At 36.3% G+C, this 288,358-nt stretch overlaps 2 protein-coding genes and 1 non-coding gene across 4 annotated transcripts; 1 reads left to right on the forward strand and 2 right to left on the reverse strand.

Annotated features, from left to right (window-relative positions):
* Positions 1-72,981: 72,981 nt before the first annotated feature.
* METTL15 (methyltransferase 15, mitochondrial 12S rRNA N4-cytidine) lies at positions 72,982-142,706 on the reverse strand. Of its 2 annotated transcripts, none has more exons than XM_026706173.2 (6): positions 142,510-142,706; positions 140,234-140,554; positions 104,649-104,785; positions 90,212-90,403; positions 82,448-82,626; positions 72,982-73,485 (listed from the first exon to the last, which is right to left on the reverse strand). In XM_026706173.2, exons 2-6 carry the CDS (start codon positions 140,486-140,488, stop codon positions 73,046-73,048), a joined length of 1,203 nt encoding a protein of 400 aa, XP_026561958.1. In that variant the 5' UTR covers positions 140,489-140,554; positions 142,510-142,706; the 3' UTR covers positions 72,982-73,045. The 2 variants fall into 2 exon arrangements, with proteins under 2 accessions (XP_026561958.1, XP_087777355.1); XM_087921229.1 differs by having other exon boundaries at positions 142,540-142,621.
* A 2,064-nt stretch (positions 142,707-144,770) lies between these two features.
* Positions 144,771-195,187, forward strand: KIF18A (kinesin family member 18A). Its single transcript, XM_026704461.2, has 17 exons — positions 144,771-144,865; positions 148,600-148,974; positions 149,514-149,671; positions 150,498-150,602; positions 153,206-153,316; positions 154,463-154,660; positions 158,030-158,206; positions 158,904-158,978; positions 159,219-159,328; positions 162,129-162,297; positions 165,914-166,078; positions 171,705-171,826; positions 173,649-173,884; positions 185,439-185,913; positions 186,681-186,782; positions 189,978-190,072; positions 194,207-195,187. The coding sequence occupies exons 2-17, from the start codon at positions 148,647-148,649 to the stop codon at positions 194,317-194,319; spliced, it is 2,739 nt and encodes a 912-aa protein (XP_026560246.1). The 5' UTR covers positions 144,771-144,865; positions 148,600-148,646; the 3' UTR covers positions 194,320-195,187.
* Positions 195,188-206,477: 11,290 nt separating this feature from the next.
* On the reverse strand, positions 206,478-206,583 carry LOC113444689 (U6 spliceosomal RNA). The gene has a single exon (XR_003375278.1). It is a non-coding gene; the product is annotated as a U6 spliceosomal RNA (small nuclear RNA).
* Positions 206,584-288,358: the final 81,775 nt, after the last annotated feature.

A 288,358-nucleotide genomic window follows, 5' to 3' on the forward strand; every position in this document is an offset into this window, starting at 1 on the left:
TTGTGCTCAGATCTGAGGATTCATAAGACTCAATCAATGTCAGTATTCTTTCACCTCCGTCGCCTCCCTTTTCTCAAGTAAAGTCAAAAAGAAAGGTCCAAATATCAGATGAAGCCCCTCACCAATTCCGGACCTCCGATGGTTTTAGCAATCTCCCTCTTTCCCCAGAGCTTCCCTTTCACGGGGTAAATCTGTGCTTTCACTTTTGTGCTTAGGCTTTTCCGCTCTCCATTATAATCCTTTCATTTTCCCAACTGCTTTTCTGGCCGCTTTCCGCCCGACTTCTGAAAGGTGCTAATCACAACCAGGAGAGAAGAATTTATGCTATCATTCTTCTGTCATTCTGCTCTCTTCAGTCTTCAAAGGTTCCAAGTTATAAACCGTTTCTCTGTTCCTGTTACTCTCGGCCTCGCAGGCTGTCACTGCTTTGCTTATTCACTCAAGTGGCAGACCGGACTTGAAGCCGCCATAGAATGACAGCTTACTCTTTTGCGCCGGGCTCAGGAGCTTCCCTCTTCGCTGTCGGGGGGTTGCCTTCCCCACTCTGCAGCTCGAGGTTCTCCACATTGACACGAACCTCTCCGGGGTTCATGTATCCCTGGGGGATCGCTCCTGGCGCCAGAAAAGGTGTTCAAAGACTGCAACAGTCTTCTTCTTCACCTCCGTTCACCCTGTCCTGCCACTGGAAGCCGACTCGCCATAATCATCTCAATTATGACACATCACAACTTGAACTATCTTGCTTTGCATGTAACAAGTCTATCTCATATATTAGGTTCACCTTTTCAGTTGCATTACTGAAATAAATGAACTTTTGCACCATATTCTTATCTTTCAAGTTTCACCTGTACAGTGAGAATGGTCCCTTACTATATTAATGGAACCATTTATCATAAATGGAAAATTAGGAAGGGATCTCATATATTGAAATTATCAGTAGCATAGCCAAACTGTATCTGCTTTAGCAGTTGGGTGTTTTTGAAAATGCTAGAAAGTCAGAAGACTTTAAGAGTAAAGATTCACATTAACTTTGATGGAACCAGTTGAGAAATTAATGTAATACTGTTATTCAAGTAACAGCTTCATGAAAGGCTTAGGAATCACAAAATAATATGTTTGATGTCAGTTGCATAATATATTAGAAGCTATTTTAAGAAGTGGAAGACATCTGGAACAGGATGTCTGAATGAATTGAACTCCTTTAATTTGAAGAAATAAAAACAAACAGAAAAGAAACAAGGTTTTATATAGGTGTATAAAATAAGAAGAACATACAAAACAATTTCAATGTAATTTGAATTTTCAGCTTTGATTTGGATTATTGATTTGACCTAAGTGGATTCAATTTGTTAATTTGGACAAATAGGTTTATTCCACTTGACATTTCAAAGTGAATCATTTAACCATGTCAAATTGAACACCTGATTCAAATCTAATAGGATTGATTAAAGTCGTCCAACTAAAAGTTGTTTTACAATCCATTGCTCGGGGGGGTCAAGTAGGGGGGAGGCCTCTTAAGAACTTAGGTTACAGTCAAGATCCTTTTTTTCAGAAATTACTGGATAATAAGTATATTTTTTGAACAGCAATAAATGTTGTTTTAGATCTATTGCTTGGTCTTTGTTGGCAACTAACAAAATTAATTTGGAGTTGTACATTTTAAGATACTTCTGGAAAAATTATTAGATGCATTGTAATACCAACCAGAAAGTAGGTGTTTTCCCCCTGTAGTTGTGTGCTGACCTTTTTCTGACTTGGAAAACATTTTAACATAGCCGATATTAATTATTAGCAGTGCTGGTGGTTAAAACAACAGTTAGGAGTACATTCCATCCTTAACAATGCTGTTGGTAGGTAGGAATTAAATGCTGGTTTAAAATTGCCTAAGGGTGAGAAACAATCTTAGTTCTGTTCATTTTGGCATTTCATTTGACCAAACATTGACCTTCCATAATTATTTGTTCAAAATAGCAGCAAAGGTGAATAAGTTATTGAGCCTATTAGCTGCTTTTTCACAAGGAACACATGTAAACACAGCATAGTCATCTCAATTTGTTGTTACAGGGTAGCTGAAATTTGTCCTCCAGTCAATGTCTACTCCTTTTATATTAGCTTAGGCCAACCTTTCCTGACCTGGTAGCTAGCTTGGGTTCTAATTCCCAGTGTTGCCAGTAGACACAGAGAGGAAACATGTTAACTGGAAAATTATCATCATGACCCCAATATATCTAGAAGTTACTTGGTCAGGAAAGCTTAGATTTTATTTAGGAATATTTTATATAGATTATATATTTTATATAGATATTTTATATAGGAAATTATGGGAAGGCCATAGCCTTGTTCAGTAGTTCATAAAGTCCTACTCCTTATTCATTGAAATAACTCCTACTCCTTATTCACTGAAATAACTTTTTTTCTACAGTCATATGCTCAATTCAATAATCTGTAGGGAGACTCCACATGTGCAAATGTGTGCTTATTAGCAATAGCGCTTACACTTATATACCTCTTTACAGTGCTTTACAGCCCTCTCCAAGCAGTTTACAGAGTCAGGATAATGCCCCAATAATTTGGATCCTCATTTTACTCACCTTGGAAGGATGGAAGGCTGGAAGGCTGAGTCAATCTTAGACCCTGGTGAGATTTGAACTGCCAAGTTGCAGGCAACTGGCAGTCAGCAAAAGTAGCATTGTAACCATTGCGCCACTGTGGCTTATTAGCTTTCAGTAGAACCCTGCAAGCATCTCCAGAGTCAGAATCCAATAAGGTTAAAGATTTCCTTTTTGCAGACTACCATGCTGAATATGTAACAGCCGACAAGGGTAAATGTCATTTCAGTGATGGCAGGAGCTATTGTTTAGATGGATTCTTATCTGGCAAGCATTCTGGTCTTTTGCACCATTTGTTAGAAATATTTATTAGACCAAAATTGCATAATCTGCCACTATGAGCATCTTTGTGGGACAGAGGGCATAGAATCTATCAATATCTTTCAGCCTTTTGAGGTAGCCCAGACTAAGAAATCAAATGTATGAATTCTAATACTACTTTTATCATAAGGTTACAGTACCAGAATCTTGCAAATCTGAATGTGCTTCCTTGCTCCCTTTGTCCTTATGATAATTAGGGATGATCAAATCTAAAACACTTTCTCAAATTGCATTTCCTCTCCACACTCAGATTTCTCATATCTTACCATTGTTCGGGTTGCAGTTCTTCTTCCTGTTTCTCGAAGTTACTCCTATTTCCCGTTACAGTATCACTCATTATGACAGAAAAAAATCAAATAAAAAGCTTATATTTGGGAAGAAGTATAGTGTTGGCTAAGAGACTGAGAGGAGGCAGTGGTTAGGCTCTACATCAGGCAAAACACAAATGTATAAAAATAATCTGCATCCTCCCATATAATTGTGTCCCACTCCACTAACACTGTAGGAGAAAACACCTCCTCTATACTGGCACCTGCTAGTATTGTGCACTTTTCAAATGCTGCTCTGACATTTGATATAAAATGCATTATATGCAAACTCCATTTGCTATTTTTCCCCTTCCTGTTCCTGGGCATTAGCAAGGAGGCACCTTTCCACATCCTTACCCTGTTGTGACTCATGCAACTTTAGAAGTTCAAGTAATAACCCATTTAGAATCAGTGGCATTGCTTGTATTGAAGGTGGGGAAAGGTTCTCACATTTCTTTTTGTTTTTCCTGCCCAACTAAGTGTAAGACTAATTATAATAAGTTTACTTTAAAAGCAAGAGCTGAAAGTTAGCTTTAATATTAAATACCAAGTGCCTCTGTGTATTAGTGTTCAAGACAGGCGTTTAACACTATGAAATCAAAACTCTCTAGAAAGATGAAGTTTCTGAATTGTGTCTCACATTCTCAGAAGTTGTTGCAATAATTGCTGACTACATGAAGTGGGCCATTATTGGGAGACTGGGAAGGTAAATCTTGTCCCTGTAATGGCACTTTGCTCTCCAAGGACTGGACACAATACAACATAGCAAATCTATGCACAATACTTATTGCACAGACATCTTCCTCAACAACAGACATTCTAGTAACCTTCTAGGCAGATCCTTCTAGGCAGATTGCTAAATCAGAAACTGGACTCATGGTCCAAGCTTCTCAGTTTTAGATTCAATAACACTATACCAGAAAAGAAAATTCCACACTTTAGGAGCATTTCATCATTCACAGCTATTAGTAGAATCAAGGTGGTAGCTGTGGGAAGGTACACTTTCACTTAATTATGCCTGATGTGCCAGCTATATTCCTTCTTGAATTGATATGATTTGCATATGATTATCGACCCCTCTGGGCACATTCTTTTGTGATTATTGTATTGTTTTCTATATGAGCCACAGTGGCACAGTTGTTAGAGTGTAGTACTGCAGGCTACTTCTGCTGATTGCTGGCTGCCTGCAATTTGGCAATTGAAATCTCACCAGGCTCAAGGTTGACTCAGCCTTCCATCCTTCCGAGGTGGGTAAAGTGAGGATCCAAATTGTTGGGGACAATATGCTGACTCTGTAAACTGCTGAGAGAGAGCTGTAAAGCACTGTAAAATGGTATATAAGTCTAAGTGCTATTGCTACTACTATATAGGACTACTCTTAAAAGTGTGACAAATATATTGCTATTCGGTGGATGATAAAGGGAACATACTTATGGAAGGATCTGCACTGGAAAAATTTGCTTATAAAAAAATTAAGATAAAATAGTAAAATAAAATAATAAGTTGTTGATACTAGCCTTAATTCTTCCATTATGAATCTGCCTGGCTTTTAAGATCTATAGCAGAAGTCATTTCAAAGATGCCTCTTTGGTTAGAGGTCCATATTTCTGGCACAAGAGACAAGGCCTTTTCCTGCATTGCTGCCAAGCTATATAATGCATTCCCTCAAGTTATATAATGGTCCGCATGTTGATATTTTTCAGTGTTGAAAATTTAGAATATTTTTCAAAGTTTGTATTCAGAATGTTTATGAAGACATAATTTTTTCACACACCTTTTAGTTTTAATTTATATTTCTACTTCTTTGCAGTTTTTGTTTGCTCGCTTGCTTGTTTTTATATTTTGTTAGCTACCTTGAGTATCTGGAAAAGAGTGGCAGATCCAAAGTAAATAAAAACAAATCAATGATTAAAATCAGTAATGCTATGCATGATTACATATCTCTGTTCCATTTGAGTACCAAGTAAGGTGTTACTATCAAGGGCTGTATGAAAGAGCACATGAAATCTCAAAAGATCTAGCCAAAGAACTTTATACTTTTTCTAATAGAAGAAGTATAACTTCCTACACATATATAGGGTGCATTTATATATCCTAAGCCTGAGTGAATCAGCCCTGATTTAATTCAGATAGGAAATTCAGGATACAAAGAGGCCATGATTCAATTCAAGTTTGCACTTGAACAGTTCATGGCAAACTGATTTAATTTTATCCATTTCAAGATTTGATTCAGAAATAATGGGGAAGCATCAAAACAACTTCTTCATTTTTATTTATATATTGGTAAATTGGATGAACATAGCCTGGATGGTAGAAGTTTTAGAGAACATTAACTCTGCCAGGTTTTTGCTGATCTCTTCAAGAGTTTTACTATCATATTTTTTAATTATTCCCATTCTATTTCTTTTTAGGCATAAATAATAGAAAAGTATTTATTATTATCTATGGTTTTCTGGAGTTGCATGGACTGTATGATATTTTTTAAGGACACAAGAGTTTGGCATAATAAAATGACAATTTGCCCTTCCTGGAAAAGACCCATCATCACTCTATTATTGTGGCACCAGGCTAGGTATAGTATGGATTGGTCTTTTAAAAGTAAAACTTTGGTTGTGGCAAGAGCTGCCTTATTCACAATATGCTATGTTAATTAAGGCCACAGTGAAATTAAGCGGAGATCAAAAAAGGGGCTGGCACTGAAAAAGTGGCAGTTGTAACCTTTCCAGTTTTTTCCAAGAAAATCAAGGATTGAGCAGCATCTGTGTTAGCCTGGCTCCTGTTCATTCATAGTTGAGAGAATTAAACTTGGCATGGTGATATAGACTTTAAAAAATAAAGTTCAGAGAAAAATGTGGACTGGACTGATCAACTGTGAGCCCCTATTCAGAGCTCTAAGGACAGAGTTGAATTCCTACTTGTGTTACAGGGACAAGCACGGAACTGTAACATTTGATTAGTACCAGAAAGAGTAAAGACAACCAGCCATACTGAACAGGCTGAAAGTGAATGCAGGTCTAAATCATACCATTCCAAAAATATGGAACAGGCAGAAAGTAATTATGAGGTGATAACATTCATTGGTTAGCTACTGATGCCATGTCATATTTCATTCCATTGCCTTTTTACTCCAATCCAAAGACACTCCACTCACTTTTTAACAGCAACATGGTCTCATAGAGCTTCCATCTTATAGCCTGCCTGCTGCTGAGATAGGAGGAAGCCAACCCAAGGCTTGAAAGTAGTGTTTTTCTTAGGAAAACAGAAGAAAATGTCCATGTGAACTCTCTAGGAGGAGTTTCTACAGATCAGCAACTTGTGGGTTCACATTGGCTTACTTCAGGACTATCCTATTTCATCTTATATTTGCTTGATAAAAATTTTTTTTATCAAGGAGTAATAATGACCAGACTGAGATCTAGAGAGAGTTTTGTGTTTGGAAGCAATGATAGGAATGGTTGCTGGAATGCACTAAAGTAGGCTCTGAGGAGACCATTGTCTGTACCAACATGCTTTCTCTCTGACTCAAGATATGAGGGAAGCACACAGGATAGCTATGTGAATGAGTTCTCAGAAAACTCATCAGAAAACACAACTTCCACAGAGTTGTCTACTCTAGACCAGCAGTCTCCAACCAGTGGGCTACGGCCCACTGGTAGGCTGTGAGAAAATTTTGGTGGGCTGAAAAGAAATCTCACCCCTAGAGCACCTCCCCAAAAGCAATTAATCCAGGCTGCACAGAAACACAAGGCTGCGCTGCCCACATGGCCCATGGGAACCCTCCCTGCCCACTGACTCCTTACCCGGTAAACTTGCCTGCTAAATTGCTATTTTTCCTTTTTCCGACCATCAGCTTTTCTACTGTGCCGGGAAATTTAAATTAGCTAGGAAGCAGGAAATGGTTGGATTTCTTGCTTTCTAGCTAGTCTTTAGATCTTCGGCTCAGCACAGCTGAACCTCCCCTAGGACTGAAGGTTTGCTTGCAAGCAAATTCAGTGCAGGCTCACGGCAAGCACATTTGAGAGACTGAGCTAGCCAATGGCAGATAGATAGATCATTGAATGATTCTGTGAGCAACTCAATCTGCCAGCTTTGACTGATTTGGGGTAAAAGTTGCTCTTTTTTATAAAAAATTCAATATTTACATACTCGATGTGTTGTGAGTTAATTTTTGTGAGTTTGCTTGCAAGCAAATTTTATGTGACAGACTGAGCTAGTCGATGGCAGGTAGATAGATCTCTGAATGAATCTGTGATTCTGTGAGCAACTCAATCTGCCTGTTTTGCCTGATTTGGGGTAAAAGTTGCTCTTTTTTATAAAAAATTCAATATTTATATAAATATTTATAATATGTACATACAAGCCATGCCCAGCCAGTCACATGACCACCAAGCCATACCCACAAATTAGGCCACACCCACAGAACTGGTTAGTGGTCCCTGGGATCTAAAATTATGAGTTTGGTGGTCCCTGAGGTCCAAACGGTTGGCGACCCCTGCTCTAGACCATTGTATATTTTCTGTAACAATTTCAAAAGCAGCTGCACAACTCAGTTGAATCTGCAGTATTTTTTAAAACTATGAGGAAATTTGAAATCATTTAATTTAATTTGCTGTTTTGAAATTGGTCTTGGCACCCTGATTCAGAAATACTTTTTATGGAATGATTTGACTGAAAATCAAACTGACTCTTCAATGTTTTGTCCAAACCTAATGTACTGTATATAGTATAAGGATAATGTGTAGACCTCAATTAACAGCAGTAATTGGGACCAGGAATTCCATCAATAAGTGATGTGATTGTAAAGTGTAACATCAGTTCACTTCCTTCTGTCCAGGAGACAGCATATATGTGATGCTTGACCAGAGTCCACAGTATTGCCTGGAATGCTACACATCCTCTCCATTGCTGGTTTTCTTTGTTACCTTCTGGAAGGAGGCTTTGTGTTATCCAATGCTGCAACTATTATTATGAGATTCTGTAATAGCTTTGTACCACTATATCAGCTTTTTACCAGTAAAAACCAATCTTGTTAACTCTCAATATTCTTTTTTCCACTAGGTATTCCAAATGGACCATGATTATTATTATAAACTTTTATTCATTAAACATGAATCTCAATCAGCGGAACATTTAAAAACGTATCACAAATATCATTGACTGGCTCATTATGGTTGATACGGGTTGCTGCCAGCATTCTAGGTATCAACCAAGTATCTTATTATTATTATTATAAACTTTTATTCACTAAACATGAACTCATGTTTTTATTATGATTGTGATTATTATCAATGTGTGTTTGTGTGTGTGTACTTTCTTTGGAAAGCAAGCTTCAGAATTTCATTTTTTTAATGTGTCCCAGTTTGTTCACAGAAAAAAGTGACAATAAAGGCTAGCTTAGTTTAGCTAGCTTAGCTTAGCTTATCTCACAGACTTACAATGGCAGACCCAGGAATTTGGGTTGCAGTCATTAGACAAATTACACACAGTTGTTAAGTGTGACATCATGTGATTACCATGCCAGCTTCCCATTGATTTTGTTTGTTGGAAGCTGCCAGTGACCATTGCAAATGGTAACAAAAAGATGCTGCAACTCTTGTAATTATGAGCAAGTTGCCAAGTGCCCATTGTAAGTCACTTTATTCAGCATTGGTAGCATCGATCAGATAGTTAGATAATTGATAGATGATAATTAGATGATAGATGATAAATAGATGATAGACAGACAAGTACATAAATTGAACTCCATCCAACCTGGGATCGGACAGATGTGTTCAGCTACAACTCCCATTACACCAGCCACAGTAACTGTATGCAAGTTTATTTGTAGGAATTTTTGTGAAGGTATCAGGTAATTATGAAGTAAAGGTATATTTCTTTTGCAATGGCCATCAATGCCACTGAAATCTAGAAGAAAGATCACATTGTAACAAAGTTTAATTTGTAATTTGATCCACTGAATAAATAAAAATCCACCTCCCATATGAATATTAATGATTGCATTGATTCATCAAATCTCAACAGAGGAGAAGAGGAATGATGGGAGAAAAATCTAAACTTAACTTTGATTGTAAATTTAAATATTTCCTAATTTTCATGTGTAGCAGTTAAAATAATATGTGTCAGGAAACAAAAAGTGTGCCCTCCAGCCAAAAAAAAATTAAACTGAAAATATTACAATTAAGAAGCAATTGTTTGTTTCCTGGTATCACTCTTACAAAGTCATGAATATCGTTATAGGTATAATTGCACATTTATGCCATTAAGTCTCTGATTGTAAATAAGCGTAGAAGTGATAGAGGGAGAAGGGAGGGAGGGTGACTTACTGACTAATTGATAGAATAGCAAACTTGCTATTTGGAGTCTATAGCAGAGCCTTCTTACTCAATAGAAGCAGCCCAGATATCCTAGTCAAGATAGCCAAAAATATGTGGTATTATAACACCCAGAAAATTCAGTTTGCATTTCCCATGCATTGTTGCTAATCTATGCCAGAGAGATCAACCTTTTACTTTCTCAATAACCATTTCTGCATGATTGATCCATCAATTTGCAGTAATCAATAAAAGAGTGCATGACCTAAGGGACTAAGAATTTCAAATTCCATTCAGGACCAGTCAACAAGAAGAACAGAGAGATATAAAGCTTCAGTTTAGAAAAAGGTGAAGGCCAACAGGTAATACCCAAAGCTATGAGGGATATTGGAAAGGTGAGATAATTGTCATAAATATTTTTTCCCAAAAACTTTGAGGGAAGGAAGAAGAATACGTATATTAGCTATCCCTCATCTAATGCCCAGTTGTTATTTAATCAATTCCCCTACTTTTCAACCAGCATAACTTCCTTCTTCCTACTACAGTTTTCTATCATCTGTCCTCTCCTATCCTGCCGCCTAAATAGTCTGTTATTGGAAAATAATAAAAACAACAAAGAGTTGAAAATCTAAAGTAACCCCACATTTTTTGATTGCAATAACTCTCATCAGCTGAAATATAGAAGAAAGAAAATCTAGATTAGAATGTTGGACTACCATGAACTCAAGTTCAAGTAGTCACTAGAGACATGATTTGCCACCTGTCATAACTGCTCTGTTTCAAGTTCTCCACATGGTCATAACAGTGGTGAAATAACTGTGTATAACTTTATAGTAGAATCTTCTCTCAATGCAATTTCTAAAGATCCCATTAAGTTGCCAGTAAACTAATTCTTTCTACCTCTAGTAAGGTGAACAACTTTTCTGAAATGATATAGCAAGATTGGACCTAGCTGGAGGCTTTCATTCTCTGAATCTCAGATGAGCAGCAAATGTTATGGGAGAGGAAAAAAAGTAATAAAGTAATCTGCTCTTCCTCCCCAGGTTGGAGAATGAAATCTTCCTGAATGCAAGAACGAATATCCATGCAGTCTTCTTGGTGCAATGAGTAACTACAATGTGGCTATATGGTTTCATTTTAATCTGCATGTGTTCAAAGAAAACCTGGTGTCCTTCAAAGGCAGAGTCTCTGAGCCATAACTGTTATCTTAGATAGGGCTATTTTTTGTTACTTCATCTTTTGAAGCCTTATTCTTTTGTTTAAATCTTCAATCATCCATGTCTTTTTCTGTTGTTGTGTGTCCTAAATCATCCTTAAAGTAGTATTTTAATTTTTTTTGTAGCAATTTGTGTGTGTGGGGGGGGGAGTATAAGCAGCCTGTGTCTATCAAGATTGGTTGAGATGCCTGTATGTTTAACAGTTGAAGAATTTTCATATTCTCCTTTAATACAACAGAGAGGATAACTAGGTTGCAGCCAATACCAGTTGTAGGCAGTTACCACTTTGAAGAAAGTACTATAAGGAAGTAACTAAACATATTGACATACAAGTCATATAAGGAAGCTAGCCAAACTCACTTATGTACTGATACATACCACCTGTAACTTATCCCAACTCCTGACCACCTAGCAATTCAAAAGCATGCAAAAGGAAGTAGATTAATAGCATGTACCACTAAGCGTGAAGGTAACAGTGTTCTGTGTGCCTTTGGTGTTATAGCTGTGCTAGCCACATGGCCATGGAAAATGTCTTTGGGCAAATGCTGGCTCCCTTGGCCAAGAAATGGAGATGAGCACCAGACATGACTGACAATGAAATCTTTACCTTTTACTATGGTCATAAAGCTGTGATTTGAAATGAGATCCCACCATTAAGAATGCCCTGATTATGAACATCCTATCCCAGCTATGGCTATCTCTTTTTCTTTGGGTCTTTTGTTAATCAGCGCAATGGTATATTATAATTGATTGAATACTGTTTTTTTTAATGTATGCAAAGTCTGCAAACATAACAAGAAAATATGCTATCTGTCCCCAAACATTGCTTGGAATGATATATTTCTAATCTGTAAAGAGATCCTTGAAGTAGCTTTGGTCATTGACAAAAAAAACTCCCCCCCAAATTACAGAGATTAATGCATGAAGTCACCTGGAATTAATTCAAATGAGACTTTCAGCATCCTATGTAACTTCTAATGCATCTGATTTGGAGGAGAGCATGTTTATGGAAACTGTGCAGTTTATAACTTTAAAAAAAACATAATTTGTGTGACTTTAATACAAGCATGATTTAAAAGTGCTCACCTACAAAAGAGTCTGTACTGATATTGGCAATGATAATGATTGTGAAACTAGCATTTGAGGCTTCAAATCTAATATCCAAATGATTTCAAATGGAAAACAACCCCTTTTTGAATGTTTTGTGAACAGCCTTACTCTGAAGATCCATGGCTGAGACTACATTATTCATTAAGGCAATATAGTAACAGTTAAAATTAGTCACACCGATTTAAGCCACACTGATGAAAAGAGAATAGAACATCTGGATTATTTTGTTTGATCAAGATAGAAAGATTCTTCTTTGAAACAAAAAGCTTTCACCTTTGTTTATCATGTACGTGATTTTCTAGTTATGATCATCCATTTGTCCTTCAAATATCACTTTTTTCCATGGCAACGGAACTTCTATGTTGTATTCTATAAGACATGTAAGAATAAGATCCACAACAAATTGATGTTAATGTTGGAAAAAAAAACATAGCTTTTTTTTTACATTTATAGAATACAAAACCTATTTTATTAACAACAAAGAAAAGAAACATAAAAGAGTTACAACAAGCAAAACCATACATTAAGATTTATAAGCCTTTTTTATACCAATCATGATTGGAAATTGCTGGAGTCTGCCTGAGAAGGCCCATCAAATCACTCTCAATGCTAGAATGTCACTAAGCAACATTTATCTGTTATCTGTTATAGATTGATTGCTTGCAGCAAGACTGATGACTCTATAGTGAAATATTGTCAAAATAAGGCTAATGGTACTAAACTGGACAGTGGATTTAGAGAGTGTATAGCATCTCATACTTCCCTTATACTTTGTCATGGGAAGCCCTTCAATTATTTTGGATTTCAGCTCCTGGTTCAATTCTCCCCAGGCAGAGTAGCCTTCCTTCCTTCCTTCCTTCCTTCCTTCCTTCCTTCCTTCCTTCCTTCCTTCCTTCCTTCCTTCCTTCCTTCCTTCCTTCTTCTTTCATATGTAAGAACCTTCTGTACCCCTTGCCTCCAAGCATTTTGAGCAAGAAATCTTATGTTTGGCAGACTATATATATCACATGAGCTTTTATAAAATGGGTGTGTCATGGTTCCGAGTAATGTGCCCAATCAATTCAGGACTCTGAGGCTGTGGTTTTTCTCAAAGATCCATTTTATTGGGTACGTCATATCAGCACATTCAAATGTGAAACCATCTCTGAATAATTCCTACACTTTGGTATAATTAAAGAATAGATAGTGGCCAAGCTCCTTGTGTCGCAGAACAGGTTAGCCAACCAAGCAGGTGATGAACTTCTCAGTCAGCATTTCCTCCTGCCATTGCTAGGGCACATTGAACTGGTCTTGGATCTCAGGAGCCTTATTGTTGTTATGTCTGGCACATTAGAAGAAAACAAGAACAAAGGGAGTAAATACAGATAAATGGGGAGAGTAAGACAGGGACAGTAGGCACGCTGGTGCGCTTATGCATGCCCCCGTTAAGGACCTCTTAGGAATGGGGTGAGGTCTATGGTAGACAGTTTGAGATTGAAATTGTGAGGGGTTGAGGCTGTAACAATGGAGTTGGTTGGGGTGTTCCAGGCATTGATCACTTTGTTGCTGAAGTCGTATTTTCTGCAATCAAGTCTGGAGCAGTTTACCTTGTGTTTGTATTGGCTGTTTGCCCATGTATTATAGAATAGAATAGAATAGAATAGAATAGAATAGAATAGAATACAATACAATACAATACAATACAATACAATACAATACAATACAATACAATACAATACAATACAATACAATACAATTGAATTCTTTATTGGCCAAGTGTGACTGGACACACAAGGAATTTGTCTTGGTGCAAATGCTCCCAGTGTACATAAAAGAAAAGATACACTCGTCAAGAATCATAAGGTACAACACTTAATGATAGTCATAGGGTACAATAAGCAATCAAATCATACTAGGAAACAATCAATATAAATCATAAGGATACAGGCAACAAAGTTACAGTCATACAGTCACAAGTGGGAAGGGATGGGTGATAAGGAGTGATGAGAAGATTAATAGTAAGTGCAGACTGTAAATAGTGGGCAGTGTTGAGGGAATTATTTGTTTAGCAGAGTGATGGCGTTCGGGGAAAAATGTCCTTGTGTCTATTGTTCTGATGTGCAGTGCTCTATAGTGTCATTCTGAGAGTAGGAGTTATTGTGACTGAGGCTGAATCTTTCAAGAGTTGACAGTGTAGATACATGTTTGAGAGAATGAGACCTGCAACACAATAAAAGGAGTTGTAGGCAAAAATTGCTGGAAAATTTTATAGTTTCATCTATGGTGCTAAGAAATCTCTTATAGTGCTCAGGATGTCCCAAATGCCACAGAGCTCAAGGGACAAAATCTTACCTACAAAGGGTTTTTAATTTACATAAACTGAATAAGTTTCCTGTATAGATGACTGATTTTGGTAAGTATAAACAACTCTACTGTTAGAAAGATGAATATAAATTTAGTATTATTACTAATGGATGTAGATAAAGAGAGTTTGATTAACTTTTAGTACAAGATCAAAATCTTTGCCTACCAATAAATCCAAATGTATGAAGGTCTATTTCAAGAGTGCAACATTTTTTTTCTCTTCTCTTATTGGTATATCTTATACAAAGACAGATATTGTAAAAGTAAGACACAGATCTCACTGTCTTACAATCTGTGATCAACAGTAGAGATGAAGGCATTGTAAAAATGTTTTCTGGGAATGGAAAAAACAGTACCAGTTTTTCTGCTAAGATAATGTATTTCTATTCCAGATTTAGAGCCCTTGGTCACTCTTGGTGATTTCCTGAAACTTCCTAAGACTATTAGAATCAGATTTTTTTTAATCACTGAAGTTCATTTTCCTTTATTTATATTAATGCTCACAAGTATCACTTAGGTTCAACATCAGCTTTTGGATATTTAAAACATTAGCTGAAAGCAGAGGTGGTATTCAGCAGGTTCTGAGCAGTTCTGGAGAACTGGTAGCAGAAATTTTGAGTAGTTCGGAGAACCAGCAAATATCACCTCTGACTGGATACTTTACAGTATCCTTCCCCTAATGCCCACCAAACCACGCCCACAGAACAGATAGTTAAAAACTTTGAATCCTACCACTGGCTGGAAGGCTCAGCTCCTTGTGCTTCTAACAATGTACTAAAGGAGATAGAACTGAAACATGCTAGTAGCAGCAACCATAGAGAGCTATTTTCTTTTTACTGCAGCATTTGGCAGTAGTGACAATTCCCCCTGACACTGAAGCAATCATCCATTATTCACAGAAGACATGGAGTGATATATTGTTTTAAAGCGACATAGTGTTCAATTATGCTAGAAATGTAATCTTGGGAATCCTACAAATTTTTTTATACAGGATTGAGTTAAGGAGGGGAAAAAAACACGAAAGGCATCAGAAAGAAGAAGGAAAAGCTTGAACAGCTAAGTTTAAAAGAACATTCTTCAGTATAAGGGAACTAACTTCCAAAGGGGCTCATTGATTTATAGTTATTTATGTCTTACAATTGTTTATGTTCTATTTTTAGGATACAAATACAAAGACTTCCTTTACCACAGATACACCATAAATGCACAGGTATGTATTTTAAGTATCTAAATAAGGATTTTTTTAAATAGATTGTTGTCCATAATATCAGCAAGAATTACTAATAAAGTTGTAAGCAGAAATGACAATGACAGAGTTTTATCTTTTGTCCCTGGGATCAGAGGTGGTATTCAGCAGGTTCTGAGCAATTCTGGAGAACCAGTAGCGGAAATTTTGAGTAGTTTGAACAACCAGCAAATGGAGATCTCTGACTGGAGATTTTACAGTATCCTTCCCCTGCCACGCCCACCAAGCCACACCCACAGAACCAGTAGTAAAAAACCCACCACTGCCTGGGATCAAGTGGTCTTCCCACTAGAGCTATTGGTGATAATTAAGTATAACAGTCTCTGGGTGTGTTTGTTTGTTTGTTTGTTTGTTTGCCTGCCTCCATTGGGTTAGGGTCAGCTGTTAAGATGCTGGGCTCATCAGGTGGAAAGCCAATAGCCCAGATTCAAACCTGAGCACTGTGTGATGGGATGTGCTCCAATCCTCACCCCAGCTCTTCCAACCTTGCCGTTCAAAAGCATGCAAATGTGAGTAGATAAATAGGTATCACTTTGATGAGAAGGTAACAGAACTTCGTGATGTCATGCTGGCCACATGATTAAGGAAACATCTTCAGACAATGCTGGCTCAGTGGCCTCGAAATGGAGATGAGTACCACCTCCTATAGTCAGCAATGATTAGCAAAGTAAAATCCAAAGGCACTCTTTTATCATTGAGTTAGCAAAAAAAAAATTATGTAGGGATTGTGGAAGTAAAAATGAGATTACTGATTATCTAATGATCCAGATGAGGGTCAACAAACTGAAGCTAAACCCATATAAGCAGATATGCTATAAATCTTCTATATATATATAAAAGCAAAATACCACTCATGCATCATCACAAAATCTCCAGAACCATAAAGCCTACAAACTTGAAATTTGGCATGTATGTTACTCTTGTGTTCTAGGTGCTCACTAAGAAAGGATTTTTTGAAATGACCACCAGAGCATTAGTATTCCATATATTATTATTAACATGCTCTGAGGGTAAGGAGTTCTACTCCTCCTTCCTACCTGAAAAGAAATCTGTTCCAAATGCAAAATATAAGCAAAGGGGATGCGTTTCAGTTTTAATTTCATAGCACCAAGCAGCTTTAGTACAGAACAGTTGAACTAAGCCACGCCCAGGCTCCTTGCTATCTCCTTGCTCACACAGCAAATACTGTTTCAGTTTCCAAACAGCCCTCAACTCTTTCACACACTAACAGGATGCTAGCCAGATGAATATCGATGAATGCTGGTAGGCAGAGGCAGATTTTTTTCTTATTTTCCTCCACAAAACTAAGCCCTACTACATAGTTTCATAGCAAAGCATGGGTATCCCAAGTCCAGACATTAGGCAAGCGATCTATTCTATATAGAGTACTTCCTACAAAGAAGCAGTTATACAGTTTAAGTTTTTTCTTTATTCCAATCTGTCTGTAAAAAACACAGAAGGTCTTGATATCAATTAGGGCCAATGCTCAGTGTTGACTATGGCCCTATCTGAGCCAGGAAAGTCTAGTCTCAGTGTTACGCCTGAATAATCTCTAAATTGGATTGCTGCCATACACCCCAGATGGAGGTACTGTATTCTTGAAGATAGTCTGGAAAATGCAACTAGTGTAAAACAGAGGCGCCTGATTGTAAAGTTTGCAGTTGAATTGGACCACACAACACAGTCATTTACACAAATGTTGAACTAATTCCTAGTGAGCTACTGAGTTCAAGATATTAACTTTATCTGTAAAGCTATAAACTGCAGCAGAGAGTATTTAATAAATTACTTTCAATTTATTCCTTAAGAGCAGATAGTTGAACCAACTGAGTGGCTTCTCTAACAGATGGTGGCCAATAGAGCCTTTTTTATTAAAAACTAATACTAATCATGATACTGTCTCCCAGCGGATATTTGGAAAAACTGCTATTTTCATTCACAAAATAACTGATCCAGTATTTGTAGAAAAAAAAGCCACATTCAAATTGTCTTATTTTTGCTTTGTTCTTTTAAAGAAAGCATTGTTTACTTTTTATATATATTTGTTGTTGTTCTTAATACTGTAAATCACTCTGGGAGGAAGAATGGCAAACAAATTAATAACAGCTATCAGTATTGCTTTTACGGACTTTGTGTAAATAAATGTTTAATATTGTTGGTATATTTTGGCTGGAAAGAATTTTGAATGTTAAGAACTTGCATAATGAAACAATAAATGAATTGTATGCACTTAATATTCTTCTCCTGAAATATCTTCCTTCAATGGAACAAGGAGTGAGATTTTCTTTCCCCTTCAACCTCTTGCACTCTTATATTTTATACTGGTGGACTACCTGGAAGATTTTATTATTTCAGAAGTGAGGAAGTGGAGGTAAAGTCTCATTACATGAGAAGCAATGTTGTATTTGGACTCACATTTTAGTAAAGAAGAAATTTCAGAAACAAACTTGAATACATGAATTCCTTCAGTTTTGCATTATAACTCTGATCATCCGTGATCAACCATTACTAAGGATTGACAATATACCTCATCATTGTGTACAGCAACTTCCATTTTCTGTAATATAATTAATGATATGCAAAATAAATTTTGAAAAAGTGGGACTGATGGCACATATATTTTATCTCATCACAATCATTGATTTTTTGCGGATAATTTATTTATTTCTTGGGTAGGTTTTGTCAAGCATTAACATAATCCAACATATAACATTAGAATTCTGAATTCAAAGTTTGTACTATAGATGGCAGTAACACATACAACTAGTTCTTACAGTATAGTTGACAAATGAAAACTCTCATGCCACAGATATTTACACGGTAGATAGATGTGTACTTTTTTTAAAAAAAAGTGTCTTCTAGACAGAAACTTATTAATAATTTAAGAACTAAGGTAAAAGAGAGGTTTTGCTGGATATCAGAATCTAGGTCTAATTTGGAGAGATCTCATCTACTCAAGGATGTTATTTAATGATAGCCATCATGACAAAAATTGTGATGTTACTATACTTTGACTTGTGATCTTACAATTTTTGTATCTTTAATTATGTACTTTTGCTAATTTAAACAAGGTACTTACATACAAAGCAGGAGAACCATTTGGTTTAAAAATAAACCTGAAAAAGAGCCAGGTCATGTTTAATAAATTCACCAAAGAAATAAAAAAGTTTATATCTGGAGAAGAACTAGAGATAGTAGACCACTACATATATCTTGGCCAACGGATCTCAATGGAAGGTGATACAGGAAATTGAGTGGCATGTTAAATATGGTTGGCAGGCATTTGATAAGCTAAGCATAATTTTCAAGAACAACCTCCCCCTATGCCTGAAGAGAAAAGTTTTTGATCAGTGTGTTACCTGCTCTAACGTATGCCAGTGAAACAAGGACACTAACCTCACAATCTATACAAAAGCTCTGAGTGCCACGAAGAGCCACAGAAAGATACATGCTTTGCATTACAAGATAAGATATAAAATCTACACATAGATTAGAGAACAAACAAAAGTTTACAATATCCTCAGAAGAGTAAAAGAATTGATATGGAAATAGGCTGGTCACATAGCAAGAAGAACTGATGGCAGGTGGATCAAGGCAGTCATAGAATGGATCACACTTGATAAAAAGCATCCATGAAAGAGACCTAAAACAAAATGGATCGACATGAGCAAGTACTGCAGGCCCAATTGGCAAAAGAAAGCTCAGAACTGTATTGGTTGGAAACATGCAGAAGGGGCCTTTATTCTGCAGTGGATAGACAATAGCGAAGAAGAAGAAGAAGAAGAAGAAGAAGAAGAAGAAGAAGAAGAAGAAGAAGAAGAAGAAGAAGAAGAAGAAGAAGAAGAAGAAGAAGAAGAAGAAGAAGAAGAAGAAGAAGAAGAAGAAGAAGAAGAAGAAGAAGAAGAAGAAGAAGAAGAAGAAGAAGAAGAAGAAGAAGAAGAAGAATTATTTAAAATGATTTGAAAATCATGCAAATTAATACAATAATGAAAGGCTGCATTCAAAAATCTTGAATTAAAAGATCTGTTTCCTAGTTCTTCGAATATGCTAGCAATCTCCACATTCCAGGAGTGAATTCATGCCAAATCTTAGATGTGGCAACTGAAAAGATTATTGCTAAGCTATTGTTAGTTATGGTGGCTGCAGTATTCTTGTTCTGACCTGAATAAGCAATGCGATCATGTAGAAAAAGACAATTCTTTTGACAAATCACATCTGAAAATCTAGTAAAAGGTACAAGAGCATTCCAGTCTATGAACCTGATATTCAAGAGATGGGCAACCAACTGAACAGACTGAATTTCATATTCAAAACTATACTTTCTATGAATCATTAGAAGCATCTGGTTTCTTCATGTTCACCATGGTCCACAACATTATTAATCCTAGGAAATCTTCAGGACAGTAACAAGAAGAGCAAAGGAATAAAGTTTTATCAATATTTTAGTCCAAAGACTTCAATGGACTTTTGTGGCAGTTTTGTATTAATATTAAATGTACTTGGCTTTGAGATAATACCATATGGGAAATCAGAGTCCAGAGATTATAATGTGAACCAAAGCATCTCCTAGATACAAATAATAATAATTCCACAATTCAATTCAGTGGCTTCAAAACTCACTTCCATCATCTAGTCCTAAACAATACCATGATCAAGAGTGACCAAAAAACTCCAGGGGAACTTCTACAGCTGCCTTTTGCTATCCTAGTTCCTATTCTCAATTGCCCATCAAAGTTACTCAAGCATTGACAGAGGTTCTCAAAGACAATTTAAGAGCCTTTCCAATTGTATGATTTTGTCTTTTCCAAATTGAATAGTAGGTTCAGATCTGCTTTTTATAAAGTGAGCTTTATTTTAAATTAGCATTCTAAAAAGACTAATGAAAAAGAGAAGCTTCTAAACTGTGATCTGGATTTTGTTTATTTATTATTTATTACAAATGTTTGTATAACACCCACTCAGAAATCCTAGACAGCTTACAATACACAGTCTATTACAACCATAAATATTGTCTCACAATTTGATATTTATCAGACCCAACCATAGAATAATGTGTTATTAAATTATTCATGTTCACCTTCCATGTATGTCTTGGCAGAAATCCATCTGAGATATTTCTATAGTTTAAAATAAGATGTATACAGGTTGTCCTGTGGTTTCAACATTTGTTGCATCCCTAGTCAGCCAGCATTATACATCTGAAATATAAGAAACCAAAGCAAGACACATCATACAATAGCTACACTGCACAGTGATGTTGTAACTGCTTCACCAAAACCCTGCAAAGAACCATAAGCTGTGTACAAAAATATCTGTCTAATCTTCCTCCATGGCAATAAGAGGAAAATTATATGTTATGCCTGAAAGTTGTACTTTAGCACAGTAGGTAACTCTTATGTTGTGACAAGATAATGTGCATGTAAAGCAATCCTATAATTTAGCTGTCACATCCACCCAGCTCCTTGACTCTGTCTGCGTTGAGCAATTTAGCTCTAAGTGGGTAAAATACACTCAGCCCTTTTTCAGTTCTTTGCAGTGAAACTGACTCAGCTTCATCGGAGCTATTTCCCCCAGTCATCTCAGTGTTTTCCAATTGCACAGAGCTGAAGAGACAAGTCGCATTTGCAGCTTTTGATTTTAATCTGATGTCCCCATAAGTATACAATAAATCTGAGATATGTTTTTTTTTAATATTTGGAAGGAGTTCTTTTCAGCCCTAAGAAAACCATGATTGGCTGATTAAATATTGTATAAAGTGTTCTCTCTCTCTCTCTCTCTTTCTCTCTGTGTGTGTGTGTGTGTGTGTGTGTGTGATATGATTGTTGTGTTTCCTTCACTTTCTCATGAGAAAGTATAGAAAGGATATATTGATTCAGTGCTAATAGGAAAGTATTAGGTTCATAACCTTGTCTCTTACTGTTGTCTGGTACAAGGATGAATGCTGTCAAGACTTCATTCTAGACTTGGCTAGAAAACTCTCTCTCAGCTCCACATTCCCAAGCAGAAGGTTGGGTAAATAATTTTACTGCACTGAATTAGGGAGCTCAGTATACAGAGAGGTGCCATACAGATAAATCCTTGACTTACAACAATTCATTTAGTGACTGTTCAAAGTTACAAGATACTAAAAAAAGTGACTTAGGACCATTTTTTTTCACTTTGCGGCATCATGAGATTTACATTTGGATGCTTTACTCACATTTATGACATTTGCAGTGTCCCAGACTCACATGATCTTCTTTTGCAACCTTCTGACAAGCAAAGGCAATGCAGAAACCAGATTCATTTAACAACCATGTTACTAATATAAGAACTACAATGACACACTTAACAAATGTGGCTAAAAAAGTTGTAAAATCAGGCAAGACTCACTTAACAACGTAAATGTTGGTCTCAGTTGTGGTTATAAATTGAAGACTACCTGTACATTGCAGCTCATAGGATACCTGTTGTATTATATTTCAATATCTGTTTGTATAGTTGTATAATTTGTTATAACTGCTCCCAAGGATTCTCTTCCTCCCCACTTTTCAAATCAACAGACTTTGGGCAACTTTACTGTCACCCTTGATGTTATCTGCCTTGAATTCTTATCTATAAGAGACTGAGACTCGGAGGCTGTCACTTCACCAGCTTTTATCTTTACTCAACCTCCCTCTCTATGTTCATCACTCTTTCTTCCTTTGTAATGGGATATGCTAGGAGAGATCCCTCTACCTTTAATCATTAGAAAATGGAATCATTTCATTTCTATTGCTTCATAGCTTAAGCTGACCAAGCCTTCCTCTTTAATCCTTGTAACCCTTTTGTTCTCTTAATTATTGGAAGAATATCCATTTCTCCCTTGGTTAGAGTTACAGAAGATTCCCTCACCATTTCTTCTCAGGTACTTCCCTTATGGAACTATTGTCCACCCTACCCAGCCAATGCCAACAGAGGAGATCTGTAATGTCTCCCACTTTATCCCCAATCATCCTTAGAATCACAATAACTGAGAAGTGCCAAATCCAAAACATATCACCAAATGGCTTTGGCTTATGAAGGTACCACAAATGCAACTGCTAAAAATGGTGAGCAGTAAGTATTCTGCAGCTTCCTATATTTCGATGGCTGATAGCCTTTCTGGACAATTAAATTCATTCTACATTAAGTTTTCCCAAATGTATTCCATCTCAAATTATTCCTATTTCCCCATTGAGAAAGGGAGGCAGTATTCACTTCCAGTGATGAGATATGGGCAAATGGAGGTGCTGAAGCTCGCCCTGGGTTTCACACTATCTCCTCTTGCTGTTGGAGTGACCCTTAGGGGGTTGATCTTGTAGAGAAGCATACCAGTGTGGGGAGACTCAAGTCGCAGTGTGGAAAAGGAGATTCTCATTGCAACATAGAGAAACCCTGTGGAGACTGACAACAAGAGACTGTCAGCAATGGCGGTCCTAAAGCCTTGATCGTTGCATACAAGAGGAAGCGAGTGAGTGACAGACTGTGGTGAACTAAGAATGCGATTGAAAGAATTTGCTATTCTGACTGAGCGTTGAATATTGGAGTATCTTAGTCGGAGTGAAGCCCGAAAACAGCAGCCAAAGCAGATACGAGCGGCGGCGAAAGTGAAAGGGCTCATGAGACAGAAGAGGGTAAGGACGCGAGCAATCAGACAGAGAAGATAAGAGAAATGGAGGGATCTGAGAGACTGATAATAATTGGGGGAGAAAGAAAAAAAGAAGAAGAAAGAATAACAATTTAATTTAAGGGAACTTTGAAGGATTTGAATTGTGGAGTTTGGGGAAAATTGGAAGGATGAACTTGAGATGGGGGGAGACTTGAAGTAAGGAATTAAATTACAACTTTAAATATTCCACGAATGAAACTGAATAATTTACTGGTCTCCTTTTGGATTATTGGATTATAGCTGTAGTAAGTAGAGAAGATTTATTAAAGAAAGAGACTATTTGAATCTAAAAATTGACTTGTAAAACTTTTAAACAAAAGGAGAAATGACTACAGTGGAAAGTATGGGGAGATAGTGAAATCAGAGACATTACTCAGGAACTCTGTGCTTCTGGTGCACTCGGTGGAGGAATCTTGAAGAACTGAACAATTATATTAAGACACTTTAAGCTTCTAAATTTGTGGATTGCAACAATTATTTCTTGACATCAACTTAACTGATTTTTGAATGTGGTAAATGTAATTTATATATATTTAATTGATACAATTGATACATCAATAATATTGTTGTTTATATTTAGTTATAACAAACACAAAAAAGAAGGAAAGTTTGAAATATTATATACAAAATTTCTAGAGAAGAAACAATTACATACAAAGGAAAAGAAATCTTGGTGCTTAAACAAATCCCAAGAAGAGTGAGAGAGCAGAGGCGAGATTATAAATTCTTGGCGAACCAATTAAACCAAAAAGGTATCATATTTAGATGGCTAATCCCAGAGGGAATGCTAATCACTTGAGAAGAAAGAAAAATTAAAGTAGACTCCGTGGAAAAAGCCCAAGAATTCTACGAACGATTGATAGGCCATGAAGAATCGAGTAGTAGAGACGAGTTGGAAATGAATTCGCAAGATGACCAAGACTACCCAAAAAATAGAAATGAGAATTGTAGGAATTCGAAAAATAAACAACATCAAGAGAGAGAAGAACTGAAGACGCACAATCAGCCACAAAGAGAGACAGGAGTAACTACAAGACAAAGAGCAAGAGTCAGTTAGGTGATGGATGAAGAAAAGAAAATACTATCAATTAACATAAATGGCCTAAACTCTAGGGTAAAAAGGAAAAGAATATTAACCAAATTAAGTAAACAAAATGCAGATATAATATGTTTACAGGAAACTCATATAAGGAAGGAAAAAGAAAAATATCTAGAATGCCCCAAGCTAGGGAATTTGTATACGTTGCCAGCAGATTTTAGGAAAAAGAAAGGGATAGCAGTATATGTGAAAGACGATATGAAAGCAGAGCCAATTTTGATAGACCCCAATGGAAGAATTCTGGTGTTACAAATTTAAATTAAATCAATTCCAATTCTACTCTCTGTGCCCCTAACGATAACCAAAAATAATTTTTTAAACAATTACATTGGAAATTAGTGGAATTAGATAAAAGGAATATTTGCATCTTGGGGGATTTCAATGCTATTGTGGACCACCAGAAAGATCATGGGAGGGGTGGGGGGGGAGAAGAAAAAAAGAGAACTACCAAAAACATGTGAAGAAATGATGATTGAACTAAATTTGATAGACATGTGGAGGAAATTAAACCCTGAGAAAAAGCAATTTACATTTTACTCCAACCCTCACCAATCATGGACACGAATCGATATGGTGTGGATGAATGGTGAATTATTAAATGAATTAAAAGAGATTGAAATTTTACTAAACGAATGGGCAGATCACAACCCGACTCAGATAGTGTGGAAAGGCAGGAAGAAACCAAGGAAAAGGTGGACCTTAAATACACAGTTAATTAAAGAGAAAGAATTTATGAATAAACTTGACGAGGAATTAGACTATTTTTTAAAAAGAAAATAATAATGAGGCAACTATGAAACAGAATATTTGGGATACAATGAAGGCAATAATAAGAGGCACAATGATATCATACACTGCTAAAAGAAATAAAGAAAAATATGCACAACAAAACAAATTAGAACAAAGAATCAAAGAATTAGAAATTCAGCTGCAAAACACCCCAAAAGATTGCAAATTGAAAAAACAGATGATAATAACTAAAAATAAATTGAATTTAATCAAACAAGAAGGAATGGTTTCAAAGTTAAATACAGCCAGACAGATATTTTTTGAACAGGCCAATAAACCAGGAAGGTGGTTGGCCTATAAACTTAAAAAAGAAAAACAAAAAAGACTGATCTACCAATTAATAGATGAGAATGGGGATGCCCAACAAGGGATAGAACAGAAAAAAGAAATTGCATGTAATTTTTTTGAAGATCTTTATGAAAAGGAAGAGGTAAATGAGGATATGATAAGAAATTATTTGGTAAAATAATCAAGGAGGAGATGAAGGAAATGTTAATTAGAGATATTACGTGGCCCGAGTTAAAAGCAGCAATAGAAATCCAAAAGAACAATAAAACCCCAGGACCCAGTGGGATACCAGGGGAACTTTATAAGAAAATAGGAGAACAAATAAGACCTCTCACGGTGGAAGTATATAATGAGGTCCTATTAGCAGCAAGAATGACTGATTCATGGAAGGAGACACTGATATCGTTGATTCTGAAAGATTCAGATTTATGACATATACAAAATTATAGACCAATTTCCCTGTTAAACACAGATTATAAAATATTTACCACAATTATAGCAAATAGATTGAAAAAAATATTGAATGAATATATACATAAAGATCAAAACAGATTTCTTCCTAATAGACAATTAGGAACAGTTTAAGAATAGTATTAAAGGTTTTGGAATACTACAAAGCCCATCCAGAAAAACAAATAGCCCTTGTATTCTTGGATGCACAGAAGGCCTTTGACAATCTAAATTGGCAATTCCTAATTCAACAATTTACAGTATGAATCTAGGCACTAAATTTGAAAACATCGTGACTACAATTTATGATTCACAAAAGGAGAATATTATAATTAATGGAGAGTACACGCACTCAATAAAAATAGAGAAAGGAGTCAGGCAGGGATGTCCATTATCCCCCCTGCTCTTCATATTATCTTTGGAAACATTGCTTACACGAATTAGACAGAACCCAGGAATAAAAGGACTAAAAATTAAAAAAGAAGAATATAAACTCCAGTCATTTGCGGATGATATGGTATTTTTCATAGAGGAACCAATTGAAACAGGTCAAGAATTACTGAAAGAATTAGATCAATTTGGGGAAGTTGCAGGAGTTAAAATTAATAGGGAAAAATGAAATTAATAACTAAAAATTTAACAGAAAAACAAAAACTAAAATTGGAAAGTTTAATGGGATTACAAATAGTAAAAAAAGTTAAATACTTAGGAATTTGGTTGATGGCTCAATGCAAAACTCTAATGGAAAATAATTATAATAAATTATTACAGCAAGTCAAAAAAGATTTAGAGATATGGGTTAAATTGCAAATCTCCTTATTAGGGAGGATTGCCACTATAAAAATGAATATTCTGCCCAAATTTATTTACTTATTCCAAACAACACCAATAAAAATACATAAAAATTACTTCATGGAACTTAATAAGATAATTACCAAATTTGTCTGGCAAGGGAAAAAACCAAGGATAAACCTAAAGGCAATGCAAGATATGAAAAGCAGGGGAGGTATGGCACTCCCAAATTGGGAATTATACTATAGTGTAGTCTCCTTACTCTGGTTGAAAGAGTGAGTAAATCTGTCGAATAAAAGGATCTTATTTTTAGAAGGCCATGATTTACAGAGGGGATGGCATGCATTTTTATAGGACACTGGGACAATTAAGCAGAAGTATTTCCACAGACATATAATTAGAGATTCCTTATTGGCTAATTGGAATAAAATAAAATAAAAACATTATTCAAAAATCCCAATATGGATCTCAATGATGGAGGTGATGATACATCCAAATAATCTAGATCTTAATAAAATGATAAAATACAAAGACCTTCTTGATGCACAAGGAACTTTAAAATCATAGCAAGATCTCCAAGATCAAGGGCTACAAGTAGACTGGTGGGCTTACTTGCAAATTCAAAATAGATATAGCCAGGACAAGAAAAATTTTGGAATTTATACTAAGGCACAACAATTAGATAAAATTCTATTAGGTCCAGATAAAAAATATATAACTAAATTTTATAATTATTTATTAGAGATGGAATTAGAAGAGGAAGTAGTCAAAGGCAACATGATAGCTTGGAGCAGAAACATAGGATGTAGCATTACATTATTAGAATGGGAAAAGGTTTGGACAAGGAATAATAAAATTACAAAATCAGCAGCATATAAAGAAAATGCCTATAAAATGTTTTATAGATGGCATCTCTCACCCTCGAGAATAGCGAAAATGTCTCCTAACATGAATCCAAATTGCTGGAAATGTAAAAAGAAACAGGGAACATTCTTTCATATGTGGTGGTCCTGCACTGAAGCCCAAAGATACTGGCATAGAATAAAAAAAATGGTTAGAGGAAATAACGGCGGCACAAATTGAATTAAAACCAGAATTCTTCCTGTTGGGGATATTTAATAGACAAGTTTCTAAAAATGTCAAATATATAATACTGCATATTCTTACTGCAGCCAGAATAACCTTTGCACAGTGTTGGAAACAAGCAGATATTCCAACAGAGGAAATAGTTATTCAGAAGATAACAATCTGTACAGAGATGGACAAGTTAACCTTAGCACTTAAGGAAAAAGAAACATCAGAATATTATAGAAGCTGGGAATGCTGGTATGACTGGATAGAACAAAAATAGAAAATATATTAGCAATCAACATAAAATGTAAAAGAGGTAGTAATTATATATTCGCAATAAGATGTATTTGCAAATTATCACCAATATTGATAACAAACAAGGAACCACAGACTGTCGATAGTAGAATTGTTAGTTTTTAATCATTTTCTTTTTTCCTATTTCTTTTTTCTACTTCTGTGTGTTGTGTATGTGTTTGTTTGATATTTTAGTTTTATAATCAATAAAGTTTGTTTATTAAAAAAAAGAGAGAAAGGGAGGCAGTATTATAAAGGAGGATTTTCAATGACTAGGAGAGAATGGTACAAAATGAAGCGGAGAAAACAGATAGAAAGGCAACTTGTATAATATAACGGTTAAGGAATTGGGTTGGGTCCAGAAAATCCCTAGTTCAAATCCACCCTGATCCATGTTAGGGCCCTTGGTGAGTGTGGGCCAATCGTTCACAGTCAACCAAATCTTCCACATAGGATTCTTATTGTGGGGGAAATAATGAGGGAATTTTATAGAATACAGAATGACAGAAAGGGAAGGCAAGTTTTCTAATCCAATCCCCTGCTCAAGCATTTCAGACAAATGGTTGTCCAAGCTCTTCTTAAAACCCGTGAGAGCACCCACAACTTCTGGAGACAGTTCAGTCATGAAATTTCTCCTAATTTCTAGGTTAGGTCTCTTCTTTATTAGTTCCCATCAATTGCTTCTTGTTTGCCTTACTATTATGCCCACAGCATTTTGCTGGTCCACTAATTTTGTCACAGAAAATGCAATTAGATTGTTTGGCCTAATCAGTTTTTGACAAACCCATATTGGCTTCTGGTATGCTTCCCTAAATTCAGTGTGAGAATATAAACCAAATAAATAATAAATAAAAGGATGCATTTTCAGTGTGAGGGGAAGCTACATAGAAGAAAGAACAGAATAGGATGGATTTCTAAATGGTTTAATGAACTTGGGGCATGGTTGTGTAGCTGGAAGAAAGTTTATAGAAAGTGAGATGGGATCTCCAACAGTAATAACTGATCAATAAGATACTGAATAGCCCCCCAAAAGAGGCCATTCTCTCTAATTGGGGAAAACCCTTGAGTCTTCTGTTGTAATGATGAGGCAGTCGAGTTGTTTGATCATGAACAACTGAATTATGATGATGATCTTTATTGGAGTATAGTCTTGCATTTATATACATTTTTAGTTATCTTCCATCATTGGTTAACTTTGGTTACTGCTTAACTTTAGTACAGTAATCCATACAATTAATTATCTCTAGTTAAAGTCTAACATATGTTTACTTCCCCTCTCTAATCCTCCTTTATCCATAGATTAGTGACTTTGTTTGCCTGAGTTGTATTTGCTTGGAAACATTCTTTATCTGAGGTTTGCCATCCGAGATTGGAAAATTCCTGCAATTACAACTCTACAGTCTTGCCCTTTGAGTTTATTTATTTTTTGTTTCTTTATATTTTATTTAATTTATTCATTTATATTTTATTAAATTTTAATTTTTGTCAGATGATGGACATGTGTTTATCCGAAGCAGTTAAGTAAAAACAAAATAGGTTTGTTGATTTGCTAGTACTTAACATAGCAATAAAGGAATTACTCCAAGATGCCCTTTGTCTGTTGTCAAATAAATGTGAAAAATGAACAGAGGACAGATAGAATTTTACATTCATTAGGTCAAATGGAACTTTCAAAAACAGTGCCATAAATTATGCACTTTTATCTTATATAAGATCACTAGTCAAGCCAATGTTCCAGAAAACCTGTTAAACAGCTGAATATTTTAAAGAGCACAGAGTAGGCCAAGATAGGAAATAAATTGAGCTTGATTAGAAAAAATGTCAATTACCACTTGAATGGCATCTTGATCCTTGTCATATGGTAAATCATTAATAAAACACAAGGAGACTCTCCAAAAGTGTCAATTCTTCTTGTAGACACTTTGAACGGAAAATATTAATCCAAAGAGAGAGACACACAGTGCTTTGAGAGAGATAAAGAAAGAATAGGAAGACAGGGGAGGGGAGGGGGGAGTCTACATTTTTCAATTCAACAGTGAACATCCAAATTTACAAATTATTATTTTAGACTTATCAATGGGGAAGAGATACACATAGTGGCTTTGAACAACTGTTAAATTGCTCTGAATCATTTATTTTAATAAAATCAATCATGTTCTCTTTCATGTCAGTCAGGGGAAATAGATTCTATTTCATTGTCTGCCATTATGGAGCTATTAAGATCTTATAGCAGAGATGAAAAAAAGAAAAATGTTCAAAAAAAATTCTTTCAGCCCTTAAGCCATTTAGAATGATTGTGGTGATATTCACAGCCTTTTGGGGGGCAGAGGGGAGGAGGGTTTTTTTAAAAAAAATATTGTGTTGAAAATTCTATGAGGGAAAAAGAAAAATGGCTTGCCTAATCTTAATTCATCCATTCTGTCCTTTTAAGAAAGAGTAAAATAGACTAAATCAGGCTGAGGAAAGATGCTAAGTCCTGTTCTTTTTTTTAAATTTTTTTATTGGTTTTTAAAAACAGACATAAACAAACAAAACATAAAAACATCAAGCTATCTTCCATAGGTGTACATACAGTGTGCCGGTTGGTTTACAAATTGTTTTGTGCTTCCATTTCTTAGTCTTCAATTACAATTACGTTACATATAATCTCATATTGTCAATCAAAAATTAAATACCTTAGTATCATTATTAATCAATCATTTGACTATACTTTTATTCATTCATGTTTTACAAGATAACCATATTTTACTTAATTTATTTTATAACAGTTCATATTATCACCCCAAATCTATCCTAAAATCATTTTGTAGTTATAATAAGAAAGGAGTACATCTTTATATATTTATTATTTTCTAAAAATCTACATATTTCATTACTGTACTTCGTTATCTAAACATTGATAGAAAAGATCCCAAATTTTATAAAATCCTCTTGTTCTCTAATTTCAAATGTCAATCTACTCATTTCAGCACATTCCAATATTTTCTTAATGATTTCCTTCTGTGATGGTATTTTCTCATTTTGCCAGTTTTTAGCAAATACAATCCTAGCCGCTGTTAATACATTTACAATCAGGTATTTCAAGTCTTTACTATATATTTCAGGTAAAATTCCCAATAAAAATATCTCTGGTTTCAAGTCTATATGTTTTTTTGTCAACCACATGTGGATTTTAGTCCAGTATTTTTTAGCATCCACACAAGTCCACCATATATAGTAATATGAGCCAGGTGTCTGATGACATTTCCAACATTTTTCAGATTTATTCTTGAACATTCTTGCTATTCTTGTGGGAGGAAAATGCCACCTGTAAAACATCTTATACAAATTTTCTTTATATGCTGTTGACATTGTCATTTTATAATTTTGAGACTACAATTTTTGCCATTTCTCTAAATCAATCCCATATCCAAAATTCTTCCCACAAGCAATCATAGTTTCTTTAACTTGTTCTTCTTCTAGTTTACTTTCTAATAGATATCCATACAATTTTTAATCACTTTTTATCAGTACCTGTCAAAATCTTATCTAAGTCAGTCAGTTTATCATAGAAACCTTCTGTTTTAGAATCTTTATCATACCTTGAATGTATTTGCGCACATGAAAACCAATTCATCTTTATACCTTGTTCCTCTAGTTTTTGCATAGATTTAAGTTCACCCTTTTCATTCAGTATTTCATCATATCTAACTGTTTGTTCCTTTTTGTATATTATAGGATACGAGAATGCTTCAATAGTCAATAACCAGACTGGAATTTTCAAATAACATTGTCTTAAAATCTTCTCCCAGTTTAACCACAGAGACTCCCGTATATAATGTCTTCTAAAATACCCCTGTGTTTTAGTTCCTTTGTACCATAAAAATGTATGCCACCCCAACAACAGATCATGTCCTTCTAATGTCAACAATCTAGTATTTCTTAATGTTATCCATTCCTTAACCCACATCAGATTTGTAGCTTGGTAGTACAATTCCCAATTAGGCAAACCAAATCCTCCTCTAATTCTAGCATCTTGCAAAAGTTTTATTCTCGTTTTCTTATCTTGCCATATATATTTCAACACAATTTTATTTAAATCATCAAAATAGACTTTTCCAAGCCTAATTGGGATTGTTTGAAACAAATATAAAATTCTGGGTAATATATTCATCTTGATTGTTGAGATTCTCCCTATTAGTGAGAGTTGTAAGTTTTCCCATTTCGCCAAATCTAGCGCTATCTGCTGTTTAAGTTTAATATAATTATTCTCTTTTAATGTACTACAACAATTCTTTTAATGTTTTATAAAATTCTCCCGGAAGTCCATCTGGGCCTGGTGCCTTTCCATTATTTTGCTTCTTGAGTGTTTCAGTTAACTCCATCATCGTTATGTTGCTTTCTAACATTTTTTCAATCTCTTTAGGTATCTGAGGTAAATTAGCATTCTGTAAGTACTGCTTAACTCTTTCTTCATCAATATTCTCTTGCATATATAATTTCCCAGAGAAGTCTCGAATGATTTCCTTCTTCTCTTTGCTAAGTCCTGTTCTTGAGATGGTGAAACTGGGCAGGTAAATCATGAGATAAACGTGAAAAAATAGCGGAAGGCTTCAAATGTATATCAAGAAGTCAGAGTGGTAAGGATGGTGGGTTGCCAGAAGAATTGAGAAATAAATTAGGGGAAACCATAAGCGAATAAGAAAAATCTAAAGAGAAAAGCTGAAAATGCTATTCTACTTTGCCTCATATTAAACAATCCTCTTCTATCTATAGATCGTGATGTCTGTAAATATACCCTCAGTTTCTGGCTGAAGTATTCCACCATCTTTCACACTTGTTTGCTGTTTTTGCCTCACGAGCATGTGGCAGCTAAGCTCCCACCTCCTTGTATTTTAAGTGCTAATGGAAAGCATTTAAAAGCATTATTTTGGTGGTATTTCTAGCATCCTGTATTAAAGAGCTGTCTTGGAAATCTTTCTCAAGTTAACTTAGTCTGAAATAGCTGCATTTGGAGTACATACCCATGAGGTGCAGAAAAGAAGAGGTTGCCAGTTTTATCCAGAGGTTTTGCATAGAATTGTCTGATATTTGCTTCTGCATTTAGTTGTAAGCTAAATTTTATACAGAAGAAAAAGAGCGAGCAAAGCCAGAATGTGAGTAGGCAGCAACTTAAAACAGATTTGTCTTCAAATTACAAAAAAGAATAAAGCTCAAATGCTGTGTCTAATAAGGATAATGGCTTTCCAAACCACATGCTATATATTCAAGAACCAAAAGGTAGTAAATAAAGGTTTAAAGTTGCCCATTTAGACAAACATATGGGTAGAAAATATGTTCTTTGTGGTGATGCAGAAGAAACACAATCTTCTTTGGGTGTTGGTGTGGAAAACTGGCTAAGCATATGTTTTTTTTGTGGTTACCACAATAATTTGCATTTGTTATTATGTGTGGGGAGATTTCCTTTGAGACCCAATGCCATAAAAAAGATAATAGACACAAAATGTGGGCTTAAAAAAATTATACATTGAATGTTACAAGAAGAGCATTTGAAGTCAACAAATCCAATTTTCAGAGCCTTCCAAGCAGGGAGTTAAGAACATCTCATTATGTAGTTCCTTGTTGAGAAGCTGTTCTTCATCCACAGTCATTCATATAAGTTTTGAAGGAAGAAGAGTAACAAAATAAATAGAAAAAAACATCTCAGCAACCAAAATGCCCTGAATGTGGCATGAGTTTGTCCCATTACTTATGAAGCTGGAACAGCTGGTTAGGGTTTATTTACTTTCCAAATATGTCTGGAGGCTAAAGAAAGGGATATTTCACTGTGCACTAGATTGTAAACTATGTTTAGTTGCAAACAAGAGTGGGACTCAAATTTCTTAACAACTGTTTGTGCAGCATTTCAAACTCCTCTTCTTTCCTGCTTTTTCAACCTCAGCTGTGCAGCACAAAGCAGCTGAGGTTGAAAAAGCAGGAAATAAAGGACAGCCAAGAGCCCAGGTGGGTGGCTGGGCCAAACAGAGCATCAGACACTGAACCGGTTTGGTGTCTGTTGCTCTTCAGAGCTACCGGTTCTATAGCATCCCACCCCTGGTTGCATTATAATCAGAGAATAGTTCCAACTCATGATCATCGTCGTTGTCAGTCATTAAGCCACTCTTTGGATAAGCACTCTCCATGCCCCTCTGTCTCACACTGCCTCCTTGAAGTCTGTCATGGTTATCCTGGTGTCATCCTTTATAGTATCCAGCAGCTGGTACTAGGGCAACCCCTTCTTTCTCCATTGATCACTCCTAGCAAGATTGACTTTTTGAATGAGTCACTCTCATAACATGACCAAAGTATGACAGCCTCTGTTTGGTGATCTTGGTTTCAAGTGATACTTTTGGTAAGGTTCTGTCTAAGACTTCGTTTGTTATTTTTGCAGTCCATGGGATGTGCAGTAGTCACCTCCAGCATCATAGTTCAAAGGTATCCACCCTTATCCATTTGTCTTTTTCAGAGTCCAAGTTCTACAAAGTAACTATTGGAGAAATTATTGAATTAACTAATTTGCGTTTAGTTGTGAGGCTGATGTCTTTACTCTTCTAGATGTTGTTTATGCCAGACATTGCTGATCTTCCAAGAACCATATCCTTCCTGATCTGATGGTTGCAGTCACCACTTTGGTCAATTTTGGAGCCCAGGAAGATGAATTCCTTTACTGTTTCAATGGTCTCATTGTCGATCTGCACTCTGACATGTGTTTTCTATGGTTGTCATAATCTTTATTTTCTTAATGTTAAGGTTGCAGTCCATTTTTTTTTTCATTTTCATCTTTGAACTGACAGGATTAGCCACTCCAGATCCTCCTTGCTTTCCACAAGCAATGTTGTATCATCTGCATCTCGGATATTGTTGATATTCCTATCGTTGACTTTAATCCCAATGGCAGATCCCTTCAAACATGCATTTCTCATAACTATTATTAATTAGTATAGGTGACAGGATGCAACCTTGTCAAGTACCTTTTTCAATTGTGGACCAATTTTTGTCTCCATATTCTGTTCTCAAAGTGCCTGCTTGATTAGAATACAATGACTGAATGAGCTGGATGTGGTGTGGTGATATTCCCAATTCTTTGAGGCAGTTCCAGAGATTGTCATGGTCAACACAGTCAAAGGTTGTGTGGCCAATAAAGCACATGTAGAGATCTTTTTGGTTTGCTTTTTCCAACATCCAATGTCGATTGGCAATATGATCATACATTCCTTTTCCTTTCTGAAATCCTTCTTGTACTTCAGGCAGTTCTCTGTTGGTGATGTCTGCTGCTTAATTATGAAGATACTAAGGAGCACAGTGGCTCATAGGATTAAGACATTGAGTTGACAATTTGCAAACCCACATTTGAAGCCTGAGTCCTGCTGTGTGACAAGTGCCTGTTAGTTGCCCCAGGCCATGCCAACTTAGCAGTTTGAAAGAGTGCAAACACAAGTAGACAAATAGATACCACTTCAGTAGGCTCCTTATTGAAAGGAGTCCCCAACTGGATGTCCCTTGGGCAACCAACTGGATGTCCCTTGGGCTCCTTAATGAAAGGAGTCCCCAACTGGATGTCCCTTGGGCAACAGTGATATCACTGGTTAATAGTTTAATCACGGAAGTGCTTTGATGCTTCAACATGGAAGTATAGTATAGTATGAAGATACTTCATAATTGAAACTTGGGAATATAAGAGTATCCAGAACAAGATTGCAGGAAAATAATGGTACGATATGCTTCTGGAATGGGACTTCCCAGGCTCTTTGGGCTATGGAGGAAAATCCAGTTTGTAATATCACCCCTAGATAAGTCCTAAGAGACCATGCAATTTTATTATAAACAAAGTTGAATTTGAGTAGCAATTTTGGTCAATGTTCTGACCAAGACTTCCCGAGACTGCAATTAAGCACGCGCTTAGTTAAAGCAAATCTTGTTTTATTTCAACACTGGGAATTCTTTTCATTCCCAGCTGGTAATGAGTCCCAACCAGTCCTTTCAAGATAAGAACTCACCTTTCTGTCCTTTCAATTGCTGCCAACAGCTAGAGTGACAAATGGATTATAAAAAAAACAACAAATGAAGTACAAAGTCCACACAGAGCTTCAAGGATTAATCTGAACAGAATGAATGTCTTTGCTTCCTGCAAAGGTTTCATCACCTTTGCCTGTCCTTTATACCTTATGGGAGGGGCAATCCCTTCCAGCCTTACTCCTGATTCACCCCTTTTGTTTCAGCTGCTCTCGCCTTCTGGCAGCTCTGCGCACATGTGCACTGGGAACAGGCTCCCCTGGGTCCTCTGTGTCACTGCTGCCAGGCTCCGGAGGCTCCAGAGGTAACACCCCACTCCCAGATGGTCCTGGCCCTATCTCTGCATCGGACACAGGACCCTCGTTCTAATCCTCTCCAGACTCCCGGACTGGTCCCTGTTCTTCCCCACTGTCCAATTCCACTGCTGTCTGCACAGGCTGTCACCAAACCACAACAGTCAATTTATGTATGTGTGATGTGTCCAGACATGAAATAAATAACAGTATTTCTGCAAGGTAATTCCTGGGTATTATGCATCACTTTTTTTTGAAGATATCAGGCTAAGAAAAAGCTATTGTACAAACATATGTTTTCAAAACCAGCTTCAAGAGATAATCGGAAAAGATGTTCAGATCATTGTATTTTCCAATACTGCAATTGACAAATGACCTCTTTTCTCACAAAAAGACTGAAACACAATATTTATTTTAACTTTTCACACCCAACTGTCATCAAAGCCTTTAATAAAATATTATAGACAGGATTTGATGGAAACAGAAAATTCAGGATATCCCATTTTTGCTACTTTCCTTATGTCACATATCTCCTCAAATTCCCACCTGCAGAACTACATCTGAACATTGAAGACTTCTGCAAATACAGTATATCATGATGATGGTAGACAAGAAAATTCAGGGGTGAGGATGTAAATCTGCTAAGTGAAAGCCTAAAATTGAAATTCAAATACTGATATTGAATGCTTTTCTTATGAACAGCCCTGTTTGGGGGATATGATAACAAGTGAACCAAAGACTTGATCCAGCTAATATCATTATCTATCAACTATCTATCAACTAGGGGATGCAGTGGCTCAGTGGCTAAGAAGCTGAACTTGTCGATTCCGTGTTCTGTGCTCCGTGTTCCGGAACAGCATTTTGTGTACCTTCAGTATTTAGTCATGCCAGCCACATGACCATAGAGATGTCTTTGGACAGCGCTGGCTCTTCTGCTTTGTAACAGAGATAAGCACTGCCCCCTAAAGCCAGAAACGACTAGCACGTATGTGCGAGAGGAGCCTTTACTTTTACCTTTATCTATCAATTATCTGTATTTATCTGTCTATATCTATCTATATTTATCTGTCTATAGCTAGTTAGCTATACTTATGCAATATAGCTGATACATAGCGAGCTGGTTAGCTATCATCTATGTATCACCTGTATTGCATAAGTACAATGCAATACAGATAATCCCCCAAAGGGTGAGGCATGAATTAACTACTTTTCATTCATAACTGAAAATTGCTTGGATTAAACAAATGAATTAAGCCAAAGGCACATTCAGTTCTACATTCTGTTCAGGTGTTTGTAGGAAGTTCATAAACAAGACTTATGTTTGTGCAGTCTTCTCAAACTCCAGAAATAAGTTCTGAGAGGCACCCTTCCCTAATCTTGGAAATAATGTAGCTGCCATGACTAAGAACCAAGAACGTTGTTCTAGTTGGGTTTATCTAATATGTATTTAAGTTAAGAAATTTGGTGAGTATCACTACATCATGCAATATGTGGTCCATATTTTCACTAAACATTGCATAAAGCCAAAATTATGCTGGTGGTCAATATTATGAAAAGTGGCTAAAATATATAGCAGAAATATGAAAACCACATCTATTAAATGTTTACACCAGAAGTGCTACAGAAAATGATGGAATACTGGCAGCATAGGATCAAACGTAAAAAATGATGCTACAAAGTAATTTTTATTTAACATCTTTAAAATATTTAATAGCAGAGGTCAAGTAGGGTGTAAAAGTAACTCAGCAGTTCTCCATGTTGCTTAGTAACCAGGTAAGAGGAAAGAATTGTGCATCCTATTGTTATTTTAAAATGAGCCTCCCCTATTAAATGTTTTGGGAATTCCAGGTAAAGATATAGTAGTGGAAAATTTACTTCATTGCTTTGGTTTATGTGTGGTTTTTATTTCTAAAGCCATGTGAAAATTAAATAAATTTTTGCCAAGTTATTTTATTCAATAATTACTTAATTAAGAAAATAAGCTAGCATCTAACTCTGTGCTTAATTCTAGCTCCTGTTCTTCGGGACAGATCTGAACGTACTTCTTTAAAAATGAAATTTTCAAGAGATACGCTGTTGCTACTTTTCTGAAATTCTCCTAAATGTAAACTCAGCACGTATCTACAGAATTATTCATGTAGCTGCCAGAAATTGAACTAAAGAGAGCTGTTATTTATAGTATTTCAGTTATATAGACTCTATGAATAAACATGGACGGTTGGATTAGCAGGGATTTTTGATGGTAAAAATGTAGATAATATAATATATGCTGTGAATTTAATGGTATTTTTCCAAATTTACTTTAAATTTACTGAAGTAATCAAAACCTTTCTTTGATTGAATTGTATCTTGTTCCTTCCATTCAAGCAGCAATCACTAAAAGATCGAAAAAAGTGTTTTTTGGCCCATGGTAATTCTGTTTACCGCTAATATACATACACAAATGCTATGCAAAAAGATCAGTTTCCAAAATGTAAAAGTGTTGCTTCTCCTCTTATGGATAATGATGTACCCATGACAGTTCCAGCATTTTTCTTCAGATAGTACCTATTTACTCAGCTAAATTTTAATTCAGCTTTTTTATTCTCGTTTGCATTGGTGCTATAAATGTATAATAACATTCTTTGTCAAAACAAAGGCTTACAGGGTTTGGAATATATTAAAAATGTAACTGGAGAGAAATATGTTATAAAAAACTGATTAAATCTTTTCTTAGATAATATTATTATTTGCTAAATTTATTTGCCACCTATCCAGAAATGGGTATGTTCTAGGCAGCTTTCAACAATAAAACAGGAAACATGAAAAGAGTATTAAAAGACCAGAAGTAAAATAATAGAATAGAATAAACAATGAAAAAAACACAACGGGAATACATCAATGCGATAACAAAACAAAACAAAAAAAAGACTGGGGAGAATAGAGAGCAAGAGGAAGGGGAGGGAGAGTCTGCCAGGAATCCAGCAGCCACATTTGCCATGGAACTCCCCAATCTGGTTCCCAGGGTCACCAGCAGAGAAAGGTCTTCAGGCTCTTGTGGAAGGATAGGAGGATGGGGGCAGATCATACCCTAGAAGATAAGATATTCCAAAGAGAAAATGCTGCTGGGCATAAAGATTAGAACCAGCTGCTAAAAATAGCAAGTATAAATTCAATAGGCATATACTCAGTGTTCTATAGTATAATTAATATGCAGCCTTGGCATGACGATTATGAATAAGCTGAACTAAAGAAGCTTCTTCTACAAGAAGTGAAACATCTTCAAAGAAAAACAAAGCCCCAACAACCATGATCTGGATGGCTGAGAATCTTCATGGACATTTAGTCTTGGCATAACCTTACTTATTACAGCAACATAAATAATAATTTAATCAATTATTATGCAAATAATTGAAAATCATAAGAAGCTCTTATTAGACATAGGCTATTTCCTGAAAACATTTATTAACTTAAGTTCTTCACTTACTTGTTGTCTTAGTTTAAATTGCTTTACTCCCTGGTGTGACTGGGCTTAGAAAGATAATATTTTTACATTTTTATTGTGTTTCTGTGGCTAGCAGGCAAACCAGTTGGATTCCTTTTCTCTCTAAACATTGTCATCTCTTCAAACAGTTTCGATCTGGCTTTATTGAGCTCAACCCTGCATCATTCAGGGAAAAAAAATAATTCATACAGCTATCATGTCAATGTGGCACTGACAAATCTTATTTTTCCTGTCACATAAAGGATGAAAACAGATAATTGATTAGCATAGCATCTAGACAGTTTTTAACTATGTATTATGGATGCATTTTACCTTTAACATAGAGCTTTTGAGCATTACAGTTGGAAATCCTTTTTCTTTCAGATAATATTATGCACTATGTAGTATTTGGAACAATAAATCAATAACAGGAAAAAAAGATTTAAAACAAACACAAACCTAAGTGTAAGTTTCAATTAGAAATATAAGGTTACAAAACTTACGCAGCAATAGTTCAAATTTAACATATTATTAAATTACTAAATTTCACTTTAATGCATATTGTTTGAGTAAAGATCTAACCTATCTCAAAATATACAAACAACAATCAACAACTTATCCATGAGCTAAACTAATAAAGGCGGACAAGTATTCCAATGAGCTTCTTTTTTTATTTATAATTAAAGGCATAAAACATCTACTAGCAAAAAAATAGTAATACCTATAGTAATAGGAATTACTAATCAACTTGCTAATATATTTAAATTGATATTCTTACAATATTAAATTTAGAAAGTCTTTAATTGAATGAAAAGAGATTTATGCTAAGTGTTCCCTCTCAGAAAAGCCCTTAGGCCCTCTTTAACAGAAATAATATAGGTGAAGGGGATAATTTTTAAAATGAGAAATGCAGAACAAATTGTACAAAATTATCATATTAAGGATCTGGAATTTGGTCTACTTGGAAGTAAACTTCATATACGCAGTAGGATTTATTTCTTGATTGACATGCAGGGCAGGGGTGGGATTCAAATTTTTTAACAACCGGTTCTGTGGACATGGCTTAATTGGTGGGCATGGCTTGGTGGTCATGTGACTGGCTGGGCATGGTCAACTCAATATCACTCACATCGAGGCATGCATCTCTTCACCTGGCCTCTCATGACGGAGGATGCTGCAATAGTCGTAAGTGTGAAAAACGGTCATAAGTCACTTTTTTCAATGCCATTGTAACTTTGAATAGTCACTCCGTACAAGCAAAGTACCAGCAAAGGAGGAAAAAAAACTCCAGAGAAGTTCCAGAGACAGGAAGTCTAGTCCTGCCAAGAATGTAATAAGAGTTGATGGAGAGGCAGTTTCTGTAAGCAACAACAGAATGTTTCCTTCCTGCCTTCGTTACAGGATTAGGCCAGTAATTTCTTCTAACAACTGGTTCTCTGAACTGCTTAGAATGTTAACAACCGGTTCTAGAGAATAGATGCGAACCTGTAGAATCCCACCCTTGGTTCAGGAGGATACAGTAACATCAGAAATACCATTTAAGAAAGTCAATTTCTTTTTTGAAAATATTTTGATAAAAATAACTTTCAAACTATCTTCCTTCCACTCTTCCCTGTGTATGCTAGTAGAAAAAGAATTAAAAATAAAATAACAATTTACAATCCAGATAGGAATTCAAAATCCCATCTCCAGGATTCTGTACTGTGGATGGAAAAAAAATAAGTCATAAGTAGAAACTATTTGAGGCAGAAAGGATTAATCCTGAAGCAAAAGACATAAGGATTTTCTTAATTTATAGCAGTGTTTCTCAATCTCAATAACATTAAGATGTATGGATTTCAACTTCCAGAAAGCATGATGGTTTACAAATTCTGGGATTTTACATCTCAAAGTTGCTGAGGATGAGATTTCCAAGGGAAGTTAAATCTAATGACATTTAAGTTCAGATATTGCAGTGGATTTTTAATTTGCCAATACTTCTTTCTCTAATCAAAATTTCAAAAATGGAAGTTGATGATTATTTTTTTCCATGCTTCATTATTATTTCTCATTTTATAAATCTTCCTTATCAAAAGTGACAACTGTTTTAAGAAACAGTTGCTTTTTTTTTAAGTAAAAGGATTTGGTCAACCAGATGGATCCAGAGGAGAAAACACTCCTTGCCTGGGACTTTGGCTTTTTTTTCTGCTTAACAACCTGTGCATCCCTGGGATTACAATAGCAACTGGGAGTACCACAATTACCATTGCTAAGAGATGTGGTCATTTGAAGTCACTCTTTATAACTACATCACTTGGAATTGTAAATTCCAGTTCTTATTGCCATTGTAACCCAAGGGCTACATGTAAATGCTGGAATCTAATTGTGGATGCAGGAATGTAGAGAAGGAATAGCAAAAGATTTGCATTCTATCTCTATAATGGGTGACAATGTGCCTATGGATATCAAACTTGGAGCTCTGATTTAATTATAAGATGGTTTGACTCTCCTTTATGGACTCCTTAGCCTAACAGATATTAATAAACTAGTATTCAGAAAGTTCAAATAAATGCACAAACACTTTGGTCTATAGAAGCTTGAGCTGCAAAAATTGCAATAATACTCTGATTTAAGAATAACTATTAAAAAAACAACTCTTTGAAAAGTATTATAATAAATCCAGTAAACAAATAGGTTTTCATGGTCAAAGATCTGGTTTTTTGTGCACACTGAGGAATTGTTTGGAAATATATCCAGAGTGGAAGGATTGTTTCCGACAAGTTTATTGTGTACTATATTCTTGATACTTTTATCAAGGTGACAATTATGCTAATGAGAGCCTCTAATCTCCCAGTAATTCAGGCCAAATAAAAATAGAAACAATGAATCACCTTTCATTGGTAGAAAACTGAATCTACTTTAAAATTGGAGTCACAGCTTCATAGCTTGCTTCATGCAGGCAGCTCATAAAATTGATCAAACTCTTTTCTTCTGTTTGCGGCTTCTTGTTTGCCAGGATAAAATTCGGGATCCTGTTAAAATGTCATTAGAATTGAAATGGAAGCGAAGAAGAAGGAAAATCGAAGGAGAATTATGGCTAGGGTTAAAAGATTGAGATTTTTATCAATAGAAAGTGAGGAAAATGACATAGAATCATTACCATAAGAAGCCTAGCAGATGCAGTCATTTTGAACATATCTATTTCAAACAAACTATAAATCTACAGAAAATCAGACAAATAGTTCATCAGTCTTTTGGACATCTGCAGAATTATTTAACAGGAGAGACAGTGACAAGTTCCATGCATGGCACAACAGAAAAATGATGACTGCTATTATGCATATAGGCTAAACATGTCACAGAAGCATAGTGGTTAGAGCCACAGTAATGCAGTGGTTAGAATGCAGTATTGCAGACTACCTCTGCTGACCAGCAACAGACTGTAATTTGGCAGATTGGATCTCACCAGGCTCAAGGTTGACCAGCCCTTCCATCCTTCCAAGGTTGGTAAAATGAGGACCCAAATTGTTGGGGGCAATATGCTGACTCTGTAAGCAGCTTAGAAAGGTCTGTAAAAGCACTGTGAAGTGGTATATAAGTCTAAGTGCTTGTCAAGCCCCAAATTGACATAAGTGTAGCCATTTTAGTTTGTCTTAGTATATATTCTTTTTCTTATTCTCTCTATGGCAGTAATGAGGGGAAGGGTTTCGGGCTTGACACATTCCTAAGGGGAGAGGAGTGGACATAAAGAGACTGTTATGACTAGGTGATCTTCTTTCCCGTGGGAAATGAGCTGTCCGGGCTTTGGGCCTTTGGAGGTGGAGATTTATGACATCAAGCAATTTTGAATTACTTCTATTGGAGAATGTGACTTTTGGGGTTGTTTCTAACTTCTAATATTGTGGGTTGGGTCAGATCCGGATTTACCATTCGGACTTTGACAATTTGATGCTTTCCTAATAAAAGAAATCTTTTTGAAGATGGACTGGGTTATTTTTCTTTTAAAATGGATTTCATTACTTGGAAAGCTGACAGTGCTATTGCTATGCCAACTGCCACCTCAGTAGATGCAAAAGTAGACTGGCTGCCATTTTTTCTTACTTACTTTGGGTGGGTAGGAGATTTACATCATACAGCCATGTGAATCTTCACATTCGTCTTGTAATTCTTTTCTTTTGGGGAAGAAATCAGTAAAGTCCTTATATAGTTTTGTGATTAGTGCTATCTTTGTACTATGAATGGGTAAGCTGCAGTTTCAGGGCCATGTGTGACCCTTGAGATTCCTGTTGAATGCCTTTCATGCATCCACTACATGATTGCTGAAAACTGATGGCACAGTTTACTGCCATTTTGAGGTAGAAAGCCTAAAAAAAACTTTAGTATAAATAAATAAATAAACAAACAAACAAACAAACAAATAAATAAATAAATAACATTCCCTAAGTCCTGCAGATACCCAATCCCACCCTCTTTGCTCAGTCCCACTAAACATGTTGTACATGTTCATACCCACTAAAAAGTTGGTCATTCCTGCACTAAACTTTAAATACTCTGTCCCCTCATGATTTAAAAAAACTTCAGCCTCATCTGTATGCTAGGGATGTGGGTTTTGTTTCACAGTTTTGCTGCTCAATCCTTTAAACATAGCAAAAATGAAGAGCATATGGAAGAGCATTTGTTGCTCTTATATTCTTTAAAAAAAACATAGTAATGTGTAGTTAATAGATACTCAACTTGAAGCAGAGGTTTTCTGCCTGATGGATGTGATTAGCAGAATAGAAATATATTATAGAGGGAGCCCAACTTGCATACTCCATATTCTCATGGTTCAATTTACAATTTATCTGGATACTGACAAATGCAAAGAGCAGAATTCTATTACCTCATCTGGTTAAACTGTTTTAATCAACTGTTGACATGTTATACAAGCAATAGCACAACATTTAGGCACTTTCGGAGATTGTTTGGTTCCGAACAGATAGGAAAATGGATACATAACATTAATCAAGCTGCCTGGCATCTACATTTTTAAAAAGGCAATATTGAATACCTCTATAGAGGCAGTGCATCTTACCCTAATCCATTCTGCATGGACAGATAATTCCTGCAAATAGAGTACTACAGAATTTTCCCTCAAAGGGAGCTAGTAGCAAAACAATGAACTGTATCAATATAAATGACTTCTATTGTGTAGGAACTATCAGATTAGAGAGATTGCTTGCAGCTGGAACATTTTCTTAGTTTTTCCCAGGACTAAGATAATTAGAAGCAACAAACTAAACAAGCATCTCATTTCACTTCTGTAAAATACAAAAGACACTAAAAATCAAAAGAACAAGTATTAGGGCTAAAGTTGGCCAATCCAAGAATGGGTATAATTCATGAAAAACATAAAGTTGTAGAAAGATTTTCCTGGCCACAGGTGCCACCTTTTCATTGACCAAATAGCCATTTCCAAAATGAATTTCTTTCAAAAACAATGTGAGGTGTTTGTAGTTGATGGTCTCTTCACCAATTTAGCTGTGATGTTTTGCACTGGTTGTAACCTCTCACCAATTTTAAGGGTAACGCTCCATAGAGTACGTTGGAATATTCCAACCTTGAACTAGGGCCTAACATACTCTAGTCAAGGTATTCTGGTCCAGGAAAGTTTGTAGTTGGTTTTAAAAAAAAGTCAGACATGAGAAAAAGGCTTATCCAAGCTACAGAAACTGTTTGAATATTCAATAGACTTGCTCCATGAAAGGGAGTGCATCCTATCCCAGGGCAATCTCTCTAATTCCCAAGCGGGAAAACCATATTGCCATAGTGCCACCATTTTGTTAGGGGTTTACCACAGTTTATCATTAGTCATCCAGTTCACTCTGCATTCAGGCCTGGCTTGCTTGCATAACCTCTCCTAGTATATTAAGAGATACAAACTTTACCTTAATTTGGGAAGCAGAGTTATTTGTTTCAAAGACTGGAACAAAAAATGCATAGCAGAAGAGCCATGTCAGACAAAGAATATGTGAGATCGTTTCAGCTAATCTTAGCACTACCTTTTCTGATCCTGAAATCAGTCAGCTCCTAACCTAAAGAATATTCTGGGAGGCAATTAACCCCCTCCCCCCACTATATTAGCCAGTGGATGGAGTGGCTGCTGTAAAAGAACACCGCAGTTGTGACTCACACACCAGAATTAGTAATTCTTAACTTTGCACAACTATATTTCCTCTGCATTTGTTTCAGTCTGAGGATGATCTCCACGCTCATTTCCTTTTCTTATATTATTAATTTAATGGGAATGGAGGAGAAGAAAAGGGAAAAAAGAGTTTTTAATCTCTAAGTCATGTCCTTGGTTTATAGTTTATTGACAACAAATACGTAATAGTTTGATTTATGCCCTCATGATCATGTTTGCTTCTAGAAGTTTACAATATCAAATAGCATGAAAGATAATCATTTAACATGACTAGCAGTATCTTATAAAATAATAGAAATTAAATTGTTGTAAGAAACAATGTCCAAAAGAGCCATCATACATAATACAAACAGATAAAGTTTTATGATTTAAGAATGTTTCTTTTTATTAAAAATAGTTTTTCATCTTTCCCTTAAAGCCAGCCAAAGGTTAGAGTTTGCATCTGCATCTAGAGGAATACAGATTGTCCAAATGATGAAAACAGCATACATCATTGTTGTGGCTCCGAGTCCTGAGCCTGCATTCTTAGAGGAAGAGGATTCGGAAGATGAGGAGGAATTGGGAATGCCTTCCTCCCCAGGACCTTCCTCTTCGGCAATGCCTTCCTCCCTGATTGTGCCTCAGGTGTCAGCAGATAACCTAGAGGAACAGCCTGAGTCTAATCAGGAGAAGGAGGAGAGCATATTGGAGCAACCTTTGACAGGGGATCAAGCAGACGAATGCTGGCTTGATGCGAGGCAGTGTCGCAGGCAAAAGTGTAGGCTGCAGCGCAGGAGGCATGGACAAATGAGAGAGTGAGCTGAATTAGTGACACGCCCCACAGGGAATAAAAGGGGAATAAAAGTGGTGTTTGCTCTGGGAACTTCGTTCGGGACAACGTGTGATTTATTCAGAGGAGCTCCGGTGTATTCTGTGTTGTGACAGCTTGTGTGATTTATATTCCTATTATCTTGTCGGACTTGGCAGACAGCGTGAGTGAGACTGCCAAGAACATTATCGGCTCAAGGAATTAACTCTATAATTACTGGATTTGCTTGCCTGTTTGTATTCAGTTTGGAGTTTGGACTTCTCACCTCCTTTGTAAAGGTGAGACATAACACATCATTGTGCCACAAGCCCTACCCCTTCCGTGCATAATGAAATGTCATAATTTATATCAAAAAGGGAGGGATGGTGCTTATAATGGCATATGCCGCTTTTGATATAAATTCCCTCTCAACAGCAAATTCCAAGTATTTGTGCTGCCACTGAAAAAACCCTGCCTCTAGTTGTTTTTCTAGCTGGACTTTCTTTTTTAGTACCACTCATAATAATTCCATAGAGAACAATGGAGCTCCTGTTTCTTTACATAACGGGATACAGGACTCAAGCTGTAATTTATATATTAAGCACTATGAATCTGGTTCAAAAACTACAGTGGGGAGCCAGGACAACTGAGCAGTGAGACATGCCAGACAGAAGTCCAACCACTGCATTCTGGATCTAATGCAGTTTCTGAGTTTTTTTCAAAGGCACCTAATAATTGGTTTGGAAAATAACCAGTATGTGGATCATAGATCCAGGTCAATGTTCTCCAGGAAGGGATGAAGTCAGTAAATCAAGTGCAAATGGAAGAAAGCACCCCTTGCTACCACACTTAACTTTATCACTGAAGGACAGCACAGGATTATAAAGTACTCCAGACTGCAAATCTGTTATTTCTTGAGGAGTACAACTTCATCCAGTGCTTAGAATTATTGCTAACTCCCAAATCCTCAGACTTTTTTCATATATGTTTTAGTCCTTTATGTTTCATTTAGACCCAAATTTGGTCCAAAGATGGAACTGACACACTTGAAGAAGGTAGAAACAAAAACATATATAGAATTGTGTATCATTCATCTAAAGATGGCATCCAGCATCATACACCCTAATGATCATTTCTAATGGCTTCATTAAGTAGTTTGATGGTTTAATTTCCACCCCACAATTACTCATAGTTTAACTATGGTTTATTCAATCAGTCCATTTTCTGTTTCATATGGCACACTAATTTCTAAGTAGACACACAAGCCCTGGATTTGGGTAGGCTTCCTTCTGATTCAGAAGCTTTTGCAAGCCCAAATGGGCTCCATAACATACTTTTTCTTTGCACATCTGTATCTGTTGTTCCATACTGTAATATAACCATTCCAGAACTGTACGATTTGTTCACTATTTTTGAAATGGTAGGAACTATTATTTATGAGATCATAAGATCCATAGCAAAAGTGGCATGTATTCTTTTTTTTTTCCCCATCAAACGAAAAACATTGCTATCAGGAGTAGTTCAGCCCAAACCAAACCTGCTTTGGCTTTGTTAACTAGATAATCCCTAATTATTAGATTGCCACTGATCATAGACATGAATATGTATTTAGTTTTTCTTTCATTTTTTTCTCTGTAAATCACCCAGAGTCAGAGTGATAGAGGAGTCATGTGGTCTCAATATTGGATAAAATAAAAATTATTTAATTAAAAGTTTATATTTCAGCATTTTATAGTATGTGTGTTGAGAAAACAAAGAAACTTTGTGAATCTGTTCCTAGAAAACAAAGGCTAAAATATCAGCAGGCAGCAGTCTTTTGCAACTTTTTTGACATGAAAATACATGTGAGCATAACTTTGTCAAGACTATTACACATCCAGAACAATCGTATTCTGTGTATATGGGCATCAATAATAATCAATTACTATACTACTACATCTATACTAACAATTACTATACTACTACTACAATTACTATACTACTACTACTAAAAGTGAAACACATATTCACTTTTATTACATTTAAAGAATTTACATGCCACCTACCTCATATAGTGATCCCAATTGGTAAAACAAGAATAAAAAGAAAGGAGAATATTTGTAGCTGAGGACTGAAATGAGGGGTCAATGGTGCTCTCTGAGCTTGATTGCTTTCTTGCAGATGTTTTATTACCCAAACGTTTGTTTGGGTAATGAAGTGTCTGAAAGAAAACAACCAAGCTGAAAGAGTAAGGACCCCTCAAGACCAAGGATTCAAAATTTTTTACTACCAGTTCTGTGGGCATGGCTTGGTGGGCGTGGTGTGGCTTGGTGGGCATGGCAGGGGAAGGACACTGTAAAATCTACAGTCAGAGGTGGTATTTGCCGGTTCTCTGAACTACTCAAAATTTCTGCTACCAGTTCTCCAGAACTGGTCAGAACCTGCTGAATACCACCTCTGCTCAAGATCCCTCAAGAATAAAACAAAACTATCTTTTCCCACAGGCACTGGACCAGCCAGACTATTAGTCTCCTGACTCAATACCACATTCTAGTTCAATGCTATATAATATTCCAGGAATGATTAAAAAGATCAACAAGATTAATTGGTGAAAAGAAGACTGAAGCGTCGCCAATTTCTCAACAACCTTTGTCCACCTCTAAGCTCCCATTCTCTCCTACCAATACCTACTAACCTGTTGGCTGAAGGATCTATTTGTCACATGGTAGAGTTCTCAGTACAAAAAAAAAAACCACCCCATCTACATGTCTGGGATTGCATTGAAAATGTAATTTGTTTTGAGCATAAGAAATTTGAGTAGGAATAAAGTTATGAGGCAGGCATGCAAGTCTGTGGTTTTGCAATGTTCCATAAACACAAAGAAACAGATATCCACAACATTCCACCTTTGGGAAAGGGCCATGAGTTATGATGCATGAGAACACAAGTGCAAAAAGCTTGAATTCCAGCTTTTGATATTTTCTTTCCATGCTTCATTGTACATTTTATATTTTCAGTTAGGGAACATTTTTGCAGCTGTCTTATTAACACTTAATATTTGTAAACTGAGAAGTCCTTCCAGGAAACAAAGCACTTGTGGCTCGGCAGCAGTGTTCTCAGTGTTCTGCTTTTGGACACTGCCAGGAATAATGTCTTAAGATGTGGGTATGGATGCTGGCATAGTAATTCACTGCTCACAATAAAATGCAACAAAGGGCTTCATTGGATGTATTTTTTGTGGTATTTAAAACTGGGATAAGTTCTTGTGACTATTAAACCCTCCTCAAAGAAATAAGAGATCCTAAGATCATGCAAGGCCTATAAAAGTCCTAAGGGAGTTTTTTTTTAACTTTTTTTTATCCTATCTTTTTATTTTTGTAAATAACTCAAAGAGGTGAACATGCCTAGTACTTCTTCCTCTTCGTATTTCCCCCACAACAAACTGCTGGGTTGGGCTGAGAGTGTGACCAGCCTAAAGTCACCTAGACAGCTTTCATTACTAAGGCAGGACTAGAACTCAGAGTTTCCTGGTTTCTAGCCTAGTGCTTTAATCACTAGTCCAAACTGGCCTCAAACCTTTATTATGTACATTTTTTCTTTTCACTGGAAATAAACAATAAACAACTTCACTTATATTTGGATGGCAATTATAAATTCTAATTATCAACAGTACTTCAAACTGCATAGTGGAACTAAACTGTATTGAAGAATCAGACAGATTGAGATTGAGATAAGTGTGAACGTAAATCCAATTAAGAAAGGATGCAACCAAAGGTTAAAAAAAAATGAAAACAGGCTTTAAAACATTCTTCTTTGACACATACATGTTAACTAACATCAAGATAAGTGGGAAGCAGCACCAGATAAACAAGACAAATAAAAAAATTCCCCAAAGCAATAAAAGAAAAATACTCCAATCAAGTCTAGTAAAATAACTCAACGCATATAAAAGGCAAACAAACTGCACTCCTTCCTGAACTGATGATGTTACCTAGCTTGGTGATAAAAGAACTGCAGAAAGAAAACCTTGCTCAGAAAACACCAAGAACTCTACTACAACTCAATCCTGTACTACATGTATGTTCCAATATTAAAATAAATGATTGAAGAAGAGCTTTTTAATCTAAATAGTTTATTAGAGCAGTGAAACAATCTACAAATTACCATAATTAGAAATACCAAAGTGGTTACTATGGAGAATCTGGACAGCAAAGGCTGTGGCAAACCTATTCTGCTTCTACAATTGTGTAGAATTGGTACTAGACAAGCAAGTGAAGGTATGGCTGTCTTGTCTTAGTGTTTGAAGGTCTTGTCTCAGTGTTTGAAGGCTGGGAGAATTTGGATTTTGTAAACCTGTGGATTTTGTGGGCCATGACTAGCTTCCAAAACAAGACAATTGCATTTTTTGAAATCTTCCCCATTTAAACCTAGAGGACAATTTGGAAATCCTGCCAGATTCAGGGATCCTCTTCAATAAAAAGGTGGTAGCTGTGATCAGGAATATCTTTCTACAACTTTATGTTCTGTAATAATTACATCTGTTCCTAGATTGGTAAGCCTTGCTTCCTGTCACTCATGCCATTGTCACCTTTTGACTAACACTACTACTTTGTAAGCAGCAATGGCTCTAAATAAATCCCCACAGGCAATTCAAAGTGCTTGTTGTCACCTATAAAGCCCTATTTGGCACTTGAGCTGTGCAATATATGGGATCAACTGTCTTCAATGACATCTACCCATCCCACATACTATAATGGATTAGAGAGGTTTTGGAATCCTTCTTTGAACATGTACATTTTGGAAATAAAGTATTTCTGTCAGTGTATGTAGGTTGCAAAAATCCACAGAAACATTAGATGGCAGCTGAAGTATTATTTTGCTGTCACCTAGCAATTTTCAGGGTTATTTTCAGCCCAGATATGATATGCCTGTAAAAGATGAAAGGTGATCATATTTATATGACCCCTAACCCTGGAGAAGGTCAAATCAATAATAAACGAGAGATCAGGAACATTAATTGTCAGAAGGCTATCACCAGTGCCTCTGATTTCTATTGCAAAATGTTAGTGCTCAAAAAAGCACTCTGCTGTAGGGTATCTATACAATCTAATCCTAAGCATTGGGCCATTTTCAGAGCCTGTGTATTGGTGTTCTCCTAAAATCTGCGCTGGTGGGAATATTTCATGATACTACTTATTTGCAGAGACTTTGCTCTTTTGGATTTAGGGGGATTAAAACACTTGCTCATATTTCATATGGTGCCCTCTCTATGAAATCCAAAGTCATGCTCTGATCTTCCCAATGATCATCACAAAATTTTCAGACAGATAGGTAGCTGCTTCTGGGTAGGAGAGGGAGCAAAAGGACCTGCAGGTGACCAGGGACACACAGAAGAAGCATGGCAGAGCTTGAAGTGGCGACTGCTAGGTGGGAAGAGGGGAAGGGAGGATGTGCCGATAGAAAGGAAGTGCAGCAAAGGTGTGTGGGTGGCTGGCATGATGTTACTACAGAACAGCTGGGGGAGGGTGGATGGTTGAGGAAGACTTATCTGAGCAGTTTGTAACCTTCCCTGCTTCAAGGAAGCAGTCGCAAACCATGATCATATGACTGTGGGGATCCAGGGATGCCCAAAACTTCAAGGACCAATCATAGCCACCACTCTTTCAGCACCATCCTAACTTTGAACAGTTGCTAAATAAAATGAAATGAAATGTTGTTAAATGAGGACTACCTGTAACAAAATATCATGCTAGACACCTGAAGTGCCTGTTCTAGCAAAATACTTTCTTTATAGATTTGAGGGTGCCTTATAGTAATTGAAACATTGTCATAAATTGAATCCATGCACTAAATTGAATAAATAAAATTCCCCAACCTTCCCTACAGCATAAGAACCAAATTAAATTAAAAATCTCTAGTTCTGTGTACAGGTAAAAGTATGTGATCAAGTATACATAAAAAGACTTATGCAAGGAATATGACTTCACTGGGTAATGAAAGTAAAATTTGCCATCAAACATGTGCTGTTGATTTTTCAGCTTTGCTCCTCCTATCTCCTCATAATAGCATCTGTAGTCACTATTTCATCCAAACAAGGAAATGATAGTTAGGAGCATCAGAAAAAGCCGAGATTTTCCATTTCCAAGTATGGTTGAATAATTCGGATTTCCCTGAAGCTGATAAGCTTTATTTCCCTCTTTAAAGGTGATTATATTCTTAATAATCTGAACTCTGATGTCTGAACATAGCCCAAAGAACCGGATCTAGCTCCTTAAAGTGATGGGTAGAAGATCTCCTTTTTCTCCTCATAAAGCATTTCTGTAGAATATGTAGTATGGTCTTGCAAATCCAATAACTCTCCATCTACACTATGTGCATTCTATTATAATAAGCAATTCCAAGTCTTAAAAAATGTCTTCCATCTAAGAACATAATAGTTGAACAAAACTGATATGCTCTTATTGGTGAGTCTCCCAACAGAGTTATTTGTTTTGTCAAAGTCTATAAATATGCGCCCTTGGGGTCTGGACTAAATTTAATACCGAGTTGTTACTAATGCATTCAAAAATTAAATTATAAAACATTTGTGATGGTGTCATCTATCTGAAAGGGAAACTCTTGTTATTGTCTCCACTTTGTAATTCCCTTGGTACTTAGTTCATAACTGAAGCATCATCTCACTCAGTCACTCTCTCTCACATACACACACATATACACACTATGGATAGAGCAATTTACATTTTTTCCCCTGGATGCTTCTCTTGCAAATTTGCATCTTTTTTTTTCTCAGTCATTGCTTTATACTATCAAAATATATTGCTATACATTGAGAAAAAGGAAAAGGCAATCTAGTCATTATATTTTGGCATTATTGGTCAAAACTTTTAAATCCTCGCCAAATAAATCTGTGGACTACCTCTCCAAACACTGATTAAAACTGAAGATTTCACAAGATAATCAATATATCAAGGAAGATTTTTTTAAAAAAAAATTAAATATAAAACCAGATTCATTTTAATCATCTCTGTGGGGAAAAATGGCCACAAACAGCATAATCATTTCTCAAGATATATTCTTGTGGCATCAAATAAATATTTCCCTATCTTAAAACAAATGATACTTTGACTTCTCATAAATGAATACAGCCCCCTCACCCACTCATTTCTATCCCAGATGGGGAATTATGCACAAGTGGACATGCAGTGATCACATATTTAGGATATGCAACAAAACATGAAATATTAAATCAGTAGAAGAATGTATTATGATGATGTTATCATGGGCTGATGATGTTATCTAGTCAGGTAATGAAATGTCTGCAAGCAAACAACCATGCTCGGAGAGCACCTAAAATTCCACTATTAAACCAGCCCACACATTCCAATCTAAACAATTGAGGGGCACTAATTACAATTTTCAGCTGGAACTCTATCTCTATAAATCAGACGGGCCAATATAAACTTAGATCACAATGCAACCTAGATAGAGGTCCTGCTAAACCACAATTCCCATCATCAATTTCTAGAATTGATATGACATGCCGGAGGAATTATGACAGTAGTAATGTCTCTTTGTTTTCTAAAACATTTGTCTCCATTCTTATTTCACTGCACTGCATACAGGTAAATAAGTTGGAGGATATTTGAGCAGAATTGGTGGGACAGGAACATGGTTTTCTTTCTTATGCCAGACATAGATTCAAGTTTGGAACAAGATTTGGGGAGGGGGCTAAAGGGTCACCTGTGTCTGAAACAAAGTTTTCAATTCCTTTCTAAACCAGGATTGAACCAACTTTCGTCTCTACTACCTTTTTGGGAGGGGGGAGGTCAAGTAAATATATATTAAGTTCAACCTTAGAATCAGGTCCAAATTAATATTTTGATATTGTTTCTAATTCTGGCTTCAGCTATGAACTACATTGTCCAATTATTTTTTAAAGATTAACAGTGCTGTTGTGCCATAGACCATCACAAATTGGATTGTCCTCCTGGGGATTTAGTATGTAAATGCACTTATTACATATCATTTATGTGACTTAATCTCATTTAAGATTAAGTGTAAATTCTAGAATTAATCTCTTCAGAGGAAAGACTGATAAAAAAAGAGGAATGCAAACATAAATTGTCCAGAATAACAATGTATCTGGCTACTGATAATGTAGTTTATTAATGTTATCGGATTGGGAACAGTAGTTCTAAATTGTTAATTGGTGGTTTTACTGATATTGTAGCAAAATGTATTAATTAATATTCCTATAACAGTAATCGTTAAATCTATTTTGGAAATGAGGATTCATACTTTTTTTTTTCTGGGGTTGATGGAGATATGGATGAAAACTGCACTGAATGATGAGGTTTGCATGTCAATCCCTGACAGCTAATAAACATATGCAGTAACATTGCAGTGTAATATGCCACTGTTTGCTAAATTCTATCAAAATAAGATGTCAGCCTTATTAGAGCAAATGTCATATATGGAAGAACAGCATTTGGAATGCAATCACACAGCTCAAATCAGTAGATAATGTTAGAGGGGGGAAAGGTAAAATAACAACTCTGCATTAGAATATGGATGGGCCCACAAATTGTTTTAGTAGCACTTACATATAAATATAAATACTAGTAACATATAATTAGCTAATATGGATCCGTAGGGCTGGTCTTTAAATAAGGATTTATTTTTTATGCAAATGTCTATTGTTGGACTGGAGGGGGGCGGAATATGTTTTCTAATTGCATACCTGATTATTTTAACGCATTGTATAATATATAGGTCCTGAATCACTTTCAAAATATGGTAATAGGCACTTTGATGAGTCTGAACAATTTGATTATCTTTGATTTTTGATGATTCAGAACTGGGTTATTTTATTTATTTATTTTTGTAATCCCTAAGGTCTTCTGTTCCAAATAAAATAGGAGCTATGTCCTCCACAAGGAAACAGACTTACTTGCATAATGGGATTTCCTTTTTCTGACTTTCCAAATTTTCTTGGAAGGATTCCCCAACCTCCACAGCAGATTTTGGGCAGCAGAGGGGAAAAGGAAATCTATTCTCTTAGTAATCTTGTTTTGACTGGTGGGTAGAAACACTTGGATACAATTCAATTTTCCCTCATTAATGGTTAAAACAGAGGCAAAATCAGTCAAGATGAATGTTCATGAATACAATTATTCTTTATTTGATTTGGCACTGATGAGTTTCCAAGATAAGGTTACAGTGATTTAAATACCTCTAATCCAGAAGAATCTAGCAACATATCTTTATTAAATGTATGTTTAATTTTCAAATAAAAATGAGCAGTATAAATTTATCCAGCATTATTAACCTTTGGAGTATTCAGAAACAGAATACATTTTCTTGTGGTTATTTTAAGTAGAGAGCATCCAGTGGAATAAAAAAATCCAATAATAGTTTCCTGAGCCACAGAAAAATCAACAGAAAAAACACAGAATTCTTGCCATATTTCCTCAGCCTTATCCAGTATTGGTTTTAAGTTGATATTTTTATGACTTGCTATTGTTGAGATTTCATTCAATATCCTGTATGTGTGACCCAGTCTAATTTCATTTAGGTTGGCACACATTCAGGTTGCAGAAAATGAGTATTAACCAAATCTGCTTACTATGTCCACCTATGGATCTGGCTCTGCTCTATATTAATTTGACTCCAATTTTCCTTTTCTTAGATCCCAAAGTGCTCTTCTTGTCTCAAGGATTTTTGGTGCAAAAGCTCTTAATAAATAGTTATATTTAATTTGACTTAAGGGGAAAATTGTTAGCTACATGAGTACAGATTAATGACCAAGATATTTCATACGGATAGCTTTAAATGTAATTAAAATAAATTTGAATTTATTTTAATGCTCAGCATACCAAATTTAACATTTACTGCGAATCATTCATATTCTAACCGAGCAACATAGCTTCACTGACATTCAAAAATACATCCCTAGCCCAGTAATGGGATCCTACCTGGGCCACTACCAGTTCAGTGGGTGACCCATCACACGCACGCACACACGCCCCTAATGCAACCCTCCCACCCACTCATGCACTTTTCTTTTCTTTTATCCTCTCAGCTTTTTTCCCTCCTCTCAGCTGATTGGAGGCTTTTTTCTCTCCTCTCAGCTGATCAGAGGCTTTTTTTACTACCGGTTTGGGCCAAACCGGACTGAACCTGTAACATACTACCACTGCCCTAGCCTATATATGTCTAACATCATCAGAAGCATTTTATATATTCCTCATAAATGTAGCAATTAACTTATAAACCATCCAAAACTTAATCCTTTTCCATTTGTCATAGACTTTATCTAAAATATCTAAAATAGCATATGTCCCATAAATATTATTTCACATACTAATTTTTTCTCAAGCCTCAGAAGCAGATTTGATGAAGACAAAAATATTACCCGTTTTTTAACATCATTGGCTATGCCCAGTCCATTCACAATCTTGTTTTACAAACAGTACATGAAAAGGCAATATAGAAGATCAAAGATAAAAACACCACCCAGAGGTGTTGAAAGTGTATTTTGGAGAAGGGGGGGGGGGGAGCCAAACAGAAATTTTGAGAAAGGTTTAAATATATGCACTCCTTTTTATGTTGAGAGTCAGTTTGGTCTAGTGGTTAAGACATCATGCTAGAAACCAGACAACCATGAGTTCTATTCTCATTTTAAGCATGAAAGCTGGATTGAAAAACTTTGGACCAATCACTATCTCTTAGCCAAGAGTGCAAGACATGAATGACAAGCTGGTTTGTTGATTCCAGTTGCCAATGGATTACTCAATTGGTCTGAAAAAACAGTAGACCCTGGTTGACCCAAAGATCAGCAAGTCGAGACCCAAGTACCATGTGAAAGGGTGCACTCCTATTCCTGCCCCAGTTCCTGCCAATCTAGTAGTCTGAAACAGGGGTCGCCAACCTTTTGGACCTCAGGGACTACAAAAGTCATAATTTTAAATCCCAGGGACCAGTAACTAGTTCTGTGGGTGTGGTCTAATTTGTGGATGTGGCTTGGTGGTCATGTGACTGGCTGGGCATGGCTTGTATGTAAATATTATAAATATTTATATAAATATTGATTTTTTTATTAAAAAGAGCAACTTTTACCCAAAATCAGGCAAAGCAGGCAGGCGATTGAGTTGCTCACAAAATCACAGATTCATTCAGAGATCTATCTATCTGCCACCGGCTAGCTCAGCCTGTCACATAAAATTTGCTTGAAAGCAAACTCACAAAATTAACTCACGACACACCATGTATGTAAACATTGAATTTTTTATTTAAAAAAGAACAATTTTTACTCAATATCAGGCAAAGCAGGCAGGCAGATTAAGTTGCTCACAGAATAATTCAGTGATCTATCTATCTGCCATTGGCTAGCTCAGTCTGTCACATAAAATTTGCTTGCTGTGAGTCTGCACTGAATAATAGAACCTTCAGTCCTAAGGAAGTTTCGGCTGTGCTTAAAAGCAGAGTCAAAGGTCTAAAGACTAGCTAGAAAGCAAGAAATCCAACCATTTCCTGCTTCCTAGTTAATCTAAATCTCCCAACATAGCAGAACAGCTGATGGTCGGAAAAATAGCAATTTAGCAGGCAAGTTTGCAGGGTAAGGAGTGAGTGGGCGGGAAGGGTTCCTGCGGGCCATGTGGGCGGCACAGCCTTGTGTTTCTGTGCAGCCTGGATTAATTGCTTTGGGGGGGTGCTCTGGGAGTGAGATTTCTCTGTAGCCCACCAAAATTTTCTTGTGGCCCATCAGTGGTGACCGCTTGTCTGAAAGCATGCACAGGTAAATAAATAGGTGCCGCTTCAGTGAAAAGCTAACAGCATTCTGTGTACCTTGGTATATTGTCATGCTTGCAACATGACAAGTTTCTTCGGACAATGCCAACTCCAGAGAGAAGCTTCCTAGAGTCAGATACAATGAGACAGGGAAAACCTTTCCCTTTGCATTTTCAGGAAAACACTAGGAAGGCAAAAAAACAACAACCCATTTACAAATATAAATAAATTGATATTGCTGCCAAAATTTATCATGTAGTGAAACCTGGAGAGAAATAGGGTCAAATTCATCAAACTGTAAATCAAAAATCAACAATAAAAAGTAAGTCCATGAACAAATAATGATCCTGTCCTTTATTCATTTGTCATACTCTGCCTTTCAGGTAAAGAAATGCATCTTTTTCTTGCACCTGGAAGTTGCATTATATTGTTTGCTGTTATGCTTATTTTCAGAAGATAATCAGAGACAAGGAACAGCCTTACATAAATCCTTACAAGCTTTTTCATGTTTTTTCCCTATTTTCCCCTGTCCTTTTATATCTCTATGTTAGACGTCAATCATTACAGCAGCTGCAATAATACTTCTGTATCTAGGAAGTTTTCTACACTGGAAGAAACAGTGAAGGAACTATGTATGCCAATATCTCTCAGGTAGATGACCATCTTGTAGATACACAATAAGTTTAGAAAATATTCTTCATATATAGGAATTTTCAAGCTGGATCTCTACCACAGCTATGTGAATCATAACATAATTGATATATGCCTGTTTTAGGTTTTCCAACAAGAAATTTTCTAGGAACCACTGACTCAAAAATCCAATGTCCCCTCCCTGTTCCACTGAATGAAGAAATTCTATCTGGAAAAAAATTCAACTGGATTTCATCCTTTATTTTCCTGGGCAATATTTTTTCTGTATTACGCTGATAATAAATGACCCTATAAATGCTCTCCAAAAGATACACTGCAAAAAGAGGGCAGTGTAGCAAGACTCAGCATAAATCTTGATGTACTAAGAGATCATGGAAGGCAGCACCTTGCCAGAGGTGAAAACTGGCTGCCACATATGAATAATACTATGGAGCCCTGAAGACATTCTGTGACTAAGATGCATGGGGTGGGCAGTGAAAAGGATTGCAAACAAATCACACCTAAATCAAGAGGAATAAGGGAGAGAGAAACAATAAGATCTATTTTACAAGATAATCATGGGTTCTAAACAGGGCTGTGGGATTCAACCGATGTTACTACTGGTTCGGTGATTACGTTTAGCTATTGCTAAATCATTACAAAGTTTTGATACATGTATTTACCTCACTAGACTTGTTTCAATCTTATAGCATAGTATTGCATAGTATTTTAAGTGCAGCACCACAAGTAAAACCACTGATGCTTCTCGCTATTTCTCCTTCTCTCTGTCAAATGTAGACAACACAATGATTAACCTTAGACTAAAGATCTCCAAGATAATATCCTTAAATCATCAGTGATACTACAAAGCCTTCCCTGGTGACCACCAGCCCTGTCTCATTCTACCAGTTACAATTTCTGGGTTTCAAAAATCCAGACCATTACATGACAGGAAAAAGAGACAGAAAAATCAGTTTGCTGCCAAATAATACCTGCAGATTCATAATAGGTGAGCCACCCAACTTGTTCACAACTATGTCTTCCAGTAAAAAAAAGTATAAAAATAAGCTGACAATTAATAGGAGTTTAGCACAGAGCAAACAAACTCATTTGTTTTCCTTCGAATTGTATCACTGGCGTTATTTGTAAGCTTCTTCACAAGGCAGCCATTTTTCTTAAGTGCCCATAGACAGTTTGAAGGCCTGTGCCCTGGATAATGCTGATTTTGAGAACAAAAACTGTACTTTTTTCCTTCAGGATATTACAACAACTGAACCATTCATAATTGATGGATGGTGTAATTTCAACAACACATAGCCGATGACAGAATTAATTAGGCATTGGTACTATCACAGTTACATTAGTTCAAGATAATTTACATCTTCTAAACATAGTCTTTAAGCTTTACTCAGCTAATCTGGTAGCAGCAAAACATGCATATGTCCTGGGGCAAGACTTCAGAATGAATGAAAACATGTTTGGATTTTGTTCTCTGTCAACATGACAGAGAGAACAATGGCTTGCGTATGAAGACTGGCATAACCAGCCAAATTTCAAAGAAGGAAACTTCTTAGCAGGCAATAAAAGAAAATTATGGTCCGGTCTTAATATTTGAATGAACCACAAAGGTTTTTTTATGCTAAAATGTAAAAAGAACACATGCAATACTTCAGAGAGAAGAAAACTTCATGTTTCCAGAGAAGTGCATGCTATATATGCATAAATATGAGTTCCGCCACTAAAAATAGTATGCTTTTTTTTGCTTTCTTTTTTTTTGTCACAAGGTTCTTTTTAATAGCTGCTCATTTGGCTTCACTCTCATTCGCTGTGCAGATTTAAAAAGAAAAGGTTCTGCTCCAATTAAAACATATAACTTGGAAAGTCTTCATTTAAATTGTAACATACAAGTATTTTCAGTTGTTCAGGAAACGGTAAATTGTTTATTATAAGAAAAACAAATCTATGCCTGTCCAGATGTTTTTGCTTAGTGAGTGTTATGCTTCCCCAGCTAATACATCTACATAAAGGTCACAAAAAAACCCTACCACCTGGGAAGCACCTTTACCTGACCTATTCATATTTATTTATGTAGCATAACCTGCTTCTTGTCACTCAAGCTTTCAAACTACATTAATAAAAGCTGAATCCCAATTGCCTGCCAGAGTCCTTCATGCTTTTAGCAAAGAGTTTGTGGGGAGAGACTCAGAAAATCATGTACAAAGGAAAGGGGACCTTCTTATTTAGCTATTTAATAAAAACAAAACAAAACAAAACAAAACTCAAGGACAAATAAAATTTCTGTCAGCACAATTAGTTTTTAGGCCCTGTGGGTGGACCTGGAGACTTTTAATGCTGAAAAAACAAGAAAGGGAGAATATAAATGGAAATACTTTCCAACAAATTATATAAAAGTCTAATTGGGATGGCATGAAGTTACATTATCTGGTTTTATCATAGCTTTGTATATTCCAGTCAAACCGTTAGCTAGAAATTGTCATAAGAAACTAGTTAGCAAAGCTAAATTTAATCTGTTGGAGACAGTTCTCAATCTGAAGAGACTTGTAGAAGCCTGCCTTCATGGACATTCATTCAGAATAGAGTAGAATAGAATAGAATAGAATAGAATAGAGTAGAGTAGAGTAGAGTAGAGTAGAGTAGAGTAGAGTAGAGTAGAGTAGAGTAGAGTAGAAGAGAAAGGAAGAGAAGAGAAAATTCTTTATTGGCCAAGTCATGGACATTCATTCAGAATAGAATAGAGTAGAATAGAGTAGAGTAGAATAGAGTAGAGTAGAGTAGAAGAGAAAGGAAGAGAAGAGAAAATTCTTTATTGGCTAAGTCTGATTGGACACACAAGGAATTTGTCTTGGTGCAAATGCCCTCAGTATACATAAAAGAAATGATACATTCATCAAGAGTCAAGAATCATAAGGTACAACACTTAATAATAGTCATAGGGTACAATAAGCAATCAAATCATACTAGGAAGCAGTCAATATAGGAAACAAGTGACAAATTTACAGTCATACAGTCACAAGTGGGAAGGAATGGGTGATAAGGAGTGATGAAAAGGTTAATAGTAATAGTAATGAAGACTTTGTAAATAGTCGGACAGTGTTGAGAGATTTATTTGTTTAGCAGAGTGATGGTGTTCGGGAAAAACTATCCTTGTGTCTAGTTGTTCTGGTGTGCAGTGTTCTATAGCGTCGTTTTGAGGGTAGGAGTTGAAACAGTTTATGTCCAGGATATGAGGAGTCTGTAAATATTTTCACAGCCCTCTTTTTGACTCGTGCAGTATACAGGTCCTCAACTGAAGGCAGGTTGGTAGTAATTGTTTTTTCTGCAGTCCTAATTATTCTCTGAAGTCTGTGTCTGTCCTGTTGCAGAACAAAACCAGACAGTTATAGAGGTGCAGATGATAGACTCAATAATTCCTCCGTAGAACTGTCAGCAGCTCCTTTGGCAGTTTGAGCTTTCTGAGCTGGCACAGAAAGAACATTCTTTGCTGTGCTTTTTGATGACGTTTTGTATGTTAGGTGTCATTCATTCATTCATCAAATTTTAAAGCTATCCATCTTCCTCAAAGAGGCACTCTGAGCTACATACAGATAATATCGTTGTATAAAGATAAGGAATGAGGAAACATTACAAGGATATAGACACATGCATTCAACAGTTCATATAAGCATGATCTATATGATATTCAGCAAGCAATAACCCTTGATATGTGGAAAAGAGTTTGGGAGACAGGGTGAAGAGATGTTGCCTAGGGAATTGTCAAATAAAGGAGAGCATAGCCTGTAGCTTGATAAGAAGGAATGGTAAGAAGCTCAGGAGGAACCCTCCCTAAGTTCTCAGGCTGTAAAAATGACGGTGGAAGATGTGTATTTTCTGATTTGCAAGATTCTGTTAATATAGCTTTACAATAAAGTAGAATTAGCTATTTTGGTTGTTTCCTGTCTGGTAAAGTACCTGGTAAAGCTGACTCCCATTAGTCTGATTATTGTAAATTTCAGATTAAAGGATATATCTTGTTACATCCTTCAGTTGTTGGAACATCAGATTATCATCATAGAGGCAGGAAACTGTTCAACTGAATGCTGATTTGGTGTTAGGGTTGTATGGTAGTCTACACAGGAAGTACTACCAGGAGAACTAGCTCTATATTTATTGTAATGTTATATTAACAGAATCTGCAAGTGTGAAAAAGCCATCACTTCCTTCATTTTTAATCTCATCTAAACTGGAGAAGGTACCTTCTGAAATGCTTTCATCATTACTCCTCCTTTGGACTTAAATAATCTTCATCAGTCATCTAAGTTGTGACTCTTCCTCCCATCTCTCTTCTGCATACCATTATACTTGGTACAAACTTTTTTACTTTCTGCTGTAACAAAAGCAGAGATTGTGCAGTTGTCTGAATAGGATGCTTCAATTTGGATGCCCGCCTGTAACTCATCAGATATTGGTTTTGCTAGCCTAAATCAGTGGTCCCCAACCTTTTTGGACTCCAGGGATCGGTTTCAGACAATTTTCACATGGGGAAAATGGTTTCACATCCTATCAAGATCCCTCACATGCAGGATGAAGCTTTGGTTATTTGTGTGGCCTAGTTCTTAACTGGTCAATGGACCAGGACCAATCCGGGGCCTGGGGGTTGGGACCCCTGGCCTAAATGGCTCTTCCCAGTTATATGATCTTAACATTATTATATGGCATAATTGTGTTGTGTTTAATTGTGTTAAAGAAGAATGACACTATAATGTACATCCATGCTTTGATATGGAGTGGGATAAAATCTGTGACAATGCAGAGGAATTAGACTGAATTTGGCTGTAATTTCGTGCCTGAGCTATGGATAACAAGCCAGTTTTTGACAGAATAATTGTTGTTACAGGTAATCCTTGTTCACTGACACCAGAAACTTGATCATTAACTGAAGCGTTGCTACATGACACTGAAATCATGCTTATTAGCTTACTTTAACTTTCCTTTGCTTTAACAGATCTGCAAAGGTTGTAAATGTGAAGATTCATTATAAAGTTACTTCTTATCCTAGAAAAATATGAACAGTTGCTAAACAAGAGAATCACAAAACAAAGAATACTTGTAAACCATTTAATATCTATCGTTAACAACTATGAACAACAAAGCTATTTCTAGCAGTGAATGAAAGCAGTATTAAATTACTTCATCTATAAATCCTCCATGATTTTTTTCATTCATGTGGGGAAAAAAGTGCCTACCATGCCATCCAAGTTAAAGTTCCTCTCTTTTCAACACAACTAACTTGCTCAGAGGAGCAGCAACAACCATACAGAAGATAGCTAGTTCTGTTTCAGATTGTTGTGAATTCACACTCAGTTGCCTATCAGCACAAGGAATCTGGCCAAATCTGGAAATTTCTTTAAGAACTGACATAAGCCACATTCTTTCGTTATTGACTACTTTTCGTTATTGACTGCTAATAGTTGTTTTGCATTTAAATTAACCCAAAGGGTAACTTAAATAATTTACAAACTATATTGGTACTGATTTATTCTTTTGGTTTGCAGGCACAGCAGGATTTTGCATTTCTCCATTGCATTTTGAAAGGTAAAATGCCAATTTCTGCACTAAAAAAGATCTACCATCACCACCAATCAAATAAAATAATGTTTTAGATGAACTCAGCCTTTTTTTCCCAATCAAAGGTGCATTTCTCTTCATGTCAGTCTGTTTCTATGAATCATTGCTTTGTTAAATGCCAATAAAAGCATTTCCAACATAAGAAAGTTTGATCACATGTGCAAATTTAGCCTAGAATTTCCCTAATTATGTGAGTTGTTGATAGCAATTGAACTTAAAAGGGTAATTAATATGTTTCTTCTAGAAAGCTAAACAGCAAGAGTAAAAATGCTAATGTTAAAACACAGCTTTTAATATTATGCATTCAAATCTTGATCTAACATTGATTCAATTCAATTGCTCAGGGACTTTTTAAAAAATGTATCTGATTACATCAAGATATGGTGCATATGAACTATGGAAGGAGATAAAATGGGATTTAAATAGATGGCAAAAATTAGATTTGTCCTTAATAGGAAGAATTTCAGTAATTAAAATTAATGTACTACTTAGAATGTTATTTTTATTCAGACTATGCTGATATTGATTAGGAATTTCACTTTCAAACAATGGCAGAATGATATATCTAAATTTATTTGGCAAAATGAAAAACCAAAAATTAAATATAAGTTGCTACAAGATCCTAAAGATAGAGTAAGTCTGGGTTTGCCATATCTTAGATAATATTATGATGCTTGTGGGATAGTTAAAAGATTGGATAACTTTAAAAAATTCAAGGCTGCTTGAAGGTTTTGATTTGAGATTTGGTGGCATGCCTATCTGTGATATGATAAAGTAAAAGTTAATCCTGGCTTTAAGATTCATGCCATTAGACAATCAATTGCACATGTATGGTGGAAGTATAAAAGAAGATTAGCTGATAAAGTGCCAATTTGGTTATCACGTTGTGAAGCACTACATAGAACCAGGGGTGGGATTCTCCCGGTTCGGACCAGTTTGAGTGAATCCCTAGCTGCGATGATCAGCTGGCTCTGAACTGGTTTGATCCGATGATCGTGTGGGCCTGCCTGCCCACTCCCGTGCTGTACTCACCTATAGCTGCTCAGCTGATTCACACGGCAGAGCGGATTGCCGCACCTCAGCTGTGTTACTTCCCTGAAGTAACATTGAAGGTAAATAATCGCGATAGCTGTGCATGCGTGCACAATTAGCGAACCGGTTGTTATACTGGGAGAATCCCACCCCTGCACAGAACACAGATGATTTTGGAATGTAAATGGATGACATATAGAAACTTATTGATATTTGAAAAGGGGATTTCAGATAAAGGCAACAGAACAACTAGTAAGTGAAAGATTTGCTTGTGATTTGTTTAATTATTACAAAAATTCTGAAAGATTTAAACTTGATAAAAATTGTTTTCACAGGAACTAAATCTGAATTGGATGTTAATTTATGTTCTGGAGATGACCACTTGATTTCTAAAGTATATAAAATGCTATTCAAGATAAATCTAGAAGATGAATAAGTTAAAGAGTGTGTGGTAGAATGGGCAAAAAATGGGTATAATACTAGATAAATGGGAGAATGTATGGACGAAGGGACTAAAATTTACATTAAATTATAGTTTGAAAGAAAACTTTTGTAAAATGATATATTGTTGGTACTTGACCCCAGATAAACTAGTGAAAATATATAAAGGGATTTCTTTCTTTTTTTTGTAAATCTTATTTGAGTTTTCATAAAAAGAAAAGAAACACAATTAAAACATCTTTTCTGAAAGCAGCATAATCCCGGGTTACATTTCTTCACGCAGACACAATTTCAGGTTTATGCTCATTTTTATATTCTATTCCATATCTTATTACAATTTTACATTTTCTACATAGCTTCTCCCCTCTTTTAATTTCCTCAATTTTATTGTATTTATTTCATCTCAATTCAAATCATTATATTTATATTTTTTGTCTGTCCTGTTTCAATTGTCTATCATCTTTTCTCATTAAACAATATTTCTCCTGTAGTTACTGATTGAAGTATGACGCCTTTATATCTTTCCCCTAAAGTTATAACACTCAGTATAATACATAGCTTCCATTCGGATTCTGTTTGGTACATTCTTAAACTACAGAAAAATTATAAATGTATATAATTAAAACAACATTCCATTCCAATTCAATTCTATCATTAATATTAATATTCATTAAGGTCTTAAGATTTTTCACATTACTTTTCAATTAAGTATCATACCTCTATGGGAACAATTATTAGCTTTCCATAATTAGTTCCCCCCCTCTTCACTTATATTTTATAAAACATTGACTAATTAAAGTGTTCCCATTCCTTCCTAATTCAATTTTCTCATTTATTTTATTTCATTTACTTTATTCACAAACATTTCACGAAGTTACACTAACCATTCTATCCCTCATTCTAATCGTATGTTGTGTCCAATTTTCTAAAGTTATTTCTATTTCAAATATAACAACACAATCTCATGTACCTTTACAGAATCCCCCTTTCAGTTAAATTTTCACCCATTATCTCTAAATAGGTCCTGTTTCTTTATATCTTGCTCCAGACCTTTGTAACTTCTTTTCCTTTCCTTCTTCCCTCTCTTCTTCTCCCTTCCCTTTTTTAACCCTTTGTCTCTCTACCTCTACTTCCCTCTTCTGTATTCCCCTTTTCTGTTGTTTTCCAGTATTATACTTATTTTTTGAATTATTTTTCTTTTCTTTGATTGTTTTTTTAAGTCTTAAATTCTCCATTCTCTTTCACCCCTTTCCTTTTTCTTCTCCACATAGAGTTACTTGTTCATTAAAGATGGCTTCTTCTTTGTCCCAGTCTTCTTGTTTTGCAGTCTTTTCTTGTTGTTTCCCATAGTTCCAAATCTCCATTTCTAAAAATTGAAAAATGAAGCCAAAGGAACCCTTCCCTTCTTGTGCCTCTTCTTTGTACTTTTTAAGTTCCATTTTCAATTCATCAAAAAGTGATGCCATTGTAAAAAAATTTAAACAACCACCCAATTGATTTTAGTCATTCAAATATAATAGCCAGATTTACTGTGGATTTTTAAATGTGTTTATGACATAGATGCTAACAAGATTTCATTGGATTGTGGCAAGATAAAATGGACACAGTGAATGAAAGAATGTTCTTTATTAGAAAATCCCAGATCCTATAAATATTCAAATTAAAATGGGAAAAAAAAGATACGGTGAAGATTGGGATGATTTCAAGTGCAAGTGGTTTTCTACATGGGGAAGCATCACTGGGTTTGCTATTGCTTTCTTTTTAGCATCACATTCAGAAATTCTGGTGGTAACATCCATTGCTGTCACTACAAATTCAGTAGAAAGAGACATTGAATATTAGTCAAACCATCAAGTTCATCCCTTATATTTTACTGCACTTCCTGATTTTTTTTCTGTATTGAAGAATTCTAATACTCCTTATTAACAACATTCTCTGCTTTGCATGACCCTGTTGGATATTTGGCAAGGAAGTTATACAAAATTAGGGCTACAATCTCAGCAATATTATTAGTTCCTTCCCAAATTAGCAAACTTTTTTATATAAATTAAAGCTTTCTTAAAACAAAGCTTTCCTAATGGGAATAGAATAGAAATCCTAAATTAAACAGAATTAAATAGTAGAAATCTTAAATTACACTGAAAAGAACTCTATTCATGGAAAAGAAACTAGCAGTGAAGAAAAGCTTTTTAATCCAGATGTAATAGGTCTCTATGAATACCCACAAAGATGTTATTTAACCTGAAGTGGTATTGTCTAAGGAAGGCCTTCTTTTATGCCTTTTTTTCAATAAGACTGAGTCAGCTCTGAATCATATCTCAGACCTAGAATGGAGATATGTAACACCTAGAATATTTTAAAATTACTGTCATAGGCCAAATTAATTTAGATTCACTGAATAAGTTTGAGTAAAGATACTGTGAATCATATTAGTTCTTGCACTTTGAAAAATGGATTAGTAGCAGCCAAATTAATATATTTTAAAGGGTTGTGATATTTAATAACCTCTCTGACAGAAATGTTTCTTATATATTAGTAGGGCAAATGCTAACTTACTTAAATGAGTAAATGATAGCCATAATCAAAAGGTCCATCAAGATAAAATATATTATTACTACTTTCTTTAATACTGAATGATTTATTATGCCATGACACTGAATCAATTGCTTGTTTCTCTCATAATTCAATATAGCAAACATTATTTAGTTGGTCTTCTGAAGTTCAGTAATACAATTGTCATTTTCAGCTTAAATTCATGTTAACCATTTGTTATAAAAGTGCTCTTAGTAAAGGGGAATAACTGGCACACATGTATGCTAGTCCTAATACCTACTAGATGTGATGAACTTGAGCCGTTTTGGTCTACTGTTTAGGCTAGAAACTAAGACAGTGAGTTGTAGTCCTGCTTCAGGCATGAAAGCTGGCTGAGTGGCTTTGGGCCAGTCACACATTTTCAGTCCAACTCACCTCAACTTGCTGTAGAAAAAATGGAAGGGAGTCTTAGGTATGTTTGTCACCTTGAGTTATTTATAAAAATACTGGGGTGTAAATAAATAAACAAACTATTATTCTTATCATATGAAATCAGTCATAAACAGCTTACAAAAGGTGTCCTTATATTCACAGGTCCATGACACCCTTGTGTACAAACCATCCCCTTTCCATTTTGAGTGAGAGAGCTAATTTTATCAGTAAGGAGGTACTTTTGCCAGTGGGTACAGACTCGCCATAGCCTTGATATCTATGGAGATTCTCAGTCATCCAGGTCATGCTTATCCCAAGCATGCTTTTTTCAGAGCTGAAGAAGCTTCTTGGAAGAGAAGTGAAATGTCTTCAAAGAAAAAAACAGAAAGTCTAGTTGCCTCTTGAAAAAGGGGACATAACCTTGATATTTATGAGTTCACCTGCAGTCTAACTAGGAACAGTGGACAATATACAGTGTGAGCAAAAGATGTTATAGAAGATTGAAGCTTCTGCAGTCTTTAATAGGGGGGTTAGGAATGGTAGGAGTGGCAATGCTTACTAGTAATAAAGGAGCAACCCTGTTATCTCTGGCTTATCAGAAACAACAGAAGCAAAGTGAAGATCCCAAAATCTCTTAGCATGTATTTGCTTAAGTTTCATGATGGCATTATTGTTTCAGTTGTACTGTGCCTATTTTAACTGTTACACTTTATCCTCTGTAAGCCACAGAGCTGTCAAGTAGTGGTGGAGAATAAGTTGAATAGATAAATGAACGATAGGATTGTAAACATAGATCCACATCAGTTATGCCCGAGTATGGATACACCTTTGTCAATAACACACCATTACAGAATAGTGCATCTGACTAATGTGTACGCAGGGGCCCGTGATGGATTGTGTAGGAATTATGTAAGGAACAATATGTTTAGGAATTAACATATGATATGTTGACACTCTGACTCAATTTCATTATTCGTGGCCAATCAATACCACCCTAATATCCTATAATAAACAATGATTGGGGTAGACATGTATTTTTGATGCAACACCTATGAAGCAACACCTTCATCATTTCTGAATTGTCAGAACAGTAGATCCTCAATTGTTTCCACACTTTAGCTTGTGTAATGTAATGCTATGTATGAAGTAAATCATAATTGAATTTAAACAATGTCCAACATGTCAGAAAGCCACGGATGCAGGGGTGGGATTCTAACTGTTCGAACCAATTATATAGAACCGGTTGTTACAATTCTACACAGTTCGAAGAACCGGCATATTGCGCCATTGACTCAGGCAGCAGATTGCAGGAAGGTAGATCTGTGAGTGACTCTGTGATTTTGCAAGCAACTCAATCTGCCTGCCTGCTTTGCCTGATTTTGGTTAAAAGTTGCTCTTTTTAAAAAAAAAAATAATCAATATTTACATATTGACAATATTGACACGCCCACCCAGTCACATGATCATCAACTCACACCCACAAATTAGGACATGCCCACAGAACTGGTTATTAAGAAATATGAATCCCACCCCTGCACGGATATGTTTTCTTATATGGGGGAGGAGAGGGGAGGTTAATACTTTAGCATATAGGACCACCCAAATATTTCTCCTGTTGAAGATAAATCAATCTGGTTCTTAAAATCTTCTCTATCACACCACCTGCACTCTGGAACAACTCTCTGGATACTTATACAGTTCTCCCTGATTGTTGAACATATTTTTTTGGAAACCTGGCTTTGCTCCTAGGCCTGGGATTAGATTGGTTGTTGGGCTTCTGTTCTATATGGATATTTTGGGATAGGTTTTTTTTTCTGGACATGTGTCTTTCCATCTTCATTTTATAGTTTCTTATTTTTGAGATGTAATCTACCCAGGTCATTTGGGAGCTAAATGGCCTCTAAATATATTCAAATAAATAGTCTTCAAGAGCTGTTAAATCTAAATGCCCATAGGGAAAAACATAGTTGTTTTACCTTTTTAAAAATTATTTGCAATGTAAGACTTAAAAAAAATATATGAATGTGGTAGCAAGGATGGGGAATTGCCTCCATTCTCCAATTATGGTAAAATTACAACTGTATTATGGCCAATTAACCTCACTGTTTGAAAGTGCTGAGAGCTGGAGTCTGCACGTATCTAGAACAGTGTTTCTCAACTTTGGCAATTTCCAGAATCCCCCAATGAGCTTGCTGAGCATTGAAGTCCACATCTCTTGAAGGTACCAAGATTGAAAAATGCTGATCTAGAGGACCAGAGTTCCCTACCATTGCTTGAAACAGCAAATACAATAATCAAAATCTTATATACCAAAATCATAATGAACTGTAGAAGGGCTTATATACCTTGTATCATAAGTTATCATAATTCTGATAACTGCCAGCAGTTTGTTCCTCATCGGCTCATGGTTGACTCAGCCTTCTATCCTTCCAAGGTCAGTAAAATGAGGATCCAGATTATTGGGGGCAATATGCTGACTCTGTAAAACACTTAGAGAGGTTTGTAAACACTATGAAGCGGCATATGTCTAAGTGTTATTGTTATTTTCTATTTCCATGACACATTCTTGGTAGAGCTAGCAAAATCATTTATGAGTAGATGTCAAACTTGGACAATCCCACTAATTTTTTTCTACTTTATGGAACAGGTGTTTGAGAGTCTAAATTGAACAACTGATTTTATTTTTATTTATTTGTACCCAATTTATGTTATTTTTATAGGGCAGCCATATCCAATATACTTTACTCCTCTACAACAACCCTGTGAAGTAAGTTAGGCTGTGACAGTGACTGGCTCAAGAACACCCAGATAGCTTTCATGGCTAAAGTGGCACTAGAACTCATGGTTTCTAATTTTATAGCCTGGTGCCTTAACCAGTAGACCAAATGCTGCGTTTTGGATTTTTATCAAGCAAAATTATCTAGACGTATGTAAGAACTGGGAACATGTCCTGCCTTCATTATATCACAATAGTAGAAGTAAGAAGATATTACTTGGTGATAATAAAGAACAGAATGGAAGATAAGGTTGAAATGTGAACTCTATAAACATGTACATGTTATATCTGGACCTTCCCTTCTTCCTTTCAGAGTTATAATTGTTGGAATACCATGGAAGGCTAAAGTATAGGATATAACACAACAATGATATAGGCCTCCAAGTTTGAATAAAAATTGTTGAGTCAGGATTCTAAGTAAAACATCTACTAAAAAGCAATTTTTAAAACACTTCTTCCCAAACTGCAGCCAAGTCATTGGGATCCTGCTGTCCCTTCGCAACAGGATTTTGTGCCTGTTTTTATCAAACTTGTGTCAAATTTTTATCCTCAAGATTTGTCTTGATTTTTACTAATGTGTGTTGTGGTTAGACATGTATATATATATATATATATATATATTTTCTTTTTAAAAAATAAGAATGATACAAAATATTTTGCATAGGAATAAAGGTATTGTTTTAATCCAAATTTTTGATTTTTACTATCAATCTATTTTTATATTGTTCATACTACCTAGTATACTATATTAGTACAGGTAATCCTCGATTTGCCACCATTGTTTTATAGTGACTGGCTGAAGTTACAATGCCATTAAAAGAAGTGTCTTCTGAGCATTTTTCACACTTATGACCTTTATAGCTTCCTCACAGTCATGTGATTAAAATGTGGAGCCAGCTTTGTTCTCTTCAAGAAAACTAAAAATATTTACTTCCTGAATCTGCACGTGAACCCTAATTTCTGGCAGCGATATAAAACCCGTTTAATTTCATCCTTATGTTCATAGATTTGAGTTGGTTTCTTCTTTATCTTTCCTCTTTAGTTAGAAATAATTTGTGCTATGCAAGAGCAACAAACGGCAAAGCAGACATTTTGTGTTCTCATCTTTAATGTGAAGGATTATTTTTTCATACATTGTACGAAAGAAGATAATATCATAGTTTGATAGCTCCTCTTAGTTTTGCCGAGCGTCCTCTGGGATTGTTTTCAATTTCTGTATCCTGGGGAGTGAGCACTTTCTTTTCTATAAGTTTCCATTTTGAACTATAAGCTTCACCAAGCGATTCGTCCTCCCCTTCTAATAAGTCCATTCTTGCTCTCCTGATCTTCTGCCTTACACTAAGGTTGAACCTTTCTGAAATATCTATCCCATGCAGAAATCTCTTGACAATACGATCTTCTAAAGAATGGAAAGAAATTGCTACAAGTCTTCCACCAGGTTTTAGAAAATGTTCGGCTGCTTTCAAACCTTCATAGAGTTCATGTAGCTCATTGTTGACAAATATGCGCAAGGCTTGAAAAGTTTTGGTAGCTATATGTGCTGGTCTTGAAAGTTTGTCTTTTCGAGCATACAAAATGGTTTCTGGAAAAGCACCTATTTAAAAAAAAGAAAAAAATGAAAAAGAGAATATTTTGGCATTTGAATACTTGAATATTTGAATATTTGGATAAATTTACAATCATTTTAACAGTTAACCATAGTAAATATCTTGAAATTGATGCCATTTTAATATTGCCTTTTGAAATTTTTAACAAGCTAGTGATAGTGTCTCTGAATCTCTAGGTTTTTCAAAACTCAATCTCATTTCTGGTAAGTGTTGACATTATGCTAGTTCAAGTTGGCAAATTGTAAAGAAATATTTTATATTATTTGAATTCATAATCAGCCAACACAACTTGTTTCAATAAACTGTAGCATCCAACTTCATATATTTTATATACACCTGAAATAAAAATAATATATTTTTACTTCTTCTGGAAGTCTGCAATCATTTACATTATTCACCTGTTTTATTTGGCACCATGAAATATAATGAACATTAACTGCTGCTGTTTTTCAACAACCGGCTTAAAAATGTAGTTATTTTATTTCATTTTGTTTACAATCTGACTATTTCTCCTATCAATCTGATTCTGACTTGATGCCAGAGTTTCTTATTAAAAGACTTATCACAAACATTCCATCCTATTGCTTAAAATGCATTATTAAATAATGGAAATGAGAACTAATTTTGATTGTCTGTTGAAAGGTTACAGTTGGGTATATGCCTCCTTTCCATTTCACCATATGCAGAATTTACAAGTTACATTTAGATGCAGAAAATGTTTGGTGTCCACAGCAAGTCATAGCTTTTAAATATTTTTCATTTTAGATTTATAATTTAAAGCATCATATATATTTCATGTATAGATGAAATTTTCCTTTGACTGGAGCTTCTTGGGGGCAATTAAAATCCTTATACAACACACATGAAATTCATATTTAGTTAGGCCATATAATGTAATTTCTATAAGCATGAATAGACAAAAAAATATCAGCAGATGAACTCATGACTCATAACTAAGGAAACTTCATTTATCACAGTATCTATTTATTTGCCTTAACTCGCACTTGCAGAAACTGGGAGTAATTTGCAAGTCCTTGATAAACTGTTTAGATTATATATCAAAATAATGTATCATTACCATATAAATCCAGACATTCAAATAGAGCAACTTTCTTAAACCATAATTATGTTTTAATTTAATATACTATCAAAATCTAGGGTTAACTGGAGAATCATACAGTGTACCTAGCTCTAACATTAAAAATGGTAGCATTGTGGCATTACAACTCCAACGGAAAATAGAATAGAGTATAATTCTTGACTGGCCAAACATGATTGGACACACAAGGAATTTGTCTTGATGCAAATGCTTTCAGTGTACATTCAGATACATTTGTCAAGAGTCAAGAATAATAAGGTACAACACTTAGTAATAGTCAAAGGGTACAATAAGCAATCAAATCATACTAGGAAACAGTCAATATATATCGTAAGGATTCAAGTGACAAAGTTACAGTCATACAATCACAAGTGGAAGGGGATGAGTGATAAGGAGTGGTGAGAAGGTTAATAGTAATAGTAGTGCAGACTTTGTAAATAGTTGGACAGTGCTGAGGGAATTATTTGTTTAGCAGAGTGATGGCGTTCAGGAAAAACTATCCTTGTGTCTAGTTGTTCTGGTGTGCAGTGCTCTATAGTGTCATTTTGAGGGTAGGAGTTGAAACAGTTTATGTCCAGGATATGAGGAGTCTGTAAATATTTTCACAGCCCTCTTTTTGACTCATGCAGTATACAGGTCCTCGATGGAAGGCAGGTTGGTAGTAATTGTTCTTTCTGCAGTCCTAATTATTCTCTGAAGTCTGTGTCTGTCTTGTTGGGTTGCAGAACCAAACCAGACAGTTATAGAGGTGTAGATGATAGACTCAATAATTCCTCTGTAGAACTGTATCAGCAGCTGCAACTAAAAATGCAGGCCTAAACACTTGTGTACAATGTGATCAATAATTTTATTTTGACATAGCCATATTTTTTGCAGATGTTTCCAAACTAGAAAATCAAATACTCCAAGACATATGTTCATTTAAAACCAAGGTGCAAAAAATGAAACCCACAAGTATTTCTGTTGTGGCACCTACACTACCCTGAGACTTGGTTCAAATTTCAGCTTCCTTCCAAATTTAGTCTTTTCTTTGCACTTTTTTTTTCTAAATTGGGATAAGGGGTAAAAAACAGCTGTTACCATTTCATGTTTCAACTCCCCCACCACCAATCTCTTCTTAGAATGGATTAGCACTGTCCATTTTTGAAGTATAGACCTTGAGATAGCTTCCGAGTCTGATAAAGCCCTTCCACTGGTGGGAATTATGTCTCTCACTTCCAAAAGTCTACTGGAAAATTATATCTGGGTTTATTGTAGCAGAAGGGTTTGTAAAATATATATGTATTTTATGCGTTGAGGATCTGATAAAAATATGAAGTATTGAAGGCCAAAAATATGAAGTATTGAAGGCAATTTCAGATGCTTGGCAAGGCCTCAATTATACCAACCTGAAACGGAAAGAAAACTATAGCTAGAATAATAAATAGGACAATGTTGTATGAGGATATTTTGAGTGTCAGAGAGGAATACCCGTTATATTATTAAATACATCTCTACTCAGGAAGATAGGCGTGCCTTTAAGTGGAATTAGAGCAGGGATGGCCAAATACAGCATGCCATTTTTAAAATTCCGAAGTTCTCCAAATTCAACAATTGTTTTGATGTTTCTGGTGCTTTTTCATAAAGACCCTATTCGGCAAAAATCTGCTTTTCAGATTCCCACCTTCTCAAAAAACCTTAAAGTCTTTTAGTTGGACTTTTCTGCAATTTCCAATTTTATTGACAGTTTTTGGGATATCTGTTAGAGGCTCATTTTGAGGATATAGCCCTTATATGCTATGCCTATGAAATGATTGAAGAATTTAATTTAGTTTGAGGCAAGATAGGATTTCTAATTTTAATTTAATTTAATTTTAAGAATTTGCATGACATATGTGTAGATAATGCTCAGTCTTCTTTCCTCTCTTTATGTCAATGTCTAAGCTTAAATTTAACCCTAAAACTCACTGGGGTTCTGAGTAACTGAATGACTATGGATTAAGTGAGAAGATCAGCTATATAGTGGTAAAACAAATGAACAGAATTGATAATTCATAACTAAATAAGAATTTGATCTGTGTTGAACAGATTCTTATTCACTTTAAAAAATTTGGACTCTTGAATCACATATATCAGCTGTGAACAGGAACACTTTCTCTACCTTAATTTTCTAAACCAGATAACTTCAGTCCTTGAAAGAGAAATGATAATTAGTTTTGCTACCATTTCAATTTTCAATATTCACTATAAATAAAACATTAATGAATCATACACTAATTACCTATATAGAGTAATATATTAATTATATATTTGCAACTTAATATATAAATTAATTATTTTGGCTTATATGCTGCTGTTATTTTGTCTTGTACATTATAAATATAGGTAGTCCTCAACTTATGACTATTTGATTGGTGACTAGTTGAAGTTATGAAAAAGCTGGAAAAAATTACTTATGACTGTTGCAATGTATCCTGGTCACATGATCAAAAATCAGGCATTCAGCAACCATCTAAAAAGTTATCCCAGTTACAGCATCCTGTGGTCATGTGATGTGATGACCCTGGGTGTGGCACAAAGGCAACACAGTCAGATAAGCAATAAGAGTCCCTTTATTATCTCCAACTTTGCCCCAAATGTCCAGGTTACCTTCGGGCTGGAGAAAAACTCTCCCAGGAACAGCCTTTGACTGTAGAAAATTCAGTCCAAAACAAGGTACACACAAACTGTAACTTAAAATCCAAACAATCCAAACTGAAGTCGTTTGGCAGGGCAGGAATTTCAAACTTGAAAGCATGGCAAAACTCACACAGTTGGAAAGATGCCAAGGGCACAGATAAGCCACAACGATACAAGATAAAGTCATGTTTGCTCCCAACAGCCTGCTGCACACAGCTTGCCTTTTTTATACATTGTGTTCCCAGCTGCAACTGATGAAGGGAATAAGGGCCCTTTCCTTACTTAAGCCACGCAACCCACATTGCTCTCTTCTTCATTCCTTCCTGCATGCCCTAGGATGAAGAGCGGGTGGGCCTGGATCTTTCTCTGAATTCCCTCTCCCTTGTTCTACCTCTCTCCTGTTCTGCCCAGCTGGACTTTGCCCTTCCCCAGTTTCTTCCACAGCCAACAGAGCCACACTCCCACTCCCTGTCAACTGTTTGGCTTCCTCCTCCGAGTCAGATTCCGATAGGGGCATGTGATTACCATTTGCAATCTTCTCAGAGGGCTTCCAACAAGCAAATCAATGGGGGAGGTCATATTCGTTTAATGACTGCATGATTTGCTTAATGCAGGTGTGGGGTTCAACCAGTGTTACTACCGGTTCAGTAAGAGTGCAAGAGTGCGATTTGCATGTGTACAGCAATTTGCGTGTGTACAGAGATATGTACGGGTGCACAGCGTTTCAAAATCCTCTTCTTTCCTGCTTTTTCAACCTCAACTGTGCCACACAAAGCAGCTGAGGTTGAAAAAGCAGGAAATAAAGGACAGCCAAGAGCCCGGGCGGGAAGGCAAGCCAAGCAGATGAGCAAAAGGTCAAAGCAGCGAACCAGTTCGGTGTCTGTTGCTCTTCAGAGTTACCGGTTCCATAAAACTGGGTCGAACCGGTAGCATCCCACCCCTGGTTTAATGACCACAGGAAAAAAAAGTGCAGTCACAAGGAAGTAAACATTGGAAACCAGCAAAAGCTGCCAAAAACCACAGTTGCAAAAACCTGCAACAGTCATAAATGTGAGCCAGTTGTCAAGCTCCCAAAATGTGATCAATGTGATCTGTGTGTTTTTTGTGTCTGTGCCCAGCTGGAAACTTGGGAACTGGGTTGTAAGTAGTTCTGGGGAGATCCATTGTAATTTCAAACAGTCAATAAGTAACTGAACATTAAACAAGGACTACCTCTAATAGCAAAAACCCTACAAACATTGATAAATATATACCTTAGTATTTGAGTTATACTATCTATTGCCCATAGTTGGCTGTCTTTTAAGAATCCTTTATGAATTTCAACAGATTAGACTATGACATCTAGGCTATTAACTGAAAAGATAAATTTGGTCCTGGAGTGAATTGATGTACCCATTTCCAATTTGTTTCTAAGTAGACATCAAAGTACTGATAATTTCTCTTTAAGTGTTTCATATTTAGACTAGAATATCTGAAGAACATAGTTTTTTATTTAATGCTGCACTGTTCGATAAACAGAAAAATATTTTCATATTTTAATAGTGATACTGTTCTTTGCTTCTGACTACTTTTCAAAGAAATTAAGATGGATATAAAGGTTGAAAAATAAAGAAGCAAAAGAGCACGAGGAAGCCAGAGAAAAAGCAAAAGAAATAATTTGGTTATGTTTTCCCTCCTAATCTCAATTTAAACAGAATTAGTCCAGTCAAGAAAATGAAAATAGATAGACAGAAAGATTTCATTCTTTACTACTGGTGGCTCAGAAAAAATAAAATAAATCTAATCTTGCTTACACCTTTGCAAAAAAAAAAAAAAATGCTGGCAGTGGAAGAAAAATCTGCTTGGTAACAAGCTTTACTAGAGATAATAATAGAACAGAACAGATTTCATTCATAAAAATACCATGCTCCTGGCATGATAAATGATTTAAAATCCCAAGGAGAAAAAAAAGTATCTGTTGTTTAGTTTAGTTTGAGGATATTCTGATATTGAATAATGATTAAAAACCTAATAGATGCGCATGTTTAAAATGCACTAAATTCTAAGCTTCTGAATTAAATTCACAGACATTGTGCTTGCCAGCATGCAAGACTTCTTTGTGTGAGAGAGTGTTATAAAAGACTTTAAAAATTAATTCTTGTTAGAAGAATTTCCTGGTGAATCTTAATCATATTTAATAAGTTTCAATGATTCAGCTTATATCCTTTCATCTAGGAAGTGGTAACAAATGTTAATATCCAACTGAAACTCTAGAAAATTTCAAATTCTTAATTAAAATACTGTGAATTTGGACAAACCTGAATAAAATTTATTTAGCCAGTATGACTGTTTAAAGATATAAATTAGCTTATATGTTTCAATTTCTTAACAAGTTAAATTCTTTTAACTCAATAAAATAAAGACAAAGAAAACTAAATTTTATTTTTATTTTTTGATCAGAAAGAACAAATAGGTATGTTGAGAAGCTGATTTTGTTTTTCATCATTACAACGGCTCCTTGATGAACTATTACTTTAGGTTTCATGATTGAACAAAGAGTTGGATTCAGTGCCAAAAATTGCCCTTTTAACTCTAATTCTTTCTGTGAATAAACACAGTGTGTTATTCTAACAGTTTAGTATAGATTGTCAAATGTTATATATTATATGACAAATATATTTACTGATATGAGTCACGTGAGACCCAGTTTGGTATAGTAGATAATGGCACTAGGTTGGAGACTGTGAGTTCTAGCATTGCCTTAGGCACAACGCCAACTAGGTGATTTTGGGGGCAGTCACTCTTTTTCAGCCTTAGGAAGAAAGCAAGAGCAAAGCACTTCTAAAAAATGTTGCCAAAAAACCTGCTTAGACTTCTTCAGGCAGTAGCACACCAATACATATACCCCCATCACTAGAAAATCTGCCTTATTGTGATTTTGGCAATATCAATTTTCCACTTGATCATGAAAAAAATAAATTGATTAAAATTCAGTTATTGCTATTGCTTATCTAATATTGTAAGCACCTACCACCTGTTAATTGAAAAATTAGAAATTATAACATACAAATATTTTCAGTAATCCACAAAGAGAAATAAAGGATATTAGGAATATTTCTTTCATATAGAAACCAAGAGCTAAGTTAAATAGGTTTAAATAGTTTAAGGGACAAATATCACCTCTTATCCTGGGATATTTATTTGCCAGTAGATGGCAATGTCCATTCTCCAGTAGTTTTGAATGTCAGAGTACCTATGCATGTTCAGCATCCTGAAGCTAGCAAAACATTTTCATTAACTGCATAATCCTTGAACAACAATATTAAAAGAATCCATTTTGACAGGAGCACTAGTGGAGAAAGTAGAATCACCAAATAAAAGGAAAAAGAGGTATTTTGGGATATAATTATGAGCTTTCTAAACACTTTCACAGTTTTCAAGTTTTCTGCAAGTTTTGTCCCTAGCAAAAGGCTGAGGATATATGTTACTTATTTGATTATAACTGTTACTGTATAGTTCTCAAAAAGGCTGTGTCACCTGCCTCCTTCCTGACATTAACATGGTACTGAAAGAAAAATGTTATGTCTAAATTCAGAATTTTATACATTTTACTGAAGGTGTATGGTCATTATTTAAATTATAATCTTTGAATCTCTACTTAATGAAACAGTCATCACCACTTCCTAAGCCACTGGAACTCTGGAAAGAAGTTAAGTCAGATTGAATCATGCTAATGAGAGGTGGTATTCAGCAGGTACTGACCAATTCTGGAGAACCGGTAGCGGAAATTTTGAGTAGTTCGGATAACCAGCAAATACCACCTCTGAGTGGAGATTTTACAGTAGCCTTTCCCTGCCACGCCCATCAAGCCACACCCACAGAACCAGTAGTTAAAAAAAATTGAATCCCACCACTGATGTTATTCTTTATGAATCAATCATCAGTCTCTGCAAATTCAGGTTGATATTTGTTTTCTCAAATTTATATAGCCACTCATCTCGTGTGAAGTGATTCTGAGCTTGTACAATGAAACCTACTATTAAAGTATACTACAAAACCACTTAAAAACTATTAAAACTATAAAATAGATAAAAATGCTAGACAACAAATAACAGAGAGAACAAGGTGAATTAATTTGAAAAAAATATAGTATTTGTAAAATTATAAGCTTTGGAAAACTGCCATAATTACGATCACTATACAAAATGCATACTCCATGTTTTTGCTGAGCAGCTTTAAGATCTATTGATTTTTAATAGGACTTAAATCACACATCTAGAAGTCTTATAAGACCACAGATGACGGCTTCCTATAGGAAATTGTGAAATTGTGATCCATCAATTATTTAATGATTAAAAACCTGCTGTACAGCAAAATTAGCCTCTTTTTTTCCAAGTTCTATATACTCATGGGTCTTTAAATATGTGTTGGTACTTATCTGAAGTACCCAAAATAGGGTTTTTTAAAGACAACAATAGCAGCAACTATACGATTATACTCAATGACAACAATTAAAGATTAAAAGTCTGGGAGAGGGAATGTTTGGATGTATGATCCCTCCCCTGCATAAGCCAGTTTTCTTTTCAACTAGCTTTTGTAAAAAAAAGGATCATATTCAATGAAGTTTCCTGAGAAGGGACTTCAAAAGGAAAATCTCAGAATTCAAAGGACTCTATATCTGTTTACCAAATTCATTTAAGACTGGACAGACAGATTTATAGAGGGGTGGGATTGTCACAAAGTGTTAAGCATTTCTCCAAACATGTAGTCATGTTTTATTAAGTCCTCTTAATTTTATTAGTGTCAGTGATTGAAATATCTTACTAATCAGCCTGTTTTTACAGCCAATAGATAGCACAATGTATTATAAATAACCAATCTATCTTATGACAAAATAAGATTGTGGAAATTAAGACAAATGAATGGTTTCATTCTGATAGGTAAAAGCTTCTTGCCTGACATTCCTTCTGTTCTTATCTCAGATTTCACCTTGATAGGCAAAATTATAAATGTCATCATGTAAAATCTATTATTAAACTAATCATCGTTCGACAATATAAAAAGACAGAGCATACGGGGGAAAAAATAGCTGACATCAGAGCAGGATAGACAGGATTAGATCCCGCACGATTTCAAGTACAAATAGATCCCTCTGGGACTTGTGGATTAATATTTTTTCCCTTTTGGACACTGCACAGAATTAATGAGGATACCTGCAATAATGCTGGCAAGCTGCCGCGTTCTGGTGATGGGATAGATGCTGCGTGCCTGAACAATTGTTGAAGCTATTTTTTTGGCATGCTTCTCCTCCCCATATGTTTTCAGGATGGACGCAAGTGCCTGTTGATCTAAAGCATTCACAACATCAGCAGCAGTGGGCGTGTCAGGATACCTACGCACAAGAACAGCCAATTAGTTCACTGACGTCAGCCTCCATTGACAAGGCGTGAAGCTTCACAGCATTAAGTCAAAGTCGAACACACACTTGCTGCATACAAGTACAGAGATTTTACAATAAGAAAACAGAAACAGCTTCTATCTTTAAAGTATCTTCTTAAACATACATAGAGAGGTTTATTCCCATCATAAACTTTAATATTATAAAGTTGCCAAGCATAGCCATAATTCAAACATAATTCAGAAAGACAAAATATTGCATAAAACTAGAAGGTAAATTCATTTCAGAAGCAGACTTTTTTTTTTAAAAAAAGATGTCGCATTGCTTTTTCTGTTCCCTGATCAAAAAAAGAAAACCTTAATCTCTCTGACCTTTTTCCTCAAATCTAAAGTTATGAAAAATAATCTAACATGAAAAATGTGACCTATTTAATGATCACTTAAAGGTCTCACCATTCAGAAATGGTATTAAAAACAAAAAAGAATTGAAATCAATCAAGTTCAGTAACATTCCTAAAATACCAGGGGGAGGAGGCAGGAAAGCATTATTTTAATTTGCCTTTTAAAACTGAATACAAATACATATATGTACATACATACTTTTGATTTAGAATGTTTTATGAAAGATATCTCATAAAACATTGGGCATATCTGATTACAATGAATAGAAGCAGGGCAACTGAATACAGATGAACTAAGAAGAAAAAGTATAGCTATTCCAATTTCTTTGAAAAAAATTGGTCTGAGAATCTGGTTTGCATCAATCTACCAGTTTCAATAGTATTCAAAACAATGAAAAACAAATTCTTCAATAAGTTCTTTCAGCTGGAAACGTTGAAGGAAACAACTCCTTCAAAATTACTTGTACTGCTTTTATTTTCAAGTTACTTCAGTCAATTTCAACTGGATGGAAGTTTTTTTTTAAACAGAAAAACAGATTATATTTTGAGAAATGTTATTATCCACAAGACTGCTCCGGAGCAATCTTCTCAACATAACCACTAAAGGCTTGGAAATTTTTAATTCTAGATAACATCAGACCAAGAGGACAAAAAGTAAATTAGAAGAATTTAGGTATTTCTCCTTTCTTTCTGAACCTTTCCTCAAATTACAGATTGACATAATATGTTATATAGTTTGACTGTTTCCACAATTGTCTAAATTTACCTTTAATTTGTAATCACAGCAGGTAGCCAAGAGAATTTGGGATTTAGACAACTAAAAGCTGCTTCAAATCTTTCCCATGTTAACCTTAATCATGCTTTCATTTCAGTTATAACTCTCTTCATTCAAGTTGATACAGTATAGAATTGTTACAAGATTCTTACAGTGGTCTCTCTTTTGTTTAGTAATTTTATCTCTTCTGAAAGTCTGTGCATTAGTAAATGACATTTTAAAATTCTGCTAGCATTATATACTAGTTCACTATCAGCACTATCACTGTCATTATCAGCAAAAACTTCCATTATCCAGGGTCTGGTATGAGCTGCTAAGAGTCAGATGGCAAATTATTACTGTATTACAATTGATCACACATTCAGCCATACATTTAGACTGAGTTTGGCATTTTTATTCATCTATTGTATCCTTCTCAAGGATCTGGGATAGCTATCAAAGATATTGTTGCAGGATGTAAGTTCTACGTAAAGCTGCCTTTTGCAATTAAATGATAGTATTTTTTTTCAATGCCAATGGTGTTCAAGTGATGTTCCAGTTGTTTTGGCTTTGAACTCAAGAAGCCTATCACTATTGATACTCTCTTTGCTTTCTGCTACCACAGTTGTTCTACTTCTAATTACTGTATTATTATGATTCATTGCAAAGGCAACTAGATGTTTTGGAGTGTATTTCACATTTTTACCTATATAATAAGTCTTCAAAGATCTTGGATACACAGATGTTGCTTGATGGTATTAAAGTTCTATGATATTAAATTGCAGAATGTAAGCTGTTTCAGGTAAAACTACCTTTTGAAATTAACTTACAGTGATTTTTTTCAATGCCAATTATGTTTAGATTGTACACCAGATATTTTGGGACGGCACCTAAGGTGCCACTTTTGATACTATATTTGCTTTCTTTTGCTACAATTGTTCTACTTCTATTTACAGATCTTTGTACTTTGTGATGTTTTCCAGTTCTTTCTGTTTTATTTTGCTGTCTTCAGAAATTGCCTCATCCACTATCCTGACTTCTTTGTCTTTGTTAGTGACAATTGTTAAGTCTAGGGTGTTATGTGCCAGATGTTTGAATGCTTGAATTGAAGTTCCACATTAGTTTCTTTATTTTCTTTTACTTCTCTATTTTATTCTCCAACCAGTTCTCGCTTGCAGGCAAATGGTATTTCTTGCAGATTTTCCAATGTACTATTGTTGCTACTTTGTCATACTTTATTATAGTTGCTCTGTGCAATCTTTTTGTAGTGCCTAATTAGGTGGTAACTGTTTCTCTAGCTTCATTGCAAAGATGACATTTGCTGTCTATTGCTGTCTTCTCAGTTCTGGCTTATATGCATTTGTTCTTAAGCCTTGTGCTGTCAGAACTGTCCAGTCTTCTTTCCTCCTCTTAACCATTGCCAGATCTTGTTATCTGCTTTGCCTGCTAAATCTGTCTGTCTGTCTGTGTAATGGCCAAGTAGTATTTTGCTTTGCCATGTCTCTTTTCTGTTCTTCCTTTGGTCCTTCTTTAGGCCAGTTTGGTCTTTTTCGTATTGAATAAGTTTTTATAATGTATTAGCTTCAGTGCATCTTCTTCATTGTCCTTCAGATATTCTTCCAATGCCTTTTTTCCTTGTTACTGTCTGCCACATTCCATACTCACCTATGCCCTTTGACAAATAAGAGTCTGTCAATATCTTTGCATGGATGAAGGGCATAATTCACTGTCATTAATTTCCTCCTCTTCCTGTCAAGGGCTGCTTGAGTCTAGTCCACTATTCAACCTGGGTATCTAATGACTGTAATTGCTAAGAAGTTTACTGCCTTAATGGTAAATCCTCCACTGAGTTTGGACTTCTTCACTCTCATGATGTATTTCACATTAACCTTCCTCTTAACTGGGTGCTTGATATTATCAGTTTGAAGAATGCCAAGGTATCATATGTCTTTTAATTTTTGATTGGGATATGCCCAGATCGATCGATCGATCGATCTATCTATCTATCTATCTATCTATCTATCTATCTATCTATCTATCTATCTATCTATCTATCTATCTATCCATCCATCCATTTATTTAATCTTCTTCACCCAGACTCTTGATGTTATTTCCTTAGGGCATCTTGATTTATTCAGGATAGTAAGGGTGGCACATTTGTCTAATCCAAACATCATTGCAATGTCATGACTCATGTCATGTCATACAGACAAGGTTGAGTAGTGATTCTATTTCAGATGTATTTTTGAGGTTTGATATTCATGACCTAATGTGTTCAGTGTTGTTGGCAGAGGAATTAATGCAATGACATACAGTAGTGATGACAGTGAATCTCCTTGAAAGATTCCTCTCCTGATGTTTAACTTCTCCCAGTCTATCACTATTGACCAACAACTGTGTCTTCTACTGTGCTATTGATCTTTCTGATGTTTCTAATGACACCTGTTATTTCTAGGTCCATTACTGGCAGGGAGTCAAATACCTTCTTGTAATCAATCCAAGCTACATTCAAATTGGTCTTCCTTCTGCAATAAAAAAAACATTTTGTCAATTAGGAACTGATCTTTTGTCCCTCTGCTATTTGGGCAGTTTCCTTTCTGACTGGATGGGAAGAGCTTGTTTTCGATTCCATGCAATCAGCTACAACATTTATTAGCAATCTGAAAGTAGTTGGTAAGCAGATAATTAGCCTGTAGTTGCTTGGTTTTGTCCCTTTTGTTGAATCTCTGATTATCAGGTGCCAGATAATCTTCAATTTCACCTTCTTGCAGCATATTGTTAAACTGCTTGGCAAAGAGTGGGTGTAGAACAATCAAATGTTTTAACTAAAACCCTTGTAGTTTATTTACACCTGACAACACTTGATTTTCCTTGTCTTTTTCTCCCCCACTTTTGCTGTTATTAGATGTTCTTTCATTTCAGCTGTTTTAAATTTATTCTTCCTTTATCCAAGTTGCATTCTTGTTGCATTTCTTTGGGTTGTCCTGTGGCACTGTTTCTTTTTGTTGAGTGTGGGATGATTCACTGCAGTCTCTCCATTGATGGATTAGTAAAAACATTTCTGATTGGACTAAAGTTGAAGGTTCTACATTCAAATTCTAGTTTGTATCTGCTGATTATCTTGGCTATAGCTTTTATTTTGTGCTTTATTTCCAATGCATTTTTAATCTTCCTTGTTTCTAGGAAGGTTCCTGGTCAGCTTGTTTACATCAGCTGTCAATTCTTTAGCTTTAGATGGCCTTCATATACACTGCTCAAAAAAATAAAGGGAACACTTAAACAACACAATGTAACTCCAAGTCAATCACACTTCTGTGAAATCAAACTGTCCCACTTAAGTCGCAACACTGATTGGCAATCAATTTCACATGCTGTTGTGCAAATGGAATAGATAACAGGTGTTGTGGCTCCGGGCTTGGATTCAGCTCCTGTGATTGATATGAGTTCAAGTGAAGAGGTTATGTCAGAACAATTTGAACCAGCCTGGCTTACTGATTGGACTGATAACCAGGATGAGGAGATGGACGTGACAAAGGACGACAGACCTGATGTATTAGAATTGTCAGGACCTTTGATCTCCTCTGGTTCTTTATCTGATCAACAGCCGGGAATGGCTGACAGGGAAGTTTTGAGAGAGTCTTCTAGTGGAGATGAGAACTTGGAAAATTTGTGGTTAAATGTAAAAAATAGAAGACGGTTGAAAAGGCAAAATCAGCTGGAGCAAATGAGAAGAGCAAGTCAGTAAATTAGCACGTTGCCTTAATGAGTATAAAAGGACACAGCTGGGCTGGTGCATTTCGCCAGGAACAAAATGACTATTTGAGTGACGTTACAGCAAAGAGCTCTGAGGCTGTGGATTTATTGCCAGGACTGGTTTGCTGGACAGAGTAAGATTTATGCTGTGGTTTCTGCCAGCCGTTATCTAATAAGACTTCTTTCCATTTGATTTAATTGTGAAACGGCTGCTTTCTGTTTTGTTCGTTTGAATTTCGAAGGGGAGTCATAACAACAGGTGGAAAGCATAGGCAGTTAGCAAGACATCCCCAAGACATCCTCTGCAGGTGGTGACCACAGACCACTTCTCAGTTCCTATGCTTTCTGGCTGATGGTTTGGTCACTTTTGAATGCTGGCGGTACTTTCACTCTACTGGTAGCATGAGACGGAGTCTACAACCCACACAAATGGCTCAGGTAGTGCAGCTCAGCCAGGATGGCACATCAATGCGAGCTGTGGCAAGAAGGTTTGCTGTGCCTGTCAGTGTAGTGTCCAGAGCATGGAGGCGCTACCAGGAGACAGGCCAGTACATCAGGAGACGTGGAGGAGGTTGTAGGAGGGCAACAACCCAGCATCAGGACCGCTACCTCCACCTTTGTACAAGGAGGGACAGGAGGAGCACTGCCAGAACCCTGCAAAATGACTTCCAGCGGGCCACAAATGTGCATGTGGCTGCTCAAATGGTCAGAAACAGACTCTATGAGGGTGGTATGAGGGCCCGATGTCCACAGGTGGGGGTTGTGCTTACAGGCCAATACCATGCAGGACGTTTGGCATTTGCCAGAGAACACCAAGATTGGCATATTCGCCACTGGCGCCCTGTGCTCTTCAAAGATGAAAGCAGGTTCTCACTGAGCATGTGACAGATGTGACAGGGTCTGGAGATGCCATGGAGAACGTTCTGCTGCCTGCAACATCCTCCAGCATGACCGGTTTGGCAGTGGGTCAGTAATGGTGTGGGGTGGCATTTCTTTAGGGCCGCACAGCCCTCCATGTGCTCGCCAGAGGGAGCCTGACTGCCATTAGGTACTGAGATGAGATCCTCAGACCCCTTGTGAGACCATATGCTGGTGCGGTTGGCCCTGGGTTCCTCCTAATGCAAGACAATGCTAGACCTCATGTGGCTGGAGTGTGTCAGCAGTTTCTGCAAGATGAATGCATTGATGCTATGGACTAGCCCGCCCATTTCCCAGACCTGAATCCAATTGAGCACATCTGGGACATCATGTCTCCATCCATCCACCAATGCCACATTGCACCACAGATTGTCCAGGAGTTGGAGGATGCTTTAGTCCAGGTGTGGGAGGAGATCCCTCAGGAGAACATCCACCACCTCATCAGGAGCATGCCCAGGCGTTGTAGGGAGGTCATATAGGCACGTGGAGGCCACACACACTACTGAGCCTCATTTTGACTTGTTTTAAGGACACTACATCAAACTTGGATCAACATGTAGTGTTTTTTTCCACTTTAAGTGTAACTCCAAATCCAGACCTCCATGGGTTGCTAAATTTGATTTCCATTGATAATTTTTGTGTGATTTTGTTGTCAGCACATTCAACTATGTAATGAACAAAGTATTTAATAAGAATATTTCATTCATTCAGATCTAGGAAGTCTTATTTTTGTTTTCCCTTTATTTTTTTGAGCAGTGTACATCAAGACTTCCAAGACCTTACAATGTCATAATGTATTGGTGTAGTATAGAGGTCTCCAAACTTGGCAACTTTAAGACTTGTGGACTTCAACTTCTGGGAATTGAAGTCCACAAGTCTTAAAGGTGCCAAGTTTGGGGACCCCTGGTGTAGTATATGTATAAATTGAAGCAGTGTGGCCTTTGTAATTGATGGGTGGAAAAGTTCTCAATGCCAGATTTTTGGTCTGCTGTAGCCACGGGGATCACCATGGCCAGTTTAATTATTATTTATTTATATTTATATTGTTTGCATAATTTATTATATCGTTGTCTCTAGGACTATTTTTAACAATGGATATCTGTTTATTATTGCATATACTTTGCAGATTCTATTCAAATATCATATACACCCACACACATACAAACACACATATGTACGTGATTACATAAATGTAGTTTTACAGTGAGCTACATAAATCCAAAGAAATTAAAATATTTGTCACATTGATACTGATAGACAGCAGTTATTCAGATTGAGCAATTTTAAAATAGATAATACCATCAATAATTGAACAAACCTAATACAGGTTTATTGTAATTCCTTTAAAACAGCCTGGAATAAAATCTTCATTGTCTAATTTGATGGATCAGCAAGATGTGCATAAGGGAATGGCTTCCCCCATTTAATTCTATTGTATCTATTATAATCATTCAGGACTTGGTCAGGACTTGTTTCAATTTTAAAAGACAGATTTAGAACCAATATCTTTCTTAACATTTATAACAATTTAACTGCTGGGGAAAGGGATAGTAGGGGGAAGTAGAAGAGATTTTAAAAAACCTGGCACTAAATCCCGAAAATACAGCATAAAACATTATTTTTTCAAAGGAAATAAAAACTGATGTATTATATACTGTATTATGCAGAGAGATACAGCAGGGCACTCTGAAAGGGAAATTAAATCCAGCCTGCTGTTGAGAAATTGATTACTTAAAAAAATTATCAATAGATACCTGTCACCATCCATCCTCATGTTCAACGGGCCATCCTTTTTTAGGGAAAAACCTCTTTCTGGTGTATCTAACTGCAAAGAAGAGCAACCGGCATCCAAAAGAACACCATCTAAACTTGCTGGCTGTACTCCAGAAGATGTTAATAAGGCTTCTGCTTGACTAAACGATCCTAGAAGAGGCTGTACTTGTTTCCTATAAGAGCACAAAGGAAAAGATAAATATATACATTTGTTATTAGTAAAACTACATTTAACAATATTCTCCATATTTTATAGGCACATAGGTGTGTTTTATTGTTGTCCTGTTTTCTTTTTATGTTTTTAACCCTTGCTAGCTGCTTGGTTGAGTGGAAGGTTGTATAAATTGAACAAATAATTAAACAGATAATAATTGACAAGTTATTTATAAAACAACAAAACCTATGGCAAATACCACTGTGTTGTTTCCAATGTTAAAATTTTTGCTATCCTGGGAAAATTTTGTTTCTGAATGACATATTGATGTGTCACCTTTCAAAAACAGAATTTTTCCAGGTTCAGCAAGGTTAGATATCCATATGCATATATAGCACAACTGATTTTTTCTTTTTTTTTTACAAAACCAACTTTTGGGAAGTAAACATGAAGAAACAGAATGGCCAAAAGTGAGATTACAGTGTTTTTATACTTTTTTCTCATAGCCAGCAAACCCAAAATAAATTTAAAAAGCCAACTCTATTATAATTACATTTTTTCAATGGATGTCTTAATTATACTACCATATGCTATACGTTTTTAAGTAAGCAATAGCATGTTGAATCCTATGAACTGTTGCAGGGAAGATTAGTTAACTGAAAATCATTGGGGGAAAAGTAGAGGTTTGAAATTATGATAATTTTTGCCAAATTATTTTTATAACTATTCAAGACGAATTCATAACTTATACCAATTAAATGTTTATTTTACAGCAGATTAAATAAAATGAGGCATAATATTGGCTCTATACTATAAAAATGAATATTGTCTGAGGAAGATTTATTATGCATGTTCCAAAACTCATAGAAACATGGATTTTTAAAGTATTCTTGGCAAGTAAAATAAATTTAAAGTGCTATTAGATCTTTGAAGTCCTCTCTGTTACTTGATTGAAAACATAGTCTATACATCTGCCCAGTTATTCTAACATCAAAAGAAACAATGTGTGTGTCCCAAATGAGTAACAGTTCTTTGAACTAATGCAGGCGTTTTTCAAGATCATCGAGGTAAATAAAATAATCTTCAGAAGCTGACATAGCGTTAACTATCAACAGGCAACTCATAAATGACTAGTCTTGACATTATTGTCAGATCAATTCCTGAATGAGACTACACAGAGACATTTCTCAACTACTTATCTGAGAAAGGCAAAGGTGAGAGGGAAGGGAGGCAAGAGAAAGGAAGGTGAGTAATTTAGGAAAAGGTTAGAACTAAGAATGAACAGGCAAACAAATTGAATTCTTTATTGTAATTGTACGTATATACACAGTATATATACAACGAAATTCACATAACATCCAGAGACCAGACCTAACAATAATCCTGCAAAGATAATATATATTAGAAATCCCCAATAACTTTCATCCACAATGTGTTTGATTATCACTTATTATCTGAAGTATTTCTAGAGGCAATTCCAGAATTTTATAGCTCACTTGGTTCTATCTGTGAAATTCTAGAATAGTAGTTCTACGGTGGCACAGTGGTTAGAGTGCAGTACTACAGGCCACTTCTGCTGACTATCAGTTGCCTTGCAATTTGGCAGTTCAAATCTCACCAGGCTCAAGGTTGACTCAGACTTCCATCCTTCCAAGGTGGGCAAAATGAGGACCAAAATTGTTGGGGACAATATGCTGAATCTGTAAACTGCTTAGAGAGGGCTGTAAAGCACTGTAAAGCAGTATAGAAGTCTAAGTGCTATTGCTATTGCTATCTTCCAGACTAGGGAAAACTGAAATATTGTACCAAAGTGTCCAGTGTTACTTTTGCTTCAAAATACATTGCCGTATAAAAGGGAGCAAGCATAATAAATCATACAAGTAAAAATAAGGAACCGAAAAAAAGAGTTAACAACTTTTTCTCACTTTCCAGTTACCATTTGACAGTTCACTGCAGCAATAGGTAATTCCAAAACCAGAACATTCTATCAATGTAATTTAAAGATTAATATTAGCAATTTAGTGCTGCCTGCCAACACTCAGAACTTCCTGCAAATAATGTACAGAAGATGTTAGATTAACAGAATCTTTTTAACAAATTTCAAAAAGACAGGTATACAGACAGTTCAATTCTTTCTCCAAGTGGAAATTCATGTGGACATTCATGAACAAGACTTAAACAGCTAATTTATATACATTACTTCCAGTAATTTAGGATGGGTTCAAACAATGTTAAAACTTAGAATTCAATTTCTGACAGGCCAACTGCAATTAGTACTTTATTCAATAGGATCAAGACCCTGGAAATATATTTAATTAGATAGTTACCCTGAAAAAGGCAGACAACATCAGACAAGTTTCCAATTAGGAATGATATTTATATAATTTAGAAAGATCGGACTTCTCTTTGAAGGGTGAGGGTATGAACAATGTTTATGAACACATTTGTTTTCTAGAGGGAGAAGATATTGACATACAGTATATCTTTCTTTCTCCTAGTCTTTTTCAGCTTAAGAGGAAGTTCTGTAAAAATATCTTTGCAATATTTCCCTTCTTCCTAGTGCTGTTCATTTTTGACTCCATTAACTTAGCTTGAAAAGCTAAGTAAACCCAAGGGATAAGCATAGTCCCCATTGAATCATGCCTACAAAATGAATATTTTGTAACTTCACTTACTTGTCCTTTTCCTTGGTATAGACATAGTTTGTCATTGCCTGCTCCCAGAATATTTTTAAACTTTCCAGTGTACTCTATAGCCCTGGTATATCCCCAAGGTCTCCCTTGATATCACTAACCAGCTCTTATCAGCTTCAGAGCCCAGACAAAGGCAGCAAGACACATCAATACTTTCTATACTAGGTTGGCACACAAACCTGGCAATAATCCATTAATAATGATGATACCAGCCATCACCAAACATATATATTAGGCAGGTTTTTCCTAGCTGTATGCAATAGGAGGAAAGGCAGGAAATGGGGAAAGGGCATAAGCTTTCCTTATTCCATATTTCTTCATGTTTTTCAGGCCCGTGTTTTGAATTGTATGGAACAAAGGAAAAAGAGAAGGGTTAGGGGTTTGGGTTAGGGACAGAGAGAGAAGCCTTATTTATGCATTAAATTTTAACTTTTTATTTTTTATTGCTTTAATATTTTTACAATTATTTTAACCATTTTAAATTTTTAGAATTTTAACCTACCTAGTCACTTGGCTCAGTTTGATGGCTATAAAAATTGAATCCATAAATGAATGAATCAATGAATGAATAAGCCCTTTTAAAGCAGTGGTGGGATTCAAATAATTTAACAACCGGTTATCTGCCCTAACGATTTCTTCCAACAACCAGTTCACCAAACTGCTCAGAAGTTAACAACTGGTTCTGTTGAACCGGTGCAAACTGGATGAGTCCTACCACTGCTTTAAAGCCAGTTAATCATCAAATGCCAGTATTTACTTATACCTCTGCTCATTTCTACTTCTATTATCAGTAAGCATAAAACAACTATATCAATTTTCTGTTAATTACTTGAAAAATAGTGTTAGTAAAAGTGAGCTGTTTACGAATTAATTTTATGTGTTTTCTTGGTTGCAATAATGTTCATATTTGAAAATTATGAATGATAAATGACTTTCCCACAAGACTTTAAATAAAGCACAAATCTCTGTTCCTTTTCTACCATTTTAGCAGTTGGCAATTGCTCTTAGTTCTGAATGGAGATTAGACTTTCCTTAAAGTTCCAAGTTAGAATCTGTTCAAACAGTTGAACAATTGAAGCATCATATTTTATTTTCAACACAATTCTCATGTTAGAAGTTGAAACAAAACAAAGGAGATTTTGTTTGTTTGTGCTGATTCAGAATTTTAAAACACTATAGTGGGTATTAGCAAAATGTAGACAAAAGGAGATCAGGAGATTTGTCCTGTCGATTATGAGCGCTTATAGCTCTCCTACCTAAATAAAAATGGGGGGGAGGGGTTTCCTCATTTTTATTTTGTCATGTTGCAAATTTTAAAAAAAACATTTGTCCTTATTTTGCAATATACACATGATCAGTATAAATTCAGAAATAAGAGTGTGCTTAATAAACTATTATGAAGAAGAAACAAGCACAGAAGGAATTAAATAAATTTTGTAACAATTTGGTATTTACATCAATTTTATTGCTGAGATGTAACATTTCTGAAACTATGTAGAAGCCAGTTTTCCTCCTTTCTGTATTGAGTGGGAACTCTAATTGGCCAGAAACAGTCATAAAAATTTAACTGGATTTTTGAAAACACAATTGCCAAGGGGTAATGCATCCAGTGGAATAAATAGCAGTTCTGACGTCAAAAACTTTGTTATACTCCCATAACCTTCTCACCTGGGGTTTCAGGTACAGAAAGTTATATGTCAATTTTAGATAAAGATCTAAAAATAGAATGCATGGCAAATCACACTGTCATTATTCTGACAATATAATTTGTGCTCCATAAACGTTTGGAAGTATAGAAATAACAGTGTTTGCTGCAGGAAGACACTCTCCTATCCCCCTTTATAGTGTATTTTGAACTTTTAAATTAACCCCCCTTCCTACAAAATGCTTCCCATTGCATTTTATATTCTCATGTGAATATAGCAAAACAAAAACAAGAAGCAGATGCTGGAAATATATGCAAATGACATACAATTGTGCTTCAACTTCCCAGGCTGAAAATTAATCATGCCTCTACTAACCTTGTTAGTGTGTCAAAAAGAAGCCTCAATACTTTATGCTACACAAAACTGATAGGCTAGTGAGAAAAATGGCTGCACATTCTCTTCTTTAGGAAGAAAGAGTTTAGGGCTGCCAAAAATCTCTGTTCCAATATCCAAAAATACTTTTAAAATGTTCTGGATTTCTCTGCAATATTTTTTGGAGAGTACTGTATTCAGGAGGGCAGGTAGAAGAAGATAACCTTAGTGTAAGCTGAAGCCCATCTGTTCCATGCTTTGTCCTTCAGAACCTTTCTCATATAACTTCAAAGCACTTGATCAGTTCCACTGAATTCAACAGTGGAAAAAAATCAAGTCATGATTACAGGCTCTTTTCAGAATTATTTCCCCAATTATCCAATGCATATATTTACAAGTCCAAGTACCTTTAGTTTTACTGAAATTTCTTTCAAGCATTGGTTGTAGGTTAATTTGTGACTGATTATTTGCCATAAGGTTGGTGCTGACTCTTACTGACCATATTAAGATTAGAGAAACTGTGTCCAACCTAGTCCTTCATGACTTCTAGTAATGCACCCATGGCTGGGCTCTTGTCTTTCTTTCCACCTTTACCAGCATTATAGACTTCTCTAGAGAGCTAAGTCTTCACATGTGACTGAACTATGATAATTTGAGAGTGATAATTTGTGCCTCAAATGAAAATTTGTGTTTGATTTGCTTGATTTTCCATTTGCTTGTTTTGGTGGCTATTCATGATCTTCCCAGACAAAACCGAAGTTCATTCATTTCGTCTTCATATTTAACCTTAGTCTCATTTTTTTCTTTTTTAAAAGGTATCTTTTAGTATCTGTATTTTTTTATTTTCATTATTAGACTTTACATATTATCTGCATCTTCCACTTATAAATTGCAGTTATATTTTCCTAATCACTGATTAAAAACAACCACCACCTGGAGTCATTCTAAAATGCCATATAATTTGATTTTATATGATAATTTGATATTACCATATTTGTTTATATCATAGGAGGTTAATTATAATTTTACAGACTTCACACTGGGGGTATTTTGTGAACCTAATTTATTCAGCATTTCAGTGGCCATAATGTACTTCATTATCTAACTACTTTTTAACATTACAAATTATAAATTCATAATAGCATCTGTGCTTGTGTGAAACAATTCTACCCAAAGTTAATAATTTAAGTATTTTAAATACACTTTTAGCAGCTTGATATGAACTACCTGAATTTCTACCTTAACCAATGAAATTAGCATAAGCAGGTTAAAGGCACTTAAAAATAATGTAGAATTAACCTGAATGTTTGAGTTATTATAATTATTTTTATAATGATGCTACTTGACTATTGCTATAGGAATAAATGCATATTTGAAATTATTAAACTAAGTCAGAATATTCTATAAATTTCTGAAAGGTACTGGTAGAAATGATACAATGATGATATTTGATATTGCAAGATATGTGTGTGATATATGTATGTATGTATGTATGTATGTATGTATGTATGTATATGAATTTGTTGCACACACATACACACACAGAGAGACACACAAAACCATTCAGCAAATACTGCAACTAAGTAAATAATAAATCTTTTTTTATTTGCTGTTTTAAGTTCTGGTTTTTCTAAATATCACTATCAATTGAACCACAGGCTCCCTTTGGTTATTTTCATGATCGATTTCAAGCCCTTAGGTGACTTGTTAGCAAATTATTTGGAAAGGAAAAGTGACGCAAAAGATCTGTAAAAGCCTTATTAATCATTAACTAACTTCTACCTTCAAGCCACCTGCTGTAGCCTTTAAGTTGATTATGGAGCAAAAAGACGTCAGAAGCTTGAGAATGTTGTTTTTATATCGGATGTATCATGCCTTTTACTCCAAGATACTATTCAACTGTTATTCAGACTTAAAATGTTTACATGCTCTGATATTAGAACTTAAGATGTGCATCAGGCCTGCAAAAAGACTGGAAAATAAAGGGTCATACTGTATATAGATAGAGTGGAGAAATACTAAAACCAAAGAAAAGCAGAAGTTTGAATTTTTTTAAACATCAAACTACAATCTGCATGAATTTTAAAGACATAGAAAAACATTAAAAATATTAATTTGTACATTTAAAATTTTTCCCAATCTATTTTTTTAAAAAACCAATGTTTAAATAAAGTGTCATATGTATGGGTGGGGAGCTAGTGAATTTCCCTAGGACCCTGGGAAAATTCATTTTGCATAATGATATCCACATGCATGCATGAAGCTTAATGGGATATTTCTAGACAGGTGATTTTAGGATTTCTGTCAATGATCAGAATAAGTTTGGATGTGTGCCCCCATATGTATATAAACATCTGTAATGCTGGCATCAGACAATGCAAAAATCAAAACTTTAAGAGCACAACTGACTCATGAACATCTTTATCTATGCATGCAACTAATTTTTTGCTATTTAAATTGTGACAAATGATGGCATTCGAGATTTGGATAACACATAACCTCATGTCAGACTGAAAAAAATAAGTCATTTCAAATCACATTTTAATTTATTGTGGAATACACTTCTTCCCATCTCCATATGCAGCTAGAAAGCTGTCCTGAACAAATTGTTTGCACTGAATAGACTATAATTTCTGGGATTCTACACAGTGAGTTATGCTATGGAAATATAGTTTTTTAAAAAGTTCCAGATAAAGAAAATATGGGCTATTATTCTACATTAAATTATCCACTAGCAACTAAAGATGATAGCAATAGATATAAATTAAATTTGTAAAGACTTTTACTAATTTATATGCTTTGCAGCTAATATTTCAAAATATCACCTGAAATATTCAAAAAAAAGGAAATGGTTTATGGAAGCCAATTATATAAACAGTATCAAAAATTTTCTAAAAGTTCTTCAAACATTTATAAATCAGTACATTTTATTCCCACAATGGGTGCCTAAAGTAATCGACAAATTCTGTATTATTAAGCAAGAGAAAAATCCAGCTGACACGTTTGAATGCCACATCTTCCTAATATTTTCCTGATGGAAAGAAAAAAAATCGTGAATGAGACATGAACAAAATATTAATAGATTTTTTGCACAGGTTCTATATAATGAGTATGTAGCCTTACCTGCCAGTATTAGGTAAAAATTTGTCATACTGGAAGAAACTATGCACGTAAATAGGAATACATAAAAGCTATTTTTTCTTTAGGCTATTCCTTTTTTCCCCCTCAAAAGGGTAATTCTGCATATCATTTTTCAAAATTTGATTTCTGGTACTTGAAATTGTTAAGAGGGAGTTTAAGGAGATAAATCATCTGGTGCAGATTACTGCTTGTAATCAATTCACCTGAAATGAACGCATGGTTACTGAAAACCTATGTATGTGCTTCACATAAGTGGCTAACCTTATATTTTAATTTTATGAACATACCCACCATCTATTATTGTACAAAAGAGGATATATTTTGTTTCATTCATTTTATTTTAGCTTGACCCAAAGACTTATATTTTCAGAAAAACAATTAACACATTTAGTTAGTCCTGTTCTTGACATATACATGCCATACAATGAAGTACTTTTATAACAGCTTAACCATATCATGTAGCTTCCCATTCTTTTACACTTATGATTCTAGCTTAGTGCAAATATACCAGTAAACACACAGCATCATCTTTAAAATAATATAACAAAACATATTATATTTACTGTATATATGTTGTTATATTGTTTTTATTCTACTTTAAATAGTGTTTATTTCTTTATGTAATTTATGTAGCTGCCAATTTAATATAGTGACTCATATTAATCCACCAGTCATATAATTGAGATGGGTAGCCATATAAAATAATTTTTAAAATGATTATTATATGCAGTTTAGCATTTTAAATCATCTATTGAATCCTTCCCAAAACCTAGGATAAGGCAGATGTTTTTTGATGGTGTTAAAAGTATCTTTGCAAGAAGAAAGCTGTTCCAAGTAAATCCAAGTTGCCTTTTGCAACTAACTGATGGTGATTTTGTCGAGGCCAATAGTGTTCAACTGGTGCTCCAGATGTTTCAGGGTTATACCCTAGATGCCTGTTGCTATTAGTACCACTTTTGCTTTCTTTGCCACAGTTGTTCTACTTCTATTTACCATCCTTCGTATTTTGTGATTTTCTCTAATTCCTTCTCTTCTGCTGTTTCCAGGTTCTGAAACAGCCAGACTATTTAACGTTTCTTATTGATGTTTGTTAAGTCTGGAGTCTTAGGTGGCAGCTGCTTGTCTGCTTGAATTCTGAAGTACCAGAAAATTTAGTGTCTTCCATTTCTATTTCTTTGTTGATGTTATTTCTCCCACCAATTTTTGCTTGCAGATCTTCAATGCACACTGTTGTTACTTTGCTATGCCATTTTGTTATACCATTTCTGTGTGATCTTCTGGCAGCAGGTCTAATTAAATTAAACTCAGGATGACATGTTGTTGTCATGTGATGTATCAAAACTTTTTACCCCTTTGCTAAAATGGGGGTGCGCGTGGCCAGCGTGTGATGCATCCGGCCCATGGGCCGTGAGTTTGACACCCCAAATTAGGCAGTCCGCTGATTCTTCAGCTTCTTTACAGAGGCATTTGGCATTTGTTACTATTGTTATTATCTATTCACAACAATGTGAAGTCACAACTGCCAATCATTTAGCTGGTGTTAGACTTCATATGCACAAATTCTTCCCTAGAGCCTAGAATGCCTTAATGTATTGGTTTATTGTATGTGTGGGTCCAAGCAGTGTGGCCTTTTGCAATTGAGAGATAAAATTTTTTTTCAATGTGCCAGTTTGCTTAGTATCAACCAAGATATTTTGGTATGGCACACCATGTTCTTATAATCACTGGGATCACCACAGCTAGTTTATGCTATTACCTTTTAATTTTGATTTTCAAATATTGATATTATTAAGATTATATATTTATAATAAATTGACAGTATTAAATATTAAATACTATAAATAAATTAACATATTATGATTACAATTAATTAAATGTGTTATAGTTGCCTAAATCTAAAGCACTCTGGGCACATATAGAAGGGGAAAAAAATCATAAAAACACATAAAAAACTGGGACTTCACATATATACATCTGTCTTTATCTGCAAGAATGGTTTGGCATCCTGTAAGAACCCCACAGGTTGTTGTTTTTTACAAAGGTCAGTGCTTTGACCTTTCAATTGCCTGGAGTGATCAAAATCAGCAGGGATTATCAGAAATATCCTGCAGATAAAAATCTACAGGTACGATAGTAGCCGTCAGCATTCCAGTAAACTGATGCTCTGTAAGCTGTTATTTATTGATTGGGTTCACTGCATTCATACACATTGCCTTTTATCCATGAGCTCAAGATATAAAAATAAGGAGCAATTTCCAACTATTCTAACACAATTCTGAAATAAGTTGGACCAAGAAAAAAATAACTTATTCAAAAGTATCCACTCAGCATTAAGGTTGAATAAGAATTTCAAAGCCATAACTGCATAGTATATGATTTTGAATGGAGAATCACCCCCAAGCACCATTTTTCACGAGGAACTACAACTTTCCAAAATTCAAATTAGGCCCATCAGCCCAAAACTTAGTCTTGATTTTAGGTAGTTTGTGATCTATGTATGGTGGCCTTATTGTGTTCACCAAGGTGCTATCTACTGAACTGCCACAATATTTCTATACAGTTTTGTTGGGTTCACAATGTGGTCAAAGTTTGGTTTTCACACTTATTAATGTTTTACTTAAATGTATAATTATTTTAGAAATTTAAACTCACTGTTTCTAAATAAGAAACTTTCACAAAGAGTCATATACTTCAGCTAAGCCACCTGTCATGCCCGTGTCGGAATCTAATTTGGAGTGAGAGGCCAAGCAGCTGACAGGGAGTGGGAGTGTGGCTTCGTTGGTTGTGGAAGAAATTGGGGAAGGGCAAAGTCCGGCTAGGCAGAGCAGGGAAGAGGTAGAGCAAGTGAGAGGGAATTCAGAGGAAGACCCAGGCCCACCCCCTCTTCAACCTAGGGCACTGAGGGAGGAATGGAGAAGGGAGCAACATGAGTTGTGTGGCTTACGAGGGAGGAAAGGGCCCTGATTCTCTTCATTAGATGCAGCTGGGAACACCGTGTTTAAAAAAGGAAGCTGCGCACAGCAAATTGTTGGGAGCAAATCGTGAATTATCTGGTATTGTAGAGGCTTATCTGTGTCCCTGGCGTTTTCCCAACTTTGTATGTTTTGCTGTGCTTTCAAGTCTGCAATTCCTTCTCCTGCCCTGTCAAGTTAATTACTGCAGCATGGTTTGTTTGGATTTTTAGTTACAGTTTGTATGTACTTTGTTTTCTGACTGAATTTCTTCCATTTAAAGACTGTTCCTGGAAGAATTTTCTCCAGCCTAAGGTAACGTGGACATTGGGAGCAAAGTTGGAGATAATAAAGGGACTCTTCTTGCTTATTTGACTGTGTTGCCTTTGTGCCACGCCCCGGGTCATCATACCACCACAAAATTAAGCATAACAAAACTTTATGGACAGACATAGAAACACGTGAAGAATGAATGAAAATTAAAACACATTTTTTCCTCAGTGAAATTACTAGGAAATATTTGCAATGTGGAAATTAGAAATCTCTCATAACAATCCTAAACAGAAAACTAGCTATTTTCATCAGATTTTCACTAAACAATTTACAGCAGTTGTATACTTAAAAGGCAACTTACATAAACATCAGCTTCAATAACACAATAAATGTGTGTGTGTCACCATGTTTGCATGTGTATTTGCATATGTGTATGGGTGTGTACCTGTGTGGGCTTGTAGGTTACACACAAACAACATACATAATAATCAAGAAAAGACAACTGAGAAATGAAAAAGTTGTCTATTGATGCAGTAAAGTTTAATACCAGATTGCAACTGTTAAAATAATAAAAATTAAAATTGGCACTGGATACCTTAGAAATAAATTTATTTAAAAATGTACCAATGGTGATAAAAGTTGCAATTAAAATTAATACAAAATTAAAAATGATGGATTTCAATCCCAAGAATTCCCAAACTAACTTTAAATCACAAAGTTGGAACAGTGCCAAAGTTGAGAAATACTGTTCCAAAAGGCCATTCCTGATGAAATCAGTCCTACTGTTGGATGCCTGATTTTGAGGTGGAGACAGACTGGATTGGAAAGAGGAAGGCAGGAAATTGTACAACTGAGAGACTGAAACCACTTCACATGAAGATGAAGAAGAGAATCCTGAAATGGGAGATCGGTTGAAAAAAAAATTAAGGACATGGAAATCCAGAGTCTTCCTGATAGGTTTGTTGTTGGGTTTGAGGAGTAGAAGTAGCAGAAATTGAAGTTAGAAATCGATATATTTAATCCTTCAAAGCAAAAGGGAGGAACATCTAAGGAAACAATAATCGCCAGCTGACAAAATAGAAGGAAAGAGGGAGAAATACAGGTCATCCTAGTTTTATTTGATTAAGAAGAGTGAAGAGAACTTTGTTGCATCTCCAAACTTTTAAGATAAAGGGAAATTGAAGAGGCAAAGTGATGTTATGGTTGATACCATCAAGATTAGAGGTAACACCTTTGAGATTAGACAAGTATATTATCAAAACTAGTCCCTTCAACAACCAAGGCTGAGAAACAGATGGAAAATAAGAAAGAACAAGAAACAGCAATAGAGCTTAAAGTCCAGAATTGATATATGGTATTAATTTGTGTACACTTATAGATTCCAAAGGAGCTGATGATCATAATAGGTTTTCTATCACATCTGTAAAACAAATAACAACATAAAGGCTTGTCCTTGAATATTCTGCTGTTAGGTTCATGAGCGTACTGTATAGTTGTGTTGCTAGAGAAATGTATTGATAGGTCCAGGGTGAAATTCTGAGACACTCCAATTTACATTCTTGTTTTGGTTGCCTTTCATTTTCAAGAAATAAAGCAAATGGCCTTGTCTACGTAGGTTACATACCAAAACAATACAGGAGAAGAATTGAAACCCTGGTTGATTCTACATAGTGCCTAAATAAAAGCCACCACTTTCACCATTATCAAACCAAAATAAAGAAAATAGAGTATATATGAGTGTGCACGTGTATACAACAGATTTTAATAATTTAGATTTAATTTATCACTGGCCCCACCACCAATAGATCAATTATAAAGCATTGATTCTATTTTTTTCTTCTGTGTTAAAGTTCAAACTACAACCAGATCTCTAAAATCAATAGAATAATCTTTTAAAAAAACTAACATGGAAAGAGGGAGGGACATCATCTGCTGTGCGTCATCCAGAGTAGCTTTTGGTAAGATGGACAGCTATATAAATTTGTTTCATACATACATGCATACATTATATACATACATACATACATACATTTATTTTATAGTGAATTCCCAAATTCCCACTTCTGAAGTCAATCGATTTCCAATCCTGAAATCAACAAAGGTCATAGCCATGCTTTGTAGAGATCACAGAAATTTGTTGGGTTAAGTGTGTATTTCTGCTGGCTTTATTTTACTAGTGCAACATTTCAATTAGGCTTTATTTCACTAGAGCAAATTTTCCTATATCATTCATTTTTTTATTTTAAGTGTGAATATGAATGCATTAAATGTAAAATTAACATATTTGTGAGCTTCAAGCATCATTATACCACTAGAAAATAAACTATACATAACATTCATATAAATTCATACACACACACACACACACACACACACACACACACACACACACTGTATCAGTGCTGATATGTAAATACTTCTCATACATACATCATATGAAAGTAGCTCTTTTGACACTAATAATAGCCAAAAATGGGAAGGAACTGCAGCCTCTTGTTAATAAAATAATGGAGCATAGTGAAAAAATTGGACTAAAATTAAAAAGATTAAACTAATGAAAATAGAAACAATAAACTCCAGCTTTAGAATTGACAGTAGAGCTACTAAAGTGGTGGATAGCTTCTGCTTTTTACGTTCATCATTGACAGTAAAGGAACAAGTAATCAAAAAAATTATCATAGATCAGCACTTCGTAGAATCGCTAAGACGATCCTGAAAATGTTCAGATGTTATTGACATAATTTAAGCAGTGGTATTGTGACGCTCCATGGAAATGAAAGTTGGACTGAAGAAGGAGGATAGAAAATGCACTAACACTTGAAAATTTGGTGCTGGAGAAGACTCCTGAGAATACCATGGACAGCCAAGAAAACAAACAAATATATTATCACACATGTCATCCCAGAATTCTCACTCAAGGTACAATCAGGCTTTATTTATCTTACTTTCAAAGTATTATGAAAAGAGGCAACCCTCTGGAGAAGGATCTAATGACAGGGAAAACTGCAAGGAAAGAGAAAGGAACAACCAGCAATGAACTCAATTAAAGTACTAATAGGTGTAACATTGCAAGATTTGATGGATCAAGTGAGGGACAGATCATCATAAAAAAATGTTTCTGTTAGTCATGAGGAGTCAGCACAATAATGGTACATAAGCCCAAACAAAAAAATAAAAACTATACTCACGGATAAGATTCAGAAAGTTGTTGAGCTAATTCATAAGCTGTGGGGTCTCTGTCGAGTGCGTATATTTTAATATCCTTTGCCTTTTGTAAAATTGCCTTTGTGTGACCTCCTGCTCCAAATGTCATATCAAGAATATGCTGATAAGAAAAAAAAAGTCTTGTTACTGATGAATAAAAACATAAATATTGACATCCACTTCAGTTACTTGTATATTTATTCTATTTAACAAGCAAAAAATTTTATCTTTCAGTTGCAGTCAACTCTTCCATTGATCCCTATAGGCAAACTTCATTACTCAATAAAATTTGCAATTAAACATAGCTTCAAGTTTTGTATTAGCTTCCAAACCATTTGAAAGACATTTTATAAGAAATAAAAAATGGATATATAAAAGAGTTTCAAGGAGTTCCCTAGATGACATCTTCAGAAAATTTAAAATTTCGCAGCAACATAAATGAACTCAAAATTTCATATGATTGCCAATAGTTATTCACACATTTGGTATAATTAAATTTGAGCTGGCCTGGTGAAACAATCATGTAATCAAATCATTCAGAAGGCTAGAATGTAGAAGTTTGTGTTACATGTTGCATGATGTATGCTGCATTTTTAAAGCTTTAATAAGTAACAGTAATACAACAGGATAGAATATCATCATAGAATACTATGATGATTTCAAAGGTTTAATAAGATAATTGGCAGAAAAAAATAAAAATCTACTAACTCTGTATAACAAGCATGGCATTTAAACTAAAAGATGCTGCAAGTTAGACCTAATCTCTTAACACTTAAGAAGACTTAAAAAGTTTACTCATTGACCTGTGGCAAAATGCTATCAGTATAATAATGATACTATCAGTATAATAATAATCAATCTCTTAATTCTACATCCAACACGTAAAAGTGATGAAGTCTGTCAGTAACAATGTATGAAGGCCTACAATGAGACTGAACCATGATAAGTTTGGGGTGCTACTAAAGAATAGTTCTTGGATCTATCTGTTGAGAAGACATCCAGAATAGTATTGGGTTGAACTGATACTGTAGCAGTAAGCATTTAAGATGAACAGTGGGTACATGAGAAACAGATTTTTCATTGAATGTCTAGCAGTGCTACTTTCAATTCAGTTGGTATACCAGCTGTGAACTTTCCTGGACCACACAATGATTCATACCATAGCTCTCATTCTTTTAGGATTATTGAAAAGACTCTACACTGAACCGTCTTAAAAATACTTCTAATACTCCAGCCTATTGTATTTTAAATTCTAAACCAAGATGACTTCATTTTAACCACTGGCTGCCCATTAATTGGCACAGTATTCCAATCTATTAATTATGACCTATAGGTCTCTAAATTTGGAGCTTGAAATTTGGAACTTCAGCAAATATGAATCTTTTGTTTTTTACCATATGTGCAAACTGGTGATTGCGGAATTCTTACCTGACTGAGGACTATTTCAGTGGCAGAATCTCTGCAGTGAAATTCTCTACTGTAGAAGTTCAACAATCACATATAATTGTTCTTCTTGGAAAAGATTCTTGGAAAAATTCCTCAATGTGTACTGATTCAGTAGGCTTGTAACCCCATGGCATATTTGCTTTTGACTGCTGTAAATAGCTCAATCATTTTAATTGTTTTAATTGTTTGCCATATTTAGGTTAATGTATAAATCAATAAACTTAAATATAGGACTTGTCAAATGATGAAAATGAAGAAGGGAATTATGCAAGCAAATTATGCAAACAATTTTTGCTTTTTTTTTCTAAAAAAAGTTGGTCACTAAAATATTGAAGCAAAACAAAGGTAGAATATTCTTCAAAAGCAGGAAAAAACTACAGATCTGTCAGCTTATTATTGATGCTCCTCAAGCCCTGAAAGGCTAACAAAGTTAAGAAACAAGATTCATTTTTTAGAACGTTCTTTATTTTTAGTAGGGTAATGTAACCAGTATGGTAACGTATAAATTGTCGGCCAGTGAAATAGACTGTCATGTGACATTGCAAATTGTCTGTTGTCAGAGGTCTTCAATCAGAAAACTGAATATTTATGTGTCAACGAGGCTCCGGTGTATCTAAACTGGCAGGGTTTGGAGCTAAAAGAATTGAATGAAAATTGTCTTGACTCCATAACATTAGTTTTAAATGAGGTTATTTTAATAAATTAAATGGAAAAAATCCATGAAATGAGCTCTATTGTTAGCTGCATTTTTTTTAATCATCATTTGCCACATACTTCTCCCATTGATGGACAAGCTTCTTAAAATCAACAGAAAAGACCATCACATTGTGTCTCTTCAAACAGTTCCTGATCATCCTTTCCAACTGTTTGATTCAAACGGATGCCCACAAAGTTGTTCTTTCAATTTTGGGAAAATCAGAAGTTGCATGGCTGGACTAATATTATGAATGGGGTAAAGATGGCAACAGCTAGCTTAACAACTGTTTCTTGAAAGGCTCATGAAGGGTGAGCATTGTTGCAGCAAAAAAATTTCTTGTGCTTCCAAACTTCCTTAATCGTTTTTTTTTACAATGTAATCCTATGAGATAATAATGGTGACAGGTTTCAAGGAAATCCAAGCAAGTAATACCACCTACATCCCCCCAACCCATAACTATGTGTTTTCCTGGGAAAGCCTAGATTTTGTTTTGATTTTTTTCAGGTGGAAACAAAACTGATTGAGCCCATATTTCATTGACTGTCATCATGTTGTGAAGAAATTCTTCACCTTCATTTTCATAGTATGACAACTGCTAGCAAATTTCAGCTCTTGAAACTTTCATCTCTGTTGTCAGTGTGCAAAGAACCTATCTTGCACAAGCCTTCTGATATTGAAGAATATCAATAATATGACCCACATGCTCCTGTGAAATAGCAAGCTTGACAGCAATTTCCTTTGGAGTGATCTGCCAATAGTCTTTAATTCATTCATCAACCTTTCTCATGTGAAACTCATCAGTTGCTGTCAGAGGTTGCTCATTCATTCTTGATCACACAAATCAGCTCTTCCTAGTTCACCATCTTTACATTTTTTTTTAGTCCAGAGATTAACATCATTCTTGTCAACATACTTATCATCTTATGCATATGCTTTTAGGGGTGAATTTTAACTGAAGAGACTTCTTCAGTAGTCAAACATTCAAACACGGTGCATGGTTTAAATCATGCCAACATGTAGTCACTGCAGGCTTCTGTTTTTTAAACAGTGCCACAAATTCTTTTCTCACTGCAACTTCCTATCAATTTAAGTGGAAGAGCAGATGCTAAAGGACATATCAGAGGTTCTACTGCTTCAACGCTGCCTTCTTTTGGTGGCACTAGATGCATTACTTTTCATTCAACTTTCAGAAATTACCTCTGGCAATTGAATGATTTTATGAAATTAGTTGTTGCACACAACATTCATTCACTAGATGTATAGGAAAAGAGAATGTATGCTGTACTTTCATGGATAATATTAGCATGATCAATGAAAGTTAACTTCAGCATAAATGATATATATACTGAGATGTTTAGGAATTTAAGTCAGGAATCCTATACTCAGTCTCCTGGTAGGAAAGAAGCACTACATTCAGTTAAAATTAACGGAATATATGTAGAACTGTATGCCAACCCTAGTTTAAGTATGGTACTGTACCTCTGCATAATGTATTAATTACAAGTCATATTCAACACAAAAATACGCTATCAACAATTTATTTATTTTATTCCCACTGTACTTAAGAGTTTATTTTTCCTCCTTTTAAAGCCTGTACAACAACATGACATTTTATTCCCATGGTCCCATAAATTTTAGAACAGATTATTATACGAACATTTCCTGCAATGAGTCACAGTTCTATAGTTATGATATCCTCTCATCTTCTCAAAGGAATGTTATAATTAATATGTGACTGTACATTTTAGTTTTTCATTATCTCTATAGAAAAATAAATAATACTTTGCAATCACTTATTCCTCTAATTTAGGATAGGCCTATGGATTTTTGTCTTAATTATCCAGCTTCAAGAAATATAGCTACAGTATTGATAGTAGATGGTAGCAGTTAATCCACTTATATTGGTTTCAAAAAGCTAAATAGGATTGGACTTGGGCTGGATATCTTTAGAAAGGTGAAGTCTAGATGAGAAGCTCCCCTTGTTTCCAAATAATTGAAGGCCATTCTTATAGTGTATAGACCAGGGGTCGCCAACCTTTTGGACCACAGGGACCACCAAACTCATAATTTTAGATCCCAGGGACCACTAACTGGTTCTGTGGGCATGACCTAATTTGTGGGTGTGGCTTGGTGGTCATGTGACTGGCTGAGCATGGCTTGCATGTAAATATTATAAATATTTATATAAATATTGAATTTTTTTATAAAAAAGAGCAACTTTTACCCAAAATCAGACAAAGCAGGCAGGCAGATTGAGTTGCTCACAGAATCATTCAGAAATCTATCTATCTGCCATTGGCTAGCACAGTCTGTCACATAAAATTTGCTTGCAAGCAAACTCACAAAATTAACTCACAACATACCATGTATGTAAATATTGATTTTTTTTATTTTAAAAAAGCAACTTTTATCCAAAATCAGGCAAAGCAGGCAGATTGAGTTGCTCACAGAATCATTCAGTGATCTATCTATCTGCCATCGCTAGCTCAGTCTCTCAAATTTGCTTGCCGTGAGTCTGCGCTGAATTTGCTTGCAAGCAAACCTTCAGTCCTAAGGGAGGTTAGGCTGTGCTTAGCTAGAAAGTAAGAAATCCAACCATTTCCTGCTTCCTAGATAATCTAAATCTCCTGGCACAGCAGAAGAGATGATGGTCGGAAAAAGGAAAAATAGCGACTTAGCAGACAAGTTTTCCGGGTAAGGAGTGAGTGGGCGGGCAGGGTTCCCGCTGGCCATGTGGGCTGAGCAGTCTTGTGTTTCTGCGCAGCCTGGATTAATTGCTTTGGGGGGGGGGTGCTCTGGGAGTGAGATTTCTCTGCGGCGCACCAAAATTTTCTCATGGCCCACCACCGGTGATTGCTGGTATAGACAACATGGCATTTCCATGAAATTGTCAAATCATTAATTTGAAAGAAACTTTTCATCACGACACTTCTGAAGAGCACTTCATTTTATAGAAATACACTGTATTTTAAAATGTATGATTTTTAAATAACTTCTGCATTTTTAAACTATTTTTTCCATCTCTGATGAAAATTTGTCTCCCAGAAGATTTGTTTGATGGTACTTCTAATATAAATTCATACTAGATAATTTTTTCATTTTTATTTCAAATTTGTAATTCAAAACTGCTTTTCAAATAAGTTTATCTTTGAATATACCTGCAACAAGGACTTAGCTACCTTTCATCTGTCAAGCTTTAGGAAAAAACAAGGTAGCCTTAGGTTTTCTAAAGAGGTGATAAAAGGTACAATTATGCCTTGGCCACTTTTTCAGTGCTGGCTGTTCTCTTTGCTCAACTGGCTTTTTAAAAATGATATAACATTCTTGCGGCCTTACAATACATGCTTTATCACTTGACATTCCTCCCATTCCCCAAGATGCTTATGGAAGTATCTTCAAGTTCAGGGCTACAGAATATGATGGCTTGCATATTAATCAGTTCGCCTGGTAGTAAATGTGTATTTCATGAGCAATTCCCCTCATTATCAAGACAGCTATTTTGTGAGGCAATTTTGTAATTGGTCTAGGGAGTCTACATCTATTAACTTTCCAGGAATTTGTTTATCCAACTAACAAAATGTAAGGCATTTGGTTACACATTTTTACAAACATGTCTGTAAGTTATTAAACACAGATATAACTCAAATAATGTAGGCCAAATTGTTCTGACATTTAATATTCTACCTGTGAGGTTCATGGAATAAGGGCCTGGTTAAGCTTTTAATGTTAGTTTGTATTTTATGCAATACTCTCACTGTGAATATGGATGAACTCTCTTTGGTAAGTATCATGAAAGCAAGCCAAAGCAATACTGTTTTAGGAGGCATTTGGCCCTTGGAAGGACTAAACGTTGCCTTTGAAGTATATTTTTTTAGTACCTTGGTTTATTCCACCTTGTCCAGAATTCTTTGAATTGGGACAAGTTATAAATATTACAAAATAGATAAAGGTTTGCATTTCTAATCCTGAACTTTTACTACACTGTGGTCAGAATTATATTTTAATTTTAATATCCTATGTTTTGCCTTCAAAAGCAGACCTTATGGCATCATTCCATCCACAAAATTAATTACAGTAGTACTTAAAACGTAAGTATTTTCCATGGAAATTGAGATGCAATCTTACATTACAAACAGCAGGAACTACCTTCGGTTTTTAGATACAATCCCAGATGGTGGTTACTGCATATAAAATCCTTGAGAGTTCAGGCCCTGGCTATTTGCAGGATCACCTGTGTCTAATTACTTTTGGCCATTTGTTAAGATCTGATTGAGTGGATATATTCCAAATCCTGTCATTTAAACAAAGCCATGTGTGACACCTAAGAGACATCATTGTTGTTGCAACTGTACTATGTAACACTATCCCTCCTCCTCCATCACCACACCACCACCACAACAATCACCACTACCACTACCCTGACCAATATTTGGATGCCACTATCTCTTCCTATTGTTTGGAAAAATCTAGAGATTTGGTTTTCCCTCCTGCAGGCATTTGAGTATCAGAAGGATAGGCGAGCCCAGAAGTCTTATTAATATTAATCATACAATATCATATGTAACAAATGTTATCTATTCCAGGATCTTATTGAATCTTTTCTTGAATTTTATCTGGACTGTCCTATTGCTTGTTTACTCTGACTTTATCTTTTACATCTAACAGATCAGAAAATGCCAAGGTCAATAGTAAGATAAGCCAATAAAAAAAATGCAGAACCATCAACATGGTCCATATTCCTGCATACAGGGAAGCAGAATGAACAAGTATTATACTGACAGACAGTGTTAATTAGTTCTCTATAAAGAACTCATTCTTCTTATATATACCTATTCCAGTTTTATGTAATGACAGAAACCCTAGGAAGAGAAAGACTATAAACATAAATCTACTAAATACATTGCTAATATTTCATTTTCTCTCCATTTTATAAAGAGCATTGATGTTACAAGAATGAGCCATTCTGTATCAACTCTGCAAATACTTTGTCTGTTATTGACTTTCACTGTTTAAAAATCTGTCCTTCAGAATCAAAATTTTCTTTTGTTGGAAAAAAAAACCCTTTATTTTAAAAAACATATACAAAAACTAACAGATAAAAAATCACAAACATAATTACATATAAGTTGGTGTGCAATTTTTACATATGCTGTCACTATATGTACATCTATATCTATCAATACTCTGTGTATATATATAAAATTTAAGACCAATACAGATAGTAGTGGCTTAACCATTTTTACGGTCGGTATTTTTATGGTTGGCCCCTCAACCAGCATTTTCTAATACATTCAACAATCGAATCCCCAGACTCCAATCCTATTTTTGGGGAAAATTTATGGGAACGCTCCTGTGTGATTTCAGCTTTTCTCAGCTGAGAACTCTGTAATACAATAGCCAGGGGAAGTGATTGGAGGTACGTATGACTTGGATCTATCAAAATAACATTCCTTAATGATATTAAGGAATTATTATTAAGGAATTATTATTATTATTATTATTATTATTATTATTATTATTATTATTATTATTATTATTATTATTATTTCTTTATCAATGAAAAAGCAGCTCTTACTTACTTGGAGTAACTTAGGACTAAAGATAATGTATCAGACATTCTGCTGCCTAACAGTTTCTGAGCTATGGAAATGATCTGGGGAATCCCCAAGCTAATGATATTAATATCTAGTTTGGCATTTGCTTGCAAAAAAAAGGGGCTAGGGTTAGGGTTAGGGAGAATAATCTTGAGGAACCGGAAGAACAGCTGAAATCAAGAAAATAAGCAGGTAAGAGAAGTCTGAGAATGTAGTTTGAGAAAACATCTAAGTTTTATTATCTTTTCCTAAAGATAGGGAAGGACAGGCATTTTCAGATTTGCACGATTATCATATAATAAACCTTATAATAAAAGTAGTCTTAGCTTTCATAGCTGTGATTTGTTGATTTAGACTACCTTAGGGGGTTGACAGTTCATGTGCGATGGACCTCTCCCACGGTTGCAGGTCCAATAAATAATGCAGAATATACATTTGATTTGATCCATTATTCTGATCTAGGAGATATTACTGAAGTTTTAATATCTGGAAAATATTCTCTAAGTATGAACATCTCTAAACTGTAATGGCGAAACTGCAGTCTAAATTGGGATGATGCTATGAATGGATTTATACCCAAAGTACAAGTACTGTTAGGAGGGTTCTATTTGAGGACGCTACAAATGGATTCCAAGAAGGTGTAAAAGGAATAAATGGTGAATTTATCAATACTTAAGGCAGAATAGGTAATTTATTAGCACAACTGATGTAACTGTTCTTAGTGACCTCTGTAGTATTCTTTTAAAGGTATCTATATCATATATGAAACATATACAAGCTATGTCAACTAAATGACAAAGCATAACATTAACGTTCAGGTGAAAGAAAACACAAATTGAATATGCTAATAAAGAACATAAACCCTATCTGAGGTTTTATGCTGCAGCAATACTGCAGCAATTTCTTCTAGAATGAGAATAGCATTGGAAAGGATCTTGGAGGACTTCTAGCCCAAGCCCCTGCTCAAGTAGGAGACCCTATACCATTTCAGACAGGTGGTTTTTTCTTAAACCCTATACCACTTGAGACAGTCTTTTCTTAGAAAAACATTGCAGATAGATGGCTGTCAAGTTTTTTCTTAAAAACCTCCAGTGATGAAGCACCCACAACTTCTGAAAGTAAGCTGTTCCAATGGTTAATTGTCCTCACTGTTTAGAAGTTTCTCCTAAATTCCAGGTTGCTTCTCTCCTTGAGTAGTTTCCATCCATTGCTTCTTGCCTTGCCTTCTGATGCTTTAGAAAATAAGCTGTCCCCTTCTTCGTGGCAGCCCTTCAAATACTGGAATATTGCTATCATGTCACCCTTAGTCCATATGCTGCCTATCCCACATTTTTCTTGTTTGCCAGAAAGTAGGTTGTGGTCTACTTTGTCAATGCTTTGCTAAGTCTAAGTTCACTACGTCCACAGCATTTGCTGGTCTACTAATTTAGCCACTTTGTCAAAGAATAAAATTAGTTTGGCTACTAGTTATAACTTTGTTTGTAGATATTGACAGATCTGTTCCCCCACTTCCCCCCAATATCTTATCAGGTATTGATATTATGCTGATTGATCTGTAGTTTCCTGTATTTTTTTTTCCTTTTTTGAAGATGGGAACCACATCAGCTCTTTTCTAATCCTCTGGTACTTCCCCAGTTCTCTATGATTTTTTTTAAAGATTCTGAGATAATATTTGCCAGCTCCTTCAGAACTCTGGAGTATAATCAATCAGGTCCCGGTGATTTACAATATATTCATCAAGATCAGACAGGTATTCTCTTACCACTTCCTTGCATATTTTAATTTTTATTTCTAGTCTGTCTTTTACAGTTATGTTTCTGTTAGTTTTGGCTTTGGTTTTTTTTGCATTTTTTCTTATTTTTTGTTGTTCTTGTTTCTACACATAATATATTTGTGTATATTTTATAATATACTATAACTGTATTATAATATATTAATAATATGTAATAATATATTCGAAGCTCGTGGACTACTGAATTATTTTAGATTGTAAAAGAGATGACTCTAGTCTAGATTGTGAAGGGGATGACTCATATTCTGTGTTCTCTCAAACTTTGATTACAAAATTCAGTCTTCCGTATCTGTCAAGTCTTTAATGAATTTAAAAAAAAACTGAAAAAAATCAAGATGTCACCATTGATAGAGTTAAATATATGAATATTTAATAACACTTGCACAATTCCAAGGATAAATTTCACATTATGACACACCCATAGACTTGGATGAACTCTTGTGAATGATGTGTACCACGTGTTCTCTTCATTTCTGCCTATCTTGCTTTGCAACTTTTAGCCAGGAAATTATTAGGAAATTCTTAGTTCATAACGTAAACAGTTGGACAGGGTGACTGAGAAGATAGTTTTTTCTTCTTCAGGCAATCCTAGAAGATGCAAATTTTATTTACATATTTGAAACTGGCTTGAAATTATGCTAGACATCTGACTTCAGATTTGATTAAAGGGTTGACTGTCTAAGTAGAAGTTAAAAATTTTTGAATCCTTTTGAATTTTCAGTATTTCTGCATAAATATGATCTAAAATATGATATTTTCCACATGTTCTAACACTAGACAAAGAGAACTTAAACAAATGAGTCAAAATATTATATTTCTCCATTTACCTTTTTCAGGAAAATGATTTGTAGTCATATGAGTGTGTGGCAAAAGCATGTGAACCTCTGGTTAAGTATCTTACACTGTTCTGAGCAGAATTGTTTGAAGTGTGGAATGGTCTGGCTCAGAAATGTGCCTTTTTTTCTCAGAACACCATGTCTGGAAAACTAAACTCAAAACATCTATGGCAGTAATGGCTAACCTTTTCCTTGTCACGTGTTGAAAGTGTGTGAGTGAGAGCATGCACGCATGCCTCCACCAATAATGCAATGAATGAGTGAACTCCTGCCCCCCTGCACATGCGCACGTGACCTGTGCATGCACTGCATGCCTCTGCACATGTGCATGCAACCCCCGTGTGCCTCTGAGCATGCACACATGGGTCCCCAAGCACCCCCTGCCCCCTGCGCATGCATGCATATCTCCCATGTGCACATCTCCCCCCACGCAGGCACAGCAGATACCCGACAATCAGATGGCTGGGGGGGCACACGCGAGCATGCGCATGGGGCTGTTCCAGGTGACCCCTCACATCCTAACAGAAATAGCTCTGTGTGCCACTTCCAGCATGCGTGCCAGAGGTTCGCCATCATGGATCTATGGTTTGGAGGATTTACTTCTTAAAGCAAATAGAAATTTACCTCTTGCTCTGTGATTATTACATAGCTCTCATTTTTCTATAATCTATTCTAGTATCAAAACCATAAATTGTAAATTGATTTTTTAAAGTTTCACACAAAAAGTGTGTAAGGAATTTTCAGTCAACAACAAATATGGATATTGCCTTCTTCCTAGCTCAGTGATGATATTGATAGTGGAACAGCTGTGAAAAACTAAATTTAAAAATATAACAATTAATACTGTAGTATCCTTACATAGCTTTTTGGTAATTCTGCATCTGAAATACTGCATATAGCTCTGGTAGCCATATTTGAAAAACTAACAGCTTTAGAGTCGTATGAAAAGGTGAGTACATTGAAATTTTTAATTTTTCTATATTTGATCTTGATTTCCATAAAATTGATAAAAGGGATATGTAATTTAAATAAATACAAATGCAAATTTTGCATGATGAAAAAGTAATTATACCCTACATGTATCAGCTCAACTATCTAAAATTAAAATCAGGTGCAAATGATTGAAATTTCAGTATGGGAGGAAACAAAATGGGAGGAATTTGTCTTAAACTTTAGATGTTTCATTTGATTTCCTCTTTGTTGTTGAAGTATGTGGCAATTCATTGCCTAGATTGAAAGAGCTCTCTGAGGCCTATAATACATGCTTGTGGGAAGGATTTAGAAAGCTCACCGAACAATCAGGCATCAATCGATTCACCATCCAGAAGATCACCAGAGTTTTCATACAACTGCCAATTTGCCCAGGCCAGTTCATCCCAATAAGTTCAGCTTAGGAACAAAATGTATGATACAGAAAGAAGTGATTGAACCCCAAAATTTCATCAAGTGACCTACAGGTAGCTCTTGCCATTACTGATGTGGAAGTGCATGAGTCTAACATTAGAAGAAACCCCAAAATTGCATCTAAATGGGCTGGGTAGTAAATATGGCAAGAGGAACTTTTGCTTTCCATAAAAATAATTAGGGCAAAATTAAACGTGTGGTCATGAACACTTAGATAAAGATCAGGCGTTCTGGAACAATGTGCTCAGGACAGGCAAAGCAAAAATAGTTATTTGCCCATAGTACTAGAAAACATGTTTGACTAGAAAACTAAGGACATCATTTCATCAGAAGGACCTAACACTAACTATAAAGCAGAATGGTAAAAATGTTATGATATGTGGCTGCTTTTCTGCATCAGAGCCTAGGGCATTCACTATGATAGAATCTAGTATGAATTTTTCATAACGTTAGAGGATGGTTGAGATAATCTGTCAGAAGATTGAAGCCAGAAAATAGCTACATGAGAATGGCCCTACACATTCCAGTAAATCTACCAAGGAAATGGCTGCGGGGAAAAATAAATTAAGGGTGCTGGAATGGTCAAGTCAAATTCTGGATCTAAATCTCATCAAAATGCACTGGGGTGATTTGAAATGGGCTCTGCATGGAAAAACAAAAGATCAAAATTTACATAGCTGAAAAAAATTAATGTATGGACAAATGGGGAAAAATTATCCGATTCGATATCAGAGACTGGTACGCAGTTATAAGAAATACTCAATTGAGGTTGTTTCTGCCAAAGGTTGCAATGACAAGTAATAGTGCCAAAGATGCATTTTATTTATCTGCTGAAGAAAATAACATATCTGTTGATTTGTGTTAAAGTCATGTTTTCATAATTTTAGTTCAATTATATCACCTTTATCTTTATATATTACATGGATGACAATAAAAGATTGCTATGTCCACTTACGTTAAAAAAAAACTTTATGTACAGTGTACTTATTCTTTACATGACTTTAGCTGTTATGAGAAAGTAGAGGGGCTGTTTTATCTCATTGTCCAATGTTGCTTTTTTGTGTATCAGTTAGAACTTTATCAAAGAAACCCTCAGAAATCCTTCTTAATTAGCTCAGGATATATCTGGATTGCTCATTAAGAGCAAGGAAAAGAAAGTACTGCAACCGTTAATCCATAAAAAGCCTGCCTTTCTAATCCCAAATTCCTTTTAATAGACACAAATCTGTTTCAAAAGTATTCCACTTTTTACCTGCAAAGCTAGGCTTCAGGACAGCATTTGATAACTGTCATTTTAAAATAAATTATAATCACGTTTAAAACCATACCACTTGGAGGAAAGTTTCCAATCATCTTCCAGCTCAGGAATCATTTTGTTCCTCTTTGTGTATCCTGCCAACAGCCAAACATATTCCTCTTCTCCCCCCCATTCCTTATTCTGCTTGAATTGGCTTGTGTAGAAGCAAAATTATATGGTAGAAAGAGCAGAGTAAACAGTAATTCATATCTCTCGTGCCTATGAATTCCTGTGTTGTGCCTATTCATAATTGCATGCAGGCTCAGGGGGCTAACAGAAGTGGCAGCTGGTACAAGGATCCTCCTGCAGGTGCTCTTATAAGAACTGACACTCTTAATATCCCCAGAGTGTGTTGCAAGGACAACAGGGAGATGGATAATGGAGCGATGGCATACCCTTGTTCAGATTGTTTTCCCATAAGCTTTTGCTCCTTGGGCATGCTACTACTAAAATAATGAAATGAGCATATTTACAAAGTGCAGCTTAAGCAAGAGATAGATATCAATTCTTCTCTGGTGCTGGCCAAATCTTAAACAAGCTATTTCATTAAAAGACTTAATCTTCATTCCATCTCCAGTAACTATACTGGAAAAGTATGTCAAATGCAAAAACAAAACAGCAACAATGAGCATTAGCAAAAAATATATCCAGATGATACCAAAGACAAAGACCACTGACAAAGAGACACAAGCTGAGTTAACTAAATTTTACTTTGAAAGTCACAATTATAGAGCTTTTTTAACTAGGACTTATGGACACTCAATTAGAAAAGAGTCATGATACTTGGTTTTTATATATGGTAATTGTAGAAAACTAGTATATGCACAGAGATGGAAAAATACAGAATATTGACAATGAAGAGGATTACGAAGATGACAGAACTTGCTGAAATGGCCAAACTGACTTGTCTCATATGGGAAGAAACAATAGCTACTTTTACAAAAGACTGGAGACTGTTTATAGATCTTTTATTGAACATGAAAAAAATGAACTAATGAATTTGGGATTTATTGATTGAAACGGGTTGTTTTAGAACAGGGATCTCCAAACTTGGCAACTTTGAGACTTGTGGACTGTTAGCTGGGGAATTCTGGGAGTTGAAGTCCACAAGTTTCAAAGTTGCCAAGTTTGGAGACCTCTCTGTTTTAGAAGGAGGGAGCAATGATACAAAATTTGGGATATTGGAATAATTATGTTTCAAATTGCTGTAAAGAAAATTGGAAATCACTTTCATCCTGCTCTAAAAACAAATCCAAAAAGGTTTGGATTAAGTGTTCTCCTCCAGAAGCAATTAAAATTATCAATTAGAAAACTAAGCAATTTCATGGGGCATTCCACTGCTATCAGATTAACTGGAAAACAAAAATTCATAATATCCAGTTTTACTTCAGTGGTTATATAACATGCAAACTTTTTCTTTCAAACAATACCTTTACAAGGGAGATAGGGACTTAACATTAATTATTAATTAATGAATTAAGAATAAAGATGTAAAAATAAATGTAAACAAGACATCAAAGGGAATATTACATTGATTGTTTTTTAATATGTTTCATCTTAAAATCTCAAAATATATTTTTAAAGTTGATTGTTTTCTCATATATTTGACTTAAAATCCTAAATTTTTATATGGTCAATGAACACGTTTTTTAAAAAGTAGATAAAAGTCTATTTAACAACATGGTACCCTGACTTCAATGGGTAGAAAGTAAGAGGAAATAGGTACTGTAACCTCATTATCTGTGTTGGTTGAATAACATATTAATAGCTCCCCACTACTTAATGAAATAATTAATACACATATGGTTTACTTCTTCTCATAGCACCTTCCTATCTCTTCAAAAATCCAAAACTCATTATCAAATCTATTCAAATCTTGGCAAAATAACTATAAAAGACACTTCCAGAATTTTATAAAAATACTTTATTTTAATCCTGATCAAACAAATCAACTTTATATTCCTTTTTCTTTTGCTTCTGACAATCTTAATCTTTAATTTCAAGTTGCTGTTGTAGGATTGGATTTTCATTCAAAATTTCTCCCATATTAAGATTACTTCAAGATTTTTTTGTATATCCAAAAGTCAGTCTTTGCCCATGACATCTATTTTAATCTCTTGGTTTATTATTTGTAAAAAAAAATTGTATTTTTTGTATATATGTATTTTAACACTGTCATCTGTTTTATATTCTTCAATTTCTTTATTTTCCAATATTTCTCATCTAGGAGAAGGATACAAGTCAACTGGGATTTGTATCCTCTCTTAATCCGATCTATCCATTAATGGTCCATATTGTTGCCTGTCATTTCTTCTTTATAATCTTTTTTTAAAAAAAACACATTTATATATACAGAGATTATTGGTGTCAAATTAGTTCTAACTTTTTATCCCAGTTTTTCAAAAAATCTTTTGAAATGTCTCAAGAAAAATACCTTTACTGACATTTTGAAAATTTCACATTTCTTTCTTCTGCCTGGAACTTTATTTCCCTCTAGTGGCTCATTTCTATATTCATGAACACTTGGGATTCTTTTGTTACTTTATTTCAGCTTTTAGCGATGATAAACAATTTGTGTCCCATGGAAATATTGTTTTGTTTATTCATTTTTCAGCAATCTTAGCAAAACTCATAATGTTCCAAATTTGTCTGGTCTCATGATCAGTTTACAACTTTCTTAAATTCTTACTTAGCTTTTTTGCCATTTATTTTACATTTTTTAAGCTGCTAATTAACTTTTATTCTATTTTGGGATGAAGTTTTACTCACTAAGTGGTTTTTCAAAATTGTTGGTTGGAAGACTTCTTTTAGCTGTACAATAATTGTAAATCCAAAGGAGTGATGGCTGAACCTTGTGTCTTTAAAGACTGTGATGCAGTTTAGAGTTAATGGCTTCCTTTGTTTCCCAGTACTCAAACCCATAGGATAACTGCTATTCTGAAATCTTGTGAGAAGTGGCTGTCCTAAGTTGAAGTGGGCAAACTCTCTTACCCACTGTTTATCAACAATCTGTTGGTCGTCACTGTGTTGTCTATCCTATTTTGGAAATTTTTGTTTTGCTATTTTTCCTCACGCGGAAGTCCCATTTTAAAAGTACCTTAAAAGCGCATTAAATGACAGTATAGAATATGAATCAGTACTTGTTCGATTAAATACTTATTTCTTTTTTGGTAGCTTAATATAGATTTCATCTTCCAAAATATTTAAACATTAGTCTATTTCAGGGGTGGGATTCTACCGGTTCAAACCGATTTGGACAAACTAGACATTAAATTTACATCTGGTTCACTCAACTGTAGTTGAACCAAATGGCTGGCCCTGCTCACCCTGCCACTCCCAGGAGTCTCCATGCGGCCCATTTTGGATTCAGGTAACGGAAGGGTCAGTGCGAAGGCTCTGGGAGGGCAAAAAATGGGCCAAACTGGAAGTTCCTGAAATAGACCTGTTTCCAGCTTCCAGAGGTTCTCCAGAGCCCAGGGGAAGCCGTTTCCGCCCCTCCAGAGGCTCGAGGGAAGCCTCTGGACTTTGGGGAAGGCGAAAAATGGCCAAACTGGAAGTTCCACTTGGCCATGCCCACGCCCACCCAGCAACCGAGCAGAGACCCAGTTGCTGGGATTTTTGAATCCCACCCCTGGTGTATTTCTATATTATTATATTACACTTAATGATCAAATAAATTCAAATAGATCTGTTAATAAAGCAAAAAGAATCTGAGTTCAGAATATTGAAATTATTCCTTGATTTTTTCTTCACAACATGATACAAATTACACTCCTACTTTGAGTTCAGAATTTTTTATCCAACATATGAGAACTGAATCTTCCATACTTATGACCTAGCTAAGTTTTATAAGGCCTTTTTCATGGTTTTTTATTTTATTGTATTGTATGTGCAAATCAATCAATAAATATTGCAATTTAGACTATGTATGCAGAAGAAGGTAAGCTGTTACTGCTATTGAGGAACAATTTAGGAGTCAGAAATCCTTGCTTACTCAAAATCAACAGGCATATTCAGATTTGTTCATCTTGCCGCTTAACAAGCAGCACTATGACACTATAGTGGACAATCAGCAGAATTGTGGAAGGAATCAGTTACAATGGCAATGGGTGCACCATAGGAAGACCTGAAGGATCAGAGAGAAAATTCATGTGGTTGCTAATATTGACTAGATAGAACACAATCAATCAATCAATCAACAAATTAATGTCTGTAGTCTAATTAATATGTGAAAAGACAATATGAGGGGACACAAATGTAAGAATCTCCAACATTAAAAAAAATGCTTTGAAAATGTCATGTAAGTAGTATGATTTGTAACCAAGACAATGTTGTAGGATGAGGCATATAAGCTAATCTTTCAAAAGAACTGCTTCTCAGAATGATTATCAGTTCAAAAGCAGGTAGGCTAAATATATCTATATTGATATAAAGAATTGCCAATCTATTTTCAAAGCTAAAATGGAAGGGGAAAAGAGAACAATAATTTTGAGTTGAATCATCAGCACTTCATTAAGGTCAATACTATATTCAATTATTGAAGGGCTGTAATGGTCAAGATAACTTTCTTGCAGAAATAAACTAACATTCTCAGGGACACCCTTCAAATGGTGCAGGAATATGAACATATTTCCAGATAAAAATTGCAGACTACAGGATTCAGGTAACCCTGAGGGCACAGCCTCCAAGTGGCCTCTTCAATTCTCAGAAAGACCACATGACTACAAGGAATATAAATCCTTCAATTCTCCACCTCCAGAACTGAAGAAGCTTTTTCCCTTTTGAAAGAAAGCACCTTTGGGACAATCATGACTTGGAAGACTGAAAATCTCCATAGACATTTAACATTCACAACACTATTCACAAAGTAATCTGTATAAATAAGCATCTATTTACATAAAATATACGTTGGTCACTAAAATACAGACCACAAATTCATTAAAAAGAGAATCAATTGCAAAGAGATCATTTTCGTAAGGGTACATATGACTATAAAGATGCAACATAAGAGAAAGAACAGGATGATGGAAAACAATAGGAAAATCAGATAAGTTCTTAAGTTTAATGAAGAATGTGTTCATAAGTATCGCACACTTGATAGAAAACCATAAAAAGTTTAAAATAGCAAGATGTCACTATTCATTGATTCATTCATTCTTATTGCCACTTGTTTTCCAAGGTATTAGAAAAATAGCTACATATTTAAAAATAAGCAATCATGGCAGTAGAGCAAACAAAGCTGCAATAAACTGAACAGTACACGTATAGTACATTTTTTCAGTTGTTAGAAATATAATGCTTCCAAACAACACCAAAAAAAAAAAAGATTTAATGATCTCCAGTACACTGTAATTCAAGATGCTCATATTCTCATCTTGGATGCGGATACAATACACTGATACATAATTAAAGAGCACAACTTATTGTGATTTATATTTATGTTAGTAAAGCTGTACAAAAAGAACAGTATTCCAAACTTCTAAGAAAAAATAAGATTTTAATTTTTTTGCCACAGATTATTGTATATCTATGGAAGTTAAACTTCCTTTGTCGGTATATGGTAACTTAATAATAACAAGGTATCTAATGAAAATATTGAAATCCTAAAAGAACAATGAAAAATGAGGCAATGCAGGTTTTACAATACAGAAGGGAAAAATATTAGAGATGCTATGCTATAAAATATACATATTTTCTAACACATAAACTGGATTTAAAAAAACATTCCCAAATGAGGTTTCTAAGGTAAAACATGCAGACAAAAAGAATACACCACATAATTCTTTTGGTGACAGTTACTACAGAAACTCTTAAAAGACATATTAAGGAATCAGCTTTGCTTGGAAGCTAACTGCCTTAGATTTATCATCAAAATGCAACTATATTTATTTTTAACAAGGCAGCTTTATTTCAAACATAGCTGTCTATGTAAATAGCAACAATTGCACATTTAATTTCCTTTATGAAAAAAAATGTGTGTAAAGTGTATATGACAATCTTTTTATGTGGTATAAATATGCTGTCCTACTAGAGAACAAGAGGGAACTTACCTAGTTTTCAATTTTATGAGATAAGTTCTACTTCTAATATCTTATTTCACACAGAAGAGATCATTTTACATTTCTTTGTTAGGACTTTCTGGTTTGGATTAAAGGCTACAATAACTAAGGTTGATTTAATTAAGCAAATTAAATATTCAACTACTACACAGTAATCATTGTTCAGTGTTTAGCCTATATATAGAGTATTACACTATTTATATATTAATAAATTCTTCTCTATGATAAACATAAGCTCAACTGCTTCAATGCTTTATAAAATACAAATGGAGAGAGAATTTCTGAAAGCTTTAATTGTAAACATTTAAATAGACTGTTCTTTATCTCAAAGAAAATAAACATACAGAGCATTAAAAATATATCATATATGTTTCAAGTCCAAATTAAAAGTGAGACTGGTCATAAAGTTTATCAACATGGTGTATACCAGAAAGATGCATACAATCACTAGTTTTGTAGTATCATTTCTAATTTATTCCATGCAGTCTTTTTCACACACTATGTTGAGGCAAAACTAAATAAAACGTAGTATGTCAGGACTAGCTGCTAACGATCTTGCTGCATTCAAGTTATTGCTACAGCTGGCTTGCATATAAACCCAATCAATACATTTTAAATCTAAGGTATGCAATCCTTTATATTTTATATATGCTGGACAAAAATAGGTAAGTCATAGAACCATAGAACCATAAAAAATTCTTGCAAAAACATCAATGCAAACAACTTCTGTAAAAATAACATAATGGTTTTGGTTTTAAATATTTTTTTTATCAAGCTCCTTATTTATGTGATTATATAAAAATTTAGAAATAAGACCAGTTTCCCTCACTACCACCATAGAAAAATCATATTCCTCTATTATACCACTGATTCAATTAGAAATACTTTAAATGTGAAACACTATGTTAAAAATTCAATTTAAACTTTTAAAATATTTTAAAAGTATTTCCCAAAATGAAATGCAAATTTCTACCATACTGCTATTATGAATAGGATTTAGGTATAAATTCATCACATACTAAGATTGCTTATTAATTGCTGCTTACGCCAGTGAATAGTTATCTAATAAACTATTCGTATATAACATGCTCATTTTCCCTTAGATATTATTTAATTGCAATTTGCAACTTTCTGCTGGCTTCCCAAAAGTCAATGGGGCTGGCTGGAAATTGCAAATTCAGGCCTGTAAATTGCAAACCTAACACATTTTGGTCTAAAGTCCCGTTACTTTTAGATTATATAAGAGCACAATTCACCATCTTATACAGAAAAAAACAACAACCCTCTGATAGACCTGCAGAAAATGTGAAGTCATAGCTACAACTTCTCACAGCATTAACTAAATTAATTTATCAATAATAGAAATGAGAGGCTGCATTCATAGGGCTGTGCTAATCCTCGGAAAGAGATATTCGAGAATGAAAATAGTTCATATTTCTGTCAGCCAAGCAAAACTTGGATACATACACAAAGACCAGTCAAAAGTCATGGCTGCTTTAACAATGCAAAAAGAGGTGCTTCATATAAATGCTAGCATGTTATAAAGGACGTATTTCACAGGACTTACATTACAGTTTTTCACTATTTTAAAATCAATGTAAACTTAAAGAAAATTTCCTGTAATCTTGATACATCTAAACAGATTGATTTTATCTTTTTTCATTTAACAAGCCATTTAAAGTATTTCCAGTTTTCTTCCTAAATAAAATTATGTTTGTATTTCTGTGTAACTTCACTGAATCCCTAAGTTTAGAGAAAGCTAGGAAGGCTATCTTAACTAAACCAAAGATAAGCGATGACAGCTTGCCAAGATAAGAAGTACCTCAAGAATTTGTGAATGAAAAATTGCTTAATTCTGAATTATTTTGGTGTCCAAGGTCATAAGAATTTAAAGAGGCAAGAAAAAAGTAAATGGCATACAAATATTATTTAACTCTGTAACCTTTAGGAGATCATTATTATAGCCCTGATAGGGTTTGGGTTTTTTGTTTTTGAACAATTGTTGCTTGATCTGAATTGATATTGTAATATAAACAAATAAAATCATATTTTGAGACAAAGATGAGGTGAAATGAGATGAGATATGATAAGATAACCTTTATTGACATTTTTTTTACTATGAGCACACTGGCACACATTAAAAATGAAATTCTGTTACCTGTTCTCAAAAGAGAGTATATATTTACCCATAAACATATATAACACATATATATCTACATCCATTCATATTTATATATACATACATAAATATTAATTAACTGTCAATTTTGAATACATAGAGGACAGAAGAATCTTGAGAGTTCATAAGATTGATATTATATGTGACTGAAGCTAGATATTCTGCTTCTGATATATGAAGCCTCCACTCAGAAGGTAACAAGGAAAACAGGCCATGAAAAGGATGTGTAGCATCCCAGAGAATACTGCGGACCCTGCTTGAGCATCAAATATATGCTATGTCCTGGATAGAAGGCAGTGAACTAGCAATAATATTTTCTGCCATCCTCACCACTCTCTGCACAGCCTTCCTGTCTGAAGCAGTAATACTTCCAAACCACACAGTAATACCATATGACAGGATGTTCTTGATCGTTCCTCTATAGAAAGTAGTAAGGATAGGAGAAGGAAAATGTACTTTTCTCATGCAATGGAGAAAATGCAGGCGCTGTTGTGCCCACTTCACCAGTGTCTCATTGTTGACTGACCAAGCTAGCCTACTTGTTAGTTGAACACCCAGAAATTTGATGCAAACTACCTCCACAGGTGAATCTTTAATACACAGAGGTATGTGGTTATGCCTGCCTTTTCTGAAATTGACAATGATCTCTTTAGTTTTCCAAACATTTAAGACAAGGCTGTTTTTATTATACCAGTTCACCAAACCCTCTACCTCCTTGTGATAAGCACCCTCACTGTTATCCTGAATAAGGTCCACAACTGTTGTATCATCCGCATACTTCACAATATGGTTGGTGGTGAACCTTGCAGAACTGTCATAGATCAACAGGGTAAACAACAATGGACTTAGGACGACTTCCAGTTTGCAAGGCTTCGGCGGCGGCAGGAATCCGCGATTGTGCACAGTTCCTGCTGCGCTCGCCGCTGGAGTGCCCCCGATCCAGCTGGATTTGGGGGCTAATAGTTACCTCGTAGAGGTAACCGAAGATAGGGGAGGCCCAGCAGGGGTCTGGGAGAATCGCAACCCCCTCCTCAGCTGGCTCAATTCCCTTTTCCAAAAGCAGTGGAGGGGCAGTCAGCAATGGCCGCCACAAAGAAGCTTTCATCCGGACAAGAATGTGCAGGAGGAAGCTGAGAAACTGAAAGTTTTTGGCTGAACCGGGATAACAAGTAACATTTAAATACCCTGGAATTTTAATTTTACTAAAGATACTTTGTTCCCAATGAAGACTGGGAAAAGCGGCGGATGGAAGTTTAAAAGGGAAAGTTTGGGTTTTTTTTCACTCTCCTTCCTTACGGTGATAGCAGATGGAAATCGGAAAAACCCATTTTGGCACTAGCAGGTAACTAAATTTGAAAATTAACGCCAAGGGGACATTAAAGATTTCTGAACATTGGAATTAAAAAAAAAACTTTTTTTTGCTATAAGTGGGAAGGGAGAGGAAAAGAACTAATATTAAGATTTTGCTGGAGGAGGCTGCTTGGAACTTATAAGATCAGAACTAAATTGTAACAAGACTTCTAGAAGATATTCTTTGGAACTTTGCAATTGAACTGTACCCCAGGAAGAGAAAGTGTTGTGATTGGAAGGATTGGTCCTGTTGGGAGTTTTGAATCTGATGACTGTTAGATCGTGGATTGACGTCAGAACCAGGAAACGTTAATCTGAAGGACAAGCCAGTTAATTAGCACGTTGCCTTAATGGGTATAAAAGGACACAGCTGAGCTGGTGCCTTTCGCCAGGAACAAAATGACTATTTTGAATGAGGACGTTACTGCAAAGAGCTCTCTGTTTGTTTGAATTTTGAAGGGGAGTCCTAACAGTTTCTGCCAGCTGTTATCTTGTTATTTCCTTCAGTTTGATTTGATTGTGAAACGGCTGCTTTGTGTTTGTTCGTTTGAATTTCCAAGAGGAGACATAACAAGAAAGTATAAAAAGGAGAAAGTGCTAAATGAAACAGTTTGTGTCTATTTGGATTGCTTGGTGACTTTGGGACCTTTGGAAATTATTATTTGAAAGACTAAAAACATTTGGGTTGTTTAAAAAAATTTTCACAATGGCATTACTTGTTGATGAACTGAAAATGGAATTCAAAAAGCTAAAAGAAGAGGAACAAGAAGGGAAGGGCTCTTCTGGATCTGTTTTTCATTTTTTAGAAATGGTAATTTCTACCTATCAGAAACTACAAGAACAAGAAGATTGGGATGAAAAAGAAGAAGCCATCTTTAATGAACAAACAATTTTAGCTGGGGAAGAAAAAGGAAAGAGGGGAAAGAGAATGGAGAATTTAAGACTTAAAAAAACAATCAAAAAAGAGAAAAATAAGGTGAAAAATTGATACAATGTCAGAAAGCAACAGAAAAGAGGAATACAGGAGAGGATGGAGATTAAGAGGGTGGAGATCAAGAGATGGGGGGTAAAAAGGCCAGATTCGAGAAGAAAGGAAGGGAAAAAGGGAAGAGAAGTTACAAAGGTTTGAAACAAGATGTAAAGAAACAGGATTTATTCAGAGACAATGGGTAAAAATATCATTAAAAAAAGAGATTCTGCAAAAGTACATAAGACTATTGTTGTATTTGTATTTGAAATAAAGTTAGAAAACTAGAACATTATATGATTATAACAATGGGATAAAATATTAAAAGGAATGTGTAAAATGCTTAAGAATTAATGATAGAGTTTAATTTGCTATGGATTATTGTTTTAATTATATTATAAACTTATTATTTTCCTATTTTAAAATATAGTACGTAGCTTTAGAATGTACTAAGCAGAATCAGAATGAAAATTATATATTACTTTAAATGTTAAATTTAGGGGAAAGATATAAAGGCATCATACTTCAATCAGTGATTACAGGAGAAATTTTGTGTTAATGAGAAAAGATAATAGATAATTGAAATAGAACAGACAAAAGATACAAGCATAATGATCTAAATTGAGATAAAACAAATAAAATAGAATTAAGAGAGTGAAAAGAGGGGAGAAGCTATATAGAAAATGTAGAATGGTAAATAAGATATGAAATGGTATATAAAGTGAGCATGAATTTGTTTTATGTCTGTACAAAAAGATGTTACCCGGGACTAAGCCGCTTTCCAAAAAGAAGTTTTATGTTTTCATGTTTTGTGTTTTGTTTGTGTATATTTGTTTATTGAAAATTAATAAAAAACATTTTTTTAAAAAAACAATGGACTTAGGACACAGCCCTGAGGAGAACTTGTGCTCAAAAAAATGTTGTTAGAAATATTAGTCCCAACTCACACATACTGGGGTCTATCAATAAAACAATCAATAATCTAGTTGTGCAAAGGAGTATTAAAGCCTAAAAGTCAGTTTGTATACTAGATGCCGAGGAACGATTATATTAAACGCTGAACTGAAATCGACAAAGAAGCATTTGCACATGAATATTTCTTTCCTCTAAGTGTGCTAAGCTTAGATGGAGAACAGAAGAAATAGCGTTCTCTGTAGAGTGATTTGGACAATAAGCAAACTGAACCAAGTCAAATGCTAGAGGGAGGCTGGATACAATAATGTCCTTTATCAGCCTCTCAAAACATTTCATAATGATGGATGTAAGAGCAACCTGACAGTAATCATTAGGGCCCATAACTGTAGACTTTTTTGGCATTGACTAAATAATGCCAGTCTTAAAAAATGATGGGACCACTGCCTGCTACAATGAAAGATTGAAAATGTCTGTACGAACACAAGCCAACTTGTCTGCACGTCCTAAGAACATGCCCAGGGATATTATCTGGGTCTGCTGCTTTCCGAATGTTAACTTTCCGCAATGTCCTCCAGAAAGAGCTAACACCAAAGCTAAGCACTTGCTCGTCAGGATGGGGCACAGCTTTCTTCACAAGTGTGTTATCTGATGCCTTGAATCTTCCAAAAAATATGTTCAGCTCATTTAAAAAATCTGTGTTGCCCTTACAAACAATGGAGCCACCTTATTGTTTGTAATAGCCTGGATGCCTTGCCACATATGCCTGGTGTTCAACAGGTCCTGAAATAAGTTCAATGGGCTTGCTTTGCTCTTTCTATGGCACTTTTCAAATTGGCTCTAGCTGTCCTAAGTGCCAGCATATCAATGGATTTAAAAGTCACATTCCGTGCTTTCAACATCTTGAGAACCTCATGTCGTCTATGTTTTTTTCATTATCCCTCACAACAATGGTTTTAAGGACACAGACATCTTCAGAGTCATTTTTATTCATTTATTTACAATGTTTGTCTCAGTCACAAAACTCTGGGTGGTATACAATAAAGAGGCAACAGAAATAATATAATATAAAAGCTAAGTTTAGGTAACTGAAAATATTTCCAAAGTATATACAATGCATTAATGAGCTACCAAGTTTCATTTTGAACAAGTTCAAGTATCATCAATAAGCAAATTTCTTTATAAAAATTATTGTCAAAGTGAAGTATTTACTTTTTAGTAACAACAGTCATATTTCTGCAATTATTCTGACCAAAAAAATATGTGAATTAAGTGGGGAGAGAAAGTCATTGCACATTTCTGATAATTGAAATTTAGTGGAGAGGTCTGGGAAAGGAGGTCAGTGAACCTACTTTTCTTTTGATCTTTTATCCTTGTGGGTGCCTGGATATTTCTTTGGTAAGAAAAGTTTTGCTGAATGAGTCAGCACACTGAGTCATAGGCAGTTTGAAGCCTGTAGTGCTATAGACTAATTGGTAACAGTCTCAAATTTAATTAAAATATAGTTGTCAGTTCAGATTACTGATTGACAATCCCATGGAAGTATTTCTTTAGATATTTTGTTTTAATTGTTCTGTTATATTAATGGTGCTGTTTTCAGATCCAAACCTTGTTAAGTAAGAAAAAAGTTGCAGTACTTTTCCTATTTTATGCATTACTTCCAATTTATTTCCTAACATTCTCCAGTGCTACAAGAACCACAATCCTTTTAACCATGATTGGATTTGTAGCATTGCCTTATGGTCTCTTAACTTTTTGTCTCTTAACTCTTTGGCGTTGCCTCAACATGAGTACTGAATTTTTATGGATTCAGGGATGAAAAAACATGGTCTTATCCATTCTAGACAATACTATGTTAATGTTTTATTGTATATCTATCATCCCCTTTTAAAAAGACAATATAGGATCAATCATTACATTTAAAGAATTAGAGTTAAGTTAGTGTGATGGGCATTGATAAGCAAAATAGGAAAATAGACTGAAAATGTTAGTCCCATACATTCCAGAGAAGTGAGAATTTGAAGCCCCTTCAAAAATTTTAAGGTGCAAACAAATGTAAGCATGTTTGTATGTAAAGTATTTGTGCATTTATGTATTAGAAAGAAAAAATTTGAAAGTATGCAGAACATGTATTTTCCGTCATAACATGGTGTGGGGAGACAACATAATAGCAATATTTTCATGCTGATCTTTCTCCCAGAACCTAGCATTCAAATATCATAATACTGAGTCTGGAAATTACATATAATCATAAGAATCAATAGACTTTGCTGGGCATATTTTGCTAAAATTTGCCTACTTCTGTTCGATTTCATCATAAGATATCCAGGCCATGTTGAGTATCCCATGTATGAATTGGTTATAAAAGAATAGAAGAAAAAAATACATCTGAACCCAATAGAACTAGGCAGTATCAGGACCTTGGAGAGTTCACCAAAGGCTATTTACAGCAGTGGCCCCCAACCTTTTTTGTGCCACGGCCCGGTACCGGCATCACAAAATGATCCGCAGCCCGGTACCGGCATCAGCACGCATGACAAGGCAAGGTGAGCCGAGTGACCGGCCAGCCAGCCGTCTCCTGCTTCTCCCCGCCACCTTCAACTCCTCCTTTGTACCTTTGTGGATGGGCTTCGGGACGGTCGCTCGGCTCGCCTTGCCTTGGGTGCTGAAAGAATCCTTCCGCCTTAGTTTCGATGAAACTAAGGCGCGAGGATTCCTTCAGGACCCAAACGCCGCTTTCCAACCAGAAAAGTTCACCCAGAAGCACTTTCTCATCGAAACAAGATGGCAGCGCCCAGCAAACCGGCGGCCCGGTAGAAAATGTTCCACAGTCCGGTACCGGTCCGGGGCCCGGTGGTTGGGGACCCCTGATTTACAGGATGGATTAATTTGCAGCAAAACAATTCACATAGAATCCATGTGTAGTCAATTAAACCTTTAAAAAGGATGCGAAAAGACAAACAATTCTCTTTATCATCATAACCCCTCCCATCTCCACACTACTGCCTTAAAACAGCCAATAAAGGCGAAAACATCCCTTAGATGGGTGGGCATGGCTAGGTAGTCATGCGACTGGGTGGGCATGGCCAATTTAGAAGTCCAATTTTGCAGTCCATTAAACAATATTCACACATTAAACTTTCATTAGTTTTGCTCCTGGGGGTGTTTTATTTGCTTTTGTTTGCATGTTGCTCTTTTGGTTGACTTTTCTTTTTACTAGATCATTTTTCAAGTTGTTTAGTGGTCCAATTTAGGAAACTCAGTTTTGCAGCAATTATTCTCAGGACCAAGGAGCTTACAAGCAACTATCCATCCATCCATCCATCCATCCATCCATCCATCCATCCATCCATCATCTATCTCTGTGTCTTTCTCTTTCCACATCTCTCTCTCTCTCCTTGGGCACCTTCAATCCTGGCATTGCCTTGGGATACCTCGTTGAATTCCATTCCATTCCATCTCTATCCTATTGCTATTGCTATTGTTATTGCTACTGCTATTCCATCCCATCCCATCCCATTCCTAGTCCATTCCATTCTATTTCCATTCCATTCCATTCTGTTCACATTGTGGTTGTCTCAATCCGCTTTTGGAATCTTGCTGGCTGTCCTGGAGCTTTCTCCACACATGCCGAACACATGCAACAGGCTTGAGCACGGGCTCAGCGCATCTAGCAGGCAGGATCAGATGAGGCAGCATTGCTCGGAGCAGATCCTGTGAGGAAGCCCCAAGGCAGGAGCTCAGCGGCCACCGAGACATGAGAGGCTAGGAGGCAGGCAGCCACCACCCCTTGGCTGTCCTTCCTGCCTACCTCTCCAGAAACAGAGACAGCCATCTTCCTTCAGGGGAAGGTAGCTTCACTGGCCACCACCCTGGAACTGCTGAGCGCCAAGCTGGAGGAGGGGCAGCCAAGCAGCAGTGGGGGGGGAGAAGGCAGCGGGATGGGGAGGTGGTGGTGTGGCTATTGAGGCACCTGGTCCCTAGCTCACTTGCATCTCGCCAGCTCCACTTCTCCAACAGGTGCCCGCTGGCTTGCAGGAGTCTCTTTCAGGTGGGGTCAGGAGGTTCAGGGCCACCGTGGCTGCTTGCTGGCTTGGAGCATACCTATTGATCCCCACCCTGAGCCTGGGGATGGAGGAAGCCCTGAGCCTGGGGATGGAGCTAAGAAGCGCAGGTGGAGGGATACCACAGCCACCCAATGCACAAGTCCCAGGGCAGCTGCCATTGGACCTGGATGAGGTGGGTTGCCAGAAGCTGAGTGTGGCGTTGCATGACTGCTCAGTCCTTCTACCGTGCCGCTGTCAGAGGGAAGGGAAGAGAAGGAAAGAAGCTCATTTGGAGCGGCTGATGCTATTGTGCCCGGGAGCAAAAGGAGGCAGGCTGCTAAGCTTTCCTTGCAAGTGAAGGGCTGTGGCTTTCAGAGCCCGAGGAAAGAGCTCAAAGTTTTGCCACTGTCACTCCACTGGGGGGGAGCCAAAGGGAGATGCTGCGCATGCTGCATAATTAAGCATCGCTTCCCAGTGTTGCGCTTAGTGCCAGGATGGTGCTCTCTCCACAGAGGACCACCCATTCACCCTTCCCCCCACTTCGGACCCCACATCCAGCCCACGACCATGGGATTCGCTGCTTCTGGGCTAGTCCGGCCGGCATGGGAGAGCTCCACACTGGAGTGTGGCATGCTCTCAGGCCTCCCATCCTCTGCTTCTACTCTGCTTTGCCCAGAATGAATGGAAAGAGCACAGGTACCTGGCACTAAATGCAACACTTGGAAGTGATGCATAATTATGCAGCAGGTGCAGCCTCTCCCAGTTTTTCCACCCCAGTGGAGCGATGATGGACTGAAGTCCCTGGCAAATCTTTATGTTTTTTTCCTTGGCTGGCAAAAGGCATGGCCCATTTTTGCCTTCCCCTGTTCCCAGGAGCACTCCGCTGGGCAAAAACAGGGCACAGGGATGCCTCCGCCTGCCCATTTTTGGCCTCCCCTGCCCCAGAAGCACTCTGCTTGCCAAAAACGTTGGCCTTACCTTCCAGTTCTAACCTGCACACAAAGGTAAGTCCTGCATGCAGCCAAAGGTTGGACATCCCACCCAAAGTCCTTTTCTGAATTTGCTAAATTCAGGTTTATATGGTATGCTGAGTCACTATCACATTTAATAGAAAATACAATCTGCCATGAATATCTTACTCATTTCATTCCCAAGTTCTATTTTGTTACCAAAAATAGCCACAGAGGCTCAAAAAACAAAAACCAACCCCAACCCTTCTGCATCTTTATCATATGAGACCAGAAAACATGAAGATTTTGAAAAATGTGTATTTCTGTGTGTGTATAAATACATATATATGTTCACATACACACACACCCCTTCACAGAGAGAGAGAGCTCTCTATGAAAACCGTGCCAATGACCTCAGAAAAGATTAAGGAACTAATGGGTAGGCTGGTTCCTTAGAACCTCTCCATATAAGAACAGCTGTTCCTTGCAAGAATGAAAGACAGAAATTTTCCATGAATTTGAGAACTGGGAGACTATGGGTTCACTCATCTTGCAACTGGGGCAGAGACTTTTAAAGAATATTAAGTTTGCAAACTTCACTTCAGAAATGGCTTTATTAACTATATTAAAACTATCAGAAACTTTGGGTTAGGGTTAGGGTTAGGGTTAGGTTTTAAAAGTCTTTATCATGTAAGTTTATTTGCAATTCTGAGCAATAGAAAAATTAACTATATAAACATCAAAAAGCTTTTTAGAAAGTCTGATCTAAGAAAGTTATAAAGAGATCAAGGGTCCAAATTGGTCCATTGACTTTTACTATAAGATTTTAGAATTAACTATAAAAATAACTAATGTTTTGTAAGAACCTTGGCTATGGTCAGTCATAACAAAGAACGCTTACTTTATGGTTTAGAACCGATACTAAGCAAAAATAAAATAAAATGCAAACCTGACCTTAACTAAAATGCAAACCTGACCTTGACTTACAAAATGACACAAAATGTTGTAACACTGTAAACATTACAGATTTTTAAAGAATGGAATTATAAATTAGTTTTAAAATATCAACAACATATGTAATAATGTTTAATTCCAAGGATAGAGTATGTCTAAAAGATGTTTATCAAGAAGTGGCAGATGTGGAACAAATTTTATTTGACAATATAGAGAAAGAATATGAAGTTGAATTACTAATGACAGGCCAAGAAATAATTTGGGAAAGGATACCTCATTAGATATACAAAAGAAACACAATGAAGTTTTAAAAATTGAAAAGAAAATACAAATAATAAACCGAGAGAATGACTTGGAAAATTGTTTTCTTATTGGATCTACAAAAGAGATTTGTTATGTATTGAAGAAGTCTGTGTGATGGGATAAATAAAATTGAAATCAAATCCCATGACAATATCTGACTGAATATAAAGACCATTGCAAGCAGATCAAGATTAAAGTAAGATTTCTTTTTTCAACGTTCCGGCAATCTTTATGGACTTCTCCTGAAACCAGGACTGAAAAATTAATGTTTGTAGCATTTGTTCACACCACTATATTTTGAGAATTGCTGAATGAAGTGAGGACTTCAAAAGCATATAGCACTGATGACGAATTATGGTATTTAATACTGAGGCTGAATAGCTGCATCAACCTCTAATGCTGTGAGTGATGTAGGATCCTGTAATAGTGCTACAAAAATAATGGGAAAACAGAATAGATTTCTGGATCTGCTTCAAAAAAATGTATATGTGAAAGTGTATTGTTATTGTTTCAACAAATGTTTTAGGTGGACTAGATGTTTATAAGCAGCTTCAGGCTTGTAAAACTACCAGTAAGCTAGTTATATGTAATATCATTGGTCATATATGCTTTTATTTGTAAGTGATAAATCATTTACAGCTTTCTTTTCTATGTCTTTTTTATATTCTTATTTACCAATTTGGTCTTTATTGATCAATTTAAATTTCATAGTTTATAAAATTACAACCTATAAAACTCAAAATTTAAATTAAAATATCTGGCACTCTTAGGCGTCTCCTAGGTTGCCCCATCAACCATCAATAGGTTCCCTTCACTCTATCCTGGAGATAAAAGATAAAGCTAAAAGATAAGGGTCTGCCACACTACTGGGGGAAAGTGCTCCACAGGATAGGGGCACTTAACAAAAGGACACATAACCCATTTTACTCTGGAAGCCCAAGGCTATATGCACTACTACCATCTTCAATTTGCCCCACAACAATAAGTCTGAGCAGTACATTGAGCTAAAAGACAGAGATTGACTCAAGACCATCACTGAGTTTAACTGATAATAGACCTGATTGAGATCTCCTGGTCTTAGTTTAATTCAGCCACTACACCATTTGGCAAGGGAACACAGCTTTCACATTGTTGCTGAGAAAACAATATGGACTGGAATTTAAGAAGGACTGAACTCAAGCTAGATTTCACCCTACTTTCAGTCCACTAAGAAAACAGTATTAACAACTTTACAGCATTAAATTACCAAGTTTCAAAGAAACAGAAGACAAGTGGTATCTCAGTTACTTTCACTTAACTAATGTTTTTGTTTTAATTGGTGTAGCAGGAAATTGAAAATCTAAATCACACTGTATAAACCAATGTTCAAATTTTTATAAAGTTGGTCAATACCAGGAAGAGTATATAACTATTTATATCTATCACTACTTCTGGGACCACTGTTTCATTCAAATGTGTTAAGATTATTTTCTTGTGACTACTTTTGCCCCCCAAAATTGCAAAGACTAATGCTTTACCACAAAAAGAAAGTGTACACAAAGTCATTTACAAGCTGAGTCATCCTAAAGCATTGCATATTAAAATATAGGATTATAAAGAAGCTCTTGAAATATTATAATTTGTTATGTGATACAATGTAATACCAGCAAACTAATTTAGTATCACAAAAAAGAGACTTGGTCCTTAGAGTAAATGCTTTACAATACTTCTTTTGATAAAAGCTACAATATACAACATAAGCTATGGGACATTAAAAAAATTGAGGGAATGAGAAAGATGCCATGAAGAAAAATGTCTGTTGAAATTGAGCTACAGAAATTACTATAAATCATAACAATTTAGAATAGGGAGGTAGTTGTTCAAATATCTTATATATTGACTCTTTACACTCAGTGCTGTAGAAGGAAACAAGATAGAGATTCAACATTTTTACTTTCCTCCCACTTTTCCTCTAGTCTTCCAAAATCTGGATATTTTGTCAGTTGATTTAGTCTGGAGTTTCTAATCTTCACAAAAATATTAAAACCAATTTTTAGTTTGATACCAGATAAACTAAACATTCCATTAATATCAATATTGAAACTGAAATAAAAGTTATATGATTTCAGTACAAGTATCTCCTTTTATAGGCTCTACATGTTAAAATCAGCATTGCCAGTCCCTTTTAAGCACCAACATGTCTACACATCATTTCCTGCATTTATTTATTTCTCCCATCAAGAAAGAAGGTATTTTCTTCCATCAAGAAAAAGACATCTCCCTCCATCCCCATGATATGAGGGATATGAGGGAGAGATATAATTATAGGTACAATATAGACACAAAACATTTACACAACTACAGCACCTTATATTGACAAAGGTTATAGATACAGTAGTATGGAATTTTTTTTAATGAACTAAGAAACTTTAAAATGCTAACAAAAGAATCCTTAGATATCATGGCATATTTGTGCTGTTTTCAGAAATTAAATTTCTGCAAATTTACTGTAACAGGAACTTCACTGAAAATAAAAACAATCAACGTGACTCATTTTTATAACACATTTCAAAGAATACCACACAGAAGGAAATGGAAAGTGGAAAATATTCTAAAGTAATGGAAAAATACATAAGAGCTAACTGGAAATTTGCGTATGTTAATAGATAGTTTTCCTACACGTAAAATCAAGAAACATTGGATACAATTCAAAATATTTCATAGACAGATACTCTTTATCCAAGCAATCCAGTAAGATTTCAGATTATTTTTTGAAAAAGAAACAATAAATCCACTGTCAAATCCGTTCACAATTATTCAAAAGTTATTCTGAAATTATTTTAACAATTATATGGGAGCTAAAATTCCTGCCATTCTCTTCTTCATTTTTATCCTGCTGTTGATCTTTCAGGTTCAAATTCCTGAACATCATTAAGAATTTACACAAACTGTTCCTGAAAGGCTCTATCTCCTCCATCAATGCACACAAAGCTTCACCAAAGGTTGATTTATTTAATAATTCCATAGCATTTACAAAACTACTACAGCCATCTGTGGCTTTGAAATGTATGCTTATGTGGCTTTCTACAATACTATTTGCTATTTCATCCTGTGCATGTTAATGCTACATGAATATTGCTGAAGGTACCATTTCATCACTACTTTATCAAATTATGGTTCCTATTTTCATTTGTTTCCTTGCGATATCATACTGGTACATCACCATACTGTTCATACTTCTTCAGTTTTTCATTTACGGTCGGAACATCTAATATAGTTTACTTGTCAAACCATGTCCTTGACATATTTCTATTACCATGTTTCTGACAAACATGCAATAGGCACTTTAATTTTTCAAACAAATCTAAGGTTTTATGCTCAATGTTACACTTTTTGTACTTATCTTTAACCACATAGAACTGTAAATTAAGGTACAAAAATGGTATTCAATGTTTTGAAGCAATAATGTCCCTAATCAGAAGACTGAACACATATCAAAAATAATTTTTCATATAAGGAATTTTAACTTAAACAGATGATTTTTATCTTGGAATTCAAATTAAAAAGATTATTTCCCATTTCTTTTCAATCAGAAACATTACCTGAATATACATTTGCATTTGTTTTCGCTGGACACTAACTTTTTAATCTGCTAAGAAGCTTGAAGACATGGACTGGACTACCATTTCAGTAAATTCAATCAATTATTTAAGTGATTACTTAATTAAAATAATGCAAATACAAAAGTTTATTACAGCACACAACTTTCCAAATCCACCATAAAATGCAAACAATTATCAGTCCAAAGATAAGTGAATCAGATAAAACAAAAGCCAACTCACTAAAGGCAAAAACATAATCATAAGGAAAAATAATGAAATAATGGTAAAAATAGTAAAAAAGCTTAGAAAAACTATTTGGAGTCCCATTAGGTTGCAGTGGTAGTAACAAAGCTATTTTACACCCAATATCAACTGCTGTAATCATAGTAGATTCTGAGCAGCATGTATTCATATTAACAGCAACTAAACCAAAACAATACATAAAAATATGAACCAAAATAGTTTTCTGAATAAAGTTAATTTGAATTTCACTCTAAAAAATCATGGAAATGATTCCTTCAAATAAAATGTTATGAGATACATTCTATAAGGTTTAAATACTTACCTTTGTTAAAAATGTTGCTTTTGTTGACAAGGCAGATCTTAGCAGAAACTATCCCAGATAATCAGTATTTCTCTCCTAGTAGGATATGCTTATTGATATGCTCATTTACTTTTTCATTATAATTAGACAATACAGGGCTAGGCCAGTTTTAGAACTATAATTCATTTTCTCTTTGGGAAGAAGGTGTTCAGTGTGTTACAACCAAGTAACTTCTTAAAGATTAGATGTACATTTTTCTTTGTTTTTTATCATATTTTTTCCAACTTGGACACTGGACAAAAGTTATTTTGACAGATTTGATTCATCTGTTTTGAGATTCTCTACAAAGGTGATCTTCCTGGGCATTTTGACAAGTCTTCATATCTAACGTTGTAGCTAAACTTTACATTTCTTATCAGTTACTAGATACTGCTCAAAATTCAGAATACGATTGTCTCCTCTCAAGATTGTTTCAATAAAAAATGGCATATATACAACTATGCATTACACTTATAGCAAAAAGTTACACAAATAATATAAAAGACAACCTAGTACAAAAATCTAAAATGTCAGGTTAGAAAATAGAATGTCTGCATTATATTTTGTCATTTATATTTTCAAAAATGTTTCTCTGCTTTGAAAATAAATTCCAACTTACCTGTCCTTTTTGAGGTACTAAAAATTCAATAACTTCTTCCACCATAACTGATTTATGTAATTGTTGACTATCTTCGCTGTATATTTCATCCTGCAGGTTTTCACTAATACTGAAATGTAATGATTTCTTTTCAACTTCACATGTACTTGTTAACGAAGAATGTATGCATTTTACTGACATACCTAAGCAATTTGGAATGAAAGTATGCAAAGTAAATGGATTGCAGATTTTTTGTAAACAAGGAAGCCAATGCATGTTGGAGACAAAGTTGCTTGAAGGACAGGGTGCAAATACTAGTAACAAATTAGTACATATATCAATCTGTAAAAAAGCACCGGAAATCAAAATTAGTTTATACAATAGTCAATAAAAAAGAATCATAATTAAGTTACCAAGAGGGCTTTTAGTGTTAGCATTACATGGGACTATTTACTGCTACTGTTAAACCTTCTATTTAAGTTTACGTTCATTAAAAAACAGCATATTGAAATAATTTATTAGAATCAAATAATTACAGATATAATTTTAAAGATAGATAAGAACACTGAAATATAGTACATCATTTAATTATGGACACTTTTTATTTATAGGAATTCTGCAGCTGTAGCATTTTCTCCTTGGAGATTTCTAGATGTCATACACTTTTGAAAACCTCTTTATTCCACAAGGTATTCTACTAGCAATGTTTGTGTTCTTATATATGCACTGATATTCTTCTCTCAGCTTGGTTTTTTTTAGATTGATCATTTTTACATGTATTTTGTTTATTATCATTTATTACCCACTTCCTATCCATAAGACACTCAAAATGGTTAATAATAAGTTCCATAAAAGCAGTCCAAATCATTATTAAAGTTGCCCCACCCAAAGTCATGAGTTCTTGCCTAAAAATGAAAAAAAAACCATTGAGTACTGAGTACTACTTGATTTGTTTTTTTAAAAAATGCTATTACAAGCCATGAGTGAAAGGCAATTAGGAGGTCCACATAATATATTATTGATTAAGCAGCAGTATAGTCCTGGCCACTTATTAGTAGATGAAGAGGACCAACAATTATCTAGTCAATATATGATATTAAGCAGCTTTACTGTCCTGGTCAAATAGAACAAGATCACAATGGCAGCCTCTACCCCCTACCTTGCAACATATAATCATAAGAATTATTAATAGTGAGGTTATTTATTAATGTAATAGTCACCAATAAAAAATGAAGGAAAAAGTAAAAATAAATTGTAGAATAAAAAAAAGTAATAGTTACCTCTATCACTTTCTGAAAAAAAAAATCCACTTTATATCTTACTTTTTAAATCTACCTGGAATTTCCTTCAACAAGCTTCAGTGGATGAGCCAAGAAAAGCTTATTTTCCTAAACTATACATAATGTAATACAATCATTTTCAAGCTTCCTCTCGCTTTGCCTTAAATGCACTTAAGAAATGGTTTGTAAAATCAGTATGAAATTGATTTTATTTATTCCCAGGGAAAAGAAAGAGCATGAAAAAATTGCAAGAGTAGACATAGTCAAGGCCAATTCCAGCTTCCATAGAAATTTTAAACCAATAGAGTATTTGCAATAGAGCAAATACTCATAATTTGTCTCATCCAAAATTCAAGAAAAGAACAGGAATAATGAAATAGACTTGTAAGAGACCAATAAACAGTCCTCTTGCTTTTCACAAATTCATTTTAAATGTCATCTTGTTATGTGGTCGTGAAATGTATTCTAAGTGAAAGGATGCTGAAAAGATATTTGGAAAGAGTCACTTGTTGATAGAGGGAGAAGAGGGGAAAAAACTGCTTTTTGACTGAATGAAGTCATTTGAAGATGAGGTTTATTATCTGTTAAAAGCAGTTGACACAACAGTTGTAACCCATAAAACACGCAAGTCTCATCATCATTCAAGTCCAGAGTGACTGCCAAATCGCTTCATTTGGCCCATAATTAAGAAATGTGTTTGATACTTTTATTAGCGGGGGAAGGAAATCCTTTGTTTGGACTTAAGACCCTTTGGGGAATTATCATTTACTAATCTATACATCCATTATTTTTGCAAGGAGCTTTTAATTTAGCAAGTGCTTTTAAAAAGCTCAACAAAAACAACGCTTTCTCGTAAGAGAGAGAGAGAGAATGACGTTATTCACTGGAGACCAGGGAAGGAAGAGGTGGGAGAATACTGTATCTGATCATCTCAATTTCCTTTGCAATTAGGACTCCTAAGGGAAGGATATTTTATTGTATGATTGGAAATGTATGCATCTGAAGAACCCCACGAACCTTTTCTCCCCAAGCGATTGCCTGTCTCACCCGTCCTGTTTTAGGAAGACATCATTCTAAGGCAGTCCTGGCGGCGTTAGACAAGGCTTCCGCCTCTTAGCTTCTTCGTTGCAGCTGGCTGACGCAGGTGGGCTGCCAAAAGGCTTCCCCCTTGCAACAAAGCCGCGCCCACTTTCAGTTCCGCTTTCCCAAAGGTCAATAAACCAAATCGAATATTGTGCATGTATTCATTCAGTGGAAAGAAACTGATGGGGGCGGGGCATTATTCGTTTCTGGCCCCTCTCTCCACGCGTTTGAAAAGTGGTAGGTCCAGGCAAACATACAAAGGCACCTGCTTGGATTTCGCACCGGTTGTAAATTACAATTAGCCACGCGCTCTTCTATTGAGAAAAAATTCCCATCAATACGGCAGGACTGGCGTCCGAAATATCAAGTATACAGTAGTGTACCTATGTTCAGCGTCTGCTAGGTTTTTCTGCTCTCTTCATGGCATTACCTCCTTTAATTCTTTTGCGTAAGCGTCCCTTTTTATCTTGGATATTAGCCATTCCAAATTAATGTGGAAGAGTTATGATCAGCAGATAGTACATTCTATTAGTCTTTAAGATCCCTGAAATACTATAATAATTTTTGATGTGAATTCTGGGCGGAGGGGCTGATGAAGAAAATTATTCGATATTCACGACTGCTTGTAAATAAGTATTTTTCTCAAGGATAAAAACAAAAGGCACCAAACCTCCCCTTCTCTTTAGTTTAGTTTATTGTCATGGCACATCGTACAACGAAATTAACTATCATCTGCATAGTATACTATACAGAATTAAATTGCCTGACCATTCATAAGCTGCAACGATGTCCTGTTAGAGGCCCTCGCGGACAGTCATGGACAACAACAGTTCTAATGGGACACTCATTAACAGTCAACCTATAGATACGCTCATCAAGCCTCAATTTCACGAATTTACAATCAAATGCTATCCAAACCTTATATGCCCCAATACTTCTGGAGATTACCAGCTAAAGAATTGTATGTAATGATGGACTGTGTGTTTAATGTTTAGTATACAAAACTCATTGTAAACCCATTCAACAAATGCCTCCACCCCTCCCCCAGTTATTTACAAATAGCTATTATTCTCCCCTATCGCGCTACTCTACTACACATAATCATATTCTCTCCCACTTCCTATTAACTGCTTAAAAGCGACAATCGTAATTCGAGTAATCGGAAGTGTGGTGTGTATATACATACATTACGCTTGTGTTAGGCGAATACCCCGCCCATAGTAAACTAAATGCGAGGAAGGGAATTGGTTAGGGGCTGAAAAGCAGTGAGTAAAGAGTTAATGCATACAGCACAGTCACAGGGCTCCTCTGTTGCTTTCCTTCCTTTTGGTAATAAGTATACCCTTCAATTTGAGCACGTGTCTGTCACACAACACATACTCTAGATTCCGATGCTTTTGCAGAAGACTTTTAGACTCATAACTTCAAGGGTATCGGCTTTCATATGAAAACGCACGTAATCCATCGGCAAGCCTATGGGTGCTTCAGTTTAGAAACTTGTAGTAGACGCCCCGCCTTTCAGCACGCTAGCGGGCAAACCAATTCAGTCCGCAGAGAAACCCCTTAAAGTCATCTACATTTAAAGAGACACGCAGAGTAAAAAGAATTCAGTGAGGGTTGGGCTAGAACCGCATTAGGAAGAATTCCCATGAAAAGCAAGCAGTACTGTTGAGTTACTATAAGTAGGATACTGGGGTCAACTATGCTGCTTGAACACATTAAACAAGATTGCTCTTTGCTTTTTGTACGCTCAAGTCCGTATTCTATGTGATCTGGCCATCGAATGAAAAGATAGAATGACTGCATTGAAATGACAGCAACCCAAACTTTTTTCATTCAATTTTTTTCGTTTGGTCTGTTTCCCCCGGCCCACCCGCACCTTCTTTATTAATCCTTCTTAAAGTGATCTTTGTCCTCCCCCTGATTCCTTGAGCAAAAACGAGGAAAAAATCTAAAGCGACTCATCCCCGTTTTTAAAAACATCTCTTCTCTCTTCTTCCTTGCAGCTTCCCATCCATAGAAGACAAGAAGCCTAGTTTTTGTCTTTCCTCGAAAGACGGCTCGAGGCTGTTTTGGGTGCTGTGAAAAGACGGGTCCTGGTTTAGGCCGAAATTCATTCCCCGTCCTATCAGCAGCGCAACTGTGACGTTTCTCGGTCCTAAACCAATCAGAAGCGACAGATGGGCAAGCCGCTTGTATTTGAATTTGGTGGCTTGCTGAATAAAGGAAGCGGGATGGCGGCGACACTTTAGCAAGCTGGTGCTCGATAGAAAGGGCGTTCGAGGTTTGGGTGAGTAATTGTATATACTATATATACTATGTATATATCAGGAATTCCTAGTAAAAGGAAAAAACTGTCTACTTACGAGGATTATTAACTCTGAAGCTTTACGCTTGCTTAACCTGAGACTTAGAACCGTTCGTCTTCTAAATATGCAGGCATGAAATCTCGGATGTAATGAGACGTTTGTCTTTAGCGTACATGCAAAGGCTAGACAAATAGCAGAATGTTTTGGTATCTTGTGGCAAGGAAGCCTGCCTTACTACTTTCGAGATTTAACACGTAAGGACTTTGTAGACTGTCGCCAGGAGACAACCTGAAGTCCCCCTTCATTGTGATGCTTTAAAATGTTGTGCTGTTCCTGGAAACTGCTGCTTTGTCCTGTAAATAAGTTTGACAAGCAAACTAGAATCTGAAAAGTGCCCTCAAAAATTATTCCATGGAATATTTTATTCCCTTGATTGCTAGTGTGAGTGAAACCATATGTCAACCTAAAACTTACCTGAGAAAAAGTTATATTGAATTCAAGTTCAATAGAACTGCACCATAATTTGTTGAATGCCACACACTTCCTTATAGTTCTGGTACTTTATAAAATATAATTATAAAACACAAATTAAGGAATGTGAATTAAGGAATAGTATATTTTCTTAGTGTTTTGTTAAACTATTAAAGCTACAGGTTAAACTCAAAAAAATTAGAATATCATGCAAAAGTTCATTTATTTCAGTAATTCAACTTAAAAGGTGAACCTAATATATGAGATAGACTCATTACATGCAAAGCAAGATAGTTCAAGCCGTGATCTGTCATAATTGTGATGATTATGGCTTACAACTCATGAAAACCCCAAATCCACAAACTCAGAAAATTAGAATATTGTGAAAAGGGTCAATATTCTAGGCTCATAGTGTCCCACTCCAATCAGCTAATTAAGCCATAACACCTGCAAAGGGTTTCTGAGCCTTTAAATGGTCTCTCAGTCTGGTCCAGTAGGAATCCCAATTATGGGAAAGACTGCTGATGTGACAGTTGTGCAGAAAACCATCATTGACACCTTCCATAAGGAGAGAAAGCCTCAAAAGGGAATTGCAAACAAAGTTGGATATTCCCAAAGTGCTGTATTAAAGCACATTAATAGAAAGTTATGTGGAAGGGAAAAGTGTAGAAGAAAAAGGTGCACAAGCAGCAGGGATGACCACAGCCTGGAGAGGATTGTCAGGAAAAGGCCATTCAAAAGTGTTGGGGACTTTCACAAGGAGTGGACTGAGGCTGGAGTCAGTGCATCAAGAGCTACCACACACAGACGGATTCTGGACATGGGCTTCAAATGTCGTATTCCTCTTGTCAAGCCATTCCTGAACAACAAACAATGTCAGAAGCATCTTACCTAGGCTAAAAAAAACAGAACTGGTCTGTTGCTCAGTGGTCCAAAGTCTTCTTTTCTGATGAGAGCAACTTTTGCATCTCATTTGGAAACCAAGGACCCAGAGTCTGGAGGAAAAATGGAGAGGCACACACTGCAAGATGTTTGAAGTCCAGTGTGAAGTTTCCATAGTCTGTGTTGATTTGAGGAGCCATGTCATCTGCTGGTGTTGGTCCACTGTGCTTCATTAAGTCCAGGGTCAATGCAGCCATCTACCAGGAGATTTTGGAGCACTTCATGCTTCCTTCCGCAGATGAGCTTTATGGGGATGCTGACTTCATTTTCCAGCAGGACTTGGCACCTGCCCACACTGCCAAAAGCATCAAAACCTAGTTCAATGACCGTGGGATTACTGTACTTGATTGGCCAGCAAACTCGCATGACCTGAACCCCTAGATAATCTATGGGGCATTGCCAAGAGAAAGATGAGAGTCATGAGACCGAACAATGCAGAAGAGCTGAAGGCTGCTATTGAAGCATCCTGGTCTTCCATAACTTCTCAGCAGTGCCACAGGCTGATAGCTTCAATGCCACGCCGCATTGAGGCAGTAATTGCTGCAAAAGGGGCCCAAACCAAGTACTGGGTACATCTGCATGCTTATACTTTTCAGAGGTCCGATATTATTCTCTATACAATCCTTGTTTTATTGATTGCATGTAATATTCTAATTTTCTGAGATTGTGGATTTTGGGTTTTCATGAACTGTAAGCCATAATCATCACAATTATAACAAATCACGGCTTGAACTATCTTGCTTTGCATGTAATGAATCTATCTCATATATTAGTTTCACCTTTTAAGTTGCATTACTAAAATAAATGAACATTTGCACGATATTCTAATTTTTTGAGTTTCACTTGTATGGTAGGTAATAAGATGCTATATCCACTTGCATTAATTATATTTTTGTGGTTGAAAAGTGTGTCTATAAAGACATTACAGAAATAATGATGTGTTAAGTATATCTGCTAATATTATTTCAAAGTCTAGCCCCCAAAATAATAGAATTCCAATGTTAGATTAATATGTTAATACAGTTTACACATCCTACTCTTTATTTTGTTTATTTTCAAGACTAATAAGTGAGATAACCTGACGTAATTCTGTTCTCACCTTGGATTAAGGCACATTGATGTCAAGAATATCTATTTTTGAGAGATATATAGGGCACTGGATTTTATTTAGAAATGGCTGCTCACTAATTCTTAAAATTATTGCATTGGTTACTCTTGGCTCCCAGTTTAAAATACTGTATGTCCATTAACTTCAAAGCCTAACCCAGAGCAGCCCCAGAATATTAAAGCATCTTGTAAGTATATAAAACACTGAAACAAAAACCTGACAGCAGAAAAAGACCCAGTGGTCCATCGAGTCTGCCTTTTAAGTTTTAAGTTTTTTATTTGTTTTGGGTTTTTTTTAAAAAAAATTTTTTAAATATTTTATTTATTGGCTTTTATTCATTTTTTAATTTTTATCAAATGTTAGACATGTTTTTCCCAACCATGTTTAATTTCAATTACAGATCATTGACCTATTACCTCAGAAGTTTGTTCCAAGTTTCCACTATTCTTCCTGTGAAGTAATGCTTTATAACATTACATTTTAATTTCCCTCTTCTCAGGGAATAATACTCAAGTTATTCAAATTATATGCAGAGCAAGAAACTTTTTTTGTGTGTGATAATCCCACTGGAACTTTCTCCCTGCTGGAAGAATTTGTGTTTCCAACCATCTTATTTTTGTCAAACAAAGGAAATTGTGCATCATACCTTTTGCTCAGTTGACTGTTTGCGCTATCATAGGAAATGGATACAAAGCCATACTAGTTTGTGTGCATTTCGTTTGCCCGTCACTATTTTGTTATGAACTACCAGAGTCTATGAAACACTTACCTTTGATATTTTTTTCCAGCCATTGAACCAAGTCCTAGTATTTTAAACAACTCATAGAACAGCTGTGATCAGATAGACATGGAGTAGGGAAAAAGGAAAAATAACGAATATAAGCTGTTATAATAATTGACTTGGAAAATGAATAAAAGGGTTTGGTTCACAATTTATCATGGATAGATGGTGCTCCTTAATATGAAATTGGGCAACTTAAATGGCATAATATTAAGTAGAAGCAAAAATTTAAGCAAAACATTTCTGCCACAATAACACCAGTGTCAAAATTGCATTGAATGTTGAGTATGTAACAAAACGCATGCATTTTGAGAGTTTTGTTCCAATTAATATACCATTTTGTTTCAATCATGTTTTATAAAAATCCAATCAAATTTGAATATTTAATAAAACTCTTTTTTTCTTATTAACAGAAGAATTTACTTGGTATACACCCGAGGCAACATAGCTGCATTTTATAATGTCTGCTACAGATGAAGAAAATGTCTGCAATCATATAAAAGTAGTAATCCGTGTTCGTCCTGAGAATCCGAAAGAGAGAAATGGCAACTTTCAAAAAGTGGTTCAGGTTGTTGATAAACATATATTGGTGTTTGATCCCAAGGTGGAAGAAGTCAGTTTTTTTCATGGAAAAAAATTACCAAACCGCGATATCACTAAAAGGCAAAATAAGGATCTAAAATTTGTATTTGATGCCATATTTGATGAACATTCTACACAGCGGGAAATCTTTGAAGACACCACCAAAACATTTCTAGATGGTTTTTTAAATGGCTATAATTGCACAGGTAACTTCCCTCAGTAGTCATTTGTTATCAGTGTGCATAATAATTCCACATGAGTAATCCTAGTACATTGAAAGAAAAAATCTTTTTTTTGTTTCCTACACTGACATTTTCAGAAATCTAACAAAATTTACATCTTCCACACTTTCATTTTTCCTGCTTTTCAAGATTTTTGGGAATAAGGCAAACACAAAGTATTTTGTTATGTTTAATATTACCTCTTCTTTAAAATTAAGTTGGGAACTTTATGTATCTCTTTTCTAAATGCCTAGATATTGGCAAAAGTAATAGCAATAAACATGTGGTTCTTTTTTGGCTTTTCTGAAAAGAGAAGCCATTATAAAGTTTTGCTTAAAATACCTGTTTCATTAAAGACGTGCGCTACTCCATTTTTTGCATAAAATTACGGTTGGCTGCCATATTTCTTCAAGCACATCTTTGTAAGTGGGCAAAAAATTCATTGGGTTGCTTATATTTTGCTTCAAAAGTCAGGGTCATGAGTCAGTCAATTCAAAAGTTCCCTGTCCTTTTTCACAATGTAGTACTTGCTTACGGTGCAACTGGAGCTGGGAAGACTCATACGATGCTGGGTTCCCCTGAAGACCCCGGAGTAATGTACCTGAGTATGGTGGAGCTTTACAATTCTATTGATCGAATTAAAGAAGAGAAGCATTGCGCTATTGCAGTTTCATATCTTGAGGTAAGAAGTTAAGAAACTCAGTGCAATATTTTTTTTCCAATAAAATAGAATCTTCTAGAAAGAGCATTCCTCTTTTAATCATTTAATTTTCATGCTGTATTCATATAAGCCTTATTACTTTTGATCAATTGCCTCACGTCTATGAGGTGATCATGCCTTATTTAAGATTAGTTTCTAGAATTCACTTCCAGTCCAGTTCAAGGAATTAGCCCATGTCCAGGAACCTTGTCAATATCCTACATTGCTATTTTTAATTCCTTTTATGTGACTTACTCTGTCCGTACTGTTGCCTTCAGTTTTTGGTGGTGTCTCTTAGGAATTATGTGACATATACCCATAACGTTAGCTAAAAGTCAAATGCTAACTACAAGTAAAGTAGATGGAATTAACAGTATGGGATTTCACTAGGCAGAGGATTCTTCTGAACTACAAATGAGTCTTCTGTACTACAAATGTATTTAAATGTATTACTTAGACACAATTTCTCACATTTTCCAATATTGCTAGCAGGCAAGGATGGAAGGATTAACAGAAATAATGGAACTGATGAACCATTTCAGTATTACACAATGACCTGAATATTTTCAAAGAGCTTAATAATAACTTGATTTGTGAAGCTGAAGTCTTGACAATTGAAAACAGCCCAAAGCAATGGTTTCCAATTATGGTTTGTAGTTAGTTCCTGACTTGGCTGCAGAAATAAAAGTCCCCTCTAACCTCATGAGGTCACTAACTTTGCTATACAATGTTTATGCATTTCGCAAATTTTAAAATGCAAATTTAGTGGTAGAGCTATCCAAACCAAATTAAAGACATTTTTCCCTAGGTCTACAATGAGCAGATACGTGACCTATTAGTAAATTCAGGACCATTAGCTGTTCGAGAAGATCCTCAAAAAGGAGTTTTCGTTCATGGGCTAACCTTGCATCAGGTATGGACATTCTATATATGTTCCATTTTGTTATTTAATTTTTTTCTATTAAAGAAGCATTAAACCTAGCTAGCAATGTTTTTTAAAAAAATTTGAATACAACCAACATTTGAAGTGCAATGATTGATTGATAGATAGATAGATAGATAGATAGATAGATAGATAGATGATAAATATTTTTTAAAAAATCAGTTGAACAGGATTAAAACTAGTTAGACAGTAAACCAAACTAATTCAGAAAAGCTAGCCTTCATCTTAAATTAAAGGCACTGTAGTTAAATAAAATTTGGTTGGGATAGGGGTTCCACAAAATGGGAACAGATATTAAAGGTCATACTTTAGATCAGTGCTTCTTAAACCTTTTTGCTCTCAGGACCCCTTCTCATTTTTAAAAATATTAAAAACTAAAGTGGATGCATTTGTAGAATATGAGCCATGGTGGCACAGTGGTTAGAATGCAGTACTCCAAGCTACTTTGCTCACTGCCGGCTGACTAGTTTGGCAGTTCGATTCTTACCTCTTCATGGTTGCCTCATCTTTCATTCTTATGAGGTCAGTGAAATGAGGACCCATATTGTTGGGCCAATATGCTGACTCTGTAAAATGCTTAGAGAAGGCTGTAAAGCACTGTGAAGTGGTATATAAGACTAAATGCTGTTGATGTCGTGTACAAATAACAATATTAAGCCCATTAGACATTGGCATAAGCAAAATTGTTTTCATGAAAAATCCTATTTCTTTAAAGTAATACTGAATCTTTTAAATCTTTACAAATATCTTCAATATTTGCAAATAATTTTGATTTTGAAACACCAGAGATTTTGGGGACACCCCCTCCACAAGTCCTTGGAACATATCTTAAAAAACCCTGCTTTAGATTCACCCATAATATTATCTGGAATTAATGTATTGTGTAACACATGGATTGTCAACCACACTTTATTGTTTAGTTTTTGTATGATGGGAACATTGGAGCTTACTCAATAAAGCATATCTAAATAAGCTACTGCTTAATGGATCATGAAATGTATATTTGATATAAAACTTGTTTTGTGGAGGTGGGGAAGGATCAAAAAAGAAGAGGATGTTTATTGATTTATTTTTGCAATCTTTCATTTTTATAATTCTTGCATAAAATGAATATTTGGTTTATTTGTGATTATGTGCAATGAATGTCTTAAGGGGCCAGGGTTGATTAAAATAAACACAATGATGAAATTTGGAGATCAAATTGTCCCTGACTATGCCTGGACTCCCAAACAAAGCAGCGCTCGGCTCTATTAGTACTTTCTGGAAATATAGGGAATTTGAAAAGGCTTTGCTATAAGAATATTGTGACAAGCTACTTCTATCTTGCAATCTAATAAAATTACATATATCTTCCCATAAAATCTGAAACACATTCAGCTTGAAGGAGACTTCACATTTAAGTATGTCCTGAGTCAAATTGTACATATGTGTAATTTATTTCAAAAATCACAAGTTACATGAATAGTAATCAATGCATTTGGAGGAGGAAATATGGTGTAAACAATTACCACACTACCTTGTAACAACACTTGAAAGACTAATGGCCTGTAAACAAAATGGTTGCTATAAAGCAATTATTTAGAGCTGACAAAGGAAAAAAGTTTAGCTTTTATAATCAAATTAATTGCAAAACTTGGTTGTTAAACGTTTAAGTAATCAAGAACACCTTTAAATTGTAGTGATGTTCTTATATTTCTTTTATACTTGTGATCTGCCTTCTCATTTCTTTTCCACTCCTGTGCTACTTCTGTTTCTGTTACTTTGTGCTATTGGCATCCTATTGTGCCTCTTAATTTCTACAATCAGAGCTCTGGAGAAAATTGGCAATGGATTTACAATAGAGAAATATGTCTTCCGAGTATTTTTATCTACTACTGGGGCAATTGAATATCAATCAAATTCCCAAAGGTCTACCACTTTAATAGGTCTACCACTTTATTGGTAATTTTTATGGCAACAGCGCTCAAGTGATGAATTGGTATGGCATGCAAAAAAATTGAGGATGGGTTATACAATTCTAATGTTTAATCATATTGAATTCTTAAAAGTATACATCCTTAACTTGCTGTTATCCTTGCTATGAATTGACATAATTATTTTTTATGATTTATTGTGCATGTTTTTGTCCCATGTATATGTTTAATTCTGGAACTCTGTTCTTATCCATCTGCTTTAATCTAACCACTTAGCTAGTCAGAATGAGTTACTGGTTTTAAACTGACGTTACAAGAATAGAACTATATTAATCTGTGATAGCCAAAAGTCAGAAAAAGTCTGATAATGGAAGAAGCTATGTTTTTTATTCTGTCTGTTCCCTCGGAATATTATGCAGATTATTTTTCACACCATCTTTGGGAAGATATTGATGCTTGTGGTACACTAAAAGAAGCTGATTTGATAAGAGATATCATCTTACTTCCTTTGTATTATTCATCCCCTGAGATAAGATGGCAAGTGGAGACTAAATTATAAAGTTTAAATTATTATTGAAACTTGTGATAACAAAATCCCGTGATTGAAATAATGTAAAGATTTACCAATTTCATTGAATTTTTTTCCTCAATCCTTGGTAGCCCAAATCTGCAGACGAGATCTTGCAAATGTTGGATTATGGAAACAAAAACAGAACACAACATCCTACTGATGTGAATGCCTCCTCATCTCGGTCCCATGCTGTCTTTCAGGTAAGATGAAACGGTAGATAAAGTGTCTGGGAATCTTAGATAACCTTTGATGCTTTGTGCAAAAGATAGAACTGTCAGGTTGTGGTATGCCACTCATAATAGCTTTGTATTGGGAAGAAAGTTCCAGCTTGCAGACATACAGTCCCTGCTTTAAATCCTTTATACTAAATACCCTTCAAGAGAAGAACTCTCTAGTTTATTGAAGCGTTAGAGCTGCTTGTGAAAATAAATGTCTCATGAACTGACATTAGAGTAACATGATTTTGCAAACTTCTTTTTCCCTGTTCGTTACTTTTAATAAGTGTGGTTTGAGTTAAAAGCAGCTGGATCTTATACATATTTATTCTTGTAAAATTCCCATTGATTTCTGTCAGTCTCAATGCTTGGGAATCCTAGTCCACAGGATTGGTGCCAAAAGGCTTTCCAAGAAATGTGCTGTCCAACTTTAACTCGTGATTTTATAGTACAGTATGCTGCATTTAATTGTATTGGGCAGTCGAGTGGCACAGAAGACAAAAATGAAAGAAAATTTAATAAAGTTCATTTTCCAAAAAGTGATTTAATCTCAGGAATATCATCTAACATGAATTTTAATTTTTTTAAACACAAATCTCTCAAATCTTTGAATGATTATACAACCCCCACCCCCAACTCTCAGATCAAGAAAAGCTTCAGTCTGTGTAATCAGTAACTTCTGCCTCTTCATTAGTATATATATGGGGATGCTATTACAGGTAGTCCTCTACTTACAACCACAATAGAGCCCAAAATTTCTGTTGCTAAATGAGACATTCGTTAAGTCAGTTTTGCCCCATTTTGAGACCTTTTTTGCCATAGTTGTTAAGTGAACCACTGTAGTGGTTAAGTTACTAACATGACTGTTAAGAGAATCTGGGTTCCCCATTCATTTTGATTCTCAGAAAGTTGTCACATGACATGAACATGAGTCAGTTGCCAAGCTTCTGAATTTTGATCATATGACCAAGGGGATGTTGCAATAGTCATAAGTGTGGAAAAGAGCCATAAGTCACCTTTTTCCGAGCTTTGTAACTTTGAATGGTCACTAAATGAGCTGTTGTAAGTCGAGGACTACCTGTATTTGGAGTCTTACTAAATTGCTTTTTCTTCTGTTTTTTTTTTTTTTAGATTTATTTAAGGCAACAGGATAAAACTGCAAGTATCAGCCAAAATGTCCGTGTTGCCAAAATGTGTCTAATTGACCTGGCAGGATCCGAACGTGCCAGTGCCACAAAGTCCAAAGGAACTATTTTGAGGGAAGGCGCTAATATTAATCGGTCATTGCTTGCCCTTGGCAATGTTATTAATGCCCTCGCAGACCCAAAGGTCAGTAATAACTTACAATCGGCAGCAACGTTTCTACTTGATTTCACATTGGTCAGTATGTAATTAGCTGCACAATCCTATGTATCTTATTCATTGGGGTTGTAGTTGCATGCTGCATAGTTGAGAAGGTCTATGTTCTGACCCAGCTCCCCAAACACGACACCCTCTGACGTGAACTCAAAATATTCCTTTATTAGGAATGCCGTCAAAAAGTTTCTCTCATAGGCCGGAAGATGAATAGTTGTCTGCCACACCTATTTATCTCTGCCCCCTGCCTTTTATCCCCAGGGATAGGTGGAGCCTTGCTAGCAGCAGTGGCTCTTCCTTCCCCAGGGTCAGCCCACGGCTTTCCACGCCTCTCCTCTTCTCTGCCTTCTTCGCAGCCACACATCAGGCACTGGACCCAGCTGTTTCTCCTCTTCTTTATCAACCACCGCCAGACCAGGGGGCTGTTGACTCTTCATCTGAGGGCTGACAGATGGCACAGGCTCTGCCTTCTCTCTCTCTGCCAGCTCTATTCCCTCTTCCCCCTCAGAGCTCCCAGGTTGCCCTGATGCTGACCCTGACTCCTATGCCTCCTCTTCCTCCTCTGATTCAGCTGCTGGAGAGGCCGGCAGCTGACAGGCCACAACAGTCTAGGCATAAGTCCTACTTTTGACAGTGGAGTTTCCTTATGCCTATTAAAAGAACTAATGACATATCTACCATTTTTGTATCTGGAAATGTGCTCTTTTTTTTTTATTTAATTGAGAAGGCTGAACTGAAATAACTAGCTAGAATGACAACTAAAAGGACATTCTCCCATGTCCTGGAAGGAACTCCCCAAATTAGTTCCAAACTGCACACAATTTTTACCAGACATACATCTTGATGGGCACGTATTTGTAAAGAGAAGGAAAATTGATTATATGCTTGCATTGGGAATCTGGGTCAGAGGTTTTCTTTATGCCAACACATACAGACACAGGACGCCTCCAGCAGCATAATCTAGCATTCAGGGATTCAGTCACATTGCCTCTCTCACAGTGAATCTTGTTGCAATTTTATTTATAATGCTAATTTTTCTATTACTGGTAACGCACATTTTTGAGGCAAGACAAACCTGGATATATCCTTTTTGCAAGCAATGTTTTGCAACAACCAGGAAAGGGGTGGAAGAAACATCCTTTTGAATTGTTAAAGCAACCCCCTCTTCCCAGGCACACGGTTGCTTTTAAATTGTTCCTGACTGTACACACCCTTTGCTGAGAAACACAATAAAGTAATAGGCAGCATTATAAAAATGTGGCTCTTTTAATGATAAAATTCTTTAAAAATAAAATAAAAGTGATAAGAGCAGCCTCTGGAGAGAGATCTAAAATGATGTAAATATTGTGCTAAGGCACTGCTAATTAAGAATGTATCTAAGCAAGTCTGGAATTTTTTTTTAGAATAAGTTTTAAGTCACTTTTTCGAATGAATTAGTGGAGGCGTAGGCAGGCAGATCTTAACACACCTAAAAAACAGGCCACCCAAGGGAAGTCTGCAGAAAAGTAAACCAGGAGTTGTATGTAGCAAATTTATCAAGTCAGGTCAAATTGGTCAGGAAACAGAAGGTGACTAGTAATCAGAGTCCAAGTTAATCAAATAAGTCTGGATGTTAAACCACAGAATGGCAAGACAGGTAGGTAGGTACATGATTTCCAATAATTTGATCAGAACATTTTATACATACACACACACACACACACACACACACTTGAAGGGCCAAGTTCCTCTAAGCTTGACCTGCGCCCATTACTTCAGTGAAGTTGGGCCATATAGCCCTGCATTTTAGGGGTATTTTTCTTGCTTGGCTTCCACATGATGGCACTGTCACTCTCTAAAATTTATGTCTTGCAGTTCTGGTTGGCATGCTGCCTTGGTTGTTGGAAAGGGATCTGGTTTAGGTTGTATACCAAGATTTAGTTCTCTGCCTCTGGGCACTAAGCTTCCACTCCCCCCCCCGCCCGAAATCTGAGCTGGACATCCATGATTTCAGTTTCCAACATCTAGGTTTGGCTGTTGGGAGATGTAGTCCAACACAGCTGGAGTACCATATGTCTAAAATATTTGTTAACACTAAAAATGTTTATTAATGAAATCACGCTATTAAAGCAATTCAGAGAAAAAATGCTGCAATTTGAAATTATAACCAAGAATAAAAGCTAATATACTGTAGGCTGTCAGATATAATTTGCCTTAATTTACGGGATTATTGTAAGATAATGTATTGTCATTTAACAACCTTTAAATCAAGATACTTTATGGGAAATACAGTTGTTCATGTTGAAGGAGTGCCTGAAACCAGTTAATTACCAACATGACAAAAATTCTAAATGTTGTGGAAATAAAGACAGAGAATTATAAGTTTAATGTTTAATCCCAAAAATATGCCATTAGAATTTAATGAATCTAGTGGCAGATTCATGAAACATACATTAGTGCTGTTTAATTTATATGGCTGTTCTTTTCATATACAGAATGAATTGACAAAATTGAGGAAGCAGAACTATTAACAATTAGGGAGATAAAAAAAAAGTTGCCAACAGTAGAATAAAATTCTTGAGTTAATATAAATTATTAATGAAAATGCACAATTGTAATAGAAAAATCTAACATATGTCATGATTTAAATAATTTCACTATTATTATTATTATAGACTGTTTAATAATTGCATTTGAAGAAGCTTTGGGCATCCCACGTGATAGAATCACTGATGTGACTATTGAAGTGCAGTTGTCTGCAGCGCAGGACTTTTGTTTACGCACAGATTTCCATGGAAACTAGAATTTGTTTTTAAAATGTATACATCTTTCAGTCAACTTTGAGTGGATTCCAATGAATACTGATAGTGCCAGGTTGCTGTTCACATGGAAATGTTTATGTGTAAATCACATCAGTTGCCCTGCACCGTGGACATCTAGCAGTTTAGTGACATCACAGCTAAAGGATGTTCACCATTCCTCACATATTCAGGTCTACTTGGAAATATATCAGAACTATCGTGGAAACTCAAATTATGGCTTTGTAGCTGATGTGTCCAGCAATTGTTACAAAGACTCAGGAAGGGAAGGACTTACTAGTTCCATCCTAACATTGTTCATTTTAAGAATTTAGGAATACAACTTAGTAACTTTTGATTTAATTAGAAGGGGGGGAAATCTAGTACAGAATCGTGAGGATCAGCCAGGTGTTGTAAACAAGCAAAAATTTTCAAGATTTTATCACCTACTGCAAAATGTGCAATATGGAACAGCTGTTCAACGTAGGTCTTGGTCTGAAGCTTTTGTAATCTTAGCAAGCTATTAAAAACTTCATGTCTTGTGCTGGGTTTTTTTTTTTCCCAGAGAAAGAATCAACATATTCCCTATCGGAATAGTAAGCTTACTCGTTTACTGAAAGACTCTCTTGGAGGAAATTGTCGCACTATCATTATAGCTGCTATTAGTCCTTCCTCCTTGTTCTTTGATGACACATACAACACTCTTAAATATGCCAACCGAGCCAAAGACATCAAATCCTCAGTAAGTAAATACTTTTCCAAAAATCTTATTTATAATAGCAACTTATGTACAATTTTATGCACACAGATGAGTATATCTTTTTTACTGCTTACTTTAAAATAGCACAGCGGTCAGCCTCTAACGTTTATTTGCTGGAACTTATATGCCACTCTATTCCCAAAGGACATGCAGATGTGAGAAGATTCAAAGCAAGTAAAATAATAATGTCTAATTAAATTAGTTAAATAGCCCTGGTAACCAGGAAAAAATTGGGAGAGAAGGCTTCTTAACAAGAAGAGTCCACTCATCATAACAATTTGTCCAATGAATCTCTAGAAAAGCTATGTTGAATAGTTGTTCTTCCATTCCTTTTTCTGGTTATCCATTCTTTCCTTCTGCCATAACATCCAAATAGTTCCTTGACATTCAATATTCCACTTGATTTCCTCACCACCCATTCAATGCAATCCTCTGCCTTTCCAAAGAATTAATTCAATCCCGTGGGCAGTTGGATTTGGCCACATGTATTTTGTGCTTTTTTCCTCACTTTGTTTTTAAGGGTTGGCTGGTTTTAAGATAAGCTTACCAAGAATTCCTTTATTTACTGCTATGTGATGTCTAGGTAATAACTTTTAAGAAGCACTGATAGAAAAGATGAATGTACTAACATCACATAAAGAAAAAAGTGATACTAACTTTTTTATCCATTCCTCCACAGATATCGAGCAATGTTGTAAGTCTGGATAGTCATATAAGTCAATATGTTAAGATCTGTAAACAACAAGAAAAAGAGGTACGTCTGCTGTTATCATTGTTAATAATTGTTAGTATTTTTTAAAAATGTAAGAATAAAGAATTCAGTATTGATGCTAATTATTATGCATTAAAATAAATATTGTACCACAGCATTGAAAAAAATCAGGTGTTAGAAATATAATAATGAAAGCTTTAAAAATTGTTTTACAAATATAAAATTAAAAAAGATAATGTGTGCCAAGTTCCTCCATTTTTATAAAATTATTTGCTGTTTCAGATTTTAATGCTGAAAGAGAAACTGAAAATATACGAAATGGGGAAAATATCTATTCCCAGTAATCAAGATACAGCAATAAGTACAAATCAGCAGCAAGTTGAAAAATCAAGGTAGTGTTTATGATTATTTATTTTTATATGTTCAGAACAACTCATGCTTACATGTTTTCCTGGCATAATGAAGCATATAAATGCATCATTTGTTTCAATCTTTGTTTCTGAACAGTACTGTAATATGCCTGGCTATTCTATACAGCAGAAGCCTCATCTTATACCAGGATATGTGGTATAAGATTGGCTGGCTTCAAATATGGCTGAGACCAATTCATGGAAGTTGTGGGGATCAATGGCTGTTAGCCTTGATGGGTATATGACAGTCTCTGAAGGCCCTATACTAGATGCCTGCTGGGCAGTTTGTGATAACAGACTGATGGACAGGTGTCCAGTCTGTTAGATCACTGTTATTCTTAAGTTAACCCATATTCCTATAGTACTGATTGGTGATCCCATCATTACCCAAGACTACATTTCCCGAGTCTGCAAGAGAAGGGATACCAAGCTGTTACTCATTAAATATGATAAACTAACCTAAACTCTAGATTCCCACCACATAAAGAAGCTGCCGTGTAGTTGGCTATCATGAGTTTAGCATATTGTACAAATTACAACCATTACCACTGTTTTTCTTGATTGCCTTAATAACAAAGTTCATTATAGCCAATGTTCACCTAGTGGTACAGATTGAATCTCAAGACTAACAGGCCCTGTTTGGTAATTTCAGTGGTTTAAACCAATGTGACTTCTTATTTAAACAGTTACATTGGTTTCTGATTTATTTCCAGGATTAATTGAAAGCCATATTTTTAAATATGGGAGTAGCTCTGGGAATAGATGGGATATCTCCTCCTATAGATCCTTCACTGTGTTGCCCTTTTCTATTCTTGGGTTTAGGACTCCTTTTCAAGGATTGTTTTTAATCTTTTTCTATTTATCAATTTTGATCACATTGTTAATACCTTTTTTTTAATATAAAAAAGCTATTGCACTTAATTCTGGTGAAAATAATTTTAATGGTTTATTTGATTAATACATTAGTTTTCTTTTCTTTGTGTATGGATTATAATGTTTCAATATTTAATATGCTTTAATTGCTGCAGCCTGTTTTGAGAAAAAATGTAACCGAAATGTGTTTTTAAAAGACGGTCCTTGAATTTCTAGAAATCGAATGGAAAAATAGTGGCAGAAATGCACAAGAAAAATAAGCTACTAAATTCAGGGCTAGGCATTTTGAGGGATTAAAAATGTGACTACTTTGGATTTGTTTTTATCAGTCAGAATTCAAAATTCTTCTTTTAGCCAGGCATAGAAACATAATTTTGTGTTAACAGCAACATTGTGTGGCTATTTTTTAAAAAATTAGTTATTTCAAAGTGGGAGTTTTTAAAATGCCATAATAGAGATTGTGCATGGGTGATTTTACTATTAAAAGAAATAAAAACTTCTTTTAAAAGGATAAAAATACATTAGAAAATTATGTGGGGTAAAACTGTATATAATGAGGCAACTTGTCACTTTTTTCTGGATAATAAACACATTAAGTAGCAATTTTACTTTGTTATATTTCTGAGATGTTTTAACTAGAGCTGTGGTAATTCCATATATAGAAATAATCCCAAAGGGAGGATCATAGGAACTAATTATTATGTGTGAAACATCTCAGTTTTTACAATAAAACCTTCCCATGGTAACCAACATTTTAATTCTCCAATTAAAGGATCTTTAACCTTTCTGTTAAAAACAGTTAATAAAGACAGAACTGTTAAAACATAATAAATCAAAGTTCTTATATGTTTTGTGTTTTTTTCCCTCAATAGAGGCTGTGAGTTCTTAGAACTTTTACACCCACTACTCCACTTTCTTACAAATGGTCCTGCGCAGTAGTCCCTTCTTTAAATCCATGATTTATCTTTAGGGCAGTCTTATGGCTCTGGGACAATATTCCAAGGATCAGTGCACTGGTTGGATTTCTGCCTCAGAAAGGAAAATTTAGACTTTAAATTACTCATTTAGATTGCCTCCCAGAATTTAAGGCTGGAGTTTACCAATGTCAGAAATCTTAATTTTGGGGAAAAAAAATAAAAACCAAATGAGGTATGATGAGAGAGCAGGCTGGCAAACCTGAAGGTACATTATGTAAATAATTTTTTTTCCATTACACCCTACATGACCTGGCCAAATGTATTTCATTATATGCAATGAGGAGATACTCCCACTCGTCAATAAAAGAAGACTTCCATTAGTTGCAGCCAGCAGAAACAACTTTAGTGTACACTGGAGTAGAAAATTAGATTGCTCTTTAGTTTTAAAAAAAATTGTATAAATATAATCGATTTTTTTCACCTTCAAAAAGTCCAGAAGGAAAAGTGCAATATATAGCCTATTCATCTTCAGTTATATTATTCGGCCCCAAGGAGAATATTTTAAGACTATAATCCTCAAAAACATCATTACTTGAGGATTTTGATTTGCAATTTCATACCTTCCATAATTTGCAACTTTAAAAGGTTGAATGGTCTGCATAGGCTGGGTGGGGTGGTATATGAAAGTCTCAACAGCTGACAATTTCTTAATATTAATCAAGAAAGGTTATGAAAGAAATGGCTTGTTATCCTTGTACAGATGTCAAAAGTGGTAATTAATACTTGATCTTCATTGTATGCCTCCTGAGAAAACAAGAGTCTGCCTGAAACTTGGAGATTTTAGTATATATCACAATGATATTAGAATTAGCCAATGATGTTTTAACTAAAACTTTTTTGAGAAACTGCAGAAGCTGTAATGCAATTTCTTTGTTTCCCCCAATATGTGTTATTTCTATAACCAGTTTCATTGATATAAATGTTTGGGGCAGGTTAAAAGAAACTTTGAAGTGTGTGTTTGCAAATCGAGAAGAAATCAGGAAAGAGTTCCTCAAGCTTGACTTACAACTAAAAGAAAATGTCCTTAAAACACATTATCAGAAACAGTGCCACGAACAAGTTGAAATAGTATGTTCCTGCTCACCAGAGAGATTGGAAAAGGTAAGCAATTTATACAACAGACCTGCTATCTTTCTATGTTTTTGAAATATTACTATATTTAATGTTGGAGAGTTTGGTGTAGTGGTTAAGGTGTCAGGCTGGAAACTGGGATACTGTGAGTTCTAGTTCCACCTTAGGCATAAAGCCACTTGAGTGACCTTGGGCCTTTTACATTCTTTCAGCGATAGGAGTTAGACTTATATACCACTTTACAGCCCTCTCTAATGGGTTTTACAGAGTCAGCATATTGCCCCCAACAACCTGGCTCCTCATTTTGCTGACCTCAGAAGGATGGAAGGCTGAGTCAAACTTGAGCCGGTGTGAATTGAACTGCTGAATTGCTGGCAGCCGGTAATCAGCAGAAGTAGCTTGCACTACTGCATTCTAACCACTGCACCACCACAGCAGGCAATGGGAAGTCCGTTTGAAAGCATTCTTGCTAAGAAAACTTCAGGAAGTTGTCCAGGCAGTTGCCAGGAGTCAACATTGTCTCAAAGGCACCCACCTCCCCTGCAAAAATACCCCTCAGAATGTGTGGCTATTCCAAAAAAACCTAGCAGAAGCTCTTCCATAATGAAGAAAATAATAAACGGAGAAAAATTGTCGTTCCATATGTTGCAGTAATATCGGAAAAGCTCAGGAGGATCTTCAGCCAACACCCTATATGTGCACACTTCAGACCCAAGAATACACTAAGGTTTGTCCACCCCAAGGATAAAATATCTGTGCGTATAAGGAAAGCAAGGCAACGAGAAGCCTCCCAAGTGGAGCCCTTGTAGATGTTGGTGACATATACATACATACAGTCCTCATTTAACAAACACAATTTGGACAGGCAACTTGACTGTTGAGTAAATTGATCACTAAGTAGAACCGCTACTTGGTTTACATAATTACTTCAGCTTTCCTCTTGTTTACAAACCTGCAAAGATATAGAATATATAGATACAGAATTCTTTATTGGCCAAGTGTGATTGGACACACAGGGAATTTGTCTTTGGGTATTTGTAAATATATATTTACAAAGGTTGTAAATGTGAGGATTGGTCACAAAAGTTTCTTTTTCATCGTCAATGGAACTGTAAACTGTCACTAAATAGGACTAGCTGTCGCCACTGAGAAGAGAAGAACATCATCAAGACAGGAATGGAGTGCGGGGGGTTCAGTGTATTTGATAATTTTTTCCCTTTTTGCTGCCCTCACAGAACCTATTTAAGTCTACAGAACCCAGGCTGGAAAAAAAAAACATTCACACACAAACATATATATTCTCTCTCTCTCTCTCTCTCTCTCTCTCTCTCTCTCTCTCTCTCTCTCTCTCCCTCCCTCCCTCCCTCCCTCTCTCTCTCTCTCTCTCACACACACACACACACACACACACTCACACTCTCACACTCACTCTTTTCCCCCCTTATTTAAGCTCTCAGTATCCTTCTCGGTCTGCGGGTCTTTCTTGAAAGGTATCCCCCAAGTCAAACTGCATTTTTATTCTGTGCTATTCTGAAATTCAATCCTCTTAACAATTTGCTGCTCTTATTTAATTTCATACTAAGTCTTCAATAACTGCAAAGAGAGAAAAGTGAGCTCGGGGTCAAGCTGCTGGTTTTTATTGGTTTTTTGTCTCTTTGTTTTTTTAAATTACATTAATATTTTTATTTTAATCTTTAAAGTCTAAAGAGAAAATGTATTATCTGAAAAAGCCCAATAGGGCTGAGCAGGCTAAATGCAGATAAACTTCCATTATATATCAATTAACCGTCAATATCAATCTTTGAATTTCAATTGCAAACAGTGTGTGTGTGTGTGTGTGTGTGTGTGTGTGTGTGTCAGGTTTTCATCTGTTTTCAATTGAGAATGGCAGTAGATCATTCTTTTTATTGCTGCCGTACCTGTAGATGAAGAGAAATGAGCTTTATTCTTTCATTAGTTTTTATTCCAGTGAGATAACTGTGTCTTTAACATGGAAGTAAAAGACCAGTTTGGGACAAACTTTTTGAAAAGTATCTTGAGGCAAGGGAGTATAATGTAATAATAAAATAATCTAAATATGTCTTTTTGAATTTGCGTCAAAGATGTAAATCAATTGCTTTAATCAACCATACTAAAATAGAATAGAATAACATAAGAGTTGGAAGGGACTTTGGAGGTCTTCTAGTCCAATCCCTTGCTCAGGTAGGATACCCTATACCACTTCAGACAAATGATTGTCCAATCTCTTCTTAAAAACTTCCAATGTTGGAGAATTCCCAGCTTCTGGAAGTAAGTTGTTCCTACTAGTGGATTGAAAAACTGGAAACTGAATTAAAGGTAGTTCTTGACCTATGGCCATTTGTTCAAATTCTAACCGTGTTGAATGAACAGTGGTTATGACCATTCTTTGGAATTCCATCCATCTCAGCAACTCTCTTGTGCTATGATCACAATCTGGGTGCTTGGCAACCAGTTCTCACTTTTGATTGTTATCAGCATCAGTTATCGCCATTTGCAACCTGCCCTACTGGCTTTCCCAGAAAATCATTGATGAAGCCAGCAAGGAAGCTTACAAATTGATGAAGTCTTCCCTAGTCATGTACCCTGGCACACACTCACATTGCATCAGCCACTCGCATATCCCCGCACACTCTCCTCAGCCTCGCCATGCCTTATATCCATGCTGCACCCTTGCACACACCCCTTCATACCTTCTCCAACCCACACTGCTATTTGTGCACCTGCCTCAATCCTCTTGCTTACTCTCTCCTGTACCACCTTGCTCCTCCCCAACCTGGCAGGAACCACTTATCTGCCTGCTAGCCTGGGATTTGCAGCTTCCTGCCAGCTTCTCCACTGACTTTGTGGGAACCTGGCAGAAAGTGACCTTGCCTAACGCCTGGGATTCCCATTAATGATGCAACTGGGACTGCAGGAATTGCCATTACTACACAGTGCAGTCCCACTTTATATTTGCTTCACTTAGCAACAGAAATTCCAGTCCTGATCTCTACTGTAAGTCAAGAACTATATATTGATGGTACCAATATTCTATAATGCCCAATATAGCAAAATAACAGTGGTAATAATAGGCAAGTAACAGCATGTAACTTCAGGATATCCCTGTTTTTAAAGTTATAGATGATAGTAAATTAAGTAGCATGGACAAGAGGAAACAGGTTTTTATTCAGTTCTCACTTTCAACCAGGAAACATAAAAAATATTGATTCTCCTTCCCCAACACATCCCCAAATCTATTTCAGGTGGCTAGAGAGACAGGAAAAGAATCTCCTTTTGTACAGGGAATCTCTGTATATGATGTTGAATCTAATCTTTAATCACATTGTATAAGGCAAAATATGGTGTAAGAATCTGGCAGAGCCACCGTGGCACAGTGGTTAGAATGCAGTACTGCAGGCTACTTCTGCTGCCTGCCGGCTGCCCGCAGTTTGGCAGTTCAAATCTCACCAGACTCAAAGTTGACTCAGCCTTCCATCCTTCCGAGATTGGTAAAATGAGGACCCCGATTGTTGGGGGCAATATGCTGATTCTGTAAACCACTTAGAGAGGGCTGTGAAGCACTATGAAGTGTAAGTGCTATTGCTAGTACTCTGTTTGCAATAGTAACCTATTAAATTTCTTATAGGCAACTGGCAAACTTGATCACCGGCTTGCTTTACTTAAAAGTCGACGTTTGCATCTGGAAAAGAAAGAAGAAGAGGTGGCTAAAAGACTTGAGGACAACACAAATTGGTTGCATAGGTTGGAGAATGAAATGCGCCTCCTGGGTCAAGATGGTCATGTTCCTCCAGTAAGCTGCTTCATTCTTTTGGTTGATTGTATCTCAGCAATAAGTTATTTATAAAATGTATATGCTGCCAACTCCATACATAGTGACTTATTAAATATATAACAAAACGGCATCACCAAGATGCTCCTGTAAAGAGCAACTTCATAGCATCAATATTAAATTATAAACAACATTCTTGTACCTATCAAAAATAACAGTATAAAATAACTATTAACAATATTAAGAGCAGGTGACTTAGCTGATCTTTATCCTGCACTGCATATATTTTTCAAGGGGAGAAAATCAACTTCTTATAACCATAGAAAGTAAGCATTTTTCCCCTCATAAATTGGATGTAAACCATTAGCTATAAACAACACAGGCATCCATGACTGACTCTAATCACAGCTGTATTTACTTATCCTAAAGATACTGTCAGAATTTGATGATACTTTTTGGTAATGCTACAGAGTAACCCTCTGCTTACAATACATATGGGTTTCAATAGTAATTCTCTAATAACATCCTGCAAAGGGCAGGAGGTAGGATACAATGACATCTTCCAATTGCATACTGAATTTTTTTTTACTCTTAAGTGATTTTAGTTTCTTTTTTTTAAGTTGAAAAGAGTCTGCTATTATATGAATCACTAATTAGTGAGGGACAAGATAAGTCATAGCATTGGAACAAATCCCATTGATAAGCAGATTGAAGTAATGCTGGTGTTTTGGATAAGGCATTCTTGAACATGGATACTTGACTGTAAAATATGAGCATTTACTATATTTGACATAATGGAATAAGCTTCCAATGGGGTCAAATTGATGAAATAAAATTGCAAACCATCCTGTATTAACCAACGTTTAGCCATTGTGACTTTTTATTTATGTCAGACCAAACCTAATGTCTGTGCCTATATCATATATACAATGCCCACAGACAAACCTACACCACTGTGATTCTTGTATTGAGCTTATCCTTATTTGTAACATCTGAATAGAATCTGAGTGTTTCCTCTTGAAATAGCCATCAAAGAATTCCTGGGTTCCATGATTGGAAAGCAATTATGCACTTTGAAAATAGGAATTCTCTCTGCATTCTTCTCTACATGCCAGTAACTCTTCCATGAAAGTCCAATGCATTTGACTTCTAACAGTGTCTGTTTAGAAATAACAAAATATGCAAACTTGGAGTGGGCTGAAATTTACTGCTTAATTGAAGATAAAATGGTGTTTCTTATATACTGGTCTATTAATTCAAGAGTTTGGTTTTGAAAATAAATCTGAAACAAAACAAATTGGAGAGGAATATAAATTATTGAAAATAAGGGAAGATCTTTTGAGTCAAAATTACTAGAATCTGGATGTCAATAAGGCCCTGAATATTTCACCAGTTATTCAAAACAGTAGCTGTTTTATTCAACTATGACTTATACTTTTGCAGATACTCAGTTTTATGTGTGTGTGTGTGTGTGTGCTTATGATGCAGTAAAAAGAAAATGCTGTGTTACATGATATGTGTGTGTGTGTGTGTTTTCTGAAGTTTTCGCGGGTACTTACATGTATGGTATTCAGCTTTGTTCGGGTATTTTCCCACGTCATTATAGTTGTGCTTTTAAAGTTGTGGCAACGTTTTGGCAGAATCTCCTCTGCCATCATCAGGCTTCTGTATTGTGTTCGTCTGTGAATCAGACTTTCACAGCCATTTCAGTTTTAAATTTGGGGCTAGCCTACTGCTGTAGGCTAAACACATATTAACCAACACATATTTCATATACAAAGGACAAAGATACAAGCAAATTGAAGGAGCCCCTATGGGATCACCACTGTCACCCGTCATTTGCAAACCTGTTCATGGAAGGATTCGAATCCAGAGCCCTAGCTAAAGCCACCCACAAACCCAAACTATGGTTAAGATACATCAATGACACATTTGTGATTTGGCCCTATGGAAAAGAAAAGCTAAACGATTTTCTAGCACACCTAAACAGCACACAACCCAAAATCAAATTCACCATGGAAATGGAAACAAACAACTACCATTCCTAGATATACTAATCTACAAAAAAACAGATGGCACACTAGGACACACCATATACCAGAAGAAAACACACACCAATTGCTACCTCAATGCCCAATCCCACCACCATCCAGCACAGATAAACTCCGTGGCCAAAACACTAATCGCCAGAACCAAACGCCTGGCAGACAAGACACACATAAAGACTGAACTATGCACCCTGACTAAAGTACTGACAGCTAATGGCTTCCACAAAAGCAAAATCACCGGCTTGATCCACAAAAACACACTGAGACATAATGGAGACCTAGAAGATGAACAGACCTATGGAACAGCTGTCCTCCCCTACATAAGAGGTACTACAGATAAAATCAACAGGCATCACATCAAGACTGCCTTCAAAACAGACAGAAAAATAGCAGCCACCCTAAGATACCCCAAAAATAAAATTGACCTGGAAAACCAAGGCATATATGAAGTCCCCTGTGCATCATGCCCTGCCACATATATTGGACAGACCAATAGAAGAATAAGTACCCGCCTGGATGAACACAAAAATGCAGTAAAAAAGCTGGAACATACTTCCTCACTCGTCCAACACATGAAAGCAACAGGTCATAGCATCGACTTCAACGGCACCCAAACCCTAGCCACTATAGAAAACCCCAGCCACAGAATTATCAGAGAAGCCATAGAGATTGAAAAAAGACCTGAAAGCATGAATAGAAGAGATGATTCCACCAGACTCAATTATTTGGAAGCCTGCACTCACAAACAAAAAAATCTCCACACCACAAGCCAGGCAAACCCCTGAGCACAAACAGATCCCCCCAATACCTCCAGCTCAAACACACCCCAACCAGGCACCCAGATGAAACCTAGCTTCCGAATAAATGATAGCCGTCCATTTACTCAGAGCCAAGCTGCACTAAAAGCCTCCAATACAGGAACACAATGTTGCCAGCCAATCAAGGCAAAAAAAGCCACAAAACAGACAGAAGATATTAGAAACACCAATCAAGCAGAACACAGCAAACTCCAAGACGAATAAACACAGACCAAGACTCCCAACCAATCAGGATTAAGAAAAAACCATTCTGGCACAGCAGTAGGCTACATATATACATATACATATATACATATATACATACATACATACATACATACATACATACATACATACATATTATATTTGTTTTCTTAAGTTCTTAAAGATATATATATATATATATATATTCAATAAAATGCTGTTTGTTTAGCTATTTGAAAGGTTTGCATTAGGATAGTTTTGAATTGATTGATTGATTGAATAACAGTTAACTATGGGCTAATTTGCACTAAAACAAAATGTAGCCACTATTGATGACTGGCTTTCGGGAATGAAATAGTCTTTCTTTTAGGGCTTAGCAGTTTGGAATACAAAGGTGAAAATGGCAATAATAAACCTTGCAAAAGTTAAAGGTTTCTGTTTGCTTCTTTAATCTGCCTCTCCCACCCTTGCCCAAAAGTACTAACTGTTATAGTGGGGAAAAAGTGCCTTTCCTGCTGAATATTAGCATGGGAGTGGTTTGGCAGACTACAGGTTAGTGTATTGGACAGTAGGAATGACCTTAAGAACCAGGGGAAAGCCTGCAATTAAGAGAACGGTTAGGTAAAAGAAATGTGAGTCAGTGGCAGAAATGTAATTTGAAAAAGCATCTCAGACTTGTCTCTCCCTAGTCCTCACAAAGATAATGGAAGTGAGGGAGAGGACGCATTGAGATTTGCAAGACTGATGTCCTCCAAGGTAGACCAGAGTAGGAAACCAATGTCATGAATATTCTGTTTTTATTTTAAGATTAAGTAATAGAATCTTACAAATACGAATGTGCCTCCCCACCCAACCCTTTATGTTTGTGAGAACTAGGAAGAATCAAGTTGTGGTTGCAGTTCTTCCTGTTCTTCAAGTTAACTAAATTACAATTAGAAGTCAGATGTGGCCCACGAGTCATATGTTTGCCTACTAGTGCCTACTTTAGCAGAAGGTCTTAATGGGGACTTGGGAATGTTATTCATTAACCAAATACAGGAAAGAATTGAAAGCATGGGATAGCTTCTGTCCTTGAGTGGTTGTCAATTGACTTCATGTATCATGCAAATCTGGCGTGGACCCTTATAATAAACTGCTGTTGTTTGCTGTTCATGGAAACCGTAAATGAGGCATACAATCAGAAGAAAAGCCAACATATAATATATAAGAAGAAAAGAAGAAAGTTGTATTCTTCAAACAGTATTTTCCATATAATAGTCTTTAATGAAGGTTATGAATTTTGTCACTACTTAACTGGTTTTCAGCATCTAGAAACACGCTAATAAATAGAAAGCACAATCATTTTTTAAATGTTAAAAATTCTAATGTATAGTCTTACTCTATGCATGATTGTCCTGCTCTCAAGAACAGCATTTTCCCCTCTCCCAAATCTGAACAGCCTTAGCCCCTCTTTAAAAAAAATAAATTCCGAGTTTTTGAGCAGACCTGGGCCAGGGTGAATATCAAAATATGCATTACGGAAGGAATATTTTGATTCTTTATTTTTAATATATGCCATTTTGATGTCCCTCATAATTAGGTGGCTTATGAATCAATATGTGGTAGTACAGTCAGTTACCAAGACCAGAGTCTTCAAGTTTTCAGATTCATGTTGGAGGTCATCCTCAGGGAACTTCCCTCTACTAGGAATTTATATATTCTGGTCGGGAAAAAAGGATGAGCTCAAGCATGAGTCTGAAAGCTCTGAAGACTGAACCTCTGATCCTGATGACCAACTCAGATTGAATCCTGCAACATTATCCTGGGACATGTACATTTGCTTTCATTCATGTTGTAATGATGTTTATTTTAATCAAAAAAGACCTCATGCTGAAGGGTGTTCTCCAATATTTTTTCATTATTTTCTACCATTAGACTCAGTACTTCCTCTTCATTTTGGATGGTTTCTAGACATTAGCACATGGACAGTGTTTTCATTTTTGCCTACTCTCTTGGTCTTTCCTGATTTGTCATCAGTTTATACTTAATTTCTTGTCAATAATCCAAGACTTAAGGTGGTCTTCGTCCCAAGACAGGACTTCATTTTTGCATTTTGATCTTTAAACACGTTAATTCAATTGTCCTCATGGTTCTTAGCTTTAACCAAATTTAGGCAACTAATATCTACCACTGTCTTTTTGCCATTGACCAGTTTGGCTGAAAATGATGTAAATTGTCAAAAAAAAAATCAAGATACTCTCTGGCTTTCGCCTCATATAAGGCTTGCCTTATTTCTCCTAAATTAAGATGTTCTACTATTGTATAACATTGCCCAACTTTCCTTATTATATAATGTAGAGATATCCCATATGATATGGTCATGAAAGTCCAGATGACAGCCACAACCGTATAATTGATTGTTTGCTTGTTTTTTATGTGTCACAGAGCTTCGACCACAAGGTCTCAGCTGCCTTGTGGACTTTTGATCACACTCTCTACAAGCCTGGAGTCATGCCCATTGTTGAAATAAATGACTTGCATTGTTCTTACAAACATTATATTTTGATACTTTTCAGTTATATAGTGCATAAATTTGATTTCAATTTTAAATTTTTCAAGGATCTACAGAGAGATCTGCAGTGCTGTCACTTGAAATTGGAAATTCAAGATTTGAAAACGCAAATTGAATACATGAAAACACTAGCCTCCCAACAAAATCAGCAGTATAAGCAGACCGAAAAGTAAGTCTGTGGTAAAAATGCCTCATTTAATTATATTTTCTATTTAAAAATTATTTTTGATACCCATAAAATCAGTAATTATATTAACTTTATATTTAAAATGGCAATGGATTATTTGGATAATTTTCTGCAAAAGCTATAAATGGAGTCAATCTTATTTTCATTTTAGAAAATTTAAAGCATCCCATTCAGAACAATGTTTTTTTGCTCCATTTAAATACAAATGAGGCCAAATTCTTTTGCATGTAGTATAAAAATCATGCCCAACATATTAAACTATGCTATGTGACTGTGTATTATAGTCACATGAGAGTTACTGTGACTTGGAACTTGTACTTTCTATTATTGTACAATCATACCTCAGTACTTGACTGCTTCAAAACTCATTCAATTTGGTACTTGACATGTTTTGAAACAGAAATCTTGTCCCAGTACTCGTCTTTCTAACAATATTCGATACACAAGGTAGAACTAGACGGCGTTGACTGCCACGTGACTCTAATTCTTTCAACCTAAATAAAGGCTCATGTGGTATGTCACATGGTTTGCTCAGTACTTGTCACTTTTGGTGGAACAAATTAGCAACGAGTACCAAAGTACCACTGTATTGAAAAAGATGATATAAATATCCAGGCAGGAAAATAACCCTTATCTTAAACTGGAGTAAGCTTCTCTGTTTTCTTTTAGATATGCTGCTCAGATGGAATTTATACTGTATGTGTAATGAAAAAAAAGTAATGGAAAGAGGAATTTAAGATAACATGTAATTAGTTGGACTTAATGTTCAAATAATGTTTAAAAATACTCATCATAATCTTATAGTTTCTTACCATTTGAAAATCATTTGAAAATAATAATTTATTTTCCAGAAAACAAGTAAAAATAGTTAATATCCTACCTACTTTTTAATGACAAACTTTAAAATGCCACAAAACACCCAAAGTTGCCCTTTGCCAGAAAGTACTATCTATACTGTGATACAAGTTGTCCAGCGTACATTAATATGAAGAAAGTCAAAGCTTCTGGACTTTTCTATTTCTCCTAACGATTCTGGAACTAATTCCAAAGAAAGCATAATTTTAGCCCTTTCTTGGAATTACTTCAGAAAAAAATAAAATGAGTTTTGCAGGTGACCCATGCAGTAGCTTAAACCTGATTTTGTTTGGCTCCAAAGTTTTTTCTTAGGTAGGATGATCAAAGAACATATATTCTGGCAAATAACAGAGTCCCAAAGAAAGATATGTCCCGTGAACAAAAAGCAGCTGCAGGTGATTAACCTATGAAGCATTGTATAAGAGCTGATTCTGAAACTGATAGTGATTCAAGAAGTAATGTGCAAGTGACCAGATGCAAACAGTTAGTGAAGAGACCAGCTTCCTTGCCACTTCATCAAAGAGCTGTTAGAGTAACAGAAAGCAACTGCACTAATGTACACAGCAGTCTATTGGTTCTAAATTGAAAACAGTTTGGCTGGTGACATTTTTGTAACCTCATTCCATCCAACTCAATAAATCTTGCTAAAGAGAACTCTATGAGAATTTTTGCTGGAAAATAATTACTATTGATTTAGGCAACTGCGAAAGAGGAAGGAAGGAAGGAAGGAAGGAAGGAAGGAAGGAAGGAAGGAAGGAAGGAAGGAAGGAAGGAAGATCTCATATCAAAATATCCAACAGTGAAATCATTTGTATCTTTTCCTCCCAAACATTTGTATTTCATTTTAATTGTATGTGTGCATGTTTTTATTATTAAAATTAAATAAAATTAATGTGCTGTCACCTAATATGTTTTCAAGATACTTACAGTTTTCTTATTATTATTACAGAATCCTGAACTTTTCGCTTCCGGTTTTAGTAAAACAGTATATTGCTTTAAAAAGGATGCAGTTAGCCAATGGTGTCATTGAGGATGATTTCAGGGAGTTAAAACAGCTCATTCACAGAGAGAAAGCTGTAATTTGGGCTGACCAGATTGTTGAAGAATCAGATAAAAATGATCAGCTCATGATGTCTGCTATCATGTCATTTCCACAGCTTGTGAGCTATCGGAATACACCCTGTAGTAAGTAGCTATATTTTGTGTATAAAATGTTGACTTATATTCACAGAAAATGACCTTATATCAAAAGTCAGATTTACAGTAAAGCCTAATATAACCTAATGGATATTTTCTTAGAATTTACTGTCGTGTAATCAATTAAATGCAAGGGAGAGAAAATAGGTTTCCAACCTCCCTAGAACCTTTCATAAAATGAATCTTTCTCAATGTTTTCATGTTGGTCCAAGCCAGCAGGAGCAGTGATATGATGAAACCTCTGGATAATTGGATAATTAAGTTAGACATGACCATTCAGCTACTTCAGTGTCACAAAGAATACTATTTCATTTATTTATTAAATTTATTTTCTGCCCATATCATAACAAAATGATTCTGGGTGGCTACTATTGCTACCACTAATCTGATCTTTTTATGTATAACCTCATCACATTATCCAAATAACTTTTCTCAGGTCTTCATGAATGGTCTACTCTAGTCTCTGACAAATGGTTCATATTTGTCTAAGAATGACTTGCATATAGAGTGTATCCTTTATCTGAAAATACAGTTATAGTATCTATAGTATCTATATCCACACTGCTAAAAATATCAGAATGGTTATTTCCAATTTGGCAATCTAATGGAAATTTCAGGGTATTATCTTAAACTACCTGTGTTATTTCCATTTATGAGGTTGCTAGTCAATTGGGAAAAACAAGTTTTGAATTCCTAAATTGTTTTGAATTTGGTCCCCAATTGTACCTGATCATTGATGATTTGAACTAAGTTGAAAGAGGCTATTTTCCAAATCTTGTGGTATTCTGTTTCTTTTAAAAAGGGGACAACACATAAAATAGCAAGAATTAACAAAAGCTGTTTCTTTCAAAAAACACTTTTCTGAGAGAGCCAAAGTTTGGTAACTGCTAAAAACCTGGCTTATATCTTTAATAAGAAAATGTTTGGGTGGAGATTGATACAGATCCTTGTTGTAGTGTGTGTGTGTGTGTGTGTGTGTGTGTGTGTTTTAGTTTATAATCTTTTCAAGATGTTGAACAGGAAACAGGCTTTGTGCACAGAGACTTAAAAAAACTCACCACCTGTTATATAATGATCATTATTTCTTACTTTAAAACCTGTGTTTCACATGCAGCATCATTGCATAGAGTTTAGTTGTCAAAGTAACAGAAATATTTCCATTTTTGGACACTAGAGTTAATTCATTTATGAACTGAACAATGGAGGGTATGTATGTATGTATGTATGAGTAAAATTAAAACATCAGATGCAAAGTAGAGAACACTGGCTACTAGATCAGGAATCCCTACACTCATACAGTTGTGCTCTACATAGACTACTGCAATGGGGTCTACATGGAGCTTCCCTTGAAGAGCATTCGGAAGCTTCAACTAGTGCAAAGTGCAGTGAGGGCAGGGCGAGTCTTTTGCACTGACTGCTGGTCTGCTTCCAAGTGCAATTCAAGGTATTAGTTATTACCTATAAAGCCCTGTATGGCATAGGTTCGGGTTATTTGAAGAACCATCTCATCCCTATGGACAACCCCACCCACCCATGTCAGCAAGAGGGGGCATGCTGCAGATCTTGTCAGTCAAGGAATTCCCGTTGGCAGGGTCCAAGAGAAGAGCCTTCTCTATCATGGCCCCCGGGATCTTTGGAACATCTTGCTCTCTGAGGTCAGATTGACTCCCTCCCACCTGACCTTTTGCAATAGCCTGAAGATCTGCTCTGCCTGTTGGCCTGGGGACCTAATGGGGGAGTATCATGCTGGAAGTGGTTAATGGACTAATAGTTAATTCAGATTCCCCCCTCCACCTATGTATCTTGCTTCCTCCCCTGCCGTCTTTTAATTATTTTATTTTGTTTTAATCATAGTGTTGTATTCTGAGGATTATGGTTTTAGCCCTTTTAATATTATAAATTGTCCAAAGTTGCCCTGCGCAGAGATGGGTGGCAAATACATTTAATCAATAAAATAAATAATTTATTTTGCACCAATGGTACCATTTCTGGATTGAGAGGCCTTGTTTACAGTGATTCACATCTTGGTCATTTCTCATTGCTGGTTATTACTTGGCACAGGGCCAGATTATTTGTAGGACTGTCTCTTCCTGAGGATTTCTGACCATTCCACCAGGTTGAATAGTGTAAGCCTACTCCAGGTTCCTTTCGTTAAATGTTACCATCTAGTGGGGCCTAGGAAGTGTGTCGTTTCTGTAGCAGAATACCCTTCTTCTAGTGGAATACCCTTCTGTAGTGGAATACCCTTCTTCTTTGAGGCCAACACTTTTAGCTTTCCAGAAAACTCTTAACAGGCTTGCTTTCCCCCCAGCACTGATAAAGTTGGAGCCCAAGAATTGTATAGATTTGGTGTATGGAGATGAGAACTCAGGTGACAGGTTTTCTTGCTTATGGTTTGTGGTTTTATTACTTTTGTGAGCCATTCAGAGTTTTGTAAGATATGGGGAGCCATATGATTCTTTTAAATAAGTAAAATATCAGTTTAATCATATAATATTGGGATTAAGAGGAAAGATATGAGTGCAGCTTGCTCCTAAATATAGTTTGATAATAGCAGTAAGTATTTAGACATATACTGCTCCACAGTGCTTTACAGCATTCTCTTAGCATATTGCCCCCAATAATCCAGGTCATTTTACCAACCTCAGAAGAATGAAAGGCTGTGTCGAATCCTGTCAGGATCAAACTCCAAGATGTGAGCAGAGTTAGCCTGCAATAATACTGCATTCTAACCACTGGGCCACCATGGCTCTTCCTTTTCCTTCTTGATTATCTTCTTAATAGATAACCAATATTTTTGGAAATTTCCAATATTTATATATTCTCAGATTTATATGGCTGCTCATCTAACAAGCAGTGTCTCTAGACAACATACAGCAAAAAAAAATACACAAACATAAATGTATGATTATATACCTACATACCCATCAAATTATTTTCTTTTTGGGATAAGCAATATAATACAAAATATAAAAACAGAATAAGAAACAAAAAGACGAACCGAGGCAAAGGAACTAGGGAAAAAAAAGGATAAGGTAAAAAAAAAAAAAAAGAACAAGAAATCTAACAAAATCTGCATTTTAGCATTTGCGCCAATACCGTTTACTAAACTTCTTTGTATACATTTCCATTTTTGCAGAGCATTATTATTTCCACCTCATTCATATATTGTTTCCTTTATTTCTTTAAACTTTTCATTTCTGCATTTGAGAAGTTCAACTCCATTCCATGACATTCTCAGTCTTCCCTTTCTCAATCCATTTACATTTGTTTATATACTGTATGTATCATAATGGTTTAGCTACCCATCTCACGTAGTGACTGAGTGGTGTACATAATTTTTAAAAACTCCCTTTTTACAACAACAAAACAGTAAAAATACATAGAAAAAGCATAGAAAAGTAAGCAACTTCAAGTAAAAAAATAAGAACAGCAAAATAACAGCGAAAAATGAGGGCGTTCAACTGTCAGAGAGCCTTCACTCTTATCATGTGATTCACTGCCTAGTTAAAATAACAGATTCTTGATACACACATATATACACGGAAAGAATGTTTCATGGGTTTGATCTTTTTGGGTTTCTAGAGGTTATGAATTAAGGTAATATAATTGTGCATATCTGAATAATATTAGCTATATTCGTATTTGGATCTGAAGTATAATTCCTGTGTATTACTCTTTAAAGGGTTTTGGATTTAAGCTCATTTCTTCACAGCAACTTCCATAGTTTGCTGAAGAAAATACTTTAATCTTGTATTTTATATGGCCTTCCTCTGTTTCTTTTGATAATATCCATGTTAACTAAATGATGGTGACTCGAGGACTAGTGCTGGAAAAGGCTTGTAAATTTTCAGTCTAAGAAAACAAACACTCCTGGAAGTTTATTTTCAGAAAGGAGAGAATATAAGCTAAGAATTAATGAAATAATGGTTTAGAAAGAAAAGAAATGATACAAAGTACTGTAAGTCATTGTTTTAGCAGAGGGTTTTTCTCATCATCATCTCTCTTCACCCTGAAAAAAGCTCTCATTTCATTTCTTTTACTGAGTGTACGTAAATTAGTATACAAATAAAGTAGATCACAAAAGGATCTGAAATTTAAGGCTCACATGTCCAATTCAGCCTGATAGTGTGATCCATGCCCTCTCTGTGTGTAAGTTGTACACAAGAATTCCACTTCCAAACAGGCATTTACTTGCTAGTATTTCTGTCAGGATGAAGGTTGTTGGCATAGTTTCAGGTATTCCATTTCTTTTCATCCTTACTGTGCATTAGTAGAGGGATAAATCCATTCTTAAAGGCAGAGTAAAGTGTTCATTGCTTCCTTTATAACCAGGAACAGAGCCAATTATTTAACTGAAGGGAGCTAATTGCCGTGAATTCTGGTGAAAAGCAAAATCCTGACTTTGAACATCGGATCATCTATTGCTCACTCTTGCTTGTATGATTTATCACATGGCCAGAAAAATCCTTCCATTTCACTTTCTGCCTTCATTTTTAATAATAATGAAATAGTTAGGAATTTACCATTCTTTTCAATGCAAGCTGTTTTCTCACTTCCTCGTGTAGCATTTGCTGCTTTTAAGATATTATTACACTGGTTCTGTCTTCATTGGGCAATATTTGCACCTCAAAATTCCATGTGTCAGAAGGTTGTTAAGAGAATCAGAATGTATGATTAGTAAACTAATTAGGTCAATCATCTTCACCAAAATGTCTATATTAAAAGTTTATTCTAATCGTCCCAAAGGTGCTTTTTGAAGAGGCAACTGGACTTCCTGGTTTTTCTTCGAAGACATTTCACTTCTCATCCAAGAAGCTTTTTCAGCTCTGACTGGATGGTAGGGAATATATACTCCTTGCAGATAGCTGGTAATTTGCATTCTTTTAGTGTGGTTGAGGCTACCCGGAAGTTTGCCTGTGTCGTCAGGGTCACCTGTGTAGAGCCTTCTTGGAACTGTTGAAAAGACTGTATTGTAGACTGGAGATAGATGATGCCGTATCCCTCCCACTCAGTTGCCTCTTGAAAAGTACCTTTGGGACAGCCATGACCTGGATGATTGAGAATCTCCATAGACTTTCTTCTCAGGCATGTGTTAACATAAGATCTTAATTCTTTTTTTTTTCTTAAAAAAAATCTACACCATTAATTTGTCCTAAATCCAACCAGAAGTCTCATTCATCTTTCTCTTTGACATAAACTCTACACTTGTGGTCTATGAGTCATATTTTTAAATATTATCTGCACACTTTCCCCATTAGTTGATGCCATGTGCACTCTTGCGTTAGTTCCTCATCAATAGAGATTTCTGGAGTCCTAACATGTACATGACTAAATGTATCAAAAACTTTTCTTATGCATTCATGTGTATTAATTGGAATATTTTGTGTACAGATTAATTCTGCATGCCAGCCTGGAATTATATCATGTGAATGTTAAACCCACACCTGTTTCCTGAAATAATATATGATTATTATTTATATATGTGTTCCTAGAAAAGAATGCAAAAAAAGAAATCTGCAGCATAATTTGAACAGAACTATTTGCCAAAGAGAAGCAAATGAATAATTATTTTATTTTTTAAAAAAAAACCTCATCATTCCTATCTTTAATGATAAGATTGGATACAACGAATGGCACTTTCTTCTGGCTCTCATGGTACAGTACAATATGAAGTAAGAATAAAAAAAAACAAATGCACATTTGTTTTGCCTTTCAAGAAGGTGGCTTGACACCCTTCGATGTTTATAATTTGCAATGTGTTGCCTGACTTGGAATCAGCAGGCCTTCTGGATCAGCTGACTCAGGCTGTATCTGTATCTCCTCAAGTGTGCCTTCTTCAGCTCAATAGCTGAGGCTCATATTGGTCAAGTTGTTCAGTTTCTCAGTTTAGCGATTCAGACTGATCCCTAATGCATAGCGACATAGGTTTGTGCACAGTTTACTCTAACCATAATATCAGCCCACATGGAACTTTTTGCACAGACTCATTAAATATAAAATATCACTTTCTGGTATAAAGAAAAAGATTTTCCCCTGACTTCACTTTAGGAAAGATGACTATTAAATAAAAATGAAAACTGCCCAATATTTTCTGATCAGATGTATATAAAAGATTTATTTCAGTCTGAAATTTTATACCCAATTAATAGAACACTCTGACATCTGTCTTTGATTACTTAGTTTCTTTTATTTTCCTGTTTGTTTTTTATCCTGCCGGGTTCAGCTAAATTAAGAGACTACAAATCCAAACTCCTTCAGCAAGCTAAAGAGCCTAGTGGAATATACTTCTAGATAACTGTATCTAATATTCCACTGTCGATGAAGAACAGGTGTTCTTAAAGCATGCTTTCTTCTTGTTATTCAATTCAATTACAATACATAAAGTCAATTCCAAAAGTCTGCTTAATGATGGGAACAAGTTGCTCTATTGCCAATATTTTGACCAGATTTGATTGCAGGATAATTTAGGATACTCAATTTAGTGCATTTGCTGTGGATTTGATTTGTATGACACCAAATAGCCATTTTTAAAGGCATGGGATTTTCTTTTTCTTACTAGCTTCCATTTGTGTTACAGCAAACCCTTGCAATCTGTTTTTTATTCATGTATTTTAGTACTGTTTGAAATATGGCTCATTGCAATGAAGTTCAGCACATTGTTGGCAATAGTTTCTGCTTCTCTGCTTCTCTGGTTTACAGTTTGAACACTTACATTTACTGTTAATTTTGAAATGGTTTCCGTACTTTGTGTTGGCAAAGCTTCTAAAACTTGGCACCCACCAAAATGTTTTTCTTTCTCACGGATTTCCTTCCCAGTTGCTCTTAGGACATTTTGCAGAATGCCTATGCCTTACAGTAAACAAACTTACTTTTTTAATGAAAGTAGAGCCTTCATTGTTATGCATAAACACAGCCCAATGAACTGCCAACCACCACTTCTTCCTGAAATTCCCATTTATGACATGCCATAAATTAATAATTTAAAATTTCTCAAATATTTAAAGGTAACTCTGACAGATTTAATTGAATTACATGGGCAAACATCTTCCTTGACCATCAGAAAAGCATCTATTCAAGACAGAGGATCGCTTTTCTTAAAATTCTAGGGTTTTTTAAAATATAGATTTAAGGAGGTAAATAGAAGGCAGATTTTGCTGATTAGTAGTTTATAAGCTGGGAAATGTTTCTTGTTATACATTAATCTGAATTATTAACTTGGAGTGAGGGATAGTGGTATCTCCAGTAAATTGAACTTTTTATAAATGGGGAAAGTAATCAGAGTGCTGTTGCATAGTCATAATGACCATTGGGTTCATCCAAACTGCTAGATAGAACCCAGATATTCCCACCTTGCTGCAGTAGTAGTGCATAAATACCCTGCTTTTAGTCAAAAATTAAGACCTTGTTGCTTCTTGGCCTTGTAACTAAAATAAAGTATATCATCTTAATTACTAGAAACTTTCTTGAATTTTTCTGTAGTAGCGACTCTACTGCATATTCATTGTTTGTAGATCATGACCAAAGTAAGAGTTGTTTCTCCTAGGGCTCGTGGCCACAATTTTATTCTTTTTTTAAAAATTATTCTGTCTTTTCAATGAACTTAAGGCTCCTTGTTATTTATTGACATTTCAGATTTTGTTCATGTAACTATATTCTGCCCATATATTTTCAATGGCATATCTGATTGTGCAAAGTGCATTTATTTAAGCAGTATAATTTTTTGAAAAAATATTTTAAGAAGGCTATGCATTGCCTAGTAGATAAGAAAAAGAATATTGGCAGGTTGGGCAGGTTATGGATCCCGTCAGGCAAGGTATGTCAGCTAGTAGGGTTTAAGAGACATTCCTTTCTGCTAAAGCCCCTGCCCGCTAGAACATTCTCCCTTCAGACTTGAGGATGACTCCAACTCTGTGGACCTTTAGTAAGGCGCTGAAGATTTAGCTTTGTATCTGAACCTGGGAGTGTTGAAAAGCCTAATTTACTGGCTATAATGACATCTATAATGGCCTATTTTTCCAGCTGCCATATATATTTAATTTTGTATTGTGTTGTAACTGTTTTTAAATGTTTTATGATTTCTTGCTGCCCAGAGTCACTTGTTTGAGGTGGGTAGCTATAGAAATTGAATAAATAGATAAATTGATTGAGTGAATAAATAAAAAGAACAGAATACAGTGTTTGTAGAGTCCTTGGTATTGACCTTGGTTTTTTGTTTTAAGATGTTTCATATGCAATTAAATAATATTATCAGTGCTAGTGAAGTGTGCTTTATCCCTGTTTATATATAGTATTGTTCCCTTGCAGAGTTGGTGAGGATGTAGCTTTCTTCCTTTCTCCTTAGTTGTTTGGTGTTAATCCTTTTATCTAGCTGTTACCTGTTTGTTGGAGAGGATGTGCTTTGGTCTTTTTTGTTTTGTTCATAGCTTTTTGTTGTCTGAATGGCATGTAAATATAGTTCGTTTCTATGTGTCCATTGATGATTGATTTATCCAAATGTCAAGCTTCCAGGAACTCCCTAGCATTTTTGGATTGGTCTGGCATGCTTGTAGTTTCCCAATTGAAACTATGATTGAGTATGTCTATGTGTTGCGATATTAAGGCGTTTTATTGTCATAGTCTTCTGTCTGCTAAATGGTGTTGATGGATATGTTCTGTTAGTTTTCTGCCTGTCTGTCCTATATAGTGGCTGTTATAGACTTTACACTGTATGTTATAGATAATTCTTCCCCCGCCCGGACTACATGGCCTTAGCTTGTGTTGGTTGTGCTTATTTAAACAAGAAAATATGCTTGGCCACTTTATCTCAATTGCAGATATAAATCCCCTCTAAAATAGGCCTACATTTTCCCATGCTGAAGGTATGAAAGAAGCCTTGAAAGTAACTTGCTCAAAGACAGCAAGGAAGCCATAAGTGAACTGAAACTTGAGTTAAAGAGTATAAATGCGCAAAGTTTAAAGATGATCTTTGTCATTTGTTTTGCATTATTTGTTAAGGGAAAAATACAACTTTACACAACACAGCTATTTTTATATATGCCATCTATGCAGCATGTCCTAGTGTACACATTTTCTGAGCCAAATATAACAGTTCTAGCGCTCACATAAAGGGAAGCATGCAATAGAGTACCCCAAGGTTGTATCCTAAACCCAGTATTCTTCAACATCTCCATAAATGATTTAGATGAAGAGATAGAAGGAGAACTCATCAAATTCACAAATGACAACAAGCTGTGGGAATAGCCAACACAGACTTGAGCACTAAGGCTTAAGCAACAAAATGCAAGGCAGTGGTGAGAAACGTAATATTTTATATCTAGGCAAGAAAAACCAACTGCACAGGCATAGAATAGGTGATACCTGGTTCAACAACAGTAACAGAGAGGGATCTAAGAACCCTAGTGAGCAATCACTTTAAATATGAGTCTGCAATGTGTTTACAGCTACCAAAAAGGCCAATGCAGTCTTAGGCTACATCAACAGAGGGATTGTACCAAGATAACATGAAGTACTAGTATTGCTTTATACTTGCACTTGATCACATTTGGAAAACTGTCCAATTTTTGTCACCATGGTATAAAAAGATGTTGAAACTCTAGAAAGAGGGCAAAGAAGAGCAAAAAAAGTTTATGAGGGAACTAAGGGATTAAACATGATGAACAATTGTAGGAACTGATTATGTCCAGTCTAACTAAGAAAAGGACTAGAGTCATTTCATAGCAGTCTTCCAATATTTGAGGGACTGCCACGGAAAGAAGGTAGCTGAGGGCAGGACAAGAAGTAACTGTTGTAAACTTATGAAGAAGAGATCCAAACTAGATCTAAGGAGGAATATCCTGGCGGTGAGAATAATTAAGAGTCAGGGAAACTGAACAGAGCTGAAAGTTTACTGGCCAGGTGCCCTTCTTGACACCTATGTGGGATTAGCAACAAATATTTTCTCTTCGTGCCCAGAGAGAGAAATACCTGCTGCTATTTCAGATTGAACTCACAGCTTCCAGATTATGAGGTGAGAGGTTCACTTCTAGGCCACCACATCGCACACTCTATGCCCTCTCTATCTTAGTAAAGAATTGATTGACTGAAGTCATGATAGGTGGCAGAAATAAAAATGTTGGTCATATTTAATAACCATAATGCTATATGGAAGATCATAATTATTTCTGTAGAAAAAAGATGCATGGATGAATCAACCAAACAAGAAATACTTTGTGTCTGTTAAGTAATAGGAGAAAGGCTCTTATGACAATGACAATATGTTACTATAGAGTTAAGGAATATATCTGCAGATTGATTATGAATAAAACAGTTAAAATAAATCCAAATTTAAAAAACTGTTGTTATCTAGATTATCTATGCTGTTGTTGGCCTGTATAAGTGAGGAATAGGTAATAGTTTCATGTTAAATTCAAGGGAATATTGATAACAGCCAGAAATTTGTTTTAGGAAATGAATAAATGATTAAGTCTGGGAGGAAATGATTCTGCTAGGTGACATGAATTGATAGGTGATAATGAGATAACAGTGCAGAAAAAATGGCTGGGCCATTCAGAGACTTAAACATGAATCACCAGTAATGAATGGCGAGCTTTGAAAAATATTTGTTTTTAAATTGGTGGTTTAAACATTTAAAAATACTTTGTACTTTGATATGGCCCAAGAGCTATAAAGACTTATTATTATCATTTAAAAATAGTTTTAAAATATGCTTGTTTTGATTGCTTATGTTGAAAGAATGAGAGAATTAGTGTGGAATACAATAAGAATTTCTGAACACAGAAGCATGTCTTAGAAAACATAAAAGTAAAGTAAAAGAAATGAAAGAAAGTGAAATGATTGCAGGAAAAGAATGTGCAGGTTGTGCATGAACAAGTATTAAAATATATAGGAATCTTCCAAGAGAATTAATAGAAAGTCAGCATTAAAAAAGGTGTGGACATAAACACCTTGCCTCTCAAATAAATCCTACAGTAGCTGGACAATTATTGTGAAATTGTGAAAATATTGAGCTAAGGAGGGACAAAGAGAATGAGTTTCTTAAATCGGCACTGATTCCTCTCAAGATTAGGCAAATTCTTTATCAGACTCAAATTCCAGATAAAAAAGGATACAGTATAACAGGAAGGGTCCTTGGAGGTGTTGTTTTCCAACTCTCTGCTCAAATGGCTGTCCAGTCTCTTTTTAAAACCTCCGGTGATGGAGCACCCACAACTTCTAGAGAACAACCGTTCCACTTATTAATTATTCTCACTGTCAGGACATTTCTCCTTAGTTCTAGGTTGGATTTCTCTTTGAATAAGTTTACAACTGTTGCTTCTTGTCTACTGTCATCAGACCATTAGAACTTTGAATGGTCGCTACATGTATGTAAATTGAGGGTTTCATGTATTTGCTAAACAATCCTCAGTGCATATCTGTTGTAGGTTCGAACAAGAGGGAGGGCTGTTCTATCACATCTGCTTTTACTGCTCAGCAGCTATTTAAGCTTTAATTGGGAATATCTAGGGAAATGTTTCAGCGATTTTGCTTGTCTTGAACTTAGATACACCTCGTAATCTTATGGTGGAGAAAGTCAAGACGTCTGCTCAACGTGAGGCAGAGTATGGAATGCCATTGCACAAAAGAACAAGGCGAAAATTGATGGCGTCTCCTCTGACAATCCAGAGCCTTGAAGATTCCAGCCAGTCATGTCCTAACCCTGTGGTGGATTCCCTCAGCAAAGCTTTCTGCCCAATTACATATACACCCGAGGTCTGCAAGAAGCCGATGGAGACTCTTTGTACAGGAACTGTGATTAAAAAAGTACCTCATATGGCAACACTTGAAGAAATGAGTCACATGGCACAAATTCAGGAACCATTAAAGCAGAGCAGCACTGAAGATGTTACACATAATGTCACCCCAGAGTGCCACATGAACTCAACTATGCTTTGTAAAAATAACACAGACAGTATAGCATCTCCTGATGCAGCCAGAAGCAAGTCAGAAGCAGCCAACAGCAAAAGTGTTTTACAAAGGTATTTTATGTAGAAGATGAAATATACAATGTATTTTTATCTCCATCCCGTTTTCTTTTTAACATGAGACTTATTTTAAAATGACCCCTTCCTTTAGTTTACACTAGATTTGCCTCAATTATAATTCTGACGTATGAATAGTACATTCAGGTAAGAGAGCTAAAATATCTGAAAGTAATGACTGGACTTTATCAGTTGTTCAACAATACCAGATTTCACATGAACCATATGCACATTGATATCTTGATGGTGTAAAGGCTTTTCAGTGCTTTTTTTTGTTTTGTTTTGGCACTTCTGTTGTTGTCCTAATGTTATTTCCAAGGCAGATCTAAGAAGGCAAATACGTGATGGAAGCAACCAGATAAACAAATCTTGATACAGTGAATTTTATTTCTATCCTGAATTTAGCAAATGTGTGGCAGAAACACCTTTCCCACCTTCCATTTATTCAAAGACATTTGTACTCTATTTGTGGCCTTTGCAAGACATGTTTACAATGTTATCTGAGAAATTCTTGGCCCATATTTGAAAAAGTCTATTCCTTGCATCCCTAAAACATCACAATATGTCTTTCCCAGAAAACATATTGTGAAATCATCTGATCAAAAAAATTATCAGAGCTAGCACTTAACAAAGTTTTGAAATTTAAAGCCAATACTATATTTCATTTGTGTACCCTACTTTATTTTAGAAAACAAAGTACCTTAGAATGTAGGGTTTCTTAAAGTAAGATTTTTGGTGATGATTATTATTGTTCTTAATTTCAGACTTGGCCTTCCTTCATTGTTAAACAGACAATCAGGTGCCATGTGCGCAAAGCCATCTTATATGGCAATGACATCTGCTGTTACAAGAAAAAGGACATTAAGGTATGTAATGCTTCAAGTCAGTTTGCTAAATTAGTACTGACATTGATATTATTGTGTCCAATACCTTCCATTGGATTACAAATTAAGATTGACTGGGAGGATTATTTCTGATCCAATGGAAGAAAATTCTTCTGGCACAGTTTTGGTCATTCAGTGACTAGACTTAATTTACAGAATGACCAAAATTGTGCCAGAGAATGAACTTTCACTGGATAACTTTGGATCTGTCATTGTTTCTTGGCATATATGTTGTTGTGGGAAAAATAGGATGAAGTGCAATATAGTATTGTGCAATATATGCAATACACTCACTCCTACCTGTGAGTTCTCAGAAAACAACAAATGAATGAAAAACTGCTGGTGAACTTCTACCGCTGCACCATAAGAGCATTTTAACATACTGCACCTCTGTATTGTTTGCCAATTGCACAGTGGCAGATAGGAAAGCACTCCAGAGGGTTAACGTCATTGCCCAGGAGATCATTGGCTGCCCTCTTTGAAAGAGCTTTATAGCTCCCACTGCCTTAAGAAAGTTCAAAACATTCTCAAAGATCCATTTCATCCTGGGCACCCTTTTTTTGAACTATTACCATCTGGCAGATGGTACAGAATAATAAAAACAAGGACAAATAGGCTGAAAAACAGCTTCTATCCCAGGGCAGTAGCTCTTTTGAATTCTGCTGTATTGTGCAGTGTTGGTGTAGTATCGAGGATTTTCAGTTCAATGTGTGAAGGGTAAAGGATGTGTGTTTGTGTTTTCATTGTCCTGGTCATGAAGTGCACTGAAGATGGTGTTTGATTTCGTTGTACGAGGTGCAATGACAAGTAAACTAAAGTAAACTGAAACAGTAGACCTCTGGTCACGATCGTAATCCGTTCCATGACTTTGGTCGCAACCCAATTTGGTTGTGACTGGAAGCAAGACTGCGCATGCGTGTAAAAAAATACTCAAATACTTGCCACGGAAGGGCAAACTCTGTTTGGTCGCCACTTGAGTATTTGTTCACAATCAGATGCAAAAAAATTCTGAAATTTTTGGTTGTCACCCAATTTGGGCGTGGTCAGAAGCGTTTGTGATCAGAGGTTCTACTGTATATACTTTCTTAGTATGTTTTTAGTTTCTGTTGTTTAACATCAAAAACCTTGTCTTTAAGTCTTCAGGGATTCTAGGTGTCGCATATACAACAAGCTTTATAGGTTAATATTGAGTTAGTATTTGTATTGAACTCTTCTGTATAAGTTCCAAGATAACTGTTTTTTGTTAGAAGTGCCACCCCACCTTTACCTGAACCCATTGCTAGTGTTTGCAGTAATTTTTGAAAACATCCAATAAGTTGGTGCTGTCTAAAACAATTTTGGCAGGTTAATTAGTATTGATTTTGCTAGTGTGTAGAATAAAATTTAATGCCACTAAGTCCACGTTCCTATGCACATTTATTTTGGAGCAAATTGTATGGAAATGGGTGATAATTATTCCTTGACAAACATATGTAGCAAAGGGATGCAATTAACAGTTTCTAAAGTGTTCATATGCATGCTTTATTTTTTTCTATAACTTATCTGCAAAAAATTTCGGTGACACAGTTTTTTGTTGTTATTAATACTTTACCAGATTGGCCACAGTTCTTTGTGTGCCTACTAGAATGAATGTTTAGAAACAGAAAATAAACTCCCCCAAATTAAATTAAATTAAACTATACTATTTTGCTGTTCTTAAGAGATGGAGACAAAATAATCTGCAACTGTCCTTTGCAGTAAATGCAACAGTATTTGGCTTTCTGTTTTCAGGAATTCAAAACAGTTCCCTGCAGCCTATATTGTCCGTATTTCCAATTTCATCATTATGAGACCTGGTTCTTAAGCAGGACATCATGTGATCACAATGAGCTTATGGCCTCAGTTCCCGGTCATTAAGCATGTCACCCTCTGTTGTTGAGAGATCATGTATCCATGACTTGCAATTTTATTGTCCATTTTTCCACTGCTTATTTGAAGCCAGCCATCAGTTACGCAAATGGCAATCACGTGACCTGTGAGATGTTGCAGTGGCCCTAAAGCCCTTTGATTGTAAAATACTCAAATCCCAATCACATAGACATTGCAACCCAAGTAAGTATGAGGACCAGTAATTACTTTTTCAGCACCATCATAATTTCAGATGGATGCTAAACGGGCCATTTGTTAAGCAAGGTTTATTTGTAATAGCACAGTTTCTTGTTGGCTTTTAGATGAAGACAAAAGGAAACACTTCTGATGGGTTTGGCATGCTTAGGAAAAAAATTAAAATCTTCCCTAAACTCTCTCCCAAATGGAGAGAAATATATGTTTATTTTTCTGAAAGACAACCCTGGATTTAAGATAATCCTTCCCTCCCCTAAGAATAGTAGGTGGATAGATACATGGCCACTGTAGATAAATAATCCTGCGCAATCCAAAAGGTGCTTTTTCAAAAAGCAACTAGAATTTCTGGGGTTTTTTGAAGATGTTTTGCTTCTCATGCAAAAAGCTTCTTCAGCTCTGACTGGATGGTGAGGAATGGAAAGATTTATACTCCTTGCAGATAACCAGTCATTTGCATTCTTTTAGACAGTCGTTGAGGTCACCTGAAGGTTTATCTGTGTTATCAGGGTCACCTGAGAAGTGCAAATGGGGTGAAGCCTTCTTGGAACTATTGAAAGGACTGTGTGGTAGACTGGAGGTAGATGGTGTTGTATCCCTCCCTTTCTGTTGAGAGAGGCCTGTTCAGTTTTGATATACTGTAGATGGCCTCTTTGAACCCTCTTTCAAACCAGTGGTCTTCTGTCTAAAATGTGGACATTGCTGTCTTCAAAAGGGTGGGCTTTGTCTTTTAAATGCAGATGGACTGCTGAATCTTGTCCTGATGGGTTTGTTCCCCAATCTAGTCCATCTAATGTTGCCAATACTAGTTTAACCAATCCTTCATGCAATCTTCCCCATATACCCAGTGTATGTGTGCATATGATCCATTTGAATATTTCATAGTACTGCATTGCAGTGCTATGATAATCCAGAGTACATTCACTTACCCATAGCTTTCATCAGGATTTGTTGAATGTTCCAGCAACAAGGAAACTATAGGAACTCTAAAAAACCAATGCAGAATTCTGACTCAACAATATTGTGCTTAAAAACAAACTTTTTTAAACATGTTTTCCTCAATTCTGCATCCACCAGTGGAGTAACAAACCAGCACAATGAGGTGACTGCCAAACGCATAAGACAAAATGTTGGATCAAATAATAAAGCACTAAGAGTACCTACAACTTCTGGTAAGTGTAAAATTTATAATGTACAATAATTATGTCAAATGTAGGCAATATACAGCTACATAGAAAGCCAAAAATTATAGATTGACATATTCAGTTAATCATTTCTGCAGTCCTTTGCTATGATAATGTAGTCACACATTTTTTGATAGTTTAGTCTACAAGTTATTCACTGAGAGGCCTTCAGTAAAGAGACAGATATTAAAACAAACAAAAGTGTATATTAATCTTGTTGTAGATTTATCATTTATTTGTTTGATTGATTTATATAGATCATATCATAATAAGTCACTTTGGGTGACAAACAATATTAAAAAAATATGATTAAGAAAATTAAAACACAGCAGCCAAGAAAAAATGCAACAATCATTAGCGCAACCAGGAGACCGGAGCTTTCACACATTCAGCCTGAGGCTTGGCAAAGAACAAGGTCTTTAGGACAACGTGGTCAAAACCAATCCAATCTCTAGAGGGAGAATATTCCAGAGGGAAGCTGCTATGGTAGAAAAGGCTTACTTTCTGGAATTATTCCTTAGCTGATGGAACCTGAAGCATGTTTATCCTGACAGACCATATTAGATGGGTAGAAACACTTGGGGAGAGATAGTCTTTTAAGTAATTTCCTATAACAGTGGTTCTTAAGCTATAGGGAGGCAGGGGGCGGAATGTTGTCACAGGCGGTCCACAAAGGTTTGAAGAAATGTTATGAGTTAAATCTTGGTGGTCTATGACCACAAAAATTATTGAAAGGGGGTTCATGGTGAAGAAAAAGTTAAGAGCCACTGCCTTACAATATCTTAATAAAGCAGAAATTGAATTCATAGTTGATCTTAAGTGTGGAAGAAATGGCAACAAACCCATATTAAGAAAGAGGTTGAAATAAAATTGAAGCTTTCTCAAAAGTTGCCCAAATATATATTGGGAATGGTTGCAACATACTTATTTGTTCACGTCATATAAGGGGAAATTAAAGTCATATATGGAGAATTATGTATATTTAGTAGAGATAAATGGAATTGCTTCTTCACATTACATATAATTCAGCCATGGAATTTACTTTCAAAAGAAGGTAGTGTTGGACATCATATTCACATAAAAATGGGATTTCACAATGCCAAAGAATTATCATTGTCTACTAATCATGAAGACTGTAGATAGGTCTCTACATAGCATTTGCTAAGGAACAACAGGGACATCTGGTGTGTTTATGGAATTCCAAGGTGCATCTGGTTGGCCATTATGTGAAGAAAAATGAAGTCCTTTTCTAGCTTTCTTCTTTTACTTTTAGTATCCTTGCACTTCTAAAAATATTGATCATATCTGGGGATGGTAGAGTACATATAAATAAAAGTAATGGAGATCTGTTCCTATTAATCGCCATTCTTCCAGACAGAATTACTGCTCTCCCTGTGGAATTCATTTGATTTAGTGTTACATGTAGTCTTTCCCATGCTCACAGTAGCTTAATACAGTGTTATCAGAGCCCCACACAATGCTATCTTCAAGTTGCTAATTATTTGTACTAAATATTAGATAACAAAGGACACCAGCAGTGGTCCCAGTAATTGTATTGTTCAAGAGTCATGCAATTGAATGATTAATGTAGAAGTTGCAACAAACCAGACATGCTTTGAATTGTAAGAAGCATCAATATTTTGGGATGTGTATTTGTGCCTCTCTTCTGTAAGAGGCAGTAATGTTGTACCCTAGGAAATAATCCTACTGCACAAGTTGCTTTTTGTATTTTGATATTTTATATTATTTATATTCAGTTCACTTGTGATTCCTTTCAGCAAAATATTTCATTTGCATTCCCCCTGTGTAAAGGAATAAGTGCAGAAAAAGGAAGCCATCAAAAAATAAGAAATCCATTTTTGGAATATACCATGAGCAGAGTAAAATATAAATAAAACTTTGCAGCACAGGCTATTTTTGAATAGAGATGAGCCTTACCCAGAGACATTTGGCATGCTCAGTTGTCAAAATGTTTTTATTCAGAATCTGAACTGTTTTTTGTTTTTATTTCCATCTTTCTTTAATTTTATGATTATGCATCTGTACTGATACAGGAATCAATTTATTCAACAATAAATAGCAAAAGCACTTAGACTTACTTACATACCGCTTCCCAGTGCTTTTTATAGCCCTCTCTAAGCAGTTTACAGAGTCAGCATGTTGCCCCCAATAATCTGGGTCCTCATTTTACCCACCTTGGAAGGATGGAAGGCTGAGTCAGCCTTGAGCCTGGTGAGATTTGAACTGCCAAATTGGAGTCAGTCAGCAGAAGTAGCCGTACTGCACTCTAACCACTGCACCACCGTGCCTCTTTAAATCATTTTTAAAAGCTTTCATTGATGATAAACTCTAAATGGTGAAATTTCTAGTTATAAAGTAAAATTCTGAAATACAGTAAACAGAAGCACAACTGAAAAGGCATCCTCTAGCCCAGCGGTCACCAACTAGTGGGCCATGGCCCACTGGTGGGCCTTGAGAAAATTTTGGTGGGCCGTAGAGAAATCTCACCCCCAGAGCACCCTCCCAAAGCAATTAATCCAGGCTGTGCAGAAACACAAGGCTGCGCCGCCCACATGGCCCACAGGAACGCTCCCCGCCCACTCACTCCTTACCCAGCAAACTTGCCTGCTAACATTGCTATTTTTCTGACCATCACCTGTTCTGCTGTTCCGGGAGATTTACATTAGCTAGGAAGCAGGAAATGGTTGGATTTCTTGCTTTCTAGCTAGTCTTTAGATCTTCGGCTCAGCACAGCCAAACGTCCCTTAGGACTGAAGGTTTGCTTGAAAGCAAATTCAGTGCAGACTCATGGCAAGCAAATTTGAGAGACTGAGCTAGCCGAATCACTGAATGATTCTGTGAGCAACTCAATCTGCCTGCTTTGCCTGATTTTTGGTAAAAATTGCTTTTTTTATTTAAAAAATTCAATATTTACATACATGTTGTGCTGTGAGTTAATTTTGTGAGTTTGCTTGCAAGCAAAATTTATGTGACAGATTGAGCTAGCCAATGGCAGATAGATAGATTTCTGAATGAATCTGTGATTCTGTGAGCAACTCAATCTGCCTGGCTGCTTTGCCTTATTTTGGGTAAAAGTTGCTCTTTTTTTAATAAAAAGTTCAATACTTATATAAATATTTATAATATTTACATACAAGCCATGCCCAGCCAGTCACATGACCACCAAGCCACACCCACAAATTAGGCCATGCCCACCGAACCAGTTAGTGGTCCCTGGGATCTAAAATTATGAGTTTGGTGGTCCCTGAGGTCCAAAAGATTGGCAACCCCTGCTCTAGACATCACCCATCTCACTTCCAGTGTATAAAAGCTCATAGAGTTACGACACTTAAAAGAAGTGATTTATGACTGTTTTTCACACTTACGAATATTACAGCATTCTCATAATCACATGATCAAAATTTGGGCGCTTGGCAACTGGCATGTACTGTATTTATGACAGTGACAGAGTCCCCCGGGTCCTGTGATCACTTTTTGCAACCTCCTGACAAGCAAAATCAGTGAGGGAACCAGATTTATTTTAGTAATCATGTTACTAACTTAACAACTGCAGTGATTCCCTTAACAACTTGTCAAGGAAGGCCATAAAGTGGGTGGAAACCCACTTAACAACTGTCTTGATTTGCAGCAAAAATCTTGGGCTCAGTTATGATCATAAGCTGAGGACTACCTGTACATAATTTGTAATTTTTTTATATCACTCTGGACATTGTTCATACATTTCATGCATTTTAAATATCCTGCATGTATTTTATGTGTATATAACATTCAATTTGGATTTTAATAGATTGTCAGCTCTTCTGGACATCTCTTTCCATTATTACTTTGTGAAATTCAGGTTTGCCGTGCTTCTGTCCTATTTTATAGCTTAAAAGTTATAGTTTTCGGTAATCTAATGCCCTCCATATGTATTCAACTAAAACTGCACTATCTCCAGCCAACCAGTTAGTTGTCCTCCAGCACAGCTGGAGAGCATCAGGCTATATAAAGATGTTTTAACATTCAGGAAATTAATAAAATTGAGTCTTTGTTTTATTAATATGGTTTCTGGTGTTTTGTTTTCTTCCCTCTCTTTAACATGATTTATTCTTTGTTCCCTAGGAATCAGAACAAGAACCTGGAAACGTAATGATGGCCTAAGAAAGCATCTCAAGAGTAATTTGAAAGAAAATGCATCAGTAGACACAAAAGTGGGCCGATCAAAAGAAGCATGAACAGTAATTCTGGAGTGAAAATAAACCTTTGTACAATTTTGATTTCTTAACAAAAAAGAGTGAAACTAACAATTCCTCTGCCACTTTCCCCATATTGGTGGCTTTGGGAAGTTAAATTGGCAAAATGCTTTTAATGCCCATATCTGGCCTCTTAGTTTATCATGTCATTGGAACCCTTTTCAGATATAAGGATTGCTTTGTGCAATACTGTTCAATATGTTTGGTTGTCTGAATGGAATTTTGTGCCATTTTCTCTCAACATGCTGTGTAAATTGCAGAATGTGTTTACTTTTACATTCCATACTATGAATGTTTCCCAATCTGAAAGTTTCCATACGTGCTGGGCTATCATTACCCACATTCAATTTTGTCTTAGACCATGGGAGTTTTAGTCCAAAATTTCTAGAGATCAAATCATTGGAGAAGGCTGTTGAAAAAACCTTACATATAAAACTATAAGTTGTCTTCAGAATGGAGTGGGCCATTTGATTGTTGTGTCTTTAGGTACTTTTAACTTAACTCTTCTAGAGTTATTGAATATTTCTTCCAACTTAAAAAAATACTATCCAATATCTATTCTAATTGTAACATTAACTTCTTGATGCGTACAGAGGTCATGAGTCTTCTGTTGTCCTTTTTTTTTTAACATTCTGCCTATTCCAGGAAGTATTTATTTAAAAGGAAGTATTAGCTAATGTTTAGTTTTAATTTTTTTAGTTAACTTCCTGAACAACTGAAATGTTAAAATATGCCTTTGTATTTTTAGGTTTCTTACTGTATCTTGTATGTGTGTGTGTGTGTGTGTGTGTGTGTGTGTGTTGTAGGCTAATTATTGTGAATAAAACTTTGTCAATATTGTCGTATCTATAGCTTTTTGCATTATTCTGTTCTTAAAATTAATGTCCTTTAATCTTTATTCAATATAAAATTATCCCTATGGATTATGCTCTCCCTGTCATAGGTAAAAGTATTACATTTCCATTAACTGAACTTGGCCGAAGCCATCTGCCTTCTTGCCCACCAAGGCGCAACATCCAAGCTTAATCCATATGCTTTTGTCTCATGAGCAATTCATCACTGTGATGCACAGTTCAACAACATGCCATTACAGTAATAAACATTGAAGATGTTGGGTGGAATGAAAGTAATATGAAGGGCAATAAAAGGAAATTATAAAGCTTTGGAGAAAACTGAGTCTTGGAAAATGGAAGGCAATTAAAAAAAGATAAGATAAAGGATATGATAGTTAAGTAATTTAGCTTGTGATACGTTAACATCTTGACAACTCTTAAAGATGTATGAACTTCAAGTCAGAATTCCCCAGCCAACAAGCTGGCTCAGGGGTCCTGGGAGCTGAAGTCCACACATCATGTCCACACAAAGGCCTAGCATACTGTGAGATTAGTCATGCAAGATCCTGTGCTACTGATCTTGTACTTTAGGCCTCTATTCTCTGAGAATTGAGGCCTGAACGTTTGCATATGGAGGGAAGGCTTGGGTCCTTCAAGCCTTTCCTCCATTTGTCATTTTCTTGCTGAAGCCTACAGGGAGATTGCATCTCTGTAGGCTTCAGCAGCCCTTTGCAAAAAGCCTTTGTCAGCACCAGTGAAGCTTGTGAGGTGCAGACGCGTCCTTCCGAAGCTCTGTTCTTACCAGCAAAAGCTTTTTGAAAAGGGCTGCCAAAGCCTACAGGGGCACAATCCTTAAATGGTTTGGTGGAGAGAAAGGGGGCCCAGAAGGTCATGCACGGCATTCCAAGTCACCAAAGCCTTCATCAAGCGCTTTGCCGATGAGAAAGGAGGGAGCAGGCAAAGAAACAGGCAGCAGAGCAAACAGATCTTCATAAGTGACCTGTTGCGGCAGGATGGGGAGAGCAATTGTGGGGACAACAGAGGAGGGAGAATGAGGTATCTCAATGGGTCAGAGAAGGCATTGCCTGCCTGAAGTAAGTGGCCTGTTCCATTCTAGGTCCCAATGGTCTTTCCCACCCCAAGATACCTCATGCACTTAATAAGCCACACATTTGATTAGCGAATGCATGGGTGAAAGGGGAGAGTGATTGTGTTCAAGTAATACAATTCACTCCTATCTATCCTCAGGTTACGAATAGAATGGGCAGGCTCCAGTGGTGGGATTCAAAAAAATTTACTACCAGTTCTGTGGGCATGGCTTGGTGGGCGTGACAGGGGAAGGATACTGTAAAATCTCCAGTCAGAGGTTCTCCGAACTACTCAAAATTTCTGGTCAGAACCTACTGAATACCACCTCTGGTAAGCTCCATTCCATTTGTAACTCGAGGATTACCTGTATTCAGTTCTTTAAATGCAACTACTACTAACCAAAACCTAAATGCAGGTAATAGTCAATAACAGTATCTGAACATGAAAATGAGTTTAGTCTACAGGGGGAAGTAATAAAGCAATCTTTGGCCACTGCCAACAAGCTTTCAAAAACAAGATTTATCATATTATCTTTAACAACTAGTTCCGTGGTGGGCTGCTGGCGGTTCGAACCAGTTTACCAGTACTACTAGTTACGACCACCAGGTGGGATCACCTATCTGCCCAGGCGCTATCCTGTCCTATATATCTCACGTTTTTGCTTGCTCTTGCAGCCCAGCTGCTTTCCGCACCTCGCTCGATCTACTCACCCTGGCTGGTGCCTGCAGGAAATCCCCAGGGTTTTGCAGCTGCGTGCAAGCGCATTCACATTTTCAGTTCTGCACTCGGTGAACTGGTTGTTAAAGTATGTGCAGCCCACATCTGAACTAGTTGATCTCCCCATTGTACTTTCCATTTCATATATCTGAGGTTCTATGGAATTTATAACCTTACAGTTAAGGATTTTAGTATCCCCACCAACTCATTCGCTCACAGTCCCCAATGCATGAGAATAATCTTTCCAGTTGTAATTATATATGACAAAGTTGTGCTGAGTCAATCTGATCCCCATCTGGCTGATTAGAATATGATAAACATACAGGGAAGATGTGCTGTTTGTACAGGTACATATTTCACATGTAAATCACACTACAAATTGCAACCAAGTGAGATCAAGAGGTAGCATCTTTTCAGCCCATAAATTCAATAAAATAATTTCTTGTTTCCTCGTTCTTTGTTTAGTTTTCCCAAGTATTTCTACCATTATCAGTCACAATCCATTAGCATTTGCTTTCTATTAAAATATTAGTCTCAAAATACTTTTTTGATTTTGAATTTTATAAACATTCTATGGAATGACATTAAGAGCAGATAATTGACTTGTTTAGATATCAAGTACAAGTTACCGCTTCCATGCATTGGGACAGGTAGGCAATTACCATAGCTCATGTGATCTAACAGAAAAGGAACCATATGAAAATTATTGGGATCCTTTTTAATACCAATTTTTAGATCCTTCTTTGGGATAAATCTCTATGCTTTCTTGTTCATAATATCTTAGATACCTAAAGGTTCATGGGTATTCAGTGACTCATTTTCCTGGCTATGAAGAAGTGCAGCACTGTGTTCTTATGTGTGGGTTGTTTGGTGTGCGAGCAAGTCTGATCTTTGTATATTTGGCATTTGCATTTGACGCACATTTTTTGACTACTGAAACTTCAACTTGAGTCCTAAATCAGAACTTCCTGGAATGGTAGAGAGGAATTTGCTTATCATCTTTGACATGGAGTGCTGGTCAGCTCTCAGAAACCTTGTAGGAGCTGAAAGTTCAATATATATGGAGATCAGAGCAGTACGCATCAAAAGTACATATATAATGAAAAAGGGCTATTAAAAGGTTATGCAAATATCTGGAAACTAATTTTAATGTTTTAAAAATTATATTTTCAACCATAGGCTCTGATACATATGCTTGTTCAGTTTCACCCTAACATGCGCACACATTCATAGAGTACATACAGTAAACCTTCCTTTGAGTATTTTCTTTAGTATTGGATTCTTGTTCATGGGTCATAATAAAGCAGACATTCAAGAGGCTAACAAATTAAAAAGTACAAGTGTACACATTAGGACATGCTTCCGGGTTTCTTCAAATAACTCAGTCATTTGATGCCTGCCACACCGCAACAGACTGCTAGAAAAACTCAAATTTTCAAAGTTCCAAAGGCAAATTCTGCAACTGAAATTATGCAAATCTGCACCTGCTTATTTGATTTAAGCAGCTTAGGTAATTACAAATAAAACCCAGGTTGCTATGAACTGAAGCCATAGAGAGATCCATTAGTTCTGTTGTTGCTCCTGATCATGGGCAATTCTCTATTCTTTCCTTAAGAAAAAGAAAGAGATTATTGCAATGCTGCAGGTTGGGAAATGAACAAATATTTGAGATGAATAAGATACAGTTGTTTTCTTCCCGACTTGAGCAAACTCAATAGGAGGAATTGAGATTACAGAAAGGTTATAACAGGAAAGTAAAAAAGACCTTTAATTGTTACTGTGATGGAGTGAATAATCCCGATTTTTGCAGCCCAAATGCAGGCTTATATTGTATTATGGAGATTCTCAATCACCCCAAGTTATGCTTGTTCCAAAGGTGCTTTTCAAAAGGCAACTGGACCTTGAAAACATTTTGCTTCTTATTCAAGAAGAACTGAATAAACTGCTTGGATGAAAAATGAAACATTTTTAAGGGGAAAAAAAGAAACGCCAGTTGCCTTTGGGAAAGCATCTTTGGGACAAGCTTCTATCATGACATTTTTTTCTCTGATTAATACCTCTATCTGAGATTTAGCAACAGCATCAGAAATACTATGACTATGGAGTCACCAGAGAAGGGACTGCTTAAATTAAAAGTCACAAAGTGTCTGGCAATTTCAATTTACCAAGAGTACAAAGCAGATTGGATCCTACAAGCTTTCCTACTACATATCCCACTAGACTATTTAACAGGAAATGTATGTGGTAGTAATGGCAAATGAACCATTTTATTTCACAGCAGTCTGGTGTTTCATGAGAAAATGCCCATTAAGGCCATTGCTTCAACTGTAATTTCCCTACAATTATGAAGACTTTAAAGTTAATGTAGCATGAATATTGTCTATTTAAGTTAAACTGGCTGCCTATTATTTATCATCGTGACATTAGTAAGCTTTATTGGAACTGACACAAAGTGGCTGTCTTTTTAAGCATGGGTTTTTATAGCATTTTACACTTACCTGTAATAGCAGAAGAAGCATAAGACAAGCCTACGTACAATGTCCGTCCTTGCCTGAGTGAACATTATATAAATCATTAAAATAATTGCATGATACAAAGACTACCTGGAGAGAAATAAAGGGCATTGGTTGCAGGGTTAGATGTTTAGACGGCTGAATTAAAATAAGAAGATTAGCAATTGATGTTTTAACTAAACCTTGAGAACCATCTCTGCAATATAGGCATACTATACCCTTTTACTCTTCGAGTGAATCTAATCTAGATCCACTTATGTATTAGTTGAGATTCTCTCCCTCTCCCCCACCTCTTTTCTCTCCCCTCTCCCACCCTTTGCAATATATTCCCCCTCTTCTAACACATTCTTCAGAACTTCTGGACAAGAATGCCAAAGAACATAAATCAGAAGGAGATGTCCTTGGAGGTAAGAAGCCTACCACCAATCATGCCAAAAACCAGAATTCAGTGATGTTCCTTCAAAGTACACCCATGGCATTAAGGTTTTAAACTACTCACATCACATATTAAAGGATTTCTTCACAGATGTGCCCATAAAGAAGGTGAAGTATATATACATACACTCCTAACCTCTCCACCATTATAATCAAACGTGTCTGCTCAGAAAAAGAAAATATGGGGGTGGGGAGAGACAGGTAATTTGTAGTCCCTCCCCAATCCCCCAGTTATCTTTTGGATCTTGTAGAGTCTTCAAAACCGGAGCATCTGCAGGAGGACCAAAAAAGTCAAATGTTTGAGCAATGATTAAAGACCCAGCATATTTTAAATAGCTCACATCATGCAGATAGAAAGAAGTGGCACTTCATGTCACTTTATGTGATCGTGGTCACCATCTTGATTTTTTTTTTTGGGGGGGGGGCTCCTCTGCCCTCCCCATACCAAATTCATAAAAAGTGCTGATATAATAGACAAATGTTTTGCATCAGTTTAATTGGTAAACCAGTTGCACAAGCCTGCAACAGACTTAGGGACACGCAAAAAACAATCCAATTAAAATAATCACAATCTCAAATTTTACTCTCTTGTGAAAATTCCTGCCCACTTACATGAGGTAAAATCCCTGTTCCGTGTCACCAAAAAGTAATACATGTGTAGCCTAAATTTATCCCTGAAAAGTTTCCTATCTTTGGTTAGTAGTTCTCTACTTTAAGAGAAAATTGGAGCCATCAATAAATATAATATTTGTAAAATGAAAGCTGCTACATGGAGTTTTCCAAGAAACTTCTTCTTTGGTGGACTATATTATCTAACAAGGGAGAATAACATCTGTAGAATGTATTTATTTGGCTTTTTACCCTTGGCAAATAAAGTAAAACGAGGAAAATTTGTGATGAGGAAAATGCAGAATATATTACTTATTCATTTTCCTATAGCTTTATTAAAATTTTGAAGCATCCTTTTGGCAAGGATGAAATTTACACCTTTTATCAGCATTGTTGGCCACTGATATGAACACTGTTAAAGACAATTAAACAATGAATGAAAACAGCTCTCACCAGCTCTTATGGATGACTACACATCAGCCTTCTCAGTGTGTCATTGTCCAGATGTATGGGTTTGACTCCCAGGGTCTCTTTCTGAGCCCTGACAGGTGGTACTTCCTTGTGAACTACACCCAAAGCATGTCTCTCCTGCCAGATCTCAATGGACAGATAGACACCTCTGGAGAGAAACGGATCTATAGATAATCTAGCTTTATGTCATGAAACACTTTAAATTAATTACCAGGACCTTGAATTGCATCCAGAGCATATTGGTAACCAGCACAGTTTGCAGAGCAGTGGTGTCATAAGCAGAGGTAGTATTCAGCAGGTGCTGATCAGTTCCGGCGAATCGGTAGCGGAAATTTTGAGTAGTCCAGAGAACCGGCAAATACCACCTCTGACTGCCCCCTCCCTATCTATTCTCTGCCTCCTGAGTCCCAAGTGATCGGTGTGGTCTTTTGTTGCCCTGCACAGAAGAATGGAGCTGAAAAGCTGGAGTGGGGAGAGAATGGGATTTTGCAGTAACCTTCCCCCAGGAGTGTGGAGGGGATGGGGATTTTGCAGAATTCTTCTCCTGGAGTGGGCTGGGAATGGAGATCAACCAATGGAAAAGCTTGCCCTCAGAAGTTGTGGGAGCGTCATCACTTGAGACTTTCAAGAAGAGATTGGACTGCCATTTGTCAGAAATGGTGTAGGGTCTCCTGTTTGGGTGAGGGGTTGGACTAGATGACCTACAAAGTCCCTTCCAACTCTGATTATCTGTTATCTGTTATTTTGCAGTATCCTTCCTCTGGAGTGGGGTGGGAATAGACATTTTACAGTATCCTTTCCCGGCCACGCCCACCAAGCCACGCCCACCATGACCACAGAACTGGTAGTAAAAAAAAATTGAATCCTACCACCGGGCATAAGTTCTGAGAAACCAACACAACTGCCCACACCAATGTATTTTCCATCAGCTAAAGTTTCTGAATTGTCTTCAATTGGAGCCTATTTCAATAATCCAAGCAGGAAGTTACTAAAGTGTGAGTGACCATCAGCCGAGCTTCCTGGTCCAATAATGGGTATAAACAACTGGTGCACAATGCAAACATGTGCAAAGACCCTCCTAGCTCCAGGAGTTAGAGGCATGAGTCCAGGAGGATTTCTAAACTATACACAGGATCTGTTAAAAAGAGATGGATCATAAAACCCAGGCTACTGGCTCTTACTAGGGTTCAGCCAAGTCACACTGAAATGAAACTTCCACTATGAGACAGTCCTACTATAACCATATCTTGTTTGAGGCCATCTTGGAAATTTCAGAAAGGGTATGACTAGCTGACGAGAGCTAAATAATTTGAAATAGATCTACAGTATACTCGTCTCCCTTTATTTCTTTGTCGGTAAAATATAATTCAACACAAAAAATAGTTTGTCACGAGAACAACTAACTGTGGAGGTTCCTGGATTGGGTGTCAGCTTTGGAAGCCATATTAGCCTCAGAAGCTTCCACGCTGCCATATTCCAATGCTTGGGAAATTGGGAGGGGGATTTCATAAAGTGGAGGTTGTTAGTCAAAACAACGTTCTTATTCTCAGTCAAGGGACATGTCATCCTGCACCTGGAAAAGGAGTGGTTAGATGAAGGTCTCCAGTTTGGACGGACAGTGATTGGGCCATGTGATGGACTGATGGGTGCAGAGGATGGGGGTTTTGAAAGTTCAGTTACCAAGGGAAAAGCCAGAACTCTCAGATTCAGGTTTTCCCAGATGTGCCAATATGACAACTCTAAGAAATTTGAGAAGCTTTGTGTCTCAGAGACTTTTGGGTTGGAGTTTGTTACTTGGAACGCTGACATTGGGGCTGAAAGGTGAAAGCAGAAACAGTGTGTTCCAACCCATATATGGGTAGACCAGCTTGCCCTGTAGACCAGTCCCACTGGAAAAACACTTAACTAAATCTATGTTGACTGTTAGAAAAATGTCTGATTCAATACCAAACATCCAGTACAAATAAACCTATTTTCTCATACCAGTTTAATATCTTATACTATGATCCCTATCTTAGTGTAGCCTTGCATGTAAAGTGAGAATGAATAATATGGGAATAAACTGCATACTTCTTCATATATTGAATTTTGTTTGAGATTTAAAAGGAAATGACTCATGTTACATTCTCACATTCTACTGGCTCCATTTATAAAAATCCTATATAACCTGACCAGCTATGTAGTTAACTTTCTATAAGTTTTATTTGTGGTATATTAGCTGTGAAAAATTTACTTATGTATTTCTATTCAAATTGAATATACTGTATAATGAGATGGGTGATTGCATTGGTTGTTTATGGTTTTCTTTTTTGTATATCATTGCAAGTCACATGTTCTGGTTTGGGTGGCTATATAAATGCTAAAATAAATAAATAAATAAATAAAACGCAACAGTATTTAAGAGCTACTTTAACCACAAAGCAAATGTCAAGAAGGCAGGGACATTAGCATTCTATACCAAGCTATTAGTCAATAAAAGAAAGTGTTCCTCTCTGGACTTTGCATACAAACTGAAATTAGTTCAGAATCTTGATAAAAAAAGTAAAGTACAATGGGAGCTGGAATGTATCATTTAATTTACTCTTACTCCCTATAATTAATTATAAATCTTAATTAAATTATTTGAATTTATTTCAGTGTCAGTAAAACAAATAGCATAAAAAACAATGCAAAACAGAAATAGGAGTAAAATGTTGCATAAATGAAAATTAAGAATGAATTAAATATACATAACCAGGGAATTACTCTAAGCCCAAATGTTAAAAGTAATTCATCCAGATAAGTACAGTAGTCCTCAACTTAGGATCACAATTAAGCCCAAAATTTCTGTTGTTTAGTGAAACATTTGTTGAGTTTTGCCCCATTTTACGATCTTTCTTGCCTCAGTTGTTAAGTGAATCACTGCAGTTGATAAGTTAGTTACCTAGTTGTTAAATGAATCTGGCTTCCCCACTGATTTTACTTGTGAGAAGGTCACAAAAGGGGATCGCAAGTTCCTGGGACACAGCATAAATATATATATACCAGTTGCCAAACATCTGAATTTTGATCACATGATCTTGGGGATGCTGGAAACATCGCAGCTCTGAAAAACAGTCATAAGTCACTTTTTTCAATGCCATTGTAACTTTGAATGGTCACAAAATGAACTGTTGTAAGTCGAGGACTATTAAAAATATATATAAGGAATAACAGATTCTAACATGATACCATAATAATTTAGTAGTACCTTAATTTCTAATGTGTCTAGTACTGGCTGTAGCCAATCAAGATTTCACTGGGACTATTGCAGTTACAATCCAACCAACCAGAAATGAGAAAATAGCAAGGTAAAACATAGTATCATTGGAATAATATATGAAAATTTAAGAGAGAGAGAGAGAGAGAGAGACTGGGGAAAAAAAACCAGAGAGAGAAAGAAAGAAAGAGGGGGGAACACAGTGACAGACAGAGAGACAGAAAGAGACGAAGAGACAGAGACAGAGAGAGAGACAGAAAGAGGGAGGAAGGGAGAGAACAACCTAGCAGGACTCAACATCACCTGGAGAAGTTGTTTGCATTTGATCACAGCCTGGATACAGAATTGATTTACAGTGTCTGTAATCCTCCTCTCCTTTCCTGGTCGACTACAAAAAACTAAGATCATCCAGCTTTTGTCTTGTCTGGATATAATCAGGGCTGGCTCCAGGCTATATGAGTAGGCGCCAAATTTCAAGGGGTGTCAAAATTGAAAAGACTAAAAAACACAATTGAAAAAATTGAAAAAGGAATAATGGTGCACTCATGAGCCCACTTGAGGATTAAATATAATTTTGCAGAATTGTTGCCATATGACAACAATGGGTGATGATGTAACTAAAATTACTTACTTGTATAAGGAGGGTGAAAATGACTGAGAAAAAAAATTGTCTGGGATGAAAATCATAATGTAAAGCTCAAAAACCCAAAGAAGGGGAAAACAAACAAGAGGACATTAAAAAAAAAAAAAACTTCTTAGCAAAATCAGAAAATAAGTCAAACCATAGGGAACTCCAGAATGTGACTTTGCCTACGACACCAAAATGCCTACGAAAATCTTGCATATAGGTAGCCCACATTTAGCAACCACAGTTAGGAATGGCAAATTAAGCAGTCGGTAAGTGAAACTGTGACTGTGTTTATGATCTTACTTCAGCTTTACTTTGCTTTTCAGACCCTGCAAAAGTCATAAATGCAAGGGTTGGTCACAACATTATTTTTTCATCATAACTGTGAACTGTCCTAAAGTGAGGCAGTCACTAAAGGAAGACTACATGTATTGTGTTATGAATAGGTAAATATATGTATTCTGGAGGTCTCTATAAAAAAAGGTGGCATACAACACATAATGCAATGTTTTGGTTATCCCCAATTCTTAATTATATTTTCATTGTACAGTTACTTAATGGAGGTCTCCTAATTTTGTTAAAATCCAAATTAAAACCTGAAATGTTAAAAACAATGCAAACAATAATAAAAACAATTATAATCAATATTTAATATAAGTTTAACAATAGGATACGTTGTGTCTTTTTTAACAAATCTAACAAAGGGTTTAGCAAGAAATACATTCTAATGAACCACAAAGACTAATAAGAAAGTTTGACCTCTGAGTTACCACAAGATGAACCTGCTCCCTCATCATTTCTGTGGTATAACCTTCCCAATGATTTTTACCTTTATTGGATTCACACAACAATCCTATTTAAGTTTGAACTACTCTGGGATAGGCTATCTGCAAATAATCGTCATAGCTCCATATTGTTTAACCTGCAAGCCTGAAACCAAACTGAGGTGGTCTCTCATCTATCCAGAGGTGGTATTCAGCAGGTTCTGACCAGTTCTGGAGAACCAGTAGCATAAATTTTGAGTAGTTCAGAGAACTGGCAAATATCACTTCTGACTGGCCCCGACTTATCTATTCTCTGCCTTCCGAGGTGCAGCTGATCAGCTGGATCTTCTTTTGTTGACCTGCATAGCTGGAAAGCAGGTTACTGGGGTGAGGAGGGTATGGGATTTTGCAGTATCCTTCCTCTAGAGTGGGGTGGGAATGGATATTTTACAGCATCCTTCCCCTGCCATGCCCACCAAGCCATGTCCACCAAGCCACGCCCACCAAACCATGCCCACAGAACCGGTAATAAAAACATTTGAATCCCACCACTGTATCTATCCTGTTAATGTCAGGAGATCCTGCCCTGTCCCTCTAGGCCCCACTTCCTCTTCAAAGAGTTCAGGCCTAATTATTTTCTTCTGCCCAATCTTCTCCATGGAGAATCATCCCTCTCACTGTCTCCCAAGAACAAGGAAAATATTCTGCTGAAGCAATATTTGCTGACATAGCTGCCTGCCTTCTTTCCATGAAGGCTGAATTTTAAGGAAAACCAAAACTTTTACAGGTAGTAGTTCTCATCTTACGACCACAATGGAGCCCAACATTTCTTTTTTTATTATTATTATTATGGAACGCTTCATGAATTTGCGTGTCATCCTTACACAGGGCCATGCTAATCTTCTCTGTATCGGTCCAATTTTAGTATATGTGCTGCCAAAGCGAGCACAGCCCAACATTTCTGTTGCTAAATGAGATGGTTGTTAAGTGAGTTTTGCTTCGTTTTACAAGCTTTTTGCCATATTTGTTAAGGGAATCACTGCAGTTGTTAAATTAGTAACATCGTTGTTAAAGGAATCTAGCTTCTCCACTGACTTTGCTAGGCAAACGGTCACAAAAGACATCTATGGAGATTGTCAGTCATCCATAGTTGTCCAAAGGTGCTTTTTTTCAAAAGACAACTGGATTTGATGCCATCTATGTACTGTTTACAACACAGTCCTTTCAATAGTTCCAAGAAGGTTCCACACTCATTTGAACTGTTCGGGTGACCCTGAGGGCACAGATAAACCTACAAGCAGCCTCAACGACTCTCAGAAAGAGTGTTAACAATGAAATCAGTGGTGGGATTCAAAAAATTTTACTACCGGTTCTGTGGGCATGGCTTGGTGGGTGTGGCAGAGGAAGGATACCGTTAAATGTCCAGTCAGAGGTGGTATTTGCCCGTTCTCTGAACTACTCCAAATTTCCGCTACCAGTTCTCCAGAACTGGTCAGAACCTGCTGAACACCTCTGAACCAAATGACTGCAAGGAATATAAATCCGTCAATCCTCCACCATTTAGTCAGAACTGAAGAAGCTTCTTGGATAACAAGAGAAATGTCTTCAAGGAAAAGCAAATTCCAGTTGCCTTTTGAAAAAAGTGCCTTTGGGTCACAAAGGTGATAGGATAACCCCGGGACATTGTAACTGTCATAAATATGAGTCAGTTGCCAAGTGTCCGAATTTTGATTATATGACTATGGGGATGCTGTAACAGTCAAAATTGTAAAAATTGGTCATAAGTCACTTTTTCAGTGCTGTTGTAACTTTGAACAGTCACTGAATGAGTTGTTGTAACTCGACTACCCAGGGGTGGAATGCTACCGGTTCTGCCCGGTTCTATAGAATCGTAGTCACTGAACCAGTAGTAACGCTAGTTATGCACAAAATGTAGTCACCGAGCCAGTAGTAACACCGGTTAAATCCTACCCTTGGGACTACCTGTATATGGACCAGTAGTGCGATGCTTCCTACAGCTATATAAAGATGCAGAATAATATTCTTTTTTTTCCCCTCTGATAAAGTTTCTCTCTGCTGGACCTTTTCAGGTAGGTTATTTTTTTTTCTTCCTACAGTTTAATGAAAATGACCATTCTTAATATCTGTGCATCCTCAGAAGTTGTTTTTCCTAAGGAACAAAGCATCTGAAACAACTTTCCCCAGAGTTTGTAGGTGGGCAAAGGCACATTGGCATTTTGATTCATGTGCTACAGAAATCAGCAGTACCTGCTTTATCCTGTCCAGAAGTTATGTAATGAGCTGTGTGGGAGCCCCTTGTGGGTGGCAGAATCAAAAGCTGCAAAGACAAATAGTTGCAAGAAAAAGTCTTCCTACTAATTGTGTGACAATCAATAAGTAAGCCATTGTTTGTTTCGGATGCCTGGCCTCTTCTTTAGTGTTTTTCATCTATAACTTTGGCATTTATCAAATAAAATATGGTGTGAATTAATTTACCCAAACTGATGTTACTTCATCTCTTGCTTCTTTTTCTTGTTGTTTCTTTCTTTTTCTAGGGAGAGATTTAAAAAAAAATACAGAGTGGTTAAGAATTAGAAATGATTTCCCTCTCTTTCTCTATCCTTTCTCCCTTTCCACTATCACGGGGTGTCAAACTGGCAGCACACGGGCCGGATGTGTCATGTGCAAGCCATGCCCACCCCAGCTCCATAAAGGCAAAAAACCTTGTGATACATCACAATACATCACGTGATAGATTGAATTTGATGCCTGTGCACATATCATATGCATTAAATTGCAATGAGTTGTAAAACTGCTCTCACCATTAAAAATACATTCATGGGCAGGTTATACTGAGAAACAGTTATTATCCTGAGTTAATAATAAAATCATTGTCATCATCATCATCTTGAAAAGGGATTGAAGGACAAAATAGTGATTCTTTAGTGACAGCATCCCCTACAGAAGTTTATTGGATTGACTTCCATGTGCCTTCAACTCTAGTGAGTTGTCAGTATCTTCTACTGGATCTATGCAGGATAGAACTATTGTTGAACCATTAACTTTCAACCTTCTTCATCATTCTTCTGTGCATTGTAGTTCAACTCTCTTTACATTTACCACTGTAGTAAATTATAATGTTCTATTCAGTGATGGGATTCAAATTTTGTTACTACCGGTTCTGTGGGTGTGCCTTGGTGGGAATGGCAGGGAAAGGATATTGTAAAATATCTATTCCCTCCCTACTCCTGGAGGAAGGTTACCACTGGTTCTCCGAATTACTTAAAATTTCCACTACTGGTTCTCCAGAACTGGTCAGAACCTGCTGAATACCACCTCTGGTTCTATACTTTCCTGACTTCTGGATGACTTCTCAAAGAATATCACTATGGCTCCATACATGATGCTATTGTTCATGAAACTGAAACTTTCAAGTAGAAACCAGCAAAATAGTTTTGTGTGTAGTTTGAACAATGCATCCTAATTTAATTTTTGACTGGTCTAGGAGTCCCTCCAACTGAAATTCACTACCAAATAAAATGTAGTGGGCATAGAAAATGGTCTTGAAGGTCAGTCAGAAGATTCATTACCAAAGCAATCATCTGACAAGTGCAATTTAGGCCATTTCAAGAAACAAACTTGAGAAAACACCTCAGACTGATCCTTCCCTAATTCAAATGAACATAAAGTAAGGGAGGAGGGAAACACATTCAGATGTGCAAGAGTATAGCTATTCTAATAAAAAAAAAAGTTTTAGACTAATATGGCATTAGTTTCTTAGTCTAGTCTACCCACAGAGCTGACTTGTAGGTAGCTTATGGTGATGATGAAATTGGTGTGAAAACTGTGCACTGCTGGAGCAAAAAATGTAAAGCCAGTAAAACAAGATGAACTGAATTGTGTGATCAAGAATGAGATACACAACCTGTGACAGCTTCTAATGTCTTTCACATGAGAAAGGCTGATGAACTGATTAAGGACAATCAGCAATTCACTCCAAGAAAAATTGCTGTCAAGCATGGCCTTTTACAGGAACGTATGGGTCATATTATTGGTGTCCTTCAAGATTGGAAATGTTCATCTCATATTGACAGCAGAGATGAAAGCCTTAAGAGTTGATATTTGCCAGCAATTGTTGTCACACGCAATTGTTGACAATGAGAATGAGAAAGTTCTTTGCAGCACTGTGACAGCAGACAAAACATGGACTCATCATTATGATCCAGAAAGTAAGGGTCAATCTATGGAATATTGACACAAATCTTTAGTTGTGGTTAAAAAAATAATCAAAGTCCAGGCTTTGGTAAGAAAACTCATGGTTACAGTTTTTGATGATATTTTGGTGATGGCATTATTCACACGATTTTCCTTAAACTTGGCATCGCTATCAGCTCAAACCATTATACTATAACACTGAAACATTAAAACAATGATTAAGCAGAATTTAGAAACCTTTCTTTTTTTTTTGCAACTTAACAATGCTAGGCCTCATACCTCATGAACAATCCAAAAAGTACCAGTGAACTTGGAACTCACCATCTAAGTTCATCTGCCAAGGATACATGGTTGATGTCATGGGACTTCAACCTTTTCCCAAAATAGAAAATATCTTTGTGGGCATTTGTTCAGTTCTGATGAAGTGGAAGAACTGTCAGAACCTGGCTGAAGAGAAAAAGTGTAGAGTGTTTTTGTAACAGCTTTAAGAACCATATCCATTCTTGAGAGAAGTATGTACAATGAGTAGTGGGAATTATGTAAAGAACAAAGTAGAGGTAATGAAAGAACTGTTTTTAGGGATTATTTTCTTGTTTCTTTTCTTAAAACATCTATTTCTTAAAATAAAGTTATGGAGATGGTAGCATTATTTGCCATTCAACTCTTGATTTTTAGGTATACATATTTAACTTATATGCCCATTTTTAACAATAACAAAGGGGAACCAAATATATAGCCAAAGGCATAGTTCATTTCCAGAGATATGCCAATGGGAAAAATTATCGCACATCAATTCCATGACTAAAGATAGATTTCAAAAGGCTCACCAACTTGGATGGGAAAAGAACATTACAGCTTTATTTTCACTTAACCTAAATTTAGCTTGTCTTGTTATTGATATAATGAATTGCATATATCACTACATTATATATTTGTTATTTTTTAATATTTTGATGAGTTTATTTCAACACATTTCCTTTGTCATACAATTTATATCTAGGTATTTGATTTCAAATCTTTAAATAAAGAAGCCGTTTGGTGTAGTGGTGAAGACATCAGACTAGAGAGTAGGAGACAATGAGCTGTAATCCCACCATAGCCAGGAGAGCCAACTTGTGTAACTGTGGGCCAGTTGTTCCCTCAGCCTATCTCACAGTTGTGGAGAAATTAGGAGGAGGAAGGTGTGATGGATATTACCATCTTAAGTTATTGGGTTTTTTTTTGTAAAATTATAAATAAAATGAAATATTTCTCAGAAGGAATTTAAAGGTTTCCCCAGACTCTCAAAGGAATCCATGGAACAAAATAATTAAGAACCCTGATCTAGAGGAAGATACTGTGAAAGACCTTAGGCAATGCATTGTGCTAGGACAGGTGTTGAAATATCTGTGCAAGCAAGCAAGCAAGGTACACATACACACAGAAGCAGCTCTCTATCATATTGATCATGTAAGGATTTTGTTTTAGGAAATGTCCTCCCGGCGGCTTCCATTGGTAAACAGGCTTCTCTGCATTTAATCCACAGATTGATCTCAACAATAATCATATGTGACAGAATGCATAAGAGTGGCACCTATTGCTCTCAAAACTGAAATGCATATCATACTTTTATACCAGCTTGCTGTCGACGTGTGCATACTATTTTGTGCCTTGTCATCTTATTCTTCAGAAAAATCACTTCTCCCAAGGCAAAAATTTCAAGCTCTTTTCTCCAGGGTTTCATTTAGAATGACAAAGCCTAGCAATGTCAGAAGAGCTCCATTTTCCTCTCAGATTGGTTAGTGATTATGCAAGGAGCAAAACGCTATATTTTATCCAAAATGGGTGAAGTCAGAGTGGATGTTTGTCAACATGTCACAGTTTTGTTGCTGTCAAAAGCATATAGCTTTTTATCTCTGTTTTTTTTTCCCATCGTTCCAGTGGAACACAGGCTTTTAGTGTGTTCATTTTGTTTTAAAATGCAGGCTAATCCTTTGGGCTCCTCTTAACTCTTCTTTCTCCTTAGGGCAAACCAGCTTGAGATCTGTTTCCTACATCATTTCTCTCACTATTTTCTCTGACTCATTGTTTTCCAAGCAGCAACCTTCTCCAGAGTGATCAAAGGGAGCTTTAAAAATGCGGTGGTGTATATAATTGAAATATGTTCCTTCATTTTGTTTACTTACCAAATAAAATGTCTGAGTTTTACCGGCTCCCTTCTAGTTATTAGTCTATCCATTTCCCCTCCCCTTCATGCAAATAAACAATCAAAAGGGTTGCAATTGTGGTCTACTCCAGCTAGTGGCAAAGCTATCAGTAGACCTCAGAATCTGTTCTACAGCCTGGTTCTGGTAAAGGTGACTAGAAATTTAAGGATATGATTCAAAGAAACTAATTCATGAGGGTAGAATTGTCCCTATCCCCAACCTCTCCCTGCCAAATAAGTTGCAGTGCAAACCATGGAAAGTTTAAGAGGAGTTTCAATTGCGTTTGGAAACTAGATGAGAATTAGTACCTTGTCTGAAACTATAAACTATTTATCCTAGAAACAAATTATCAAAGAATAATGTTTAAAGAAAAAGATGTCAATGTTAGGAAAAAAAATGGAAGGATTTTTTTGCTTTCTACAAAGCAAAACCTAGTGATATTTATTATACTGCTACCATACATGCTTTGGGGCTATTTGTTACATATCCATATGTTGGAAGTTAAAACCTACCCCTCTCCTAGGAAAATGAAATATTTTAGGATATATTAAAAAGGCAGAATATTTCCCCTAAAAGAGAAGTAGAAACTCAAAAAGGCAGAAACTCAGCCTTCCCACCTTTGTTAATGGGCCGTTAAGGCCTGGGACATTCTATTCTACATAACAAAAACCTACCTCCTTTAGGCAGAGCCATTAAATTAAAGCACCAGGCTAGAAACTTTGTGAATTCCATTCCTGTCTTAGGCACAAAATCAGTTTGTTTGTTATTTGTTTCTCAAACATGTAAAAGATAGCAAGTATAAGTATGAATATAAACAAGAACAAGGGAGTAAATACAGATAAATGGGTGATCTTCAACCAGTCATTCTTTCTCAACTTTAGGAAAGAATTTAGCAATTATTTAGTTTGTAGCTGACCAAGATATGCAGCTTCTCTGGTTTCCTATACTTCAATCAATCCCAAGAGAGGAACAGTCAAACAATGTAGCTTTGAGCTGTCAATTGCTTGAAAGGTAATTAAGAACCTTTCTTGGTTTGAGTCTTCCTGGTCAGAGACTTCCTCAAGTTCTGGGGGCTATATTCTAAGAAAGATTCAGAGAAACTAAGATAAGACTTGAAAACAGTAGCAAGAGTGATCAGAGGACACAAAACTAAGATCCATGAGGAACTAAGGCGACTGTGTACTGTATTTAGTTCTGAAAAAAGGCAATTGAATGCCAGAAGTTGTCATATAGAAGATCAGAAACTGTTCTCAGTCTTCCAAGAGTATAGGACGTGGAACAATGATCTTAAGTTACAAAAAGGCAGATTATAGCTGAATATTATGAACCCTCTTCCTTCCCAAACAATTTGACACTAGCACTAATTATCCCAAGAGTTGGTGAGCTCCTTTCCACCAGATGTATTTTAACAGCAATAAGAGCCATTTGTTTGGGGATGGCTATAAATTATCACTATGTAATGTTATTTTATGCTGGGCAATTAACAAAATAAAAATTGATGGTATCACAACAGGAAGTAAGAAGTACAACAGAATTAAACTCTTAAGTTGAGGAGTTTGATTTCCCTGCCTAAAACATATGAGATGGAACATGTAATAAGACCTTAGTTGATGAAAACAATTTCTGGGCTATTTCTTGAAAAAAATTCTAGGGGCATGATTCTTTCACTATGTTATAAATATGGAGATATTATGTGTCAGGAAATAGGTGTAACAATTTTATAAAAATAAAGTTTATCTGACAAAGCAATTCAAAGGAAGAGAAGAAAATCTCTTTTCCCTAACCTTTCTGTTCCATACATTACTGCTATTAGTGTAGCAGTATGTCACATGCCGGTATACACATACAGTATATTATCCCAAATCCATCCTTCTAAAAAAAATAGTTGTCAAATATCAATGATTTGGGTAGCAGATTGCTGGGATGGAACTATAGCTAGGAAAAGTAAATTTAAAGAAGAAAAGCCATCTCAGATTGTTGGGACCATCTCAAATTGTTTGATAGTTAATGTCTGAGTAAGCAATCAAATTATTTGCTAGAGCAGTGGTCACCAACCGGTGATCTGCGGCCCACTGGTGGTCCATGAGAAAATTTTGGTGGTCCGCAAAGCAATTAATCCAGCTATGCAGGAACACAAGTCTGCTCCGCCCACATGGCATGCAGAAACCTTCCCCGCCCACTCACTCCTTACCTGGCAAGCTTGGTTGCTATTTTTCCTTTTTTTTTTCCCCAATCATCAGCTGCTCTGCTATGCCAGGAGATTTATCTAGAAAGCAGGAAATTGTTGGATTTCTTGCTTTCTAACTAATCTTTAGATCTTCAGCTCTGCTTTTAAGCAGAGCTGAGCCGTTCTATAGACTCAGATAGCCGATGGCAGAAACACAGTTCTCTAAGTAAATCTGTGATTCTGTGAGCAACTCAATCTGCCTGCCTGTTTTGCCTGATTTTGTGTAAACATTGCTCTTTTTTTAATAAAAAAATTCAATGTTTACATATATGGAATGTTGTGAGTTAATTTTGTGAGTTTGATCGCTAGCAAATTTTATGAGTTTGCTTGCAAGCAAATTTTATGTGACAGACTCGGGTAGCCGATGGCAGAAAGATAGATCTCTGAATTTATGATTCTGTGAGCAACTCAATCTGCTGCTTGCTTTGCCTGATTTTGGGTAAAAGTTGCTCTTTTTTATAAAAAAATCAATATTTACATAAATATTTATAATATTTACATACAAGCCATGCCCAGCCACTCACATGACTACCAAGCCACACCTACAAATTAGGCCACGCCCATGAACCAGTTGTTAAGAAATTTAAATCCTACCCCTGCCTCTGTGTGTTTGTGTGTGTGTGTATGTTTGTGTGTATGAGAAAGAGAGGGGGGAGGGAGGGAGGGAGAGGGAGAGGTTAGATCAGATCTCTCTCTCTCTTTCCCCCACCAATGTCAGCAAGCCACTGTTAGTCAAAATTCATATTAGTGGTCCCCGGGATTTAAAATTAATGAGTTTGGTGGTCCCTGAGGTCCAAAAGGTTGCCGACCTCTGTGCTAGAGTATTAGAAGGCAAATGCGTCCAAGGGGGAAGATGGGAAGCAGAGGAAACCTAGCTATTTGTATAAAAAGGAACATCTAGTGCTGTGATTCTAACAAGGCAAGGGTTTTGTGACTTGTGAGAATGCTGTGCTAATTGATTCCAAGTATATTCAACTTATTTGAAACTAGAAGTAGGGCTTAGAAATACACGGAATTCAAACTGGACTGTGAAATCCCTGGTGTTTTCTGAGCATGGTTGTTTATATATAATAGTTTGCTTCACCAGTGTGGTGGCAAGTTTTCTCCTTGGTAATTCCTTGATTAGAAAATTGTTTTCTGTTTGGTTGTTTGCCAGATGCTGATCCCCGCTTATCTCAGATCAGCACCCAGTTATCTGGAGAAAATGTGTTCTGATCTTTTTGTTTACTTCTTACATTTTTAATTGTCTCTTTACAGTATAAATGTAGTTTATGAAAAGGACCCTACAATATTTTAGGACGGGGTGTCAAGGGACACCTCATTTAGGACACCTCATTGTCATCACATGATATATTATGACTTTCCCCCCCTTTGCTAAACCAGGGGTGGGCTGTGAGTTTGACACCCATGCTCTAGGTCTTCAGTTGAACCATCCTTGAAAGAAATTCAGATCTGGAACATTTAATACCTTGTGATACTGGGCATCATGTAATAATGTATTTCCTATTAATAAAAATAATAAATTGTTCAATAATAGTTTTAATTTAATCAATTAATCATGCATTAACTGGTTCTGATGACTTCACAACCTTGTTTTATAAGTTTTATATAACCTTGTTTTTAAGATATTATAACTGCGAGATATCGTATTTTAATTCTTACGATTAGCTATTCTTTTTAGCTTTATAGAATAGAATAGAATAGAATAGAATAGAATAGAATAGAATAGAATAGAATAGAATAGAATAGAATAGGATAGGATACTTTATTGGCCAAGTGTGATTGGACACACAAGGAATTTGTCTTGGTGTAAATACTCTCAGTATACATAAAGAAAAATTACATTCGTTAAGAATCAAGAATTATTACACTTAATGCCACACTTAATAATAATCATAAAGTACAATCAACAATCAAATCATACTAGGAAACAGTCAGTATAAATCATAAGGATACAAGCAACAAAGTTACAGTCGTACAATCACAAGTGGAAGGGGATGGGTGATAAGGAGTGATGAGAAGATTAACAGTAATAGTAGTGTATACTGTGTAAATAGTTGAACAGTGTTGGGAGAATTATTTGTTTAGCAGAGTGATGGCTTTCGGGAAAAAACTGTTCTTGTGTCTAGTTGTTCTGGTGTGCAGTGCTCTATAGCGTCGTTTTGAGGGAAGGAGTTGAAACAGTTTATGTCCGGGATGTGAGGGGTCTGTAAATATTTTCACAGCCCTCTTTTTGAGTCGTGCAGTATACAGGTCCTCAGTTGAAGGCAGGTGGGTAGTAATTGCTTTTTCTGCAGTCCTAATTATCCTCTGAAGTCTGCGTCTGTCCTGTTGGGTTGCAGAACTAAACCAGACAGTTATAGAGGTGCAGATGATACAGTCAATAATTCCTCTGTAGAACTGTATCAGCAGCTCCTTGGGCAGTTTGAGCTTTCTGAGTTGGCACAGAAAGAACATTCTTTGTTGTGCTTTTTTTATGATGTTTTTGATGTTAGGTGTCCATTTTAGGTCATGTGATATAGTAGAACCTAGAAATTTGAAGGTCTCTATTGTTGATACTGTGTTGTCTAGTATTGTAAGAGGTGGTAGTATGGGAGGGTTCCTTCAAAAGTCTACCACCATTTCTACGGTTTTGAGTGTGTTCAGTTCCAGATTGTTCCAGTTACACCACGGGGCAAGTTGTATGACCTCCTGTCTGTATGCAGATTCATCGTTGTCTCGAATGAGACCAATTACTGTTGTGTCATCAGCAAACTTCAGTATTTTAACAGATGGATTGTTTGAGGCAGTTATTGGTATATAGGGAGAAGAGAAGTGGAGATAGCACACAGCCTTGGGGCCCCCTGTGATGATTGTACAGGTATCGGATGTGATTCTGCCTAGCTTCACCTGCTGCTTCCTGTCTGTTAGGAAGCTTATGATCCACTTACAAGTGTGTTCAGGTACCACTAGTTGGTTTAATTTACTTAGAAAAGTGTCTGGAATGATGGTATTGAATGCTGAACTGAAGTCTATAAAGAGGACCCTTGCATAGGTATTTGGAGATGCAAGTTGTTGTGGGATGTAATGCAGACCCATGTTAACAGCATCATCTGTCGATCTATTTGCTCGGTATGCAAACTGCATGGAATCTAACAGCGGATCTGTGATGGTTTTCAGGTGGGACAGCACAAGCCTTTCAAAGATTTTCATAACTACAGATGTTAGAACAACTGGTCTGTAGTCATTCAGTTCCTTGATGGAGGGCTTCTTTGGCACTGGGATGATGGTAGAACGTTTGAAGCAGGAAGGAACATCACACATCTCTAGTGATCTATTGAAGATTCGGGTGAAGATGGGGGCCAATTGGTCAGCACAGACTTTTAAACAAGAAGGAGTTATCTTGTCTGGCCCTGGTGCTTTTCCTGGCTTCTGTCTGTGTAATAGATCTTGCACTTCTTTTTTCTGTGATCACCAGAGGTTGTGAGCCCAATGGATTGGGGCCAATTGTAGGAGGCTTGGCTGTTGTTGGTATGTTTGAGATGTGGGTTGTGGAGATAGGTGGCTGTAGTTTCTTTTCAAACCTGCAGTAAAACACATTCAGGTCATCCGCTAGTTGTTGATTTTCTTCTGCCTGGGAAGGAGGCTTACTGAAGCCAGTGATGTTTTTAAGAGTTTTCTACATGTTTGCTGATTCATTTGTTGAGAATTTATTCTTTAACTTTTCAGAGTAGCTTCTTTTTGCTGATCTCTCTTGTTAATATGTTTCTGGCCTGGTTGTATAGCATTCTGTCACCTTTTCTGTAGGCTTCCTCTTTGGAACAACGTAGCTGCTTAAGTTTAGCTGTGAACCAAGGTTTATTGTTACTATATATTTGCAGGTTCCTTGTTGGTACACATAAGTCTTCTCAGAAGCTAACGTATGATGTTACAGTATCTGTGAGCTCATCTAGGTCTGCAGAGGCATCTTCAAAAACATTCCAATCAGTGCAATCAAGGCAGGCCTGAAGTTTCAGCTTTGCCTCATCCAATCAAGTCTTCATTGATTTAATTGTTGTTTAATGGTTTTAAGTCTTTGTCTGTAGGCAGGTACAAGGTGAATCATGCAGTGGTCAGAGTATCCCACAGCTGCTCATGGTAAAGACCTATAAGCATCTTTTACTGTTGTGTAGCAGTGGTCTAAAGCAGTGGCCCCCAACCATTTTTGTGCCACGGCCCGGTACCAGCATCACAAAATGATCCGCGGCCCGGTACTGGCATCAGCACGCATGACAAGGCAAGTCAAGCTGAGCGACTGGCCAGCCAGCCGTCCCCCGCTTCTCCCCGCCACCTTCAACTCCTCCTTTGTACATTTGTCGATGGGCTTCGCTTCGGGATGGCTTCGGGACGGTCGCTCGGCTCGCCTTGCCTTGGGTGCTGAAAGAATCCTCGCACCTTAGTTTCGTTCGAAGCCCCCCCCTTCGATGAAACTAAGGCGCGAGGATTCCTTCAGGACCCAAACGCCACTTTCCAACCAGAAAAGCTCACCCGGAAGCACTTTCTTGTCAAACAAGATGGCAGCACCCAGCAAACCGGCAGCCTGGTAGGAAATGTTCCACGGACTGGTACCGGTCTGCGGCCCGGTGGTTGGGGACCCTTGGTCTAAAGTATTTTTGCCTCTGGTGGGACAATTTACATGCTGGAAATATTTTGGGAGCTCTTTCCTTAAATTTGCTGAATTTAAATCTTCTAAAATGATGGGAAGGGAACCTGGGTGTTTGGCTTCAGCCTCCATAATTTGATCAGCAAGAGTTCATAATGGCTTGTTTACACAGGCTTATGGAGGAATATACACAGCTATTAGGAGAAATGAGGAGAACTCATGTGGAGAGTAAAATGGCTTGCAGTTGATGTGTAAAGACTCTTAGTTTTCATCACAAAACTTATATATTATAGTTATATCCTGAGACCAACTGTTGTTAATATATAAACATAATCCTCCACCCTTTGTTTTACCTGATGTCTCTTTATAGTAAGAAAGAGTTTAATTTCAAATCATGGGCAAAGTCTAGAGTAATCCTGCCTCTTAAACCAAATAAAGATTAAAAAAAACTTTGTAGAATCTTTTGGTCCTTTAGCTTTGCTCAATCAAGATTTAAAGTTTTTTACAGCTTGTTTGGCAAGAAGGTTAAATTCTTTCAGAGAGTACTATATAAACACTAATCAAACAGAATTTATTAAAGGCACAAAGATTGCAAATCCAATTTGCCACATTTTGAATTGCACGCATTGCAGTAGACATACCAAAATTCCCTTAGGTATTCTTATCTTAAATATTTTGAAACCGTTTGATCAACTGCAATAGCTGCAGTTGATTATATTGGTGGAAAATCTTCAAATAGACTTTTGATTAATTAATATTCTTAAACAAATACAGGCCGAATCCTTTGCAACAATTCAAATAACTTTCTGGAATACAGAATCATTTGCCATTCCTAGGGGCACAAAGCAGAGATGACTACAATTTCCCTTATTATTTACATTTGTAATTGAAGCTTTAGCTCAAGCAATTAGATACAACTAGTTTATCAGAGACCTCTTAATCAACAAAACTAAACGTAAGTTCAATCTTTCTGCAGGTAAGTAATATTACCATATCCTAGCTGTGCAACTGATAAGAATTACATGTTCTAGAATTGAGCCAAAATGTCAGAAGAAACTTTTTAAATTCCTTGATATTCAAAAAATTGCTTAAAAATATAAATAAACATAGTATTTAGGAATCTACTACTTCAGTTTTGTGAATTAAACTTCATTCCTGCTTTGCTTCTTAAACTTTGCTTTTTAAAATGAGAAATGGGAAATGGGAAAACATAGTTACAACTCAGAAAAGTTGTAGCAATTAAGATAATTTTATTCCCTAAATTATATTTATTTCAAGTTTTATTATTCCAATTGATTTATCTGTATTAATTCTTAGATAATGTCAACAAAATGTTTATTAATTTTATATTCACTGGGAAAAGTTGAGGCTTTGTAAAGAAAAAAAACCAAAAGTGTTATATTTTAAAATATCCCAGAATGATATCCCAGGTTATCCCAGGAATTCCAAATTTATATTTTTAATTATGTGGATTTCCACTTATAAACTATTATATGATTATTAGCAGAGATGGAAATCAAAATCTGTGTTGCAAATAGCTGCTGGGATACTAAAAACTCCTAATTCCTACCAGATTCTTTTAAAAGGTTTAAAGCTGATAATTTTTTTTATAGTGCTAATTTTAAAATCTGAGTGAAATCTGGAAAAAAAATGGTTAAAGACTCCTCCTTGTTCTCCTCTTATTTCTATTTTTAGCCATCCTAAATTTCCTGTATCTGTTACTACATTTTATAAACCAAAGATCAATCAGAAATTATACAGACTGAAGCAATTTCACCATTCTGACAATCCTATTAATTTAGAGTTGATAATTAATGAATTAACTTCTTCAAAATGTGCTTGGCTATTTCAGTTGCAATTTAGATCCTTCAGAAATAAAAGCTCAAGCATACCCTTGATAAACTTTGAAGTAGGAATATTGAATCATTTAGATTCATCTAAAGGACGTATCACTATATTAAAATATTATCACAGAACAAATATGCCAGCTTCTAATTGGTTTAAAAATGTACTGGGAAAAATGTTTCCAAAAATAATAATAATAAAAGTAAGAATCAAAAAGTGGAGCGAAGTATGGATGAAAGCCTCTGTCATCACCCTCAGCCCAAATTAAAGAAAATATTCTTAAACTATCTCATAGACTTGGAATGTATGACTCCTTATAAACTTAACAGGCATGAATTAAAAAGAAAAAAGAAAGATTCCACCTTTCTGTTGGATTGGCAATGAAGAAAAGGAAAGTTAATTCCACTTGTAATGATCTTATCCCGATATCTTTTCTTCCTGGTCTGAGGTGCTTCAGAGATTGGAAAAGATATTTAAAAAATAAAAAAATAATGTGACCATAATTGCTTTGCTTGAATGTCTTACACAAATATCTTCTCTAAAGAATTAGTGATATTTTTACTTGACTGCAGCTAGAATGTCCATAGCTAAACACAGGAAAGATAAAACTATAATCTATTGTTGCTAAAATATATCACCATTGCTGTGAAATTGACCTGCATTCTTCCCTTGCATTCTGGTCAAGGTAAAGTTAAAACTTTCTCAGATACATGATCTGGTTTTATCTTATGCTAACCAGGATAACCATATTTGTTTTATGCCAGATAAATATATTAATGTATGCTATCACGAGCCATGGTGGCGCAGTGGTTAGAATGCGGTACTGTAGGCTACTGCTACTGACTGCCGGTTGCAATTCAGCAATTTCGATTCTCACTGGCTCAGGGTTGACTCAGCCTTCCATCCTTCTGAGATCAGTAAAATGAGGACCCAGACTGTACAGGGAAATATGCTGACTCTGTAAATTGTTTAGAGAGTGTGTAAAGCACTGTGAAACGGTATACAAGTTTAAGTGCTATTGCTATGTTAAGCAATTATTAATATGTAGTTTTATTGCCTTTTCTTATCTCCTTTTTTAATCCTTGTAGGTATGCATTACATTTTCTTGCACTGCTTATAATTACCATACTTTTTTAGAAATAAAAATATTGAAAAGCACCTTTCATAAACAATTACATTGTTCAATCTTAAATTTTGTTTAATTGATCAACAAATTCACTCATCACATTTTCCAGACAACTATTGTGAAGCAGCTATGAAAATTAGATGCAGGACATATTCTTGAGTGCCAAAAGGAAAAAGGTTAGTGCCTTTCCCTATTGCAAGGGAGATGCTAAGAATATTGAGACATAGAGAAAGAAGCGTGTACGCGTGTGCACACGCACACACATAGAGAGAGACACAGAGAGAGAGAGAGAGAGACAGAGAGAGAGAGAAAGAGAGAAATGGGATGACTCTTCTCATATGCAGGTAGCCTTGGAATTATAGCCACAATTGAGCCCAAAAATTCTGTTGCTAAGTGAGACATATATTAAGTGTATTTTCCCCATTTTATGACCTATCTTGCCACAGTTGCTAAATGAATCCCTGCAGTTGTTAGTATCACAGTTGTGAAGTGATTCTGGCTTGACTTTAACTTTGCCACCAAAGGTGACCACATGACCCCCAGTTCACTACAACCATCATAAATATGAGTCTGTTGACAAGCATCTCAATTTTGATCACGTCATGGAGATGCTGCATGGTTGTAAGTATGAAAAAAGGTGAGAGGTCATTTTTTGCAGTACCGTTGTAATTTTGAACTATCACTAAATGAACTGTTGCAAGTTAAGGGCTACCTGTTCAAGGAGACAAAAAGATTCAAATTCTCACATAAATTGTCGCAAAGTTGTGTCAGCTTTGAGAGGCCAGACTGGAAAAGTGGCCAGATGAGCTAATTCTACTTTATTGTAAGGTTAAATTAACAGCATCTTGAAAGTCTGAAAGTGTATTTCTCCCTCCCATTCCTTTTACACCCAAAAAAGGAAGGTTCTAAAGGTCCCAAAAAAGGAAGGTTCTGAGAACCTGAGCTTCTTGCTTCACCTGTATCCCTGCTGCAGGATAAGTTGCTTTTTATTCGACTTTTGCCTCAACTGCATTTCTTCACTTTGTCTCCCAAGGTCATTCCCCCATACAATTGGTTGTGGCTCATTCTTAAGACTGCATAGAATACAACTGTGCCATTGCAGAAACCATGCAATCTGGTCAGTGGTAATGCTTAAGACAGATGTGTAAATATGTTATATTCTTGACAAATGGGAATCCCAAGCCTGTACCTTTCATCATCTTGTGTACCATGCTTCTCATAAAGAGCAATGTTGGCTGCTGCAGCCTTCTGGCAGAGTTGTTGTTTTTAAATATAGATCATCTTTTCTCTCATTGCGATTATCATTAAGAGATACTTAATGATGAAAGCATTCCTCTGAACTAATTGAGTTATCCTCAACTTTTACTACAAGTCTCTGTTGCCTGTGATTATTACCAGGGGTGATGATGCCAAATATTTCTCTCGTGTTTAGCAAACGTTTTTGCCTTCAGCACAGATCTTTGTTGAATACAGCTGTCTTACATTGGTTGGGTTCATGGTGTCTTAGTTAATAGCTTAGTATAACAACCATAACATATGAGATCAGCTTTTTAGTTGGACCATTAGCCCAATACTATCAACACTCCAGGATCCTCTGATTCCAGGGTCCTGTGGAGTCCGAAGAAGAATGTTTGTTGGTTTATTTTCCAATTCTACCTGAAGATATCAGGGGCTGCATGTGAGACCTTATGTATGCTAAGCATATGCTCTATTCCTGGCATCTCTGGAGCCCAAACAGTATGAGCTGACAAGAAATGATTCACAAATCCATATAATAACTGAGTAAGATGTATAATTTCTTCTTCATAACAGCTTCTATGAAACAGTGCTGTAACAGTTTTCAGTTTTTCTTAAGTGTGCCTTAAATCTCATACATGTGAGTGAGCTGATTATAGATGTGTGTAGGAGCTCTTTGGACATTCCATCCATCCTTCACATTAGTGTTGTCCAAGCCTGAGAATGCACTATCCTCTCCTGTTTAAATAGCTAATAACTTAAGAAAACTTCCCACACTGAATATAGCTTTCATCAGCCAAATGCTGCAACCTCCAATTGCCCACTTAAGTGCCCATGTGCATTTGAACTGCAACAGCAGAAGATTTGACAAACATCTGGCAGACCACCATCCATGAATAAGAGGTTATGTTCAACTCACCACAGATTTTATGGCCGCAAATTTTATGGGCCTGCTGAGCTAAGTTCCTTTCATCTGTTTCCCTGTGTGGTTGTTTATTTATTTGTTTTAGCTAGAATGAGCCACATATATGGAAATTTGCCCAGTCCTTTTGCTAGTTAGGTTTTGAGAAACAATACATTCATACAGATTTGACAATAGAAGATAATCATAACAAGAGAGAAAAAAACCAGACAATTGTTTCTATAAAATTTTTCAAGAATGTTTGCATGAGCAAGGCTTACCGGAAAACATGACTGCAATTCCTGGAGAAAGCACAGGATGAGTGTTAAAAGCAAGTATGTGACTGATGTTCCTACTTCAAGAATGTTAGAATGATTTCTCACTTATGATATACCCTCCAACATCCCTGATTTATTATCTATTATTCACTAGTATATTGAGAACTAGAGATTAGCTGATGGCTTTGATAAGGCAGTTTGCTCTATTCCTCCTGCCTTAAAAACTCAATCTTTGTGATGGGGATTAATTAATGGAATATTTCTTGAAAGATGTTTGATCAAAATGTATTGGACAAAAAAAGGTTTTATTGTGATTTTGTTGCATGTATATATCTGTTTGAAATTATGCTTAAAATAATGGGAAATGTATTACAAGTTTCTTCCATTCTTCCTCTCTTCACTTCTTTCTCCTTTTTGTTCTTTACATGCACATACATACCCAGTGTATGTAGAAGATATGTGTATATCCATACAGATAATCTTCAACTTAAAACAATTTGTTTAGCAACTGTTCAGAGTTTCAATGGCACTGTAGAAGGTGACTTATGATCAGATTTCACAGTTGCAACTGTTGAAGTGTCCCCATGGCGACATGATCAAAATTTCAGCACTTGGTAGGTACCATGAAGTTATGATGGTTGCAGCATCTGGGATCATATGATCACCATTTGTGATCTCCTAAGCCATCTTCCAACAAGCAGTCAATGGAGGGAGCCATATTTTCTTAACAACCATGTGATTTTGTGTAATGATTAGCTGGGCAACCATGGTGAAAAAGGTCATAAAATTGGACATAACTCACTGAATTGCCTTGCTTAGCAACAGAAATTCTGGTCCCAATTGTGGTCATAAGTCAAGGACCATCTGTATGTACACATAATCACACACACACATTACATGTTTGTAAAGTTCATCTGAGATCTCTACAATTTTCCTTTCTTTTGTCAGGTCTTTGTTGGATTCTGAGTAATGTTTTCTCCTATTTTCCTGTGTCTATAAAGATATATCTATAATGAAATGCTTTCCAGCATAATGTGCAAAACTTCCAAAACCCTTAGGGAATCTTTTTTTCAAAGGCCAACAAAAGAGTTATTTCTATCACTGCATCCATGAAGACCACTTTTAATACATGAAATTGGTTCAAAAGAATAGTTTCTCAGCTTATTATTGTAAGAAGAATGTGTAGACTGGCCTTGACCAATGCCTCAAAGAAATGGTGAAATGGGTTATTATTTAAAAGAACAAGCACTTACACAGAGAGAGAATGGATCTAGACATTTGTATTTGTCCAAAAGTTGAACATATTTTATAATATCTGTTGCACAGAAATGAAGATATTTGTGCTGATCCCCCAAGCTATAGTAAATGGACTCTGGAGTAATTACAAGAGACTGTTGCCTTATCTGATACTCTTTTCACAAATCGTAGTAAATATATAATCAAGGGTTTGTGGCAACTAAAGTCCAATACATTTGGAGAGCATCAATTGGAGAAGATTGAAGTGAAAAATCTCCTCCATTAATATTGGTAGTGAAGTGGAATACATGAAATGGAAGGGAGACAGGAAGCCTGTTTCAAGAAGGAATTTCCACTGATACCACACAGTGTTTGATTTCCACCAATTTTCTTCTAGGCCTCCATTTAGCATTCTGAAGCCTGAATGTTATTTTAAATAATCTTAAGTCCAGATGAACCCATTTTAAAGTTAGAGATGTTGCAGAAGGGAGCAAAACAGAAATGCATTGCAAATGTGGAATGTTACTTTCAGTTACCTACTTATTGGTCAACTTGCCATGTACTAGAATTTAAATGAGTGCTCTCCTTGGAAGACAAGGACATGGCAAAATTCACGTATCAGATCAAAGCAATGGGATTTGTGGATTTCCCCTTCTTGTAGACTTTGAATTCCTCATTAGTGGATTCTACTTATTCTAATTTAATATTCTTGATAACAGTGACAGTGTACACTTATGAAGTTCATTGCCCTCCTAGCTTAATGGATGAGGAAGTAGTTTACCAGTTTAGTGTAGTGGTTGAGGTTCTGGCCAAGAAACAAGAAAACTATGATTCTAGTCCTGCCTTAGTCATAAAAGACACTTGTATGATCTTGGATCAGTCACTGTTCCTCAACTCAATCCCCCCCACAGGGTTGTTGTGAGGAAAACAGAAGGAGGAGAGATTATTATGTATGTTCCCCACGTTCAATTATTTATAATAATAAAGGCAGTGTTTTTCTTTTTAAAAAATGAATCCCCTTCTAGCTATATTGTTTTTCAGGTTTCTTCTCCCAAGCCCCATCTATACAAGTTACTGGGGATAAATTGTTTTCTAGCTTACAAACAATAAGGTTATAATTTAATATAAGGATGTGTGTTGAAAAGGTCAAGAAAGATGTTTAAACACAACTGCATATAATATAGTTACTCTGGTAGAGACTTCTATATCGTTGGTAGCTTTATACCATAGTAGAAAGCCCAGAAACAGCATATATTCTAAAGCAAGACTGTTCTTTGTTAGCCTTTCCAAGAAAGATTTTACACCTGTAAAATGGGATATACGGCACCCTAAACATACCTGACATCAGTACAGCATAGCAATGTGTTGACAAAATTAAATATTGGACTAGAGTTTTGGGGCCTAGGTTCAAATCTACCCAATGGAATATCACTGATTAACTTTGGATTAGACACTAAGTCTTGGCTACACTTCTGTAATAGTGGGAATAGGTTTTTTGGGTGGGGGCAGGAGAAGGTAATTGCAAGCCATCTAGAACTTCTGGAGGATGAATTACAAATATAATACACAAGGGAGAAAATAAATAGTAATTGAGAAACTCTCAAATACCACAGTCAATAATTATGCACATTTTCACTCTCCTTTAATTTACAAGAAATCTTGTTTGCTGGTGATTCTAAATGTTCTCAGTTGACCTAATTTCCCCCTTTATCATTAAAATCAGTATCCCAACATGGCATGTACAGTTTAAGGAAGAATTAATGCAAATATTACGCTAACTGATGGAAACCTGATTTACATTTGACTTCTAATAAATCCATTGAAATCAATAACATAGATCATATTGTGTCATCAGATTCAAGCTAACTGAAATCTTTTTCTCTTCCTGTGTGTGTATCTTTTTATACAGAGTGAAATCTTATGAGTTCACATTACTAATTTTCATAAGTTTCATTTGACTATTCCAGAAAAACACGAGTCGCTGTACATAATCTACACAGTAATTGTATGCAAACTTCAAATGAAAGCAATATTGCTTTACTAGGGACCATTTTTCTCCAAGTCACAATTAAAGTAAAATAAACAGGTTATTTAAGTTTACTATAAAATATATGTTGTATTTATTTGAATTATATTTGATGAAAGGCGAAAAGAACTAAGGTTTCTTTAGCCTTATACATTCATGAATAGTAGCTATCTTGTCGCTTGTATCCTAGACCTATCAAATCTGAGCTGCAAAATTTCAGAGAAGCACTAGATGGTAGCAAAGAGATAGGGAAAAAACAAACTAGTATTCCGCTGCCATGAAGTGGTTGTCCAGAATGCTGCGGTCTAGATTGGTAATCCTCTTTATCCAAGTGCTTAACATCATATCCACTCATCTTTATGCATATCCAACTTTCCTGAAGGCCAATCTTAAACTATATATCAATAAAGCCAGGAGCTAAGATTATCTGTAAAACAAACTGAAATGTAAGGAATACTTGTCAACAAGTCTGCAGAATATTACAAGATGAACAGGAAGCTTTAAAGAAATGGAATTTTCCATAGTAGTCAGTGATTGCTCTGCTGGGTCAGATTTCAGAATCAGCAAGAGGTAGTGTTACATTATCATGCAGAAGTCTTAGGAAACCAGCATTTTAAAATCCAAATAATGTCCTAGTACAGATATCACACCAGCATCCAGAAAAACATGGCACGATTCAAACATGTTCTGGCATATAAAAACTCTGCTTTTCATTAATGTACATACAATGAAAGCGATAATTCTTTTGCAAACAAGAGAGCTGGCTTCTTCTTTTCAAAGTCATGGTTTAATGGAAATGAACATCTCATTTCCATAGGCCATAGGAAATAACCTCCAGCTTCCTTCAAAGTCAAACTCTCAACTCTTGTAAAAAACAAAGGAGTGTTTTCCTCCATTTCTTCAGAAGAGCAGTAAGTAAATGTTACAGACTGTCATCACGGGTTTAAACAAGAGAATTCTTCCTTCTTACATGTGCCATGAGATGTGCTTGCTTTGCTTCCAATTAATGGTGTTTTCATAACATTTGTTTAATTGTGACCTGAGGGTGAGCTGAAGTTTCATGCTGCTTCACAATAGCTCATTAGGCCTTAGTCACAGCGTCTTGAACAACTGAAAAAATATGTTAGGGAGATTCTTTCTCTTTTTCTTTTTTTAATTAGCAGGGAACTGGGGTAAGAAGAACCAAATATAACTTCCAAACATATTAAATGATTCACTTCCTTTACTATCCCACCAGCCTCACTGGGTTTTTGGAGTATTTATCTCTTCACCCTTGCAATGGCATTAGAGCAATGGATACGTTCCCTTTTTATGTATTTTCAAAGTGACTCATTTCAACCTCACATTATAAATATCAAATAATTTCACAGCAGATGACATTACTGTTTTTTAATTATTGGGAAGGAAAATTTTAAGGTTAAAATAAGCAGCCATTTCAGGATTTAGTTTTTTTAAAAAAATTTATTTATTTTTAAAGATTTACATCCTGCCTTTTCTCTGGAGGATCAAACCAAGTATAATACAGTATATATTTCTCCCTGTTCCAGTTTTTCATCACCTGTGAGTAAGTTGGTCAGAGAGCAAATAGTTGATCTTCCGGAGAATTTCCATGTCAGGGTAGAGTTAAACCTATATTTGCCTAGTCTAGTGCCATATTTTAATCAATATGCTCACAATGACTTTTTCTTTTCTTCTTGTAAAGAGGCAAACATATAACTAAAATGATCACTATATTTTCTTTTTAATTAGAATACAAAGCACAAAAGTATGGAGGAGGATATTTTTCTGTGGGATTTTTTTCTATTTTTTCCCTCTTTCATTTTTATGATCTCTTTTGATGTTTTGTACAATCACTTCTGACATTATGCAGAATTAAGATGTGCCAAATTGTAATTATGAGTAAAGAATAAATAATAGGGAAAATGTTATTTTGTATAGCATGGACCAGAAATTTTAAACACTACATTAAAAAATAGTGACATATTGTTCATGAGGAGGAAAAAGCCTTATGTCCACTGATGAAAACTATATTAGGAGGGAATCTCCTAATATCTTTATTAGGAGAAATAAAGTGCCAAAATGTTGCCAAAGAGTTCTCACCATCACTTTTAATTACTTGACCCATTAGGGAAGGTCCTTTTTAAAATCTCTTTCTCTGACCATTGTGCTACTAAGGTCCTTCCTCTCTTGTATGATTGCTTGCTAGCATCTCTTCCCTGCTTTCCTCAAGGTCATTCACAGTGGTGGTATTCAATTTTTTTTACTACCAGTTCTGTAGACGTGGCTTTGTGGGCATGGCAGGGGAAGATCTCCAGTCTGAGGTGGTATTTGCTGGCTCTCCAAACTACTCAAAATTTCTGCTTCCGCTCTCCAGAACTGGTCAGAACCTGCTGAATACCACCTCTGGTCATTCTCATATTCCATTACAGATGCTGTGCCTTTATAGATAAATTAATAAATAATAAACCACAATAACTATTGAACTCAATGGGTTAGAATCTTGATATTCAGAAGTTAGTCCTGTATAACCTTTACTCATTATAATAGTTTTCTTAAAGGGATGATGCATTTTCAATCACATAGTATATGCTCAATCTTTTTGACTGTACAAAATACAATCCAACACTTTCCTGACCATAACTTTCTTGAATGAATGAGTGAGTGAATAAATGAATGAGTGAGTGAATGAATGAGTGAGTGAATGAATGAATGAATGAATGAATGAATGGACTTGAATTCTCTTAGATTGCCACTTTGCTGGCCCTGATTTAAATCAAAGTCAGCTCGTTAAAGATTCTTCAGCTTTGCCAGTCCCCAATCTTATGGTTGTTATACACTTGGCACTGCTCATTAGTTCTCCTCAATCTTTCTTAAACATAGCAGCTACCATGAATAGTCTGTCAAAACTGCAGGATGGCGGTTGTAGTATTGTAATCAAAGCCAATCCTCTTTTATATGTAGCAGCAATGTACTAATTCACTTTTGGGATTCTGACCATGATGCCACCTCATCAACTTGGAGATTTTGATCTCACCCCATGGAAATCCATGCCATGAGCATGTGTAGGAGGATATCAAACTAGTCAACATGGTGGATCCCATTATTTGATTAAAGCCCTGCACATTTTTTAAATAATAATTACTATCCTCACTATGTTGTCATCACCTATCTGTTTATCTGTGAAATGTTGGGAAATGTGCTATAATGAAAGTTCTCAACATTTTATTTAAAGTCTAAACTCCTCCCAGAAGACATGAAGCAGATAATCCTCTAGTCCAATACCAAATCCTAAGTACTATTTTGATGCTGTATGTGAAAATCAGAGTCCAAACATCATGAAACTAAATATCTATAATAGACATTTTTACGTGATTCTATCTATTCGATAGAAACTGCTGGACACTTCATGCACTGAAGCCTCTTTGATACCCATTTCCTGTTTTGTGGAATTCTTTCCTACTTGGGGCCGATAGTCCTCCGATGTTGGTTTTAGTTATTTAATAGTTGAGTTGTTTTTTTCATTGGATCTCATTTTTCTGGATTTTTATTTTAAATGTTGTACATAACATATTTTAAATATTGTACTGTTTTGCTGAGATTGTTGAGAAACTTCCTTTGCTTACAATTATTTTTGTTATTTATTTTAAGTGCTTTTTAAAATAAAAAAACATGGTAAAATATTTTTAATTAATAATTTCAAACCCCTTCAGAAAACTGAGGTGGCCCAGACAAAACTCAGAAGGTACAAAAAGGTTTACAGAATACATCATGGATGTAGGTAAAGTTACAACCTTTCCTTTCTCTCTTTTCTTGACAGTATGTAACATTGCTGGTCTGGGTTTTTTTTTTTTTTTTTGTACTAAAGGGAGTGGTCTTTAAAAATATATCTTCAGTCATCAGTCACTGATATGATGATAATTAAAATTCCCTCTTTGTTACAAATTTTTTCCTCATGCAAAATGCAACTGCGTAAATAATACGTAAACTAATCAGCATGTATGCTGTGCTTTTGATTAATGACTTCTTAATGCTGTTGAAGTGCCGGGTTGTTCTGTTTAATTAAATATCAGAGCACCAAAAATGTCTGTAGTCAGTTATATTATTTATTTAAATATCAATTTTCACACCATTTATTCATGGAATGTTTTGCCTATTTTGCATAGCAATGCTATTAAACTTGGAAAGAAAAATAGAACAACACAGTCACTAGTTTATAAGGAATATGCATGATTTTTATTAAACTCAAATAAATCATATCAGGATTATTATCATTGTTGCAAAAATATAAAAACAAGTTGTTTATTCAGTGATACTTCTTTTTTGCACAATGTTCCATAAACATTGTTTCCAAATCCATATTGTGATGATCTGGGGCAAGGCACATAGCCAACACAGCCAGCTGATTGTTCAATCTCCCCTTTATTGCTTCAACTGTTCCCCCAAGCACTCCCACATTTATGTCAAGTCCCAGAACAAAATGCTAACACACACCTTCAGCAGCCTCTGCCTGCGAGTAGTCCAGCAAAACACTGTTAGCACAATGGCTTCAAGGCAAAAAGTCCAACAAAGCAAAGGAACTAGGCAATGAGTCCACGAAGCAAAGGAACAAGGCAATGAGTCCACGAAGCAAAGGAACAAGACAATATACGATTTTTCAATAAGCATCTAAAGATGTTATTTGGAAATGCCTCTACATTTCATAGGGGAGAGCATGAATGTGCCACCACAGTGAAGATCCTACTATGAATAACCATCAGATGGCATTCAGTAGCTTTCGGTATATATGATGACCAGATCTAGAACAGAAAAACCATCCCCATGGAAAAATTACCATTATTTGTATTTGTATTTTTCTTATGATACACAATGGGAGAATAGAATCCCATTTTCCAGCTTAGTTCAGAGACAGGTGCCAAGGTAGACTGGATTATTTGAAAAGTAAATACAATAGATTTGGCCCTTCCAAAGCTGTGGATTATGTATCTGAAAAAGGTAAGATTCTCTTGTACATCAAGTAAGAAGTATGGGTAATTTGATTTCATTTGGACAGCTGAAACAGGAAGAAAGGAAGGAATTTGCAGAGCAGCTGTACAAAATGTGGAAAGGCAATTCAAGGTGCTAAAGAGAAAATATGTTAATTTATTCTAACTGGAATTTTTAAAATTGTTCTAATTCTTATAGAATTTTACAATTTGAATCAAATTACTGAAATTGATACTTTTGGCCTGCTGGTGCTAAAATAGCTGCTTTAGATTTATAAACGATAGACTATTGGGCATTCTACTAAAAGAACACTTGAAATCTAAATGATCTTAAACCACGAAAGCAGATTTAGACATTTCAGAAATCATTTTAATATCCTTAGTAATGTCCACTTTTTCACAGAAAATTTTGTTCAGGCATTTTCTATATTTGTGTTAATTGAACTGATAATCAAGTTACATATATTTGTATTTCTGCATCCTGCTCTCTTGCTTTATCCTTCAACAAATGCTAATTCCTATGCAAGCTCTGATCTATTGACAAAGCCCTTTTCTCTTTCTTGGGGTTGAAAAAGTAGTGCCCCAGACTCTTGTCATCTGGATTCCTATCATGTATAATGGCCTGGGAGTCTGCATTCGAGAGTCTGCATTCGTTACGTATAGGTTTGCAATGTCTTCATTTACTTCCATGCTGCCTTACCCAAACTCATTAAGCATGTCCATTTTTTACTTCTTAGTAATTGTACTTAAGCATTATTTTAAAAAAACAAACAAACCCTAAACTATATTGAAAAAAAGTTCATCAGATTCAGACTGCAGATACAATTACATACTCATCAGATTACAGGTATTGATTGCCAGTTACTACACCTTACCATTTGATCTGCCCAGATAACTAAATAGACACTATCTCATTTCTTTTGCAGTTAGCACTCTCAAGTGCATTTTATCTTCTTACACATTGCAGACAGTTCAGTGAGTTTAACTCTTTGGTTATGTTCCATAAAATTACAACCCTGGGCTTGAGAGAACTTTTGGCTGTGAAGATTCAGGATAAACACAGGACTAAGAACTATCAGATTTCATTCTGAATATTTTCCATAGCTTCAAATACTGTGGAAGCAAATTTTGCTTGTTTATTTAACTATTTTTTAAAAATGCACCCACTTACTCCAGTAAAGCAGCTCATATAGGCTACAATTTTGGTCAATCATAATTAAAACAGTGAGCCTATTAATAAACAACAATAAAAACAACACTGTCATGATTATAAAACATCCATTGGTACAAACATAAATGAACTTCAAAAAAGAATGCCAATAAACAGCTGCTTATTACATTTCCATTATTTCCTATTCAAAGACAATGAAAACTGTATACTGATGGAGAGGCGTGGAGAAAGGGGAGGTCCTAGGTGATAACAGATGAGTTGCCTGTCTTGGTGACAACATCAAAATATCTGGTGCTTAATGCTACTCTTCTCTGTTTTTTCTTGATAATATTCTAATAAAATATTAAAAGGAGGGGGAAGAACAGGAAAAGGAAATGCAAAAGGAAGAAAGAGAAGAAGAAAGTAGAATATAGAGTCAGTCTTGGCATTCAATCTACTGTTTTGGTTTCACTGGAGATAAAAATGCATTTCTTTGCCCACATTGCATTCTTAATTTCCCTCTTAATGTTTTAATCATCTGTTCTAATTATTTACAAATTAACTTTTGGGTTATTTTATTTCTTTGTGTTGGTTCGGCCATTTTCCTATATTCTACTTAATGGTATTTACTTTTTCTTCTCCTGCACGCACCACTTTGGAAGCATTTATTAATTTAAGAAAAAGCACAGTACTGTGTATAAGTAAAGAGGAAGTGATTGGACAATTCTAATGTCTGACCAATCTTTGCTTAATGTGTATCATTTGCTCTGGGCATATGTAATGACATCTTGTCCTTACTAAACTTTTCTGAAAATGCACATGGTGTATCAAATCCATTCCATTAAAATGAATACCACTGGTATTTCACTTGTGCTATACTATCCTCATTTGATCTCTTCAACTGTGTGTACTTCTGGCAAACGATGAAAGATATAATTCGGGATTGCTGAAAAAAAGAAGAAGATAGAAACCTCAACCGAGTACCTGCCAGAAGTGTTGATAGACGAAGGTGTTGATTTCTCATTTGGAATGCACACAAGAAACTGTGCCAGCCAGTTGTTGTTTTGTTGTTACTGTTGATATGAAACAGATTGCAGTATTTTACCACTTTCCAAACAAGGATTTCAAAAAATTACTGAACAAAGCCATACGTACCCGGGATACACTTGCTTGTAAAAATTACAATCTTTGCCAGGGTAATAATAAGCATCTCAATTTTGCCTAACATTACACTAGCATTGCACATTCACCACCACCAATCCAGTTGTTTCCTTAATGTCTTTTCTTCCTTTTTTGAGGCATTTGCTTGGCTGTAATTTGGGGGCTTTTGTTCTTGGGTACATTGGTTCCTGAAATATCACTTATATGGTCCATTTTACCTTATCGCTTTTCAGTGTGTATCATGTCATATTATTCAAAGCATTTCAGGTTCCTGATCTTAACACCTGGCTTTGAGCCCTCCTATGGTGCCACCGGCATAATGGAATAATGCCAAGAGATCTGGTTACTTTTCTATTCCTCTGATTCTAAAACCACATTGTTTTACATAGTTGTGTGTCCAACATTGTTAATGTCATGTACAGTAATGTTTGTGAATTATTTGTGTGTGTGTGTTTCTTTGTTTTCTTAAGTTTTCACTGGTACTTACCTGTATGGTATTCAGCTTTGTTTGGGTATTTTCCCACGTCATTATAGTTGTGCTTTTAAAGTTGTCACAACATTTCGGCAGAATCTCATCTGCCATCATCACAGATGAACACAATACAGAAGCCTGATGATGGCAGATCGCATCTGCCATCATTAGGCTTGTGTATTGTGTTCATCTGTGAGTCAGGCTTTCACAGCCATTTCTGTTTTAAATTTGGTGCTAGCCTACTGCTGTGTTAGAATGGTTTTTTCTTCATCCTGATTGGTTGGGAGTCTTGGTCTGTGTTTATTGGTCTTGGAGTTTGCTGTGTTCTGCTTGATTGGTGTTTCTAATATCTTCTGTCTGTTTTTTAGCATTGTTTTTGTCTTGATTGGCTGGCAACATTGTGTTTCCTGTATTGGAGGCTTTTAGTGCGGCTTGGCTTCGAGTAAATGGATGGCTATCATTTGTTAGGAAGCTAGGTTTCATCTGGGTGCCTGGTTGGGGTGTGTTTGAGCTGGAGGTATCAGGGGGGATCTGTTTGTGCCCAGGTGTTTGCCTGGCTAGTGGTGTGGAGATTTTTTTGTTTGTTTGTGAGTTCAGGCTTCCAGATAATTGACAGTCTGGTGGAATCATCTCTTCTGTTCATGCTTTCAGGTCTTTTTTCAATGAATAGAAAGAGATGATTCCACCAGACTGTCAATTATTTGGAAGCCTGCACTCACAAACAAAAAATCACACCCCAACCAGGCACCCAGATGGAACCTAGCTTCCTAACAAATGATAGCCGTCCATTTACTCAGAGCCAAGCTGCACTAAAAGCCTCCAATACAGGAACACAATGTTGCCAGACGATCAAAACGCACACACAAAAAAGCCACAAAACAGACAGAAGATATTAGAAACATCAATCAAGCAGAACACAGCAAACTCCAAGACCAATAAACACAGACCAAGACTCCCAACCAATCTGGATGAAGAGAAAGCCATTTTGGCACAGCAGTAGGTAGCCCCAAATTTAAAACTGAAACAACTGTAAAAGTCTGACTCACAGACGAACCCAATACAGAAGCCTGATGATGGCAGATGAGATTCTGCCGAAACGTTGCTACAACTATAATGATGTGGGAAAATACCCGAACAAAGCTGAATACCATACATATAAATACCTGTGAAAACTTAAGAAAACAAATATATATCAAGAATATGCTGCCTTTGTTACAAGCCTTTTATTTACAAAGCTCCAAAGTACATAAAACCTAAATATCATGCTGGTCACTGTAAATTGGTATTCAGCCAAAGTTATTCTTATAGTTCCCACTCCCAAAAATATATTGGAAATGTAATGCATTGCCTCTCCTTCAGTGAAAGACTGTGCATGGAATACCCAAAGGTGCTTTTCAAAAGGCAATTGCAATTCTTTGGGTTTTTTTTTTCCTTGAAAACATTTCATTTCTCATCCAAGAAGCTTCTTCAGTTCCTGAGGAACCTTCTTTGATGGGAAGTGAAGCATTTTCAAGGAAACACCAAGAAAGTCTAGTCTCCTTTTGACTTTTGAAACAGCTATAACCTGGATGATAGAGAATTTCTCAAGGGATAGATCAGCAGAGAAGGCAACCAGTCTTGTTTTCCTTTTTAGGATGACTTACGGTTGTACATGCAAGCCACAAAATTCTGACAATTACTTTTATATTTCCCACACAAAGAGAAGGAAATGGCCTATAGTCAGCCCTTCAGAATAGTTAGCTAATGTCTTTCAGACTAAGGCAAAAAGACTCCCCAAAACAGTGACAGACAAAGAGAAAATGCCAGCCAGTAAAGAAAGGAAAAACGGATTTCTTCAATTCCATCGGACTACATGGGCTGTTTAGAAAACCGGTCGCCATAAAACATATGCTTGGCCTGAAAGGGAAAGTTATGGTCAATAATCATAGAGATCTTCCAGAGTTAAGACATAAACCCTGACTCCCTGACCTCTGGGAGATGCTTGCTGTGATTTCTTCCTGCTTTCAAAGTTTCAGGCTCCAATTATTAAACATTCAGCACTGTGGAACACAATGGGTCCTGTGATATAACCTGCTCTTAAGTACATTCGATACAATCTCCAGTGTCACTTCCTTCTCTCTATTCTATATTATGTTTCCTTCTGGCTGTTTGTATTCTGAATGTTAACTCTTCCTTGCACAAAAAAAAAGTCATGTAAAATTCCATCCTCAAGACTTACTTGAGCAGATGCAACAATTTCTAGTTTGCCAGCCTGGAGATGATTGCAGTTATAACCATCACCATGCAATTCAAGCCTACACAAGTTTATTCCAAAGAAAGGTCCACAAAGCTTGGTGGATGTAGGAATTGTAATTTTGTTGCATAAAATGGTCAGCCAATCATCTGGTTAAAAAGTTTGAGAAACTCATATTCTTGAATCCATAAAAACTTAATATACAGGGTTTAAAAGCATTACAGATAACTCAGCTGCTAAATGTATGGATTACAAGTAAGAAGTATCTCCAAATTATGCTGTATATGCTGTGAATGAAGTATTCCCATCCCAACAGAAGACACCAATAAAATTGAATGCTCTCATATGTGATGCTACTATTGCATCAAGAATTAGCTATGCTTAAAATTGTACCAGCCATCAGCAGTGCTGATTTGGTTTAAAAAAAAACAATAACAGGGAACTTTCAGTTAGAATTATATGGGATGTTAATCCTTTCCCCAGTTTCAACTTCTTTACACTGAGTCACTCATACATACACACACAAACACACACATACACAACCTTTACATAGTTTGTGACTCTATTTTTCACTTTAAAAGATACATATTTACCAGCCAGAAGCTCACTGATAGAGAAGATATGATTTTGGGCTGGAGCAACTGCATACTGTGTAAAATGTAGACATGTTCTTTTTCTATGAAATCTATAATCAGCACCTTTGCTTTAATAAATAAAAGGAAAATGATTTTTCTTCAAACAGAATTTCATTTGGAAATACATGCAAATAATGGGGCACTTTCTTTCCAAATAGAAACAAAAGATGGGAACTTCTTCTAAAATTTGGGAAATACATTATGCCCAATGATTTCTTTTAAGGACTCAGTATCTTTAAGTAAAAGTACATGGTGCAAGTTTTGAATTAAACAAGGCTCATCCCTAACGTAAAAATAAAAGAGAAAAAAAGAGGAGGAGGAGGAGGATAAGGGGGAGATGTAGTTTGCATTACTTCTTGCTACCTCTATACGCATGCCTTAAACTGGCACCAAATTAGGCTGAAGAAATCTTTGCAACTTGCTATACAACACCTGGTCCCCAACACCTGGTCTTTGGACCAGCATTGGTCTGTGGCATGCCAGTAACTGGGCCACACAAACAAGTGAAGCCCTACCCATGTGATGCAGGCAGCATGCAAAACCATGCCCCCCTCCACAGAAAAACCTTCCTCCATGGAACTGGTCCCTGGTTCCCAAAAGGTTGTGGTATAAACTGCTATACAGTTTAAAATATTTTGAGTGAATGTATAAAAGTGCTGGTTTTCCTGAGCCTCATGAATTTTACATAATGGATATTTCTGCTAAAAGAAAGTAGATTCCCTTCCCCACCCCAAGTCCTTTTCCCATCTACCTAGAAGAAATCTAAGGGGGGAATCAGGCAAGCCTCTTGTTCTTTTCTTGCAGTATTGCTTAAGTTTTCATCACCTGATTCTAAGAGAAGATAAACTGCATGTTACCTGAAGTCTCTGCTGGAGAGATGTCTTGGAAGGAGTGGAAATTAATTCACCTCTAACCCTGGTGCCAATTTGTAATCCTGATGCCAACTGTCAAAGGATAAGTGCTTAGCCGTATTAGGCACAGAAGCAGACAAACTCTTCCACTGATCTAGTTTCTAACTGGCTACTTCAGGTACTAAGCTCTCCACCTCTACTTGATTCCTTTTCTGATAAGAATTTATAAAGTTGTCCATCAGTCTGATTCACTGAGCTATTGGTAAAGACTCCAATGACCAAGTTTAGGTCACTGGAGTCCTTTTTCTGGTAAATCAGGGATTTTGCCACATAAATTGTAAAGCTTCATGAAAATATCTTCTGTGTTAGGAAACACAAACATTGCATATCTCTCCACTTCATCTTTCTTGTCTTTTCTTGCTGGCTTAGATGATAGATTTAAAAACCTTACCATAAGTACCTTACCATTATTATATCTGGAGAATGTGAAGTGTTATGTGCTGAGCTATTTCAGGTGGAATATTTTTGTTCTATGACTGCTGCTATGACTGTGGGCTAAATGAATGACTTTCTATACTAGATTGAAGGGGAGGTTGAGCAAATGGAAAGAAGAGGTGAAAGAAAGATCAAGGTGGTAACTTTTTTGGGAGTGCCTACAGTATTCTCCGAGTTGCTTTAATTTAGGCAAGCAGATCTGGGATGTCTCTGTTGTTCCTAGCACAAAATTTATTTTGAGTAGAAATAAAGAGGAAATTAGAAAGAATCTCAGCTAGATTATTTAGCATATAGCATATTATACATAGATTAACTCTCTCTGTGTATAATTGAATGTGTATAATCACATAGATTAATAAAACACAATAAAATATGAATGTTAAAAAGATTTATGTTCAAATACCAATGTCTAGGCCATCTAACCACTGAAGCACAGCTTCATTTATATGAAAAATAATACAGTGCCCTCACCTTACAGCTTGTCACAATGCGACTTACAGTTTGATGTGGGACCCTGCAGTTACACTGAAGGGAGGATACTATGTCCCATTTATACAAAGAGTTCCAGCAGACACCATGTGAAATGCAAATCCTATTCATGTTCATTGCTGACATGGTAATTCAAAACCTGGCATATTTTTTGTGGGTTGTTTTCGTATCTTCCTATGTTTGGGTATTCAGTGACCCACTTAGTTTGCCATTGGGAATTCATATTAAAGTAGTTGGGCAGATGCTGTACCAGTGCCAATGAGGCAACAGTGGGATCCTACCTGTTCCACTACTGGTTAGGTGATCGCGCATGCACGCGGACACAGCCCCCTAACGTGTGCATGCAGCTTTCTGCACACCAGCTGAGTCCTGCAGCGTCAATCAACTGAGAGGATAAAGAAGAGAAAAGTGCAGGAGTGGGTGGGAGGGCCGATCCTGCACTTTTCTGTTCTTTCTCTTCTCAGCTGAGGCTTTTTTTCCTCCTCTCAGCTGATCGTCGGAGGCTTTTTTTGCTACCTGTTTGCCGAACCAGACTGAACCAGTAGCATACCACCACTGCAGTGAGGGATTCCTGGATTTGAATCTTCTGGCTGATAAATGAGGAAGGTCAGCGTGCACTGATGGGCTTGAGTTGTTAATAATTTTTCTGTATTCTCTCAGTAGTGCATCTTGCCTTCGTAAAGCTGGTAGTGCTATATGGCTCAGAACAGGTAGCCAGCAAGTCAGGATGTTTTAACACATCCACTTATAATCTTCATGATGTCGTTAAGTCTGGCATCTTACTAATATGGCAGCTGTTGAGCCATACAGGGGCACAGTATGAACCTGAACTGGATGCTGAGAGTGGAATCAGTTTATTATTTATTACAAATGTTTTCATGCTGCTTCAATTGTGCCAATCTAAATGATTACTTAATATTATTGTAAAATAAATGGGAATTACTATGTGTGGGTCATCTACAACTAGGTTTGCAATCTAAGGCTGATGGAAACTTAATAATTCAAGTCTTAAACAAGGACCTAAGAATTATTAAAGTACCATCTAAAAATATAGGGAGTTCCAATACAGGTAGCTGTGTGCTAGAGCACACAGGCCCCTCCATCACAAGGTATTGTTCCTTTGGAGATGTGAAATTAAAATTATTATTTTAAATATTATCATTTATAAACTTTCATTATTGAAATCTATTGATATATCCCCATATGGACAAGAACAGAATTTGAAAACAAACTGTATGGTCTCTCAAACCTTGTCTAGTCCATCTAACCACTAATGCACAGCATCATTTATATGAAAAAAACAATCCAATGCAATGCTGGTATATGCCCTCACCTTACAGCTGGTCTCAGTGTGATCTACAGTTTGATGTAGATCAGAAATCACCTTTTATGGAAAAGTCCAGTTGTGTTCTTGCTTTGGCCCATTTTCAGCCCATGATCATTGCAAATTTGAAAAAAATCAGTGTAACAGGATCTGCTCCATCACAACCCAAGTTCAGAAACCAGATGACTTCTACAACAGCTTTCAGATGGTTAACTGCTTTTGACATAAAGCAAATTTTGTGGAAGACTACCTGTAAAGATCGGTAATTTGAGATTATGAAACAATATTTTATATGTAATTTAAATTTACATGTTAGTTAGAAACAATAATTTTAAGTGGAAGAATTCAGACATTCTCTGTAATTGAACTGAATGCAACCATAGGCACAGCTGATCTTTTACCAGTTCAGCTAAAAAGATGAAGTCAAACTACTCTAGGATCTGGTGCTTAAAAGGGGGTTGGAAGGCCTATGAAATGCATATGAGTTGCCTCGTCTAATTTACAATGTTTCAATCCAACCCTCCAGCTGACTTAATTTGCCAATTTATATATTTTTGCTATTTATATTGTGTTCTATAAAGACTCAGGCTGGAATTTTATTTATTATTTTTATTTATTTGATTTGTCAATTGTTTACAAGATAATAAGTATAAGTGTATACATAGTTATGAATACATGAAATGGGTACATATAAGAAAAATAAAATAAAAATAAAAGAAACAATAGGACAGGGACGGCAGGCACGTTGGTGCGCTTATGCACGCCCCCTAGAGACCTCTTAGGAAAGGGGTGAGGTCAATAGTAGACAGTCTAAGGTTAAAGTTTTTGGGATTTCCTACATTTCTGAATAGGTTTTGTAAAAGACTGAATCTGATTATCCAATATTAATAGATAATGGAAAAATTGTGGTGTGTCTTTTTTTTCCTGAGGTATAAAAGTGTGATAATATGAAGCAATACAGGACACGAAGAAACATGTCATGCCCAAATAATTGAAGTGGTGGATCTTGAAGAATTTTGCTCTATATTTTCCTCTAATTGTTTTTGCTTGTTTACATTAGCCAAATATCCTGGAATTACTGTATTTCTTAATGTTCATTATTCAACATATTACACATTCATTTTAGTTGCTCTCTCTCAATACCACTGCAAGGTGTTTAAGTTCACTGCTATTTTATAATTAGGTAAGTTCCAAGGTCATATATATTACAGCCGGTGAATTCATAATGCAAGTACTAGTTTAGTTAAAGCAGACAGAATATGTCGACAATAATAATACTAGGGATGCAACTATTTCCATGTACTTACCAATACTAAATAGCTAACCAGTAATAGATAGTGGTTTATTTTTAAATTAGTCCCAGAGGACACAAACTAAAAATTCTTCTATTAAGAAAAGAAAATAGCAACAGCAATAGTCTTCTGTTTAATACCAGACCTATGCAGAAAAAGGAATGACAGAATCATAGAACTGTAAAGGGGCATTTAAGCTATTAAGTGCAACTTCCTGCCAGCACAAATCTAAATTAAAACATCCCTGACAGATGGCTATGTGGCATCTGCATGAACACACAGCAAAGGGGAGCCTAATACTTCTCTGACCAATTAGATCCACTCTAATTTTAATTCATTATTTATTGTCCTGAACTTTGAACTGATGGAGAAAAGGTCTTGAGTTTCTTTTGTGTGAAATTCTTTCAGATATTTGAGGAGTACTATCATATTCCCTTCCCGCCCCCACCCCTCACCTCCCCACCTTTCTCCGTGCATTCTCTCTTCTTGAAACTAAACTAAACTTTCTTAATTTCTTTCAACTTCTCTTCACAAGACTTTGCTTCTAGGTTGCTGGTTATCCACACTGCACTTCTTTAAACTTATTTCAATTTGTGTGATGCTCAAATCCAGAAAAAAAGTCTTTGGTACTGAGTGTCTGATCAACACAGAACAAAGTGCAGCTATACATCCCAATTATTTCAAAACCATTCGTATGTTGATGCAGCCTAAAATTGCACTTGCCTTTTTTCAGCTGCAGATTCCTAAATAGTTTGTAACCAACTATTATTTCCAAAACCTTCTTCACAAGCACTATTACCAAGCCAGGTGCTCCTTTCCTATAACTATGCATTCAATTACTGTTTTCTAACTGAAGAAATTTGCACTTAAGGAATTTGTCCAATTTTACGTCACCTGAAAATTTGATATGCATTCCTTCCATCTCCTCATCCAAATTATTAATAAAATTTATAGTTAAAGAGTATAGGGATGTATTTTATGGTATCTAATGGAGCTTCTCACTTCAATATGATGAGGAACCAGTTATGAGCACCTGTGAGTTTCATTTTTAAAATCAGCTATGTTTTTATGATGCCATCCAGCCTTCCAAAATATGTTTGCTAATAAGATACATTATACCATAATGATATAAGTTATAATGCCATACATAATGCAAACTATGTAAATGAGGTACCTTCTTAAGTATTTTTCTAGAGGAAAAAGAAAAAGAAATTTTGATTGTAGCATTCTAACAACCTAAATGAAAAATGAAAAAACAAGTTTGTTGGATAAGGGTTTTTTTTTCCTTTAACAAATCCATGCTGATGTCTGGTGATTGCTGCACTGTTTCCACAGTGCTTATAGGTGGATTTTTTTTAAGCCCCAAGCTATAATATTACACTGCTTTTCCTTCTTTTGTAAATGCAAGTATGTAGTTTTCCCTCAACACTATCAGATTATTTACTAAGTCTGCATTACTATTGCTATTAATTTTCCCATCCTTCCTTTCACCCATCTCCTCCCACTTATGACTGTATGACTGTAACTTTGTTGCTTGTATCCTTACAATTTTTATTAACTGTTTCCTAGTATGATTTGATTACTTATTGTACTTTATGACTATTGTTAAGTGTAGAAACTTATGACTCTTGACTAATGCATCTTTTCTTTTATGTACACTGAAAGCATATGCACCAAGACAAATTCCTTGTGTGTCCAATCACACTTGGCCAATAAAGAATTCTATTCTATTCTATTCTATTCTATTCTATTCTATTCTATTCTATTGTCACTTCACCCCTTGAAAAACAACACATAAAGTTTTGGAACAGACTATCAGCATGTTTCTTCAATGCTTTAGGTTGCAATTCATTGAACTCTAAAGATTTAAATTCTTTCATAGTAAATATACTGTATATTTCTGGTCATATTTCTCAGGCTTCACTTCACCTTTTCATAGTTGCCTGCTGGAATGCATATGTTCTTGTTGAAGAAAACAGAACCAAAAAATAAGTTTACTGGGTCTGTGTTTTCTTGGCTATCTATTAGTGTTTTGTTGCTTCATTCAACAGTTGGCATACTGGTTCATTTTTTCCCCTTTTATTTTGAATATTTTTTTAAAAAAATCCTTTTCATTGTTATTATTAATGTCCTTTGCCAATTTCAGCTCATTCTGAATTTCAGCATTATTGACCTTGCTCTCTTGCTTTTAAAGTAAGCAATTAATTTTCCAGTGAAATAACAGTGAACTTCACCTACCAGTATATACTTGGTACCCACTAACATCTTTACATTTTAAAATATCAGTACCAGTTAGATAAGCTTTTTTTCATGAAGCTCACCTGTATATCACCTTTAAACATATTACTAGAGAATATTTATTATGCTTTATTAAATATATTATAAATTAGAATATGATTATTACATACACAACAATGTGTGTAATATATACAATGCTATATAATATTCATTATCTATATTATTATTGTGTTATTATATTCTCACCTGTTGGGTCATCATTTCAAATTCCTTAATGCCTTCAATAATGGCAAAGTTACTAAGGCACCTGAAAGGTTCTTGAAAATTCAGGGAGATTTTTCAGAAGTGTATCTGCCTTGAAATGAGCCCACGTTGAACTACATAGAAAATCAAACATAAAAAATTGCCAAATTTTGACTTTTTAAAAAACTTTAAGCTGTTTAGACCAGGTGTATCAAACTCAAGGCCTGTGGGCTAGATCCAGCCTGTGGGGTACTTAAATCTGGCCCAGGTGGCTGGCCTGGAAATATCAAAGGACTGGCCTGCAATGCCTCTGCCGGCCAAAAACGGGCCATACAGAGGCCCCATGAGGTCCCGGCATAGCCTGTTTTCAGCCTCCCCAGCTCCAGCAACACTCTGCCAGCCAAAAATGGTCCATGCAGAGGCCTTGTGGGACCACCGCATGGCTCGTTTTTGGCCTGCAGAGTGCTGCTGGAGGCTGGCGGGGGGGCAAAATGAGGCACGGGGGCATTTTGGATGGAAGAGTACTGCAGGAAGAATCCGTCCCATCTGCCCCCCTCTCCCTGCACCCACCAGCCCACAGAGGAGACCTACAATGCTGATCTTCCCCTTGAAGAAATCCAACTTGACACCCCTGTGTTGGACTGCATCAGTTAGCAGTCTAAAAATTGCTGGTAAGCAGGTAATTGGCCTGGGGGGAACTGGCAAGTGTAGTGTTATATAGTGAACCCAGCTATGAATGTGAAGGGGAGAACAAGTTAGTTGGCAATTGATAATTGGCCTTTTGTTGGATCTTTCATTTCATTATCGGGTAGATGTTGCCAGATATTAACCAACCTTCAATTTCACCTCCTTGCAGTATACTGTTAAATTCCTTGAAAATGAAACATCTGGGATGCCAGATGTTTCAACCAAAAAACCCTACAGTTCAGCTTTACTTGGTGCTGACTAATTCATGTTCTTCCTTGCTGTTTTCTCCACCATTTTTGCTGTTATTACAAGCTATTCATCTCCTTTTTATTTTTATCCACTCCTTTATCCAAGCTGCATTCTTGTTGCATTTCTTTGGCTTATCCCAGAGTTGTGCCCAAAACGACACCATTTTTATTTTGTCAGGTGTTGATTGGTTCACTGCACCTCTTCATTGATGGATCGCTAAAACTGTTTCTGATTCAACTGAAGTTGAAGATTCTGTCTACAGCATGCAATTACATCATCATATAGGCTATAGTTACACTATATATAGTATTATTTTAGTGCTTTCTTATTCTTCCCTGTTTCTTGGTGATATTTCTTGATCAGGTATTCCTGAATATTTGTATCTAATCTTATCATGTCGATTTTGTTTTCTGACTTGATCTTTCATTGTAGTGATACACTGTTTGGCTTTTTTTTCTTCTGTTGATATTGCATCCAAAGTGATTAATTATTACTACAGTCAAGCTGCATTTTAGTCAGTTTGTTTCTTGCAGTAATCTGGTGTTGATATTTGATATTACAGTATTGACATCTTTTCAAACTTGTGCTAGCTGCTTCTTTGGAGAAAGCTTCAATGGGGGCAACCTTGTTGTGTTGTTTTTGTGCTGTTCCAGATGCTCAATTCAAGAATCTTTTATTTTATTCCACCAAAAAAAAAAGAAGAACAATCTCAAAACTGTAGGTGGGTGAATAATAGGAGTTTTCTCTGCTTATATGGTTGCCATAATTCCATTACCTACAATAAAAGTGGTAAATTATAATTTGTGTTTTTAGTAAAATTTCAGTGGTGCTAATGGGAACGCCTCTTGAAAATCAAGTAATGGTTTCCAGCAAAAGAGTTAAACCCCTTCTTCTGACATACATATAGGCCATGGTGGCACAGTGGTTTGAATGCAGTACTGCAGGTTACTTCTGCTGATTGCCAGCTGCCAGCAATTTGACAGTTTGAATCTCACCAGTTCAAGGTTGGTGAGATCCTGCCAAGATTGGTAAAACGAGGACCCAGATTGTTAGGGACAATATGCTGACTCTGTAAACCACTTAGAGATGGCTTAAAGCACTATGAAATAGCATATAAGTCTAAGTACTATTGCTATACTGACCAAGTTCAGGGGCTTTCAAACCTCTCTTTGACTGCCTGCAATTAGGACTTACCTTAGTCAAAATATTTTAGGATCATATACTGTAACCAAAAGAAACCTTTCAAATAATCAAATCCAACCATTTGTCTTCTAAAAGAATCCACCATAATAGCATCTTGGACAAATGGTTTCGAAGCCTCTTTTTAAACCTCAACAGCAAAGGAGACTCTGTCATGAAGTGAAGCATCTTGTTCCATTGTTGAACAAATCTTACTGTTAGCATTCCCCCCTTCCCAACAGATCAAAATCCTTGCAATTTAAACTCATTGTCATGATCGCATCTGATGACATGCGCAGGCACTAAACATGACTTTCCACAATAGATAATACTCTTTTCATAGATTATGATGACTGTTACTCTTGACCTTGCTATCTGTTCATTCGTATTTTGTGTGATAAGCTTTTATATTTGCTGATAAGCATCTTCATTGTGTAGGAAAGGTGAATACTTCAATTGAATATAAACTGTGCTTTGCTTTTTCAAAGGGCAGGTGCTTATATTTAATGGACTCAATTTTTCCCTTCTGCCTTTATTTTTTTTTTCATTCCAAAGCCAAGATTTCAGCAGTGTTTACAATTATCTTTAGAAGATAATTGTAGATTAATTGAGAGATCATTTAATCTAATTTATCTTATAGATTCATACCTGTTTCCATTCCTTTGTTTATCACATTCATTTGGTTCTGTTCCTCTGAAATCTCATTGTTGACTATGAATAGACTCCTTCCTAGAGCTAATAACCCAGTTGGCTTTGTGCACAAATTGGAACTGGACCGCATGGTCTCCTGGTTCTAGTTTGATGCCTTAAACACTATACCAAATAGTGACTATTGCAAGCTTATTATAGGCACAAAAATGGGGGGTGGGGGTGGAAAACCCTTTGAAATGCCCACAATGAAGAAACAGCTGGTGAAAATTAAAATGGGCATGGCAAAAGTGACTTGTTTGATTAAAGAAAAGACAATAATCACATTTATTAGTGAGTGGAAAATGTTATGGACTTTTTGTTAAAAAATGAACTCGTGGCATATGGGCTTGATGATTAGAAATGGTAGGCTGTGGGAAGAAAATTATATTGTAACCTTAGAGATTGAGAGTAAAATATAAATTTACTTATCTTTGCTGTTCACAGGATCAGAAGCTGATTCTTTAATACATTTGTTGTCTTTCTTTGATTTTTCTTTTGTCTTTCTTCTCACTTTTTGTTTCACTTAGTTTTCTTTACTTTTTTCTTTCAAAATTTGTATTACTTTTATTTAAAATTCTTATCTATCTATCTATCTATCTATCTATCTATCTATCTATCTATCTATCTATCTATCTATCTATCTATCTACAGACCCCTCACATCCTGGACATAAACTGTTTCAACTCCTACCATCAAAACGACTCTATAGAGCACTGCACACCTGAACAACTAGACATAAGGACAGTTTTTTTCCCAAAAGCCATCACTCTGGTAAACAAATAATTCCCTCAACACTGTTCAACTATTACAAAGTCTGCACTAGTATTACTGTTAATCTTCTCATCACTCCTTATCACCCATCCCCTCCCACTTGTGACTGTCGGAATGTAATTTTGTCACTTCTATCCTTATGATTTATATTGACTGTTTCCCAGTATGATTTAATTGCTGATTGTACCCTATGACTATCATTAAGTGTTGTACGTTATGATTCTTGATTCTTAATGAATGTATCTTTTCTTTTATGTATACTGAGAGTATTTACACCAAGACAAATTCTTTGTGTGTCCAATCACACTTGGCCAATAAAGAATTCTATTCTATTCTATTCTATTCTATTCTATTCTATTCTATTCTATTCTATTCTATTCTATTCTATCATCTATCTATCCATCCTTCCAGTGGTGGGATTCGATTCAAACCATGTCTGGTTCTGTGGGTGTGGCTTGGTGGGCATGGCAGGGAAAGGATACTGTAAAATCTCCAGTCAGAGTTCTCTGAACTACTCAAAATTTCTGCTACCGGATCTCCAAACTGGTCAGAACCTGCTGAATACCACCTCTGTGTCTGTCTGTCTGTCTGTCTGTCTGTCTGTCTGTCTGTCTGTCTATCATAATCATCTATCATCTCTATAACCTATCATCTGTCATCTAGTTATAATTGAAACCTAGAATATATTTATCAAACCCAACAGGACCCTTGATATATTCTTCTGACTGATGTAACATTTGTAGAAATGTAAAAATGAATGCCTTAAACTTGGTATAATAACTACCATGTGTCTGGACATTTTAATTGAAGAAGGCCTTAGGACAAAGGGATGAAAGAATTAAGAACATGGGTGGGATAAATTTGTGGTCATCTCATTATGAATTACTTTTCACATTTTTAGAGTGTACCTAGATGTATTAATAGGAATGAAACAGGAAACCTAGAGGGCTTGGTTTCTGATCTAATTCCCTTATATTGGTTTAATTATCACAATTACCCTCAAAAGATTTTAGAGGTTATCATTAGTGAAAGGATGTGAATTGTCTGTGAGAGATTCCGAGTCCTGTGCTTTTACAGCTAGTTCTTAAAATGTCCTTTAAATACATGATGCTAATATCTGCTTAATTTATCTCCCCTATATTGTGAGGTTGTGCAGATCAATGCCAACCTGATACTAATCAACATTTGAGCAGTATTTCTTAAACTGCTCTTAATTATTGTAAATATTGCTTTAATAATCTATTGTGTAAGTCCTCCTTGGAGTTGTTTAGATTTTTGTACACCATAAAGAAACATTGAAATGCAAACATTGTTTGTATCAACACAGGGGAACCTGTCCTTCCACATGTTGTCAAATCACAATGCCCAGACCCTCTGGAAGTGTAGTTAATGGTGGAAAGCTCATTGCTGTGCAGCACTAAGGCACAGCATTATAAGACATTCTATAACTGGGTATCCAAATGTATTATATTCAGTTGAATGTCCTTATGGCATTACTCAGACCTCCAGTTTAGTGTATGAGAAACTGCTGCAGATGTAAGAGATGAAGTTCCGCTGCTTGACCATATTTCAATTTTTAGGAGAGGGAGAAAAAGATAGAAAGTTGCCATATATCCGAAATACACCATTTGCTGAAAAGCTTAGATGGAGACTTAGACTCAGACTTAGACTAGGTTTGAAGATCATTGTTCCAGATCTGCTGCTTAAGAAGACTTCTGACACTTTCAAAGCCTAATGGGCAAGGGGACTCCAGTGAGAGACCTAGGGGACCAGATTGACTTAAATTTGTTTTTCAAGAACTATGGGGAAAATATTAAACAAAATTTAGAAAAATAATACCAAGCTCTAGCATCCCTAAATATCAAGACCATCTCAAATGTAGAGTGACGATTTCAATACATCTTCGAACTACAAGAATAGCCTTAATACATTTAAGCTTGAATTGTTTCAAGGACATCAAGTTTTCTAAACTTACTGACCTAGACATGGGGAGCCACTGGGAGCCACCTATGCTTCTAAGATCTTGTAAATTTCAGGGATGAAGTGGGTTCCCTTCAAACAGAAAATTTCAGGAGACCTGAAAAGCTGAACTCAGCAACACTTGACAAGTATAAAAAAATATTGTCTCCAAGATAAAGAACAGTCTGAAACAGCATTCCAAGTCTCCTGAAATTTTGGAGGGGTGGGGAGGGAGCAGTTGTTTATTTAATTGCTATCTTGCATTTGTTTTCATTTGTTTTCATACAGCTTATGTTTCTGAAACCATCCTTTTCAAAGGAAACTTTTCTTTCTTTATTTCTCACTCTTTTCAAGGAAGCTATCAGGTGTTTACTTGAGTGATTTTTCAGCATGCTGAATTTTCAGTGATCTTGTATCTTTCCTTATTGGTGGCATTATCAGTGAATCCAATAAATGCTGTGCTAAAAAGGTAGCAAATAAATATCAAAGATGACAGTGGTGTGATAATGATGATGATGGTGATGGTGATGATAAGATGTTAATTCATGTTAATCCACCTAGAGGGGTGAGTTAGCTCTTTCCTCTTTTTTCTATGATTCCAGTTGAAATTATCCCCTCCCTAAAATTTATTTTTTAAAAACATCAATGTTATTTCTAATGATGCATTCAGTGTCATGCTAGCTTGGCCTTGAACTTCTCTTGTTGTAGTTTTAAATAACCACCAGAGACACTTTTCAGAACATGGTGGTCACACCTTAAACATTCCATTCTCAGAAGTGTCTCCTGTGAAGAAAGTGCCAGACACAAATGTCAGAATTGGCATAGAGGAATGTTCTAAGGAACAACCTTTTCAGTTAAGATATACTAAAAGTTTCTCTTCAGCAGGCATTGCTTTTACTGAATAAAGAATGCAATCTGTTCTGGTGATTCATAGGAACACAGTAATAACCATCTATCAAGTAACTTGAATTGAATACTAATTGTTGAGCTTAATATTAATTTCTAGTCATTTAAATTATGTTTATCTTTTGGTATTCCTTGTTGGTAGGTTCATGTTTCCAAATTGAAATCTCTTATTAGAGCACCACATTGAACAGCCTAAAATTGCTCTTCCACTTCACTAACATCCAAGGCAGGAAAAAAAAGAACAATCAATTTATCCAAAATAATGATATACAGTACATAAAACTGAAATACACTATTTTAATCCTATAAGAATCACTGATTCCCACTGAAGCACTATAATGGTAAAAGAAAGGAAAGCCACCTTGTTACAGTTTAATCATAGTTTAAATGCTTTAGGGACTAAGTGCTACATTAGACATTTTGAGTATGTGTTGTATCTTTTGTAGGAGAAATTATAACATTGAAATAAAGATTTTTCAATCTCAGAAAAGATCCACCAAAAACCAGTATGCATGTATTAATGTACATTTATTTCTCATTCTCTCAGCAGCTGGGCTCAATTTAGTAATCCCTACTTTGCTTTGTTGATTTCAGTGGCTCTGTTGTAAGACCATAATGTAAACTGTATGCATGATTAAGGAATGAATATAGAATTAAAATTTAATCCATGCATGCCAGAGACTTGGTTGTATTCTAGTTTCTTTCTGACAGAAAAGAATATTTGTAGTTCCAGGATTAATCTATGGGGTCTTGGTGCTCTCTGAGCATGGTTGTTTTCTTGCAGATGTTTCATTATCAAACTAGGTAGCATCATCAGTTTTTACACTGATAAATTGTGTGTACCAGTAATCTATACAGCTAAACTATAGTCAGGATATATATGAGAATTCAAATAACCATTCTGGATTTGCCAGATTGGATGAGAAATAATAATCATAACAGCACAAGGGTGAAATAAGCTTAAGAACAATTAATAATTCCTTTATCCATAGTAAAACAAGTGTATTTCAATCATATTTGTCTAATAATTAGGATATGAGTAGAAATATGGACAGGTGTGCTTTCAGCCATGGATACCATGAGGGATTTTGGATCTGCCACTCTTTCTCTCTCTGATCCCAACCTATTTTATGGGCCTGTTGTTATGGGCATATAATTAAAGAAAGATATACTATGTACATTGCTCAAAGTTTTGATTAAATTACATTATTATACCTAACTTGGTCTAGATAAAGTTAAGTATGCATGCTGAATGATTTGGCTATTATAATATCCACTTTCCATGAAGGTATAGGTCTGAAAAGATTTTGATTCTAACCTTCAATATTTTCTTGATTAGAGGAGGAGTTTGGATAGATAGATGATAGATAGATAGATGATAGATGATAGATAGATAGATAGATAGATAGATAGATAGATAGATAGATAGATAGATAGATAGATAGATATTCTTTATTGGCCAAGTATGATTGGACACACAAGGAATTTATCTTGGTGCAAATGCTCTCAGTATACATAAAAGAAAAGATACATTCGTCGAGACAAGAATCATAAGGTACTTTGTAAATAGTTGGACAATGTTGAGGGAATTATTTGTTTAGCAGAGTGATGGTGTTCAGGAAAAATGACTTTCTTTCTGGAAGCTGCTCTGCAGGAGCCCTTGAGACTTCCCAGAGCTAGGATTCCTATATAAATCACATGGAAAAATGCTCAGCATCTGCACTATTGCCATAATCACACTGGAGGTTCAAATTACAGACTTTATAGACATAGATTGTTGTAGAGCGGCGGAGATACAAGGCAGACACAGAGCGTTCGGTTAGAAAGCTTTATTCAAAGACTAAAGGGTTGCCGCGGCTGCCGAGGCTAACAAGGCAGATCAGCTGGTGGCAACAGCTGATGCCATTTGACAGCTTCTTTTATAGCCGGCTGTCAAACAGCATCAGCCAATGGGAGCGATCGGCGCTCCCGCCAGAACTGCGGACCTGAGTGGGGACTGCCATCAGTTCTGTGAATACCACATAGATCTTCAAGAGTTCTCAATATGACCCTTTGTTCCAAACTATTCTTCTCTTGTTGGAATTGTCACTGCATCTACTGTCAACCCACTCAGTTGCATCTTCAGCTTGTAGGCTAGTGGGGAAAAAATCTACTAAGAGCCTCACTTGCTCCAGCCCAGAGGGACAAGCTGTGGGGCATTACTTTTTCACAGAGGTTTATGTGGAAAGGAAAGCAATAAATGGTAGAGATGATCGTGATGTCTGTAAGAACTGCCTTTGAAGATTTCTAGACAATCAGAAGCATTTGCTTCTTTTCAGCAAATGCTGCCAGAGGAAGGTCATCTGATTCATATCCATCAAATGTTCAAGAGATGACTCATAATGAAACAAGTCACACTTTAAAACTTGTCTTTGCACATACGCCGGAAGAAAAAGCACTCTCTTCATTTTAAAAGGCTTTTCATTGTCTCTCCTAAGCTCCAGGATTACACAATAGCTTGCTTCCCTCAAACATTACATCCTTTTCTTTAATTATAAGTTTATAACTTTACATAAAAATAATACATAATTACATAATTCTGTTAAGCCCTATAGCATCTCATTCTCTTCACCTTAAATCCAGGAGGTCACTGTGAGACAATAATTTTTCTACCAAGCCAAGTTGCCTCTTTCAGTTTAACATGTCTACCAGAACTCTCCCAGCTGGTGACAACATGTAAATAACCTTGGCTGATCTCAGAAAGTTAACCATGATCAGACCTAGTTAGTACTTGATTAATACCACTATGGAACAGCAAAGCTAAGGGATCAATTGCTATAAAAAATATCCTAGAGGGGGCAAAAACTAATCACTTAATATTCTTAAGAAAACTACAGGACCTGTCCATAAATTCATCAATAGTAGAACTCAGCTTGAAGGAACCTTTCTCTTTGTTTTATCTGACACACGTGTTAGGTTAAAACCATAGTTGCTTAGCCATGCTTTGAGGAAAAATCCAGCATTAGTTGGATTTGGATCACACACTAAACCATAAAATATACTTCACAAAACCCAGGGACTAGGTCCACACCAAACCACAAATGCATAATCCTTAAGGATGGATCTATAAACAATGATATCTTAATTCAATTCTGATACACTAATTGTCACAGGAAAAATAGTTCACAGAATTCCATCATGATACATTGTAAATTTAGACTTATATATCTGAGATAGTTTTTTTTAATGGATTTTGGAATTTTGCTTATGAATAAAATGACTCCCTTTGCTTTATTTATTACCTGTAATAGGAAATTATGCAGCCCAGCAAGAGATATATCACATTGAGCTTTGGCTTGTCTGTTTTAGCTCTGAGTCACAGGTTCCTAATTGTGGGGGTGGAATTGGAAACAAGACTTTGGATATAAAACCAAGGAAAACAAATCAGGATGTGTGGGAGAAGACCCTTAATTCCTAGCAGTGGGTTCAGACTGAACTTCAGTTCCAATCAACCATTGTCAAATTCTACTTGCCTTTTGCACCATTGTGTCATAGTTGCTTCAGCTGAGTTCCTAGCTCATCCTTGTTTATCACCTTAAAAGGTAGACTTGATAAATATATTAATACAAACCACCCAGGTTATTGCAATGAATGTGACCAACAAATATGTGCTAATTCCAATAAAAAGAGACCAGTTTCTTTATATAGGAAAAATGGTTAAATTAATTTAATATTATTGGTAAATTAGTTTAGTGTTATTGGTATGCCTTTGATCACATTGCAGATATGGCACATAGTGAAATGATGAACACTTGAAATATCTAAGAAGACTCAGAGTAATTTTCTTAATATAGGACAGTGATAAATCCAGAGCCATGGTGGTACAGTGGTTAGAATGCAGTATTTCAGGCTAACTCCACCCATTGCCATGAGTTCGATCCTGACTGGCTCAAACTTGACTCAGCCTTCTAAGGTTAGTAAAATGAGGACCCAAATTGTTGGGGGCAATATACTGACTCTGTAAAACAGCTTAAAGGATTGTAAAGCACTGAGAAGTATTATATAAATCTAAGTGCTATTGCTATAAATCCAAAAGTAGTATTCAGCAGGTTCTGACCAATTCTGGAGAATCAGTAGCAGAAATTTTGAGTAGTTTGGGGAACCGGCAAATACCACTTCTGACTGACCCCACCCCCATCTATTCTCTGCCTCCCAAGTCCCAGCTAAACAGGAGAACAGAGCTGGAAAGCAGGTTAGTGAGATGGGGAAGGAATGGGATTTTGCAGTAACCTTCCTCCCAGAGTGGGGAGGGAATGGGGATTCTCCTGGAGCACAGTGGGAATGGAGATTTTACAGTATCCTTCCCCTTGTCATGCCCACCATGTCACACCCACCGAGCCACACCACAATCACCAAGCCATGCCCACAGAACCAGTAGTAAAAAATGTGAATCCCATCACTGTATAAATCTAATGTTCTGACATAATTAGGCCCTTATGTTAGATTTGGTTAATGCTTTCTGATTCTTTGAATATTTTTTAGTCTTCATATTAAACATATTTTTATAAATGTATGTAAAATATAATAGGACAAAATATAATAAATAAATAAAAAGTAATAAAAACCTATTACATTTATCAAAATTGCCATCACAGAAATTTAGTTAACATGCAAATAACTGCACTGATTGACACATCTATCCAGTTAATCTTGATTCTCACAAATGGTTTCCTCATTTTTTTCTGTCTTCTTTACTTCCCTAATATCAGAACTCAGTTTATAACATTGTGAAGTAAAAAAAAAAGATGCTTATCTTCAGCGGGTGTAAATTGATGCAATGTTTAAAGGATAAATCTGTGGCTGTAGGGATATCCCAATCATTCCTCAAACTCAGCCCTTCAACTAATCTGAATCCTAATTGTGTATGAAAGAAGTGTTCAGTCTATACCATGTGGAAATCTTTGGAGGAGAGGCAATAGATAAATGCAGCAAATAAAATAAGCAATATTGTTAATTATGTTCCCTTGAGTTAATCCTTTAATCTTGTCATGCTTTAACCATCTTAGCAATGTTTGTATTGAAGGGTGGTATAGAAATGTGATAAATAAGTCATTCTGCGAAGTTGAATACCCAGTCAGTCTCATTATGATTAACTACCATGAGGCAGCGATGCAGTAAAAGCAACAAGAATAACAATCTTGCTTCTGGATGGTTCATTTAATAAAAGGAAGCGAACTTAACGTAAAAAATCTATAGTCATTACTTGGAAAGGATTTCTAAAATAAACGGTTGAACATGGAGAAACTGGTGTTCAAAATAGGATGACTGCTTCTTTCTCTTTTCTTTCTTTTTTATTTTTTCTTTCCTCTTTCCTTTCTTTTTCCCTCCTTTTCTTTTCCATATTAGACCAAATATTATATCAGTTAATGTGCAGCCATTACAGTGCTATGATTTCTCTAAAACATGGCTCCATTCTTGTGGTTGATTCTTAATGAAATGAAATTATAACTAAATGTTGTTACAATTTATTACAGAGACTTATGATGGACGTGTTACAAAGTATTGCCCAGAGACTTATGATGGATGAGATAACTCACGGGTGTCAAACTCGATTTTGTCACATGACGTATTGTGATGTACCACAATTTTTTTTTGCCTTTGTGGAGCTGGGATGGGTGTGGCTTGCACATAACACATCTGGCCCATGGGCCACCAGTTTGACAGACCTGTGATAAATAAATACATCCTTAAAAGTGAACATTGAGTTGGGGGAAAGGTAAAAAGGTGAAGAAAGAATCTGGTCATTTGAAATTTGATTCATTTTTTAAATACTTTGAAAGTATAAATATATATGGCTATGTATGATATGCTGTAAATGTACTGAAATAAGTGGAGCATTTGTTTTTATTTATTTGAATTGATGGAATTGTTTTTCCTGCATCCTAACAACTTTATTGAGTGGCTATCTACCTATCCACCAAAAAATGATGAAAATAAGAATTGGGTGAAAGAGCACAGCTTTTCTTAACAAAAGCCAGGGAGATCCTGTAATAAGCTATAACATGTGAGAAAAGATTAGGCTGACCATGCAATCTGGACAGAGGTGATATTCAGCAGGTTCTGACCAGTTCTGGAGAACCAGTAGTGGAAATTTTGAGCAGTTCAGAGAACTGGCAAATACCACCTCTGACTGGAGATTTTACAGTATCCTTCCCCTGCCACGCCCACCAAGCCACACCCACAGAACTGGTAGTTTAAAAAAATTGAATCCCACCACTGAATCTGGACAAATAGGAGAAACTCTTAAGTCACTCACTGAGGATCTAATTCATTGTATGGTTGAATTATCCCTTTTTATAATTTACTTGCTCTAAAAGTAAGTGAGACTCCCTGTTCCACATTTCTCTGGACATCACTATTGGGAAATGATCTAGGGCAGTATGTCCAATCCATGTTTCATGGGCTACCTGCAACTTGGACAACTAGTAATGAGGACCCACAAGCTACTTTAACAATATAAAGGAAGTTTGATATTTATATACATTAACTGTCAAGTTTCCAGAATAATGTCAGGTTTCCAAGTGATGAAATCCATTTAAAAAGAAAAGTACAAAGTCCACATTCCAAAAAGATTTCTTTTATTTGGGAAAGCATCAAATTGGCAAAGTTCATGGTAATTCCGGATCTGACACAACCTGGAATTACCCCATAATATTACAAGTTAGAAACAACCCCCAAAAGTCACATTCTCCAATAGAAGTAATTCAACGTTGCTTGATGTCATAAATCTCCACCACAAGGAGCCCAAGCAAGGGCAACTCATTTCCCATGGGAAGAAAGATCACCTAGCCAAAACAACTATCTTTATCTCTACTCCTCCCCCCCACCTTAGGAAGCTCGAAACCCTTCCCCCCATGACTACCACAGAGAAAGTAAGAAAAAGAATATATACTAAGACTAACTATAGTGGCTACACTTATGTCAATTTTGGGCTTGACATTAACTATGTTATATATTTTATATGTAGCCCAAGACTTTTCATTCAATGTCGCCCAGAAGCCAAAAGGCTTGACACCCATGACCTATGGTGTGAAAATGTAAGAGGCATCTTTTCTGCTGTGACCTTTCCCCTATCTTTTTCTGAAGCCCAGATGATGCCCACATTAGCTTTCCAGTGGCAAGGGAAACCCTTCTTCACATTTTGTGGTTTAAAGTAATTCCACTTTATTTGGGCCACTCTTGTTGCTCTTTGTCTATTTTTCCTTTGTTATAATCCTACTTTGAAATCTAGGGATATATGATCTATAAATAAGGTCTGTAAACAAATAAGTGTGTTAGACGTATGGTAATAAATAAGCAAACTAACAGAATGAAAGGTTTAAAACAAAGCTGTTGAACTGATTACCTAAAAGCTGAGATTGCATACAGTTAAAACCCTACCAGCTGGAAAAAAAAGAAGTATCTGTAATAAATATTACTTTTGAAGGGAAATACATAAATAAATAAAGCATATACATATATTTATATAAATATAAGAAGCATCTGCAAAGGAAACAAACAACAGAAGCAAAGGCTTAGGATACTTTACAATATACTACCGATGCCATTGGGCAACAGCTGGAATTGCGTAAAGCTGAAAATCATATTAGCTAGAAAAAGAAGTATCTCTAATAAATATTGTTTACATTTCTTGGTAAGATCTCAAGCTGTTCATATTGTTATTCAGGCACCTGGTCTGGACAGGGCTTATGAACACAGAATATTGGAGGTCAAGCATGTAGTGGCTTGACCTCCAATATTTCTGGTGTCCTCCTGTTGTGCTTGAAATCTGTAGGGACTTTTTATTTATCTTCACTTGAATGTGACTGGAATATTTTTGTTCTGACAGGATTTTTTGGCAGGTGCCCTTGTTCAATATTTTGGGGGGGGCACACAGGAGCCCCTATCTTTTACTTAATTTTTGTACCCTATTTGGGAATCAGGACTTTTTGTCAAGAACAGAGCTTTATCAAAATAATTAAGACAAGAAAGATCTGTGATTCTCCAGTGGGATAGTTTTGTATAAACAAAATTTCCCAAATGTTTGAAAAACATAACATGGTTGGCTGTTCAAAGAATTAGAACAATTTTGATCTATTTGTTCATCTGATCCATCTCATTCAGTTTCTGTGTATTTTATTTACACATGGATGACTGTACGCTCCATCCCTTTTCTTATGTTATTATGTACTGTATGCAAACTTAATGAAGAAGATACTAAGCTTGTCTGCCGGTCAAAATACAAGTGGTTTGGTGCTATTCTTAAATTATAAAATGCAATATTTTATTAAGAAATATATACTCACTTAGTCAACCTATTTTTATAACCGTTATCTCCTGACAACTAAGTTATTTTTCTTTTTTTAAAAAAGATCAGTAAAAATAACCACTAAATGTTTTGATATGTTCTTTCCCAAAGACTTTGACTCATAATACATTTGAAAGACTATTTTAATCGGAAAAAAAATCACAACATTTTCCATAACAACCAACTCATATAAGGAGGCTTAAGCACTGGTATTGTCATATTGTTCTTAATCCATTTGTATTTTCTCAGATTGATTATTTTCCAAAACAATCAGTTAAAAATAAATGAATGAATGTGATGACAAAGCTGTAGAAAGATGGAATTCCAAAGAATAAATGCTGCAATCGTTGATTCTGTTAGGATGCTAAATGACAGTGGAACCATGCAACTAAAATATTTAGTTTCTGCTTCATGAAATGCTTTAGAGATTTACTCAATACAGTGATCCTACTACTTACATATTTTTTTTATTTTTGTTTCCTTTAGTATAGGAGACATCATCACTCATTTCCTTTTTTAGCAAATTAAGATGGTCCAATAGACTGCTTCATATAGGTATTCAGTAGAAATGTAAATGAGTTAAACCACCTGACTTGCAGTTTAATCCTAAGGTCATTTGTGCTGACCTTCTGTGCTTTGCTTTCCCACTGATCTTCTCCTGCTGTCTATGCTATTTTCCTTCTTTCTGAGTTCATGCTGAATATGCTACTTTCAACACCCCTTTATATAATGAAATTTAGGAGCTTCGATTCCCCCCCGGCTTTATTTTATACTCTCTCTCTCTCATATATATAATGGCTCTAGGGGATGGTGCTCTTCTCCATTACAAAGCCAAAGAGTCAGCACTGTCTGAAGACGTCATCTCTGTGGTCATGTGGCCGGCATGACTAAACATTGAAGGCACACAGAATGCTGTTACCTTTCCACCAGTGGTCCCTATTTTTCTACTTGCATTTTTACATGCTTTTGAACTGCTAGGTTGGCAGAAGCTGGGACAAGTAACAGGAGCTCACTCCGTTACGCAGCACTAGGAATTCAAACCTTTCTGATTGACAAGCTAAGCATCTTAGCCACTGAGCCACTGTGTCCCTATGCAATAAACATGAAATAAACATTACACTAAAACATAGTTGAAGCATAAATATGAGAATTAGACCTTGCTTTTGCCTTTCCCTTTATATCACATGTGTCTTTTATTGCCTATCAGGTTTGTGTAAGCCTTCAAAGGGGTAAATTGCTTCCATGAAGGAATCCTTCCAAAGTAATTCTGTGAAGCACAGTGATACCCCATTTCTAAAGGGAAGAGAAGAGTGACTGTCTCACTTTCTTCACCAGATAAAAGTGGCTTCTGCACATGCAAAAGTACCCTTATTGAATCAAGACAATTGGTCAAATCAGATTGGTTTCATACAATGCTCTCACTTCTGTAAGCCGAAGCTCTTGTGAAAAACAGACTGGGTGAGATTTGTCTGGTCCCATTAAAGCTGCTGGAGACCACAGAAGGGAAACTAGACACAAACCTTGAAAAAAGACTATTGTCTCCTTAGTATTATCTATACAGATGGAAGATTTTCAGGCCTGTGTCCATTTCTATCACCAGGTGCAGATGGGCAGACAAGATAGATGTTTCCACAGAGAGCATTTTCCTTTCTCAAAATTACATAAGCTTTTATTCTATTTGTTCATTGGTTTGTTTAGAGGACTTAATTATCTGCTATCTTATGTAGTCATGAGATTTAATATACTATTTATAACCCAGATCTCTTATTTGAAAAATCCCTTAGCTGATTACAGGCATTGAGTAATTGATTAAAAAGCCAATTAGAGCCAATATTTGATAAGAAATACTAATTTAAATAATTAGTTTCAATAAATTAAGTTTTATTATGCACCTGCGCTCAGTATTTCAATGTTTATGCTAAGCAGTTCACAACTATCCATAAAAACAAAAATACCCTTCTCCCCAAATGCCAGACCTAACTACATCCCAGCTTAACCCCCACTTTGTCCAATATTTGTGGAAAGAACCAAGACAAATTGAACTGATCCTCCAACTAAGTATTGTTTGAAAATATTAATATTAAGTGAAATACTATGAACAACTGAAAATCCATGCATTTATGTGATACTTACTTCTTTCAAAGCTATTGAAGTTGCATTTATTTATGTTCCCTGACCAGCAAACTAAAGACTGAGAGCACACTTCGAATACAGTGCCCAGTTCTGGGCACCACAATACAATAAAGATGCTGAGAATCTGGAAAATGTATAGAGAAGAGCAACAAAGATAATAAGGGGTCTGAAGGCTAATGTCAACTCATAGAGCATTCCTATGCCTGTTTCCGAATTGCCATAAGCAGGGTGGGGGGTGGGGAATGATAAATTATGTGACAAACAGTTGAAGGACCTAAGTATGCCTAGACTATCAAAAGAAAAGATTGGGGAGACATGATAGCTATTTTCCAGCACTTGAGGGACTGTTAAATTTGTGTCACAAAGAAGTTAGGACAAGAAGTAATGGTTAGAAGCTTGCTAAAGAAAGATACAACCTAGAAGCAAGGAGAACTTTTCTTACAGTGAGAGCAGTTGATCAATGAAATAGCTTGGCTTCTGTAATCATGAATGGAAGTGGTAAAATAGACTGGACAATCATTTGACCAGGATGGTATAAGGTCCAGAGGTGGTATTCAGCAGATTCTGACCAGTTCTGGAGAACTGGTAGCAGAAACTTTGAGTAGTTTGGAGAACCGGCAAATGCCACCTCTGACTGGCCCCACCCCCATCTGTTCTCTGCCTCCCAAGTCCCAGCTGATCGGCTGGGTCTTCTTTTGTTGCCCTGCACAGGAGAACAGAGCTGGAAAGCAGGTTAGTGGGGTGGGGATGGAATGGGAATCTGCAGTAACCTTCCCCTGGAGTAGGGTGGGAATGGATATTTTACAGTATCCTTCCCCAGCCATGCACACCAAGCCAAGCCATGCCCACCAAGTCATGCCTACAGAACCAGTAGTAAAAAAAAAATTAATTCCACACTGATAAGGTCCCTTGCCCTGAGAAGGGGTTGGACAAGAAAACTTCCAAAGTCCCTTCTAGTCAGATTCAATTAAAGACTCTGATGACAGGCTCATTTATAACCCAGATCTGTTATTTGAAGAATCTCTTAGCTGGTTACTGACATTGAATATTTGAATAATACTGTATGCCAGTTGAAGCCAATGTGTGATAAAATAAATACTAATTTAATAATTTAAGTTGTTGTTGAGTTTCAAGGGAAAGAGAGGCTTAGACCAGGGCATGCAATTAACACGTTTATTGAAGGAACAGTGGTTGTCGCGTCTGCCAGCCAAACGGGCAGACTAGCTTGCGAACAACGGCTGGCTTGGTTTGACAGCCGGCTTTTTATAGCCGGCTGTCAACCGACGCCAGCCAATAGGAACGGCTGTTGAACTTGCTTAACGAGTGGACCCGGTTGGAGCCCCAACCGGTTCCCAAGACATAACACCCCTTCCCCCCAGATGAGAACACACATAATCTTTGAGATACGCCGGTGGTCTGTGTTGGCAACCCGAGCGACGTAACTCAGGAGATTCATTTGGCGAAGACGAGTTCGCGGACTCCAGGTCAGGGTACGTAGTGTGGCGACCAGGGCTCGGTGCAGGAACTGGAGCCAGTGAAAAGTCTCTGCCTTCACTGGGGTTAAACGGTGGTGCTCCCGGCTGGCAGTCCCGGTCTACTGCCTGCTCTCTCTGCTCCGTTGGTGAAGGTTGGTCACTCTGGGAACCCCTAGCTGGACCTTGGAGTGGCGCCCGCGGCACTTCTGGTGGAGACGGGTCTGGGCCGGTCAGGCTGCTCCGTCGTCTCCGCAGCTGGTCCAGGTGTCTTCGCCACATACGACCGTCTTCAAGTTGGACCCGTTAAGATCTCGGACCCGTGACAGCCACGACTTTTCCGGCCACCCACAGTGGGTCCCCGCGTAGTTCCTAGCAAACACTAGGTCCTGAACTGCGAAATTCCTGGCCAGACTGTCAGACCCCAAAGGGGTGTCTGGGCAGTAGTGGGGGTGCAGCCTGTCTAAGGCAGTCCTCAGGCGTCTCCCCATCAGCAGCTCAGCTGGGGATTTGTTTGTAACTGTGCACGGTGTGGTATGCTGGCTTAGGAGGAATTGAGACAGTTTAGAATGCCAACCCACTGGGCCGAATCTGGCTAACGCCTCCTTGGCTGATCTGACGGCCCGTTCAGCCAACCCGCTGCTGGCAGGGTGAAAGGGGGCCGTGAGGACGTGTCTGATGCCTAGATTTGTGACATACCTACTAAATTCGCTCGAGGTGAACTGGGGCCATTATCGGATACCAGTGTGTCAGGAGTCCGTGAGTTACAAAAAGGTGAGTCAAGGCTTTAACAACTGCCTGTGTGGTGGTCGTGTGAAGTAAGGCCACATCTATCCATTTTGAATAGGCGTCCACGACCACCAAGAAGGTCTTGCCGTGCATTGGCCCGGCCAGGTCGATGTGAAGCCGTGACCACGGGGCATTGGCACTTTCCCACTTTGTGGGTGTGGCGGTTGGCGGGCTGCCCTAGATTCTTGACAGGGTCGACACGAGCTTACCCACTTGGCGATCTGATCGTCCATCCCGGCCACCAGACGTAGCTTCGAGCTAACGCCTTCATCCGCACGATTCCTGGATGGCCTCGTGCAGCATCTTCAGGACGGGTATGCGAAGGGTGGTTGGTATGACCACTCTGGTACCCCACAATAGGCATCCCTGCAACTTGGAGAGCTCTAGCTGGCGAGTTTTAAATGGGGCGAAATCAACTGAATAGTTAGTTTCCGGCCACCCCCTCCCTACCCAGTCCAGAACCTGGGCGATTGTTCTGTCCTTCTTGGAATGTGATGCTATGTCGTCTGCAGTCACCGGTAGGTTTAGTTCGTTTACATCAAAAATAGTATGCACAGGAGCTGGGTCCTTGACTGGGGCTGGCAAGGGGCAGCGGCTGAGGGCATCAGCGTTGTTTAGATTTTTTCCGGGACGATAGACCAGTTTGTATGAGTACGCCGCCAGGAATAAGGTCCATCTGGTCATTCTAGGTGACAATATCTGTGGGGTTTGCTTTTCCCCTGATAATAATCCTAAAAGCGGCTTGTGATCAGTAATAAGTTCGAATTGGTGTCCGAATAGAAATTCGTGGAATTTTTTACTGCTGCTACTGCAGCCAAGGCCTCCTTATCAACCTGGCTGTAATTACGCTCAGTCGTTGAAAGGGTTCTTGAAAAGAAGGCAATTGGTGCCTCGGAGCCATTGGGAAACCTGTGACTTAAGACAGCTCCTATCCCAAAAGGGGATGCATCTGCGGCTAGGACCAAAGGAAGGCGTTGGTCAAATTGTATTAAGACAGCCTCAGAGGTGAGTAGAGATTTGACTGCCACAAATGCTTGGTTTTCTTTGGGTCCCCAGTGCCATGGTGTGTTTCTGTCTAAGAGTCTGTGCAATGGTTCAGCAACTGACGCCTTGTGTGGGAGAAATGAAGCGTAGAAGTTCAATAACCCCAGGAAGGCTTGTAACTCGGTTTTGTTGGTAGGCGTGGGCGCCTCGTGGATGGCCTTGACTTTCGATTCCACCGGGTGGATGCCTGAGGCATCCAGCCTGTAGCCTAGAAAGTCCACCTGTCTAGTGGCGATGGTGCACTTCTCCCGTTTTAGTTTGAGGCCATGCTGCCTGAACTTCTCTAATACTGCCCTGACTCTCTGGATGAGTTGGGGTCTGTCCCTGGCTGTGACTAAGATGTCATCGAAATAAGGCACTACGCCAGGGAGACCTTGGAGGATTCGCTCCATCAGTGATTGGAAAATACCTGGGGCTACACTTACGCCAAACTGGAGGCGCTTACATCTGAATGCCCCTCTGTGTGTAACTATGGTCTGTAAGTCAGCTGTTTGGTTATCCACGGGGAACTGTTGGTATGCCTGTGACATGTCCAGTTTGGCGAAAATGGTGCCAGGTTCGAATGTGTGTAACAGGTGCTGGATGACTGGGACTGGATATGCGCTAACCTGTAGATAACGGTTGATTGACGTCTTGTAGTCAGCACAAATTCTTAGATTACCGTCTTTTTTAGCGGGTGACTATGGGGGTCTCCCACTTAGCGAAATCTGTGGGTTCTATCACCCCTTGTTTTAGTAGTTTGTCTAGTTCCGCGTCCAATTTGGGGCGGATGGCGAAGGGTACTCTACGTGGTTTTAAACGAACGGGGACTGCCTGTGGGTCTACTGAGAAGGAGATGGGAGTGCCCTTATAGCAGCCTAACTCACTACTGAAAACGTCAGAGTAGTCTGTAAATAAGGAGTCAACATCAGAAGTTGAGACAGCATGGACTCCTTTTATACTAAGGCCAAGAGAGGGGAACCAATCCAACCCCAAAAGACTAGGGAGGGCACCATTAACAACCACTAAAGGCAAATGGCCTTTAAAGGTTTGGAATTTCACGAGAAACTTGCCTTTCCCGAGGACGGGATGTTCTTTCCTTGGTAGTCTCTCAAGGTGATATGGCACTTTTGAAGCTGTTTCTTTGTCAGTCTGGGCTGGATCTTCTTAAGCGTGTCCCAAGATATGATTGAGAGCGCTGACCCCGTGTCTACTTCCATGCGGCAGGGATTACCTTCTAGTAAAACAGAAAGTGTAATTTTATTGGGGGTATAGAGTGTGTGGTTGGCTTGGTAGCAAGTATGGCATTTTTCTACTTGCCTTCGGGGAACAGGAGAGGAAGGATATCTTTGTGGAGATGTGCGCGCTGCCTGGCAGACTCTTGCGAGGTGACCTTTCTTGTGGCAGTTGTGGCAGGTGGCGTTTCGGAACCTGCAAGATGTCCGGGAATGGGAACCTCCACAGGTCAGGCATAACAGAGTTTGTTTTGGACCACTGTTGTTTCTTGGCCTCGCTCCTACCTGCGGCTGTCTCGTTGGTTTGAGGCGATGCACATCGGAGTATTCTGCCGGGTCATCCTCACTTACCGCTTCTTCAGAGTGTACAGAGGAAGTGCTAGGTCTGGGAGTGGTGCCCTGGATCTCAGCTGCGGACTGTGCTGCAAGTTCTGCAGCTAAGGCTTCCTCAACTGCCTGGGGTAGGTTTAGGTCTCTTCTAGCCAGCAAACGCCTCTGGAGTTTTAGATCCCTCACCCCACAGACGAGTTGGTCTAGTAGCATGTCGTCCAAATAGTTCTTGAACTCACATTGTAGAGCTGCTGTCCTCAGGGCTGCCATATATTGGTTTATGGATTCCCCCTCAGCTTGCTTCCTCATCCTAAAAGCGAAGCGCCTAGCAATCTGAGACGGTTTTGGGGAGTAGTGGTTGGATAGTGTTTCCACCAGCTCTGTCCATGGGACATTCCCTATTTCTCGTGGGGCCAGGAGTGCTGTGGCAGTGTCATATACTACAGCCCCACAGTAGCTGAGGAAGTAGGATTTCTTCCTCTGCTCTGAAGCTTCAGCCAGTCCAATAGCATCAATAAAGTGGTTGAAGCGATTTTATATGAGTCCCACTTTTCCTCATCGGGTTTAAAAGGGGGAAATACTGAATTGACATTCATTTTGGGTCCCTCAGTCTCTTGGTAGACTGGTCTGCCTCACAGGGAGCTCGTTGTCTTGGATTGATGCTGCTTGGGGCGTGGGCGGCTGTGGCTACAGTGCCCTATTCTCACTCAAGGACTTCGGCTTTTCTGAGGTGTTTGGATTTTAGTGCTCTTTTGCGAGCGTTAGGCGGCTGTGGCTGTGGTGCTGTACTGACAGCGCTTTAAAATTTGAGCCTTTTTCTTATTATTAATTTTTTTTTTTTTTGGCAAGGCGGCTGAGGCGCTCGCAATTTCACTGGGGAGTACTTAGAGATGGCTTGCCCATTGGGAGGCTGCAGCTCAGTGAGCAGCAGCGTTAGAATTTTCGCGCCTTTTTTTCACGCTGCGGGCGGCTGCGGCTTCAGCGCCCGACTTTCCCTATCTGTGGTGCTCTAACCCGGTTGATCTAACCTGAGCTTTCACTTTGCGCTGACAGGCTGCTGAGTCCAATGGCTCGGTAAGCAAACGGCAAGCGGCTGCGGCTTCCGATGACAGGCTTCTGAGTCCGAGGCTCGGCAGCAAAACGGCAAGCGGCTGCGGCTTCCGCTGACAGGCTCCTGTTCCTTTAGAAAATGCTCCTGGCTAGCCTTCAAATCCCACCTTCGTCGCCAGTGTTGAGTTTCAAGGGAAAGAGAGGCTTAGACCAGGGCATGCAATTAACACGTTTATTGAAGGAACAGTGGTTGTCGCGTCTGCCAGCCAAACGGGCAGACTAGCTTGCGAACAACGGCTGGCTTGGTTTGACAGCCGGCTTTTTATAGCCGGCTGTCAACCGATGCCAGCCAATAGGAACGGCTGTTGAACTTGCTTAACGAGTGGACCCGGTTGGAGCCCCAACCGGTTCCCAAGACATAACAGTTGTCCTCAGTCTTTTAATGTTTATCCTGATCGAGTGGCAAATTTGGTGCTTGTCATGTGGAAGGCCACATTTTCCATCAATATTGTTGTTTCAAATCAAATAGATCTAGCATTTTGTGAGCATTCTTTCTCCTTAGATGTGCCACACCAGCTAAATTGTAATGGAATCCAATCTCTCGAGCCTCAAAAATAAAAAACTGTTATAAATGCATTATCTGCATATCGTTCAACTTCTCTCATTATTGTCTAATATTAGGGTTATTTTGCATATTTACTATTCTGGCAGTTTAGAAATTCATTTATAGTAAGTGATTGCTCCTTTATGAGGCATTTTATTTAACATAAAGTACAATGAGCAAATTTCAGGGAATGCTGTTATCTGCAATTGTCAAAGGAAAGAAATTTCTAAGGTGATAACCTAAAATAAGGCTAGTTATATATTTATTACTAGGGCCAGAATAAAATGTTTACATGATTCCAGAAGTGAAGTCATAAAATCTTCAATTATATAAAAATGATTGATTTGTCATGTACTTCCTTGTGCCACTGGAACTGTAATCATGGTAACAGGACTCCCAAAGAGTATCAATATTGCTGTTCAGATATGAATCATGTATGGTGATACAGGTCATCTCTATTCCCATGGTAACAATACTGCTAATGCATTCCTAGGTAGTGGGTATATTGTACTCTAATAAGGCAAATATTACAGTGAAATCCAGCAAATGCACCAATTTAGTTCTAGGATTTGACTTTTAAAAAAGGGAATATGGAATGTATGGATGAATAAGACAATGGCATTATGCTGATTAGCTTCCTATAAAAACTGGAATTAAAAAAAAAGAAAGAATGAAATATAGAAAGGGAAAAGAGGGGAGGTAAACTGTAGGACAGTAATGTTGTGAGTGATAAAGTAATACTGAAATTATAAGTTAGTGTAACTGGTATTGTTTCAAATAGTAAACATTTGCTGTCAATATTTCAATGTTTACCTGAATAAGGTAGCAAGTTGGTGCTATTTCTCATGCCAGTAGGCCTTGCTTAACAACCAGTTCCTTAGTTACCATTCAAAGTTACAATGGACTCCCCAAAAGCTACTCTTGACCTGATTCTAGAGTTCTGATGACTGCACACCCCTCCCCTGTAGTCACATGACTGCATTTTAGGTACATGGCAATATCTCACTTTTATGGCCAGTTACAGCATCTATAGTCATCTGACCATAATTTACAATATTTCTTTGTGAGTGTCTGACCATTTGGGACCATTTCAGAGGTGGTATCCAGCAGGTTCTGGTCAGTTCTGGAGAACTGGTAGTGGAAATTTTGAGTAGTTCGTAGAATTGGCAAATATCACCTCTGACTGCCCCCACCGTCATCTATTATCTGCCTCCTGAATCCCAGCTGATTGGCTGACACTTTTGACACAGGAGAACGGAGCAAAAAATCAGGCTAGTGAGGTGGGGAGGGAATGGAGATTTTACAGTATCCTTCCCCTGCCACGCACACCAAGCCACGCTCACAGAACCGGTGGTAAAAAAAAATTAAATCCCACCACTGGACCATTTCTGGCAAAAACATCTACAGGAATACATCGATTCAATTAAAGATCACTGCAAAATAATAATAAACTTGGGTCCAGTCACATGGGAGCATCAATTTATGAGCATCATGACTTATGACAAAAATTCTGGGCTCCATTATAGCCATAAATCAAAACAGAAAATACTTGATTTAAATTCTGGATTCAAATTCGCACACTGATTCGGAGGATTTTAAAAGAATAAAATAATATTTGAGCCAGACATTTTTTAGGGGGATCGGAGGAATTCATGGACAAACAATTGGAAAAGACTCATTGAACTTTGTTTTTGTACATGAAAACTGCAGCAAGATTGTGCTTGGTCACAGGTGGAGAGATTTGGCATTGGCACTTGTCCAGATAGTCACTAGGAGTGAACGCTGACTGGACCAAAAATAAAAGCAAATAAAAAATAACACCCTCTCCAAAATTCAAAACTGCAAATACTTTTCGCAACAGTACTTTTACACCTTTGGAATCAATGGCAACCTAATACTAGCCACCAGAAAATGGCACCATAGGCAAATTATGCAGTCAACACCTTTACTATTTTTTGTATGTTAAAATATTTTCTTTATTTTAATTTTTCTCCAAATATTTGGTGCCCTACTGAACTTGGCACCTTAAACCATCTAATTTACTGATATGGAAAGTCCAATTCTGTTTTTACTGGCAAAATGGCTATTTGTTTCAAGTTCTATGGTGGTGGTGGGGGGAATCCACCAACCGAGTAGTTATTATGAACATTATTAAAAGTTTAAACGTAATCATACAGTTGTCCTTGGATATCACTTTTAATTACATTTATTTCTTTTGATTTCTGTAGCATTCTGTAATCTGAATATTTTGTATGATTCAGTATTGAATATATTTTAAGATGTGAGAAATTTCAGCAAATGATAACTCCTATACCACTGTGATACAGCATTTTAAGGATAGTTCAGACATTGGAACTGTTCATTCTAGCCTTACTAAAGTTAACTAGCTGGACCCAGTTTAAGATAACTGAACTGAGGTTCAGTTAATATACTATGATTTAAACCCATAGGAAGGGCAGTATTGTTAGACTGTTTTGTGTTCCCTCAGTTAACTTGCTGAATCCAAAGTTAATGGAGGGAACGTGACTGTTCACAGTGTAGGTTTCAACTACCATTTCACTCAGCTTCTGTTCACTAATATAGTAATAGGGGAAGCATAAGCTTTTCTTTTGCTTCTACCATCAAAATATCTTGGATTTGTTCTATAGAAGTAGGCAAGTTGATGCTTGCAGATTCTGCCCTTGTCCTGTACAACTTCCCACAAATTGTTGAACCCTTTATAGACAAATACAAAGAAAAAGAGATTAACCAATCAGGTCTCAATACAAATCAAAGACAAATAAGAAATTAGCTATAGGAGAAGAGCAGGTAGACTTGAGAGGCAGAGTTAAGAGAGTCATCACCCTAGAGTCAATTCGTTCCCTCAAAAGGTCTCAGTCTAACCACTCTAATCCATCTGGTGCCAATTTTGGACTATATATTAATTGACAAGATTCTTGTGTATATGTTTATAAAATATAATAAATCTTCTACATTGGAACCTATGTGTGATCCTGATCCTTCACACCTGATATTAGCATTCCAAAAATCCCCTATCTGAAGTTGGCAAAACACTAATCAGGAAACAACAATTTCAAAATTATTGTTCATAAACAAAGAAACAAAGAAGCAGTCTTCAGCAACCTGCACCAATCTGAACCTAGCTCAGCTAAAAGATCCAGACATTTGGCTTTAAAAACAGTCCCTGCTAGTTTTATGTAGTCTCTGTAGCAGGTCACTTTGCCTTTGAAAATGCCACCCAAAGTTGCCCATGAAATCTCAGGAAAACTGGGCCATTGTCTGTAAGCCCTGAAACCCAACACTGCCCAACAGGCACTAGTTAGGAAAGCCTATACAAATACATATATAAAAATAATTGAAAATCAACTCTTTTCAATCTACAAATGTCTTCACTGGATTAAAGTGGCTATAAGTTACATTTACCTATTTAATAAGCTATATTTTCTTCACATATCTTAGCTTGAAAGTCAAGTACAATTTTCTTTTCTTCCACATTATTTCATTTAAAATAAGCTTTTGCAGTAGGCGAAATGGAAATTCCTTGCATTTATTTCTAGGAAAGCAGCAAAATAACCTGGTATTTTAGCTGCAAAGGCTGCAAAATCTGCTAGAGGTGCAGGATTTTCTCAGTGTCACTATGAATAAATGATAAGAATTATTTGTCTCTTGATACTGGCAGATGAAACCCAGAGAAAATGTTTTGTGTTCATTGGAAATGGGACATTTACAGTGAGTGCCAGGAAGATTTATTTAAAGGTTACCTGGTGTGACGTCAGTTTGGTCTGCTTATAGGTAGAGAATTGAGCTTATTAACTTAATAAAGGGACAGAGCCAAAATATAAAAAAGTTAATCTTAATGAGATCAATTTGGCCATATTTGATTCTTTCTCTTCTTTTCCATATCCTAGATAATGTATGGAAAAGAAAGTTTTTTTAAAAGTCAGTGGGCTGAAAACTGGCTGATCAAGGACAAGCAACTGCTTTAAAATTAAAATATATCTTCTTAAAAGACAATAGAGTCATAAGCATGTAGTTTTCATACTACAATCCACATTTTAATTTAAGGAATTAAAACATAAGAATAGCTCTGGTGGAGCAGGTCAAAGCCCTTCTGAGCCCAGTTTGTTTTCCCCACAGTGGCAACTGGATGTCTCTAACCATAGTTGTCCCCATGCAGCTGGTACCTGGAAGCATATTTGTCCCCCAACCCAGAAGTAAAATTGAGTTATCAAGATGGATAAATCTTGAACAACTTGGCCCCCAGGAATTTTTTTCAGTTTTGCTTTTAAAGCGAACCAAATTAGCAGATATCGCCACATCCTGCAATATTGAATTCAATTGGTTTAATTGCTTATGGATTAATTGCCCCAAATCATATATGCCACTGAGGAAAACATGGTGAATGATGCAGGGAACCATTTTTTTTAAATGGAAATGAGCATTCCTTTTTTATTTTTTTGAATGGTTAGAGCATGGGTGTCAAATTCTATCACATCATGTGACATATCGTGATGTGTCATGATGTTTTTTTGCCTTTGCAGAGCTGGGGTGGGTGTGGCCTGTGACCATCTGACCTGCAGCCTGCCAGTTTGATAGGCCTGAGTGTCTGAAGATATGGTGGTAGAGGGGAAATGGTAGAGGGAGAAACTAATTGTGCATATTTCCTGGGGTTTGTGGGTGAAGGAAGAAAGAGTGGTGAAAAGAAAATTCAGAGCTAGCAATGAGAAGAAACCTACTTAGTTTGTGAATGTGGTTACTTAACTATTTGGTACTGCCTCTACACTGTAATACCCAAATTATTGCTTTCCTGGTCTTTGTCATGCAGTTCTCAATTCATGAACAGATATGTCTTGGAAAGTGCACAAGAGAGCAGGCTGCTCTATCAGAAATTGCTGTGAAAATATTTAAAATGGAAGCCATGTTCAATTAACATATTCACATTTTTAATTCTTTTTTAAATTGTCACACAAAAAAGGCAAAATGAATAGGAAAATCTGAGACAGAAGTCATTGAATGAAACCCAGATTGTCAGTTTTGCTTTATCTCTTCCAAAAGTACAAAGGAAAAGGAAAGAAAACATCAGGAACTATGTGATCTCTTTGTTTAAAACAAGAAAGAAGATCAAAGCTACACAGGAGATACTATTAGATCAAGACCTAGAACTGAGCGGGGAAGGTTAATATGGTGAGATTTGGGACAGAACATACCAAATTGCTTAAAACTAGTCTTCCTTTCATATCAAATTGAACTTTCCAGGTTACATTTCATAACAATTGTTACCTTTTGCTGGAGACAATTAATAGCATATTTTAAAAAATAAAGATGAAATGAGAGAGATACTCTTCTCTATATTATTGCTGCTGTCTTACAGCATCAAATCAGACTTCAGATCTAAATAATTTTAAGAGAAATCGTATTAGACTACAATATGTGAAGATGCCTGCCACATCAACGATGCCATGATCACAGTAGTTTTGATTCAATAAATGTCAGATTTTTTTTTCTCTTCACAATGCTATTCCTTCTGGTGGATAAATAGTCTTGCAAGGAGGCCATAGAATTAAAGTCAATCTCCCACTCATCCTCCTCCACTCCTATCCCACACAAATTCCATTAACTGTTTTGTCTTGAAGTATATCTGTATATCTTGAAAAAAATTTCTTATTATGATATAGCACCTTCCGTTGGCAATGCTCTATTTTTAATTCAGTTTTGCTATTTGGTACAATTTACATTCATGGTAATAAAATGAGTAAAGAAAGAGAGAGAGATGGATACCTAGCACAGAAATACAAACATCAAACAAAATATCAGATTTATGCAATATATTTGATTTCAGGCAAAAAAACTAAGATCACCAGGTTATCTGACTAAGCAAACAGATTTAGGTAGCTTACCCAAAACAATGGAAAAATAAATTACATACCACATAAAATATAAATGTAATCAATATTCTAAAGTGGTACAAAACTCATTCCATAAGTAATGCTGAACAATCCAGATGATGCCAATGATGTAAAAAAAACAAGACAAAACTGTCTAACTAGTACCAAACATTCATAACACACATAGTTCTCAACTTATTTTTATTCTTTAAAAGATCACTTGAAGTGAAATTATGGCGGCATTGGAAAAAGTGACTCCTTGCACTTGTGACCATTACAGCATCCTGCAGTCACATGATTAGAATTCAGGAATTTGGCAACCAGCACATATTGTTAGTGATTTCAGCTTCTTGGGATCATGTGATTGCCCTTTGTGACTGTCCCAATGGGATTTGGACAAGGAAAGTCAATGGGGAAGCTAGATTCACTTAATTACCATCTAATTAATTTAACTACCATAGCAAAAAAGATTGTAAACTGGGGAATGACTCGCTTAATGACTGCATTGCTTAATCATGGATGTTCTAGTCTCAACTGTGGTCATGAGTGGATGGCTACCTTCAATGGCTTTGAGCAGACTTCTCTGTGTAAGTTTAATGAAAAGTGTGGATGACTTTGAGGAAAGTGAGGAAGAGATACTGTCTAGGAAACAATTGGATAAAAGAGAAAGAAGTTGTCAGTGACTAAATGGTTTGAGAACAAACTTAGAAAGGGCGCTCCCTAATGGATCAAGTGGTTAAAAATGGCAGTGGAACGTTGTACTTTTCAGACCTGCAAGATTCTGTTAATGTAGTCTTACGTCTTAGACTAGAATTAGTTCATCTAGTTTTGTTTCCTGTGTCTATTACCTGGGGGGCGGGGGGACTATTATCTTCCAATTCCTTAAATAAATAAATAATAAATAAGTCCTCCAAAGAAAATAGCAAAATGACAGCGGTAAAAAACAAGACCTCCCTAACTTTCTAGACAAAAGTTGATCATGTGAATGAATGCTCTGAATAGGAAAGGAAGTGTTTTTGAGAAGATCTGAATAGGAAAGGAAGTGTTTTTGAGAAGATCTGAATAGGAAAGGAAGTGTTTTTGAGAAGAACGGGAAAGCTGGAAAAAATACATTTAACAAGTAAAAATTGGTTAGAAGAATGAGAATTCGAAGAAAGGCGTAGACCACAAGCTGCTTGCTCCCATTGAATCATTTTTTCCTCAGATTAAAAAAAAAAGGAACTATTTTAGACCAAGCTAATTTAAGCCCACCATAACCATAATCATAATGCTCTACACCCCATCTGAAACTAAATAGCCTTACTGAGTACAGAACAGACTAGTCAGTCTCTTTATGTCCCTCCCTGTCTATCATTTCTATTCCTATGCTAGAATTATCTAACTGTAGAAGAGAAAATTGATAATATATCTGCAAAACTTTGAAGCACTGTTTCATGAAAGTCCAAATTACTCTTGAAGACCTTTTGGTTTTTTGGTTTTTTGTTTTTTTTGGGGGGAGAAATTCAAATGCCACCTCAGAATGCCACAGAATCATAGGCTCTCCTGAAATTGATTTGTCTTAGGATCTGAATGAATGCAGGGCACATACCTATTAAAATGTCATCAACAATTCATTCTATAAATAAAGATATAGGATCAATAATGGAGAATATTTGTAGCTCAGGATAGAAATGAGGGCTCCTTGGTGCTCTCTGAGCTTGGTTATTTTCTTGCAGACGTTTCATAACCCAAACTAGGTAACATTATCAGAGAAGTAATAGGATGGTTTTTTTAAAGATATCTTGCATGTTTTAAAGAAAAGGCACTATTTATCACCTATAAATATATAAAGAGTATATAATTTATCCTTAACTAAAAAGGATTAAGATTTTCCAATTCACTGCGGAGTGTAGAGGCACTACACAGAAAAGAATCAAGATTTTGTAGCTATATAGATACAAAACAGTTTTTCCATGATTTTTATTGGCAGCTAATTCAGGTTTCCCACATTCATCATAGTGGTGTAAACCTGAGCATGAAATGACAAATACACAAACATACACACACATGCACACATTTTTGAAACGTACATGAAAGAGGTGGCAGTTAATATTAGAAAAAGTAATGTATAGTGAGGGAATCTGCAGTTTGCAAGCCTGTATCAGTAAAATCATGAAAAAAATAAAAAGAAAAGCAGGATGATTTTCATTAAAACATTTATTTTGACTGTTTTGTAAATTAGGGGAAAGTTCATTTTTGAGGCTGCAAATACAAATTGCTTGTACTTTTTCTACATTCATTTTTCATCAGTAGGAAAAACATTGCAAAGGAACACTGCCCTTTTAATACAAGGTGTAAATCAGAAAACATTTATAGCAGTTTTCATATCCCTACTTGTAGTTCTTTACTGAGTTATCTAGCATATTTTTTAAATGTTAAGACATGAAGCAGTTTCTTTCATATTTTATTTCCAATTATGTGGGCTATTTCTTCAATAAACATGTTGTTAATCCCATTACCGTATTTTGGTTTTTTTTAAAAAAAATGCTATATAGAAGCAGTTTTCAACTTACAACAATTCATTTAGTAACTGTTCAAAGTTACAACGATGCTGAAAAAAGTGACATATGTTTGGACTTGCACTAACAGCCATAACAGTGGCTCAAGACTTACATGATGGCATCCTTGGTAATCAGCTTATATTTGCAACAGTTGTAGCAATAGCAATTACACTTAGACTTATATACCACTTTACAGTGCTTTACAGCCCTCTCTAAGTGGTTTACAGAGTCAGCATATTGCCCCCAACAATTTGCATCCTCATTTTATCCACTTCGAAAGGCTGAAAGGCTGAGTCAACCTTGAGCCTGGTGAGATTTGAACTGCCATATTTGAAGGCAGCTGGCAGTTAGCAGAAGTATCCTGCAATACTGCACTCTAACTACTGTGCCACCACGGCTTATCTTGTAACATCTTGCAGTCATGTGACTTTTCCAGCTGGCTTCCCACAAACAAAGGAGGTCACAAATTGTGCGATGTCTGGTTAATGACCACAGTGATTTGCATAAAGATTATGGCAAAAAAAAAAGTAAAATTAGATGTCTCACTTAATTGCCACACACCACTTAAGGATGAATTTTTTGATCTCTATTGTAATAGAAAGTTGAGGACTATTTGTAATGTCTAATTTTACTTCACTGGATCCTTCAATTTTACAAAATTACAAAGTGAGAAATTTCTGTGAGAAATTGTATTATAATTTTAAAAAGAATCTTTTAAGGTGGATGTATAATAATAAAACAGTTCTGTAAAAGGCTAAACCCTACACACATATATATAGGTGCTGGAAGAAAAAAAAACCCTCTTGATGATAATTTTATTTGCATTACATAGTTTTTCACGTGCTGTAGATAAATGATTCACTTTAAAAATAAAATTTAAAATAATTTAAAATGTTGAATTTAAAAATAAAATAAAGCTTACTAGGTAATCCTTTTGTTTGGTAAATTCCTTTTTTCTTTTCACTTTTAAATCTACAAATCTACAGAAATATGCAAAGGAGAAATCATGTTTATCTGATCCTTATTAAATTCTGAAACTTCAACTTTTTTATATCTGCCACCTATTGGTAATTTTAGATGCTGAAACTGCATATTGGCTTAAAATATGCAGCTCTCATATAATCCATCTTTCAATTCGTTTGTTAGAACATTTATTTGTTGGTCACTGAACTGATTAAATTAAACTGCAAGTGGGAGAGAACCTTCAAATTTTAAACAACAAAATATATTTTCTGTTTGGTCAAATGACAAATACATCGGCAGATTTTAGACTGCAATTTCTTCCCTTCGGCATTCTGAATCCGTATGTCTTGCTTCTGAATGTAATACAAAGTTTATGGTTAAAGGATGAAGTGATTATATATGTTGTAGCAGTGGTGGGGTTCAATTTTTTTACTACTGGTTCTGTGGGCATGGCTTGGTGGGCGTGGCAGGGGAAGGATACTGTAAAATCTCCTGTCAGAGGTGGTATTTGCCAGTTCTCCGAACTACTCAAAATTTCCGCTACAGGTTCTCCAGAACTGGTCAGAACCTGCTGAATACCACCTCTGTGTTGTAGTCTTGGGAGGAAAACACATTAATTTAGAAAAACCAAGAGCATTGGTAAGTCACTGAAAGTTTAGATAATAACTTTTTAATCAATTGAATTGGATGAACTTGGTTTGAATTTGGAATACATTTCAAGTACAAGCTCCTTAATCACTCAGTATACATGAACAAGGAGGGAGAGATTTCTAAATAAATAAATAATTGTTTGCTTAACTATTCCAGATAGAAACAGTACTACTTTCTGATAGAAAAAAAATTGTCTCTTGATCTACAGCCTAATATATTTATTAACTCATAAATACTGATCAAATTCTTCCACAGTCTCTAAGATATGTTTGATGCAACTTCAAAGGACTCATTACAATGGATGAATGCCTCAATGGATAAAAAAAAATCAGGAATAAACAATTTAACAGCATGTCTTACTTAAGGAAAGAGGGTTATTTATTTACTTATTTATTGTTTATTAATCACATTTATATAGCCTTTGAAGATTATTTTTTTCAAAGATTACCTTTTTCAGATTCAAAGGATTATCATCCCTTTGAAGATGAACTATGGGTATGAGACCTGAGTCTGGTAAATAGTACTTACTCCATCTTTTAGAAGTTCATGAGCATCACGTGACAGACGAATGAGTGTATAGTCCATGCCAATAAAAAATGTTTTATGTTTTAGGAATATCCACCATAGATTAATTTGTATTTTTACAATTTACAACCTTTCCAGCTAATAACTGGTGAAGCCAAAAGGCTAATTAAGAACAAGAGTAAAGATGGGGTTTATTTTTGAATAGGTTTTTCTCCCATCAGTTAGAATCAGCAAGAAAGCTTCCTTATGTGTTCACTGATGCGTTTCTTGGATTGCTGGAAGATAATATTGATTGGGAACAAGGCAACACATACCTCTGACACGGATTGAAAATACCAGGTATGTGATCTGTTCAAGTTTTCAAAAGTTATAATATGAAAAAATGAACAACATTCAATGAGAGGAATGTATAATGAATGCTGCAACAATATATCACAAATAAATTCTAATGAACTAAACAGAGAGACCAAGTCAATAACATGGCCATCATCTCAGGAAACATTGTCACAGTGAAAAGGTTTTTGCAAAAAAAAAAAAAATAGTTTTCATTTAATCACCAAGCAATGCAAATACAAGGCTTTCATTAGTCTGCCCATGCCTGCCCATGTTACAAATCCTTCCTCTTTCAGTCTATACAACTATTGGGTATCAATACCAATAGTGAAATGCCACAATTATTTCAATTTTGTCCAGAAGTAAATTCTTCAGTTGTCACAGAGATTTCCATAGAAGATTTCCATGTAACCATACAAACTATTTTCATGTAAGACAACAAATTGACTCAGGAAAGATTATTCACCAGGAAATAATACATGACTTGTTTGATTCTTATCAATCATTATCAGATTTATGTTGCAAGTTCTTACTCTATGAGATTCAAAACCACTATCTGGAATAATGCTTTAGATAACAATCCCAAAGGTGTTTTTTCAAAAGGTAACTGGATTTTGTTTTTCCTCATCCAAAAGTTTTGTCCATTTGGACGAACTGAAGAAGCTTCTTGGATGAGAAGCACAATGTCTTCAAAAAGTCTAGTTGCCTTTAAAAAAAAACCTTTGAGATAACCATGATCTGAATGGCTCAGAATCTCAATAGACATATACAGTGCATTAAACTGAGGAGATAGCCAAGATCTGATGTGCAGTGGTATTGAAGAAAGGTAATCCTAAAAGATCTGCCTGAATGATGTTATACAGTTCATCTTCCCTCAAGTTCTCAAAGAAAAAACTGTGCAGTTATTACATATGTACCCATATAGAATGTTTTATATTATTTCCACCATCACCATAACCCACTCCATTGGTGAAACCATTATGTACTGTCTCCAAGTGGTTAATATAATTGAAAGTATCACATAGGATGTACCACTGTGTACTCTAGGACAGTGGTCACCAACCACTGGGACATGGTCCACTGGTGGTCCATGACAAAATTTTGGTGGGCCGCAGAAAAATGTCACCCCCCAGAGCACCCCCCAAAGCAATTAATCCAGGCTGCATGGGAGCACAGGGCTGCCCCACCCACATGGCTCCTGACCCACTCACTCCTTACCTGGCAAACTTGCCTGCGAAGTTGCTATTTTTCCTTTTTCCCCCTGACCATTAGCTGTTCTGCTGTGCCAGAAGGTTTAGATTAGCTAGAAAGCAGAAAATTGTTGGATTTCTTGCTTTCTAGTTAATCTTTAGATCTTCGGCTCTGCTTTTAAACAGAGCCGAACCTTCCTTAGGACTGAAGCTTCTATTATTCAGTGCAGGCTCAGGTAGCCGATGGCAGAAAGATAGATCTCTGAGTGAATCTGTGATTCTGTGAGCAACTCAATCAGCCTGCCTGATTTGCCTGATTTTGGGTAAAAGTTGCTCTTTTTTTAAATAAAAAATTCAATATTTACATACATGGTGTGTTGTGAGTTAATTTTGTGAGTTTGCTTGCTAGCAAATTTTATGAGTTTGCTTGCAAGCAAATTTTATGTTCAGATTCAGGTAGCCGATGGCAGAAAGATAGATCTCTGACTGAATCTGTGATTCTGTGAACAACTCAATCTGCCTGCCTGCTTTGCCTGATTTTGGGTAAAAGTTGCTCTTTTTTATAAAAAAAATCAATATTTAGATAAATTTTTATTATACATACAAGCCATGTCCAGCCAGTCACATGACCACCAAGCCACACCCACAAATTAGGCCATGCCCACAGAACTGGTTGTTAAGAAATTTGAATCTCACCCCTGCCTGTGTGTGTGTGTGTGAGAGAGAGAGAGAAAGAGAGAGAGAGGGAGAGAGAGGTTAGATCAGATCTCTCTCTCTGTCCCTCTCTCTCTCCCTCCTTCTCTTCTCCTCTCCTCTCCTCTCCCACCATTGTCAGCAAGCCACCATCAGTCAAAATTCATATTAGTAGTACCCGAGATTTAAAATTTTGAGTTTGGTGGTCCCTGAGGTCCAAAAGATTGGCAACCCCTGCTCTAGGAAGAGGGTTTGAACTCCATCAAATAAGACATAGCTACTTACCTTTGATGATTCCCAGGAAAGGTGAAACTAGTGACACACTGCCAACTGGTGGTCAAAATAATTGAAAATACTACATGGATAAACAGAAAAATCTATCTCCTTCCAAGAAGGGGGAGTAGACATCATATAAAACCTCGTGTATGGGGAAATGTTTGCATTGAGATGGAGAACAGTTTTCACTTCAAAATAAAAACCTTCTGCACATATGCTGAAATCATTTTAAGAAGCAAAGCTCAACAATTATTCCATTAGACTGGCTAGAAGTGGGATAGTCAGAAATGATTCACAAATGACCTTCAAACTTCCATCAGCTTCTCTTTGAACAACTGCACTGTAAATCAAGAATTTCTATGTCAAATTCCTCCCCTTCTATTGTTGTAATGTTCAAGATTAATACCAATGAAAGCCATACATTTCTTATAAGGCTTGTCTTTTATTCTGGATTCATTAGGAGTCTGCTTTGCATCAGTTGCAATGGTGCATTAAGGCCCCATCAGGGAGGAAGGCATAAAATGATGTGAAGTAGGTAGGATTAATATCCTAGAACAGTGTTTTTCAGCCTTGGTAATTTTAAAATACATCTTAAAGCTGCTAAAGTTGAGAAACACTGACTTAGATGATACAAATGCAATTCAAAATGGCTTGGTTTGTTAGTAAAATGATGAAATTAATACAGATACCTGCAGAGATTTTCAATTAGGAAACAAAAAGGAAATGCACAGGTATAGGATGGGGGATATTTGGCTTGGTGATAGTTGCTATGAAAAAGATGTTGGAATAATACTTGATTGCAAATTGAACATGAGCCTGTAACAAGATATAGCTGCAACAAGAACAAATGCAATTTTGCATTGCATCATGAGAAGTTGTTTAGCACTGCCAGGTTTCTATTCCAAATAATAGAGGCAACCAAGTTTAACAATGAACAGAGAGTTGAGCTCAGTAGGTTAGTCTTTTCCAACTCTAATTCCAGACCAATTTTTGTATCTCTCCCGCCCCCTGCAAAAAACTAAGGAATGCACAACTGGAGAATTGTTGTTCCTAGATGACTTCCTACTTTAATCTTATATAATGGGGGAAAAACCCCAGTGAATTCAGACTAATTTACTACCTATCTTATTTTAGAGGTTCCATAGTAAATGTTTCTATTCTCACCCAGAGCTGAATGTGAATCAGGCAATTAGAATTATCTGCATGGGAAACATTATTGATAATAGCCTCCAAATTGACCCTTGCCAGCTAGCTTATCAGATCATCAATCATTATTACATAGCAATTAGCCCCTCCACCCATAGCTGTATTTCAAAACATTTGGTATTTTATTTGAACAAGCTGCCAGTTAAATAAATACAACTTATTTCCTCTTTGGCTGATCCATGTGCTTTTTTTCAAACCTGGAATTTGTTGCAAGGATTGGTGGAAAGCTTGACATTCTTGAAAGCTTGTTATTTCCAAACCATTTTCCCTCCTAGCCATCCTACTTGGTACACCCCATCCTGAACAGCATTTTCATTTAATTTTTTGAGTCACAAAAGCTAGGAACTGGTGCTAGGAACCAATCTAAGCATACTAAATGAACATTGATTTTTTTTAAAAAAAAAAAAGGTGGCCCTGGAGAGGTTGTGGCCACACCTTTATATTCAGCAGTTCAAAACCAACCAGAAGGTGAAATGAGATTTACTGTACTCTCTTTCCCATGAAAGGCTCTTGTTCAGGATCTTCAGGGTAAATAAACCTTTTCTTCACAACTTCATTCAGTTGTAGTTCAACGTTGTTTACTTCTGTATTTCTCACTTTTGCTTCCCATGTTATCATTCCTTTTATACTAGGGGAGTCATATGTGGAGTGAATCCTTCCAGTTATGATTCAAGCCTAACTGGAACTAACAAGTGGAAGTCATGTCTACATACATCAATCTCTAAAACTGAACAAAACATGAAGTTATAGTGTTCTTGATATTTGCTAACCTAAGAAGATGGCAGAAAAAAGTGAGGTTTATGGCCACTTTGTCCATTGCAAGAGGAAACATTTTTTTATTAAAATTAACACAATCCACCTTGCATCCCTGGGACTCTTCACCCTGGTCATTATAGGACTTAACATACACATAACAGTGCAATTAATCCAAGTTCACACTTAATTAAAAGGCACGCACATAGCATATATTTTCCCCAAGGGGAGTGAGAGCTACCTTATATCTGTAGACCCATTCCAATCAGTTTTGTTGAAGAAAAAAGAGCTAAGGATGTTCGTGTCTCACTTCAACTATTTGTGCCCCCTGGACAGAAGTAGTAGACTTTGAAGTATGCAAGGCTGCATTTGCTACTGAACTGAAAATATCGCTTTGGGATTATGCTTACTACTTGTTTACAACATTACTTTTTCTTAAGAACTGAAGTTTGACTTCTTTCAAATTTAACAGATAATCAGAGTTGGAAGGGACCTTGTAGGTCATCTAGTCCAACCCCCCACCCAAGCGGGAGACCCTACACCATTTCTGACAAATGGCAGTCCAACTCTTCTTGAAAGTCTCAACTGATGGCACTCCCACAACTTCCAAGGGCAAGCTGTTCCAGTGGTTGATTGTTTTCACTGTCAGAAAGTTTCTCCTTATTTCCAGGTTAAATCTCTCCTTCTTCAGTTTCCATCCATTATTCCTTGTCTGGCCTACAGGCACTTTAGAAAATAGTTTGACCCCTTCCTCTCTGTGGCAGCCCCTCAAATATTGGAAGACCACTATCATGTCTCCCCTGGTCCTTCTCTTTACTAGACTAGCCAAGCCCAGTTCCTGCAACTGTACATTGTATGTTTTAGCTTCCAGTCCCTAATCATCCTGTTTGCTCTTTTCTGTACTTTTTTTAAAGTCTCAACATCTTTGCTCACATCCATAATGTGGTAAGCAAAACTGGATGCAGTACTCTAGGTGTGGTCTTACTAAGGCTTTACAGAGTGGTATTAGTACCCTTGAGCTTGATTGTATCCCTCTGTTAATACAATTTAGGATTGCATTAGCTTTTTTGGCTGCTGCTGCACACTGCTGGCTCATGTTTAGCTGGTTGTCCACTAAGACTCCAAGATCCCTCTCACAGTTACTGCTATTGAGCCTGGTTTCACCCAGTCTATATGTGTACTTTTGGTTTTTCTTGCCTAAGTGTAGGACTTTACTTTTCTCTACACTGAATTTCATTTTGTTAGATATGGCCCAGTGTTCTAGTCTGTCAAGATCCACCTGGATCTTGAGCCTATCTTCTTGGGTGTTAGCTATTCCTGCCAGCTTAGTATCATCTGCAAATTTGGTAAGTTCCGCTTCTATTCCTTCATCCAAGTCGTTAATGAAGATATTGAAGAGTACTGGGCCTAAGACGGAACCTTGTGACACCACACTGCTTTCTTCCCTCCATGTAGACTGAGACCCATTAAGGACTACTCATTGAGTATGGTTTGCCAGCCAGTTGCGAGTCCATCTAGTGGTGGTGCTATCTATTCCACTTTTTTCTAGCTTTCTAAGAAATAGGTTGTGGTCTACTTTGTCAAATGCCTTGCTGAAATCTAAATATATTATGTCCACAGTATTTTGCTGGTCTACTAATTTAGCCACTGTGTTGAAAAATGAAATAAAATTGGTTTGACATGATCTGTTTTTAACAAACCCGTGCTGACTGCTAGTTATTACTTTACTTGTTTCTAGATGTTGGCAGATCTGTTTTTTTATTATCTTTTCCAGTATCTTCCTGGGTATTGATGTTAGGCTGATTGGTCTATAGTTTCCTGGGTTTGTTTGTTTTTTCCCCTTTTCTGAAGATGGGAACCACATCAGCTCTTTTCCAGTCCTCTGGTAGTTCCCCGGTGCTCCAGGATTTTTGAAAGATATGATGCAGTGGTTCTGAGATGACCTCTGCCAGCTCCTTTAAAACTCTGGGATGTAATCCATCAGGGCCCCGTGATTTGTTTTCATCAAGATCAGACAGGTGTTCTCTTACTATTTTTTTTTGCTTATTTTAACTTTTATTTCTGGTCTGTCTTTTACAGTTATGTTTTTGGTGGGTTGAGCTATAGTTTCTTTTTGCATGAAGACAGATGCAAAGAATAAGGTAAGCAGTTCTGCTTTCTCTCTGTTGCCTGTTACTTCCTTGCCATCTTCTCTCTTTAGTGGATCAACTGTTTCCTTGATTTTTTTCTTATTTATATGTTGGAAGAAACTTTTTTTATTATCTTTGACTTTTGTTGCAAATCTTTGTTCGTTCTGAGCCTTTGCTACCCTGACTTCGTCTTTGCAGATTCTGGCTATCTGCTGATATTCTGCCTTAGTTGTATGTCCTTTTTTCCATTTTTTTGTACTTGTCCTTTTTTCTTTCTTTCAATTTGCCAGAGAGATTTTTGTGTAGCCATGCTGATTTCTTCTTGGATTTCTTGTTTTTCTTTCTCAGTGGTATTGTGCTGGTCTGGGCTTCTATGATCATACTTTTTAGAGTTTCCCAAGATTCTTGAGTTGTTTTCCCCTTTAGGATTTTCATCCATGGAATCTCTCCCAAGTTCTCTCTTGAGTTTATTGAGCTCTTTTAACATCCAAGACTCTGGTGTCATTATGTTCTGTTGCTTGTGTTTGTGTTATGTTGAATTCGAGTATGACATGGTCACTCTCACCCAAGGTTCCTGCAGTTTCAACTCCCTCTATCACTTCTTCTCTGTTTGTTCATTTCAGACAATCACAAGTGCTATGTTCTCTGAAAAGAATTTGCTGTGTTCTCTGAAAAGAATTTGGGAACCTGCTTCTACTAGGACAATAACTTGAATTAGATTATACAAAGAAACAAACATTTAGTTTGCTAAAAAAAAACAACCTGCTCTTACTTTTTTGGTAATAAAATGGTGAATTTCTTTTTTCTTTTTTGTAAACACATTCACATGCACCCACACTTACAGCTGACTAAAGACATTTTAATAGAAATGTCCACCTTCACAAACATTTAAATTCTTTGTTGTGATATATATACAAAAATTAAAACAGATGAAGCAAACTTCTTAAATGTAATCTATGGATTAAACAACTAATATGCAATTGATTGACAGATAAAATGTCTTTAATAGGAAAGCATTTATTCTTTCAATTTTTGTCCATAAAAAGAAATGGACACCATCCTGCTCTAATGTTCCTAGATTAGCAGATGAGAAAACAGCAGACCATGTTACTATAGAGTTCATAGGACTAGCTTGATACCCATGCTTTGCTATGAAACTTTGTGGTCGGGCTTATTTTTGAGGGAGGAAAATAAGGGGGGAAAATTCTGCCTCTGCCTGCCAGCATCCATTGGTATTCATCTAGCTAGGTTCCTGTCAATGTGTGAGAGACTTGAGGGCTGTTTGGAAAGTAAAACTGTTTGTTTTGTGAGCAAGAAGCAGACAGCAAGGAGCCTGGGCATGGCTTAGCTCAACTGTTCTGTACTAAAGCTGCTTGGTGCTGTGAAACTAAAACTGAATCTCCTCTCCTCTGCTTGTGTTTTGCATTTGAAACAGATTTCTTTTCAGGTGCAGAGGGGGAATAGAATGCCTTAGCATCAGAGCATGTTAATAATAATATACAAAATACTAATGCTGTGATGTCACTTCAAAACATCCTTTCTTAGCGAGCATCTAGAAGCCAAGAGGAACATACGCACCAAATTTCAAGTTTGTAGGCTTTACGGTTCTGGAGATTTTCTGATAATGCGTGAGTGGTATTTCACTTTTATATAGAGAGATTTGGGAGAGTTTATAGCTCTTGAAGGATAGTTTCAGAATAGTTTATTTAGTGATACTTATGAGACCATCAGATCCTGTTCCTAATCTAGAACTCTAAAAATATCACCATTCATCCTTGATTGTTCTGAAGGTTTTGTATTATAACCAAAAGATAAAATCCAGGAAGAAGATTTTCACCCTCCCCACCCCTAATTCTGTTAGTAGGACAACAAAACTTGGCCATGAAGCAAGAGGAAATTCTCTTTGTATTCCTACTATGAGAATTTAGCCCTAGGATCTGTGGTAGCACCAATTTTGTGTGTTTGTCTTTGCAGGATCTGGATCATGCAGTCCAGCCTTTTGGCTTGCCTGGGCTGCATTGAGTGAAGAGGAATTGTCTTAGGCCATATATAAAACATATAATATAGTTAATGTATATAAATCACATAATAATGTTAAAAGTTTACAATCTTGTGGATTGCATTATTAGCTATCCTGCTGGTTCCTACTGGCCTGTGGGCAGAAGCTTGGGCATGTCTGATATAGATTCTACATTTTTCACTTATTATGGTGAATGACAGATTATTATATCTTATTTATTGAACTTAACCATCCAAACTTCCTTTTACCAGAAGCAGTTCTTCATACTCAACATACTTCCTGGATTTATTAAAAAAGATCATGTAACAGGTGAACTGTATTTAAGGAGATCATAAAAATAGTTCCACAAAATGATACTTGCTGAAACAGAGCACTTCTTGAATAATTCACTTTGAAATTAACACTTATAATACCATTTGCCTTTTAAATCCAACTCAGTTGACCTAGAAGAAGAGTTCTCCAGAGAGAGAATTAAAGGGAAACATTGGTCTTTCTGACTTGCTTCCTTTTAATAAAAATGATCAAATGACTACGTATAATGAAAAATGAATTACCGTAACCTCAATCAGATGGTTTAAGTTCAGTGCTTCTCAGTTTTTATTGTTACTGCATTGTAACATTTACAATTAAGATGTGATGAAAGCTGCAGGTACAGAACACAGCATTTAAATATTAAGTCGCATTTAAATCATACT

This window comes from Pseudonaja textilis, chromosome 1, assembly GCF_049901715.1.
Source record: "Pseudonaja textilis isolate UNSWEBS1 chromosome 1, rPseTex1.2, whole genome shotgun sequence".
Classification (NCBI taxonomy): Eukaryota; Metazoa; Chordata; class Lepidosauria; order Squamata; family Elapidae; genus Pseudonaja; species Pseudonaja textilis.

Excerpts from the sequence above, each read along its gene's own strand:
- METTL15 (XM_026706173.2), bottom strand. The coding sequence starts at position 140,488 with ATGCATTGGCTTCCTTGTTTACAAAAAATCTGCAATCCATTTACTTTG. Across the intron at positions 90,404-104,648 it reads CAACTTTCTGAATCTTATCC|GAAACAAGTACAGCCTCTTC; the intron begins GTGAGTATAGTT and ends GTGCTCTTATAG. Across the intron at positions 82,627-90,211 it reads ATGAGGATGGATGGTGACAG|GTATCCTGACACGCCCACTG; the intron begins GTATCTATTGAT and ends TCTTGTGCGTAG.
- KIF18A (XM_026704461.2), top strand. The coding sequence starts at position 148,647 with ATGTCTGCTACAGATGAAGAAAATGTCTGCAATCATATAAAAGTAGTA. Across the intron at positions 158,207-158,903 it reads CCAAAGACATCAAATCCTCA|ATATCGAGCAATGTTGTAAG; the intron begins GTAAGTAAATAC and ends ATTCCTCCACAG. Across the intron at positions 173,885-185,438 it reads CTATCGGAATACACCCTGTA|ATACACCTCGTAATCTTATG; the intron begins GTAAGTAGCTAT and ends TCTTGAACTTAG.